Source organism: Eretmochelys imbricata, chromosome 5 (genome assembly GCF_965152235.1).
Source record: "Eretmochelys imbricata isolate rEreImb1 chromosome 5, rEreImb1.hap1, whole genome shotgun sequence".
Taxonomy (NCBI): Eukaryota; Metazoa; Chordata; order Testudines; family Cheloniidae; genus Eretmochelys; species Eretmochelys imbricata.
The window spans coordinates 28,657,345-28,925,142 of NC_135576.1; the positions used below are offsets into that span (position 1 = coordinate 28,657,345).

The window sequence follows — 267,798 nt, forward strand, 5'->3', positions numbered from 1 at the left end:
TTGAAAGGCTGGAAAGGGGATAATGAGTTTTCTCAGTAGCCCTACCCCTGCCCAACGCAAGCCTGCCTCCCAAAGTAAAGCATTTAATTGTGTGGCTGATGTATAATGTGTGGCCCACATGTAGCCCAGTGGTGTCAACAGAAGGACTTCCATTGACGACGATGAGCTTTAGATCAGTCCTTAAGGCTCCTGTTCAGCATAGCACTCTTACTAAACATATGACTAACTTTAAACCCTTGAGGAGTCCCACTGCAGTCAATAGGATGATTCACATGCTTGAAACATGCTGAACCACCTGCTGAATAGGCCATACATTAGTTGAGGACTGACACGTTAGGCATAGACAGTATTGAACTGGCAGACCACCTTGTTAAATATTGCTCTTTAGCAGCTTTCAGAATAGCGCAAGATGATTCACTTGACATGTCTTTTCAGTTGCTTTATGGCAGGTTCCCCCAAGTTTATGCTCAGGATTTTCTGTTTGTGTTATTTTTTCACACCATGACAGGCAAGTTCATTGCATCACTGTTTGCTAAAGCAAAGCATTAAGTTGTGCATTTGTTTAACCAAAATTAAGTTGTACACATCTCTAAATATCACATCACTCACAACCATTGATTCTATCATGTCTTTAACAGGGTAAACTACCTTGGATTTTCCAGCCTGCAGTTTGTCATTGGTTGTTTCACAAGAATAGACTCTGGTGTATGGATAAAATCAATGATCTATTTGTTAATGTCATATGCAGAAAAATTACATGGTACATTTTCCAGGATACTGTCAAAAGGAAATAGAATAGTGTTTCATAAGACTAGATTAACATGCTTAGATGGTTCAAACCAGTAATCTGTTTATCAATGTCCATTGCTATAAAGAGGAACTGGAAAAATATCTTTCCCAGGTGTTATTTTTGTTTGTAACTTCTCTAACTTCAGAAAGTTTATATCGCCCTTTAGGAGGTAAATCACACAAGACAACATGGTCTAAATGAGAACAACTACTAGCTCCAAATTAGAAAGTATATTGATAGTCTCATTTTGATTAAAGGAGTTTACGCACATAACTCAGTTAATCCCCAGGCATCAAGATAAAAGCATCCACTAAAATCTGTGGAAAGATTACCTAAAGTGACACAGCAGGAGAAACTTAAATCTTAATTGTGAGCTGGAAGTTTGCAGTACCACCAGAAAACAGCAAAACTGCTTTTTTTAAAAGGCTCTTTTGCTAGATAACATAGCCCCTGGTTATTTTTCTTGTAATTTTATAAATTAGAGTAAAAACTTCCCATTTACACTAGTAATACAGCCAGGCCTGGGGAAAATCATGCCCTGCCCTGCTCAAGTAAAGGACATCTGTCTAAGTAAACCAGCATGTACAGAGTGACAAATTAGCAAAAGAATATTAAATGCACAAGTAAACCAGCCAAGTAACTTTGTGTACAGTTGTGCCTAAAACCATTAACAAGGTTACGTCTTTACATAAGGCCCAAATCCAGCAAAACACTTTAGCATGTGCTTAACCAGTAATACTGATGGGAAGACTTATGTGCTTAACGATAATCATGTGCTTAGTGCCTTGCTTGATCAACCCAATGTGGACCTGACTCCATGGGGGTGAAATTCACAGATATTAAGGTCAGAAGGGACCATTATGATCATCTAGTCTGACCTCCTGCACAATGCAGGCCACAGAATCTTACCCACCCACTCCTGCGATAAACCTCTCACCTATGTCTGAACTATTGAAGTCCTCAAATCATGGTATAAAGACTTCAAGGTGCAGAGAATCCTCCAGCAAGTGACCCATGCCCCATGCTACAGAGGAAGGCAAAAAACCCCCAGGGCCTCTTCCAATCTGCCCTGGAGGAAAAGTCCTTCCCAACCCCAAATATGGCAATCAGCTGAACCCTGAGCATATGGGCAAGATTCCCCAGCCAAATACCCAAAAAAGAATTCTCTGTAGTAACTCAGATCCCACCCCATCTAACATCCCATCACAGGCCATTGGGCCTATTTACCCTGAATATTTAAAGATCAATTAATTGCCAAAATCATGTTATCCCATCATACCATCTCCTCCATAAACTTATCGAGTTTAATCTTGAAGCCAGATAGGTCTTTTGCCCCCACTGCTTCCCTTGGAAGGCTATTCAAGAACTTCACTCCTCTGATGGTTAGAAACTTTTGTCTAATTTCAAGTCTAAACTTTCCAAAGGCCAGTTTATATCCATTTGTTCTTGTGTCCACATTGGTACTGAGCTTAAATAATTCCTCTCCCTCTCCGGTATTTATCCCTCTGATATATTTATAGAGAGCAATCATATCTCCCCTCAACCTTCTTTTAGTTAGGCTAAACAAGCCAAGCTCCTTGAGTCTCCTTTCGTAAGACAGGTTTTCCATTCCTCGGATCATCCTAGTAGCCCTTCTCTGTACCTGTTCCAGTTTGAATTCATCCTTCTTAAACATGGGAGACCAGAACTGCACACAGTATTCCAGATGAGGTCTCACCAGTGCCCTGTACAACGGTACTAACACCTCCTTATCTCTACGGGAAATACCTCGCCTGATGCATCCCAAGACCGCATTAGCTTTTTTCATGGCCATATCACATTGGCGGCTCATAGTCATCCTGTGGTCAACCAATACTCCAACGTCCTTCTCCTCCTCCGTTACTTCTAATTGATGCGTCCCCAGCTAAAATTCTTGTTATTAATCCCTAAATGCATGACCTTACACTTCTCACTATTAAATTTTATCCTATTACCATTACTCCAGTTTACAAGGTCATCCAGATCCTCCTGTATGGTATCCCGGTTCTTCTCTAAATTGGCAATACCTCCCAGCTTTGTATCATCTGCAAACTTTATTAGCACACTCCCACTTTTTGTGCCGAGGTCAGTAATAAAAAGATTAAATAAGATTGGTCCCAAAACTGAGGAACTGGTAACCTCCCTCCAGCCTGACAGTTCACCTTTCAGTATGACCCCCTGTAGTCTCCCTTTTAACCAACTCCTTATCCACCTTTCAATTTTCGTATTGATCCCCATCTTTTCCAATTTAACTAATAATTCCCCATGTTGGCACCTTATCAAACGCCTTACTGAAATCTAGGTAAATTAGATCCACTGCGTTTCCTTTGTCTAAAAAATCTGTCACTTTCCCAAAGAAGGAGATCAGGTTGGTTTGGCACGATCTACCTTTTGTAAAACCATGTTGTATTTTGTCCCATTTACCATTGACCTCAATGTAACTTAACTAAACTACTTTCTCCTTCAGAATTTTTTCCAAGACTTTGCATACTACAGATGTCAAACTAACAGGTCTGTAGTTACCAGGATCACTTTTTTTTCCCCTTTCTTAAAAATAGGAACTATGTTAGCAATTCTCCAGTCATATGGTACAACCCCTGAATTTACAGATTCATTAAAAATTCTTGCTAATGGGCTTGCAATTTCATGTGCCAATTCCTTTAATATTCTTGGGTGAAGATTATCTGGGCCCCCCGATTTAGTCCCATTAAGCTGTTCGAGTTTCGCTTCTACCTCAGATGTGGTAATATCTACCTCCATATCCTCATTCCCATTGGTCATGCTACCATTATCCCTAAGATCCTAATTAGCCTTATTAAAGATTGAGGCAAAGTATTTGTTTAGATATTGGGCCATGCCTAGATTATCCTTAACCTCCACTCCATCCTCAGCGTTCAGCGGTCCCGCTTCTTCTTTCTTTGTTTTCTTCTTATTTATATGGCTATAGAACCTTTTACTACTGGTTTTAATTCCCTTTGCAAGGTCCAACTCTACTTGACTTTTAGCCTGTCTCACTTTATCCCTACATGTTGTGACCTCAATAAGGTAGCTTTCCTTGCTGATCCCTCCCATCTTCCACTCCCTGTATGCTTTCTGCTTTTTCTTAATCACCTCTCTGAGATGCTTGCTCATCCAACTCCTGCCTATGAATTTTTTCCCCTTTCTTGGATGCAGGCTTCTGATAGCTTCTGCAGCTTTCACTTAAAGTAATCCCAGGCCTCCTCTGCCTTTAGATACATAAATTCTTCAGTCCAATCCACTTCCCTAACTAATTTCCTTAATTTTTGAAAAAGTCAGCCCTTTTGAAATCAAAAACCCTAGTCGCAGATTTATTTTTGTTTATCCTTCCGTTCATCTGTGTCTAACCACTGAGGTATCTGATACCACAGAGGTCGTCATATACTTAGAACAGGATATAAATGAGATGTGGTGGATACCCCTGTGTAGTAACTGTTGATAAATGATGACTTTGTAATGGGGCCTAGCCTATATAAAGGCATTAAAGTTGATACAATCTACAGACAAACAAAATACTTCATCAACAAGTTACAGTTACTGCAGGAAACGTAACTTTGAATTTCCTACCATAACTTAGCATTAATTCTGCGTTTTTGTGTTTAACATAACAATAGTCATAACCACAAGGGCTCCTTTGCGGTACACCACAAAAATGCCCTGTCTGATGCCAAAAACTGACAAAAAATGTTTCAAAAAAGTCAGAAAAATAATTTTAAAAAAACTAGTCGTGGTTTATTTGTCTCACGCTTAAACTATGTTTTGCCATCATCCCCGTGGAAACATTTCAGTCCACCCTTATCTCCATCTGGCAAACAATTGCCCTTCCAAACATGTCATATACAATGCATAAAGAAATATTACTTATAGTCAGTTCACTAGCTCTGTAAACTCCGGTTACCAAAGTTATTATGGCCGTGATATATTTGGGAGAAAACATCTGGATTCTTGGAACTGTTATCAAATGCTCATTCCAATTGTACTTTACCTCTGGACAGTTCTCAAGTACTCCAAGCAAATATTTGGATGCATATTTATGACCATGGTTTTCCAGGGATTTTATATAAAGTACTAAATGGTTCCTAACTTTAAATTGCAGGCATTTTACAGAGGGCCAACTCAGCTCCTGTTTAAGTCAAAGGGAATCTCCCATTGACTTAAATGGGAACAAGCCCCAAAACGTTCTTTAAAAAATGTGAATAGATATTGACCAAAATTTTCAAACTTCTTTACTAATGTTAGGTACCTAAATCCATATGTAAGTACCTAAATAAATTGTTTGATTTTAAGAGTTGCTGAGCACCCACAACTTGCACTAGAGTGAACCAGAGCTGTGGAAGTTATGCAGCTCTGGAAATCAGGCCATTTATTTAGGTGCCTAAATACAGAATTCCCGCATCGATCCTGCATTGTCAGCTGAGCAGACAGACTGCTACGCCAGCATAAAGCCCCGCTGATCAAGAGCAAATAGTTTGCCTGTGTGGATCACAGTGTGGGATCAAGGGCTTTAGATGTCTAATTTAGGAATCCAAGTTTTAAAATGTGGCCCATATAATTGGAATTTACAGAAGAAATTACAGATTAGTGGTGCATGTTTACAGAAGCAGAGCAAAAAGTAAGGTGAATATCCAAACATCTGCTTGTTTGAATAATGGTCCCTTCCAATATTGTGGTATTACAACCCACAGTTATGCTTGGGGATAATCCTACTGGCTATGGGAAAACTAATTCCCATGTGTAATATTTATTTTCGGAGAAAAGGGTAGAACTAGTTTCTACATCCCGTAAATTAGAGACTTATAAATACATCACACGTTGTATACAATATGTTTTCATTATTCACCTGGCTCTAGTGGTGGCTAATGCTAGCATGAATGATTTGTATAGTAATAGCAGCTAAAGGCCCCAGTCAGAATAAGTTTCAGAGTAGCATCCATGTTAGTCTGTATTCGCAAAAAGAAAAGGAGTACTTGTGGCACCTTAGAGACGAACCAATTTATCTGAGCATAAGCTTTCGTGATCTACAGCTCACTTCATCGGATGCATTCAGTGGAAAATACAGTGAGGAGATTTATATACACACAGAACATGAAAAAATGGGTGTTTATCATGCACACTGTAAGGAGAGTGATCACTTAAGATGAGCTATTACCAGCAGGAGAGTGGGGTTGGGGGTGGGGAGGGGAGAAAACCTTTTGTAGTGAGTCAGAATAAGGAGCTTTATTGTATTAGGTGTTGTACACAGAAGACACTGTTCCTGCCTCAGTGAACATATAACATATATATAGTCTAATTTTAAATAAGATACAACCAGTGACAGTAGGAGAGAAGGGGGAAGGGAATGGAAACACTAAGAAGATCACATGGTTACATGGATTAGGTACCTGCACTGATTGGTGGTTCCAACACTTATGCAATAAATAAATAAATAAAACTCTTATCCCTAATTGTTGCTCAGCCTAGCAACCATCATTGGTTGGCTCATGTGGCATTTCATTCTCTTGTAAAAGCTTTAGATGCCCCTTCTCCTCTTGCACTAGCAGGAGTGCTGGAACAATTTGTACAGTAAGGGGTGCTGAGAGCCACGGAACCAAACCCTGCATATGATGGAAACCACTTCAAGCCAGGGGGTGCGGCAGCCCCCGTAGCACCCCTAGTTCCAGCACCTATGTGCATTAGTGTAACTCAGAACTAAGTTGATTGAAATCAGTGGTGTGACACGGATATAAACCTGGGTGGAATGAGAGGAAAATCAGGCTCTACGTCCTTGAACAAGAGCTTGCATGGACTTGGGTCCAAAACATTTCTCAAATCACAGTTTGTTTCCAGGTGGGAATAAGCATCTGTTCCGGATAGAGAGAACAAACATATCTAAGACCTGCTGCACTTTCTGTTTTAATTTGCATATATTGGTAAAGCTATGTGGTGTTTATATTCATGAGCATAACAAGACTTTATGCCTTTATATTGTGTTTCTTATCTTTTTATTGATTAATATTAAGCAAGCCCATCTAATACTTTGGCGCACATGCAAAACATTTATATGTCCTTCCTTCAATTAAATATGCACCAAGCCTGACTTACTTACACACTTGGTTTGTGTACCAATGCGGACCCATTTAAATGGCCTCTAATCTGAGGTTTTCCTTGTTTCAGTAAAGCCAGAACCAGTCAGGAAGGATTTTGGCAAGACAAAACATACCTACAGAATTCAGACCAGACCAGACCAGACTCATTACATAGGTACTTAAATATGAGCAATGTCTATTCCTGGAATGAGCTGAGAAGTTAAATTCCTCCACAGACTTGTTATTGTTTGCCATGTGAAAAAAAAAACATTGCAGAGATCAAGAAGAGCTAAATAGGTATATCAGAAATACATGTGCCTGGGAAGTTTACGACACTGACCCTTTGCATACAGCATGTAACAGCATGCTCCCAATCATCTTTCCCCCATTTGTCTTACACCAGTTTATGAAACATACATCATTACTGAATGCTCAGCTTATGCTAGCTGTGTGCCTGGTTCATATCGAGGATGTATTGCTGGAGTTTGAGACACAAATAGGGCACCAGTCTTATCTTGAGCGAAACTGTTTCACTCCATGGGGAAAATGGTGGTTGTCTCTCCCAGTACACCTTTGTGAAATTCTTCCATAGACGCCACCTTCCCGGATGGCTTAGCCCCTGGAACCTCCATAGTGTCCTGCACATTTATAGGAATGTACCAATCTAGCTTCACTCACACCCGTTCACCGCTGGTGCTGCACAGCTTGCTCTGGTGTGTAAATGGGGCACTACTGAAGGTAAGACTTTCAAAGTCTACCTTTCAGAGTCCTTCTCAAATCTGAAAATATCCAGCAATGCTGCTTCTTCCTCCATGCACAGCCATTCTGACAACTTCATCCTCTGATATCTCTGCATTCCCTTTCCTTTGCACCAACCCCTGGGTTGCCATTGTCTGTACCTTTTCATTTCTTCTGCCCAGGAAATGAACTGTTAGCTCAATCTGGTCATGTCAACCTCCTGTGCGATGACCCCATGCACCAAGGAAGATGAGAGCACAGGAGCTACCAAAGAGACCTAGACCTGGTTTTCAGAAGGGAGAAGGATCACTAAACTGTCAGTACTCTCAGAGGAGTGGTAGATACGCTGGAGAGTAGGGATAGGATAAGAGGGACCTAGACAAATTAGAGGATTGGGCCAAAAGAAATCTGATGAGGTTCAAAAAGACAAGTGCAGAGTCCTGCACTTAGTATGAAAGAATCCCATGCATGGCTACAGACTAGGGACCGAATGGCTAGGCAGCAGTTCTGCAGAAAAGGACCTAGGGGTTACAGTGGACGAGAAGCTGGATATGAGTCAACAGTGTGCCCTTGTTGCCAAGAAGGCTAACGGAATTTTGGGTTGTATAAGTAGGGGCATTGCCAGCAGATCAAGGGATGTGATCATTCCCCTCTATTCGACATTGGTGAGGCCTCATCTGGAATACTATGTCCAGTTTTGGGCCCCACAGTACAAGAAGGATGTGGAAAAATTGGAAAGCGTACAACGGAGGGCAACAAAAATGATTAGGGGACTGGAACACATGATTTATGAGGAAAGGCTGAGGGAACTGGGATTGTTTAGTCTGCAGAAGAGAAGAATGAGGGGGGATTTGATAGCTGCTTTCAACTATCTGAAAAGGGGTTCCAAAGAGGATGGCTCTAGACTGTTCTCAGTGGCATCAGATGACAGAACAAGGAGTAATGGTCTCAAGTTGCATTGGGGGAGGTTTAGGTTGGATATTAGGAAAAACAGAGTAGGGGCATTAGGGGACGAAAGCTGAGGAAGCGTTGTTCTAAGTCAGCCATAAAAATGTTGGCATACTGTGGGGCCATGCGGGTACCCATAGCAGTGCCGCTGATTTGAAGGTATACATTGTCCCCAAATGTAAAATAGTTATGGGTAAGGACAAAGTCACAAAGTTCAGCCACCAGGTTAGCCGTGACATTATCGGGGATAGTGTTCTTGACAGCTTGTAGTCCATCTTTGTGTGGAATGTCACCTACTACAGGACAGGCCTAACAAAGAAAATAACAGAACGCCACTAGCCGTCACCTTCGGCTCCCAACTAAAACCCCTCCAACGCATCATTAAGGATCTACAACCTATCCTGAAGGATGACCCAACACTCTCACAAATCTTGGGAGACAGGCCAGTCCTTGCCTACAGACAGCCCCCCAACCTGAAGCAAATACTCACCAGCAACCACACACCACACAACAGAACCACTAACCCAGGAACCTATCCTTGCAACAAAGCCCGTTGCCAACTGTGCCCACATATCTATTCAGGGGACACCATCACAGGGCCTAATAACATCAGCCACACTATCAGAGGCTCGTTCACCTGCACATCCACCAATGTGATATATGCCATCATGTGCCAGCAATGCACCTCTGCCATATACATTGGTCAAACTGGACAGTCTCTACGTAAAAGAATCAATGGACACAAATCAGATATCAAGAATTATAACATTCATAAACCAGTCGGAGAACACTTCAATCTCTCTGGTCACACAATTACAGACATGAAAGTTGCGATATTATAACAAAAAAACTTCAAATCCAGACTCCAGTGAGAAACTGTTGAATTGGAATTCATTTGCAAATTGGATACAATTAACTTCGGCTTGAATAGAGACTGGGAGTGGCTAAGTCATAAGAATCATAGAATCATAGAATATCAGGGTTGGAAGGGACCTCAGGAGGTCATCTGATCCAACTTCCTGCTCAAAGCAGGACCAATCCCCAACTAAATCATCCCAGCAAGGGCTTTATCAAGCCTGACCTTAAAAACTTCTAAGGAAGGAGATTCTACCACCTCCCTAGGTAACGCATTCCAGTGTTTCACCACCCTCCTAGTGAAAAAGTTTTTCCTAATATCCAACCCAAACTTCCCCCACTGCAACTTGAGACCATTACTCCTTGTCCTGTCATCTTCTACCACTAAGAATAGTCTAGAACCATCCTCTTTGGAACCACCTCTCAGGTAGTTGAAAGCAGCTATCAAATCCCCCCTCATTCTTCTCTTCCGTAGACTAAACATCCCCAGTTCCCTCAGCCTCTCCTCATAAATCATGTGTTCCAGTCCCTGAATCATTTTTGTTGCCCTCCGCTGGACTCTTTCCAATTTTTCCACATCCTTCTTGTAGTGTGGGGCCCAAAACTGGACACAGTACTCCAGATGAGGCCTCACCAACATCAAATAGAGGGGAATGATCACGTTCCTCGATCTGCTGGCAATGCCCCTACTTATACAGCCCCAAATACCATTGACCTTCTTGGCAACAAGGGCACACTGTTGACTCATATCCAGCTTCTTGTCCACTGTAACCCCTAGGTCCTTTTCTGCAGAACTGCTGCCAAGCCATTTGGTCCCTAGTCTGTAGCGGTGCATGGGGTTCTTCCGTCCTAAGTGCAGGACTCTGCACTTGTCCTTGTTGAACCTCATCAGATTTCTTTTGGCCCAATCCTCTAATTTGTCTAGGGCCCTCTGTATCCTATCCCTACCCTCCAGCGTATCTACCTCTCCTCCCAGTTTAGTGTCATCTGCAAACTTGCTGAGGGTGCAATCCACACCATCCTCCAGATCATTTATGAAGATACTGAACAAAACCGGCCCGAGGACCGACCCTTGGGGCACTCCACTTGATACCGGCCGCCAACTAGACATGAAGCCATTAATCACTACCCATTGAGCCCGACAATCTAGCCAACTTTCTATCCACCTTATAGTCCATTCATCCAGACCATACTTCTTTAACTTGCTGGCAAGAATACTGTGGGAGACAGTGTCAAAAGCTTTGCTAAAATCAAGGAACATGTCCACTGCTTTCCCCTCATCCACAGAGCTAGTTATCTCATCATAGAAGGCAATCAGATTAGTCAAGACCTTAGTCATTAGACCTTCCCTTGGTGAATCCATGCTGACTGTTCCTGATCACTTTCCTCTCCTCTAAGTGCTTCAGAATTGATTCCTTGAGGACATGCTCCATGATTTTTCCGGGGACTGAGGTGAGGCTGACTGGCCTGTAGTTCCCAGGATTCTCCTTCTTCCCTTTTTTAAAGATGGGCAGTACATTAGCCTTTTTCCAGTCGTCCGGGACTTCCCCCGATCACCATGAGTTTTCAAAGATAATGGCCAATGGCTCTGCAATCACAGCCACCAACTCCTTTAGCACTCTCGGATGCAACACATCTGGCCCCATGGACTTGTGCACATCCAGCTTTTCTAAATAGTCCCTAACCACTTCTTTCTCCACAGAGGGCTCGCCACCTACTCCCCATGCTGTGTTGCCCAGCGCAGCAGTCTAGGAGCTGACCTTGTTCGTGAAGACAAAGGCAAAAAAAAGCATTGAGTACATTAGCTTTTTCCACATCCTCTGTCACTAGGTTGCCTCCCTCATTCAGTAAGGGGCCCACACTTTCCTTGGCTTTCTTCTTGTTGCCAACATACCTGAGGAAACCCTTCTTGTTACTCTTAACGTCTCTTGCTAGCTGCAGCTCCAGGTGCGATTTGGCCCTCCTGATTTCATTCCTACATGCCCGAGCAACATTTTTATACTCTTCCCTGGTCATTTGTCCAATCTTCCACTTCTTGTAAGCTTCTTTTTTATGTTTAAGATCCGCAAGGATTTCACTGTTAAGCCCAGTTGGTCGCCTGCCATATTTACTATTCTTTCGACACATCGGGATGGTTTGTCCCTGTAACCTCACATTCTTTGAAATATAGCCAGCTCTCCTGGACTCCTTTCCCCTTCATGTTATTCCCCCAGGATCAGTTCCCTGAGGGAGTTGAAGTCTGCTTTCCTGAAGTCCAGGGTCCGTATTCTGCTGCTTACCTTTCTTCCCTGTGTCAGGATCCTGAACTCGACCAACTCATGGTCACTGCCTCCCAGATTCCCATCCACTTTTGTTTCCCCTACTAATTCTTCCCGGTTTGTGAGCAGCAGGTCAAAAAAGCTCTCCCCCTAGTTGGCTCCTCCAGCACTTGCACCGAGTATTATGCAAGGTAACCTATTTCCCCTTGTTTTTTCCTACCCCCTCCACCCCCCAGACGTTCTTGTTAAACCCTGGATTTGTGCTGGAAATGGCCCACCTTGATTATCATACACATTGTAAGGAGAGTGATCACTTTAGATAAGCTATTACCAGCAGGAGAGTGGGGTGGGGGGAGAGAAAACCTTTTGTAGTGGTAAACACCCACTTTTTCATGGTTTGTGTGTATAAAAAGATCTTTCCACAGTATGCATCCGATGAAGTGAGCTGTAGCTCACGAAAGCTTATGCTCAAATAAATTGGTTAGTCTCTAAGGTGCCACAAGTACTCCTTTTCTTTTTATGATTCTCTCATGTTGCCTGCAAGAAAAGGAACTTTTCTGTGTTATTGGCTCATCTACAGCGACAGTGACTGCCCCTGCGCATTCTAAACATATGTCTGCATCTGCTCAAGAGAAGAGACCAGCCCCACTCCCAAAGCTTCTGAGTACCATGCCAGTTATTTAAAATTACATCGCCAAGATGCTCCCCCTCCCTACTTCCCTCCAAGCTGCAGCACACAATCCAATACTAGCCCGTCCTTACATCTGTCTATGACTCAACCCACCTACCTCTCGTCAAAGCCCAGGGGAACAAAATGGACCTTGTCAAATATTACAAATGTAATATTTCCTACATAGTCCCTATGCTGTGTAGAAGGAAGTATAGTGAACACTCCAGTCAGAGGTGACACGGTCTAGTTAATAAAGGCAAAATGGAAAGTCATTAAGTGCAACCACTGTATATTTGAGTGTGTAAATAAGTGACCAGATCCTCAGGTGGTATAAAGCAGTAGCTGTGCCAATCTATGCTAGCTGACCCCAGATTTTTTCTCTGCATCCTCTCTCCTCCTATAAACAGAAGGAAAAAAGCCAGGAATCTTGTCCTGTAGAGAGAATAAAGACAGACACCACCCTTTTTATAACTCCATCGCTAGAAGCTAATACAGTACTTCTGTCTGTTAGAAAGAGAGGGTTGTTATCAACCTGGTAATTGTAACAGAGTCTTCTAACTGAGTCTTTCACAGAATGAGGAGTGGTACCGCAGCAATAGTTTCACAATGAAAACAGTAGCTGGATCCTTTAATAAGAATGATGCGATAACGATGCCAAATAAAAGTAAACAAATTCAGACTTGCTAAGCCTCTCCCTTCTTCCCTCCAGCCAGAGGGCACACTTTTTATTCTTAAACAGCAAAGTTCCCAGGAAGAAAAGGGTGCAGAGAAGAAATACAATTACAGAGGTGGCATATTATGAAGGATAACTAAGGACATTAACACTGGAAGCTCTTGGGGCACGAGCAACGTTAGACTCTGGCCTGGGATTTTGCATTGTATGTCACTCACAAGGTTTCCACTGTTATGACAGCTGACCCTGAACTAGCAGACATACTGTCACAGCCCTGTGAAACAGTTTAGGGCTATGGAAGCCCAACGCGGGAGGGATGGGAGTCAGCAGACCAAGACATGTTTCTACCACAAATCCAACAAGCCTCTGCATAGCTGTGTCTGAGCTACGGAGATAGGCTTTACGTGACTACTTACTGTGTCATTCCGTTTCAAACTTGAGTTTTTACATACCAGTGCAACTTGTGAGGTCGAAGGGGCTTGATAAAGAAACCAGCTTCCTCAGCAACATAGTTAGGAGCCAGCTCCTCAGTTGATGTAAATCAGCATAGCTGCATTGCAAGCAATGGAGTTGAGCCCATTTCCGCCACCTGCAGATCTAGCCCTAATATTTAATATGAATAACAATAATTTGTGCTCTTGTAGTGCCTTGCCTCCAAGGAGATCAAACTGCTTTGTAACGTTTAATCAATGAATCCTAATGTAACTCACACACCTCCTGAGTGTGGTGTTCTGGCCCATCTAGTGTCACCGAGACCACTTAGAGAGAGCGAGCAATTAATGAGTCTCCTCTTCAGCCTTAACTAAGAGCCATTTGGCTTTTAGCTCATGCAGTAGGGGCTCATGCATTTAGCTCCAAAAGTCCCCAGTTCGATCCCGCTCTCCAAGGACCGGGGTCTGTCAGTGTTACACTAACAATGACACCTAATTTGAAAAGCACGAGGTCACCAGGGCCAGATAGTAGACATTGAAGAGTTGTGAAGTTTAAGTATGAGGTGGATAAACTGATGGCAAAGATATGCACTCTCATTAAAAACAACTACTGTACCAGAGAATCAGAGGGTAGAAAAATGTTGTAGCTGTATTTTAAAAGGCCCAAGAAGTGACTCAGGGAATTACAGACCAGTCAACCTTACATTGGTACCCAGTAAATTAGATGAATCAATCATCAAAAATAGAATAATAAAACACCTGGAAGTTCATGGTCTGACAGGATCTAACCAGCACAGGTTCTGCACAGGAAAGCCATGTCTCACTAGCCTATTAGAATTCTTTGAACATGTCACTAGAGCAGTGGATAAATGGGAATTGGTTGGCACAGTTTATTTAGCCTTTCAGAGATCTCTCGCAAAAGACACTCTTTGACAAGGTCTCTCACAAAAGACAACTAAAGAAACTAAATAGTCCTGGGGTGAGATTCAAACTATTGTCATGGATCAAAAACTGGCTAAAAGACAGGAAACAAAGAGTAGGATAAATGGGCAATTTTCATCATGGCGGAAGATTTCCCATGCGCGGGGGGCCTCAAGGATCCCTATGAAGTGCAGTGTGTTTTAACATATTAATGAGCTGGGAAGGAGGATGAGTAGTCATTAATGAAAATATTGAATAGGAGTGGACTCAGAACAGAACCCTGTGGAACCCCCCTAGATATGTCCTCCCAGTTTGATAGCAAACCACTGATAACTTCTCTTTGCCTATGGTCTTTAAACCTGTTATGAAACCAGCCTCCCAATAGGACTTGTGGAGGCAAACAATTAGTTTTAAGAGGGGGGTTGGACAAATTTATGAGTGCAATTGCATAATAGGGCTGCTTGTGATAATGGGGGACAGGGTTCAACAGCCCTGGGGCTCACTTACAGTTTTTGTCTTATGTTTCTAGAGCTCATGCTTCAGAGTTTAAGCTGGCCACCAGTTCTGATTTTCAGGTCATTAAAGAGCTCTTCATGGTGCCACATAAGCCTTTGTCTATTTTTCTTGTCTTTCTTCTGCATCAGGATAGTTTGCTGTTGTGCCTTTGATATTGTGTCTTTAAGAAACTGACAGATCTCCTGAACTCCTTTTTCCCTCAGAGTTTCTTCCCCTGGGACCATACCTGCCAGTTCTCTGTTTGTTAAAGTCTTCTTTTTTGAAGCTCATTTTCCTTATTCTGCTGCTTCCACCCCGTCTTCTCCTTGGACGCATGAAATCATTTCACAATACATAAGGTTTGTTGCACCGTCCTCTGAAGCATCTGGTGCAGGCCACCATCAGACAGGATACTAGACTAGGTGGACTTTGGGCCTGATATAGTCTGCCAGTTCTTGTGTAACACATCCTCACCCTAAGGAACAAGGTAATTATTCCACCCATTTTCACAGGTGAGTAAGCTGAGACTCAGGGAAAGTTAAAGCGGAGATTGTCAAAGACACAAAGGGAAGTTAGGGGCTCAAATCCCATTGACTTGCAATAGGAACTGGGCACCCGATTCCCCTTCGTGCTTTTGAAAATCTATCTTCTAGATAACTTGCCAAAGGATCCACAGTGTTAGTGGCACAGCAAAAAAATAGAACTCAAGAATGCTAGCTTTGCTCTAACCACTAGACTACGGGCAAGGCTTATAGTCAGCAATTTTTGAACCAAGTCTTAGGGGGACACATTCCCTGGGAATGTAGTGCATGATAATTTGCAGTCCACTAGCACCGAGAGGCCCCAAACAGGTCAGCATCCCTCTGTTGTTTTAAAACATTTTTCTCTCTTGCAGAGAAGCTTCATAATTTCCTTCTGTTGCAGAAAGTAGTCTAAAGCAGAAGTGAAATATATGTTACAGTCAAGCAGCCTCAGAGCCAAAGCCCAGAAGATTAATGCAGGAGCCATATATGGGCAAGGAGGCATCCTGCCCTTTTTCACTTTACAACAGTTTATGACAACATCACATTGAGGGATTTACATGACTGCAGTTAGGCACACATTCTTCTCCATGAAAGAAAGTCAAGGCAGCCTATAAGCAGTGGCCAGAAGCAGTGGTGGATTAACACACAGGTCCATGGGGCCCTGGCCAATTTGGGGCCCCAGGAGTGCCAGAACCCGGGTAGAAGGGCGGAGGGCCACCAGCAGCAGAACTGTGCCCCCTCCACCCCTGTGGCTCCTCTTTCCCCTAGGGCCCCACCCCTGGCCAGGCTGGAAGCTGGAGCTGGGCAGCGATAAGAGCGGCCCGGGGAGCCTGGGCCACTGTGCAGTGGGAAGCCAAGAGCATCCCCTGGCCTGTGTCCCCACCTCCTGGGGCATGCCGTCCAGGGTAGGTGGGTGGTCCAGGGCTCCCCACAACGGCCCAGGCTCCCTAGGAGGCTCTTAGGGCCTCGGGGGAGAGGAAGAGCAGGGAGCAGGGCCCCATGGTGAGGGGGGCTAAGGCCCTCTGCACCCCCTGCCACTGGGAAGAGGCTGGCGTCACTAGCAGGTGCTGTGCTTTGCAACGGGGGAACTGATCACCAAGGTGTGGTGGGCAGGGCCAAATGTTTTTCGTGCCCAAGGCCCCAATAAATTTTAATACACCTCTGGCCAGTGGCAGCTCCAGACCTGTCAGTTCAGCGGCGTAAGGAGTCTGCCAAGGAACTAAGCTTGCTGTTGGAATAATATCTACTGCTTAATATCCTGAACTAGTCATTAAAAATAAGGGGAAATAACCCGATAGGGTGCGGCAAATGGCATGCATTGTCCTGCCACAACCTACCGCATATTCCAGATAATAACATGCAGTGAAAAATGCATTTACACGTTTACTGCTGAGAAGAAAAGTTAGCTCCTATTAGCCTTCTCTCTCCAGCTCACTTCCTTTTTCAAGACCAAGTCATTGCCCCCTTGAGTTCAATGGGAGTCCTGCCATAGACTTTATTAGGAACAGGATTTGATCCTCAGTCCTTTAGGCTCTAGTCTGCAATTTACATTTCTCTAACCCCATTTTGGGTGTATTATCTGTTGATTATTAATAGACGCTGAGGGCGTGCTAGGTACTTCACAGAAAGACAGATCCTGCCCAGAAGAGTATCTAGTCTATGGCCCCAGTCCCCCAATGAGTTCCATGCGGGTGGACCCTGGCACCCATACAGATCCCCACTGAAGTCAGCAGGGCTGGTCACATGCCCCCAGAGGTTTGCTTACATGGAGTAAAGCAGGATTGAGGCCTATGATTTAAATCTGACAATACAATCGAGTGTGACAAACAGTGAGAGGGAACTGAGTGTGGAAAGATAAGGGGCAGACCAATATGATAATGCAGTTACTCAGTGTCGTGCTCACAATGTGTACATCTTGGTAGCTCAGGGACTAATCACGTAGCACTGAAATCAGTGAAAACTTTGCCATTAACTTCACTAGCACAAGCTCTGGCTGTTGGTTAAGAACCTTTTTCCCTTCCCTAAAGAACATAGCGAATGATATGAATTCGTTGTGCAGCCTAAAGGATTTACGCAGGTTGGTCCAGAAAACAACCTAAACATTATACTCTCCCTTTCCAGAAATGCTGTGCGTTGCAAAGGCCTTGCAAGTTGTTTTTTCATGCACAGCTATTTATGTTGGCAACCGGGTCCTGTTAATGCTTCAGAAGCTATACGCAAACATGTCTAGAGTTCCAGTGGGATAACAGCGCTCCTTGGAGCTTACCCACATGAAAGGGAGGGGCTGAAGCAGAAACTTGTTTTGTTTTTGAGCCTGCATGAATGAGTATTGTGCTACATGTGTAAATGATATGGATGACTTTGTGAGACTACTGAATGAAGTCCAAAGGACTTGCTTGTTGATGCTATACAAATAATGGATGCCTATCACACTAGCTGGTATAAGTGAGGACCATGTACATTAGAGCTACACAGAGTCATCTTTAACATATGTATCATACTTCTCACTCTGTGCTGATTTTATTTTGCCTGGGGAGACTGTTTAAATTGCTCCTTTGGTCATATTCAGTTCAAATCCCAGTAGAGTTGATTTACTATTTCCATAGTACCTTCAATTGTACCACTCTTACTGAATAGCACCTTACTGAATTGTACCACTCTTACTGAATAGCACACACAATCCTATTGATTTAATGATCTTACTGATGTAATAGGGTACTACTCACCATTACCAACAGTGGCATGATGAGGCCTGTGCTTTTTACCATGTTTAAACGGGAAACTTTTTTAAAAAATTCAATTTAGTGAGATATAACTTCAAAAGAAAAAGAAGAAAAATGTCACTGCATTTTAGTAAATATGAAAGAAACCACAGCAAATTTTCCCTCCACAATGACTTAGGAAGTCTTTGAATCTTAAGAGATTCTCTAGTTCACCTGGGATTCTACTATTTTCAGTTAGGTATGTCTGGTATTTATAAATTCTATCAGTCCAATCAGTCTTCAAGGGAGAAATTTACCCCTGCACAGAGAAGCAGCACAAGATCTATGGGCCATTATTTTGAGAGCGTAAATGGGCTTTAAGCAGCACTTAGGTCTTGTGCAGCTGCTTTGCACAGGAATGAATTTCACTTCAAATGCATAATGATAAAGACTAACTGTGTAGCCAAAACTGATTCTTAGCATCAGGCAGCAAGCTGGATTATCAGGTAAAATATATTTTGGCTTTAAATCTGTTTTGATGTAATTTGTTTCATTGGAAGTTCTTAAAATGAGAACATCTTGTGCTAATGAATTAACTGGTTTGGTGACTCTATTAATCATACTTCGTAAATTCCATTCCCATTTCCTGATGATTGCATCCCCTTGTAGCTGCAAAGCAAATATAACTGAAATGAATCTGCAGGAACTTTGATGCGATTACCACTCTTTGTGGAGGTGTCACTGACACAGGGACTCCAACAAGGTTGCAAGGCAGTTTGTACAGTGTAGACCATCACGAATGACAGGAACAAAGAAAGCTGGATGTAGGGATATCAGAGAAATTCAAATATAGCACTGTGGCTCTGCAGAACACTTAAGCAAGTGCCTCACTTTAATAAAGTGAGTATCACCATTGATTTCATGGAACTAAACACCTGCTTTGCTTGCTGAATCAAGGCCCGTAAATGGAGAGTGTCATTGTCTTTGCATAGAAACACTTCCTATAAAATTATAATGGAACAAAAGTCATGCTTTTCTGATTTTAAGTTTGCATGTCTGGCAATGGAGCAGATTCTGTTTGACGGTCCTCATTCCACTAGGGCTCTCCACAATGAAAAGCTAATGGTATCAGGCTTTCAAAGGACATTTATTCAGATAAAGTGGACAAGTGGGAAACAACCAAAATGGGTCAATACTTATCAAATTACACTTATTGCATCTTTACTGCTGTCAACTAACTGTTTTGAAATGAACACATTCTAATGCAGAGCAGCTGCTTATTCAAGCATCTAAAAGAGACAGAACTGAGAGCCCTACTGTCCTCCTATGAAAAGTGAGCACAGGTGCAAAGAAATTGCAGTTTTCCAGTGCCATCATCCTCCCTCAAAATAGCACATGAAGAAACAATCTGTTATTCAGACCTTCCATTTTTAAACTGATAAAATGATTTGCAAAGTAATTTACAATCCCAGCGTGATTGTTGAAAACATCACTGACTGCAGAAGTCATTTGCTTGGTAACATAGATTTATGATCAATAATCTTGCTGTACTTGAGCACAGCTGCATTGTAAAGTGCGTGTTTATGTGCCAGCCATCAAAGTTAATGAATCGTATAATTTAATCTGTAGGTCATTGTCAACAGTTTTATTTCTAAAAGAAGGATAGATTAAAACCAAATTTGGATTTATATAGCATTGCCCATACTTACGTCCCTGAGTGCTTTACATGGCAGTGAAGAAGATATTGGTAGTGCAGTATCTTACAGTACTGTGGGTCACACTGGAGGAGGACACCTCAGTGCAGAGGCCAGCACAGGGCTCATCCCCCACTGCCACATTTATGTCCCACTTAAACCTTTGTCCTGGCCTCCTGTACATAGGTACATTTTGTCAGATCTGAGGCCAGGGAGGTCTGACATACCTGTTGGAGCTTGAGCAAGGTGGGGCCAAGAACCAGAGCCAAGGGGCAGAGCCAGAGCCAGGGTTAGCTGGAGCAAAACAGAGAATCAGGCTGGAGGAAGGGCTGGGAGCTCAGAGGAACAAGACTAGAGCCAGGCTGGAAACAATGCAGAAGCAAGGCTGGGAACAAGGCAGGCACAGCAGTGATTGCAGCTCAAGGCACAAGCATTGAGCAGTCAGTGACCTGCTGCTGCTGGGCGTAAGAGCACACCAGCAGACTCCCTTCAGTCAATTGAGCAGTCCTGATGCAACCCATCTGCACTCATTCGTCTGCCTGCAGCCTGGGATAGCCAGTCCCAGGCTCAGCTGCAGGCCTTCTCATTTCTGACACATTTCACCCATACAGAAGGACTTTAGAACTTATTTTGTTCTCGGAGGGAATGTTGTCCAGGACACCAAGGGTGAAATTCTGGCCCCATTGAAGTCAATGCTAGTCTTGTCATTGACTTCAGTGGAGCCAGGGTTCCACCACGCCAAATCTTTTAGGAACATGTCTTTGGTTGCTACCAGGAATGGGCAGAAGAGACCTTCATTTGACATCTCAAGTACAGGAGAATAGATTTTTGCCAGCCTATACCCTAACAAAGCACTAAAGCAGCATAATAGCTGTCATCCAGGAAGAACCCCATCTCAACTAGAATTTTATCAGACATGAGAAGAAAGTCTCTGAACGCTGGCTGATGTACTGGGACAAGTATCTTGTGTTTTAATTAGCACATACACAAAACTTGCCAAAGCAGAACAATATAGCACATTTAATGAGCCAACATTGTTAAAAGACATAAAAGAAAGCAGAGAAATTAAATCTGTGATGCCATGTCACCGTCACAAGGCAAACTGCCCCTTCGAGTGCACCCTTTTGGTGACAGACCTGGCTTCCTCCACCGCATTCTGGGTGAATCCACATGGCCCAACTACTCTTAGATTGGATCTCTGAGTTGCAGCCCCAGGGTACCATGTTAACATAAGCGGCCCAAATGAACATGGCTTTGATAAGCCTTTCTTGCAGTGACACAGCATCTTCAGAACAAAGCATTAATTATTCATTCACCCAAAGGTACAAAGCACATAGAGCAAAGGGTTAAAACAACTGAGCCTGTCATACATATAAAGGGAAGGGTAACCACCTTTCTGTATACAGTGCTATAAAATCCCTCCTGGCCAGAGGCAACATCCTGTTACCTGTAAAGGGTTAAGAAGCTCAGCTAACCTGGCTGACCCAAAGGACCAATAAGGGGACAAGATACTTTCAAATCTTGGGCTGGGGGGAAGGATTTCGTTTTGTGTTCTTTGTTTACGTGTTTGTTCTCTCCTGGGACTGCGAGAGGCCAAAAAGAAATCCATCTTCTCCAGCCCATCCTAATTCAAGTCTCCAATATTGCAACCATTATAGGGAAGCCAGGCAAGGCGGATTAGTTTATCTTTTGTTCTATGTGAATTTTCCCTGTGCTAAGAGGGAGGTTTATTCCTGTTTTCTGTAACTTTAAGGTTTTGCCCAGAGGGGGATCCTCTGTGTTTTGAATCTGAATACCCTGTAAAGTATTTTCCATCCTGATTTTACAGAAATGATTTTTACCTTCCTTTTTTTTTTTAATAAAATCCTTCTTTTAAGAACCTGACTGATTTTTCCATTGTTCCAACCTCCAGGGGTTTGGGTCTTTGATGATTTTGGAACCAATTGGTTAGGATATTATTCTCAAGCCTCCCCATGAAAGGGGATGTGTAGGGCTTGGGAGGATATCTGGAGGGGGGTGGGGGAAGACGTCTCCAAGTGGTCTCTTTCCCTGTTCTATGTTTACAATGCTTGGTGGTGCCAGCATACCGTTCAAGGACAAGGCAAAGTTTGTATCTTGGGGAAGTTTTTAACCTAAGCTGGTAAGAATAAACTTAGGGGTGGTCTTTCATGCGGGTCCCCACATCTGTACCCTAGAGTTCAGAGTGGGGAAGGAACCCTGACAGAGCCCTATACATGTATTTCCTCTTACCGCCATCTTAATCTTTCCTTCCACTTATTTGTAAGTTCCCTTTGGTGCAGCAAACCCACATCTCTGACTGGGAGAAGCAGATTGTCCTGCTCACCGCATGCTCTGTCTGTCTTTGTGTCACCTTGTCAGCCTGTCAGCTCTCATTGACACTCTCTGGGCAGCCCCCCTTTGCTCCCCCAAATGCCCCTGTTTTTCTAGGCCAGGGGTCCCATCATGGTTTAGCATTCTGCTTTGGTTCTAGCCTTAGCTTTGGGAAGAGTAAACCATCTTCGCCTGGATGAAGCCAGTTAGGGGATATTCTCCAATAAACAGTGCTCTAGTGTTTCCTCTTATCTGTGTCACGGTTTTGCCTTTGCCACTTGGCTCCTCTAACAGCCCCTTTGATTTAGCCCTATGCATTCAGCATGATAATATCATGTAATTCAGGTAACCTGCAGGGCATATGATATTTTTTAAAAATACTACATATACCTCCATCAGTCTCCATATCCCAGGAAAGAAGGACTAGGAAAATCATGATGGAGCATATTTGGCCACCTTTACATGGAGCAGCTTCTTACTAGTTCCATTCAAATCATTGGGGCTACTCATGGATTACACAACTCAACATGAGCAATGGTGGCAGAATCTGGACCAAGGAATTCATACTATTTGATATTAGTCAGTCAAATTATATAAACAAGAACAAGGCTGTAATGGATTGCTTGCTGAAGACATACAACTGGTGTGAAAAGGTTGGACAAGAAAGATTTGAATCACCATTTCTACAGGCTAGATGGGCAATAAGAATGTTGTACTTTGATATTAAGAGAATATGTCAAATGTGTTTAGCAATGGCTGACATTTGAAATAAAAACCGAGAACAGACAGGCTCCTAGTGTGTCTCAGCTGCAAAGCCCACTTTCACCACATTGAATCAGTACAATTACACTAACCTCACAGACTCACTTTCCATTATTTCACCTCATTATATAGTGCTTCAATGAAGTCACTTTGTTCTTAAGTAGGATGAAAGTTGGAAACATTACAATAACTTTCTTTGGGTCATAAGTATGCTTGTCTGGGGCTCTTTCTCTTTGGTTTGTTTCTCTGAGGGGAAGGTACTAAAGAACAAGAGCCAAAGAACAACAAATTTGATCTCAGTGGTGAAAAGTACATGGCTGGAAAACATCTGTCAGAAACATTTCACATTTTGTTTACTTTATATTAGTGTCAACATCTCTAAAAGTTAAAGTTGAAACTGATTGACCCTTAGGCTGTATGAAATACCAAGGCTCTCTGCAAGCAAGTAACCTCCAGTACATGATGCTGCTTAACTCATAGCAGTTGAGATAGTGTTATCCTGCTAAATTAGTGTGGAAATTAGCAGAAGTTCACTTTATTTTTCATAGAGAGACTTTTTTTAAAAAAAAAAAAACCTCATACCATTTAAGCCTATTTTCTGTGTACATCTTACAGGTTTGTGAAGGTAGTCAAGGAGGAATTAAATGAAAAGTAACCATCTGGGAAATTAAATGAAGACCCGGGGAAAGTGACAATAAGAAAGACAGAAAAGAAATGACAGGTTTCAGAGTAACAGCCGTGTTAGTCTGTCTTCGCAAAAAGAAAAGGAGTACTTGTGGCACCTTAGAGACTAACCAATTTATTTGAGCATGAGCTTTCGTGAGGTACAGCTCACTTCATCGGATGCATACTGTGGAAACAGAAATGAAGACTTAATAGAGGTACTTGAATACAATGCAATGTGGGAGAAAATACTGAGCTCATGTAGTGTCGATCCATTTTTATAAAACAGCCTATTGCACCAAATAACAGAACATTATGGTGAGTCAAACTCTTATATTATTACACTTCACAGACATAGATTATGGGTCCAATCGTGCAAACCCTTCTTGACATGAATAGTGTAACAATGTAACTTTTATTTTAGGGCTAGTCACGTGGGTAAGAGTTTGCTCTCATTCTCTAGGTCAGGGATTTGGCACGCAGGCCATCAGGGAAATCAGCTGGTTCAGCTGATCGCAGCTCCCACTGGCCATGGTTCGCCGTTCCAGGCCTATGAGGGGCTGCTGGAAGCGGAGTGGGCCAAGGGATGTGCTGTCCGCCGCTTCCCACAGCCCCCATGGGCCTGGAACAGCAAACCATGGCCAGTGGGAGCTGCGATCAGCCAAACCTGCGGACGCTGTACGTAAAGAAACCGTCCCAGCCCGCCAACGGATTTCCCTGATGGGCCGTGTGCCAAAGGTTGCCGATCCCTGCTCTAGGCCTTCCTTATAGTGTAACATAGCATTCTATTGGTTTAGTGCTACACGGAGTTTTAAAGGTGGATTCACATTACATGAGCTAAATTGAAGAATAAGGTATAGAGCAAATGTGACATCATCAGAAACATTTTTACAAAAAAATTTACTTTTCAAAAAAGTAGAACAAATCCACACATTTTTGCAAGTCCAACACTCAGCATCGTATTTGATTAACCTCAGATTTACTGCAGCATAGAGAGAAACATTTTTTTTTTTTTAGGTAGTTAAAGCAGGGGTCAAAATTAGGCTCAGAATAGAAGCTGACTCACATTCCTTATATAAACTTAGTACTGTTTCTTAATGACTGTACACTTTTTTTGTAATGCCATATCCAAGAATAAGGGAAATGAAGAAATTAACATGATCCTGCCCTTACACTTGCCATTGACCTCAGTAGAGTAACTCCTTAATGACTGTGGTGGAAGTGAGGGGAGAATCGGGCCCATAGTCATGTCTGTGTGCATTTCGTAATTGTACAGAAGTGACAAACTACTATAAAATTATACAGTATAAAGACTAGAGATTTTAATGAAAAGACATTCTGCAACTGCTTCTACCTCCATAGAGGCTTTAATGGGAAGCTAGTCAAACTGACACAGCGGCCAAGTTTAATTCACTCTTCTAAGGGGAGCTACCATTTTTGCCTACAGAGAGCTTGGTTATGTTTATCCAGCCTCTAAATCCCCGATTCTACAATGGGATCTGTGCAGATGGCATGTGTGGAATTCCCTGTCCATAGGGATCCCTTTTGGCCAACAGGTATCTAAGAAAGTGAGAAGGAGACAAAGAAGTCAGTGAGGCAAAGGAGGCAGTGCTGCCTAGTGGTTAAAGCACTGGGCTGGGCCTTAGGAGTTCTATACCTAGCACTGACACTGGCCTGCTAGGTGACCTTGTGCAAGTTACTTTCCCATCTCTCTTCCTCAGTTTTCTCACCTGTAAAAAATAGATAGTGACACTGACATCCTTTGAGCTATATGGATGAAAAGTGCACTATAACAGCTATTTTCTGTCACCATTTAATGGAAAAAAAAATCATACTGATAAAAGTGAAATGAGGAATTTACAAAGTGTTTGAGAACAGCAGTCATAAAATGAAAGGTTGTACAAAGTAGAATATCATTATTATAGCCCTCCTGGTTACACCGTGTAGGTGTATATCTGTTAGATGTATACATTAGGATTTTTGGGTGTGTGCATACATGAATGGGCTTATATAGGTGTATATGTGCATACAATGGTTATATAATAAACAAACTCTTGGGGACCAAATTCAAGCTGTTCCCTAAGCACATGCAAGAAATGAAGCATACATTTAAGAGACAGTTCTACTTTTACCCCCTTCTCCAGAAACCACGAGATTCACATTCCACTGGAGTTGCAGAAAAGGCATTGTGTGCTGGGTTCTGGGGAGGTGGTCGGCTGGGAGCTAGGCTGGAGGTTGAGTCACCTAGGGCCTGTGTAGTGTGTCACTACTATCAGGCAGGAGAGAGTTCCAAGCCATAAAGTGACATCAGGCAGACTGAGCTGCTGTTTCTCCTGTGATGCTTTTATGTCTGCCCTGAGAGTCACCAGACCAACTCCTGGCTTGTGGATTGGCCGGAGCCTAGCACAGGAATGACTCATCAAGGCATGTGGATTAATCAGGTTCTAGTGCAGGGATGACTCATCACATCAGGTCATTTCTATTATTTGTGAAAGCTTTATATAGTGCTCTAAATAGCACTTTAAAAGCATTGGATATGACTGGTGTCCTTTTCTGGAGCAATAGCAATGTAATAAAGATGCTGCAGAACATGGGATGACTGTTCAAATAAGGGAGGTTAATCTGTCCCTCTAGCAGAGAAGCAGGGGGTAGAAAGCACACTGCAATGTCAAACTCCATATGGTAGAGCTTAGTCACATTACTTAGCACATTACTAGCAGGTGCTCAGAAAGTAGGGTGATGAGGGTAGCATAGGAACCTATGTAGAACAGAACTCACTGGTGACATGACCAGTCTAGAGCAGCTCTGTGGAAATCATGTGTTTAAAGGAGGGATTTCAGACATAAGAGAGAGACCATGTCACAGATAGGAACTGGCAACATAGGAAGCAATGCGAAAAAAAGTGTGAAGCCCAGAATGGGGGAAGCTGACAAAGCGAGAAACGTTTGGGAGGAGCCCAGAAAGCAAATGGGTATGAGAGCAGAAAGGGAAGCATGGTGAAAGCTGTGTAGGGCATTAAAAACAAGTCTGGGGTGTTTCACTTGTAACAGTTAAGACATGCAGTGCAGTCAGTGAAGGGATTCAAAGATGGGGTGTCATTGTCAGAGCCTGATGATGATGACTTTAGCAGTGGCTGTTTGGCTCGATTGGAGAGTTGAGAAGTGAGGAGGCAAGAGAAAGGAAGGCTTCAATAATCCAGATATAGCTGAGAGTTTTAGCAGTGTGGTTAGAGAGGCAAGGATAGCTTTTGGAGACCGTCTAGGGAAAGAAGTGTCAGGATTAGTGGGTGAAGGAGAGAGGAATCAAGATGAAACCCAGCTTTGTCCATTAACTCTGCTTTGTTACATGTCCCTTTGGTATTTTTTCTTTTACCACCACTTCCATACTTTCACATTCAGCACTGGCAAAGACCTTCCTCATCTTGTCCACCACATCATCTCTGTCTCCTTCACAACCTGAGTGAAACCATGTGGACCTCCATGTGCTGCTGTCCTGAGCAAAGCCTGAGTAAGGCGTTCATGCTATAGTGGCATGGAGAAGGCTTGCAACCTACTCTCTCCTCTTAATCTGAGAGTAGAGCACCTCAGCTGTTACTAGCACCTCTTCCATGTTATATTTAATGTAGATTGTAAATGCCTGTGAACAAGGACAGTGGGCTAAATCCTCAGCTGATGTGGAGTGGTGTAGCTCCAGGACTTCAACTGATTCACGTCACCCGAGGGTCTGGCTCAGCCAACGGGTTGAATGTGCATTGCAGCTCTAGGTTGTCAGGGCTGCAGCATTCTGTGGCATACGTGTCAGTGAAATGAGACACGTGTCATACACGTTCTTTCCAGCTGTCTGTGATGTGATTTTTCATTACTAGCTTGGGCATCTGTTCAATTGGGGGTGATTGGAGTTTATTTGAATGAGCGTATTTGAGAAACGGAAGTAGGGGAGCAGCTACATGTAAAAAATTAAAGAGAGGCTGCAAAGTGGCATAAATCTCTGAGATTGCAAGAGGCCAGGACCATCCAAAGAGCGGCTCCGCTTCCCCCCCTCCTCCCCCCGCATCAGCACTTCTACAGGGATTTCCCACAACCTAGAGCTTGATGCAAAGCTTAATTCATTCTGAGGTTTATTTGCTTTTTCTGGGGAATGCCTGCTTGTTTCCAGGGTAGTCCAGTGCACATAGTGCACCTGCCCCCCAGCTTCCACCCCGTACCCTACAGAGCTCTTCCAGCTGGAAACAAAGCCCAGGGGAGTAAGTGGAGACAGTGCTGTAGAAAGAGCATTCGCCTCCTCACTCATGTGTAGCCAGGGAAGAGCACAAACCAGGTTTCTTAAGAGACAATTCAGGCCCTAATAATCAACCAGCTTTTTGACGGTCATACTCAAAACTATGGTGGATTCAGCGGCACTGCATTATATAACACAGGCCTAAACCTTTATTTGTACTGAGTGTAATCTGAGCTTTCAATATATGATACCCAAACTGTTACTGCTCCATTGAGTAGCTGGATCCTCTGAGTGCTTAGTCAAGAATAGTTGGATAACACATCATCTTGTGTTGGTCTGAAACGTGCACACATATAAGATCAGTGTTATACCTAACTCCTAAAATAAGAGAGAAAAGGGCACAGAGACGGCCAAGGTACACAAGTCAAGGGTACACTTATCTTTTGAAAAACTAGATTCCGTTTGACAGGCTGTCACAATCAAATGGTGTGGCTAGATGCTAAGTGTACCATTTATAATTAAACAAACATCCCTCACCCTTAAGTCAAATATTCTGACTGCCTTTCCTTTCTAAAGAGAAAATGAAGCCCAATTTGGTTTGAGTCTCTTATTTGACTGTATTACAACACCTAGCTGCTGCAATGATCTGCAGTATAGATCAATACCAGTCATACTTTATATTAAGATTCCATTTATAAATAGCTTATAAATGGTTCATATGTGTTTTAACAAGTGGTTAATCAATTGTTATAGAGTACAATATATCAGTAGGTCACTTATAACTGTCTAGAACACTTTTAACTGATGTGCTTATAACCATCAATAATGCATCACATCTGTAACATGCTTATAATATCAATTAACCATTTACAATGGTACCTTGTCATAAATATAAAGGGAAGAGTAAACACCTTTAAAATCCCTCCTGGCCAGAGGAAAAACCCTTTCACCTGTAAAGGGTTAAGAAGCTAGGATAACCTCGCTGGCACCTTACCAAAATGATCAATGAGGAGACAAGATACTTTCAAAAGCTGGGGGGAGGGAGAAACAAAGCCTCTCTCTCTGTCTGTGTGATGCTTTTGCCGCGGACAGAACAGGAATGGAGTCTTAGAACTTAGGAAGTAATCTAGCTAGAGATGCATTAGATTCTGATTCCTTTAAGTGGCTGAGAAAATAAGCTGTGCTGAATGGAATGTAGATTCCTATTTTTGTGTCTTTTTGTAACTTAAGATTTTGCCTAGAGGGATTCTCTGTGTTTTGAATCTGATTACCCTGTAAGGTATTTACCATCCTGATTTTACAGAGGTGATTCTTTTTACTTCGATTAAAATTCTTCTTTTAAGAATCTGAATGCTTTCATTGTTCTTAAGATCCAAGGGTTTGGTTCTGTGTTCACCTATGCAAATTGGTGAGGATTTTATCAAATCTTCCCCAGGAAAGGGGGTGTAAGGTTTGGGAGGATTTTGGGGGGAAAGACGTTTCCAAACGGGCTCTTTCCCAGTAATGTACCGCTTAGATGTTTGGTGGTGGCAGTGTTAAAGTCCAGGGACAAAAGGTAAAATAGTTTGTACCTTGGGGAAGTTTTAACCTAAGCTGGTAAAAGTAAGCTTAGGAGGTTTTCCTGCAGGTCCCCACATCTGTACCCTAGAGTTCAGAGTGTGGAAGGAACCTTTACATACCTTAATATAAAACATGACCTAAAACAGAAATACAGCTAGATCTGTCTAGCTATCTGGAAAGGCAGTCTGGTCAGTGGGTAGTGCACTGGACTGGGACTCAGGAGACTTAGACTGTATTCCTGCCTCTGCCACTGACCTGCTGCGTGACTTTGGACGAATCACCTGTTCCCCTCCCATCCTTTGTCTGTATCAAAGAACAACTCTGTGTCAGCTCAGAAGCTTGTGCCTCTCACCAAGAGAATTTGGTCCAATAAAAAGATATTATCTCACCCACCTGTCTCGTGTATATTTACACAGTAATCATTTTGGAGCCGGGACTGTCTCTCACTGTGTTTGCACAGTACCTAGCAAAATGGGGGATCCGATCTTGGTTGGGGCGTCTAGGCAATACTGTTAAGCTAATAAAAAATGATATCTAGGTATATATTTGTTATATATGAGTGCGATTTGACAACTTATATAGGACTTCTTTGCGTCCTCTTTACATTACTGTTACCATATAATATAATCAAAGTAGTAATTTTTGATAATATCAGCGTCACCCAAAAGATGACTTTTAGATACATTATCTACTCCCTGATTTATTTTGGGAATAATGACTTTTAAATTAAAAAAAAAACAATTTAAATGGGTATCTCTGGATTTAGACTCAAAGTCAGGGTAGGAAAAAAATCCTTAACATTTGTCTAGGAAGCAAAAGGATACCACCAGACTTTACTTTACAAGCATGACTGACTCAGATATAATATTTGAAAAACAGAACAAACATATAGTCACATCCACCACAGTGAAAACTTTGTCTGAGTGATATTAACAGTGAGCACAAACTGGCTGTGAAATTATTTCCATGGACACAGCGTAACCCTAGTTACAAGAGTCTTAAAGGGATATTTCAAATTTTTATTTTTCAGAGCAAATTAAATTGGAATTCAAAATTAAAACCTATAGAAGACTCAGTAGTTCATGCTTTTGAATCACTTAGACTATGTACAATAAAGCACTAAGCATTGGTTATTCAATTAAGTGACGTATCATTTTTAGTAGCGGTTATCATTCATGAACTAGGACCTCTGTTGTACACACACAGAAGAAAAGGACCCTGGCCCAATGAGTCCACACTCTAAGTACATGACAAGAGACACCAGATGGATCCAGACCGATGGGGGAATATAATGCAACAATGAGACCATATTGGTGGCAGGCAGTGGTCTCAGCACAGCAGCAGCCTAAGGATTGTCAAGTTTTTTGTTTCAGAGTAACAGCCGTGTTAGTCTGTATTCGCAAAAAGAAAAGGAGTACTTGTGGCACCTTAGAGACTAACCAATTTATTTGAGCATGAGCTTTCGTGAGCTACAGCTCACTTCATCGGATGCATACCGTGGAAACTGCAGAAGACATTATATACACACAGAGATCGTGAAACAATACCTCCTCCCACCCCACTGTCCTGCTGGTAATAGCTTATCTAAAGTGATCATCAAGTTGGGCCATTTCCAGCACAAATCCAGGTTTTCTCACCCTCCGCCCCACCCCCCCACAAACTCACTCTCCTGCTGGTAATAGCCCATCCAAAGTGACCACTCTCTTCACAATGTGTATGATAATCAAGGTGGGCCATTTCCTGCACAAATCCAGGTTCTCTCACTCCCTCACCCCCCTCCAAAAACCACACACACAAACTCACTTTCCTTTTGTGGACATCATGGCAAAGGCGAGATTGGAGGAGGGATTTGTAGGAGGCTAATGAAGTAGCTTTCTGCATGTGTACAGGGAGGGCTTCCCAAGTGTGAGAGGCAGCCTGGGAGAAAGCACACAAAAGTGCTTGTTTGAAAACTTAACAAGTGGACAATGAAGGCTGCCTTGTGGGCTGATGAAAAGAATGTCAGCAGCTCAATTGCAAATGAGAGCTGCTACCTAGGATGGGGATTGACTGTGACGCGCCTTGAAAGTTACGAGAATGGCTTATTAGTGGCTGTGCTGACAGCTTTTGTAGGCCTAGCCCAAGGTTTTGCAGAGCCCTGTGTGGAGCAATTGCATCACCCCATCCAGTTTCCTATTGTCAGGCTCAAAGAGCACCTACCCTTTCCCTCTAAAGCAGGGGTTCTCAAACTGTGGGTCCAGACCTCAAAGGGGGTCATGAGCCCATTTTAATAGGGTCACCATGACTGGCCTTATTGGGATCCAGGAAGTGGGCGGGCAAAGCCCAAGCCCAAGCCCCACCGCCCAGGGCCAAAGGTGAAGCCCACGGGTTTCAGCTCTGAGTGGCAGGGCTCAGGCATCAGCTTCAGCCCTAGGTGGAGGGACTCAGGTTACAGGCCTCCCGCCTGGGGCTAACGCCCTTGGGCTCTGGCTTTGCCCCACCACCACAACCACCTGGGGCAGTGAGGCTCGTTTGGGCTCAGGCTTCGGTCCCCCATTCTGGGGTCATGTAGTCAGAAGAGGATCATGGAGCAATGAAGTTTGAGAACTGCTGCGCTAAAGCCAGAATTCCATTGGACCCAGCTATGGTAATGAGTTAACCTTTGTCAGGTGCTGTACAGGGTCCATGCGCTGCTGTCCTGAGCAAAGCCTGAGTAAGGAGGCTTCATGCTATAGTGGCATGGAGAAGGCTTGCAACCTACTCTCTCCCCTTAAGCTGAGGGTAGAGCACGTCAGCTATTACTACCCCCTACCAGAAACTGAAGGAGCTGCCGGTGCCTCCTCTTCCCACATCTCTTTTACCAGTGGACCTGAACTTTGGAGTGAATCCTGTTCCTAGCTCAGCTATGCAGTACTGGGGGTGGAGGAGGAAGATTAGTTATCCCCCACTATCCAAGCCACACAGTGGCAGCAGATCCACTCCACAATCTCTTCTGCAATTCCTCAGGGTCTCTGTGGACATAATAACCTTGCTCTACCAGTGGATCTGCTCAGCTCTATTTCTGCTGCATTTTAGGGAAGCCATGCCCACAGATGCTGGTGCCTACATCCTTGTTGGCTGCTTAGTCTTAGAGGGGTCTACTGAATCAGGAAAGAGCTGACCAGCAGCTGGGGGATCAAGGGATATGCTTGAGATCATCTGACTGCAGGTGCATTCTGGGACCAAAGGCCCCTAAAGTAAAAGGCCACTAAAGGTAGTCACATCATCACTTCCATGCAGATAGGATTGTTTAAAACAGACTGAATAGATATGTTTAAGTTAGGGTGATCACATTTATGCATTAAATATAAAACATTTCAAGTTCTATGAATTTTACCAGCTGCCAAATGAAGATTAAGGACTATACCCAGCTCATAAGCACCAGGCTGATGATGGAACTAGTCTCAACATATGAAGCAAAATGTAGCAAATCCTCCTCTGGGTCATATGAAATGTCTGGTAGCAGGACAGAAATGGGATTTACGTTGAACTTGGCTGCCTTTTCCAAGTGCCAGCCTAGGAACATACTGTAGCCTAGCAATATATTTGTGTATATTAATTTGTTGAGTTCAGTCTGCTAGTGTTTATTTTTATTTCCCTAGTTCCCAAGTATAAGGAGGAGGGAGTAAGTAGTTACCTTTCCTGATCATTCTTTTAATACACCTAACTTCCGACCTAGATGATAAACTACCCTCTGCTGGAGCAAGAGAGAGTCTGCATGCAAGGAATGGATTCCTTAAAGCAAAGAACAACATTGTAACAGAGTTTGAACAAAGCCACTCAGCAGTTCCAGATGATACAGTTTGCCTTTTGCTACAAGCTGAATGAATCTTGTGTTTATTCCAGCTATTTTTAGACAGTATCTTCCTGGTGAAAGGTAACCGACTCATCTAATGCATGAGTCACTCCCATAGAATTTAGGTATTCTCAAATGAGTATGTATGGCTTCTCTAAAAACCAAGCCAGCCTGCTGACTTAGTAACGATACTTTGTAACACACCGATTATAGGAACATGTTCCTTTTCCCAGGCACAGAGACTTTCAGGTGCAATGCTGGAGGTAAAATACGGTGCCTCGTGCAGCATTCAATCAGTTACCATGGCCCTTGAAATCGTTGGACAAAATGTTTGTTGAATGATTGTGATACTAAGTGTTTATAAAAGGGGGGGAATCATTCTCCCAGGGCCTTATCTTGAGTACCTCACGTGGCTGCTGGGGAATTCTTCAAAGGAATGTGGAAAGAATAATGCTTCCACCGACACTTGAAGCTGCCACAGAGCTGCACTAGATCTGCTACTCAAGTCTAATAGCCTTCAGAGTCCAGTAGCCTCCACAGCCATTACACCCCCGACACATAAGAGGCAGTAACCAGAAAATCCCTGTAAATACAGCTCCTTCAGCTGGCCATCCCCCTATGTCCAAGCTGGTCTCCATGTTGTGCAAAAAGCATGCATGCTCAGTAGAGGCTAAAAGAATCCTGCCCTCTTTTCACAGAGGAACTACACTAGTTCTGCTGTAGACAAGTTCAGTGTCACCTCAGAGAGGGAGGCAGCCTTTGAAAATTAACATGGAGAGCCCTTAGTGCTTTTCATGACAACAAAGAGAGAATGCTTAGAGCAGTGGTTCCCAAATTTTAACAGCCCGCAAACCCCATTCACAAAAATATCAAATCTCGTGAACCCCCTCCTAAAAATGAATATTTCCAGGGATTTTCTCCGTTACCTGAGCATAAATTATAGAAGCGATAATCTTAGAAAGAATTTGGTTTTTTTATGACATGCTTATTACTCACTATTTATCATTACATTATTAATTTTATGACATTATGAAAATGGCGACACTCTTCCAAGATTTCACTTCTGTAGCTCATATCACTTAGATTAAGCCTCGTACATGTTTCATCAAGGACTACCAGATGTGAAACAGCATGAAGGTATTTAAGAAGCCAACTCAAATAAAGAGTTCCTCCCACAAACATTCGGGTCTTGAGCAGTCCAGGCAAACAATGCACGACTACAACAAAGCTTGAACCTGTTCTGCCAGGAAGCCAGAGTCACGGGGCTCAGGCTGCCGGCCCCTATGGGGGTTGAGGTCCTTAGGGACGGCTCTGTCCGCCATTACAGAATTTTTTTCTGAGAACACCCTGATACATTTCCTGAACCCCCAGGGGTTCATGAACCCCAGTTTGGGAACCACTGGCTTAGAGTACTGTGCACTCATCATCACAGAGCTGGAGGATGCCATGAGAGGCATACCAGAGGTCTACTCACCCTAGCCCCAGGTGGAGCTTTTAATTGCAATACAGCTTGAGTGTGATATCTGATGAGTTCGGCACCTGGGAGGAGCACAACATTTGGGGGCAGGGAGTTTGTTTATAAGCAGAGGCAGGGTGATTAAAATAGCAAAAGGCTTGTCATTAAAGTAAATTAAGTATTGTTAGATGAGCCTGAGAGCATTGGCTGGCACTCCAGTTAAAACATAGGAAACAAAGAGTAGGAATAAATGATGAGAATGGAGAGAGGTAAATAGTGGTGTCCCCGAGGGGGTCTGGTTTGGGACCTATGCTGTTTAACATATTCATAAATGATCTGGAAAAAGGGGTAAACAGTGAGGTGGCAAACTTTGCAGATGATACAAAATTACTCAAGATAGTTAAGCCCCAGGCAGACTGCGCAGAGTTACAAAGGGCTCTCACAAAACTGGGTGACCGGGCAACACAATGGCAGATGAAATTCAATGTTGACAAATACAAAGTAATGCACATGGCAAAAGATAATCCCATCAATAAAGAGATCTTGGAGTCATTGTTGACAGTCCTCTGAAAACATTTGCTTATCAAAAAAGTGAACAGAATATTGGGAATCATTAGGAAAGGGATCGATAATAAAACAGAAAATATCATATTGCCGCTATATAAATCCATGGTACGCCCACATCTTGAATACTGCATGCAGATCGGTTGCCCCATCTCAAAAAAGAGATCTCTGAATTGGAATAGCTACTGAGAAAGGCAATGTATGGAATAACCTTCGATATGAGGAGAGATTAAAAAGATTGGGATTTTTCAGCTTGGAAAACAGATGACTAAGGGGGGATATGATAGAGGTCTATAAAATCGTGACTGGGGTGGAGAAAGTAAATAAAAAAGTGTTGTTTACACCTTCACATAACACAAGAACCAGGGTCACCCAATGAAATTAATAGGCAGCAGATTTAAAACAAACAAAATAAAGTATTTCTTCACGGTCCACTTGTGGAACTTTTTGCCAGGGGATGTTGTGAAGACCAAAAGTATAACTGGGTTCCAATTAAAAACAAATAATTTCATGGAGGATAGGTCCATCAATGGCTATTAGCCAGGGATCCTACACCATGTTCTGCATGTCCCTCGCCTCTGTTTGCCAGAAGTTGGGAATAGGCAACAGGGGATGGATCATTTGACAATTGCCTGCTCTGTTCATTCCCTCTGAAATACCAGGTATTGGCCACTGTTGGAAGACAGGATACTGGGGTAGATGAACCACTGGTCTTACCCAGTATGGTGATTCTGATGTTCTTTTATAGAATCCAGATGTATCTGCCCCCGCTGTAACCCACTAGACCCCACTCCCCTCTCACAGCTGAGATAGAACCCAGGAGTCCTGATGTGGTCTCTCTCTCTCTGCAGAGTTAGTAAGAATATACATTAACATTTTAAACTTAACCAGTGTCCCTTAAGTGACTTGCCACAAGATATCAGAACATGCTATTATTAGAGCTGAGTGGGTCTAATATTTATTTAATGTTCTTTCTTTTATATAGGAATTAGACACAGGGATCCTGTCAGCTAATTGCTAAGTTATCTGCCAAAAAACTAGAGTTTTCAAGTGCCTAAGTAGCCCCAGAACTCATGGTTAAAGTTGCCCCTACCAAAATCTGAAATAGCGTCCCTGGCCAGATCCAGGGATTTCCATACTTGGGGGTGCAAAACTGATTGGAAAACTGTTCCCAGAGAGTAGTTATCAGTGGTTCACACTCAAGTTGGAAGGGCATAACAAGTGGGGTCCCACAGGGATCAGTTCTGGGTCCAATTCTGTTCAATATCTTCATCAGTGATTTAGATTATGGTATAGAGAGTACACTTATAAAGTTTGTGGATGATACCAAACTCGGGGGGGTTGCAAGTCCTTTGGAGGATAGGATTATAATTCAAAATTATCTGGACAAACTGGAGAAATGGTCTGAAGTAAATAGGATGAAATTCAATAAGGACAAATGCAAAGTACTCCACTTAGGAAGGAACAATCAGTTGCACTCATACAAAATGGGAAATGAGTGCTTAGGAAGGAGTACTGCGGAAAGCGATCTGGGCATCATAGTGGACCATAAGCTAAATACGAGTCAACAGTAGAACACTTGAAAAAAGCAAAAATCATCCTGGGATGTATTAGCAGGACTGTTGTAAGCAAGACTCGAGAAGTAATTCTTCCGTTCTACTCCGCGCTGATTAGGCTTCAACTGGAGTATTGGTGTCCAATTCTGGGCAGCACATTTCAGGAAAGATGTGGACAAATTGGAGAAAGGTCAGAGAGGAGCAACAAAAATGATTAAAGGTCTAGAAAACATGACCTATGAGGGAAAGCTGAAAAAATTGGGTTTGTTTAGTCTGGAAGAGAGAAGACAGAGGGGACATGATAACAGTTTTCAAGTACATAAAAGGTTGCTACAAGCAGGAGGGAGAAGAATTTTTCAAGCCTCTGGAGTAAATGACCATCATCATGCCCTGCCAGCATGGCTCCCTCCTGCCATCAGTTCTTCCCTCACCCCCACGTGAAGTGCTGTACCCACAAGGAGATTGTTAAATAAAATGAAACAAATACAATAGCTCAATTTAAAATATATTGGGAAAAAACACATCATGACATTTTTTCAGCTATTAATGTACACATTTCACACTAACATCCCTCATGAAAACAAGCCATTATAAAAAAACAAAAAACAAACCCTCATTCATTGACATCAATGGGTCTACGACAGATTATGCCGCAAGAGAATTTGTCCCTCCATGTGTTCATCAGCATGGACGGTGACTGATATATCTAGTGTGCATCATTAATGAGTTAATATTTTGCACAGCACTTTGAAATGGGAAGAAGTTCTGTTAAATGCTAAGTATTATTATTGTTAGTTCATTATAATAATATATCTGCTGCTGTCATCTGGAAGGAACACAACCACTGTCAAACCTAACAACTCATACAATATGTTTTCAAAGGTATCTTTGTTTACATATAGATCTGGGAGCTGCAGCTGAGCAAAGGGATAATCTAATCTACTCCACACAATTCCATGCAAATTGACAGAGGACAGTTCGCTAAAGGAATGCAACCTTAACTGCTAATGTATATAGATACTTTTTCCAATTTCATTTTATGGCTTTTTTAAAAGACATTTTGTTGTGGGGGGTTTCTTTATCTTTCTTAAGAAGTGAAAAGTAGTACAGCTGCAGTCACAAAAATCAATTTCAAATAGAGATAAATTTACTCTCATCACAGTGTAAAAAAACACCACAGACATGAGCAAAAAATAACACAAGTGACAAGGTGCTCTGTAATACCCTATTGACCCTATGTAGGCAAAAGGAAATTCAAAATGTGTGTGTTATGCAAATGTATCTGTCTTGGGTGTGTACATTTCATTCAGATGACAATCACACACTTCCTCTGTGGCGCATGTTCTGTTTAATCTAATAGGTGTTTGTCCATAGTTAAAGATAGAGGGACAGATCCCCAGCTACTCAGAGCAGCTGTGGAAGAGGAGGCAACAGTGGCTTAAAAGTGGCCTGGGACTGTTGTGAGCAGATTCGGACTTGAGGATAATTTAGAAAAGCCTTGGAATTGCATTAAATTCTGCCAGCTGGTAACAAACTTCCAGAGGATTCTCACCCCAGAAAGAATTACTGGAATGCAGCAGTACACCAGCCATGCTTGCTCCTCTGTGCAGGGTTTGGCTGGCTTTCTATACTACCTTAGGAGGAGTGAGAAGGAACCTGCAATGAGATGGCATTGTCACCTCATTGGGGGAATCCCCAACTCACCAGATCTGCTGGAGTAGGTGTCAAGGATCTATACCAGAAATTACTTTTTTAGATAGGTAGATTCTGGAACATCCTTTATACCACTAAACTAAATATCTTGTTCTGGCAAGAAAAATGATGAATGGTGAACATACTATTGGTTTTGAAGTTAAGATGTTTACCTACTTACAATGCTGTATCCATTGAGAATGTTGCACAAAGTTTCCCAGCTTCTTTTCTATGAGTTTTCTAGTTACTCTTTAAATGCACTTTTCTTGCCTTTTGATGAACTAAAGAAAGACTATTACATAAGATCTGATTCAGAGTAGCATCTCCATACTCTGTTATTTTTACATTATATAACAATTGTACTTCAGCACATAGGTTCAGCTTTAGTAATATTCTGTATCAGTGTTGTATGTGTTTTTCTAAAAATAAATAACTTTTGATATATATGCCGGAAAGGAAAAATATGTTAATATATCAGAACTAGTCCTACAAAAATTAAAATCAAAAGGGAAAATAAACTTTCCATAAGCCAAATTTACATGTCAGGGGCCTGATCTTTTCAAAATGCTGAGCAATTCATGAGAGTTACTGAGCACATAAGGTAAGTCTTCACTCCCTTACCATCCATACAAAAAAAACTCTGACCCATGACTGGAGCTGCTTTAAGCCTGAGTGGCTTATTTGGTGGGGGGTATACGTTAGAAAAGGGGCTCCAGTTTAACTTGGGCTGGAACCTTTCCACTTTCTTGTGAGGATTCAGGAAATGTCACTGAAGTGTTGATAGTCCTCCAATGCCTTCCCACAGTTCACCTAGAAGAACAGACAAGTTATCCCGCAGTTGACTGGAAAAAATCCTAGAGCATCTCAGAACAAAGAAGCATGGGATACGCCCCCAGACACACATGGGCAAGTGCAGAAATGGCGAGCACATGATCAGGTGAGTAGGGCTTCACTCTGGGGAGGGTTGCCTAGCCTCGGCTAACCTGGGTGCTGAGACCTAGGTCCCAATCTGCAGGGTTAACTGGGCAGTGAAGATAAACCTTTAGGGTACGTCAACACCGCAAAAACAAAACCCTGCAACAGTGAGTCTCAGAGCCTGGGTTAACTGATTCAGTCACGTGGCGCTTATGCTACAAGACTAAAATAGCAATGTTGATGTTCCTGCTGTGGCTCTGATGCAGCAGGGCCCGGGGCAGGATGGGTTTAGAGCCCAAGCAGGAACGTCTACACTGCTATTTTAGTCCCGTAGCATAAGCTGAAGTCAATTGACCCAGGCTCTGAAACTTGCTGCCACAGGATTTTTGTTGTATTTTTTGCAGCATAGACAAACCGTTGGAGTCTTCAGTGGGAGCTGAGAGTACGCAGCGCTTCACAGCACGGGGAGATTCTCAGACTTGGCTGGCCAAAGTTGAGCACCTACATCCATCTTTAGGTTCTTGTGGCCTAATGGATGACTAGCAACTCCTATTGAAATGCTTAGCACTGCTAGAAATCAAGCCACCTGCTTAGGTGACTAAAAATGGATTTTGGTGCCAAAGTCTCCCATCCTACAGTTACACAGGTACTCGACTTGATGCACATTGGATCCAATCAGCCTTCTCACCTTATACAATTAAGCACCTGCATAATTGTTTCCAGGGTTTGAGATTAAATTTAAACAGCCACATTTTAAAATTTTGGCCTTTATATTATACTACCAGAGTTTTAGAGGCTGCCTCTCTTCTATATAAACTAAAATTACTCATACAAAAAAAGACATGATGCTAGGAGGCACAAAAATTTTCCCCACTGGTGTCCTAAAAGCAGGTTTTGATTTTCATCTCTGCTGAAAATGCATATAGTAGGTACATCCTAGTTTCTCGTGGACATTTTGTCCATATTGCAAAACTGCCAGACTATTTTCTTTAATTGGCTCTCTTTGTTCCCAAGAAGTCAAGATCAGTATTGAAGATCATGGTTCAGAAACAATGGCAGGGCTGTAGGTAGACGCCACACAGTGGATCTGCTTACACTGCATCTGGCTCTCGTCAGTGCAAACAAGCTTCTAACTTCCATCAGCACCTAGATCAGAACGAAAGTTTGTTTTGGTTCTTTCTTTAACGAAGCATACTAGGAAGGTAACTAGAACTGAAATGCAAAGTTGTTATTCTTATTACATGCAAATTGGTTTATTTCTTGCTATCGACACTTTTTCAACACTACCGCTTAAGCTTCATCAGCAAAAACATGCACATGCACAAAGGCACATTCATAGATTTTAACACAAGGCCAGAAGGGACCATTATGGTCATCTAACCTCACTGCCTGCATAACACAGACCAAAGAATCTCAGCTAATAATTTGCATCAAGCCCAGAATTTCTGTTTGAGCTATAGCATATCTTTTAGAAAGATATCTATTCTTGATTTAAAGATTGCAAGTGATAGAGAATCTAGCACATCATTAAATAAGTTGCTCCAGTGGTTAATTGCGCTCAATGTTAGAAATCGGCACCTTATTTCTTGTAAGTGGAAGTCTGGTAATTGTGCATGCCAATAAGTATTTGAGTGTATTTGATTTATTTGTACTCAAAGAGCAGCTGGCATTTGAATTACTAGAAGGTGCATAGGTGCCACTGTTTTCTAGTTTAGCCCTTGATATTAACAAAGTTTTGTTGTTTTTTTTTAAATTATCTCTGCTGCTTTTTATTCACTGTATTTAGTCAGTCTAGTGATTTCCACACAGACAGAAGACTCTCTTGTGGTTACCTGTTTATGAAGTGTCTGACACTGTCATTGTGACCTGATGATTGTTCATGTTGCAAGTGGAATTTCTTCAACTTTTTCAGTTTCACTTTAAGCCTCTTCTTTCCTCTTCAGCTTTTAAGTGTTTTCTGTGGTTAAGATTTTCATCTTGATAGTATTACAAGGAATCAGAACATTGAGTTCAAAAGGAAATTCCAGTTTGGTTTCAAGCATACTAAAACTTCTAAATTCTTCTAATGCTTTGCAAGTCTTCACACAATGAACAAACAAGATAGAGCAAATGTGTGTGTAATCTGTCTTGTTATTTTATGACTGTTTTCTAAAATGCTGTCACATGGGATGTTCTAGTAGAAGAACAATATTCATTTTAGAAGCTGATTTTAGTATCCTTGCATTCAAAAGTATACTTCTGATGGCTTTTCAGTCATTTCTCTTATTTCCCCTGCATTTTACAAACTCTTTACATGCATTTCTTATGAAACATGGAGCAATTGTACCAGAAAACTGACATGTGTGTCCATTTTCTTGCAAAAGTGTGTGTGTGTGTGTGAGAGAGAGATATGAAGGACCTGAGCACCCTCTATTTGTATATGTCAACTGGAGTTGCGGCAACGGTCTCAACATCTCATATGATTAGATCCATAATAAGCAGGAAGTGAAACAGAGATGAAGCAATAAAGAACAAACAGTGTTCTTCTGCCCTTAGATTCTATAAATGGACTCTGTTGATCAGGGGAAACAGGATGTCTCCTCCTTCCCTATGCTAGTAGTGACTTCTACCCCTAAGTTGCATTTACATCCACTTTAAGGCCTCTTTATGCTGCCAGAGCAAACGCCTATTGAGCGAGCAAGGATAATTTTCCCAAGGGTAGTTTAGCGACTTCTGTATCCTTGAGGGGTGTTTTGTGCATTGATATTTGGTCCTATGTTAATATTAAAAATCAATTGAAAAATTGCTTTTTCAAAATTAAGAAAAACAATTGCTGTGCTATGCCTTAGTTTTAAAATATTTTGAATTGTTTATAAAAAGATGCCTACGATTTTATTAATTTGCCTTGTGAGGCATAACCTGAACACACACACACACACACCTATTTAGTTCTGCTGCCATAACACATCATTTTGCTATCACACCTTAACAGTGAAAAATAACTTATTTTTTACTTGATTTTGCACGTGCAAAGGAGGAAGATCTGTCATATTTTTAACTTGAAAGGCACATAAATAGTTTAATTTTGTGTTTTTTTCCCTCAAGAAGATCAACATCAGTTAGTCTCAGCTACTTAGTTCCATAAAGTGTACTACAGAAAAGCTTTTTGTTTTATTCTGAAATTTAATTTAGTATTCAAATATGCCAGACTGACAGCACTAGAAACTGAAGTGACTGAACCACAAAATATGCTCCTTCCTTACATCACAGACGTGTGCAGACTCACCACTGAAAACTGCTCATCTATCCCCAAAAGTGTCCCCCACTCCAACACAAACTCTCCCCCCTACCCCCCACACACACCCTGTCTACTGTGTCAATGTGCCTTAACCTAAACTGATAATAAAGCAAAATAATTTTTTACACAATTCATAATTAACCTGTGGAATTCATTGCCACGTTTCAGAAAGGCCAACTCACAGGATTCAAAAAAGGATTAGACATTTATATCGTAATGAAAACTTACATCAGATGGGATTTTTTTTTTAAATAAGGGGTATAAACCACATGCTTCAGAGCAGAGGCTTTTTCACCTTCCTCTGAAACATCTGGGACAGCAGCTCCTATGTTTTTCACCCTGACATGGAAGTACTAACTCCTGTCATTAATGCACCTCTCCTGAGAGAACGATTGTGGCGGTGATTTTTGTTTGATTTGTCTCTCTGTATCAGAACACTTTTGCACCAGGACTCTATGACCATCTGCTCCTTTCACAAAGGGCACCAAATAGCTACCAGTTAGCAACAATTTTTGTCCACTACCAACCCTGAGCCAAATTTGAACTAACTGCCCTTTAACCTTAGGCATAATAAATCTGTAGATTCACCGGCGGTGCCTCCTGCTGGTCGTCTCAGGGAATTAGCATTCCAGCCTCCGGAGCGCCCTCTTCAGGCCAGTGTCTCGCCTTGCTGTTGGCTCCCATGTCCCTCCCAGGACCCCGCTGCCCCTTTCACTGGGTGCTGTCCCCTGGCAGTACCCCACAGTTCTGGGTCTCCCCCTCTCAGGGGAACCCCCCACCTACTATCCCTACCTTGCCTCAGTCGTAGGCTCCTGCCAGTCACCAGCTAGCCCCCGCACCCTGGGGCAGACTGCAGTATGAGCCAGTCATCACAGGCAAGGTAGGGTTTGGACCTGCTGCCTCTGTCTAACTTTGGAGTGTCCCCTGCAACCCCCCAGTACCTGTTGGGCCTAATGCTAGGCCATAGCCTAGGGCTTTTCTGGCTGGAGCTCCCCAGCCCCGCTCCAGGGACCAAGGGGGCAGCGGGGAGCTGCCGCGGGGGCGGGGGGTGGGGTGAGGTGGAAGTTTCACCTAGGGCATGAAACCTCCTTGCACTGGCCCTGCCCCTCCAGGCTCGCACACCTTCTCTCTGAGGCCACCCAGGCTCGGGCCATCTCCCGGACCTGGGGGTCTCTGCCCTCCGGCGGGCCCATTCCACAGCCTCAAGTCACGGCCTTAGGTCTGGGTCCCCCAGAGCCTCTTCTCTCTCTGTCTGGGTCCCCACTATTCCCTGTCCTACCCCAACCTGGGTCCTGGCCTCCTGTCACAGACCTCCTGGCGACGGTCTGGGTCACGCACAGTCACAGGATCCCTGCCTTCCTGGTTGCGGTCTTTGCCACCTCCCCTGGGTGGCCCACTGGCTGGTCAGCCACTCTCTTGGCCGCCTCCAGCTGTGTTTGCCCTCCCCCTAGGGGTCAGTCTTTCCATAGGTGGCCCGGCTCCTGGCAACGCCAACAGACTCCCCACCTCCGTGTTGCTTAGGCCTCCTGCTTCTTCCCGTTGTCCCTCACTGGGCCAGCCCTTCCTGGGTTGCCCTGAGTTGTGTTCCTTGGGTCAGGGCACTCTCGCCAAAGGTGCCCCTGTTGCCCACAGTCCCAACACGCCCAGAGCCGCCTGGGTTCCTTTACCCAGCGGATGGCTTGAGGGACCTGCCACCGTCCTGTCCCGGTTTGAGGCATCCCACCCTCAGCCCCGTAGGGACAGTCCTGTCTTATGTGACCATGCCTGGCACAGGCGTAACAAGTCCTTGTTTCTGCGCCGAGCCTCCTGGCCCTAGCACCAGGCTCCTCCCTCTGGCCTTGGCGGTTCCTCCTGAACACGCGCCGGAGGAGCTTCCGCAAGACCCACTGTTCACCCACCAGCTGGGCCATCTGTCCTTGGAGGGCCCACTGCGCCTCCCATAATCCATCCTGGGTCTCCCGGTCCCCCTTCAGGCCGTCCGTCCCCCTTCCACTGGGCCGCTGACACTGGGCCCCACCCAGGAACAACACCCGGGGACTCCCCGTAGAAGATCCCGGTGTACCTGGGATCCATCGTCCCTGCTTCTCCACCTTCAAGTTCTCCTTTCCGATTCGGGTAATCGTTCCACAGTCCATGCCCTTGCCCTTTGTATCAGGGGCAGACAGCTCATGTCTGCATTCTCCGCCACTTTGTAACCGGGCGTAGTCTCATTGGCAGACCTCCTGCTGGTCGTCTCAGGGAATTAGCATTCCAGCCTCCGGAGCGCCCTCTTCAGGCTGGTGTCTCGCCTTTCTGCTGGCTCCCATGTCCCTCCCAGGACCCCGGTGCCCCCTTCACTGGGTGCTGCCCCCTGGCAGTACCCCACAGTTCTGGGTCTCCCCCTCCCAGGGGAACCCCCCACCTACTATCCCTACCTTGCCTAAGTCGTAGGCTCCTGCCACCACCTAGCCCCCGCGCCCTGGGGCAGACTGCAGTATGAGCCACTCATCACAGACAAGGTTGGGTTTGGACCTGCTGCCTCTGTTTAACCTTGGACTGTCCCCTGCAACCCCCCAGTACCTGTTGGGCCTAATGCGAGGCCACAGCCAAGGGCTTTCCTGACTGGAGCTCCCCAGCCTTGCTCCAATCTAGGTACTCCGCTTAGTTCCCTGCTTGGGGCATGGCCCCCAGCTGCGGCTGCTCTACCAATCAGCCCAGCTCTTCCCCTGCCCCAGCCCTCTCCCAGGGCTATCTTAAACCCTTTTGGGCCCTAACGGGTGTCCACCCTGCTACACAATCCCATTACCAATCCCCTGTGCTATCCAGTTCTCCTGATCATGATAAAGTTCTTCACAGTACTATATAAACCTTTTCCCCATGTGCACACACACACACACCCCCTTCCTGGGCTTAGTAAATATTTAAATAATAAAAAACTCATGCTAAATGCAGGTAAATTTTATTATATACACATGCCATACTGTAGAGAGATCATCTTGTGGCACAAGAGACTCCTGCTATAGGGCTTTGTCATGTTTTACTTCGGAATGTCATGTCACTTTTCTTGCACTCATCCTCTTAGAAACCAGCCCAGGTGAGATCCCCTTTTAATTGCTTGTCATTAATAAACAAGAGGTGAAATCAACTTTACATGGCAGGCATTTCCTTATATGGTCAACAGCAGTGATATCATATCACCTCATTGCAAGGCACATTGCCACCTCCCATATGCACATCTTCAGTTTATACATTGCCCTGGAGGAGGAAAAGATGAGGCCTCTCCCAAAGTTCCATTCCAGAAATTTGTGAGGCTTTTATGATAAAACACTGCTGAGCAAACTGCCAGTGCTCAGTACAGAAAAACAGTACTTTTGGGAAGGCCCTTCAGGGCCTGATCCTGCAAGGTGCTGAGGGCCCTCCACTCCCATTGCCCTCCACTTCTAATCACTGGGAATGGAAGGCACTCAACCTGAAATGCAAACTCAGGGGTCTTGCTTTCTGCCTACTGGTACAAGACCCCAGATCGGATTTAATGATGCACTTCTTAGAAGTGGGGGAAGCCAGACAAGCTTTCCCAAGCTGTGGAGCCATGACAGAACCATGCAGAAAGGACTTGGGAGAAAATACATCCCATATGGCTTGGCTGGGAAGCTAAAGCAAAGGAACAGAGAGTTGAGACTGGGGGTGGGCTGGGCTGCATATGATGCCAATCACATCCACCTTAAATGGTCTCTTAAAGAATGCCGGCTAATTGCTCCTCACCGCCCCGTCCCTTTGCCTCCCTCCAACCGCCTCATCCTCAAGTCAGGCCAGCCGCTGCCTCCCTAGTGCGCTTCACAATGCAGTGCCGGGATGCACCGTGCTGACACCTCACATAAAGGCAGCCTGGCCTCTTCGTGCAGTGTGCCAGCACGTAGATAGGTTCCCCTGTCCCATCACCAGGCCCCTTCCCTTCACTGGCAGTGGCTCCCCCACTCCCCTCCGTCCTCCTCCTCCGGCTCTCTTGCTCCACTTCCCCAGTTTTGCTTTCCTCCTTCCCTCCTGAGAGTGGCTCCTGTAGCTTAGGCTCTCCTGAGTCCCCTTTTCTTCCCACACTCTCTGCTCAGCCCGGCCCTGCAGGATGGCACTGGAGTCTCAGGAGGGAGAGCAGATGTCACTACTGGACCTGGCCTGCCCCATCCACCCACCACTCTAGTGTCTGTCCCTGCCTCCCCCCTCCCCGCTCGCTAAGACCACCCCTGCTGCTGCCCCCCAGCCAGGTGTCACTCTCCCCTGCCCCCCAATTTTCTAACATTCTGCCCAGTCCCACTGTGGTCTCCCTCCTCCACCCCCAATTATCAAATCCCCCCCCCCCACCATGTGGTCTCCCTCTCTGGCCCCCAATTCCCAGTGCCCCCTCCCAGCCCCGCTCTGGTCTCTCTCCCTGGCCCCCAATTCCCAGTGCCCCCCCTCCCAGCCCCGCTCTGGTCTCTCTCCCTGGCCCCCAATTCCCAGTGCCCCCCCTCCCAGCCCCGCTCTGGTCTCTCTCCCTGGCCCCCAATTCCCAGTGCCCCCTCCCAGCCCCGCTCTGGTCTCTCTCCCTGGCCCCCAATTCCCAGTGCCCCCCCTCCCAGCCCCGCTCTGGTCTCTCTCCCTGGCCCCCAATTCCCAGTGCCCCCCCTCCCAGCCCCGCTCTGGTCTCTCTCCCTGGCCCCCAATTCCCAGTGCCCCCCCTCCCAGCCCCGCTCTGGTCTCTCTCCCTGGCCCCCAATTCCCAGTGCCCCCCCTCCCAGCCCCGCTCTGGTCTCTCTCCCTGGCCCCCAATTCCCAGTGCCCCCCCTCCCAGCCCCGCTCTGGTCTCTCTCCCTGGCCCCCAATTCCCAGTGCCCCCCCTCCCAGCCCCGCTCTGGTCTCTCTCCCTGGCCCCCAATTCCCAGTGCCCCCCCTCCCAGCCCCGCTCTGGTCTCTCTCCCTGGCCCCCAATTCCCAGTGCCCCCCCTCCCAGCCCCGCTCTGGTCTCTCTCCCTGGCCCCCAATTCCCAGTGCCCCCCCTCCCAGCCCCGCTCTGGTCTCTCTCCCTGGCCCCCAATTCCCAGTGCCCCCCCTCCCAGCCCCGCTCTGGTCTCTCTCCCTGGCCCCCAATTCCCAGTGCCCCCCCTCCCAGCCCCGCTCTGGTCTCTCTCCCTTGCCCCCAATTCCCAGTGCCCCCCGCTCCACCCCGGCGTCTCCCCCCGCCCCCCCTGACCAGGCCCCCGGAGCCCAAGGATCCATCCAGCGTGTCCCAGGCGCCGCTCCGCGCAACCCGAAGCCCAGCCCGCCTGTGGCGATGCTCGCTGGGCGGCTGCTGCTGCGGGCGAGACGGTAGCGCCCGCGGGCGGTGCCCTCCCTCCTCCGACCAATCGGGTGAGGGGCCGGGGAGGAGCCCAGGGGAGCTGCCCTCTCTGCCTCCTCCCCCGCTGGAGAAACTTGAAGGGAGCGAAGGCGAGCCCCGCCTGAGAGCGAGCCAGCGAGGGTGACACACACGGCAGCACATGCTCCGAGGAGGGATGAGCTCCAGGGGCCAGCCACTGGCACAGCTCACACAGCCGGGCTGCATGGGAGCCTCAGCACCGAGCTGCCAGCCGCTCAGTCCAGCATCCAGCCGAGGCGACTGGGAGGAGAGACACGCACCTGCCATCGCCGCTCGCCGCCCGCTGCTTTTATAACTCCAGCGGCCTGAGCGCTCCCACCGCAAAGGGTCCTGACCAGGGTTGGGCTGGGACAGTCCCCACCCTGCCCCTCTGAATCCTTCTTTCCACGCCTCGAGGAACTGGACTCAGCAGCTGTTGGCACGCAGGGGGACACACGGCAAAAGACCAGGGTTTGGAAAGCATCTCCGATGCCTCAAGGATCTATCTGAACCTCTTTTGGGAGGAAGACCATTGGGAAGGTTTTGACTGTACAAAGTTGAGGGGCAAAGACAAGGAAAAGAGCAGCTCGCACCGGAAAGGGGGAAAGTCCCCACTCTCAGATGCTGGGATCTGTTTCTGAGCTGAACTTTTGAAAGTGCAAGAAGCTGCTCAAAACTTGATAGAACAGCAGCCACAACAAAAGCTGTAGGAAGAAAAAACATTAACTGCAGCTTTTCTGAATTACAAGGCTTTTTTTGCAGCTTCACTTTCCACTGCGTTTGTTTTATTCTTGAATTCAGTTGCTTTTTAAGCTCATGCCCCTGGCCTTGAAATGCAGAGGTTTTTTAACTGAATCTCTTGTCTTGAACTGCAGTTTGTTCATTGACGTTTTGTGGGGAACGGAGGGGGAGGGACTTGTCTTTGAACTGCATTTTTGGATCCACTTTTGTTTTCATCTCCCCTAATAACCCACAACAGAATCTTCATCATCATGTCTTTTGATCACACCACCATATACACAACGGCGAACAGTTCCACCAGTGAGCATGGGGACGGCAAGCCCCCCACCATCCCCACTGTCATGTTCATTTTTGGGGTGGTGGGCAACCTGATCGCCATCGTGGTGCTTTGCAAGTCCAGGAAGGAGCAGAAGGAGACCACTTTCTACACGCTGGTGTGTGGGCTAGCAATCACTGACCTCTTGGGGACCTGTCTGGTGAGCCCAGTCACTATTGCCACATACCTGCAGAACCGCTGGCCAGGTGGACTAGCACTGTGTGAATACAGTTCCTTCATCCTCCTTTTCTTCGGGCTCTCTGGCCTCAGCATCATCTGTGCCATGTCTGTAGAAAGGTACCTGGCCATTAACCATGCCTATTTCTACAACCATTATGTGGATAAGAAGCTGGCGGGGCTCACTCTCTTTGCCATCTATGTCTCCAATGTGCTGTTCTGCGCCCTGCCCAGCATGGGACTGGGCAAATCTACCTTCCAGTACCCCAAGACTTGGTGTTTCATAGACTGGAAGACCAAGGTGGCCACCCATGCCGCCTACTCCTACATGTATGCTGGCTTCAGCTCCTTCCTAATCATGGTCACGGTAGTCTGCAATGTCTTGGTGTGTGTGGCCCTGATTCGCATGCACCGCCAGTTCATGCGACGCACCTCCCTGGGCACAGACAACACTGCCAATCGCTTGTCTGATTTTCGCCGGAGCAGGAGCTTTCGTCGCATGGCTGGAGCAGAGATCCAGATGGTCATTTTGCTTATTGCCACCTCTCTGGTTGTGGTCATCTGCTCCATTCCTCTGGTGGTAAGTAACACTGCACTGCCCTTTCCGTCTTCCCCACCACCAAGTCCTCTGGGGCAAAAGCTTTTAGTTTGTGGCTGTAGGACAAGGCTTCTATTTTCTGGGCTCTCACAAGTCACTAAAACAATTCTAATGAGATTACACTCACATAGGCAGTGATCTAAACTTATTTTGATTTAGAATAGTAGCAAAAATAAATGCTTATCCTTGGCTCCAGGTGCCTTTGACATTGTAGTGTTAAAAATAGGACCAAAAAGAGTGGCTTCCTCAGTATCTCAGAGAAATATCATAGCAAAATCCTGGCAAGACTGGAAGGTATCTTAAAATCTGTTTTTAAATCAAACTACAAGTGAATGTGGCTTGGGATAGGCCTGCACTTGAGGACGCTTAATGCATTTTTAAAGTATTTACAGTGTTGCTGAAGGTTATGGCATTTCTTAAGACACAGAGGAGAGCGAGGTTATTATGTATTCAGCACCAACAGTGTGCTGTGCACTTCACGGAAAATACAAAAACAAGCTCCCTGTCCTGACAAGTTTACTATCATAGGGATAGAGTCTACCACCCTTACCCTCCTTGAGTCATACCTTAATCTGTGGGGACTCTTGCTGATTTCTCAGCTAGAGTAAGAGTGGCAGAATCTGGCCTTAAGTAGTCTAGAGATCACATGTTAGTACTGGGCATGATCATTGATAACTGTCTAACTTCCTAAAACAGATGAACAGATCACTTGGGGCTCAATCTTGCAGCTACCACCATTGGTGCAATGGACATCAATGGGAGTAGGATCCAACCTTTGATTAGTGAACTTACACCTTCTTCTTGCCCTCCACCCTAACTGCAGAGAAAGTTAATACCAAAAATACCAGTTTTCAGGCTCAGTCAGTGCTTACCACTCAGTACAAAATTACAAATAAAACTTGCCAAACTTCTTTCTCTTGTTGATTCAGATAGATTAAAAGAATACACAATTGGCTATGCATAGTTGCCACCCTCCCAAAACAGGATCTTGTGAGCTGAGCAGTGGGAGTGTTATTAGAAAGAGGTGGTTTTAGAACACAGTTAATTGTAATAGAGTTTACTGTAGGTAGCAGCTATCCTGGAATAGCCCCATATCAGGGTTATTATAACAGGGAACCACATAATGAGGGTGAAATATGATTGGCCAACTAGGAGTGTGAACTATTCAGGTAAATAGTATAATTGCAGGGGTCAGGCCAGTTTTGCCACATTACTAATATGTATAAAACTCAGTGAAGTGCAGCTATGCCTGGATCCTGGCATTTTGATGGCAGCCACTTGGCCTTCAGCCTAATGTTTTGCAGTGCACCCTGGCACAACTGCTCACTTCGCCATGTTATTGCTTGCAGAACATCTTAATGTCTTGCAAAAGTCTTAACAATTGGAAGGTTGGCTCAATTAAAGCATGGTTTTTGTATCAGCGTCTATATAGTGTGCGTGTCCACATGTGTGCACACATCAGATCCAAGAACAGTGCTGAGAGCTGTGTAGTCCAAGATCAGAAACTGTGCAGTTATTCTGTTTTCCTACCCAATCAACAATCAGGTCATATAATTGTTAACCTCCTGATACTGGACTGAAGATAATTAGATTAAGCTGACATTGTGACAGCTTTGAAAAATATTTTAATACTATATTATTGGAAGGGATATAGGTAAATGCAAGAGAAAGGATCTGAAAGCTAAATATAAACGAGTGGGTGAAAGGTTTCAGTTCAAGGTCCCTGACAGTTTTTTCAAAGTGATAGGAGTCTCACTGCAAGACCAGATAGAGAGGGGGAACTAAGAAGCGTCAGTGCCTAATGCAAAGAGATGTGGTTCAATTTCATTAGGAGCTGGAGAATCTTTTACAAAAAGAATAACCAAAACATGGGGGAGGGGGGTGGCTCTACCAAGAAAGGCAACTGGATTGTTGACAATCAAAATTAATGGTCTTGGGGGGTGAGCGGTTTTGGTGGGAAGCCCACTGATGGCATGCTGGTGACTGCATAAACTGTGGGCGCAGGCAGGTGCCAAGAGAAAAGAGGGCTCAGATGTGCTGCATCCATCTCAGGTCTTGTCTTCACTGCTAAAAGTGTGGTACTTTGTATCTCATGGTAACATGCATCCTGAGGTAAAAACAGAGCGTAGACAAGGCACTTTTAGTTTTACTGCAAGGTAAGCGAGGGGAGGTCAACTCTATACTCTGATCTTGGGCTGGCCTTGCCTACTTTACCTCATGGTGAAACTAAAGTGCCTGATCTTCACTGTTTTTAACTCAGGATAGCTCATGCACATTGGTTACCCTGAGGTAAAAACACACCGTTTTAGCAGTGACCGCAAGACCTAAGGGCTGATCTACACATAGATGTTGTACTGATTTAACTGTTTCAGGCCATGTCTACACTACGGGGATTATAATGGCATAGCTATGGCACATCACTGTGCCGGCATAACCTTGTACTCTGGGTGCAACCAGCTCCCAGCCGAAGGGGTTTTACCATAGCTGTAAGAACACCACCTCTCCGTGCTACGTTAGCTAGGTTGAGGGAAACATTCTTTTCACACCCTGATGTGGCCATATCAACAACTTTTAAGCATAGACCAGGCTTAAGCTATAACCATCTAAGCACCTTTACACCGTTATAACTGCATCCACACTTGTGGGGTTGGCCCGCTTCAATGACACTGGTATAGTTAAAGTGGTACAACTTTGTGTGTACATGCCCTTAGAGTTCTGAAGGAAATAAGGTGTGGAATAGTGGAGGGAAGGTATGAATATGCAATATACCTTTAAAAGCAGCCACTGGGCAGAAAGACTGGAAAATCATTAACCTGCCTATACATTTTATGAGCCAACGCAGATCCTGGTGATTAAACTTAGAGCCATCGCTACAGAGGGAACTGATAGGTCTCACTTATTACAGCATAGTCTGTTCTGATAAGGAAGAGGAGGAGCATCCAGATACCATTGGTGGCACTCTACAGTTACGTAAGGCAGACATAGAGGCTTCTTTGTGGCTATGAAATTTTCTGAGACCTGATTTCCTGTTGGTGACAGAGGCTGAATAAGCCATAACCTAACAGGGTCAGAGCAACACAGCTTCTGTAGGAGAGAATCATATCATCTTACTTTCTCAGAGTGAGCTCTTTCAGGGGATAATAAAATAGAGGTGATCTAGTGGACCTCATTTAGGTAGGTTTACAAAAGGTTTTTAAAGAACTTCGGAAAAACAAATAACCATGGTGTAATAAATAAAGTTTTGCCTTTATTTACAGAATGGTTAAACAATAGGAAACTGAATCATAGTGAACAGAAGGTAACCATGGGATGTTCTCAGAGCTCAGTGTATTTAATATTTTAATGATTTGGACAGTGAATCAGTGAAGTTTTATGATGACACTAAATGGCTTTGATTAATAAAATCTATGAAATGTTGTGAGAAACTTTAGATGGACTTGAGAGAACAAAAGAGCATGAAGGCAGATAAAATGAACTGACAACACTAAAAGGAATGCATGCTAGCAAAAATAATCAAAATTTTTCACATATACCCGTATGCTCTGCACTTGCAGGAAGTTATTGTGGATGGCATGGGTGAAGAGTCTGATCAAGGAAATTAAGAAAGGAAATAATACAAAACATATGTCCAGACCTTTATCCGAATTCATCATTGGTCACTTCACCTTAAAAGAAATATTTAAATGATTGCAAGGTTTACAAAATGGCAGTAAAGGTAGTTAAAGGTATGGAAAAGGTGATATTAGAGAGGATTTGATTGAAAACATAGTAGAAATTAGTGTTTGTGTTTTTGCTTTTACACTCTCATAAGAGTAAAGAGATACTTGATAGTCAAATTTTGGAATTCACTCTGCAGGTGGTCAAATTTTTTTAAAGGGCATGATCATTTAATGATCTCTAACAATAAATTTAGCTTGGTAAACTAAGGTAGTAAGGGTAATAAAATCTCATATTCTACTGCATACATTTGATCCCTGAAGGGCCCAGGAAGGAATTTTTAAACTTAATTTATAATTGGCCCAGTGGTTAATGTTGTTTGTTTGTTTTTCCTCTGAAGTATCAGGACTGTCCATGGCCAGAGGTGAGATGGCAGACTAGATTTTGGAGTGATGGCATGGTCAGCTATGTCAAATACTAAGTCCCTGTGGGACAAAGCATATTTGGCTTACACAACTGCAGAATTTGTTTCCTGCTTGCTATTAACTAGGTGTCTATTAATAGTATGTCAATATATGATATGGGGAAGTTTTTATGAGGACAGGTGAAAACTGGATAGAGGACTACTCCTTTGTTTACTCTGGATAATAACTATCATAAAAGGCACTTGATGGTACTACAGATGGGTAGAAATTGCCACTTATATTTACATTTGTCAGAAGGAAAAGCAAAAACCAGACTCTTGCACTGTGTGAGCAGAAGCAGTAGCAGCCAAGTGATTCTAGAATTTAATCACTTGGGCATAAACTTCAGAACAATTTCAACACAGCCACAAGAAGCAATTCATTAATACACCTTAAAAAATCCACTCTTTGGTTCCTGTAGTTGAGAAACCTAACTAGTGCAAACCTGTTTTGGTGCCAGGGTTTGATCAGTCCCAGTTTGCTTCTTGCTTTAATTAGAACTTCAAACCGGACAACTTCAAGTGTCAAACTAGTTCAGGTACACAGTAATCCATTGCCTTAAGATAATCGAATGGATTGGTTAGATGCTCATTTTAAGAGGCCAGGCTGACTTTGCTTCATCAAACAATCTTGTAAAAGAGCATTTTTCAGCAAAACATTATATGCACTTCATTGTTGCTCTGCAGAAGATGCTGTAAGTGAATATTAATTCAGTTGGTTAAGAAATTACTGAACTGGCAGATCCATTCAGCTTCTTTTTTGCCAGACATATGATTAATAATGATACATGCAGTTGGTATGGGCATGTACTAGTAAAACTAGTTTGATATGCCATTGGATTTTGTGATAAAAGATATGGTGTAGGCTTGTTGGGAATGTAGTAACAGCTGTGTACATTCTAAAGTTTTCACAAAGTAGGCCCAAATTAAGTGTCTTTTATCCATACCTAGTATGCATCTGTCAGTGGACTATTCGGAATATAGACATCATAAGGTGATTTGCTGTAACCAGACATTGTTAGTGATTGGAAATCATTATCAACTATTTAATCAGCACTACAGTAGATTCTCATGTTACAGTAAGCTCTGCCAGGTAAACATAAAGGGATGTGTCAAGTACATGAATTTCCTGTTCAGATGCTGCTAGCTGATAACTAAATTTACCTTTTAATCATTCACATTAAACTGATGGTCCAGAATTACAGCTATGTAAAAATAGAATGAAAAAGATCAACTTTTAAAGTTGGAACAATAACCCATTTCTTATGAGTGCTTTTGGCAAATTCTTTCAAGATGTCCCTGCTGTATCAGTTGAATGTATCAGTAATACTGTTTCCTCCCCTGCCGAAGTCTTCCTGATCTTGTTTACATGGAGTATAAATGTCAATTGGAATGGGCTAAAGGAAAATAAAGACTGAGCTTCTAACCACAATATACAATATATTCTCTAATGGAGCCCTAGCTGTCAGTTCAGGGATCAGTCCTTCAGCAAAGATGAAATGGTCTGTGTCAAGACAGATGTATATACATTTGCAGGGTATATTTGAACTTGCGGTGGAAGAAGTCCTTTGCATTAAAAAAAAAAATCTCCTCGGAGAAAAGATCAGGAGGAAAATTCTCTCTGGCAATTTAAACTTTATATTTCTTAGATTTATTCTTTTTTTTTTTCCTTCTTCAAAATATCAGCATTTTTCTTCTCTCCTTCCAAGAAACTTCCAAGAATGGCTTTTAAAACCAAGGAGCAGATGTCAAAGAAAGCTAACACTGCTGCTTTCTGGAGTTCTGACCACTTCTCAGACACAGGGTCTGTGTAAGAGAGATGACAGCGTTTCAGTGCTGAAGTTCATCTCAGAGGGGTGGGAGTTAAGCAGCAGACCTCTTCAGTGCCTGCATGGTTTGCATTTGGCATTGATCATACGTTCAAAGAACTTTAAATTGGCCATTGCATGTCTTTCAGGGTACCTCTCCCTGTCAAAGCAAGTACCATAGTTAAGTAACTGATCCTTCAGTGTTTCCTCAAACTACAGACAGGAAGAGTTTCAGAGTAGCAGCCATGTTAGTCTGTATCTGCAAAAAGAACAGGAGTACTTGTCGCACCTTAGAGACTAACAAATTTATTAGCGCATAAGCTTTTGTGGGCTACAGCCCATTTCATTGGATGCGTAGAATGGAACATATAGTAAGAAGATATATATATATATACACACACTCATACAGAGAAGGTGGAAGTTACCATACAAACTGTAAGAGGCTAATTAATTAAGATGAGCTATTATCAGCAGGAGAAAAAAACTTTTGTAGTGATAATCAAGATGGCCCATTTAGACAGTTGACAAGAAGGTGTGAGGATACTTAACAGGAAGAGGAGCTTTTAAAAGTGTGACAATGGTGCCACCTAGTGGTAAAATTTCCATCAGACTGTGGTCAAGCTAGATAATCGGATTACTTATGTATAGAGGAAATACATTTTAAATGTCTTATTTCAATTGTTCCTCAAGCAGTGATATAAGGGGACCACTCAGGTCAGAAAAGGTAGTATTACGCTTCCTATTATAGTAACTAAAAAAAATCCCTTTAAGAGGAACTAATTGGTAGTTAAATTGATAGGGATACTCCCTGTACTACTTTTATATCAGTTATGAGTGATACTTGTATTTCAACCTAGTAATTATCTAACTTTAAGCAGGTAATGGAATGCATTCCTGAATATACATAGAGATTACATAGAGATAGCTCAGAAAATGATTACTACAGATTAAGCAGGACAGCATAGGAACCATCACATACTCACTATCTTTCAGTGATACACGTTAGACTCAGATTCCCACTCAAGAGGTGGACTGGCTTTTTTTTTTTCTTATAAAGTTGCTGAATTTAAAGTTGCTTGGAATGAATTCAAGTCCTGAATTCCTATGTAGGAAGAATCAATCCAAACCTCACATTACTGTATTGAATTGTGAAATTTTTCATCAGACTTGGATTGTTTCACACTTTTCTGGTAAATATGACTTCAGAGGTTTGCTTATGTTTTCCTTCACTTCATTTAAACCCTTTTTCTGAAACCGTATCCAACTGGGCCAAAACCTGACAAACATTCACTTCAGAAGTCAAGACAAAGAGGAGACTTCATAAAATCTATTATTGGTACTGGATATTTAGGATTTCAAATAAGGAAAATTGATTTGCCTAAACTTACCTGACAGTGGCTGCAAAGCAGGTAGGGTCTTCCACAGGAGAGGCTTTCCAATGGCTTTCCTAGTCCTGGAACACATTTCACGTCCTGATTGTTAGTTAAAGTTATTGTTTGAAACAGTTCAGCTTGGGACTGTTCAACATCATAAGGTCTGTGTGTCCAAACCAGGACTCAGTAAGGTCACTGGAAAGATAACCCCATTGACATTAGTGTTGGACTGGACCTTATGCACAGTAGTGATTGCAAGATTCGGCTCTTATGAACGAGCTAGAACTGTGCTGTTGTTTTCCCCTCTCTTTAAAGCAAGGAGCCTGAATGGTCAAATGCTACCATGGATAAACAAGATCCCAATTGAGTGTTAATTCACCACAAAATTTCCAAGTGGTTACTTAGAAACACTATTTATACAAGCTTCTGTATCCCAACAATTTAACTGAACACCCTGAACATTTCAGGGTTATTACTTTTTCACTTTTCAAACCAAACCGAGATGCAGACCCACATGGGAAGATCTACAGTTCTGCTCAGTGCTGGAATCATCCTAATCAATGAAAAATCTGGCAGTTAGAGGCAGCTGTTAGCATTTCTTAAAACAAGCGCCCACAAGCAGAATGTTGAAGGTATTAAAATATTGCCTTGAAGCTCTAATAATGGAAGCTGTCAGCACAGATATTTCTAAACTAGGGATTAGGCAGCTCTGGGCTTGTCTCCGGAGACCAGTTTGCCTGATAGCTGGTAATGTGGGTTTCATTTAGTTTTAAACATACAATTATGAGAGCCTTGCTGGAGGAAATATGCAATGATTAGGTCTCCTCAATTGACCTAGGGCCTCCTGCACCCCTGGCTGGCAAAGATTTGGTTATACAAGGATTTGGGTCTAAATCTTGAATTCTGGGTCCTATAAAGAGAAGGAAAAACAACCACCTGGGATTTGAAAATTAAAAAACTTTAGGGATAAACTGAAAAGGTTCATGGACACAAGGATACTTCAGGGGTGTAGGCAGGAATCAGGAGGGGAAAAGAGAGCAGTTCTTTTCCTCAAGAGTAAGGAAAAAAGGTCAATTTACAGAAGAGTTCATTCCTTGATCTTTGCCCTTTCCAAAAATAAACCACCTGCTGACATGAGAAGCGTGGCTTCGCCAACCTCTCCCCTTGTTGTAACATGCAATTGCTAAGCCTGATCTCTCCTTTGAAATGTCATCTCTGGTTTGCTGGATTGAACTCTAAATATGGGTCTCTCTTTTCCCCTTGACAGGTACGTGTCTTTGTGAACCAACTGTACCGGCCAGCCGTAGTGAAGGACGTCAGTCAAAACCCCGACTTGCAGGCCATCCGCATTGCTTCAGTGAACCCCATCCTGGACCCATGGGTCTACATCCTTCTCCGCAAGACAGTGCTCAGCAAAGTCATAGAGAAAATCAAGTGCCTCTTCTGCCGCATTGGAGGGGCTCGAAGGCAACACTCTGGCAGCAATTTCAACTGTGCGGATGGCCGCCGAACCTCCTCCGCCATGTCCAGCCACTCACCCTCCTTCATCTCTCGGGAGCTGAGGGAAATCAGTAGCACCTCACAGACATTGCTCTACCCTCCAGAGCTAAGCGAAAGTAGCACTGGGGGTCGCATGCTGCTGCCGGGAGCCAGTGCTGGTCTCGCTCAGTCTGACACTACATCAGTTAGGACACTACGCAGCTCAGAGACCTCAGACTCTTTGCCGGGACAGGACTCAGAGAGTGTCTTTCTGGTGAATGAAGTCGGGTCTGGTGGCGAAGCCAGCTCTATGCCCAAAAGCAGCTCCCTCCAGGTCACCTTTCCCAGTGAAACGTTGAACTTATCAGAAAAGTGTATATAGCAATGAAAGGAATCACACACATGTGATCCTTTCCCAATACTTTGGAAAAAACTGGTGCAATAGACACGCACTCTGCCTACTAAGGGGCCGGGGGTCAGCTACACTCTGAAGGGCTATTTTTCTCTTGCCATGTGATGGGTACAGTTCTTCCAGACTACTGAGGATCATACCATGGAGCAGTTGCTACAGTCAGGCCCTGCCATCACAAAACATACAGGACAGATCTAATGGGTTTGGAAACATACACTGTTATTACCTTGTATTGCTCTGTGACATAGGATTGCTGCTGGGACTCTATGGCTGAAAAGATCTGTCATTTTTTGTCCAAATCTGCTAGAAATGTATTTTCTCTCTCTCCTCCCGCCAAAACTATCAAGGGTTTAAGTCTCTGGGTACTAGAGAGCTGAAGGCGAGGCAGTTACTGGGAACTGGGTAGAGATACTATGACAACTGCCTGGTGTACAATTTTAAAGAGTCTCACTAATGCGTGATAATGTGAATTTTTATTGCTGTAAATATCATTTAAAATATTTAAAAGTCTGTTCTTCTCTATGAGAAGGTTTATTATTAATACAAGGTATATAGAAACAATTGCCAGCCTTCATTTCCTCTGAATAGTGCCGGCTGATGATAGACAGTCTTGAGTTAGGTTTGTTTTCCATACAAGTTTACAGGCAGAGGGAGAACTAGTTCTCTAGATGGGAACGAATAAAAACTTTTTGAATTAAATGGAAACATTTTGTGCTATTAAGGGAGAAAACACACCTTTTAAGTTTAAAGTATTCTTTCCAGTGTGTGTACATTCTAAAAAGCTAGATTTTATTTATGTGCTGTGAATGTTTATCTGCAGAACACAATTTCTCCTTTCTAAGTAGTAAGGCCCCAACCTTGCACTCTTACACACATGCTTAATGTCACTCACGAGCAGTCCAACTGAAGTCAGCCGGACTCTTCACATGAATAAAATTAAGCATTTGCATAAATTGCTTTTGGGATTGGGGCCTAAATCTTTCAATCCCTGGTTAATATTTTTAATATTCACTCTAGTTTAAAAATCACCAATGTACTAAAGATATTTTTCATAACATTTGTCATTTTACTTCAAATAAGTAAAAAGAATCTTATGATTGTGTAATCTGATATTCCATCAAATAATCATATGAAACAAGCAAAGCAGAATCTTCATTACAAAGTACAGGTATATAATCCCATACCCCATACTCAGCCCCAATGAGAATTATTTACCACTAAGATGTAGTGCCAACCACATCACTAAGAATAACTGTTAACCAGTGATGAAAAGGAGTTTTGTGTTTGTTTATGTTTTAAAAGATAGATCTTGTTCCAGCAGCATTGTTGTATCAAACATTAATTCTGTATAGATCTTTGGAAAAAATTTGTCAAAGAAATATTAAGCATGTTATGTTGCTTACAGTGTTTTCATGTGAATTGCTTTATTGTAATTAAAATCCCGAGCCTGATATTGATGATATGTGTAAGAAGCAGTTGTACTGACCAAAATCATTTTGGAGATCGCAATTAAATGGAAACATTCCGCTTGAGTTCAGGAGTTTACGCAAGTCTTTAATTGTGTGTGTAATTCACTCAGTGCCAGCCCATCGGCCCTCATCTTAATAAACCACAACTTTCAAACCATGCTATTTAACAGCTGTCAAAATGTACTCCTTTCCTTCCGTTTCCAAAGCACTGCAAAGGGCGTTAGCTACACAACTATCACCGTCAACAAGGAGTCATCTTGCAGAATCTCTGTTGGGAGTACAGCTAGATGAATTCTTCAAAAACACACTTGAGTCTTCATTCAAAATTATTACATAAAAATCTTTGGCTGTGCTCTCACCCTTGCTGTGCTTGCTTTCCACTAACGGAGCAATTGAGTTCATTCATTTTACCTGAATGAATGGATGTAGAAAGTAAAAGGTACGCCAGCACACAGAAGTATTTGCATCAGAAGTGCTATGTATTACAGTCTATAAGTACCTGCATGAGGAACAAATATTTAATAATGGGCTCTTCCATATAGCAGAGAAAGGTATAACATGATCTAAAGGATGGAAGCTGAAGCTAGACAATTCAGACCAGAAATAAGGTGTACATTTTTAACATTGGAACAATTTATGAAGAGTTGTGGTGACTTCTCCTTCACTGACAATTTTTAAATCAAGCTTCAATGTTTTTCTAAAAGATACGCTTGAGGGATTATTTTGGGGAAGTTCTATGGTCTGGAAGTAACTCCTGAAGTGACGATCTGCATCTAAAATTAATGGTCAGACTTCTCATTAGGCACGGAGGAGGGGGAAAATGCTCTTAGCCACTGCAGCTATCTGGGCATCCAGAATCAGATGTGGATCTAAAATGACCTATCAAAGTTGTGAACTTGTGTGACACTACCTTAGTTATATAACCTCTTGCATTCCTTCCCACACCTACCAATATTACCTGTATTTTGACTGAATTGAGCCTCAGCTAGCTAGCTCTCTCATATCCAGGTCCCAAACTCTGCCCATTACGTTGGAGAAAATTGCTATTTTTCTAGTATTGACTGGTCTCATGCTATCTCATTACAGTTTGTGTAACAGCCATCTCTGCTGCCTGTGTCACATAAGCAGTCCTCCTTCATCCACTCTTCATCTCTTTTCAAATTTAATTGGAAAGCATCTCTTTTCTCCTGATCTGATTTAGTCTGTGTTGTGGGGGGGGCGTTTAAATTACTTATCATGGTGATGAAGTGCTGCAACCCTTGCCTACATCTTAATTTCTCTCTCTAATTTTTAACTCTGTGTGACATAACTATGTTAAGCCATGTAGTATACAGTATATTTGAATGGAAAATATATAGACAAAAAACTGTTCTTCCACAGCCTTTTATTGTTTGATCTTGCCATAATTGTGCCCCTATAAACCACAAACATTTTCTGTAGTTTTTCTACTAAACTAAGGTGTGAAATATTAAAGTATAAGTTGTTAGAAGCCTTGAAAAGTAGAAAATACCAATTTTGTTTCCATTGCTACCTGTAATTGCTTGAGGCAATAAATTCCGGCAGTTGAAGCATATATAGGTTTCAAAGGTATTTCCCTTTCAGTTCAAATGCTTTCCCTCTTTGGGACCGAAAACTCTTGCTTTGGCTAGAAGTTGGATATTTTTAAGTGTTGGTCAAGATCTTTCAATACCAATTTTTACTGTAATTATTATGTTTTAGAGTAATATACAAAAATATTAATACTTTCAGAAACAAAAGACAATAGGTTGATCATAACGTAACATACTAAACCTCCCTTAACTGCACACCTCCCTCGATGACCCAGCTTCCACAATAAACAGCCACCAATGACGAGCAGGGAAGTCCACGCTTTATTTACAATATGGAGATATCCAACAAGCAAGACCTAAGCATGCAAAGCACAACACACTGTACAACATTAGAATGAGCTTCATACCACCAGATGTCAAACTTCCCAATTTGGGAATAACACACCAACACAAGAAGCGTGCTAGGTGCTCCCTCATACAAGACGTTATTGCTCACCTCACTACTTGGAAGTAATAATCTAATTTAATCTAATCAGAGGGAAACACATGTTCTGCACACTTGGGATGTAAGTGCTGACCTCTCAAACCTGGCCTAAAATCCACCCAAGTTGACAGTATGCAAGGGCATCCTTTCATGAGCCTGACCCTGAACCATTAATTTCCAATTAATTTCAATGGGAGCAGATATGGGTTTATATAAACTTGGGACAGGAGGAAGGAGGAAAACCCTTTGCACCCATGAATGTAGCATATACTGGAAGGCATAGAATGAAAAGACATATCAGGTCATCTAGTCCAATTCTATCCAAGTGAGACATAGCAAATATATCCTACCAATACATACAAGTAGAATTACAGCCCCATGCACAAATCTTCAAGTAGGAGAACTTCCCTGTACCTGAAAGATCTGCTCTGATTCCTCTCAGTGCCAACGTTACCCTAGTGGAACACAGATTCTCTTGAGGCTGTGCAATAACAGGATGACCCTTTCATGGCTGTATAGACGGTCTTATTAACATATATAGTACAACAGTTTTACAGTGCCTGTTGATCCAACAAGTATAGGTTTATCAGTAATTCTATTATAAAGCCTGTCTTTGACGGATTAAGGAAAATTTTATCTGAGCTGAAATTTAGCCTATGAATATCAGCCCTGGACAAAATATGCTTTCCAAATTACAAAGGAAGAGCTTTAACTATTTTTTGTCACAGAAGGGAAAGATTATACACACACATCTCCCATATATGGGTGCTCTATACATTAGAACCCCACCCATGAAAGGGAGACCCATTATGAATTACTGAAATTTTAGAATTAACCAGCAAGCAAACGAAATGAAGCATCCTGTGTTCCTCGTGTGCAGCACAAGATGTATTTTGTTCATATATTTTAGCAAGTGTACACAGCCCCCACAAAGCAACAGAAATAAAAAGAGATGCTATCCAGAATAAGTGGCTTGTTAAAAACAAAAAATCATCGAACTCTTTATGAGTGCAGTGCCATACCACAAGGAACCTGACCACACAACACAGCAGTAGATTTCCTTCTTTGTAGTCGTGCTGTAAAATCACCATAGCACAAAAAAGTTGCATCTAAAGATCTATTCCTAATCCATTCCCCATTGTGCACTGCGGACTCCTAACATTTTATGTACTGTTGCGTATAAGGCGATATACTTATGTATACTGGGATGAGTCAAGGTAAGAGCAGTTCCAGTCTCAATTTTGAATGTCCTTTCTTCTGTAGGTGCAAGTTAAATATTTAATAGTGCCTGAACATGTGTGGTGTAATTGTTGCTTGGTTTTGCACCACCCTCCAAATAATGCATGAAGTGCCTGATCCAATGCCCACTGACATCAATGTGAATCTTTCCCCTGACCTCAGTAGGCTTGGAATCTGACCCCAGGTTTACAAGGACTATCTGTGATCTGTAACTTCTTCATAAAAAACCCTATCCTCTATTGAAAATAAAGACTTCTGAGAACAAGCTTTCAGAGTCACACTTCAATTGTGTTGATCTATAATGTTAATTATTAACAGGTTTGAGCTGTAATACTTAAATCACCTTTCTCTTTTCCAGTTTCTTTTTAAGTATCTGATAATTAATTACAGGAGAAACAGCAGATGTTGTTTAGACTGTGCAATTAAGAAATTGAGTTGGATGAAAGCAGTTATGATAATGTAATCCGTGTTTTCAAATTGTATGTGTGAACTCTTACAATATGGGTTTTAATATCAACACGTAATTGATAGTATGGAAGCAGCAGAAATTCAGGTCTTTGCTTATCTGTCGTTTTGTCATATTTTCTTTAAAACCCTTTTCCTCTGAAAAGGCTACTTCAGAAATAATGACCCCTTCTATTTTACCCTGTTCCACTGCTGCTAAAAAGAATTCTTCCAACACTTGATAAGTAACGTTAGATTTCCAAAGAATACTAGCAAAAGATTATGCTGCACTATCGGGCTCTGATAAAAACGGTATCATCGGGGGTTGTCGAACATTCCTCCTTCTCAGTTACGGTCTCTACTGTGCCTGAAGCAGACACAATCACTACTGTTTTAGTTGCTGAAACAGTTTTCTCCTTCTCTGCGATAGCTGCACAAACTGCCACAATCTCATCACTTTCAAAGTCATAATCTGGAATTGATTCATGGGCAACATCTGCTTCTTTTGCCTCTGCTTGCGTCGCCTTAGTCTTTGTTGCTTTCTTTTGCTGTTCATGCAGCTTTCTTGCCCAGGTAAGGTCTTCCTTCCATAGTTCAGGGCTCATTGGATAGATGTGCAAGGCCACCTGAAAGCTGCGAATTGCCTACAAATGAACAGAGTGATTAGCATTTTTTGAACTGACATGTTTAATCACAGAAATGAAAACAGCCTTCTAGATCGTTTAGTCCACCTGTGACTAAGATGACTGTTTAAGTATCTTTCTATTGCTCTGTCCAGCCCACTTTCAAAATCAAGTGACAGCACTTCTCCCCTTTTCCCTAGAATGCTTTTCCATGATTAGTTTTACATATAATTTGGGCCTGATTTTTGAAAAATCGTATGTGCATGCCTAATTTGTGTGAAAATAGAATGAATACATGAAGAAATCAGGTGCTTGCCCAGCAAACGGTACATAACTTGCAATTGTCACGTGCAGATACCCAGTTCGTGCATGCGACTGTGCTAATTACCAGTGCAAATTAGGATTGCAATTGCACACACAACTGTTTGAAAATCAAGCCCTTATGAAAATACTTGCTATTATTTCAAATGAGAGTTTGGCAGAGAATTGAAGTCTTGAATATAATAAAGTGTTCTTTCACATATTTCAAGGCAGCAACAACCTTCATACAAATTAGCCAATCCAATAATATCAAATATAAAACTCTCTTAAATGGTAGTGCCAAACAATGAATACTAATTTTCTCTCTCTGGAAACATGAACCATTCTGAACAGAAACACCATTTAAAAGCAGATCACAGAATTTCACTGTTATACAAAAGAATGACGAAATGCCCTAAAGCACAATGCAGATGAAGGGTTACATGTTGCTAACCCAAAATTATAAAAAGGGTCATTTCCCTATAATTATGCATTTTGACCACGCTTGTTGTAAGAGAGTTTAATGCTAATAAGAACATGACAAAATATACGATCAATTAAAAGAAAAAAATCAAGCCAAACTCATTTTATTTTGTTGGCTCTCCATTCTGCCTACCTCCTCCCCCCTACACACACACAAGAGGGCAGGAGCAGACAGATGCAGTTTAATTTAAAAGAGAAATCTGGATTATTGAGGTTTATAAACACCACCCACATTGCCCATTTAACTTAGCACATATCTCATAAATAGATCTAATACTATGCACTGTTTTGGCCACAAGATTAGCAGCTTTCTGGAGCATGTAAATCTGATCTCATCAGGGAACTATGGCAAAAGACAAACTCTCCCACTTTGCGGAGCTGTTCAAAGAAGTGGAGAACTTCTGTGAATGATCTAGCTTTCTTCCCAAGCAAGAATACTTACTATCTATTTGGACAGGTTTCAGAGGACAGGCCAGTCCTTGCTTACAGACAGCCCCCCAACCTGAAGCAAATACTCACCAGCAACCACACACCACACAACAAAAACACTAACCCAGGAACCTATCCTTGCCACAAAGCCCGTTGCCAACTGTGTCCACATATCTATTCAGGGGATACTATCATAAAACCTAATCACATCAGCCACACTATCAGAGGCTCGTTCACCTGTGCATCTACTAATGTGATATATGCCATCATGTGCCAGCAATGCCCCTCTGGCATGTACACTGGCCAAACAGGACAGTTTATACGAAAAAGAATCAGTGGACACAGATCAGACGTCAAGAATTATAACATTCAAAAACCAGTCGGAGAACACTTCAATCTCCCTGGTCATTCGATTACAGACCTAAAAGTCGCACTATCACAACAAGAAAACTTCAAAAACAGACTCCAGGGAGAGATTGCTGAATTGGAATTAATTTGCAAACTGGACACCATTACATTAAGCTTGAATAAAGACTGGGAGTGGATGTGTCATTACACAAAGTAAAACTATTTCACCATGTTTATTTTTCCCCCCTACTTTTCCTCACACGTTCTTGTCAACTGCTGAAAATGGCCCATCTTGATTATCACTACCAAAGGTTTTTTTTCTCTCCTGCTGGTAATAGCTCACCTTAACTTATCACTCTCGTTATAGTGTGTATGATAACACTCATTGTTTCATGTTCTCTGTGTGTGTGTATATATATATCTATATCTATATATCTATATATATCTTGCTACTGTATTTTCCACTGCATGCATCCGATGAAGTGGGTTTTAGCCCACGAAAGCTTATGCTCAAATACATTTGTTAATCTCTAAGGTGCCACAAGTACTCCTGTATCTATTTGGAGTGACCACCTTCCCGTTTGCTAATCTAAATTGTGGCTGTCTCCAGCAAATCCAAGTACTAGGCATTCCAGGATTATCCAGGACAAAATGAAGACAGCAGTAAATCTCAAAAGTGTCACTGTCAGATCAGATAAAGGCTTTTACACTTAGTTATAAAGGGGAAAGTACTGAAATACTGGAAAAATGCTGGAGCACAAATTATAACTGATTAGATTTTAAATACAAATGGATTTAAGATTTACTGCATAGCCTTTGACTTACTATATGCATTGCTTTTCTGATATTATGAATTCACAGTAAAATTAAATTCACTGTAAAGTCAGTACCTCTTCACACAAAACTGACAAAACCTTCAAGCCAATGAAAAGTATTTTGATTCCTAAAAGCAACCACAGCCAAAGCTGACTGCTAACCAAACCAAAGTATTTTGCTTATGAAAATTTCCACCTGACTGATCCAAATTCAGCTACAACTGGCTACAAAACCATTGCTACTGTGTTGCAAATCACTGGTGATCATGCTGAGATATTGTTTAGCCTTACAACCAATTTATATAGATACTTGACAAGAAAACAGACGTGATCAGCTGTTTAACTACAAAAGCAATGTTTTCCCTTTAATTTAGTGAGTACACAAAATATCTGAGTTGCTTCAAAATTCTCTGTCCTTCTTTTGGGTTTAAAGAGCTGCAAGTTATTCTTGTCAAAATACAGAGGAACCTACGTACTCCATTGCATAAATTGATCCTAACACACAAGAAATAGGAACCCATGATTTCTTTTAAGAATATGTTATTGGTATTGTTGTTCTGATAAACTGCCATTCAATTCCAGGAAAAATATATATATTTTTTATTTTGGAGGCATATTACCAACTCTAAAGGTTCTGCAATCAAGGGACTCCAGACACAGAGAACAGTACAGTTTAATTCTTGCAGAACAGTGTCATTTTACTGATTTTAAACAGCTTTTAACTTCAAGAGGATATTTGGAGCTGTGAGTTAATATTAAAATGCCCTCAACTGGAACTTCTTAAAGTACTGAAAAATGAAAACAAAAACATCCACTTAGGTTTTTAAATCCACAGGGCAGGGACCTATCATTGTCCATAAAGTACCATTCACATTTATGGCACTGTAAAAATATAATTATCATAAAATATAGATTAATAATTGTACGCAGATAGACAGATGTTCTAGAGTCAACAACGCTTCTCTCAATATTTTGATGTGTAGCCTGGATATTTAACATGAATACAACAGATCATGCTCTTTCTGTGTAAGCCTAATATTAAGCTAAGTATTTGCACATTATAATGCTTAATATAAAGCAGTGCAGAAAACTGGTGGGATTAGCTTTATATCAGATCAAAGATCCTCATAAAAGTGCAGCACTGTAATGTATGGAAAACATTTTATGTTGCTATCAGAAATGTTTTAATGTTTATCAATTTCTGCCAAAATCAAGAATTGAAAACAACAGAAAACAAAGCAATCCATGAATCCACCCAATGTTGGTTAAAATATTTGTAACCACTTGCTAGTGCCCTCCCAATCTAGTTTGAAACACCCATACAGAAGATAAGATACTGGTTTTTATTCTTATTTCTCATCCAGTTTACATCTTTAATCACACAGACTGCTGCCCTAAATCAAATTCTGCAGGATAATACTATTATGCTAAAACCATTCATATCTGTGCAAATCGGCTACTTTTAATTCACATTTCTGGAACAGCTTCGACATCCCTCTAGTTTATTCTAATTGCTTAACTGGTATTTAAAAAAAATATATGACACTAGCTATAGTCGAGACACAGCTTTATTCTTATGCACATCTGTGCTGTGACAGCATCTGCTTTTTAGGGATTCCACCACTGTACTTTAAGTGCACATGTACTTTCTCTGGGAGCCTTTCCTTTGATATCCATTTTAATCCATTCTTCTCCACTTTACACACCTGAAAACCTCACCTTTTCAAAAGATTTTATCTTTGTTATCGCTGTTGAACTGTGTCGGTTACACCTTTCTCCCATGAAGCATTTCCACAATTGGTTTGCAGTCTTTAGAAGAAAAAGGTGGTTTTAATCACACGGCTGTCTGTATAAGGAGCTATTTATTATAGGAAGAGCTAATAGTGACACCGATAGTTAAGACTGCCGCCAACACTTTCCATTGCAACCAGGGTGGATAAAAATCAATGATTCTTTAAAAAAATTTAAAAAATCGTTTTTTTAATTTAAATTGGAATTTTTTGATCTAAAGATAGTTTTAATTAAGATACATTATAGCTCAGAGATATCTCATCATGGTATAGGGATTATAAATTCTAATTCTATAGTATGAGACAATATATTCATGTAATGTTTAAGAAAAGTTTTGTAAATGAGTTCCAATAATTCAAGGATTACGGACCCAATTTTATGGTGTTCCAGGGGCTTCTGTACAGATTATTTAGGTTAATCTTTCTATCTACCCAATGGGACTCAGTGCTCAGTCTAGAAGACACCATCAGAGATACTTAGTTTTGTAGTTCTCATACTGTGGATTTGTGTCTGTAGAGATAACATGCTTGTTAACAGCAAAAATACTTTCAAATAAATAAATAGAGGTGAGAAATAACAGACCTCCACCCTACTGTCCCTCTGCACATGTGTCGCAGAGTCAACCCCTTACCTCTCTCTAAAAGTGCAAAGTTTCAAAAAGTCCAATGAATAGATTGTTGGGGGCGGAATAGATCTGGACAAGGAGAAGAAGAAATCTGGAGACAAATGACAGAAGGGAGAGACAGGCAGTAGAAACAAAAGTGAAACTGTTTCAGTAACATATTCCAGAAGTCTTGAGGTCTTTCTGAGTGTAGCCTTCATTGATTTGAGATCTACCATACCATTCTCTCACTAGAAGGGAAAACCTGTAACGGCAGCAGGCCGTAAAAGAGAGCCAGTTTGGGAATATTTTAATGAAGTTCCCCTACCAGTGAGTAAGACAGGCATGCGTGCAAAATGCAAACAGTGCAACAAAGAAATGCAACGTCTGGTTGCCTGAACAAAACAACATCATGAGAAGTGTTCCTTCTCAGGAGGAAGCTGCGTTGAAGATGATGAAAGGAACATGTCTGAACATGCAGGATCTCCAGGTTGGTAAACTTTTTTGTTTCATACTTCTTTCTTAGGGACTGCCTGTCTTCCTTCTGGACTATTCTTGAATTCTCATGTTTGAGGAAAAAATATAGTTGTTACTCTATGGTACTACCATTTTAGATGCAGTTGTGATAAAAAATAAATAGCTAAAATAGGCAGCTCTTCCTTTTACAATTTCACCTTTAAAGTAGTATTGAGTGTCAGTGAATACAATGAGTAATACTAAACGAGCAGCATGGTAATAATAATGAAATAACTGCATTGACTTATTTTGTTTAGGAGAATCCATCCTCAACATACAGGATTCTGAAGACTATCCACCTTCAAGATCACCATCATTTTCTATACATTCAGAATTATCTATCATAGTGTTTCAGTCACATCATGTATGTCACATAGCCACAGTATATCATGTAGCAAAAAGAAAAACCCTCCACCATCCAGAAACAACCACAGATAATTTTGTGATACTAGCAGATTACAAAAAGATAATTGATGGAAAAATTGCTCGCTTTGTTTATGCAACGAATTCTCCTTTCTGTATATGATTAAGAACCCACACTTCATTAACATGGTTCAGTCATTAAGAGTAGGATACAGTCCACCCAACAGACCAGATATCACAGGCAAACTGCTGCAAAAAGTGTATGAAAGTGTTAGAAAGCTTTTCCCAATATCTAACCTAAATCTCCCTTGCTGCAGCCCATTACTTCTTGTTCTAGGTTCAGTGGATGGGGAGCACAATTGATCACCACTCTCTTTATAATAGCCCTTAACATATTTGAAGACTCTGAGTCTTCTGTTCTCTAGACTAAACATGCTCGGTTTTTTAACCTTTCCTCATAGGTCAAGTTTTCTAAACCTTTTGTCATTTTTGTGGCTCTCCTCTGGACTCTCTCCAATTTGTTCATATCTTTCATAAAGTGTGGTACCCAGAACTGGACACAGTACTCCAGCTGAAGCCTCACCAGTTCTGAGCAGAGCAGAATTATCTCTCCCATGTTTTACATATGGCACTCCTGTCATCTCAAAATGATATTAGCCTTTTTCACAGTTGCAACACATTGTTAACTCATATTCAATTTGTGATCCACTATAACCCCCAGATCCTTTCCAACAATACTGCCACCTGCCAGTTATTCCCCATTTTGTAGCTGTGCGTTTGATGTTTCCTTCCTAGACGAAATACTTTGTACTTGTTGTTATTGAATTTCATCTTGTTGAATTCAGACCAGTTCATTAAGGTCCTTTTGAATTCTAATCCTGTCTTTGTAACCCCTCTCAGCATGGTGTCATATGTGAATTTTATAAGCATACTCTCCATTCCAGTATCCCAGTCGTTAATGAAAATATTGACTAGTACACATTCAAGACTGACCCCTGTGTGACACCACTAATTATGCCCTCCCAGTTTGACTATTTCTAACTATTCTTTGAATACGGTCTTTCAACCAGTTTTGCACTCACTTTATAGAAATGTAATCTAGACCACTTTTACCTAGTTTGTTTATGAGACTATCACGTGGGACTGCATCAAAAACCTTACTAAAAATCAAGATATCACACAACTACGTCTTCCTCCCATCCATTAGGCCACTAACCCTATCAAAATAGTAAATTAGGTTGGTATGGCATAATTTGGTCTTGACAAATCCATGCTGGTTATTCCTTATAACGCTATCCCCCTGGTGGTTACAAACAGATTGTCTAAAATGTTTTCCAGTATCTTTCCAGGTATCGAAGTAAGGCTGACTGGTCTATAATTCCCCAGGTTGTCTTTGTTCTCCTTTTTAAAGATAGGTACTATGTTTGCCTTTCTCCAGTATTCTGGGACCTAACCCATCCTCCATGAGATCTCGAAGATAACTGCTAACAGTTCCAAGATTGCTTCAGCTGGATTCATAAGTACCCTAGGATTAATTGCATCAGGCCCGGCTGACTTGACTACATCTAACTTATCAACATATTCTTTAACCTATTCTCTCTCTATTTTGGCTTATATTCATTCCCCTTTTTGTGTTGAGTATCTGGTCACCATTAACCTTTTTAGTGAAGACTGAAGCAAAACTGGCATAAAACATCTCAGCTTTCTTCATGTCATCAGTTAGTAGCTCTCCTTGCCTATTAAACAGAGGACTTACACTTTCTTTCATCTTTCTCTTGCTCCTAAAGTATTTAAAGAACCTCTTCTTATTGCCTGTTATGTCCCTTACTAGGTGTAACTCCCTTTGTGCATTAGCCTTTCTGATTTTGTTTCTATTCTTTTGTTCTCCTCTTATCAATTTGTCTATGTTTCCACTTAATGTAGGATTGCTTTTTGATTTTCAGGTCACTAAAGAGCTCCTGATGGAGCCGTATTGGCCTCTTAGACTATACTTCCTAGCTTTCCTCCCTATCACGATAGTTGGCAGTTATTCCTTTAATACTGTCTTTTTGAAAAACTGCCCCAGCTCTACTGAACTCCTTCTTCTCTTAGATTTTCTTTCCATGGAACTTTACCTACAAGTTCTCTGCATTTATTAAAGTCTTATTTTTTGAAGTTTTGATGTTAATAGATTCTTACAACTATTTCATTGACAAGCTCTAATGCGTCCAGGATTTGGAGCAGTGACATGAAATTTGATAAAGAGGTTGCCCTGGTGTCAGGGATGCATCCTGTGCCAACCTTGTGAAAATCCTCCCAAATTTGACCAAGTTATAAGCCCCTACAAATCTCTGTTTGCACATTCTCGATAGAGGTTTGTTGGAGGTTAACAACATTATTCTCCAAAGTTTCTGCCTTTGCTGAGCATGCTCCATCCCATCACAGCTCCTATGAGTTCACTGGACTGAGCTTTCACCAGTCCCACAGAGTAGCTAAGCATGCTCCATTCCTGAACTGCAGGATATCCAAAAGCTAAGCAGAACTTTTCTTGAAATTCTCTCCTCCTAACAGCAATGGCTACTATGACACCAGCCTGACTTGTTTGAATGCAGAGGGGAGAGGTGATGAGGACAAAAGAATGCTGAGACCAGTGCCTGTAGACACAATGGCCTCTGGCAGCTAGAAAGAGCAAATTCAGGGAAAGCTCTGGGCTGGTGCATGCTCAGTACAAACGAAATCTTCAGATAATTTAGTTGCCAAGCTAACTAGTCTCACTAGTGAACTTCCTCTACTTGTCCTTCCTTCCATTCATCCTTCCCCCCCACAACTCTCCTCCTTCTCTTCTATCACAGATGCAGAAGTTTATCTTCTCTTTCCTACAAACCCCCCCACTTGTCCCACTGACCCATCCCAACTCCTGATCTCGCTCATGCCAATCTCATTCCCGACCTTACTCTTCTCCTTATCTTCTCACTCTTCTCTAGCTCTTTTAGCTCACATTATAAACACGCTTTAGTCTCTCCTGTCTTAAAAAAAACCCTACCCTTAATCCCATTTGCCTCTCCAACTACCATCCCAAAATCCCTTTTCCCTTCCATCTCTAAGCTCATTGAAAACTTTGCATACAATCAGTGTCTGGAATTCCTCTCCTCAAGCTCCATCCTAGACCCTCTCCAAACTGGCTTCCACCCTTGCATTCCAGTGAAACTGCTCACACCAAAGTCTCTAATGACCTCTTCCTGGCCAAACTGCAGAACCAGTACTCCTTCCTAATCCGCCTTTATTTGTCAGCCATCTTTGACACAGCTGACCATGGACATTTTCCTGAAATCTTGTCTTTCTTTAGCCGGTGACTCTGTCCTCTCCCAGTTTTCTTCATACCTCTCTAATTGCTCCTTCAGAGGATCCTCCTAATCCCTCCTCAATTTTTGGTGTGGGTTCCACAGGGCTCTGTCCTTAGACCCCTCCTATTCTCCCTCTAACCAGGTCTCCCAGTAAATTCATCTGCAAACACAAATTCAGGTACCGTCTCTGCTGGCGATTCAAATACCTCTCTATTTCAGACCTGTCATCTTTCATCTCAGCTAGAATCTCAGTCTGTCTGACATCTTTTCATGGATGACTAGCTATCGACTAAAACTCAACGTGGCTAAAACAGAACTCTAATTTCCCTCCCAAGCCCTTTTCACTACCTTGTTTCTTGATCACGGTGGACATCATCATCCTGCATGCCAGTGAGGCCCATAACCTGAGCCTCATCTTCGACTCAGACCACAATCTGGGTCCTCACATTCAGCCTATGTTTTAATCTTGCCAATTCTTTCTGCATAACACCTCTAAGATATGGCCTTTCCTATCCATTCACACAGCTAAAACTCTCTCTCTCTGGTCCAGGCACTCATCATCTCGCATTACAGTGTGACAATCAGGATCCAGGGAAAAACCATCTGGACCCTGACTGTCACATACTGAAACATCCTTCTTTGTGGCCTTGACAAATGCAATTTTGCCCCACCTATATCTACTCAGAATGCTGTTTCAAATCATTTCTCCAGCCTGTCATTTGGACCACATCACCTCACTTTTGCATTCCCCCCCCCCCCACCATGGGCTTCTGCTTCTCTACTGCATCAAAAACCAGGAACTTATTTTCATTTTCAAAGCTCTTCAAGGGCTAACCATACCCTCCATGTAATGTCTCATTCACTATCAAGATGTCAACTCTGCCTTCCATCCCAACAGCCGCCTCCAAACAAGCACCTTTATGCTTTCTCCCATAGCTACCCTTCTTCCTTGATTAGAGCCCTGCCCTATAAACATCTACAAAGCTACCTAATTTTCCTCCTCCAAAACTCTCATTAAAACCCTTCTTTTCTATTACACTTACAAAAACCCAGAACCCTTGACAATGATTAGGCTGCTGCTTTGCTGAGACCACTGACTACCATACTGACCAATACTGTCTCACTGTTCCCTCGCACATTCCTGTCTGTCTGTATCCATCTGCTCTTTCTTGTTTTAGACTTAGCACTTTGGGGAAGGTTTTTCTGTTCTGTGTTTGTACAGTACCTAGCATGCTGGGAACCTGGTCCATGACTAAGGGTATGGCAATATAAATAATAATACTGAGCATCGGTGAACTGAGATTATTCAGAGGTTTATAATTTAGCCAAATTTGGGCAAATTTTCATAGGGAACAGTAAAAGGCACATCCTAGGCATCAAAGTAACCCTCCCCTTGCCAAATTTCAAGGCCCTGTTCCAAAACATGAAGGCATTAAAGCTTCACAGCAAAATGTTTGTAAGAATTTTTTTAAGATGGGTAAAACTTATTTTTCCTAATCTCTTTATCAGAAACAGCTGAATCATTTTAGCTGAAAGTTTTAAGAAAAATCAGCAGACACCCAGCATGGGAAATTTCAGGCCAAATGGTTAAAGTCTGCAGTTTTAAGTGACTGAAAAAGGGTCTTATCATGGGAAGTGTTGGGCAACTTTTGCCTGCGGGTGGCTTTACCAGGTCTACCGATAACAATTGTAAAATTATTTATAAAAGAACAGTTAGGGTTTTAGAAAACTGGAGGCATTTCTAATTTATTGATTTGGAAAATGGGAAAGCTCAGTGGGTAAGTGCTCCCTTGAGTTACAGAATGAGTAAAAGTGAGTTTGGAGGGAGCACATAAATGTAACTAAGACTTTCAAGAGAGGTCAAAGACTGGAGCAACAGAAGTGTAGCAGATTAGGATTAAGGTGTATTGGCAGAGCTTTGTGAAGAATGCTTCTTATGCTTCACTGTTATAACCTTTTATTTCTGTGAGTACCAAATTCATACAAAGAAACATGATTTTTTTAAATATATTTGCTCTAGAATTGATGGAAAATGGCTAAAGTTTAGTTCAACAAATATTAAAGTAAATTACACACTAAACAATTAAAACAAATCAATTTTAGTTCTGACTGGATCATCATCAACTTTAATATACCGAAGAAAAGATTGAAAGTATTAACTATCTGCTATCTGACTGACTATTTTGTTGCAAATGAGTCAACTAATGGATTGGCAATGAAAGAATATTTTGTGCCATCAATTTAAAGACTGAGTCACATTTCCTGTTCTTTCTTCTTATGTCAAAGTGTCTGCACTGCTTTATTACATTTTCATTGTACTTCTCTTATTTTTGATGGATAATTTAATACTTGATAATCCTTATTACCTACGATATATTTTCCCATTTTCACTGTGAACACTGCCAGAGAAAGCACAGATGTCCAAAGTCTATGTTTTTCTTGGTTGCAATTTTTGGCTACTTCAAATCAGAGATCATGTAGCTGTCTCAGACCCTATGGTTCCTCTCTACCACTTTTGCCCCCCAAGTTGGCTTGGGAACAGCTACTTGGGATAGTATTATTGCCTCCCATGGAAAACCAATGGATTGGCAAAAGCTACAAACCAAGTCCATATTGTAGATGCAGAGAAAGTGTTGTCTTCTCTTTGACAAGACTATCAGAGGCACTGAAGTGACCATCTAACCATGCAAAGTCTGAGGTATGGACTGCTTACCCTCCCGCCCCATCAATACTGGAAACATGGCTAGTTAGCCCAAGTGCGGTGCTACCATTAGCCTCCTGATAGTTTAGCTCTAGCCCCAGCTTCACCTCAGCTCCACTTCCCTCAGAATCTGGCCAAACACTCCCTTAATACTGTGTGCTAGAATGTGAATGCTAAAATGTGACGGTTACTGGCTTTGTGGCTGGGGAAATATGCCTTAACAAGAAAAATTTTCTTTCACACCAAAACCTGATGAATATACCAATATTTAAAGAACATACAAAAATAAACTACAAGCTGAATAATGTAAAGAAAAGCTCAATGCCAATTTTTTCGCTGAAACAAATATAAAATGTTTGCTGTGTTGTTGTAGTTGTGTTGGTCCCAGAATATGAGAGAGACAAGTGAGTTAATATATTTTATTGGACCAACTTCTGCTGATCTAATAAAAAATATTACCTCACTTGCCTTGTCTCACAAATATAAAACAAACAGTAACTTTTAAAAGTTTAATTGCGTCTTTATTTTGCATTTGTGTACTTAATAGAAAAGCAAGTGTCCACTTATGATTTTAATATTAATGGCAGAGTTATAGTGTTCCAACACTGTGCTCAAAACAGTATTTTACTGACTGCAAAATAATCTGCATACTGTGTTCTTCTTAGAAAAAAAGAATATTATAACAGTGTGATAAAACGTAATGCCTTAATCCTACACAGAACTATAAAAATCAGTTTTGAGTTATGATTTGTTTCCCTTAGGATGGCAGCAACATGGTCTGAAACACTACAGATTTGACTGCTTTACGCTTGAACCACTAACTCAGAAGTTAATGTCACACACTATGTTGGCATTCCCATTGATGATCATATCTTTGTATTTCTCATTAGCTAAATTTGGCAAATGACACAGGAATCCATCTAAAGTCCAGAAACAGTTTATGTCAGATTTTATAATAGAAACTTCTAATGTAATACAAGAGTTGGCAAGATCTATGAGCAATATATATGGATAATAATACTGGGTATATCTGGCATATATGCATTCTAGCAGAAATACAATACTTTGCTCTTTGTTGATCTGCAAACCCCATATTTACAAAAGAGACATGATACTTGTTAATTTGCAAACTTCTATAATAGTGTCACTTAGCAAAATTCTGCTTTATACTACTTTCTTATTTTTATTTGTTTTACAAAAAACAGAACCCGTTTTATTTTTCTCATGAAAAGCTATTGTACTGATGAAGATCCTAAAGCGTAGGGAAAATGACTGTTCAATTTGTCTTTGGCAGTACAGTGAAACCAACCTTTAATGATCCACTTATAATGACGAAAGTGCAGTGAAAGATCTGAATGTCCCCTGCTGGGCTGTTTGCCTTTGGGGTGGGGAGGGGTGAAGCGATCATCCCAGAGAATTGGAGGAGGAGGAGAGTTGGGTTGTGTTGCACATTCACCCTAAAACTTCAGCCCCTCCTTTTAAATGGCCAACCCAACGGGCTTTGCTTGGTATGGGAAAGGAGGGAGCTGCTGTTTGAAACCATTACCACATGTTATGAAGGTTGAAGAAGCCAAAACCCTTTGCCTTACCATGGCTGCCTGAAAGCCGAATTCTGTTGCCCAGCCGAGCATGTGTGATGTCTCACACCAAACCAGCAGGCACTAAATATAAGAGGCAAAATGTGACCTTGTACCAAAAGCACATGTGCTATCTAATGTGAATCACTTGATTCAGTGTGAAATAGTCTTCCCTTTGTTCTCTAAAATGTATCTTTTTAAAAAATACTCTCCCTTTTTTTCCTCCCACAGCTGCAAATGTTTCTACACTCCCCCTATCATCTCCATCCCAGAGGCCAGCGCGATTACAAGGTGAAAAAACGCACTTGTGATGACATGTTCTCAGAGCTCATGCAGTCCTCCCGCGCTGAAAGAGCTCAGCAGAATGCGTGGAGGTAAAAAATGGCAGAGTCCAGGAAAGCGTTAAATGAATGCGGTGAGAGGAAAGAGGAGCGTGACGAGAGGAGGCAGGATGCAATGCTGAGGCTAATTGGGGAGCAAACTGATATACTCAGGCATCTGGTGGAGCTGCAGGAAAGGCAGCAGGAGCACAGACCGCCACTGCAGCCCCTGTATAACCACCTGCTCTCCTCCCCAAGTTCCATATCCTCCTCATCCAGACGCCCAAGAACGCGGGTGGGGGAAGCTACGGGCACCCAGCCTCTCCACCCCAGAGGATTGCCCAAGCAACAGAAGGCTGGCATTCAATAAGTTTTGAACTGTAGAGTGGCTTTGTCCTTCCCTCTTCCCCTCATCCACCACCCTACCCGGTGCTTCCCTCCTCACCCACCCGTCCCGGGCTACATTGAGAGTTTTCCCCCTATTTGTGTGATGAATTAATAAAGAATGCATGACTTGGAAACAATAATGACTTTATTGCCTCTGAAAGCGGAGATCAAAGGGGGGAGGTCGGTTGGCTTACAGGGAAGTACAGTCAACCAAGGGGGCGGGTTTTCATCAAGGAAAAACAAACAGAACTGTCATACCGTAGCCTGGTCAGTCATGAAACTGGTTTTCAAAGCTTCTGTCATAAATATAAAGGGAAGGGTAACCACCTTTCTGTACACAGTGCTATAAAATCCCTCCAGAGGCAAAATCCTTTCACCTGTAAAGGGTTAAGAAGCTAAAGTAACCTCACTGGCACCTGACCCAAAATGACCAATGAGGGGACAAGATTCTTTCAAATCTGGAGGCGGGGGAAAAAGGCTTTTGTTTGTCTGTCTGTGTGATACCTTTGCCGGGAATAGATCAAGGATGCAAGCCTTCCAACTCCTGTAAAGTTAGTAAGTAACCTAGCTAGAAAATACATTAGATTTCCTTTTGTTTTTTGGCTTGTAAAATTCACTGTGCTGGAGAGAATGTGTATTCCTGTTTTGTGTCTTTTTGTAATTTAAGATTTTGCCTAGAGGGATTCTCTATGTTTTGAATCTGATTACCCTGTAAAGTATTTACCATCCTGATTTTACAGAAGTGATTCTTTTACCTTTTCTTTAAATAACATTCTTCTTTTAAGAACCTGACTGATTTTTTATTGTTCTTAAGATCCAAGGGTTTGGGTCTGTGTTCACCTGTACCAATTGATGAGGATATTATTATCAAGCCTTCCCCAGGAAAGGGGGTGTAGGGCTTGGGTGGATATTCTGGGGGAAGATGTCTCCAAGTGGTCTCTTTCCCTGTTCTGTGTTTAAATCGCTTGGTGGTGGCAGCATACTGTTCAAGGACAAGGCAAAGTTTGTACCTTGGGGGAGTTTTTAACCTAATCTGGTAAGAATACATTTAGGGGGTCTTTCATGAAGGTCTCCACATCTGTACTCTAAAGTTCAAAGTGGGGAAGGAATCTTGACAGCTTCTCTGATGCGCAGGGTACCCAGCTGTGCTCTTCTAATCACCTGGTGTCTGGTTGTGTGTAACTGGCCACCAAGCGATTTGCCTGAACCTCCCACCCCACCATAAACTTCTCCCCTTTACTCTCACAGAGATTGTGGAGCACACAGCAAGCAGCAATTACAATGGGAATACTGGTTTCACTGAGGTCTAACCTAATCAGTAAACTGCGCCAGCGAGCTTTTAAACATCCAAATGCACATTCTATCACCATTCTGCACTTACTCAGCCTGTAGTTGAACAGCTCCTTACTACTGTCCAGGGTGCCTGTGTATGGCTTCATGAGCCATGGCATTAAGGGGTAGGCTGGGTCTCTAAGGATAACTATAGGCATTTCAACATCCCTAATGGTAATTTTCTGGTCTGGGAAGTAAGTTCCTTCCTGCAGCTGTTCAAACAGACCAGAGTTCCTGAAGATGTGAGTGTCATGCACCTTTCCCGGCCATCCCACGTTGATGTCAGTGAAAAGTCCCTTGTGATCCACCAGTGCTTGCAGCACCATTGAAAAGTACCCCTTGCGGTTTACGTACTGGCTGCCAAGGTGGTCCGGTCCCAAGATAGGGATATGTGTTCCGTCTATCGCCCCACCACAGTTAGGGAACCCCACTGCACCAAAGCCATCCACTATGACCTGCACATTTCCTAGAGTCACTACCCTTAATAGCAGCAGCTTAGTGATTGCATTGGCTACTTGGATCACAGCAGCCCCCACAGTAGATTTGCCCACTCCAAATTGATTCCCAACTGACCAGTAGCTATCTGGTGTTGCAAGCTTCCACAGGGCTATTGCCACTCGCTTGTGAACTGTGAGGGCTGCTCTCATCTTGGTATTCTTGCACTTCAGGGCAGGGGAAAGCAAGTCACAAAATTCCATGAAAGTGCCCTTACGCATGCGAAAGTTTCACAGCCACTGGGAGTCATCCCAGACCTGCAACACTGTGCGGTCCCACCAGTATGTGCATGTTTCCCGGGCCCAGAATCGGCATTCCACGGCGGGAACCTGCCCCATTACCACCATGATGTCCAAATTCCCAGGGCCCGTGCTTTGAGAGAAGTCTGTGTCCATGTCCTCATCACTATTGTTATCGCGCTGTCGTCGCCACCTCGCCTGCTTTTACAGGTTCTGCACACACTGCAGGATAATGCGCGAGGTGTTTACAATGCTCACAACAGCAGCGGTGAGCTGAGTGGGCTCCATGCTCGCTGTGGTATGGTGTCTGCAGGAGAGAAGAGTTGCAGCGGAAGAGGTGGATGACGACGGATGCCACCGAGAATAGATATTTATACAGAACGACGAGAGGACCTGCGAGGTGGATTCATGGCACCAGGACACCACAGTTGCAGTGGATGATGACAAAATGGAGAAATTTGCTATTTAGACTGAGCTCATTTACAAGAGCAGGAGAGCAGAGTTGCAGTGGAAGCGGTGGATGATGACGGTTAGCAGTCGTACTGCACCATCTGCTGACAGCAGCACCCAGGACACAACAGCAGCGGTGACGGTCAACTGAGCTGAGCAGGCTCCATGCTTGCTGTGGTATGGTGTCTGCACAGAAAAAAGGGTGAAACGATTGTCTGCTGTTGCTTTCAAGGAGGGAGGGGCAACTGACTACATGTACCAAAACCACCCGCAACAATGTTTTTGCCCCATCAGGCATTGGGAGCTTAACCCAGAATTCCAATGGGCGGCGGAGACTGCGGGAACTGTGGGATAGCTACCCACAGTGCACTGCTCTATAAGTTGATGCTAGCCTCAGCAGTGAGGACACACTCTGCCGACTTAATGCGCTTAGTGGGGACATATGCAATCAACTGTATAAAATCAATTTCTAAAAATCGACTTCTATAAAATCGATCTCATTTCATAGTGTAGACATACTCTGAGAGTACTAGGACATGACAGGAGTGGAGGAAGTTTAGAAAGGCTTGGGAAGTGGGGATATGAATAGCATGCCCACCAGGATTGTGGAGGGGTTGTACCACCACTAGAGGAAGTCAGTACATGGGAGGGAAGGACCAGCAGCTTGGTGAGAGAGTCTACCTGTGGATCATAGACTGTTCGGAGCCCATGTTGGAGGCCGTGCATATGGAGACAGGCATGTGGTGTAACAGCAGTGCAAGACGCCATATGTCCTAGAAGGGAGAGGCATTGGCAGGCACATGTGCGTGGATAATATTGGAGTGTGGCAAGGAGGGCAACAAGGGTGGTGCAGCAGTCCCTGGGAACAAAGGCTCTGGCTGCCATGGAGTCCAAACGTGCTACTAGAAAGTTGGATCATATTAAAGAAGTTCTGTATTAAAATCACAAATGAGTTTGATTCCCCATAGTTTAAATCCAGGGTATTAATAATTAAGAGGTCTCTTGGTTTTTGGTACTGTTTCTCTCCCTCTACGTGTGAAACTTGCAAGCTGCTAATTGTGTTAGTACATTCTAAGACAGAGCCTGTTCTCAAAGCAATTCTTTGTAACAACAACTACTCACACAGAGAGAGATTCAAAGCAATACTTTGTAACAACAGAAACAGCACCCAGAGACTCCCCGCCCTTTTGTTGTAGTCATCTCGCTTTGTTAACAATTGTCATTAAAATAGAGATAGAGGATGTATGTGGATGGATGCTTGGTGTGGATAATAACTGAATGATCAGGGAGGTGCCAGCCTAAGAATCCAGTGTCCATCGGCTGAAGAAGGTGTCAAGTGGAAATAACCAGAGGACCCCCGGAGGGCAGACCAGAATCCACCCAACAGCCTCAAGAATGGGAGAACCAAAGAACAAGATAACATCTGGCAGCACGGAGACGTCAGGAATGTGCCATCTGCTGATTGATTCAGTAACAGCATGATGAAGCAATTCCCATAGACTGGCATAGGAATAAATTCCTATAAAAGTGGACTCTAGAAAGTGAGAACTTTGGGGTCTGATTCTGCAAACCAATTTCCAGGAGCATCAGATGAGCAGCTGACGTGTCCTCCTCATGTCCAGGCCACCTGGCCAGTGGCTTGGCATGAGCAAGTCTAAGGCTGGTAACTATGATAACAACCTTGCAGAACCTGTGTGTGTGTGTGTGTATGAATGAATGTGTGAATAAATATGAAATTGAATGGAATGTTATAGCTATAACTAACTGCTTACTATGACTCTTTCTGTATTCACAATAAATGTGGCATTTTGCCTTTTCCCCTTTAACAAGATCCTGCTGATTTTTATTTTATTGGTATAACAATAAAGGTAAGCATGTGCGTAGGAACGAGGACGGATTTTTCTTCATTGAAGCATACTCCTAGTCTCTGAAGGCCGGTGTGCAGGGAGTGCATGGGTAGTCAGGAGGCGGGAGTGGGAGGATGACACCAGAAGCCAGTCATCTAAGTAAGGAAATAGGGCGTCCCAGTCGGCACATATAGGCTGCTACAACTGCAAAGAGCTTGGTAAATATAAGGGGAGAGGGGGCAGTGGTGATTCCAAAGGGGAGAACACAAAATTGATAATGGGCATTCCTCACGACAAAGGAATTTGCGATAAGCAGGGTATATGTCTATATGAAAGTATGCGTCTTTCATATTGACAGCTGCGAACCAGGCTCTATGGGGGAGGGAGGGGATAGTAAGGAGGGTGACCATCTGGAAACTAAAGTTGGGAATGAATTTCTTCAAGGCACGGATGTGGCATATACCATCCCCTTTTTTCAGACTGAGGAAATAGGGGGAATAGAAGAAACGGTGGCAATGTGGCACAGGTTCTATGGAGCCCTTACAGAGGAGGGTGGTGGCTTCATTGTGGAGAACATGGAGTTGGGAGAGGTCTGGGGGGCGTCCCCCGGGCAGGTGGCACCAAGGGAAGGAAAGGAATTTCATCAGGTATCCCTAATGGATGATGTCCAGCACCCAGTGATTGGAGGTGATTGAACTCCAAGTGTGGGCAAAGAGTGCCTGACGATCCCTGAATACAACGGGGTGTGTGTCCAGAAGGGTTATGGACAGTTCGCGGGTCTTGATACAAGTGTCAAAACGATGGTTTGGGTCATCGGTGGGAAGTTGAAGTGGCAGAGGCAGCTGAGGGAGAGTGCCAGGGCTGTTGAGAGTGAGGTTGATGCTGAGGAGTTTCAAAGGTCATCGGGGGTATGGCTGATAGGCGGTGCGAGGACAGAAGGGTGGAAATGTTGTCAGCAGGTGGGAGCTGGAGTATATATACCCAGGGAGCAAAGGGTGGCACGGGACTCCTTAAGGGAGTGAAAAGATTTGTCCATTTTGTCGCTAAACAATTTATTATTGTCAAAGGGAAGGTCTTTCAGCATCATCTGAACCTCCTTTGGAAGACCATTAGACTGGAGCCACGAGTTGTGACGGAGGACAACCGTGGACACTAAGGAGTGAGAGGCAGTGTCTACAGCATCCACTGCTGCCTGGAGTGCAACTTGGGCCACCAATTTGTCTTCATCTAGCATGCGTTGGAAGTCCTGCTGTTGGTCAGGAGGAAGAGAGTCCTGGAAGTCCACCAGATGGGAATAGAACAGAAAATCATATTTGTCCAAAATGGCTTGGTAACTGGCAATACAAAATTGCAACCCCACCAATGAATAAACTTTTCTACTCAGCAAGTCTAGTTTCTTGGCACTGTGATTTGGTGGTGTTGATTTGAAGTGCTGCTGATGGCCACGTGCACTGGCAGCATTGATTACCAGGGAATTTGGCAGAGGGTGGGTGATCAGAAAATCAGTGTCCTTGGGGGGGATGAAATAGCAGTGTTCCACTTACTTTGGTGTAGGGGCACAAGAGGCTGGTGTGTGCCATAGAATTTCACTGGTGATTCAGTGCGCCACACTTTAGATATGCATGAGTTTGTATGTAAAACATCCTCATCTTGTGATATCAAGACAACAGAAAATAGACACTGTACATATGTAGTATACAGCTTTCAAATGTTATTTATATATCAATTTTTTTCAAATACAGTAAAGGCACTAGTTCTCACTGACGCTTCTATTTATAAAAAAAATTTAAAAACTCTGAGTGATCCAGCCACAAAACAAACAAAAAAAGAAAACAGTTCATATTAATTTCTCATAAATGGCCAAAGAAATGTCAGCCTAAACATTACATCTTTAATCATTCTCTTTTTAACAGGACTCTGAATTCCCTGTAATTGTAATATTCTTGGATCATCACACAGCTGCTCAACTCCATGTATTACAAAAGATCAAATAAAACAAAGCAAATATCTTTTTATTTCAGAATCCATTATTAATCATTTTACTGATGGCCTTTTGCCTTCACTACATGTGTTTTCATCAACAGTTCTGCTTGGTTGTGCTTTCAAATTAACACAGCAGGAAAACTGTGTACACAGATATGAATGTCACATACATTTAATCATCACAAACACTGGGGTCTCACCCATATTGCTCTTTATTATAAGATAGCTGGTTTGAATGATATTTAGATAGATATTATTAATTATAGCCACCCTTTTATTTGTAGTTCCAGTTCATTAGTCTATGCGTTGATGTGAGCTTTTCCTGGGAAACTATTTTTTTATCTTTATAATTCTGTGACACAATGATAAGAACTCCTGCACTTTGCTACATTAGCCTTAACCATCCACTTGTTTACTTCTGTCATAAACATCTCCATGCTTTCTTATATACTGACTGTTATGCATGGCATGACTCCCCTGAACTAGTCCAGAAGACCATCACCGATTCCTCCCTCACAAGATCTACTTCTTCTGAAACACTACCAAGGAAAGGTAAGTTGAGGAGCAGTTGGGTATAACTGTTGTGTACCTATTCATTTATCAGTTAAAAAAAATAATACACACACACACACACACATATATGTACAGTATGTACAAGAACAATGTAATTGCCCAGTAAAAGTGTATTTTTTAAAAATAGGGTATTTTAGTGTACACTTTTGCAAAAAGAGGATCTGCTAAAGGGTCCAACCTGTATTTATTCATTCATTTTGTTAAAGAATTTTAAACCATTTAAAAAAAATTTCAACAACATTAACTTGCAGCTCAATGCGATTCCAGATCTCTGTATATTTTATTTTACACAATGTATGAACCAGCAGGGCTGGAACCAGAGACTATGGGGGTTTTGGGTGCCTGATGCCCTCACATCAGTACAGGAGGCTTAGACTGGGCTCCTACAGGAGGACCCTGTAGGTCTGGGCTTGGTAGAAAGTACCACGCAGCAGGACCAGAGTGGCAGCGCCTCACAGCCCATTGATTGGCTGGTGCCAATACTTAAACCAGGAAGCATGGAAGGGAGCTGTCTGAGGTACACCACAGACTACCTGCCTGTTTCTGCTTGCAACAGACCCTAGACCAGGGGTCGGCAACTTTTCAGAAGTGGTGTGCCAAGTCTTCATTTATTCACTCTAATTGAAGGTTTCGCGTGCCGATAATACATTTTAATGTTTTTAGAAGGTCTCTTTCTATAAGTCTATAATATATAACAAAACTATTGTTGTATGTAAAGTAAATAAAGTTTTAAAAATGTTTAAAAAGCTTCATTTAAAATTAAATTAAAATGCAGAGCCCCCCAGACCGGTGGCCAGGACCTGGGCAGCGTGAGTGCCACTGATAATCAGCTCGCGTGCCGCCTTTGGCACGAGTGCCATAGGTTGCCTACCCCTGCCCTAGACTCTAGCTTCCGATCCAGGTTTGTCCTTGACTTCGCTATTTAATTGTTGTCTGTAACCTGATGCCCGATCCAGATCTCCTGGTAACCTGACCCTGCCTGCCTCCTGACACATGACTCTCAGTTTGCCCTCTGACCTTCCTTGGACTTTGGCCTACCAGTGACCTCACCTTACCTGCCTCCTAATGACAGATTTTCCATCTGCCCACTGGCTTGTCTTGAACTCTGACCTCCTTGTACCTGATTTGGCTGGACTCCCAACTCCTGCTCTAACCACTAGGTCTGACCACCAATGTCCCAGTCATGACACCTAAGCATCCATCACACTTATCTCTGGGCACATGTACCTATATCTCTTAAACACAATGTAAAATTAACTTATCAGTGCCAAACTAGGTATAATAGAGGGCTATAACATTTGATCCCCAAAATTAAGTATTCTAATGGAGTAGACAACTCAACCTTGCTTTCATACAGATTTGCTAAATTCATAAACTTCTCCTTGAGGAAAAGAGTAAGGTCTTGTTTAGATGAGTGTTTTAGACACTGATGTAGCTGCAACAGTACAAACCCCTATTATAGACAAGCTGCGCCAATGCAGACCATGACTTGAACAGGTACATGGATTTCAAACCATGGCAAACTGCACTGAATCTAGCTAGGCAATAGGCACCTGCACTTGTGTAGTTAGATATGTGTAACAACACTATTGGTTAAATCCCTCATGTGAATAAGGTGAATGGCTTTGATCTGGCCGGGTCTTTCACAAACCCAACAATAACGTTATACAGGAAATGTTTGTTAAGATTACTGGAAATAAAAGGAACAATAATCTTTTGCCTTGTTTACATTCGAGTATTATAAAGGAAATTAAATTACTTTGGCATTCTGGTACTTTTACTCTATCACACGTGGTTCCTAATTCATGATCTGCATGTTCCACTCTTTGATAAGGCTGTTTTCTTACCAGTCCTATTTCTCCTAATCCAAGCTGGGCACGTCCCAAAGTCTGCCATGCCTCCCAAGAATGTGGATTTCTCTGGATGGCCATTTCTGCTGCATGCACTGCTGGGAACATCTCATGTAGAGCCATCAAGACCTATGAAAAAGTAGTAGGTGTAGGTTAGTCAGTGATACCCCAAAATCTCAAGCAGTTCACAGAAAATCATAAATAGCTAGCTTTCAACAGCCAGAGCCCTCTGCTACTGATTGTGCATATACATATTGGCTCTGGGGGATTTCCTAGTTGCACTGAGAGGAGCACAGACTGCCTGCTCTCTTTGCCAACTTGTAGCAGGAGGGAACACATCAGTAGCAGCACCTATGCTCTTCTAAGCACAGAGGCCTCTATTCTGGTTAGCTCCTATGCATATCTATGAAATGGGCCACAAACTTGCCCAATATACAGATCAGTGGTAGATATGACAACAAGCAACAACAGAGCACTGTGTGTTTCACCTACACAATACTAACTTTCATCACAATACTCAGAATCTGACATGCTAGAAATGTCTTTTCTTACTTTTCTTAACTTTCATTCTTGTTCTATCATCTTTAAACAATTTCAGCTTCCTTACTTTCCCTACAAAAGGGATTGTTTTTTAGTTGTCTTGTAAAAACTAGACAGAATTAAATTATTGGATAGCCATTACTTCTACTACTAATACTTAGTTCTTACAGAGCACTTTTCATTCATGGATTTCAAAGAGCTTTACAACAGCAAGTTAAATATTCCCATTTCACAGATGGGGAAACGGAGGCACAGACAGGTCAAGGGACTTGCTCAATAGCACAGTAATTTTTGAAATGCTAATCAGTGGCAGCACTAGGAGCAGAATGGAAGTCTCCAGCCCTATCTACTACTAATCCATGGTGGTTCCATTAATTGTGTTTAAGCTAGTAACATAGTTACTTTAACACATTTGAAGGCGAAAACATTAAAGGTCAAACTCTGACAGGAACTCAAAGTATTTTTCAAAAAAGTATTTTTTATTAGAAGGCTAAAATATACCAAATACAAATATAAGAAACATGACTAACCTACGTCTAGAAATGAAGGGAAAAAAGATGCAAAGATATTTTGAATGTTTAGTTTTATAACTTGTAAAGTGTTCTGATAGCACTATGATGAGCACAGTACAAGCACTAGACAGATAAGAAAGCTAATAATTCTGTACAAGAGAAACAAAACAAACAGCATTCAAATGAACACTTTAAATCAAAGTTGTTGGTGTTTTTTAGTGTGACTACCCTATGGTACAATTTAGAAATCTGGGTTCAGTTCAATTCCACTTGATAATCTTAGAACAGAGTTTAATGGGTGGCTGGAATTCTTTTGAGAAATGCATGATTTAATGCCTTTTTTCCATTTCTTTTTCATATCAGTTGTCAGCAGACCTGATTTTCGAGAAAAGCCTGAAAAATATTCCACTACTTTTCCGAAGTATTCAGGTTATTTATAATTTTGTGAGCACTAGTCTTCTTCCTCCCATTTACAACAGATTTGTAAACAGACCCATCCAATAATTATTAGTTGGCCGGTGTTCAGACTTCCAGTTTAAAAAGTGATCTTGTTTTGTTAGCTGCCCAAACTGCAGCATTAACAAATTTGTCTTAATATTCATCTCTTGATATGTCTGTTGCTACAAGAGTACAGTACAAATCTGAGGAAACATTGGCCAGGGCACTTTTAGGAGCCTAATATGGCATTCAATGCCGCCTGCCAATATTTTTCCATTTAAAGTAACTCCAAAACATATATCTGAGTGTTTTCTCATGCAGCTGATATTATTGGCAGTTTGGAGATGTCCTTTCCTAAAAGTACGCTCAGCGATATAATACATATGTATTCATTATTTTTTTCAAATAATCATTCATCAGAAACATCATTTTTTCTACTTTTTTGTTTACTGAGCTATACATTTTCTAATATGGGGAAAAATCTTCCATTCTAATCTCCCCTGCAATGAGCATGTGCTTAAGTGCTTTGCTGAATCAGGGCCTGTCATAAATATAAAGGGAAGGGTAAACCCCTTTGAAATCCCTCCTGGCCAGGGGAAAGCTCCTCTCACCTGTAAAGGGTTAAGAAGCTAAAGGTAACCTCGCTGGCACCTGACCAAAATGACCAATGAGGAGACAAGATACTTTCAAAAGCTGGGAGGAGGGAGAGAAACAAAGGGTCTGTGTCTGTCTGTATGCTGCTTTTGCCAGGGACAGAACAGGAATGGAGTCTTAGAACTTTTAGTAAGTAATCTAGCTAGGTATGTGTTAGATTATGATTTCTTTAAATGGCTGAGAAAAGAATTGTGCTGAATAGAATAACTATTTCTGTCTGTGTATCTTTTTTGTAACTTAAGGTTTTGCCTAGAGGGGTTCTCTATGTTTTTGAATCTAATTACCCTGTAAGATATCTACCATCCTGATTTTACAGGGGGGATTTCTTCATTTCTATTTACTTCTATTTTCTATTAAAAGTCTTCTTGTAAAAAACTGAATGTTTTTTCATTGTTCTCAGATCCAAGGGTTTGGGTCTGTGGTCACCTATGCAAATTGGTGAGGCTTTTTATCCAACATTTCCCAGGAAAGGGGGGGGGGTGCAAGTGTTGGGAGGATTGTTCATTGTTCTTAAGATCCAAGGGTCTGGGTCTGTAGTCACCTAGGCAAATTGGTGAGGCTTTTTACCAAACCTTGTCCAGGAAGTGGGGTGCAGGGTTTTGGGAAGTATTTTGGGGGGAAAGACGCGTCCAAACAGCTCTTCCCCAGTAACCAGTATTAGTTTGGTGGTGGTAGCGGCCATTCCAAGGACCACGGGTGGAATACTTTGTACCTTGGGGAAGTTTTGACCTAAGCTGGTAAAGATAAGCTTAGGAGGTTTTTCATGCAGGTCCCCACATCTGTACCCTAGAGTTCAGAGTGGGGGAGGAACCTTGACATGGTGGCATAGTGGTGGGATTAACCTGAAATCATTTTGAGATCCAGTTGAGATTTTTTGAACTAGAAATACAGATTTTAAAAAGGAATTTTTTTTTTCCTTTGGAAAGCAGTTGAAACTGAAAGCAGATTGTTTTTCTCTGCTTTGTGGCCAAGCAGAGACAAAAGGGGATTATCTTGTGAATTGCAGGTTTTCTTTGCCTGGAGGCAGGGTACTTAACTCCTGCAGGGAAATTCACAGTCTTCCAACCCAGAGGTTTTTGTTTTTTTTTCCTTCCTAAAAGTAAATAGGGGGTGTGTGCTCTACCCATTTGCCTGGAGACAAAAGTGGCAGGGTTTTTTTTTTTTGGATTTTGATTTTTTTTGTTTTACAAGGAGCACAGGTTTGAAAGGGAATTTTTTTTTCTTTGGGCTGGGTAAGCAGGTTTCCAAGTAGCTGGAGGTTTTTTGCTTTAAGTTGGGCCCAGAGCAGAGACAAGGGAATTGTCTTTTTCTGTAGGCTGACAATCACTATCAGAGAATAGGTATTCTATTCCAGCACAGCAAAATTTTACAGCCAAGTTTTTTTTTTGTTTATTTCTAAACCTCGGGTGTAAAGTTAGTTAAAAACAGAGAGGTTAGAATGACCAAATCCTCAGCTCGACTACAGCTGGAATTAGCCAAATTTCAGGCTGAGGAAAGACAAAGGGAACATGAAAGACAGATAGAACTCATGCAGCTGAAGAAGGAACAAGAAAGGGAGGCAGCGAGAGAAGCAGAACAACACCAAGCGGCTGCTCACAGGAGAGCTATGGAAGCGAGGGACAAAGAACTGGAGGAGAAGGAAAAAGAGAGGAAGTATGTGGAGGAGATGGAGAAGATAAAGGCTCAGCAGAATATCCCAACAAACCCTAGTAATCCTTCTCCAAGTACCACTTTCCATCCCAGAAAGTTCCCCACCTACAAGGCAGGTGATCATACTGAGGCCTTCTTAGAAAACTTCGAAAGGGCCTGCCTTGGGTACAACATCTCTACTGACCAATACATGGTAGAGCTGAGGCCGCAGCTCAGTGGACCCTTAGCTGAGGTGGCAGCTGAAATGCCTAAAGAACACATGAACAAGTATGAACTGTTTAAATCCAAGGCGAGAGTCAGAATGGGGATAACACCCGAGCAGTCTCGTCGGAGGTTCAGAGCCCTAAGGTGGAAACCAGACATGTCATTTACCCGACATGCCTACCACATTGTGAAACATTGGGATGCCTGGATATCAGGAGCAAGTGTTGAATCTCCAGTAAATTTGCCCTTCCTAATGCAAATGGAACAATTCTTAGAGGGTGTTCCTGAGGAAATAGAAAGATACATCCTAGATGGGAAACCCAAAACTGTAATCGAGGCAGGAGAGATTGGAGCCAGATGGATGGAGGTGGCAGAGAAGAAGAAAACTGGTCGCAGTTGGAGCGGAGACCAGAAGGGACCACCCCAGACCACACCCTATTACCGGGGGCCACCCAAGGCCCCACCTACCTCCCAAAGAACCCTCCAGACCCCTTATCGTCCTGCCACCCCGTTCTCCAGCAACCCTCCTCGCCCCAGTGACCCGTCAGCTGGACGATGTTTTAAATGTAATGAGCTTGGGCATGTAAAGGCCAACTGCCCCAAGAACCCCAACAGATTACAGTTCATTGCACCGGAATCACACCAGAGGTCCACAGGCCCAGATACCTCCCAGATACCCTTGGAGCGGAGGGAAACTGTGAGTGTGGGCGGGAAGAAGGTCACCGCGTGGAGGGACACCGGAGCACAAGTGTCAGCTATCCATGCTTCCTTAGTGGACCCCAATTTAATCAACCCAGAGATCCAAGTGACGATTCAACCCTTCAAGTCCAACTCTTTCAATTTGCCTACAGCCAAGTTGCCTGTCCAGTACAAGGGCTGGTCAGGAATGTGGACTTTTGCAGTCTATGATGATTATCCCATCCCCATGCTGTTGGGGGAAGACTTGGCCAATCATGTGAAGCAGGCCAAGAGGGTGGGAATGGTCACCCGCAGCCAGGCTAAACAAGCCGTGAGGCCTAGCTCTGTTCCGGAAACTTCTATCAGGACCCAGTCAGAGGTGATGGACCCGGACCCCAGGCCAATGTCTGCAACAGCAGTAGTGGATCCAGTCCCAGAGACCCAGATGGAACCAGTCCCAGAACCGGAACCAGCCGAACAACCAACACCAGACCCCGTGCCAGCACTGAATCCAGTACTTGCAACCTCAACACCAGAGGGCCCCACCGAACCTGAACTGGCAGCAGCTGATAACCCTACACAAGAGGCTCAGCCGGAGCCTGAATCCCAACCTAGTGCACCAGCGGAGAGCGGTTCACAGTCAACAGAAACAGCTCCATCCCCTATATCGCTTCCAGAGGGACCAAGCCTAGGTCCACAATCCAATGAGGAACTGATGTCCCCAGCATCAAGGGAACAGTTCCAGACCGAACAGGAAGCAGATGAAAGCCTCCAGAGAGCTTGGACGGCGGCACGGAGCAACCCACCGCCTCTCAGCTCTTCTAATCGATCCAGGTTTGTTGTAGAAAGAGGACTTTTATACAAGGAAACTCTTTCTGGTGGACACCAGGAAGACTGGCATCCTCAGAGACAGTTGGTAGTTCCAACTAAATACCGGGCCAAGCTCTTGAGTTTAGCCCACGATCACCCTAGTGGCCATGCTGGGGTGAACAGGACCAAAGACCGTTTGGGGGGGTCATTCCACTGGGAGGGAATGGGCAAGGATGTTTCTACCTATGTCCAGTCTTGTGAGGTGTGCCAAAGAGTGGGAAAACCCCAAGACCAGGTCAAAGCCCCTCTACAACCACTCCCCATCATTGAAGTTCCATTTCAGCGAGTAGCTGTGGATATTCTGGGTCCTTTTCCGAAAAAGACAGCCAGAGGAAAGCAGTACATACTGACTTTCATGGATTTTGCCACCCGATGGCCGGAAGCAGTAGCTCTAAGCAACACCAGGGCTAAAAGTGTATGCCAGGCACTAGCAGACATTTTTGCCAGGGTAGGTTGGCCCTCCGACATCCTCACAGATGCAGGGACTAATTTCCTGGCAGGAACTATGAAAAACCTTTGGGAAGCTCATGGGGTAAATCACTTGGTTGCCACTCCTTACCACCATCAAACAAATGGCATGGTGGAGAAGTTTAATGGAACTTTGGGGGCCATGATACGTAAATTCGTAAATGAGCACTCCAATGATTGGGACCTAGTGTTGCAGCAGTTGCTCTTTGCCTACAGAGCTGTACCACATCCCAGTTTAGGGTTTTCCCCATTTGAACTTGTATATGGCCGTGAGGTTAAGGGGCCATTGCAGTTGGTGAAGCAGCAATGGGAGGGATTTACACCTTCTCCAGGAACTAACATTCTGGACTTTGTAACCAACCTACAAAACACCCTCCGAACCTCTTTAGCCCTTGCTAGAGAAAACTTACAGGATGCTCAAAAAGAGCAAAAAGCCTGGTATGATAAACATGCCAGAGAGCGTTCCTTCAAAGTAGGAGACCAGGTCATGGTCTTAAAGGCGCTCCAGGCCCATAAAATGGAAGCATCGTGGGAAGGGCCATTCATGGTCCAGGAGCGCCTGGGAGCTGTTAATTATCTCATAGCATTCCCCACCTCCAACCGAAAGCCTAAGGTGTACCATATTAATTCTCTAAAGCCCTTTTATTCCAGAGAATTAAAGGTTTGTCAGTTTACAGCCCAGGGAGAAGATGATGCTGAGTGGCCTGAAGGTGTCTACTACGAAGGGAAATGTGCTGGTGGTGTGGAAGAGGTGAACCTCTCCATGACCCTTGGGCGTATGCAGCGACAGCAGATCCAGGAGCTGTGCACTAGCTACGCGCCAACGTTCTCAGCCACCCCAGGACTGACTGAACGGGCATACCACTCCATTGACACAGAGCTCCAGGAAGAAATCCCAGCCAGTGTTTCACCCTAGCTGAGATTTGGGGGGCGTGTCATAAATATAAAGGGAAGGGTAAACCCCTTTGAAATCCCTCCTGGCCAGGGGAAAGCTCCTCTCACCTGTAAAGGGTTAAGAAGCTAAAGGTAACCTCGCTGGCACCTGACCAAAATGACCAATGAGGAGACAAGATACTTTCAAAAGCTGGGAGGAGGGAGAGAAACAAAGGGTCTGTGTCTGTCTGTATGCTGCTTTTGCCAGGGACAGAACAGGAATGGAGTCTTAGAACTTTTAGGTTTCAGAGTAACAGCCGTGTTAGTCTGTATTCGCAGAAAGAAAAGGAGTACTTGTGGCACCTTAGAGACTAACGAATTTATTTGAGCATGAGCTTTCGTGAGCTACAGCTGAAGTGAGCTGTAGCTCACGAAAGCTCATGCTCAAATAAATTCGTTAGTCTCTAAGGTGCCACAAGTACTCCTTTTCTTTCTTAGAACTTTTAGTAAGTAATCTAGCTAGGTATGTGTTAGATTATGATTTCTTTAAATGGCTGAGAAAAGAATTGTGCTGAATAGAATAACTATTTCTGTCTGTGTATCTTTTTTGTAACTTAAGGTTTTGCCTAGAGGGGTTCTCTATGTTTTTGAATCTAATTACCCTGTAAGATATCTACCATCCTGATTTTACAGGGGGGATTTCTTCATTTCTATTTACTTCTATTTTCTATTAAAAGTCTTCTTGTAAAAAACTGAATGTTTTTTCATTGTTCTCAGATCCAAGGGTTTGGGTCTGTGGTCACCTATGCAAATTGGTGAGGCTTTTTATCCAACATTTCCCAGGAAAGGGGGGGGGGTGCAAGTGTTGGGAGGATTGTTCATTGTTCTTAAGATCCAAGGGTCTGGGTCTGTAGTCACCTAGGCAAATTGGTGAGGCTTTTTACCAAACCTTGTCCAGGAAGTGGGGTGCAGGGTTTTGGGAAGTATTTTGGGGGGAAAGACGCGTCCAAACAGCTCTTCCCCAGTAACCAGTATTAGTTTGGTGGTGGTAGCGGCCATTCCAACGACCACGGGTGGAATACTTTGTACCTTGGGGAAGTTTTGACCTAAGCTGGTAAAGATAAGCTTAGGAGGTTTTTCATGCAGGTCCCCACATCTGTACCCTAGAGTTCAGAGTGGGGGAGGAACCTTGACAGGCCCTACCCATTAAGGCTCTTTAGTGCAGCACCTGACTTGACTGCGCTTCATGTGCTTATAGTTAGGCATCTGCTTAAGTACCTTGCTGAACTGGGGTCTGTATATTTTGTGCAGCAAACCAATGTTCTTTCAAAGTCCCTTAAGAAGTCCTTGAAGAGAGTTTTAATTAAACTTGGAATGTATAATAAATGCTATTAAAATCAACTCTTCAATTTAGAGAGAGGTTTTCAAAAAGACATACCCAATTTCCACAAGCAAAACAGGTACAAATTTATACCCACATGTGTATTTTTTGGCACAATTTATATATATATAGGGTATCTCATATATATATATATATATATATATATATATATATATTTAAATGCTCTGAGTGGGAGCAGAGAATGAATGCAAAAGAACAAAATGCTTATCGAACTGCTTAAGTCCCAGATAATTTTTAAACAAGGAGACTCACAATACAGATGACTCTCCTTCCTTCCTGTTTTGTGAGCACCAAACTGACTCACTTGAGCATTTTGGCTTGATTTGGATTAATCTACCTGTGACTTTCCTGCTTTAACAAATAATATTTTAATAGTGGCCACTGCAGGGACTAGCAAAGAGGAATGAATGTAAACAGAATGAAATGTTGACCATATTATTACTTAGAAATTGAGGTAGCAGAATCTGATTTTACTAGGTCAGTAAATATAGACTGTAACAATGAATAAAAACAAAATATGTACAATGAAACTTTTGTTCTGCTCAGATTAGCATCATACTATCAAGACAGAATCTACCATATTTCTAAATCCATTTTCAAGATTACATGCCCAGAAAATGCTGTAGCATGTATATACATTTGAATGGTACACCAAATGCTCTAAACCTAGTGACTGAGTTTTATTTGAATGTAAGAGGAGCTGTTCAAAACCTACTTTCAAGTGCAGTTCTATCCTGAAAAATTAATTTGTAAAAATACTACTGCAAGGTGCTGTATTTATTGCATTTCACTAATTTTCACATCAAATTATCCCAGTTTGCAAGTGAAAATATTTTACTTCTAATTGCCAGTCCCTCAAACATACCCTAAAATAGATTTCTTTCCATGTCATGACATCTCCTTTTGGATGACTCATGACCAATTTAAATATAACATGGCTAAAAGTAAATCCATACCCACATTCCCAAACCCTCATACTTCCTCCTTTCTCTTTTCATCTTGCCACCTCTCCTTACAATCACCTCTAAGATCGAGTCCTTTTCATCCTGCCTAAGCCTGTCTTGATTACAGCAATCCCCTCTACTTCCATGACATCCAATCACTCCAGCCAGTCAATTCAAAATGTCACTCCTCCTGAATCCTTCCATGCCCCTCCCTACTGATTTGCTCTTGCCTTCTTTGCTCCATCATATCAGCCTTGACAGTTCATTTGTCTGCTTCTCTCACACGCATGTCCCTGCTCTCTTCCAACCCTTACACATGGAATGCCTTACTGAATTGGTCCGTAAGACAATTGTTTTTCTCATTCATATCGCTCTTCAAGACCAACTTCTATTGCAATTCTTAAAGGAATTTGCCTATTGGTAATAGCTAGGCACATAGCCGGAGATGGACTGATGATATTTATTTTTAAAAAAGTCTCTCAAGCTATACATACAGGCCACTGAAGTTGATGAAAGACTTCCGCAGACTTCAATGGGCCCTGAACCAGACCCATAGGCGGTCTATCAAAATACTACTTATTATTACTATTACACTTCCCCTCTTTCCTTTTACACTCACTTTTTGTGTCTTTCCTAAGGGCTTGTCTACACTTGGAAATTTACCATGACTGCTATTCAGGAATAATTATTCTGAAATAGTCATTTCAGTATAAACTCACCTGTGGATACTCACTCCAGAATAAGACAGCCTTTTTCCAAGTTAATTTATTCACTTCCAAAGTGGATTACTTTACACTAGGGGGTCTCAAATTCAATTTACCTTAGGGCCAGGGCCAGGGCCAGGGCCAGTCTTCAAATCCTCCCAGTGGGCCAATAACGTCACTGAAGATGACGTTTATATTTATATTGAATTTTTTTATTTTGAATTTCTTAGAAATAATAAAACTGTCATAAAACTCCATACAATTCTTCACCTGCCAGAGAGTTTTTAGTGTTTGCCAAACACCTGGCAATGCTTCAGTTCTGTCAGTTTGTTGACGTTTGGCCTCAGTGACTGAGCAGTTGAAATCTTCAGGATTGCAGCAAGGTGGGAGAAGGGACAGCTCAGTGGTTTCAGCATTGGCCTGCTAAACCCAGGGTTATGAGTTCAATCCTTGAGGGGGCCGTTTAGGGATCTGGTGCAAAAATTGGGGACTGGTCCTGCTTTGAGCAGGGGGTTGGACTAGATGACCTCCTGAGGTCCCTTCCAACCCTGATATTCTGTGATTCTGTGCATCAGATAGCTGTGTTCAGTATTTTGACTTGTTTATATTCATTGTGGAAAAAAATGACGGGGCCTCCATGGCTAATTCTGCCTGGCAACTAATGATGCTGCCTCCATGGCTGACTCTTCCCAACTAATGACACTACCTCCATGGCTGACTTTGCATGGCCACTAGTGATGATATCTCTGTCCCTCTCCCTCAGCCAATGGGAGCTGCGGGGGCCGCAGCGCCTGCAGCAGACATTGTCAGCAGCGTGTCTGCATGCGTCTCTCCTCCGCAGGCCACAGTGAGGAGGTTCTCAGGCCGCAGATGGCCTGCGGGCCTGGACTTTGAGACCCCTTCTTTAGACTGTAATCTCTTTTAGGCATGGACTATGTCCTGCTGTGAGTTGTACTGTACTTAGCACAATGGGGCCCTTAACCCTGATTGGGTCCTTTGGGTACTACCACAGCACAAATACATACATGTTTAAACAATCATTACCACCAGTTAAAAAGCGTCTGCAGATTTCACTTTATGCCATCAGTGCTACCTGTGCAACCCCTTTTTGTCCGTATTATGTCCTCACAGACATTGGTATAGACTTTGGCAAATGGAAAAGAAATTAATCTTTCATACTTCTACCAGTCACTTGAAACTAGGGGAAACAATTATCAGGAACAAACCAGGGCTTTTAACAAAACAACCACAAACTGGAATAAACTGGATAAAGCAGTTTTAGTACATCTCTTTGAAATCCCAGTTTACTCTAATGAAAAACTGGTTCTGTTATACCTTCTCCTTTCAACAGGGCATTGTGGGGTGAAAAGAAGTAATTGTAAATTGTTGGACATCAAATAATTTTATTTTAAAAAATTACTAAAAGTATTTAAGAGAGACAAAGTAGGTGAGGTGATATGTTTTATGGGATCAACGTCTGTTGGTGGAAGATACAAGTTTTTGAGCTACACAAAGCACTTCTTCAGGCTGGGGGAAGAAAGAAATGTCTCTGAGCTAAACACAAATTAAGCAGGAGTACACATGCTGGATGTGGTCACTTGAAATGAAGTAGGCAATTGCGGGTTAGATTGCTATCTACAACAACACTGCAAATAAAAATATGTAGTCCAAGGAAACAAGAAATGGTAGGCCAGATTTCATTGTTTCTCTTACTAACAACACAGGGGTGTGGCTCCTACTATTTAGTTATAAGAACGACCATACTGGGTCAGACCAAAGGTCCATCTAGCCCACTATCCTATCTTCCAACAGTAACCAATGATAGGTGCCCCAGAGGGAATGAACAGAACATGTAATCATCAAGTGATTCATCCCTGGTCACCCATTCCCAGCTTCTGGCAAACAGATTCCCTGCCCATCCTGGCTAATAGCCATTGATGGACCTATCTTCCATGAATGTATCTAGTTTTTTTTTGAACTCTGTTATAGTCTTGGTTGTACGTTAGTGAAAAAATACTTCCTTTTCTTTGTTTTAATTCTGCTGCTTATTAATTTCACATGGGGACCCTTAGTTCTTGTGTTACGAGAAGGAGTAAATAACACTTCCTTATTTACTTTCTCCACATCAGTCATGATTTTATAGACTTCTATCATATCCCCTCTTGGTCATCTCTTTTCCAAGCTGAAAAGTCCCAGTCTTAATCTCTCCTTATATGGCAGCTCTTCCATACCCCTAATCATTTTTGTTGCCCTTTTCTGAACCTTTTCCAATTCCCACGTATCTTTTTCGAGATGAGGTGACCTCATCTGCATACAGTATTCAAGGTGTGACCAGTTAGATATAGATGTTGTTTCACATACCTTAAGGGACATCATGATCAAGACCAAGCAAAAATAATGAAAATTATTAACCATGGCTATTTCATTAACATTAACCAAAACAAAACATTAAACAAAACAGCACAAATAATCAAACACAAATGATAAACTGGTTACTTCCATTAATCTCTTCCATATGCCTCTCTGTGGAGACCTATTAACAGAGATTACACCCTTGAGAGTGAACCACTTCTGGGGGATGCTTTTATCTTAGTAAATTAAGACAAAAGAATATTATTTCACAAAATTATTGTGAATTCAGTTTTAGCAACTTATTAGATAATTAAAACTGTTTATGTATGGGCAAGATAATTTAAGGACCAGTGAAGCCTATCTAGTTATTAATAATAATCTAACCAGTTTATAGCTGAGCAAAATAAGAATCTTAACTAAATCCTATGAAATCAAAGAAGATATTTAAATTAGTTACTTAGAAGAAGCTGTGTTAAAACAGGCTAAATATTAACATTAAGAATCCTAAATCCAATTATATCACACTATTTCTCTATTTAACATTATTTAGCCCAGTCTCCTCTCCAGGAATACATGGCCTAACAACATGGTGATTAACGGGACAAATTGTTAGTCTTTTAAGTTACAGTATTTCAATATTCCAACAAAATCATTACAAGAGTTTTAATTCTAATCTTTTGGTGGTGTTTTAGTTAACTTCCTCTCACCAATCCATGCTGAAGTCTTGGGGAATTTTTCCTGGGTTAGTTTCTTCTTGAGTCTTCTCCATTTTTCTTATTTGTCTGTTGCAGCTTGCTTATGGAGTGCAGTACTGTGTTTGAGCAGGGTAGCCAAGGATGTGTAAAGGCTGCTCACTTCAGAGTTTTATAGCCTTCTTCCTATTTTCATAAAATAATAGGAAAACACACCCTTTTCAGGTCTGTTTAGATTTAAAGCTGGTGGCTGTCACCCTTTCAATGGCTTCATGCCTTTGGGGTTGAGTTAGGTGACACTTTCAGCTTCTGAATTTGCAGTCTGTTTAATGCATATGCAATATTTTGTTAGTTGCCTTTTCTCTTCTTGTGGCAGGAAAGGTTCAGATAAATTTTAAAGTTAGTTTTAACTCTTTTTTTTGTCTAGTTTATGAGATAGTCTCTTGATTTTATTAGAGTCTGACATGAAATGAAATTCTGTTTTCAAAAATTCTGAACACTTCTGTTCTTTATACAAAAGGTTTTAGTTATTAAAAGTTCTTTTTTAATTAAATAATTTACAAACTCTTTAGCTTAAATATAATTAAAGTTATTGACTTTGGAGATATGATTCTTGTCTTCCAGAGTTGGTTGATGGTTTGCTTGTGCACTGCCAGTAATTAGCTAATTCTCCATGAATATAAATATTCTATACTTAAATGGCTTCTTACACTAGTCAAGCAACATCACTAGATTCCATGTTAGCATAAAAAGCATTTTCCATTTATAAAGCAATGACATTAGAAGCTTTCTATTTAGCCAGCATATTTGCAAGTATGCACTTTGCAAAAGGTGTTTGTCATATTAACATTTAAAAAATAAACAAAAGTTTAAACCTTCTCCAACTACACATATGTTTTTCTCTTAAATTTTTAAGAAGACAAGCAGGTTTGCTTGCAAAAAGGTGGGGGTTGGTAGAGCCCACTTTACTTAGATGTATTGATCTGATAATATACCCTACATTCCTTTTTACAATTAGGCCTCCAGTTAAAACATTGATGTTGTACGTGGTCTGTCCTTCTGAGGTTTGTTTGTCCTTGGGAGATAGAAGCAGAAACCTGAAATTTCTTGGATTACCTTTAACATAATTAGATCAACATATGTATTGTTATACTTCCAAGCATCCTGACTATGTCATTCTTGTAGCTGTATCTTAAGGGTTAGTAAAGGCAAACAAGTTTGTAATGACTTAAAATATATTCAATTATAATACTTTTATTAATATCATTTTGCATCAATATTGAGGTCTCTTCCTGTGTAGGGGTGTGCTCCCCGCATTCACCCTGAAGGGGTTAACATAGGCCAGATAAGCCAATCAACCTATTAGGCTGAAACGGGGAATATTTAGGTGGAAAAGAGAGCCCTCATTAAGGGAAGCTCGCTTGTGCAGGAACAGGTGGGACCTGGTAGCAGAAAGAGGGCTACAGGGAAAAGGCCTACAGTCACTCACCCCAGAACGAGAGAAAGAGATTTAGACCCAAAAGGAAAGGTTTGTCTAGCAGACACAAAAGAAAGGGGTTTGGCTAGAAGGGTGGAGAATGCAACCATGGGATATAGGCAAGGTAGGAAGTAGTCCAGGGGAGTGGCAAGAAGGTTAGTAGTTGCTCAGACCTTTGCTGTTGAAGATAAGGATCTGGACTGGAACCCAGAGTACACGGTGGACTTGGGTTCCTCTGTCACTGAGTGGGTGGCAAAATCTGGGCAGTGAACTTGCAGCCCATCCCAGTCCGTTTGTTCTAGACACTGAGGAATGGCCCAACCAGGGCCATGGAGTTAAGGACTGCCTGGGACAGTGTGGAAGACTGTGATAATATGCTGGAAGGGAAGGACTCTTGTGACTTGGCTGGAGGGCTAAGCCATGAAGATGAAGTGCTGCAGCTCCTGAGGAGTAAGAGGGGGCTGCAGAGTGATAGAATGAAATAATTGGCCAAGGAACCACAAGAAGAGGGAGTCAGGCTGAAAGAGCTAATCCCTGCAGCAGCTAGGAGGAGGCTTCCCTACCGGTGAGTAGAGGCTCCCGTGACATTTCCCCACAATATTTTCATAGATCTGTATTTCTACAGACAAATGTCCATGATGCTTTACAAAGGGAGTATATGCCATTAAAAACTACCTCTAAAACCCTCAGAGGATTTTTTTATGAACTTAGTCTTTAATCTCTAATAAACAGTTAAGTCCAGTTAGTTTTTTGGCAAGTTTTTTGACACATCTAAGCTTCCAAATATCCCCCAGAACACTTTAATATTACCTTCTTAGGTCTCCAGTAAAGTCACATGAATTTCCAAATTTCTCTGTGTTCTACCTCATCCCACAATGAATGCCACTCTACATCACACTTCTCTACCGATACAACAAACCCTATCAACAATGAGAACTTCCTTACTAATCACAAACTTATTTTTAAATCCTCCATGCTACCATTCTGTGCTCAAGGCAAAATCTCTGAAAAATTCCCAAGTATGATTCAAATTGCCTATACTAATTCATATACAGTTTTCTCTAAGGATTTTCTACCATAGATAAGAGTTTCTAGCTCTTTTCTGACATGCTTTTCCTGAAAAATTCATTTTACATGCTGGTTCCTACCTCTCTCTCAAATTTTATTTGGAAGGCAGAAGAAATCTGCCTTTCCTACTCAGTCAAGCTTTCTGATTGCAGGTTTGATTCATTTCCCATTTATAATTAAAACATTTCATTATTACAAGTTCTTAAATCTATTAAAAAACTTAAATAAAATTTTAAAGATTTAAAATTAATGTTCTATAAAATGGAGTAGAAATTCCAGTGTCTGAGGACCCCCTTGTCTAAACAAACGTTTCTGTCTTGTCATTTTAAATACGTTAGAGAATTTCATGGTCTCTTTTGAAGATTTCAAGTAGGTGGCGCCTCAGAAGTACAATTCTATTGTGAAATGGACTTTGTACCATTTCATGCATTAAATTAATGAAGATTCATAGAACTAAGGTGCACTGAAGTTTAATGGTTCTAATTTAAAGGAAGTTATAATTATGGCAAATGATAGGAATTACAAAACTATGGTAAAAATTAATTAAAACATGGTAATAGTCCTCAAGGAGGTTGGCTTTACAATCAAATCTAAGAAGTATTATGACTTCTTACTCACATTACTTTGGAATTACTTAAGCCTTACATTCTTGTGAGTTTGACTGAAGAAAACCTCTGCTTTAAATGAGCTCCCTGTATTGTTATGATTGGATCACTTTAATACACAGGGGCACATGTCCAGTGAAATTGATCTGATTCCTTGTTCCATAAAGTCAGTTTCAAAATGCTGATGAATAAAATTCTTCCTAATTGTATTGTAGTTTTTAGAAGACATGCACAGTAATAGCTAATTACTGTCCCACCAGGCTTTGACCTATCTGCTACTTCTGTCATCTAGTTTTCTATAATTAACCTAAATTCTTTCGGTGCTGAACCTTTACCATTATGTTCCAGTTTTAAAAGCAATCTTTAAAAATGTCTTTGACATCTATATTTTTCTACTTTAATATGGCTTTTACAGGTCAAAATAAATACTTATAGAGAAAAATTTGTATTTATTCCGTTTACTTCACTAGGTGTAATGTTTAAGGTGTTACTAGACTATTATAACATTTCATTAATACACAGATTTATAAAAAATTGTAAACCACCTATTATGAGAACATTTAGAATGTGGAACACAGAGTCAATATCATATTTACATGAATAATACCCACTAAGACTCCAAAAGGAATATAGTAATTGACATAGTAGATCTCACAGAGTTCATGTAGACCCGTACCCTGGCTCTGACAATGGCCAGTTCCAATGGCTGTCAGAGGAAGAATTCCACAATAGGCAGAAGTGGAATAATCTGCCCCCACACCAGATCTCATCTAAATGCCTAATAGAGACTGATTTAAGCTGTGAAGCATGAGGTTTAATATCCCTTCCTAACTCTGTATATTCTTGTTATCCATTTATCCAAATAAATGTACAATCCCTTTCTGAATCTTATTAAATTCTTGGCCTTAATAACTTCCTGTGGCAATGAGTTCCAAAGACTAAATGTGTTTTGTGTGAAATAGCATATCCTTTTATCAATTTTGAATTTTCTACCTTTCAAAAGGAGCAATGAGCTCAGGGCAGGTAGAATCCTCTGTCTGCATGGAACTGCACTGATGGCAAGGGATTTTTTATCAGCTACGAGTATCTTCGCCTGCAGAGCTAACTAAAAACCAGGGTCTAAATGCACAAAATAATTGTTACATGTCTGTTCTTTCTGATTTCTAATTCAAAACAGCAATAAAACAACCCAACCAGTGCCTACGTCGTTGTACTAACATCGCTAAAATTTAAATTGCATATTTCATGAAGATTCTTGTACACCACTTTGAACATATAAAGTATTATCCAAATATTATTATTATTATTCCACTGGACCCTAGTTCAATGACAGGAAAATATATTTAAAATGAACTTAATATATAAAGGGTGCTAAAAAAAAAATTTATTGCAAAACCCAAGAAGAAGGTTGTTTCCATAGATTTCTCCACACACCACTTGGAACTTTTTCCCAGTGGGCTATGTGAGTGATTAGAAGATGGCGTAGAAACAATGGTACCATCTCTCACATCTCTACAATTAAACCTTTCCTTGTACATTTTGCACTGTAATTTCAAAGGAGGGCATCACAAAATTTTCTATGTACTGTCTATGTGATTCTGTATGGGCCAATGAGTAACTGAGAGCAATGCAAAGATTCTCAGTGACTTATGTGGGCTTTGAATCAAGCCCTAGTTAAGCAATTACACACATCCCAGATGGGTTTCTGTAAGCACATACTATATGCCCTCCAGTGACAATTAGGGCCTTTAAACCTCATTTCCTCTCTTCAAAAATTCTTAAAATATATTTGTCCAATAAAATAAAACATACGTTAATGATAATATGGACAGATGACTGTTTAGTTCCTTTCTGTAAATATTTATGGATTCCTACTGTCTTTAGATAGCATATTCATTTAAGCTGTTTATTAAACAACAAAGTAATCTGTACACTTACAATACATTACTTTGCTGCTGACTACGTAAATTGGGCAGCTGCTATATATTAACATAAAATGTCCTTAACAAACTTAACTAATTAAGAGGACTACAGATATGCAAAGATTTAAGTAAGTAGTTTCTTTCTATGTTAATCCTGAGAACATACCTAACAGCTATTATTCTTCATGCCTGAAAAGAAAAGATTTGCAAGGGATTCTTAAAAAAAAAAAAAAGGAGTACTTGTGGCACCTTAGAGACTAACAAATTTATTTGAGCATAAGCTTCATGAGCTACAGCTCACTTCTTCAGATGCATTGTCTCTAAGGTGCCACAAGTACTCCTTTTCTTTTCACTTAAGGTGAGCTATTACCAGCAGGAGAGTGGGGGGGCAGAGGGGAGGGGAACCTTTTGTAGTGATAATCAAGGTGGGCCATTTCCAGCAGTTGACAAGAACATCTGAGGAACAGTGGGGGGTGGGGTGGAAATAAACACGGGGAAATAGTTTTACTTTGTGTAATGATGCATCCACTCCCATTCTTTATTCAAGCCTAAGTTAATTGTATCCAGTTTGCAAATTAATTCCAATTCAGTAGTCTCTCATTCTGTCAGGAACAGTATCTCCGATAATGTCATGGCAAACCTGGTGGCTGAACTTTGTGACTTTGTCCTCACCCATAACTATTTCACATTTGGAGACAATGCATACCTTCAAATCAGTGGCACTGCTATGGGTACCTGCATGGCCCCACAGTATGCCAACATTTTTATGGCTGATTTAGAGCAACGCTTCCTCAGCTCTCGTCCCCTAAAGCCCCTACTCTACTTGCGCTATATTGATGACATCTTCATCATCTGGACCCATGGAAAAGAAGCCCTTGAGGAATTCCACCATGATTTCAACAATTTCCATTCCACCATCAACCTCAGCCTGGTCCAGTCCACACAAGAGATCCACTTCCTGGACACTACGGTGCTAATAAGCAATGGTCACATAAACACCACCCTATACCGGAAACCTACTGACCGCTATTCCTACCTGCATGCCTCCAGCTTTCACCCAGACCACACCACACGATCCATTGTCTACAGCCAAGCTCTACGATACAACTGCATTTGCTCCAACTCCTCAGACAGAGACAAACACCTATAAGATCGCTATCAAGCATTCTTACAACTACAATACCCACCTGTTGAAGTGAAGAAACAGATTGACAGAGCCAGAAGAGTACCCAGAAGCCACCTACTACAGGACAGGCCCAACAAAGGAAATAACAGAACGCCACTAGCCATCACCTTCAGCCCCCAACTAAAACCTCTCCAACGCATCATCAAGGAGCTACAACCTATCCTGAAGGATGACCCATCACTCTCACAGATCTTGGGAGACAGGCCAGTCCTTGCTTACAGACAGCCCCCCAACCTGAAGCAAATACTCACCAGCAACCACACACCAGAACCACTAACCCAAGAACCTATCCTTGCTACAAAGTCCATTGCCAACTGTGTCCACATATCTATTCAGGGGACACCATCATAGGGTCTAATCACATCAGCCACACTATCAGAGGCTCGTTCACCTGCACATCTACCAATGTGATATATGCCATCATGTGCCAGCAATGCCCCTCTGCCATGTACATTGGTCAAACTGGACAGTCTCTACGTAAAAGAATCAATGGACACAAATCAGACATCAAGAATTATAACATTATTAAACCAGTCGGAGAACACTTCAATCTCTTTGGTCACTTGATTACAGACCTAAAAGTGGCAATTCTTCAACAAAAAAACTTCAAAAACAGAATCCAATGAGAGACTGCTGAATTGGAATTAATTTGCAAACTGGATACAACTAACTTAGGCTTGAATAAAGACTGGGAGTGGATGGGTCATTAAACAGTAAATCTATTTCCCCCCCCTCCCGTTCCTCAGACATTCTTGTCAACTGCTGGAAATGTCCCACCTTGATTATCACTACAAAAGGTCCGTCCCCCCTGCCGGTAATAGCTCACCTTAAGTGATCACTCTCATTACAGTGTGTATGGTAACACGCATTATTTCATGTTCTCTATGTATATAAATCTCCCCACTGTATTTTCCACTGAATGCATCCAATGAAGTGAGCTGTAGCTCACAAAAGCTTATGCTCAAATAAATTTGTTAGTCTCTAAGGTGCCATAAGTACTCCTTTTCTTTTTGTGGATACAGACTAACACGGCTGCTACTCTGAAACAAGGGATTCTAAAGAATCTTTGTATCTAATCCCAAGAAATTCTAAATAGGAATCACATTCTGTAGTGTGTTAGGCAGATTTTTTTCCCAAAACTTCAACATTTTTTCTGACAAATTGATCCTTTGCTCAGTAAATGCATTATTGTTCTTCTAAATCTGCAGTTAAAAAATTGTCTGATTTAGCTGCACAACAGCTTTATTATTTTTGTTGGTATGTGGTTTGGAACAAATTACCCAAGTGTATGAAAATACTGTTTAAATATTAACAATAATATTTTTGGAATGAATTATACGTTCCAATTTTGGGATAAACAGTATTTCACTGCTCAGATTAGTGCCTTTAAAATAGAAGGGCATCAAATTACACCAAGTTATGCTTCCTGGAAGTTAGTTAACACAAGTCAGATCGTAAATGACATCTGTACTAGCCACTTGCTTGCATTATAAGAATGTTGCCAACTTAGTTAAGGCCCAAAATTTAGGTTTTGTTTTAAAAAAAGGTTTTAGAAACCACACAGATAAGAAATTATTTCTTTTACAATTTTTCAAAATATTTTTATATTTGAACATTTTCCTGGAGTGTTTTTTGAATGTGATCACAACAGTACTATGCACTACAAGAGGATCAGAAAGTAAACCGAACTTGGACCACCACAATGAAATTGACCAATTGTGTTACAACTGTCCAAGTAAATGTTAAAAGCAGGAAGGAAACAAAATAAATGATGAAAACTAAATGTTATTTAAAAAATTCTTTCAATTTTCAATCTTCTCCAGTGGTATTAAAAAGATAGGCAAGGACATTTTACAAACACATGTATTAATCTTGCCAGTATCTTTTTAAATACAAACTATGGTTCCAGCTCTGTAAGTATTCCATGCAGGTGGATGCCTTTGTCAGACAACACAGACTTAGGTCCCAGCAACATGCAGATGACACACAGCTCTAGCTACCCATCACCACATATGACACACCAGTACTACCAAGACGGTCCAGTGTTTGGATGAGATCAGCTCTTGGAAGAAGAACAGCTGGCTAAAATTGAACCTGAGTATGGCAAAGGATCAGCTCTTTCCTCTCCCTCCCAGTGCCTCCGGCACACCAGGGAACAGCTGTTCAGTGGCATGCAGGAGGCATTGGGAGGGAGGGGGAGGAGCGGGGACAGGTCACACTTGGGGGAGGGGGCGGAAAGAGGCAGGACACGGATGGAGCAGGGGTGGAAAGAGGTGGGGAGAGGGTGGGGTTTTGGGGAAGGGGTGGAGTGGGGGCAAGGCCTGGGGCTGAGCGGGGGCTTTGGGGGTCTGCAAAAAAAAATTAATCAAAACAGGAGTCCTTGGGTTCCTAAAATTTGAGAACCACTGTCCTAGAGCATACCTTTTAGGGAAAAAATCCAATCCTAATTTTAAAATTGTCAGTGATGGAAAATCCACCACAATCCTTGATAAATTGCTCCAATGACTAATTACCCTCACTGTCAAAAATGTGCACCTTACTTCTAGTCTGAATTTGACTAGCTTCAACTTCCAGCCATTGGATCATGTAATACCTTTCCCTGATGAACTGATGAGCCTATTATAAAATATTTGTTCTCTGTATAAGTACTTATAGACTGTAATCAAGTCATCCCTTAACCTTCTCTTTCTTAAGCTAAATAGATTGAGCTCCTTGAACCTAACACTACAAAGCAGATTTTCTAATCCGTCAGTCATTCTTGTGGCTCTTATCTGAGCCCTCTTCCATCTGTCAATAACCTTCTTTAATTCTGGACACCAGAACTAGATGCAGTATTCCAGCAAGAGTCATACCAGTGCCACATACACAGGTAAAATAAACTCTTTACTCTAATTCAAGATTTCCCTGTTTATGCATCCAAGGATCACTTTCACCCCTTTGCCCACAGTGTTGCACTGGGAGTTCATGTTCAGCTGATTATCCAACATTACCCCAAAATCTTTTTCCGAGTCACGGCTTCGCAGGTTAGAGTCCCCCATCCTGTAAGTATGGCCTACATTCTTTATTCCTAGATGTACAGAGGCAAGAGATAACATCAGCATTCTTCATAGCTACAGATAGATGAGGATGGGCAGGCAGTGGCCACCACAGAGAAGACGACTGGGAGGAATTCCACACAGTTAGAAGTTTCCAATCCATACCAGGTCCTCAATGTGGAAACTGTGGAAGGTACTTCTCAAGAACTGGCTGATCCAAGGGAACAGAGAGACGTATGGGACATACCTGTGGACGGCAGCTCAGCCAAACTTCTAAGAAAACCAAGCTTGCCCACAAAGAGTTCCCCAACCATCTAAAGAAAACAGACAATCTTTGTTGGGTATTCAATACTCAGAAATATTGGAAGAGCTCTCTGCATAGGCCAACTGCACAGTGTACTGTCTTTCTGAAGCCAAGATACAAGATACCACTCTAAGATTGGATAGGCTTCTGAAGTTGATGGGCAAAGATTGATGGGTGATGGTTCACACCTGCACTAATGACACTGCATTGTGTGGTATCTCGCAGATAATAGATGACCTCAGGAAATTTGGAAGTGGGCTGAAGAAGAAGATTGTCAAGCAATGTTCTTAGAGATCCTTCCTGTCTCAGGAGTAAGAAGATTTTGGAAGGGAACTGCTGGCTGGGGAAGTGGCGTACAATGGAAAGTTTAGTTTTGTAGCACACTGGTCCACCTTCTATGGCAGTGGTCCACAAAGTGCGGGACTCTCCCCCCTAAGGGGGCAAGGAGGAACGTTTTGGTGGGCCCCAGGCCCCGCTCCACCCTCAGCTCTGCTCTGGCCCCACACCCGGCCGCGGCTCTGCTCCCAGCCCCAGTCCTGCCTCCAGCCTTGGCCCCTGACTGCGGCGTGGCCACGGCTTCCACTCCTGGTCCCGGCTCCAGCTGTGGTTCTGCTCCTGGCCTCGCCCCTAGGCCGTGGCTGCACTCTGAGCCCCGGCTCCAGCTCCACTCCAGGCCCCGGCTCCGCCCCAGCCATGGCTCTGCTCCCAGGCCCCAGCTCAGCCTCAGCTTCGCTCTCAGCTCAGCCCCGGCCCCGCCTCCAGCCTTGGCTCCCAGCCCCGGCTCCGCTCTTGGCCCCCGCCTCATCCCTGCCCCCAGCTTCGGCCTCCAGCAACGGCTTCGCTTTGGGACCCAGCCTCATCTCCGCCCCCAGCCTTGGTTCTGCTCCCATGCCCTGCCTCGGCCCCTGGCTGAAGCTCTGTTCCCAGAGGTGGATGGGGTAAAGGGGGCGTGACTGAAATGTTTGGGAACTACTGTTCTATGGGGAAAGGGAGCTATATAGTTTGGATGGCCTCAGCCTCAGCCGAAGGGAACAAATCTCCTCAAGGAGAGGAATAGTCAGGAGGGGAGTTCAATAACAAAATGGGAGGGTAAAAAGAGGGAAGATATGAGCATTCTTTTTAGCTCAGAATCAAGATGTTATGAACAAAATTAATCAAGGACCCAACGGACACAAAGAGAAGAAATTCTTGAGTTACCTATATACCAATGCTAGGAGCCTGGGTAACAAACAAGAGGAATTGGAACTCATTCATGGGCATAAATTCAATTTAGTAGGTATTACTGAAACCTGGTGGGATGATTTGCACAATTGGAATGTTCAAATCAATAGTTATAACCTATTTAGGAAGGACTGAGTGGGCAAAAGGAGAGAAGTGTCACTCTATGTCAAAAATGGCATTACCTCTTTCCGATTCGCTGATAACTAGGAATAGAATGATCTTGAATACTTATGGCTCAATGTCCTAAGAGATAAAGCACGAGATGGATTATTAGTTAGTGTCTGCCACAAACCACCAAATCATACTAGGGAACAGGATGACTGCTTCTGTAGGCATGTATCTATAATATGTAGGAAAAAAAGCTGCGTGATCATGGGGGACTTCAGTTGAGTGACATCTGCTGGAGGACTCATACTGCCAGTAGTAAAACATCCTTGAATTTCTTAATATTATAGATGACTATTTCCTAACACAAAACAAATGTTTCAACATAGCAGAATTTTATATTAGATCTTGTCGTCATAGATAAAGAGGAACTGATCAGAGAACTAAAAACTAATGCTGGCTTAGGTACAATTGATCATGACTTGATCACACACTTTTAATGTGCAAACACAATAAAGTCCAAACCAGGATGTATATATAGATATAGATATCTATATCTATACACGCACACATGCACTCACACACACATAAACCTGGTGCTTTAAAAGGACTCCAGTTTCACAAAGCTGAAAACAATTATAAGAAAAATCAACTCTGAAGAAGAATTTAATCAGAAAAAAGTCAGTGACAGTGGAGAAATGTTTTAGAACATTTTACAAGATGCCCAAAAAAGCCACAATCTAGGAAGATGGCCATATTGGTTAAATAAATGACCCGGTTTAGAGGGGACGTGAAGATACCTATAAAAATAATAATATATAACAAACGAAAGGAGTCCAACAGAGTTATGGACAAAAAGGAAGTTTTTTACATATATTAGGAGGGAAAAAGAATCCTGACAATGGTATCGGTCCATTACTAGATGGACATGGTAGAATTATCAATACTTCTGTAATGCAGAACAGGCAGAAGTGTTCAATAAATATTTCTTTTCTGTGTTTGGGGAAAAACAGATTATGTAGTCTCATCATATGAGAATGATAATACTCTTTCCACTACACTAGTAGCTCAGGAGGATGTTCAACAGCAGCTACTGAAGCTGAACATTTTAAAACCAGAAGGTCCAGATAACTTGCACTCAAGAGTTTAAAAAGAGCTGGCTGAGGATCTCACTGGACCATTGACGTTGATTTTCAGAAGGTCTTGGGCTAGTTTCAGAAGACTTGAAGAAAGCTAATGTTATGCCAATATTTAAAAAGAGTAAATGGGATGGATTGACTAATTATAGTCCTGTCAGTCAGACACACTTCAAAACCAGTTGTATCCTTGCTAATTGTCAGCTTTTATAACTCCTCATATGTGACTATCTGCATTTTTAGGTGCATATATACCTTGGTAAACCTGGCTCTAAGTATATTTGAAGGTATGTTAGGTGCCCCTTCTTGCCTCCTACAGGCATTGAATAATGCAAAGAGTTAAGTGGAATTTCAGAGAAGCAATTTGTTGTACAAAATCAAGAGGAAAATAATTGACTATGAAGTGTAGCCGGATATGAAAGGAAAAATAAATGTCCACTTCTTTGATCCATTAATGTAAAACAAATTATGAGTGTGCTTCATTAGAAACATTCAGTGATTTCAAAAGAAAGCTATTAATGGATCCTAATGTCTACTTCACTGAAACAAAAGGACCATTTCTAATTAATACAGGGGCCTACTCCTTTGTTTCAACAGAGCCTTTCTAATGTAACATATAACGTGCATAGAGATGTGAGCCAAATAATTCAGTATATTTGATATGTTACCCAAGGGAATTCATGAAGAAAAATTACATAAGCTGTAAAGGGTGTGTCTTGAAACTATTAAAGAACAGAAAGCCACAATTAAAGAAGGACTAAACCTTCAGTATCTATGCACAATCGGATGCCATCTTGGTGTTATTTCACTACAAATGGCCTTTATATATTTGATTATTAATAAACTTCCACATTTTTGAGGAGTCAAACATTCTGCAGCCCAGGAAAAACAAAACATGACAACATCCAAAGAGGGTGAGAGGGATTATCATCACATCCCCATTCAAATAGTGTTCAGGTTTTTGTTTTTCTTTCGTTTTGCCTTTATTTACTTTTTTTTTTTTTTTTACTGGAAACAGTCAATTATAATATTATAGATTCTAACAATGAATAAAGCATATTTCCCATAAAATAAACAACAATTAATTTACTATAGCACCATGGGGTTTTTGGTTTTTTTTGTCCTTTTTCTTTACTGCCCACTAGCCTCTGTTTTTTTCTTCTATATTTTTCAATAGCCACATTTTCCTTCAGAGTATTTTTCCCCTTTTAACTGTTTATTCTCTTAATCTTTAATCCTCTCTCTTTTCTGATATGGACTTTCTTCCTCTTCCTCTTACGTGCAGTGTTCTCTCTCCTGTCTTTGTCTCATTCCACCCATTGGTCCTTTCCCCTCTCCAATCACCAGCCTTTTGGTTCTTTTCCCAATAGGGCACTATGACAAAACATGATATATATGCTTAATTTCTAAAATAGTATTTGAGGATTCATGGAGATGGGAGTGGGGAAGAGGTGGTTTTTGGTCATCATATACTCCCAAACAATAGGGAAAAATACCTTCTCCTGGAAATCTGAATGGGTAGTAAGAGTCAACAAATACAGCAATTCCAACATAATACCAGAACTATTCACCTTTGGTTACTGGGTCCAGATTTTACTAAGGCCTCTGCTATGAGCAAGTATGTACCCAAAGTATTAATACAACTGATCTGAGAGAAAATAGAATGTCTCCTTGGGAAATATACCCCAGGCACACACAGGCCATTGTGAATCTGTCAATTGCCTTCTTCTCTGTACACCATTAGAAAGTAGGAATATGTATATTTTTAAAAGGCCAGGGAGAAAGCCTAAGTGGAGAGAGGAGAACATACTATTGGCGCCAAACTAGGGAATCAGTCAAATACTAGGGTTTGGTTTCTGTAAACATATAACATGGTTTCTCCTGGTCCTCCACCTCATCTGCTGGGCTGCAGTCATTTCCTGAAATCAGTGAAATACTAGAACATATCTGATATATTCGGCAGCACAGCAGGTATGTTCTACTGTGGTGTGCCTACATTCAGAAGCAGTCTGGCAGTTAACATTGTTTTAAAAGGTAAGGAGCAAAAAGAAGCAAATCAACCATGTGAACGGGAAAAAAACCTAAAACATCTTAAATGAAAAACAGAAAATGGCATAACAAAAGCTTAAATGAAAAGTAAAAAAAGGTAAAAGGATATTGAACCCACATCTTATCTTCTCTCCCTCTAACTGGCTCCTCATTTCCAATTCAAAAATTCACTGAATGTATGTTACAAAAAGTTGGGAAAAAGATAGTTACCTTTTCTGTAACTGGTGTTCTTCGAGATGTGTTGCTCATGTCTATTCCACAACAGGTGTGCGTGCTCACCACGTGCACCGGTGCCGGAAGTTTTTCCCCCAAGCAGTACCCATAGGGGGGAGCACCCCCGGCAACCCCTGGGGTGGCACCTGCCTGGCGCGGTATAAGGGGAGCTGCACACTCCCCCCACCCTCAGTTCCTTCTTTCCAGACAACTCCGACAGAGGGGAAGGAGCGTGGGATGTGGAATAAACATGAGCTACACATCTCGAAGAACATCAGTTACGGAAAAACTGTCTTTTCCTCTTTGAGTGATTGCTCATGTGTATTCCACAATAGGTGATTCCAAGCTATATCTGTTGGAGGTGGGTAGGAATTCACAAGTTCCCAGGACAGAGGACAGCCCTGCCAAACCCAGTGTCATCCCTGGTTTGGGGGATGATCGCACAGTGTGAAGTGAACGTGTGAACCGAAGACCACGTGGCGGCCCTACAAATGTCCTGGATGGGGATGTGGGCCACGAAGGTAGCTGAAGAGGCCTGCACCCGAGTTGAGTGTGCCCTCACAATGGGTGGCGGGAGGACACCCACCAGCTCATAACATGAACAGATACACAAAGTGATCCAATTGGAAAGCCGCTGAAAGCCTCAGCCGAGGTGACGAACAGCTGCGAGGACTTTCTGAACGGCTTGGTCTGCTTGAGGTGGAAAGCCAGAGCCCTCCACACATCGAGCGTTTGGAGATGGCACTCCTCACTGGACGTGTGAGGCTGGGGGCAGAGGACCAGTAGAAAAATGTCCTGACCCATTTGGTAGGTGGAGACCACCTTCTGGAGGAAAACGGGGTGTGGGCGGAGCTGGACCTTGTCCTTATGAAAGACCGTGTATGGAAGCTCGGAGGTCAGGGCCCTAAGCTCCAAGACTTGCCTGGCCGACGTGATTGCAACCAGGAAGGCCACCTTCCACGAGAGGTGAAACCAGGAGCACGTGGCCAAGGGTTCAAATGGGGACCCCGTGAGATGAGCCAACAACAGGTTTAGGTCCCACTGCAGGACCGGGGGGTCTAGAATATGGAAAAAGATGGTCCAAACCCTTAAGGAACCGGTCAGTCATAGCATGAGAAAATACCATGTGCCCTTGCACCAGTGGATGGAAGGCCGATATGGCTGCCAGGTGCACCTTGACTGACAAGGGCACCAGACCCTGGGCCCTCAGGTGGAGGAGGTAATCAAGGATAAGATGGATCGGGGCAGTCACCGGGGAGACACCCTGGTCCGCCACCCACCTAGAAAACCGGGACCACTTCGCCAAATAAGCGCGGCAAGTGAAGAGCCATCTACCTTCGAGGAGGACGCGCTGAACCTGCTCTGAGCACATCTCTTCCTCTCCACCTAACCACTGAGCAGCCATGCCATAAGGTGAAGAGCAACCAGGTTGGGTGGAGGAGGCGGCCCTGGTCCTGAGAGAGCAGGTCCAGGCGGAGCGGCAACGGCCACGGCAGAGCTACCACCAGGCCCGTGAGGGTCCCGTACCAGTGCTGCCTGGGCCATGCCAGGGCAATCAGGAAGACCCTGGTCTTGACCGTCTTTATCTTCTCCAGCACCCTGCTGATTAGAGGGAACGGGGGAAAGGCTTAGAGAAGCCAGCCTGACCAGGACTGGAGAAAGGCATCAGAGAGAGCACCCCTCTCCAAGCCCCCCCGGAGCAGAACTGGGAGCATCGCCGGTTCTGCTGAGTTGCGAACAGGTCCACCTGAGGAGTTCCCCACCTTTTGAAGAGCCGGTGGGCCACTTCCGGGTGGAGGGACCACTCGTATTGCGAGGAAAAGTCCCTGCTCAAGCGATCTATCCTCTTATTCCAGGTGCCCGGTAGGTGGAAGGCCTTCAGGTGGATGTCATGGGCTATACAGAAGTCCCACAGCCTGAGGGCTTCGCAGCAGAGGATCAGGCCCCGCTTTACCTGTTGATATAGAACATCGAGGCCAAGTTGTCCGTGAGGACCCTGACTACTTTGCCCTCCAGGTGCGAGCAGAAGGCCATACACGCCAGCCGCACCACCCTGAACTCCTTGACGTTTATATGTAAGATCAGGTCTTGAGCCGACCACAGGCCTTGGGTCTGAAAGTTCCCCATATGGGGCCCCCAACCCTGTCCCTGAACGGGACCCCCTGGAGCGTGTTGTTTGGGGCAGACCACCACCATCATAGGGAGGTGATCACAGAGTCTGGCACGGTGAGGACCTTGTCCATCCTGTCAGTGGCCTGCGAGAACTTCGAGGCCAACCAGAGCTGGAGGGGGCCTCATCCTGAGTCTGGCATAACGGACCACATATGTGCACACCGACATGTGACCCAAGAGTTGTAGGCAAACCCTGGCTGTTGTCACCAGTAACCTCGTGACCTAGTCGATGAGACCTTTCAGGGTCTCAAATCTGTCTGGCGGGAGAGAGGCCCTGGCCGACACTGCGTCGAGGAGCGCCCCAATGAACTCTGTGCATTGGACTGGGACTAACGTGGACTTGGTGTTTACCAACAGGCCCAAGGCAATGCCCGTGGACAGGAGGAGCACCACGTAATCCCTCACCTGCGACCGGGAGGTGCCCTTGACAAGCCAATCGTCCAGATAGGGAAATATCTGGACCCCCTGCCATCTGAGGTAGGCCGCTACCACCGACATGCATTTTGTAAACACCCTGGGGGTACTGGACAGACCAAATGGGAGGACCGTGAATTTGTAATGATTCTGTCTCACCACGAAATGGAGGAAGCGCCTGTGCGCCTCGAATATGTGGATGTGGAAGTACGCGTCCTGTAGACTGAGGGCAGCGTACCAGTCCCCGGGTTCCAGGGAGGGGATGATGGAGGCCAGGGAGACCATGCGGAACTTGAGCTTCACCATGTGCTGGTTTAGATCTGGGAGGTCCAGGATGGGCCTGAGCCCCCCTTTGGCCTTCGGGATAAGGAAATAACGGGAGTAATATCCCTTGCCCATGAACTCCTCAGGCACCGCCTCTATCACTCCTAGACCTAGGAGCTGCCCCACCTCCTGCTCGAGCAGAGCTTCGTGCGAGGTGTCCCCCAAGGGAGACGGGGTGGTGAAGAACTAAACTGGAGGGTGTAACCCCGGGAGATGGTGTTGAGGACCCATCGGTCCGAGGTTAGCCGTAACCATTCCAGGAGGAAAGCACACAACCAGTTGGAGAAGGGAAGTTTTATTGGGAATGGATCCCTGATGAGTGCCCCCGAGCGTCCCGTCAAAAACTCCTTTTCCCCGCCTGCTTGCCCTTGGAGGACCCAGGCTGGGGGGCAAGCTGAGACTGCCTTTGAGGGCATCTCTTATAGCCCCGCTGCTTCTTATGGGTGGCCTCGTACTTCAGGAGGGCAGCCTGGGCGGGAGTCTGCTGCAGCTGGAACTTAGGTTTTGCCGGAGCTGGGACATAGAGGCCCAGAATCTGGAGGGTCGTGAGGGAGTCTTTCATGCCATGCAGCCTTGTATCTGTTTCCTCCGAAAACAGAGCTTTCCCATCAAACGGGAGATCCCGCATGGAAGACTGCGCCTCGCTGGACAGCCCAGAGAGCAGGAACCATGACATCCATCTCATGGACACCGCAGAGGCCATTGATTGTGCGGCCATGTCTGCAGCATCCGAGGCTGGCTGCAGGGACGCCCTCGTGGCCGCTGCCCCTTCCTCAACTAGCACCTTGAACTCTTTCCTATCGCTCTCCTGGAGGGAGTCCTCAAACTTGGGCAGGGAGCCCCACAGATTGAATTTGTACCGGCCCAGGAGAGCCTGATGGTTTGCCACTTGTAACTGGAAGCTCGAAGATGAATAAACTTTCCTTCTGAAGGAGTCCAGTCTCCAAGTGTCTTTGTTCTTTGGGGTCAGGGCTGGCTGACCCTGCCATTCCATGTGCTTGACCGACTCGACAACCAGGGAGTTGGGCACCGGGTGGGTATACAAGTACTCATGCCCCTTAGTGGATACAAAGTACTTGCATTCTGCCTTTTTAGAGATGGGGGCCATCGAGGCCGGTATTTGCCACAGGAAATTTGAAATCTTAGCCACCCCTTCATGGAGAGGCAAAGCCACCCTACCGATGGTGACAACACGTTAAACCGGGAGTCTGAGGGCTCCTCCATCTCCTCTGCCTGGAGATGGAGGCTTGCTGCCACCCTCTTTAAGAGTTCTTGGTGGGCCTCTTGTGGGATGGAGGCGGGCGGGGCCACAATCGCCTCCTCCTGCTGTCAGCAAGAGGCCAGCACCAGAGGATCCACCACCTGGCTGGACTCCGGGCACAGTGCCGAAGACACATGTCCCACCACCTCCTTTCTCGCGGGTCTGGAGAAGGAGGCCGATGGTGCCTCCGAAGCTCCGGCCACTGAGCAAGCTCCCACCAGGGGCTGCGCCGGAGGCCACGGTGCCCACTGCTACCATTGGGCTGGCCACAACGCTCGGTGCCACTGCACCTGCTGTGGCACCGGCAGGGCCGGCTGTTCAGGTTGGCTGGCCTGGCCCATTGAAGGACGGCTACGAATGGAGATTGGGCTGGCATAAGATCTGCTGCTGTCTCTGGACTGGGAGGAGCGGTGGTGCCGGGATCTATGATGGCCATGGGACCGCGATCTCGACGTGGAGGATCGGTACCGGCAGTAACAGTTGCTCCGCGAATGGCCTCAACAGGCGGACCTACAACGGTGAAATGCTGGCGATCGATCCCCGGGTCTGCGATGTCTTGGCGGAGACTTGGAGCGGGAGTCCGAGCAGGAACGGCGTCGATGACCGTGCCATGATTGACTGTGGTACTCTCTCCAAGACAAGGACCGATGGCGATGCCCGCCACAGTCCCGCTGATACTCGTTCCTTGAGGACAAACGGTGCTGTGAGTCCCGGCCAGACGGAACCCATCCAGACAGTCTGGTCAGCTCGAGGGCTATCCACCTGGACTCTGCCCCGAGCGACTGCTGGGCAGTGATCGGCATCAGGAACGTTCCTCGACCGAGATGGGTACCAGGCCAGAGGCGACTGCGGAGATCCCAGCGGAGGCTTCCCTCTGGAGCACGGGGCCGACACTGGCGGTGCTCCGGGCACCAGCATGGACATAACGCCCCGGGCTGCCTGGAGGGCTTCAGGCGTGGACGGCATCCAGACATCTGGAGAGGCCTGTTCTGAAGGGGCCGGGCTACTCCGCTCAACGTGAGTCAGAGGCCTGGGGCCTGGTGGGGATCGAGGACTGCCCGACTTGGGCCTAGCCTCTGTCCCAGACTTCCCTCGGTGCCGCTGAGAAGAGGGAGTCTTTCTGGCCCTCTTGGCATGCCCCGGGGACGGGCAGCGATGCCGACTGGTCGATGGCACCGGAGGGTTACTGCGTACTGACGCTGCGGTGCTGGGTACCGACTCGGAGCAGCTTGCTGGGGTCGGGGTCAGCGCTGACTCCATGAGGATGGCCCGGAGCCTAATGTCACTTTCTCTTTTGGTCCAAGGCTTAAAGGCCTTGCAAATCTTGCACCTTTTGCTGATATGGGTTTCTCCCGAGCAGTGCAAACAGTCTGCATGCGGGTCACTTCTTGGCATAGAATGCCTACAAGAACTGCACAACTTAAACCCCGGGGTGCGGGGCATGCCCCAGCCCGGGCTCACTGACTAACTAAACTAACTTAACAGCTAAATAACTACAAGTACTAACGCTGAACGAATGAACAGTTCTGGGGACGAGCTACAGCAAAGCTGGAGCAGAGCAGTTCCGACACACCTTCACTGGCGGCAAGAAGGAACTGAAGATGCGGGGAGTGCGCAGCTCCCCTTATACCGCGCCAGGCAGGCGCCGCTCCAGGGGTCGCTCCCCCCTATGGGTACTGCTAGGGGAAAAACGTCCAGCACCGGTGCACGTGGCGAGCACGCACACCTATTGTGGAATACACATGAGCAATAACTCGAAGAAGAATCTTATTTTTCTACTTAGGCAAGAGGGGGACACAAGCACATGGACATGCATAAAATAATGGTGTCCAGTAACTTTGCCACTGAAGCCATACAAAAAGTAAGTCACTGTGAGGTCAGCAGTTTTCTTAGTCCACACAGCTGATACTGCTACTAACTGGGTGAAACCTTATTATGGGCTGAGATACAATCTAGTTCAAAATGGTGAGTGAATATGTTCTTTATTTAAGGTAGTTGCATGAGACATTGAAGGACCATACCTAAAACATGGACTAATACAGTCTGCCAGAAACCAGCACCATGTGTGGTTGCGGGGGGGGGGTCACTTGGTATTACAGTTAGGTGTGTGTACAGGTGCAGGTGTGTGACTGAACACACAGGAACTGAGAAGAGACAAGAACAAAGCAAGAGGCAGAAGCAACAAAACAAGAAAGCCAAGAAGTAGCCTGTGAGCACAGTATGACCCTGGGGAAAACTGGAGAGTTTTGGGTCTGTTGGCTAAAGAGGTCTGGAGCTATAAACTAAGAAACTGCTCCTTTTGTTCGTAGTTCCTCCTGCCTTTGGAGAAGCGGAGCTTTGTACTTTCCTTGTAAATAAAGAAGATTGCATCAAAGAGAATACCAGACTCCATAAATTTCTACTTCTAACTGGAAAGTCCCCATGGCCCCAAAATTTCACTAGCCGCTTGAACAGAAAAGGGACATTACATATCAAAGTTTCAGTGCTGTGTTGGTGGTTGCTGGAGCCTTAACCCATCAAAACAGCCCTGAAACAGAGCCTGGCTGGTTGAGACAAATGAATGTATTTGACTAAACGCATTTTCCTCCAAAGTTTGTCTGTGCCAGTAAGTGGACACCAAAATATGGGGCATGTACTTCATATACCATATATTCTTTTTTTGAAGGGGGGGGTGAGAAAAAAGGAAGGAGGTGGCAATAAATTAATTCTTCAGTAAGATCATATGGATTATTAATGGCAGATTCGGAGATCTTTACTTACCTGGAGTAATGATAATAAATATAATTTTTCAATGTCTGAATTTAAAATTTACATTTAGACGTTGAATTCATACCTGGACAGAGATGTTATTATGGCACACTTGGCAAGGGTAAAAATACTCTAACCTGTAGAAGATTCCCTGTTATGCTGAAAGAGGAGAAAGGGATCTATCCCTGAGCCTATAACAAGCAATATTTCTTCAATTCAGTGGCTCATGTGCAGTTGCACTCTCCTTTTACATACACAAGTGGTGACAGGGTTTTAGGCATAATCTGTTTAAGACTACAATATAACTTTGGATTTCTAAATTAACAAAGAATTTTCATGAGTTACCTGTGATTTCATTTCATAAAGTGCAGCATCTTCTGGAGTTAACTGAAGTGCTTCATCCCATTTGTGAACAGCTTCCCAGTACCTGTAGTTATTAAAACAATATTATGTTCTCACTATGTTTATGAATTGTTTAGACTGGGTATTTCAATTGATATAATCCTCACCACCAAAGTATTGGCGCATCTTACAAATATTAATATTTGTAATATCTCAAAACACCCCACAATACAGGGAACTATTACCTCCATTTTACAGATGGGAGAACTGAGGCACCGAGAGATTAAGAAGTAGGTGTTCAAGTGCTCAGGTCTGACATCCGGAGCCAGATTTTTTACTTATGCTCCGAACCCAACAGCTTCCACTTATGTACAGAGTTTCAAAACAGATCAGGACTCAACATGCTAGGCTCATTTGGAAAAAATAACTACTTATTTTGATGCCTAAAAGATGAGCTCTCTTGAAAATCTGACCCTGATTGTGGGTGCCGAGCGCTTCTGAAAATCTCAGTGACTTGCCACAGGCCCATAGTAAGCCCTTGGCAGAACTGAGAACTGGAACCAGATCTCTTGAATCTCAGTCCAATTCCTTAATTTCAAAACCATCCTTCTTCTCTGTCCCTTGATTTGGGATTAAATAGTAGCAAATCTCTTTTAATCACAACCAAAGAAAAAAACATCCCATCTGATCACTCTTGACATAGATCTCCTTTTAAAATTCTTTCCAGTCTAAGAAGCCTACTAAAATTTGGCTATCCATTTTATTTTTTCTACTGCAACTAAAGAGATACTCAATGTATAATCACTACATTGCATCTAATCATAATCCCTATTTTTTTAAAAGATCATATTAAAAAGTAAATCAAATTATAACTAATTAAATTTCTTTAATTTCAAATATGACAGAATATTCTGTGTAAACCGGAGCACTGACTGTGGTCTTAAAATTTAAAGATTCAGTCATCAACGTGACTGGGAAAATATTTGACTGCTAGGCATTAGGTTGTCCTCCAACAGTGAGCATGGAAAGAAGCAGACTGAAAATGAAAAAGGCTAAGGCTTTATCTATTAGACAAGTACTACTTAAGCTAAATTGATATATTTAAGATTTTAAATTGGTTTAAGTGTGTTTACATTAGGGGTTTCCACAAGTGTAATGAGACAGAATTTACATTAATTTCATTACACCAGTGCAATTTTTCTAACTTAGACAAGGCCTGAGATAAATACTAGGAATGCTGTTGGATGGGGCTCCACATATTCTCTGATCCCATGGCTGCAAAATCCACCCCCCACACACACACCCCGAACCCTTCATCCCTCACCCCCACATCCCAACCCTCTGCCCCAGCCCTGAGCCCCTCCCACACCCAAACCTCTCATCCCCAGCTCCGTTGGGTTACGGGCATCAACAATTTTCTTCAAGTGGGTCCTCAGAAAAAAAAGTTTGAAAACCACTGGTATAGACAACTGATTCATACATGTCCTGATCCACTGCCTGCTTAAGTTAATGGGAGTCTTTCCATTGACTTCTATAAGTTTTGATCAGGCCTATACTGTGTAAACTTTAACTGAATGTATCTATTTTAAATATACAGCCAAATTAGCCATGTATACATGCATGAACAGTGCAGCCTACCTTTCTCATGGATCAGTGTTAAAAATATCACACATTTGTACACCAATAAACTATTGTGCCTGTTAAATGCAATTTTCAAATGCACATAAAGTGATCAAATCATGATTTTTTCCACTGCATTCAAAGGCACTTGTCCTCAAGGAGGGCTTTCTCTCTGATAAATTTCAGCTTTTAACTCAGCTGCTTAGGTGCTAGACCTATTAAAATTAGTCACAAGATATATATGCTGCAACTTTTTATGTAATATGTATAAAACTGGAAAAATTTTACACACACACATTTTTCATACTCAAAATAGCTTTCAGGTGTTTTTATCCTATCTTTCTTAAAAAAAGAACAAAAACAAAAAAACTCTCTCTGGCAGGGACCAGGTCTGGAAAATTTCAGCCCAATAGATGAAGATTTCAGAACTTTATGAGTGACAGAAAACAGGTTATAATGGAAACCCCTTGGGCAATCTTAAACTATGATTGTCACTAGTGCTTCAGCTATAATTACCCTTTTAAAAAAGTTTACAGATGAAAATGGCTGACAACTATGTTTAGAATTCAAGTTAAATATAAGCCAAAGGGATGTTTCAATGTGTTTTCACATTTTCTCAAAGTTAAACCACCAACTTAGTATTTATGACCTCACTTCATTCTTAGTAGACAAGTGTCCACATTTCAGAAAACATCATTATAATTGCTGGCAATCTCAGCCGGGGTCGCAAGATGCCTTTTAGACTGTCAACACTTTGGGGCAGGGACTGTCATTTGCTATAGGTTTGTACAATGCCTAGCACAGCACTATCACAATATATATGTTAAATAGCAAAAAGGATTAGATAAGCATGGAAATCCCTCAGTTCAATCATGAGTAAGGCTGTGAGTTTGTCATGGGGGTCACAGAACTTCCGTGACTTCTGTAGCGGCCAGCGTGCCCAGCCCCGGAAAGCTCAGGCAGCCCCTGCGCCAGTCGCACCGGCCGCTGCTGGGGCAGTCTTGGGTCACTGTGCACGCCCCTAGCCAGTAGCAGCAGAGTTTGGGTGTGGGAGGGGGCAGGAGGTGAGGCACGGGATGGGGTGAGGCGAGCTCTGAGCGGCACTTACCTGGGGGGGCTCCCCGGAAGCAGTGACAACCCCCTCACTCAGCTCCTAGGCGGAGGCATGGACGGGCAGCTCTGCACGCTGCCTCCGCCTGCAGGCACTGCCCCCGTAGCTCCCATTGGCCACGGTTCCTGGCCAATATGAGCTGCAAAGCCAGAGCTCTGGGCAGAGGCAGCATGCAGAGATGCCTGGCCATGCCTCTGTCTAGGAGCTGGGCAAGGAGGATGTCGCTGCTTCTGGGGAGGCACAGAGCCAAGGGGTGCTCTCCCAGCTATTGGGACAGAATGATGAGCATTAATTTCATTAGCACTGCTCTCAGTTCAACCTATGAACTTAAGGCAGAGTGATCAAAGAGGAAAGACCACTGTCGGAGAGCAGCACTCCAAAACTACCTACTTGAACTGTAGGGAAAGCAGAGTAGGATTGAGACCTATTTGTGGGTAGGGGCTGTACCAACTACAGAAAAAGTACTAGTTCTTCTGACCCCACCACTGACTGTTGTTGCTTATGTATAAATAAGACATTTCAGGTGTAATTCATCTGACTCACTCTCAAAGCATTAAGTTTATTGTTAAAAATGTAAATACGTCCATTAGTACAGAGGTACAAACTGTGGTCTGTGGAGCACCCGTCGTCCGTGAGCTCCAGTCAGGTGGTCCGCAGATAGTTCCCTCTAAGATGTGTGCCTGGGTGGCTGCACACAAGAGAATGAAAGCGCAGGCGTGGCTCCACTAATTAGGTGCCTTGACCCAGGAGAAGACGCATATGTAACATGAGGTGAAGGCCTTGGGGGAACAGAGGGTAGGTGGGAGGTGGCAGTGGGGTGAGAAGAGTGGGTGGGCGGAATTTGGGACGTGCAGGGCTACAGTGACCAGAGAAAGAGGTGACTTTCCCCAGCTCCAGGGCTGCAGCTGCGGAGGAGAGACGGTCCTCCTTCCCAGCCTCAGCTCTGTGGCTGCTGTGGTGGGGGAGAGACCCCCTCCTTCCCAGCCCCAGCTTGGGGGCTGCTGCGGTGGGGGAGAGAGGGAGAGACGCCCCTCCTTCCCAGCCCCAGCTTGAGAGCTGCCATAGCGGGAGACAGAAGGAACATCCATCATACGTCAAAGGTAAGACTATCAATATTAAAATATGAGTTGTGTGCTTTTATTTATAGAACAAAAACATGTTAATTATTAAATTTTTTATATAGCGCTTTTATACAAAGCGCTTTACAACAGTTAACGAATGGTACAAACAACATTTGGAAAGATCATTAAGTGGTCCACCGAGACCCTCAGCAATTTTCAAGTGGTCCGAGAAAAAAAAAGTTTGAGAACCACTGCATTAGTAGAAAATCTATTTTACAAATATGCAGAAAGTTCATACACACTTTAATTCTAAAAAAATTATGCCATTGTTGTTCTACAAACAAAAAAGCCTCAAAGGTGAAGCATGCTGTTCAGAGTAATAATATGCAGCATGGGGGGGAATCTCCCTTCTACAGAGTTTTACCTCTAATCAAAAGCTTTCTTGGCTCATTCTTTTAAAAGAAAAAGTTTGTAGTTTATTAAATGTCAGACATGCTACTGAAAAAACTGTGTGGGGCTATAAGATACAGATGTAAAAGCTGATATTCCACTAAATATTTGATGAAAACCATAAATTCTGTTTGTAATAAAAATTAAGCTAACTCAAGAGCAGCTATCAAACTACACAATAAACTACCCTCTAACCTTTTCTCTATACCAGTCAGCATCTCCTAGTGTTTTTCTTTTGCATCTAACTTTAGTGGAAAATGAATTTGTAACAGTAAAGGTACATATTCAGTATAATCAGACCCTAAATATTATAACTGCTTTAGCTTTAATTAAGTACCTCTGACTCCAAACTATTTGTAGATTAACAGTCCTCTCTCTGAGAGTCTTAGCCCTGGTCTACACTAGGACTTTAGGTCGAATTTAGCAGCGTTAAATCGATGTAAACCTGCACCCGTCCACACAATGAAGCCCTTTATTTCGACTTAAAGGGCTCTTAAAATCGATTTCCTTACTCCACCCCTGACAAGTGGATTAGCGCTTAAATCGACCTCGCCGGCTCGAATTTGGGGTACTGTGGACACAATTCGATGGTATTGGCCTCCGGGAGCTATCCCAGAGTGCTCCATTGTGACCGCTCTGGACAGCACTCTCAACTCAGATGCACTGGCCAGGTAGACAGGAAAAGAACCGCGAACTTTTGAATCTCATTTCCTGTTTGGCCAGCGTGGCAAGCTGCAGGTGACCATGCAGAGCTCATCAGCACAGGTGACCATGATGGAGTCCCAGAAAAGCAAAAGAGCTCCAGCATGGACCAAAAGGGAGGTACGGGATCTGATCGCTGTTTGGGGAGAGGAATCCGTGCTATCAGAACTCCGTTCCAGTTTTCGAAATGCCAAAACCTTTGTCAAAATCTCCCGGGGCACGAAGGACAGAGGCCACAACAGGGACCCGAAGCAGTGCCACGTGAAACTGAAGGAGCTGAGGCAAGCCTACCAGAAAACCAGAGAGGCAAACGGCCGTTCCGAGTCAGAGCCCCAAACATGCCGCTTCTATGATGAGCTGCATGCCATTTTAGGGGGTTCAGCCACCACTACCCCAGCCGTGTTGTTTGACTCCTTCAATGGAGATGGAGACAATACGAAGCAGGTTTTGGGGACGAAGAAGATGATGATGATGATGAGGTTGTAGATAGCTCACAGCAAGCAAGCGGAGAAACCGGTTTTCCCGACAGCCAGGAACTGTTTCTCACCCTGGACCTGGAGCCAGTACCCCCCGAACCCACCCAAGGCTGCCTCCTGGACCCAGCAGGCTGAGAAGGCACCTCTGGTGAGTGTACCTTTTAAAATACTATACATGGTTTAAAAGCAAGCATGTGAAAGGATTACTTTGCCCTGGGATTCGCGATTCTCCTAGATGTACTCCTAAAGCCTTTGCAAAAGGTTTCTGGGGAGGGCAGCCTCATTGTGTCCTTCATGGTAGGACACTTTACCACTCCAGGCCAGTAACACGTACTCGGGAATCATTGTAGAACAAAGCATTGCAGTGTATGTTTGCTGGCATTCAAACAACATCCGTTCTTTATCTCTCTGTGTTATCCTCAGGAGAGTGAGATATAATTCATGGTCACCTGGTTGAAATAGAGTGCTTTTCTTCAGGGGACACTCAGAGGAGCCCATTCCTGCTGGGCTGTTTGCCTGTGGCTAAACAGAAATGTTCCCCGCTGTTAGCCACAGGGAGGGGGGAAGGTTGAGGGGGTAGCCACGCGGTGGGGGGAGGCAAAATGCGACCTTGTAACGAAAGCACATGTGCTATGTATGTAATGTTAACAGCAAGGATTACCCTGAAAGAGTGTAGCCACTGTTTTATAAAATGTGTCTTTTTAAATACCGCTGTCCCTTTTTTTTCTCCACCAGCTGCATGTGTTTCAATGATCACAGGATCTTCTCCTTCCCAGAGGCTAGTGAAGCTTAGAAAGAAAAAAAAACGCACTCGCGATGAAATGTTCTCCAAGCTCATGCTGTCCTCCCACACTGATAGAGCACAGACGAACGCGTGGAGGCAAATAATGTCAGAGTGCAGGAAAGCACAAAATGACCGGGAGGAGAGGTAGCGGGTTGAAGAGAGTAAGTGGCGGGCTGAAGAGAGGGCTGAAGCTCAAATGTGGCGGCAGCGTGATGAGAGGAGGCAGGATTCAATGCTGAGGCTGCTGGAGGACCAAACCAGTATGCTCCAGTGTATGGTTGAGCTGCAGCAAAGGCAGCTGGAGCACAGACTGCCACTGCAGCCCCTCTGTAACCAACCGCCCTCCTCCCCAAGTTCCATAGCCTCCACACCCAGACGCCCAAGAACGCAGTGGGGGGGCCTCCGGCCAACCAGCCACTCCACCACAGAGGATTCCCCAAAAAAAAGAAGGCTGTCATTCAATAAATTTTAAAGTTGTAAACTTTTAAAGTGCTGTGCTTAAAGTGCTGTGTGGCATTTTCCTTCCCTCCTCCACCACCCCTCCTGGGCTACCTTGGTAGTCATCCCCCTATTTGTGTGATGAATGAATAAAGAATGCATGAATGTGAAGCAACAATGACTTTATTGCCTCTGCAAGCGGTGATTGAAGGGAGGAGGGGCGGGTGGTTAGCTTACAGGGAAGTAGAGTGAACCAAGGGGCGGGGGGTTTCATCAAGGAGAAACAAACAGAACTTTCACACTGTAGCCTGGCCAGTCATGAAACTGGTTTTCAAAGCTTCTCTGATGCGTACCGCACCCTCCTGTGCTCTTCTAACCGCCCTGGTGTCTGGCTGTGCGTAACCAGCAGCCAGGCGATTTGCCTCAACCTCCCACCCCGCCATAAATGTCTCCCCCTTACTCTCACAGATATTGTGGAGCACACAGCAAGCAGTAATAACAGTGGGAATATTGGTTTCGCTGAGGTCTAAGCAAGTCAGTAAACTGCGCCAGCGCGCCTTTAAACGTCCAAATGCACATTCTACCACCATTCTGCACTTGCTCAGCCTGTAGTTGAACAGCTCCTGACTACTGTCCAGGCTGCCTGTGTACGGCTTCATGAGCCATGGCATTAAGGGGTAGGCTGGGTCCCCAAGGATACATATAGGCATTTCAACATCCCCAACAGTTATTTTCTGGTCTGGGAATAAAGTCCCTTCCTGCAGCTTTTGAAACAGACCAGAGTTCCTGAAGATGCGAGCATCATGTACCTTTCCCGGCCATCCCACGTTGATGTTGGTGAAACGTCCCTTGTGATCCACCAGAGCTTGCAGCACTATCGAAATGTACGCCTTGCGGTTTATGTACTCGGCGGCTTGGTGCTCCGGTGCCAAGATAGGGATATGGGTTCCGTCTATGGCCCCACCACAGTTAGGGAATCCCATTGCAGCAAAGCCATCCACTATGACCTGCACATTTCCCAGGGTCACTACCCTTGATATCAGCAGATCTTTGATTGCGTGGGCTACTTGCATCACAGCAGCCCCCACAGTAGATTTGCCCACTCCAAATTGATTCCCAACTGACCGGTAGCTGTCTGGCGTTGCAAGCTTCCACAGGGCTATCGCCACTCGCTTCTCAACTGTGAGGGCTGCTCTCATCTTGGTATTCATGTGCCTCAGGGCAGGGGAAAGCAAGTCACAAAGTTCCATGAAAGTGCCCTTACGCATGCAAAAGTTTCGCAGACACTGGGAATCGTCCCAGACCTGCAACACTATGCGGTCCCACCAGTCTGTGCTTGTTTCCCGAGCCCAGAATCGGCGTTCCACAGCATGAACCTGCCCCATTAGCACCACGATGCATGCATTGGCAGGGCCCATGCTTTCAGAGAAATCTGTGTCCATGTCCTGATCACTCACGTGTCCACGCTGACGTTGCCTCCTCACCCGGTATCGCTTTGCCAGGTTCCGGTGCTGCATATACTGCTGGATAATGCGTGTGGTGTTTAATGTGCTCCTAATTGCCAAAGTGAGCTGAGCGGCTTCCATGCTTGCCTTGGTATGGCGTCCGCACAGAAAAAAGGCGCGGAACGATTGTCTGCCGTTGCTCTGACGGAGGGAGGGGCGACTGACGACACGGCTTACAGGGTTGGCTTCAGGGAGCTAAAATCAACAAAGGGGGTGTCTTTACATCAAGGAGTATTTCAGGCAGGACTTCACGGAGGGTTCCAATAAGAAATGGTGCACCTAAGTTATTTTTCTTATTGGAACAAGGAGGTTAGCCTGGCCTCTGATTGATACATGGCTAGATTTACCTTGCTGCCCCTTCTCTGTGAGTGACTGCAGTGTGACCTAGAGGAATGAGTCCCCTAGACAGGGGAGGGGGGGAAGCAAATGAGTACAAAGCAAATCTGGTCTATTTCTTGTTTTGATCCACTCCAACTATCTTTTACATCTTTGGCTGGCAGCAGACGGTGCAGAAGGACTGCATGCCATCCACATCTCATGGCTGCTCGGCAGAAGATGGTACAGTACGACTGCTAGCCATCCTCATCTCTTGCCTGCCTGGCAGAAGATGGTACAAAACGACTGCTAGCAATCCGTATCGCCTGCCTGCTCACCATAAGACGGTTCAATAGGACTGACTGCAGGACTAAAGAGAATGACCTGGTCAAGTCACTCCAAATTTAGTCCCTGCGCCCATGTCTGCCCAGGCGCTCCCAGCCGACGTGGCCAGGAGCACCTCGGACACGACGAGGACGACTACCAGTCATACTGCACCGTCTGCTGCCAGAAGGCAATGGGTTGCTGCTACTGTGTAGCAAAGCCGTAACGCATCTGCCAGCACCCAGGAGACATAGGGTGACGGTTACCTGAGCGGGCTCCATGCTTGCAGTGGTATGGCGTCTGCACAGGTAACTCAGGAAAAAAGGCGCGAAACAATTGTCTGCCCTTGCTTTCATGGAGGGAGGGAGGGAACGGGGGCCTGACGATATGTACCCAGAACCACCCGCGACAATGTTTTAGCCCCATCAGGCATTGGGATCTCAACCCAGAATTCCAATGGGCAGCGGAGACTGCGGGAACTGTGGGATAGCTATCCACAGTGCAACGCTCCGGAAGTCGACTCTAGCCTCGGTACTGTGGAAGCACTCCGCCGAGTTAATGCACTTAATGCACTTAGAGCATTTTCTGTGGGGACACACACACTTGAATATATAAAACCGATTTCTAAAAAACCGACTTCTATAAATTTGACCTTATTCCGTAGTGTAGACATACCCTTAGGATCCTTGTCTGGATATGCAGCACTGATCCTGCTCTTGGTACACAACCTAGGGAACCCGTGAACGTTAGAAGACCCCTTAATGAGGGGAATCTGAGCTATGCATGGGGTGATGATAGAGAAGTGAGGATTCAGTTTAGGAGATCTGGGGGAAGAAGCCAAAGGAATTGGAGCTTCATTCTGAAAATCCACAGGCAGTTCATCAGAGCAGAGTCCCTTTCACCTACTCTTCCTCTAATCCAGTGCATGTGGAATGCTCACACACACACACGTGCCAAAACCTGTTTTTTCCTTTTGTTCCCTGAATAGGAGAGACAGAATGAAGAAACAAAACAGGACAAGCAAAATAAATGTATATTAAAACTGGGTAATTAACATTAACTCCATATGATTGGTGCTGGTCATTCTGACGAGTGTTCATGATTCAAAGGGGAGGAAAGTGGGATGCTCAAGAATAGCTCGGGCTGCAGAAACAGAAGTTGGGGGAAAGCATTAGTGCTTCCCAACCTTCTCCATCTAATAAACCTCATAGGGCTCATCAGAAGGGGAGTTCCATTGATGACCAGAGGAGGTTCATCAGATGAAGAAGGGGAAGAAGAGCTAGTGTTCCCTGCCACACATACCATTGGGCTGTTCTTGAGCGCATGCCAAGTAGGAGTAACCTCCAACTGGAACCCACTTTCATGGCTCCCCAACCAATCACTGAGTCACTGGTGGGACAGCATGTGGGCATGGGGCAGAAGTGGATGTCCTACTCATGGGGGTTGGGGTGCTGTCAGCAATAAGGGGTGGGGGGTTCAGGAGGAAGCCCCCAAAACCACAGTTTATCCATTCTATTATTATTTTAAAAACAAAGGAAATTCTAACACAAAATCTCTATTAATATTAATGTTGCTGGCACATACCAGTGGTTTATCAGTCATTAGAGTAGATATTATCTTCTGCAGCATAATAGGCAATGAGTTTCCACTGGCCTGACCAATTCAGCGTACCCCAACTCAGTGTGGTTATAATATATGTAATATATCACTGGAAAAGGTAATACCTGTGACTTACTGATCATTAATATTCTTGTGAGATCTACATACATGGTGTGTATTAAGAGTTGTGGATATATGCTAGAATTATGATTAAAATGGGTTTAAACCAGGCATGTCAGGGGAGTTGTTAACAGGTCTGCCCTAGACAAAGAAATGTGTTTGCTTCTCTGACCAGCCTGGTCATCAGGCAGAGACAATGAAGATCTATTTACATATTAGGTACATAAAGCTATTAAGCTAGCAAATGGCAGGGAGATGCATAGCATCTACATCCAGAAGGAGACAGAATCTTGGTCTGGTTTTATTTTCAAATAATATAGTGCAAAGATTTACTGATCTAAAAAGATAAGAGTGCTGAACCTCAAGTGATAAGCATTTGAATCAACTGATTGTGTACAATATTATTGAACTATAAAAGTGTACTGGGAGAGGTCTTCTATGAAAGTCAATGACACTGTAGTGATTAATATCACTGTGAACTGTATATATTAACACTACATAAGGAATTATGAATACTATTAATATTATGCTTTACAGTCTGTGACCCAAACAAAGGGAGAAACAGGTCTCTCCCAGACAGGAGAATGTCATGTATTCAAAGAAATTAAGGAAGATGTGACCAAAAACAATGGAAGCCTCATTTACATAGAACTCAACAGGAGATGGGAAGCCCACAGGAAGGGAAGAACAGCATGAGGTCATCCTGCCTCTTGCAACAAGGTCAATTAACTTTTTCAGATATGCTTGTCAAAGGTTTACTGGACTATACAGAGAGGGGCAGAGAAGCCTTAAGTTATCCATCAGTAGACAGACATAAGGGAACAGAGATCTTGCAAGCTGAGAAAGATGGATCTCAACCAAGGAGGGTGAGGGTGTCTGAAGTCTCTGGGAACTGAATACAGATTTGACAAACATCTTTCACACAGGAAGAGAAGGGAAGCCAGCCCCTTGTACTTCTGTGGAAGGTCCTGACTGAAAGAAAGTCAGCCATTTCTAGGAAGAAGGAAGATTGATGAGAGAAACCATCTTGAACAAAGCCTCTACCTTGCTATATTAAGTTTTAGACTTTAAGGTGCATGTTTTCACTTTATTTGCTTGTAATATTTTATTCCTTTTCACTTGGCATCGCTTAATCTATCCCCTGCTGTGTTTGCAGGAAATGGTATATTTACCCCAGTTAAGTTAATAAGCTGTGATGTGCTTTTCTCTCTTTAAAATAACCTTATTATATCTCTGAACTGTCCAGGAGAGGGCTAGATGTTGAAGAGCACATGGTTTTGGGAAAATCTGGGACTGGGAGTGTGCTGGGGTCAGCTTGCTGGTTGTAACCAAGGCTGGTGGAAGCCAGCATGGGGCTGTGGGCTGCAGACCGGCTGCTGGGATCAGAGTTGGTGAACCAGGCCTGGCTGCATAGCACACAGACACTCAGGGTGTGACCTGCATACTTGTTGCTGACCGTGAACATCCCAGGCTGGGAGCTACAGTAGCAAAGCATTGTGAGGCACTCAGGGTTACAGGGTAAGAGGTGACAAACCCCCTGACTTGTTTGGATTGTACCCCAAACTCCATAACATCTTCCAAAAACATTTTGGACAGCTTTTTCGTTTTAATTCAAATGTTAGAAATCAAGGAATTGCACGTCTCAAACAAGGTACCTTAAAACTCTGTCCTGAAAATAACAAGACTTCATATTACCTTATCCATAATTAATGAAGAGTGTAATTCTCTGTGACCACAAAATCTAGAAATCCTTGTCTGAGTGTGGCTCTTTTCAATGGTTATACATAGTACTTAGAAAAATTTTACCACTTTCCAATTACACAAATAGCATGCTGAAGGGAATCATTCCCCATTCCTCCTTAAGGGACAGATCTGGCAAAGGGCTGAGGACTCTAACTCACAGAAGTGCTCAGCCCTTGCAGGATCAAGCTTTAAACTCCATGCAGGAGTCAGTCCTTCATATACAAACTTCATAGGCTGAAATTATAATGCTTACATCAAAAGAACAAAGATTATTAAGGTCACTTAGCATCAGAGACACGCAATCAATGTTCAGTGCTGCACATCCCAAATAATACTCTACATACAGAAAAGGGAAGATGATAGACTAGCATCTGCACACAGGCAAAGTTAAGGTAGTTCAGGTGCCCTGTTAGCAAACTTAAGTCTATTTTCTGGGTTTCAAACATTAGAGGGGTTTCATTTTTTTATTTGTTTACATTTTTCAAAGGTAATGTGTACTAAGACCAGTTGCAGCCTTGATATATGCTTTCAATTTTAACTCCAACTTGACATTTTTTGTGCTGGAAATCATACAGATTTATTCATGAAGCCTTCCTTTCACAGAGCAAAGTCAAACTATATTCTGGGTTGAATTAAATGAATCCAATTTTACCCATCCCATTCACTAGAGTTGTGAGTTTACGTTTCAGCTTATATGAACTCGATGAAACTTTGGCAAGATTCCCAAATAAAATGCTGAATTTCAGAATTACATTGTATGTGTTGTTCTTGATGAAGATAATAAATAATAACAACAATAATAAATAATATCACCATCACCACCTAGTTCTTATACAGTGCTTTTCTCAGTACATCTCAATGCCTTACAAAGTTCAGTACCATTATCTCCATTTTTACAGATGGGAAAACTGAGTCATAGAATGAAGTCACTTGACCAAAGGCACAAGCAGACCAAATCACAGAGCAAGGAACAGAACCCACATCTCCTGAGTCCCAGTCCAGTGCTCTAACCACTGGGTAACAATGCCTCCCTTGTAACTCAGAAAGGAGTGAGAAAAAATACGAAACCATTGTAATTAAAACGTATCTATATTTGTCATTCAGAGGCAGATATGAGTAAGCACAAGCTATAGCGAATCTATTTTTTATCTAGTCCTGCCTAGCACAAATGAAAGGAGAGATCCTAGTGCATAAAAAAAGTTTTAAACAAGAAAAACATCCTCAAAGAAAATACTATTTAGTAGGCAAATACATATAACAGAAAATGAAAGAAAACATATATATATTTTTATTTGGAACAAATTAATCATATTCTCATTCTCCTGTGAGAGTATTATATATATATATTTTTTTTTTTACAGAAAGCAACCAATTGCTTTCAAACTTATTTGAATTAACTATAGGTGTGTGGTATATGTGCCATGGCAGGACAATAAAAACTAGCAGGTATTTTTATTTCAGTTCAAGCAATCAAGTTTTCAAAATCTGTAAGTTACATAAATACGCATTATGTAGGTCTAATGACATACACACATCTTTGTGGCTTTTATTTTTCACAAAGTTTTTTTTTTATTTTAATTTCTAAAGGTACGTTTTTTCATAAAATAATTTCCCTAGAAGGAGGAAAACAACGCAGGTTAACAAAATGTGAAGACAAAACAGAGACATCATTGCTGTTCTAATATTTAGCTAGGAGCTATAAAGATATCAAGAAAAAACAATCTGTGGAGAATATCTTTTTGTGTTTAAATTTTACATACTCCTTTGGCTGATAATCCCTCTAGCTTTTCAAAAAATGCCTTCCACAGCTTTGATTTTTTTCTGGCACTACTATCCCCAATATATCATCAGTATGACAAAATGAGTTATTTTTCAAAAGCCAGGCATACATTTGTGCACTTCTTATAAACAATCACCATGTTTTTGTCTAAATTTCTTTTAATAAGCCATTTGGGGATTCGCAAGTAACTACATATATTTCTATATGCATGGCTATTTCTATATGCTTGATCTTTGAAAATTAGGCTCAGGTTACCCAAAGCTACAATGACTGGTTGCTTTCGATGAGGTTACAGTAAAATATTAGCATTCCCAAAGATTTATATAATTTTTAAAACTAGTTTGACCACCTTGATAACATAGATCTTAGATTTTATCCAGTGATTTCTGCATCGAGCCTAACAACCTGTAGCATGATTTAAGAAATATAGCCAATCTTGATTTAAAGATTCCATGTAAAGGAGAATTTACCACTTCCCTTTGTGATCCTTTGCATATATATGCTTTTAACTGTAAGAGTAATTAATATCCTATTTCCAGTTTGATCTTTGCTGACTTCTCCCCATTGGATCCAGTACAGCCTTTACCTGCTAGATTAAAGAGCCCTCTAGGTTCAGTTAACTTCTCTCTGTGCTGGTCGTTATAGACCTGATCAAGTCCCTCTCAACCTCCTCTTCAATAACCTGAAAAGTTTGAATTCCTTTAGTCTCTCATTGAAAGGCATGTTTTTCAGACCAAAAATGATTCTTGTTCTTCTATAATATATGGAAACCAGAACTGGACTCTGTATTCTAACAGCTGTCTCACCAATGTCCATATATCAAAGAACTGTGTTACCCATTTTTGCTACAGTATCACACTGGGAGCTCATGTTCAGTTGATAATCTACAGTGATCCCCCTAAATCCTTTCCAGAGGACTCAATTTGTACCTTGACATGTAAATAAACAGAAAAATTACCCTGATCTAACTTCTAGAAAGACAACTATGCACTACTTATGTGTAGCATACATGTTATGCAGAATCGTTCTACACCAAAAAAGGAAATAAATCAAACTATCGACACCATGACTTTCTAATAAGTTTGATACCATCTACTGTTTTAGATATTAACCCTCCATATTTGCTATCTTTGTGGTATAGATAAAATCTTCTCTTTTCCGCAGACCACTGTTAATGTTACCAACTTTCTTTCTGTAATATTTTAAACATGCTCTATTCACAATAAGCCCTACCAGGGAGTACCTTACTAGGCCATTGTACATTTCATAGGTAGCTGAAAAATTGAGATAACAAAAGTTGTAATGCCCAGGCTGGCATGGTTAATGGCTTGTTTTGTGATATAGCTTAGTTTCAACAAAAATTATTAGCATTTTAATAACACTTCACATTTTCAAAGTGCTGTACCAACATTAAAAAATTGAGCCTTTTTACCTCTATTTTACAGATCAAGAAACAGAGAGATTAAGTCATTTGCTCAAGGACACACAATGAGTCAACGGGCGAAAAGATTAGAATTGAGAAGTTCCTTACTTCCATCCCCATGCTCATACTATTAAACCACATCTTCTCTCAAAAGTATTGATCTGCAAAATAATGTTTCACACTTCTTTGAACTTTTGTCTTTCCTGTGGCACTTTCTGAAGTGAAAACAAAGTTATAACTGAGATCAGGACCAAACCAAATCCTGAAGATAGGAGAAAGTTTCAAAAAGAGATTTTATTAACTCTATTACATAGCAGTGGGCAAACTGCAGCCCGTGGGCACACACGGCCCATCAGGGCAAGCTGCTGGCAGGCCGCCAGGCCATTTGCTTACATTTGCATAGGCACCCGCAGCTCCCAGAGGCTGCAGTTCACTGTTCCCGGCCAATGGGAGCTGCAGGAAGCGGCGAGGGCCTGGCCACCGCTTCCCGCATCTCCTCCCACCCCACTCTCCTGCTGGTAATAGCTTATCTAAAGTGATCACGAGAGTGGGGTGGGAGGAGGTATTCTTTCATGCTTTGTGTGTACATAAAAAGATCTACACTTTCCACAGTATGTATCCGATGAAGTGAGCTGTAGCTCACGAAAGCTTATGCTCAAATAAATTGGTTAGTCTCTAAGGTGCCACAAGTACTCCTTTTCTTTTTAGTAACATTAATATTTTTCTTTATAAAAATACCTGTTCCTGTTCAATATCGGAACAAAATGCTGACTCAACCAGTGTCATCAGAACTAACATTTTCTTTGATGGCCAGATCCCAATCTCAAAAACATGAACACACTGTTGTGCATCTAAAAAAGACCTGGTTACTAAACATGTTTATGCAACAAGAGAGTTCTCCATCTTGCTATTTATTCTGCCTCAAGCATTATCCGTACCTGATGCCTCAAGAGGTATCTCCTACCCACCACCTCATGATACACATATAACAAATTGTGCAATGTTGTACACGAGGGTAAGGAAAGGGCAGAATTTTCTGCTGACTTGAAAAGTGATCAGTTTCACCTTGGGTGATCAGAAAAAACATGGATTACTTTTCATTAAAAAAATGTATTTTTGACCATAAAATTATCTCGCATTTGTCTTTATAACTTTCTGTAGAAAATTTCACAGGTTGATTGACAATATACTGCTTTAGAAATGTTACCTTTTATTGTTTCCTAAATTACAGCCTTAGTTTCACTGAGTACTTCCCTGCTCTCATATTATGTGACAAGATAAAAGGAAAGGACTGATCCATTTTCTATATGTTCTTCATAATTTTGAAAATGTCACTTAACTTGCTTAGCATTTTTTCTTTTCCAGGATAAATAATCCTAGTTTTTGAAGTTTCTTGTCAAACGTAAACTTTGACATGCCACTAACAATTTTTATTACCCTGCTCCGAACGTTCTCAAAATCTGCTGCAGAACTGCCTTGAGGTGAGGTGACCAAACTTGACAGCACCCAGAAAGCAAACTACTTAACTATCATTCTGCTTCACAGAAAGTATATTTCTGTGGGCTCATTCCTAGATGTTACTTCTTTAGCAAAATATTGACAGAACTCCCCCAACTTCTTAAGGGTTTTTTATCCTAAAGGATACACAAGGTCGAGATTCTGCCAGCCATTTTGCACCAGCCGTGCAATTCTAATATAAATATAGCTCCCCAAACATTTCAGTCAGTTCATTTGATTGTATTGGATGTGAAGCTCCTAGAGGAAAAAGCCACTTAAAATGACCAAAAGTGTAAAAAAAAAAAGAAAAAAAAAAAGCCTCAGAGGAGGAAAACCCTGAAAAATAAGGTGCAAGAGTTTGAAAAACATAACTAAAAAAAGGAATTTCCAGACTGTAATGGGAGTTAGGAAAACAAATCTGCAAAATGATGTTTTCAGAGAAGCTGAACCATAGGTAAGTAACTTCCCCTTGTCTAAAGATACATTTTTCACTCCAATTTTATTACAGTACTTTTAAATATGTAGAGGCCTGATTCTTCACTCTGTTACACAATGTATAGTCACCAAATTACCAAATTAGAATAGCAACATTTTACAAACGTGTCACTAACTACACAAAGTGCAAGACTGTGGAGAACTAAGCCCAGAGTCTTTTCCAAAAAGAGACTTCAGATATATAGTAAACACTAATTGTGGTTAAATGAAATACTGTACTGAATGGTGAGAAGTGGCAATAACTCTTATACTGTTCAGTTTGTGTCTATAAGACTCCCTGGATAACTCAAGTCAGATAGGAACTTATGATTTCTTTAAAATTCCAGTTAAAATTTTAATTGACAGATGCTGGTGTTGTTAATTTAATACTTGCCATTTAGGACAAGTGAACAAGCAACACAGATGAAACCAATGCCAAAATGTTATTCATTTTCATAATTTTTTATGGGGTAGCAAGAAAGGAGGAATAGCAACTGTAAACGACAACTGCTGTGTTGCTCTCAACTGTCAGAAACATCTAAACAATAAACATGTAAATCAATGTGCTGCCCTCCCTTCCCCTAATGAAAAGTAAATATCTATAAACTATGCTGTAGATGTATCCAGAATACCTAATTTTAATGACATGATTTGATGTGATGCCTATGGCTAACAGCCACCCCAGAGTTGTGACATAGTAGATAAAAATGAAACCTTTGTTTTGTTTTGTTTTTTTTGGGGGGGGGGAGGGGGGGGTTTGCCACATGAATATTATTTTTGAAAGAACAGTGAGCAGTTTTATCATAAGAAGCAGGAACTCCTTTCTCAGATGTATATGGATGTAAAAGAAATAAAATACCTTATGTAACCTTGGGCAAATCACATAGAGCCAGTAATAGACATACATTTGAATTTTATGGGATATTTAATTAACGTTTATTTCCAACTCCACAAATAATTTAAATCCAAATGTTTAATCTTCATCAGCAGAGAATGTTTTTAAAAAAATCTACATAGTTTTTTTTGAATATTTCATTTTCACTTGATAGCCGCCGAATAACATGGCATACTTCATTTCATCTACAAAATATAGGCTTTGTGATTTCACTAAAAATGGAAAAAAGAAAAGGAGTACTTGTAGCACCTTAGAGACTAACCAATTTATTTGAGCATGAGCTTTCACAAAAGCTCATGCTCAAATAAATTGGTTAGTCTCTAAGGTGCCACAAGTACTCCTTTTCTTTTTGCGAATACAGACTAACACGGCTGTTACTCTGAAACTAAAAATGGAATGACTCTCTCCAGAACAATATAGTTTTCTCTCTTCTTTTTTGAAATGGTAAAAAAGAAGCAAGTGACTGAAAATGGGATACTTCTGCAATGGTTTCAGAAAGCAAGACTTGAAGAATCTTGCCAATTTTTATTTAATTGGATGTGAAATCCCAAAGCTCCCCTAAATTAGCAGAATTGCTTTCTTCAGTTATGCTACTAACCATCTGGGAGCTATAGAGGCTTGGCAGGATTTCAGGACAGCTTGCTAAATCTACGAAACATAAACATATCCTGCTTACAACTCACTATTTCAACAACACTTCTGGGAAACTGAATCCCTGACACTCTTAAACAAGACAACTCAAGAAAGGAAGCAAAGAGTCAAGTGGCTCAGCTCAAAAGGCTAGCTGACAAGCTTGACAAAGACACAGCCAAATTGAAGTCCAATCACCCCAAAATGTAAACTTTTTTACTTTGTTTTAGTTAAGAGAAGTTTTAGATCTAAAGAACCTACAGCTCTGCAGCAGACAAGGGTCAAGCCTGCATGTAGCTATGAAGGCAGAACAAATTTGGCAGGCTCTTCAGCTGGACGAAGGATCTGAAGATCTATTGTAGAATCAGGGGACTTTACTACGCTAAAGAAACGTATTTTTAAAATTTCTAATTGGACACATACAGAAAACAGCATTCCCCATACTCCACCTTGTCTCTCTAATATTCTGGGACCAATACAGCTACAACACTGCATACAGCATTCTCCAGAGTTTATTACGGAAAAAAGCCCCTATCTAACTTAGCTGTTTTTTGTTTGCTTGTTTGTTCTAAAGGCGCAAGATCTGGGTATATAATCACCACCGTAATCAATATGCCACGGTTTATACAAGTATCTACACTTGCATCTACATCCTAGATTCCTAGATACTGGTGATGGACATGTTGAAAATTACTCAATTATCGAAATTACAGTGAAATCATTTTTACATAGCAAGTTTCAAACTTATTTAGTTTCATAACAGAACAATAACTTTAAAAATAAATCAGTCCAGCACATTGGAGAGAACAGAGTGGTTATATGAATGGACATTGTGAAGATCATTAATTCACTTTTTTTTACATAAAGGAACACATGAAAAATAACATTTCATTGTGTAACAGAAGCAATTACCACCTTCACCATCATGCTGTACTAAAAAATGAGATTTCTAAGAAGAGTTATAATTTCAATTTCCAGATTTTTAATTCATACACACGTGCAAATATGGTCTCCTTGGTCATTTCCACTATTATGCAAATATAACTTCACTATATACCTCATCAGAAAAAAAACTATACAAAGAAAATGGGCATGGGTGGGAGAGGGAACGGAGGGGTGGTCTGCTGGCTACAGCAGAGGCGTGGGAGCCAAGAGATTAGGGATTTGTTCCCACCTCCGCCATAGCTTTCCTGTGTGATCTTGGGAAAGACATTTAATTTATTTCCTCATCTGAAGTATGGGGATAATATTATTTACCTAAGTCAAACAGATTGTGGGATTTAATTCATTATGTTTGTTGAAGTGTTTTGAGACCCTTGAATAGAATCCACCATAGAAGGGCATATTTTTGCCACAAATAACAATTTAATGACAAATGATCAACAAGTTAAGAGAGTAAACTGGAAATATAGAATATGGAAGGAAGTGTGATCTAGTGGTCAGAGCATATGACTAGGAGCCAGGAGTCTGGTGTCCTACATCTTGCACTGCCATCAACCCAATGTGTGACCCTGGGTAGATAACCTCTCCATGCCTTGGTTTACACTCTTCTGTAAAACAGGGTTAAATACTGAACCCATGACCAAATCCATACAGAAACAACAGTTGTCTGCTGGGATAGAAACCAGAACCTTCAACACCAAAAGCAAAAGCCGCATTCAAATGGCTGGTTACCGAAATGAATTAATCCTTAGCTCTAGTGCTATGGTCCTGTACTTCGTATGGTGGTGAAGTTCCAGGGGCTCTATCCCCAACGATGATTTTAGTGTCTGCATATATACTCCATAAATGGTTTTGTAACAATGAGAGAATTACTTTGGTTAAGGTGAATATCAAGATGTATTGATTCAAAAAATAAATAGTGGCTGAGGCATAACCAAGGTCAATATTTTCCTTAAAAATAAATCTTTATGTTCAGCAAAACAAAATACTATATGCTAACAAAGAGCTATATGCTCTTTCACTGACTTCAAGATACCAATCCTGTGCAGAGCTCAGAAGCCGGGAACTCCAGAGCTCAGTTCCCAGCGGTCACTGAATTGCTGTGCAGCCTTGTACCAGTCATTTATACTTTACATTTCAGTTTCCCCAACTGTATCAAAATGATGTTGGAAGTGGAGGGTGAAGAGATACTTAACCATATCATACTATAAAATGGAATAACCTAGTAGAATTTTGATAACTTGCAGTAAGAATTGTGAGACTATGGTAAAAAGTAGACAAGTCACTACAAATTCCTGAACTCCAACTAGCTAAACAAAAAATATAAAAAATTAAATTAACTTATTTGACAACTACAGCTTAATTTTAATTACTTTTGATAGTACTTCAGAGTGCACTAGTATCAGTTCTGTAGTACAGTTGCCAAAGTAATGCATTTTAGTACTATAAATGATCACTACAGCACTCATTAAATCTACTGAGAAGAGGGGAAGGACCAATATTTTATGTGCATTATCATTGTGTGTGGATTTGTGAGCCTCAGAGCGTTATAGGAATGAATGTTCATAATGTGCTTACAATAAGTCTTAATAAGTATCTAGAAGTCTTTCCAGTAATGCCAAAAATGTTTCAAAAAATAAGGTTTTTTTTACTTTGCAACTAACATTCTAACAAGGAGACAATGCTAGAGTTTCAAAAAAATATACACCTCTTGTAAGTTGACAAATAGTTTTCGCATGACAGACATTCAAAAGTACATTCATTTGCACAGGTGATCTGATCAGCTAAGGGTATAACACCTCAGTATTATTGAGGTAAACAACAGAAAACCTTTGCCACTTTTACAGATCCAGACTAACACGGCTACCCCTCTGTAGCTTAACAGAAAATACAGAATCAAAGAGTGTATTATGTTTCCTTCATGTGTGTAGTTTTGCTGTTCTAGTTTCTTCAAGCAAACTCCAAGCCCATAGTTCTGTGATTTTAGTACCCCATAAGAACAACTGTGAGGATAAACAGAAGGAAGTAAGAGCAAATTTTTATAATTATTAACATAAAAGGAAAACTAGAGGACAACACAGTATGAGATTGATAGTAAATACAGACTATAGACAGACTATAGACTATAACTGAGTCCTACAGCATTCACATTTCACAATTATTAGGCCAAAACTTTTACCTAATATTTCTTTCTTGCTTCTGTTCGCAAACTACATGTAACTTACAGGTTTGTTTATTTTAAACAAGTGTTTTAGTGTTCCTTTTTCTATTAAAAAATGCAGCATGTGCAGCACAATACTCTTAAACAAAAGAAGAGCAGAGAGGTAAGTCAACTTACCCAATCTAAAACAAGCCAGAAAACCATGGCATAGCCAGAAACAGAAACCCAATCTCCTACCACTGCCCATTCTCCCCAGTGACCACCAAAATAATCTTTAATATCTTTAAAATAATGGAGGGAGAGGATCTGGATAGTGTAATTTTAGTTTTATAACAAAGACAAAACTGATTAAAAAACTACAAACGCTGCAAAGCCTACCTTTTTCTTCCTGCTCATAGGGAAGTAACCATTCTGTTAATATTTTTAAAAAATTAGCATGAGTGCCCAAAGCACTGGATGGGAGCTCTTTTATCACACTTTGTATAAATCTAAATAAACATATTGTTAAATTATTATACAGAACAAACATGAATTATATGTATCTCTCCGAAAGTAATTCAGTAGTTTATCAATGGCTTAAGTGTACTTCCACAATTTCAGGAGGATAATAGCTAAACAGAAACATACGTAGGGAGCTATCTATATGCCCGATGTCTGAAAAGCACATGCCTATAAACATGTGGGTGTTCTATTTAGTCTCAGCAAAGTCAACAGACATTTTATACAATTAAACTTGGGCAGTGTGCGTCATTTCAGATAACAATTATTCTGTAAGAAACTGCAATAAACAATGACAAACAGGAGAAAAATAGGAGCTTTATATCAGGAAACCCAGTTCAAGAACTGGAGTATTAATTTTATTAATCCTGAACCTGCAATAGCATAATTTAACTGATAAGATCATTATACTGTGACCTTCTAAGCTTGATAAGGGAAGCAATATTATAGCCTTCAAGTAAAATCAAATCACTCATTATTTTCAGAAGCCACACAAAGGGATTGCATATGCAGTAGATATAAAATCTCCAGTGTCTGAATGGAAAATACTCTACAGATGTCTAAAACACTAAAGAAAATTATCCCCTTTCATGTTGCTGCTCTGCTAATACAAAATCTTAAAAGCCAGAGCTTAGTTTCCAAAATAAGTTCTAACTATATTTCCTTTAAAAGCAGTAGGCAGAAAAACATAAATGGGAAATTAACTTTGGTGCTGAATTTTTTAATCATTTTTCAGAAGTACTCTTGTCTTTTACTGAGAACATATTCAGATATTCTTTTAGAAACAAAGTAGCAGATCTAGATTCAAGACTATGAGTTTTGTTTTCTTGTTAAATCGAATTTACATTTTATCTTTTTAATCTTATACAGATTTGTCAGTTCCTGCAACCATATACCACCTCAAGCTTTGATCTTAGTGGATCTCTCAAACTAACCACAGAAAATAACTAGATGGGAACACTACAAAAAGTACCATTGGTGAATCACAATAATTTATGACCGTAACATGATGCTCATGTGCTGTGCTGCTGGGACAGTGTGCTTCTGGAAACATCTTTTGGATGGCGCACAAACAGGTTAGCCTTGGTCGTCTGTTCACATTGCGTTATGAGCAATTACTATTCATCCAGATATTATACCCTTGTTACTTTAATCAGATAAGGTATTTCCCCTTATTTTCTGCTCCTAAACCATTTCTGGCTTTTGTATAATGGTTGCCAAGTTCCATATTACTGCTGAGTGAAATAGAAACACAGATTTTAGATTATATAGATAAAGAGATGGGCAAAAGAGGAGACCATATATAAAGATATACCATAGGAAGTTTGTAATTCTGTATGGCACCCTGAGACTTATAAAAGGCAATAATAATTTAGTATTCCTGAACAGACCAATAGATTAAGGGGCAGGCACTATGCAAACTTCTTTACACAGCTCAGACAATTAACCTCAATCTAGATATGTAACATCCATAAATTTCCAGTCCAGAGTCTCTGTTGAGCAGAGAATGCTATACATGGTGAACTAAGTAAAACGATTTTTTTGGCACATACACATAAGTGTATGTAGGCACAAACACATATCCTCTGTGTGTGTATATATGCACACAGGTATATCATTCATATACATAGACATATGTGCATCTGTGTATACTTATATATATATATGACAGATTATTACTTGAAAAATATATATGCTGTTTTGCCTTTTTCCATTATGTCAGTAGGAGCTGGGTGCCATTAGACCCGTGTCATAAATATAAAGTGAAGAGTAAACCCCTTTGAAATCCCTCCTGGCCAGGGGAAAGCTCCTCTCACCTGTAAAGGGTTAAGAAGCTAAAGATAACCTCGCTGGCACCTGACCAAAATGACCAATGAGGAGACAAGATACTTTCAAAAGCTGGGAGGAGGGAGAGAAACAAAGGGTCTGTGGGTCTGTCTATATTCTGTCTTGGCTGGGGATAGACCAGGAATGGAGTCTTAGAACTTTTAGTAAGTAATCTAGCTAGGTACGTGTTAGATTATGATTTCTTTAAATGGCTGAGAAAAGAACTGTGCTGAATAGAATAACTATTTCTGTCTGTGTACCTTTTTTGTAACTTAAGGTTTTGCCTAGAGGGGTTCTCTGTGTTTTGAATCTAATTACCCTGTAAGGTATCTACCATCCTGATTTTACAGGGGGGATTTCTTTATTTCTATTTACTTCTATTTTTATTAAAAGTCTTCTTGTAAGAAAACTGAATGCTTTTTCATTGTTCTCAGATCCAAGGGTCTGGGTCTGTAGTCACCTAGGCAAATTGGTGAGGCTTTTTACCAAACCTTGTCCAGGAAGTGAAGTGTCAAGGTTCCTCCCGCACTCTGAACTCTAGGGTACAGATGCATGAAAACCTCCTAAGCTTACTTTTACCAGCTTAGGTTAAAACTTCCCCAAGGTACAAACTATTTTACCCCTTGCCCTTGGTATTCCACTGCCACCACCAAACATTTTTCTGGGTTCCTGAGAAAATGTTGTTTGGAAACGTCTTTCCCCCCAAAAATCCTCCCAACCCTTGCACCCCACTTCCTGGGGAATGTTTGGTAAAAATCCTCACCAATTTGCATAGGTGACCACAGACCCAAACCCCTGGATCTTAGAACAATGAAAAAAACATTCAGTTCTTGGAAAGAAACATTTTAATAGAAGAAACCGTAAAAAGAATCACCTCTGTAAAATCAGGATGGTAAATACCTTACACGGTAATTAGATTCAAAACATAGAGAATCCCTCTAGGCAAAACCTTAAGTTACAAAAAAGACATACAGACCAGAATATTCATTCTATTCAGCACAGCTATTTTCTCAGCCATTTAAAGAAATCATAATCTAACACACACCTAGCTAGATTACTTACTAAGTTCTAAGACTCCATTCCTGTTCTGTCCCCGGCAAAAGCATCACACAGCCAGACACAGACCCTTTGTTTTTCTCCCTCCTCCCAGCTTTTGAAAGTATCTTGTCTCCTCATTGGTCATTTTGGTCAGGTGCCAGCGAGGTTATCTTTAGCTTCTTAACCCTTTACAGGTGAAAGGATTTTTCCTCTGGCCAGGAGGGATTTTAAAGGTGATTACCCTTCCCTTTATATTTCTGACAACCCGTTTGAAAAATGTAGCTCCCTTAGTTTTAAAACCTAAGTGTTGCAGTTGCTGTGTCAATCAAATACAAGGCAAATTAAGAAGCTGGAAAATATCAGAACAAACTAAATACATTGATCAATGGAGGGAGATGTACTCGAGTATGGCAAAGCAATTCAGGATCAGCATGTTTTCGATACCTCACAAATAATACACCGCCAAGCTCTGCACAAATTGGAGGAGAAAAAAAAATTAGAAAGGTTATAAGCTGATTCCTAACTGAGGATACCCAGTGACTAAAGTAATATATATTAAAAAGCTAGATGTAACCACCAAGGGCCAAAGTCAGATGTATGAAAACCATCATCAGTCTCCTAACTGCCCTAAACAGGACTTGCATACGTTTCATTGGCTAGAGGAGCAGGCTCTCCCACTAGCAAAGTCCCAGGTATGAAATGTCCTCTCTGTATGACATCAAGAAACCTAGTTCAATAAATGGGCATGAATATGGGCATTGGAGAGGCAGGCATGAATTTGTGATCCAGTCTCATTTAGACATATGGCCACTAAAAGATTGGTAAATATGCTTAAAAGCCTGCTGTAAGAAATGTTAGCTCATGAGCAAAGGTGCTGTAAAAGGGACTTGGGTTGTCACATGGAAATTTTACTTGCAATGTGATAATGGTTAGTCATAGTAAAAGTGAAAGGAGGTGAAGCAGCAGCAGATTACCGGAACTCTCCCCTTCCATTTCCTCACATCAAAGCAAAAGTGAGGAAATAAAAGCACAAAAGATTCAACACAAAATTAACATTTCATGTATTTGTGTTAGGTTATCTGTTGAAGATATTTAACCCACTCAATCCATTTTTCTATGCCTCTGGGTCCTACATTATTTTTTAAATTAATGTTTTCCCTTTCTCCCATTTTTACTGTCTCAGTGTATAACCCAAACCCTATGCCTCCATCTACTGCACAGGTGGAAGCCTACAAAGAATGCTTTGCACTCCACCTCCATAGCTATGAAGAAGAGTCTGAGGGCTGGTGGACATAACCAGTGGATTTACAACTGTGAAGCTCCACTAACCAAGACACCCATATAAAAGAAACTGCAGAGGAAACGGCACTCAAACAATGCAACAGCAGCCACAATGCAACTTTGACAGTGGTCTGTGACCTAGGAGAGACAATCCTACCTTGTCAAACACATGGAGACAGTTCATGCTCAAAACCTGACATTTAAGTTTTGCGCACGGGGGGAGGATTTGCGCCTAAATTTGTCCTGAATGTATGGCATTTAACAAATGTTCCCCACTGCTTTCTCCCTTTCAGCTCTAGATAGATCACATTGATTTGATATATAAAAATAATTAAATCTGATTTGCAAAAGCATTATTAATATGTCCTCTTCAAACTCTTTCATTTTATCTAATGAACACTGGCTCACTGAATTGTAGTAGCTCCAGCCTCATGATCTACACTTAACTTGCCTTTTTTGTCCCAGGCAGTTAATACAATTTTGCCCAATATGTATATTTACATTTCAATCCCTTTTCACATCAGGTATTAGGATTTGTTGACAGTGCCTAAACAACCTGAGAGTCTGTGAGATCAGCTAAAATTACAAAAATTCTGACCCCTAGGACCACAGGTCTTCCAAAGATTGCTCAGAGGCACCTGTTTCATATGACATCTGGCACACATATATAATTTACTACTGCAGTTGATCCTGTAATTTTTTTTATTTAATATTTAAGAATTACAGTTACAATATCTATTCCTTTCGTTCTGAATACAACCAACATCTGCACAGAAACATTTACATCTAGAACCCTTTAAACTTTCTTTCTGGTATAGCTTGGAGCTCCTGCTTTGAAACCAATAAAAGAATTGACTTTTAAGGGAGATCAGTTTCTAAACCTAGTGAATTTGACTGTTTCCACAGTAGTACTACAAATGCATTAGCTAATCAGAGCCACATTTTCAAAGGAAAGTGCAGTGCGCACCCACCTTTTGAAGGATGCTCAACAGCATGTTCAGTAGTTAGTTAGGAAGAAATAAATGTAGGTTTTTGCAAGCACTAACAAAGCAGAACTATGATATAAAAACTATAATAGAAAACTGAACAGAACAATGGAAATGGAGAAAATACATGATTTCATAAATATGCATGATTTCATAAATATATTTCTTGTGATGCTGGCATCTTTCTGTTCTTATAATATAACAATATTTACAGATACCGATGTTGGGAAGTATATAGGAATTAATACATGTGAATAAAGTTGGAGCGATATCATCAACCTAATGCTGAGAAATCCCTTCTTAAATGTTCATAGAAGTTGCCAAAAGAAACAGATAAGGATACTCTGGTCAGAAAGTGATAGATGGCAGGGGTTTCAACAAGTAACTAATGTTTGAATCCAGCAAGAGCAAACTCCTGTAGAATTTATCTATTTAAAGCAACACATGGTAGGAAAAAAAAAGATACAAATTACCCACCTGTTAATTAACTGATTGCATTCCCTATAAACAAGATTTCCTGTTAAATCAAACACACAAAACAAGTGTGCTAATGAGCAGCTTACACAGTACTGCTAATGTTTCTGTGTGAAGTCAGAAGCACATTTGTTATTTGCTGACCAGTAAAATATAGCGTATATTAGAAAACTGGTCCATAACTAAAGAAAGTTTAGAGAGACAAGGTGCGGGAAGGTAATGCCTTTTATTGGACCAATTTCTGTTGGAGAGAGACAAGCTTTCAAGCCACACAGGAAAGAAGTTGGTCCAATAAAAGATATTACCTCACCTACCTTGTCTCTTTAATATCCTGGGACCCACACGGCTACAACTACACTGCATATAACTAAAGAGAGTCTGACAGGCCTGATGCAATGATCTTTACAAAAAAAACAAAACAAAGCCGTTTGTGATATTCAGAAAATATACTTCATGTTATAGTGGACTGCAACCTTTGGCACTAGGTTTCTCCATGCAACATTCGGATTGATGGGGATTCACAAGTGGCCAGAGGAGTTAACTCTCCTTCACATAGGCTATTTTCACCATGGGTTCTCTTTTACCCCATTCCAAGGACTGTGTGAGGTGCTCACACCAGGGTTTCTGTAGGCTCCCTTTTCCCACTGCCAGGGTCTTTGTGTGTCCCCTACTCCACCTCTCCACATACCAATGATCTCCATTCTACCACTCCCATGCCAAGGACTGTATGTGTCCAAATTCTCTCCTCCTCCCCAGTTTCCTATTTCTTTCCTTTCTGTTTGGGAGATAAGTCAGTGGTTGAAACCATTGGGTATGCTAACCAGATGCAAGAACAGTGTGTGTCCATTTTCCTGTTCCAGTTTTCAGCAAACTCAATAAGGTTCTTCCCACTCATGCTTAGGACCTTTGGATGCCGTGTTCAAAAGTTATCACATTACATTCAAACAAACAGAGAAATACCATCACATTGAGTGCGGGATCTTGCTATACTTGGCCAATAATAAAAAGTCTACTTTTTAAAAAATATTATAAATTAGTATATTGTGAGATACCTCAATGGTGAATAAGGTGCCAGAACCTCTTAGCTTTCCTCCAGAATTAACCATTTGCCTGCCTCTCCTAGGCAGAGAAAATTCCTTTCTGGGGATGTATGCATGCATGCCTAGAGGAAACAATACGTCTACAGCCTGGTCTTTTCTTCATTGATTTGCGATGCTACATTTTGTGAAGATGAGCAGGGGAACCAGGCACTAAGGATTATTTGCCCTATTGCACGCTGCAGATTTATGTGGTTTGAGGGAAACAGATTTCACTATGTGATTCTTACAGTGCCTCCACGATGAATCCCCTACATAAAACTCTTCAGAACATGAAACGGATGGAAGAAGGGGGCACTCTTTCTTGTTAGTACTTTATATTCAGGTTAGTAGAAGGGACCGAACATCTGGGAAACCTCTTTCTTATGCCTCCCCTTGATCCACTTCCACCTCAGATGGAGAGAGAAAAATTTCTGAAAGAGACCTGGAGTGAGGGGATACCTTGTGGTTACTCTTTTGAGCAGCTTTCATCCCCTGAGAAAGAGGTAGTTCCAACTGTAGGTTTATGCTGGATTGGATCCAGAAGGGGGCTTCCAAAGTTCCCACACGTAATGGAATGCTGAACTGTATTATGCTGTTCAGCCACTAGGTGATGCGGTGTGTAACATGCCTTATTTAAGTTAACCTCAGCCATACCTGCCAGTATATTAAAGTGTCTTAAAGTAAACACATCTCTGGTGTATCTTTCTGGGAAGGAAGCACCATAGCCAGTTCATATCTGCCCAAATCCAAAGGTTCAAAGGACTCCTTGGCCCAGTTGCTGCTCTGGGAGACAGCACTGGGCTGGCATTCCTGGCAGGGGTAGCCCTAAGCCACTGCAGGGCTGGGCAAAGCGCATGATGCAGAAAGGATGGAGGGGTTGGTCCTAAGGTCCCTTCTTGCTCTGTCTTTGGATCCCTGTCAGTAGCCATCCTGCTCTTCTTAGCGTTCTGTACCATGCTCCACTCCGCATGGCTGAGCACGGAGTGAGGAGAAAAGAAATCCTCTCTTCTAATAAAGGCAGACACAACAGCCTGGAGATTTAAACCCTTCCCCCCTCCCCTTTTTTTCCTCCTTTCAATTTGCTCTGAAGCTGGTCTGCAAAGACAGAAGAAATCTGGCAGTTTTGAGTTTATCAGATGTGGAGCCACACTGCCCCTGCTTCTGATTGACAGATTTAGTCTGCCTCCAAAGCTACGTCATGGATCTTTGGCCATCATTACAAATAAGAAAGGGATATAACATACAAGCAGAACAATCAATGTGATGGCTCACAAACATTTTGTTAGTTCCATGATTTATTTATTATTATTATTTTTTACAAATTATTTCAGTAGGGTTATTTTAGGAGGGGATTAGCTGGAAGGAAAGACAAAGGAAGGGAGAGGCCAGAAAGTATTGGAGCAAACCCCCAATCAGCCCGGGGAATAGAATGTTCAGAGTGACAACTGCAAAAAGCAGCCTGATGACATCATCCATGTCCATGGACCCCTGCTTGAATGGCTTCCTGTAGCTGCTCTGGTATCTCTGACTGGTTCCTCCCTGCAGTTTCTTTCCTGAAACCCACCTGGCTATGGGGAATGGGGATGCTATAAGGCTTAAGCTCCTCTAAGCTGGTGTAACCAGCGGAAGATGTGGCACAGTGTCTTTAGTCTCTTCCTAAAGTGCCATGCATACCTATAATGCTATATACAAATATTTAATAATAAATCATAAGAGCTACCGTCCCAGGTATATATTTATTGATACTGACTCTTTAAAATGTTCAGGAAATACTTCTTCCACTAGATTATTGGACTAAGACAATGTTTCTCAACCTTTTCTATACTGTGGATCCCCAGGATTTCCTTCCCATGTAACAATATGGGAAGGGCAAGATCGTCTCAACCCCCTGACACCAGTGTAATCTCCCAGGCTGAAGAACTCTGGATTACACCATAAAAATGCTTCCTATTACTGAATGAACTCTAACGGGTAGAACTATGCCTCTGTTTAGGCACTCATTTATTTTATACTAGGGTTAAAATAAAATATACCAATAAAACAGGCGAGAAGAAAACCATAACCATTCTTTTGTTCTAAATAAGTAAGTACAAAGGAGAGTCTGCCTGTTGACTAACGTAACTGTTTTATTCATGAACAATGGACAGCCTGGAAGAAATAAAAAAAAACACCCAGCACCACCCTGGTCAACAGCCAAACCCACTGAAGGTGAACTCACCACTAATACAAAGGTTAAAATCCAAAAAAAAAAAGATGCATTCTTAAAGCGTCAAGATGACCACACTCCAAAATCACTGACATTTTCTAGAAGAAGAAATTAGCTAAAGAGAAATCAGGGCTGCAGAATTCCTATTAGAAACTGTATTTTGTCTGACATATTTAATACACCTCCATTTTTAACAGTACAATGTGACTCTGAAGCTAAATTAATATGAACCCTGTTCAAAGTTAACAACTCTTATCCAAAGGATCTGATTAAGTGATCAACCACCATGAAACATACTGTGTCTAAAATGTTGTTTCTTAAATTTTACAGAAGACAATGTAAACAATATTCTACTACATGCAGTTTATATTACTGGTTAACAGGTCAAAGACCAAACAAACTATGCTGTCCGAATACTGTGATTTAGTTGCCAGGGCCAGTTTGGCATATAAACATATCCAGTACCCACTAACTGAGAATGGCAGACCTGGAAAATGACCAGTTTGAAGGCTCGTTCACCTGCACATCTACCAATGTGATATATGCCATCATGTGCCAGCAATGCCCCTCTGCCATGTACATTGGCCAAACTGGACAGTCTCTACGTAAAAGAATCAATGGACACAAATCAGACGTCAAGAATTATAACATTCAAAAACCAGTCGGAGAACACTTCAATCTCTCTGGTCACTCCATTACAGACCTAAAAGTGGCAATTCTTGAACAAAAAAACTTCAAAAACAGACTCCAATGAGAGACTGCTGAATTGGAATTAATTTGCAAACTGGATACAACTAACTTAGGCTTGAATAAAGACTGGGAGTGGATGGGTCATTGCACAAAGTAAAACTATCCCTCCCCACCCCCCACTGTTCCTCAGACATTCTTGTCAACTGCTGGAAATGGTCCACCTTATCACTACAAAAGGTTTTCTCTCCTGCTCCCCCCCCTCCTGCTGGTAATAGCTCATCTTAAGTGATCACTCTCCTTACAGTGTGTATGGTAACACCCATTGTTTCATGTTCTCTGTGTATATAAATCTCCCCACTGTATTTTCCACTGAATGCATCCGATGAAGTGAGCTGTAGCTCACGAAATCTTATGCTCAAATAAATTTGTTAGTCTCTAAGGTGCCACTACTCCTTTTCTTTTCACCAAAACTTCAGTTCTCAGAAATAATAGAATGTCTAGATTGCTTGTTTTCAAATCTGAGCTCATACAAACAAAAAAGAAATCATAAGACTACTAAAGAACTGCATTTTATATACACAGAGCGTATAAAGTATGCACGTAAAATTATATCTATAATTTTTACACATGATCCCATATTATTTGCATTCTGGTAGAGCCCCGATGTTCTAGGCGTAATTTGAACATACAGAAAGGCACTGTTCCTGCCTTAAAGAGTTATTTATTTAATACACAAATAGGAATACATAATAGGGTGATCTGACAAAAAAGTTTCATCATCTTGAGCTTTAGACAGATGTCGTACTTATGAGTGACAAAGCCAGTAATTAAGTAAGTCATCCCAAATGAGCACTGATAGAACCTCTATAACACATCACACTCATGTATTCTGAATATGTCACATATAGAATACAAAACTATTTTTGAATTATTATTGATTTTTTCAAAGTTGTGACTCTTTCTGTATGCCTTCACCTGTAAAGGTAGGTGCCTTAGTTATAGGTACAGTTGTACGTCTCATTGAATGGGGAGGAAATTATAGCTAACAAAACTTGAAACATTTCTATGATGACGTATCTCTGCTATATAGTTGTACTAGTAGCAGCCTTCAAGGGCTAATGCAGCGTTTCTGTGGCCACAGCCTCCTGAGCTGTAATGGGGGGGGTTTAGCCCTGTTGGCCAGTTTACCTCTATTATATTCACTGCTTTGCATTATATTCCGCAGTAATGGCTTGTATCCTGTAAGTCACTGGCTTCAACAGTTAGCATGAGGCTTGAGGCCTACTAACTTTGGCATATATAAATTTAGGTGACTCATAAGTTTTGGGGAACTGGAAGTAGAGTGCAGGGGGGAATTTTGTCCATAATGACATCAGACAAGCACAGAACATGAACTGACACCAGCTTCTGGGAGGTTTTGGATGGAACATCTGACCGCAAGAGTGCCATGGCAACACGGTGGATAAAAATCAATGATTTTTTTTTTAAAAAATCACCAAAATTGAATTTTTTTAATTTAAATCACATTTTTTTGATAAAATGCTTTTTGAGGAAAAAAGTTATCTAAGGATAGTTTTAATTAAGATCATTATAGCTCAAAAAGTAATCATCATGGAATAAGGATTATAAATTCTAATTCTATAGTATGAGACAATATATTCATGTAATGTTTAAGAAAAGTTTTGTAAATGAGTTCCTATAGTTCATGAATTAGAGACCCAATCTTATGGGGTTCCAGGGGCTTCTGTACAGATTATTTAGGTTAATCTTTCTATCTACCCAATGGGACTCAGTGCTCAGTCTAGAAGACACCAGAGATGCATAGTTTTGCAGTTCTCAACTTTGGATTTGTGTCTCTAGAGATAACATGCTTGTTAACAGCAAAAATGCTTTCAAATAAATAAATGAATAAATAGAGGTGAGAAATAACAGACCTCAACCCTATTGTCCCTTTGCAAATTTGCGTACACAGAGGCAATCCCTTACCTCTCTCTAAAAGTGCAAAGTTTCAAACAGTCCTTGAGCAGCATATTTCAGAAGTATTGAGGTCTTTCTGAATGTAGCCTTCATTGATTTGAGATCTACCATACCATTCTCTCACTAGAAGGGAAAACCTATAATGGCAGCAGGCCGTAAAAGAGAGCCAATTTGGGAATATTTTAATGAAGTTCCTCTACCCGTGAGTAAGACAGACATGCATGTAAAATGCAAACAGTGCAACAAAGAAATGCAAGGTCTGGTTGCCCGAACAAAACAACATCATGAGAAGTGTTCCTTCTCAGGAGGAAGCTGAGTTGAAGAAGATGAAAGGAACATGTCTGAACATGCAGGATCTTCAAGCTAGTAAACTTTTTTATTTCAGACTTCTTTCTTAAGGACTGCCTGTCTTGCTTCTGGACTATTCTTAAATTCTCATATTTGAGCAAAAAATATAGTTGTTATTCTATAGCACTATCATTTTAGATGCAGTTGTGATAAAAAATAAATAGCTAAATAGGCAGCTCTTCCTTTTACAATTTCACTTTTAAAGTGGTACTGAGTGTCAGTGAATGCAATGAGTAATACTAAATGAGCAGCATGGTAATAATATTAAATAACTGCATTGACTTATTTTGTTTAGGACAATCCTGTATGTTGAGGATGGATTCTGAAGACTATCCACCTTTAAGACCACCATCATTTTCTATAGTTTCAGAGTTATCTGCCAATGATAGTGTTTCATTCATATCATATGTCACATAGCCATAGTATATCACCAGTAGCAAAAAGAAAAAAAAATCTCCATCATCCAGAAACAACCATAGATAAATTTGTGATAAGAACCAGCAGATTACAAAAAAGATAATTGATGGGGAAATTGTCCGGTTTGTTTATGCAACAAACTCTCCTTTCCGTATGACTGAGAACCCTCACTTCATTAACATGGTTCAGTCATTAAGACCAGGATACAGTCCACACAACAGACCAGATGTTGCAGGCAAATTGCCCAATAAAGTATATGAAAGAGAAATTGAACAGTGTGCAAAAGGTCTAGAGGGTGAAATTGTTAACCTAAGTCTTGATGGCTGGAGCAATGACCACAATGATCCTGTTGTATGTGCTTGTGTAACAACAGAAGAAGGAAAAAGAAAAGGAGTACTTGTGGCACCTTAGAGACTAACCAATTTATTTGAGCATGAGCTTTCGTGAGCTACAGCTCACTTCATCGGATGCATACCGTGGAAACTGCAGAAGACATTATATACACACAGAGACCATGAAACAATACCTCCTCCCACCCCACTGTCCTGCTGGTAATAGCTTATCTAAAGTGATCATCAAGTTGGGCCATTTCCAGCACAAATCCAGGTTTTCTCACCCTCCGCCCCACCCCCACACAAACTCACTCTCCTGCTGGTAATAGCCCATCCAAAGTGACCACTCTCTTCACAATGTGTATGATAATCAAGGTGGGCCATTTCCTGCACAAATCCAGGTTCTCTCACTCCCTCACCCCCCTCCAAAAACCACACACACAAACTCACTCTCCTGCTGGTAATAGCTTATCCAAAGTGACCACTCTCCCTACAATGTGCATGATAATCAAGGTGGGCCATTTCCTGCACAAATCCAGGTTTTCTCACCCCCCCACCCCCATACACACACAAACTCACTCTCCTGCTGGTAATAGCTTATCTAAAGTGATCATCAAGTTGGGCCATTTCCAGCACAAATCCAGGTTTTCTCACCCTCCACCCCCCCACACACAAATGTCTTCCTTACAGAAACAATTGATACATCAGGAAATGCACACACAGCAGAATACTTACAAGAAGTAGCAGTAAAAGTTATAACAAACTGTGAAAAAAATTCAAATGTCTAGTATGCAGCTTGGTCACAGACAATGCTACACATGTACCCAAGATGAGAAGAAAATATTTAGAAGCGAGTCCCAAGCTAATAACATACGGTTGCAGTGCTCATTTGATGCACCTCCTAGACAAAGACTTCAGTGTTCCAGAAATAAAGGCTAATGTTGTTAAAATTGCAAAATACTTCCGTAACAACCACTTTGTAGCAGCTGCTCTGAAAAAAGTGGGAGGAACCAAACGAACTCTCCCACAAGACGTGCGATGGAACTCAGTAGTGGACTGTTTTGAGCACTAGATCAAGAACTGGCCTAATCTGATGACAGTTTGTGAACAAAATCGTGGAAAAAATAGACGGCACTGCCACAGCCAAGGTTCTCAATATAGGGCTTAAGAGAAACGTTGAACACATGCTGAGTACCCTGAAGCCTATTTCTCCAGCCTTGAACAAAATGCAGGGAAATCACTGTTTTATTGCTGATGCTGTTGAATCTGGAAGGACCTGAGTGAGATCTTAAAAAGAGAAATATGCAATGACAGAATTAAATTACAAGCATTAAAAAGACAAATGGGACAAGCACTACCTCCAGCACATTTTCTTGCAAATATTCTCAATACTGGGTACCAGGGTCAAACCTTAACTGCTGAAGAAGAGGAGATGGCTATAACATGGACATCCAGCAACCATCCCTCCATAATGCCAACTATAACAAACTTCAGAGCTAACGGTGAACCACTCAAGAAATATATGTTTCCTGATGATGTTTTAAAGAAAGTCACACCAGTGAACTGGTGGAAGTCACTTAAGCACCCTTCAGAAACGGCTGAAGCGATAATCTCACTTTTAACAGCAGTAGCTTCTTCTGCCGGTGTAGAAAGAATATTTTCTTCCTTTGGACTAATTCATTCCAAATTGAGAAATTGTTTGGGACCTAAAAAAGCAGGAAAGCTTGTTTTTCTTTTCCAGATTATGAACAAATAGGAAAATGAAGGTGAAGACGACTGAGTCAGCTACAGAAGCCAATATTTTAAGTTTCTCATGTTGACCTGACTCACATAGTCAATTTAATTTTTGTTTTGTTTTTTTAAATATTTCATTGAACTATTTTAGTTAAAAACAATTTTAACAAAAACAAACCTGATTTTAAAAAACTTGAATGTTTAACTAAATTCAAAAATTCATATGCTTGCTTTGTTAAAATATTATGTTTGCTGCTGAAGAAAAACATCCAGAATACATAATGATATTGTTTTAGTTAAATAAAACAATTTAAATGTCTGTCTGGTGATATTCTCCTTATACAGCATGGCAAGAAAATCCTCCAAATATTAATGATTAACCTGTTGAATTGGAGATAGTTCACCTCCCAATTACTTCATAAATATCTGCTTCAATTACCTTTGGTAAATGAAATAACCAAACAATCATTCATTTTCTGACATAGCTGTTAAACAAATCTGAAAAGTTTTCAAAATAAATCGCTTTAAAAATGTATACTGTGTACCTTCTAAAAGTGAAACCTACATTATCACTGAGTTGTAAAGAACATATATATATTGAGGTTATAACCAGCAAGAATGCACTTTTATGTAGAAATCTATGATTAAATCTAGTCTTCATTTAAATCAAATCCACCCTGCATGGCAACGAAGTGACATATTTGATAATGGGGTAAAATCATAAATACACTAAACTATAGAAAAAGGACATTTTAACATTGGTAAGAGGAGGAAATACAAATAAGGAAGAGGGGAGAAACCCCTATTGAATATGCATTAGGCATGGTAACATCAGCATAACATATTATAAAAGTGGCATCCCAGGACAGTAGGGGAGAGAGATGTAGCCCTTGGGAGGGGCCATAACGATGGCCACTGGTGAAGATGAGGAAGGTGACGATGATGAGGAAGATGATGGTTAATATTTCAGGTTGTTCTGCAAGGGATGTTATGAGTACAGATGTTCACATGTACTTTCTGTATTATCTCTATCTACCTTTCTGAGTTAGTGTGTGTGTAACTTTGCTAAATATATTAATAAATTATTTGTCAATATAAAAGAGTTCCTATTGTGTGAATGTTGCACCTGTGCACGTCGGGGTTCCCAACAATACAATTGTAATACTGGGCCTAATCTATCAACCCTCAAAGTGATAACTGGGAATTTTTATTCATAATCTATAAACCAGGCTAGTTTCAAGCACCCCCTTCTTGTTGCTCCTGGATGCACTGCCACCAGAAGGGAGTGGGCCCGGCCCCCCTCTGGAGTCACCTAGGGCACAACGGTGTAGGAGCAGGCAGCCAGTGAGTTCCCTGCTTTCCCAGGGGCAGTGTGGCTCAGGCTTTGAGCTGCGGGCAGGGCGGCAGGCTCTGGACATGGGTCCTTGGGCTCCAGCCCCTGGCTGCACGATGGCAGGCGGCAGGCTCCGGCCACACAGCTTTAGGCCCTGTCCTCCAGCTACAAAGCTTCAGGCTCAGGCAGCAGGGCTTCAGGCTCCAGCCGCCCGCTATCTCCCCCCGGTCTCATCTCCCCTGGCCCCACTGCCTCCCCCGACCCTCCATCTACGGCTTAATTTGTCCCCAGGCTTGCCAGGGCTGAGTAAGTCTGCTGTGAAAAGTGATACTTGTATGTTTGTTAGTATCACTTTTCACAACAGACTTGCTAGCTAACAATAAATGAATTACAACTATTTGGATGAAAACTATTTGGATGTGTATATGTGCACATTTATTTGGTTTTCCTAAAGCTAATTAAGTATTTTTAAAAAAATGTGAGAGCAGCCAGGAACGCTTGCTGGTGGCCACATTCTGAGGCCACCAAAAAATGTAACCTGAGAACTCCTGATCTAGTGACAGCCTCTTATTACAAGTCTGGCACTATACTGAAAGGAGAATTGGGCAGATTCTAATGGAGTTCAACTCATAAAAATACCTGTGAAGTGTTTTTCCTAAGACCCAAGTTGCATTGTTAAGTATACTCCAAACATTTCCTGGTGGAAGTCACCTCCAGTCACCTAAAAGATACCCTCACTCCCTACTTCAAATCTCACAATTAAACATGGTACTATCAGTATATTCAGTCTACACACATAGCCAGCAACTGCACTTACATTTGTATGTCAAGTGCTGTTGTCTCTTTCCTTTTATAATTTTCCTTTATGAGAATTTTATTTGTTCAAATGACTAGTGATGCCAGCCTTAACTGCCTACTTTCCCACTTCTGCATGCTTTCTTCTTCTCTACCCCTACCTTACACACTGAACACCCTCTCTGAACTGATTATGTCAATAACATCTCCTCCTTCAAATCTCTTCTAAAGAACCAGTAATTTCATAATACCTTCCACAAAATAAACCAACTGATAATGGCGAGTCTGTGGGGTAGTCGGGTATATAAAAACTCTCTATAAAAATTTTAAACCCTGGTAGAAACAAAGTAATGATGCAGAAAGCAGTTGAGACAGTCAAGGTTCATAATAAATGCAATTTCTCATATTGATATCACCTCCACAGACGGTATATGTGCATTACATTCTTCCACCAATAGCCCCTTGCACACACAAAAAGCATTATCAGACCCTTAAAAGGGACCTCCTGATCCCTTTTCTTGTATTGGTCCATGTTACAAAAACTTTTAAGCAGTTTACATAACAATAAAGACAAATCCTTCCATTACCAAAAGTAACAGCTGTTACAGAGCTGGTTTTCCACATCTCTTTATTTGGAAGTAACTTTGCAATTGCTTGCTTAATTAAAAGAGGATTTTTTTAGCTGGATATTTTTTAATCTAAGCTTTTTAATAGCTCTCCTTCGATACAGATATGAAACCAATTATGAAACACTAAGTTATAGGCGACACTGTTTATTGAACTAATAGTAACAACAAAATATGCATCAGGTTGTTTTTTTTTTTAAATATTTTTGTCAACTAGAGTAACAAGTAGCATTTCTAGGTCTTGCATCTTTAGAAAGTTATTTTAATATAACTGCTAATTAATAGTTATGACCCTTTCAATTAAGTATGTTTTAATTTTAGAACACCTCCCAGATGCGTTATAGCTATGGCATCATGTTTTATGACTGTACCGCACCTGAATTACAACATTTAAAATTAAATTCAATGAACCATAATAATCAAGCCAGTTCAAACAAACTGTTTTTTGATGTAACCTTTATCAACACCGATCACAGGATTTTGTTTAAAAGCAACTGGACACAAGTATTAAATTAATACGTCTATTACTTATTTTCTCTTTAACAACTAACTTGAAGATTAGAAATAATATACAAAGTGGATCTAAAATAAATCTCTTTTCATGGAATTGGGGTGAGCAAGAATAATGCTTCATACGCAGCAGTTAGTTAGTTCTTGACCTATGAAAAAATGTATTAGTTATTGTCCCTATAATGAAAAAAATGGAAAAAAAAATCTGTATTGTGCTTTTATAGTACCAAGGCTGCATTCACAAATGGCATTACTGAGGTGAATACTGAATATCTTATGAAACAGAATCATAGAATATCAGGGTTGGAAGGGACCTTAGGAGTCATCTAGTCCAACCCCCTGCTCAAAGCAGGACCGATCCCCAACTAAATCATCCCAGACAGGACTTTGTCAAGCCTGACCTTAAAAACCTCAAAGGAAGGAGATTCCACCACCTCCCCAGGTAACGCATTCCAGTGCTTCACCACCCTCCTAGTGAAAAAGTTTTTCCTAATATCCAACCTAAACCTCCCCCACTGCAACTTGAGACCACTACTCCTTGTTCTGTCATCTGCTACCACTGAGAACAACCTAGATCCATCCTCTTTGGAACCCCCTTTCAGATAGTTGAAAGCAGCTATCAAATCCCCCCTCATTCTTCTCTTCTGCAGACTAAACAATCCCAGTTCCCTCAGCCTCTTCTCATAAAACATGTGTTCCACTCCCCTAATCATTTTTGTTACCCTTCGCTGGATGCTTTCCAATTTTTCCACATCCTTCTTGTAGTGTGGGGCCCAAAATTGGACACAGTTCTCCAGATGAGGCCTCACCAATGTCAAATAGAGGGGACCAATCACATCCCTCGATCTGCTGGCAATGCCCCTACTGAAACAACCCAAAATTCCGTTAGCCTTCTTGGCAACAAGGACACACTGTTGACTCATATCCAGCTTCTACCATAACCCCTAGGTCCTTACCTGCAGAACTGCTGCCTAGCCATTCGGTCCCTAGTCTGTAGCCATGCATGGGATTCTTCCATACTAAGTGCAGAACTCTGCACTTGTCTTTTTGAACCTCATCAGATTTCTTCTGGCCCAATCCTGCCAGTGTCACTGGATTTAAGGATCTGACAATGGACATATTTTGCATTTCTCAATAAAATATCACTTACATTAATATAGGAATTTTGCTCTGTAATGTTTTACCATGTACCAAAATACTCAATTTTTAAAGATTCAAGAGTCATTTTATTTAAAAAAACCCATCAAACCATACACAGACGCTTTCAGCTCAAATCCAAAACATTTTTACAAAAATAGTTCTCAAGTCCTAATTTGTTGTGTAGGGTTGTAAATTAAACTAAAACTTTAAAGAGGAACCCTGATTTACATTTACAGGTTCAGATCTGTTAGCATGATAGGTGGTCCCCAGAGGTGGTAGAATTAATTAACTGTTATTACAACTCTGGCTATTGCAGTAAGGCCTAGCTCCAGTCTTGCACCAGGACTGCACTGCACGAAGGAAACAGGGAACATAAAAATGAGTCCTCATCCCAAATAGCTGGCAAGACAAGAAACAACTTGTGAACACAACAGTGAGACAGGGAGGAACACAGATAACAAGATAACATTGGTTAGTATGATAGGCAGCAATCTCAGCACACTAGTGCCCAAACCACTGTTAAGTTTTTTTTGTAGGCATCATAATAAATGAGCATTTTAAGGAGGGATTTGAAAGAGGATAATTAAGAGTTTTGCAGATGTTTATGGCAAACTCCTCCCAAGAATGAGGGGCTTCATGGGAGAAAGAATGAAGGTGCCTGGTTGAAAACTGAATAAGTGGGAAATGAAAGCTGGCATCCTGGGCAGATCAGAAGCAGGAGTTGACAACTCAACAATGTATGAGAGATGGTAAGTATTCAAGTGGTTTTATACTTCTGCCTAATAGTCAATGCACTAATTTTAACACATCACACTAGTCCAATAAAGCAGGGATTTGGAGCAATCAAATTTTTGAATTGCTCCACTCCGGCACCAATAGTGACTGCTCCAGCTCCGCTCTGCCTCAAATTAATTTTTAACTAAATAAAAAAGTGCATACTGTAATTCTGAAAAAACATTATTTTCATTCAGACTTTTAAAACAATTTAAATGTCGTCAGCAATGACACAAACTAGAATCATTCATAATTCATTCTGTAAAAAATTATTGCAGCAATCAAGTCGTCTTTCATAGCCTGCCGCAAAACATTTAAAATTAACTTTAAAGCCGAAAACAGTCGCTCTATACTAGCTTGAATTGTTGGCATGCTCAAAGCAATTCTACAGGCAGCCTGAATGCGGTTAGAGTAGTTGTGAATGGCCTCAAAAACAGACAACTTTTAGTCTACCAATAGACTCCATCACCTCACAATTTTCCCGAAAGTTTCTCTTGAATAATGCTTCATTACAATTATGAATAGCAGAAACTAGCTGGCGTCTTTCTTGTTTATCCAATTCCTTTTCAAAGGCATCATCTTCTGAAGAATCGATGCTTAAATTATCTCCATTTCCCTGTGATGGTTGAAGACGTCTCAGGGATGGATGCTTGAACAAGTTCAGAGTGGAGATGGAAGTTTGAGAACAGCCTGCTATTTCTGAAGGATGTGAACTTTCCGAAACCACAAATTTGATTGTTGATGACTCCTTTTGTTGTGTTTCATTTTCTTCAACCTCTTTCGCAGAGTTCAAATGTAGCAATAGATTTTGTTTTTTGAGTCGTCAAGCAATATCAAGGCGCCCTTCCTTTGCCTTTGGTATTTCCCTTGAGGTAAGAAGAATCTGATACCGTGGGTCAACATAAACTCCAGCAAGGAAATAAATATTGTCAAAAAGCTTCTCTTCACGTTTCTGCATGGAGGATAGAATTCCTCCTGCAGTTTGTCCACCATTTTCTTGCAAGAATTTTGACAGTTTTCACCATTCCTTCATTAAAACTCCCAGGGTTACATCGACAACTTGAAGATTCATGGTTGTTTGGTTTGGCTTTGCCAAGAGGTTTTGCAGATTCTTCACTTCATCCCATTCAGCTTTTGTTAACTTGAGTTCTCTTGTTCCAGCAGCAGCCACTTGTTCACAGTCAGATTGAAAAACGAGAAGCTGATCAATCATCGCAAATGTTGTACCCCAGCAAGTCACAGAATCCAATGATTGAGTTACCCCATGTAGATCAAGCAGAACACTTTGAATACTTGGGGTTCGTAGTTTGACAACGACTTGTCGAATTTTTGCCTGAAATTTCTTTGCATATTGTTTGTTCAGTCCATCCCAGATTGCCAACTGAAGAGTGTGAATACCACACCTCATCAGTTGAACTTTTGAGTTGTCCTCATGAAGCCATGTTGGACGTATGAGGCAAGGGTCATTAACCCATTGTGCAGCAGCATCCATGTTGAGTTTGATTTCATCCATTCCTTTAGTTCCTTCATCAGGCAAAATAGCTTTAGTTCTGTCCACATCACTGTTCTCAGAGATAGAAATGGTTTCATTGTCCTCGCTGAAATTTTTGACAGCACACGTCATGTTTGCTGCATTGTCAACACAGATGCTCAGCACTTGCATTTCACTGATCCCAAATTTTTCTAAAATAGCTTTTACTTGACTTTTCACATACGAAGAATTGTGATGCCCTTCAGTGTCGATTATGTCCACGGTTTTTACCACAGCTTAATCTTTTCCTTCTTCGTAGTACTAAGAATTGATTGCAAGTAAATTTCTGTTTCCATGGGTTGCCGCATGCATTTTCAGATAGCACAATTATTGCTCCAAAGCTTTCTTGAGCTCTTCGCAACCAGACTCAGCTGTGCTGACAACTAAATGATGAACCGCATCGTGCCTCGTCGAAACACCAAGCTGCCGACCCCTTTCTCCTGCAATTGTTTGGAATCCTTTGTTCTTTAGCCTGAAGGTAGTGAGCGGTGTTGAACTCAGGCAAACCATTTCCATCAGACCTTCACGGAAAGTATTGGCATCCATGGTGACTGTAATCTTTAAGGACTTCAAATATGAGTCAAGTTTTGTTTGCTCAATTTTGGGTTTCTTTTCAGATGAAGCTCCGCAAAAAATCTTTTCTCCAGGAGTTTTGAAAAAGCCAGATGAACGTCGTTTAGCCGCGTCAGCTTTCTGTTTTGCCTCATCTTCCTGGTCCTTTTTTGTAACCAGAACCGCATAGTTTTCAGGATGGTTACGTTTTACATACCACCAAAGGTTGAAACTTTTCACGGCACTTGCTTCATTTGTCTTGAAGCTACATGGTTTGAGCTCACCATTCACTTCCTTTTCCACCTTGCACGTTGCTGATTTCTACTTTGCTTTTCCCAAAAGCCCAAATTTGGGCTTTTCAAATTCAAAAGTAAAGACGTTGTTGAGATCCTTTTCCATAAATCAGCTATCAATCATGGGGGGCAGATTTGATATTTTTGTTGAAGCCATGGCCAAATCTTCTTCTGCTGCTACCGTACCCAAGTGGTTTTTGTTACGATCTTCGAAAAGCAATGAACAAAAACATTACATTTTTTTATAATGTACCTGCTTGTGATATCTTAACCACTTAAGGTACTTCCAATTTATTTTGGATTTTCTGGACAAAAATGATTGCACCTTCTTTTTACACAAAATTATTATTAAAGTATATTTGAATATTTTAACATGTTTCTTGCAGTTTTGATGAAGTAAGAAGTATTTTAATACACATAATTAATAAATATTTTATTTATAAATTGCAAGTTAGCTTTTCTTATGAAATTTTGCAGTAAAAATATTCAAAATATTTTCCAAGTTTTTAATTAATATCTCAAAAATGTTTTAATATAGATATATCAATGAAATTTGGTATTTGCTGTAGCGTTAATACATGCTATCACTGTTCTACAACATTAATTGTTGGGAAGTAACGAGGCTACATGTTACAAGGTTGAAAATAAGCTTTAACGGGAACGAGGATTCAAATTGCAAGCACAGTCCTTTTAGTAAAGACAGCAAATTTTTGGAAATATGTTTTTCCTTCATCAGCCTGAACAGATTATACAAAATAACAGGTTCTATCTTGTACAATGTTTCCGGCCTGATGAAGGAAAAACATATTTCCGAAAATTTACTTTCTTTACTAAAAGGACTGTGCTTGCAATTTGAATCCACTTTCCCATTACAGTTTATTTCCAACGTTCTATCATACAACTTCATTCAAATAAAATTATTTCAACTACAGGCGTCATGAACTGGGGGGTCTGGGCCAATTTTATTTAATATTTTTAAAATGTTCCACTATTTAACAGATATGACCCTGGAATATGGAATAATACTAAAACATGCATTAAAATGGCACTTTTCATTTATTTTTTATAATTAACCGTTTCCAAGAAAACTGTTTAAAAATTTTAATCTCTTTAGATGCTTAGAATGATACAAACAATTTTACTTATTACTTATTTTTCAACTTTGGAACCATACATTTTAAATGTAATAATAAATAATAACTAAAAATTATTAACTTATTATGGAACATAATATTACCACTCATAGCCGGGGCAGTCGACGACAAGCCTTTCTTGAAATATGAAATAAAAATGACCAACTGCCAGTTCAGGACACTTATGGTTTAAATAATGTTGGATAATGTAATATGATAGCACATACTAACGCTAAGACACAGATATAATTTCATTACTTTATATTAAAGCGTTTTTGAGATATTAATCAGAAATTAACTTTTCATCACCTCCTTGAAGGGACTGTAGCTCTCTTAGGAAGAGTTTTAGGACATGTGTTCACAGAAACGTTTTTTCTTAAAATGACCTAAGGATTCACCCCCGAAGTTGTGTTGGACATTTTCCAATCACTCTGGATATATCACAAAAATCACTTCTAATTTATGGAAAAATGTTTACTGTATATTTATATGCCTGCTGCCAGCAACTTTTTCAGTAAATTTAAAATTACATACAACGCTACCAAAAGACCATTGAACAGATGACATATAAAATAAGTCTGCCAGAGTGATACGGGAGCATGTATAAATGAACAAATGTACCAGTAAGGGGAGCCATGTGAGAAATGAACTTAAGTGGTTAATATCTCTTGCGATATCTTAATATATCAATAAACAAAAACATTTTTTTTCCAATATACCTGTTTGTGATATCTTAAATGTTGCATCTTGCGTCACACTTCACTTCGCAGCACTCAGCGCATCTCATTGATCAACCCTTACAAAAGAAGTATCAACACATACTAATCTATCTAACTAATCTACACAAGTACGTACTCGCCTAACCTTGGCGCAAGGGTGAGAGCAGTCTGCAGTGTAGTCGGATGTCTGATAATTATCTGATTCTTTAATAAAATGTATCTCCAAAAAAGTTGTAATTTTCTATCTGTACATTAAATCTTGATTTCGGCCGAAGTGAGAATAACTGTGACATATTATGTAAAGTGGTAACGTAGATGTTAATATCAATTGTTATACAATCTGAAACTTTTTGGCCCCTTTAGGACTTTCTTGCTAAATATCATTCATTTTGGATTGAAAATGAAAAAAAAAACTGGAGCAGTGGAGCAGTCAAGATTTTCTGTGCTCCGGCTCCGCTCCAGCTCTGGGCAAAAACCTGCAGCTCCACTGCTCTGCGCTCCAGCTGCAGGCTCTGCTCCAAAGCCCTGCGCAATAAAGGAAGAGACTGACATTTTCTCCCGAGGAGGAGAAAATGCAATGTTTAAGATGAAAAGAAGAAATGATATGCACTGACAGAGCTAGATTCAAAGGGAAATAAGTACTAATGCACACTTGAGTAATTCTATTTTCCTTCAACTTTCACTTGCTCCCTTAGCACTGAAACACCAAAGTAAAAAGTGGTGGAAAAATCAGTACTCTCTGTTAGAGGGCTTATTCCCCTTCACCCTTCCACTTCCCTGGTCCTTCTCACATGAACAGAGAGCAACAATATCCGAAGCCCGAAGGTGCAAACAATTTGATGTTTATTGGGGTGAACTTCCAGCAAGCTTAAATCCAAGTCCCTTGTTCCTTATTTTTGAATCCCAACTTATTTCCTGTTTGCCCCTAATTTATATAGTAATATTCTCAGCTATACTTTAATCAATCATTTTACTGAAATGTATCTAACCAATCCTAATATATTGTAACATGATTAGCTAACCAGTTATATCCTACCACCTTAATTAGTTTACACCCAGCAAAATTAATTATACAGCAGAAACAATCACAGAACCAGACAGAGACCATGCAAATAAACAATAGCAAAGTGGGAACTATAATGACAAAACAATACAGAAGTGAGGATTTCACAACTGCACCTATAAAGACATAAGGGTTTCCAAACTATGTTTATTGATAAGTGAGTTCTTATCAAACAGAAAACTATCAAACTAAATTTCCTTTTACATCTTCTAGGCTCTTCCCTTTATTTGGAGTTGATAGACTGGATCACCTTTCTAACAGCTCCAGATTACCTTATTTCAATATGACTGGTTTGATATGTGTGAGGATGTGACCATATGCTTTTCAGCTTATGGCTGCTCCCAGTGCTTAGCCAAGGCCTTATCTTAAGAACAGAACCTCAGACTGTCACAGTGAGAGAAGGCCCTTACACAGGCAGACAGAGATTTTGATTCTTTCTTTTATACCTCCATAACTAGCTAAACGATAAACATAGACCTAAATTCTTAAAGTATAGGCCTTACAGACGGGCCTCAATATCTATATCATAACAATCTCTAAAAGCTGAGTGTGAAGACTTATATTGTCCTATCAGATTAATAGAGATTTAGGCCTTGTCTACATAGAGAAATTATTGCAATTTAAAGTCACATCTTTTAGTTAAACTGGTGAAGAGATGTGTTGGAAAGACATGGGCTCAAAATAAGCAGCGGGAAAACAGATTATTTGGCATGAAATTTCAATGAACTCCAAAGAATCATTCTTGAAACAAGTTGGGCAGACAACACTAAAAAGGCAACGTTTCAAGTACCCGGGTTCCAGATTCCAGGAAAAGGGGAAAATGGAGAATAAAATTAGAGCTAGGATAATGCATTCCTCAGATGGAGAGGGATAAATGGTGTAGTATGTGACATGAACATAACATAATCTCAACTATACATATAAAATGATGGGGTCTAAATTAGCAGTTACCACTCAAGAAAGAGATCTTGGAGTCATTGTGGATAGTTCTCTGAAAACATCCACTCAGCGTGCAGCAGCAGGCAAAAAAAGTTAACAGAATGCTGGGAATCATTAAGAAAGGGATAGATATAAGACAGAAAATATCATATTGCCTCTATATAAATCCGTGCATGCCCACATCTTGAGTACTATGTGCAGATGTGGTTGCCCCATCTCAAAAAAGATATATTGGAATTGGAAATGGTTCAGAAAAGGGCAACAAAAATGATTAGGGGCATGAAACTGCTTCCGTATGAGGCGAGATTAATAAGACTAGGACTTTTCAGCTTGGAAAAGAAACAACTATGGGGGCATATGATAGAGGTCTACAAAATCATGACTGGTGTGGAGAAAGTAAATGAGGAAGGTTATTTATTTCTTCTCATAACACAAGAACTAGGGGTTCACCAAACGAAATTAATAGGCAGCAGGTTTAAAATGAACAAAAGGAAATAATTTTTCATACAATGCACAGTTAGTATGTGGAACTCTTTGCCAGAGCATGTTGTGAAGGCCAAGACTATAACAGGGTTCAAAAAAGAACTAGATAAGTTCATGGAGGATAGGTCCATCAATGACTATTAGCCAGGTTGGGCAGGGGTGGTGTCCCTAGCCTCTGTTTGCCAAAGCTCAGAATGGCCACGGAGGATGGCTCATTTGATGATTACCTGTTCTGTTCATTCCCTCTGGGGCACCTGGCATTGGCCACTGTCAGAAGACAGGATAGTGGGCTAGATGGACCTTTGGTCTGACGCAGTATGGCCATTCTTATGTTTTTACGTAACTATAAGATCAAAAAGAAAAGTCTATAAAACACTGGTCTGTCCAGTTTTAATATATAGAACTGTTAGACAACAAAGAATAAATATGAACAAATGATCTGTTCCACAAAAAATGCAAATGTTGAGATGGATGAGTGATGTAAGCAAGAAAGACCACATGAGGAATGTGTATATTAGAGACACACTCAAAGTAACATCCCTACACAAAAAAGTGAAGGAGTGCAGGCTCAGATGGTGTGGTCACGTAAAGTGCATTCCTGACAACTACATATGTGAGAGAGACCAACAGATCAAGGCTGAAGGAAAAAAAAAGAGAGGCTGACTCAAGAAGAAGTGGTGGGATGTCATAAAGATACGTTAGCATGTAGTGTGATAGAGGATATGGTACTGAACAGAGCACTTTGGAGGGGGACAACCCATAAAGCAGACCCCATTTGATGGGATTAACGTAAGGAAGAAGTTAAACCGGTACAAATCCGTTCATGGACGAAGCCTTAGAAAGGATAAACTATTAAGAATGAGATCCACGAGAGATCAAAACTAGGGATTTACAGAACTCAGCTCATAAGGATGTTACTAATGTAGAAGTAACTGCTTCACTGTTACCAAATGTACCAGGCACTGTGAATCCAGTAGACACACACATCACAGTTCACTAAATATGCTTGGCCTGCCTTCACTTTCTATAAATTTCCCTGAATTTCCATTTAAAACAGCAAGAAACTATACAGAATTGGGAGGGGCCCAGCAATGCAGAAGATGTTTAAGGGAAAACTGAATAATTTCCTTTGAATCAAGTTACTTCCTTATGTGGCTGAACCACTTTGTTAAATTTTATTTGTAGAGAGGGATAGTAGAAGGACATAAACGTTCCAAGACCTTTATAAATATAAATTCAAACAACTGCAAAAATGTCCTAGGTATAACAAATCACTTTTCTATGATAAAACTTTGTGACAAAACAGCTTCTAATTTGATTTTAAATTTGGTGTAAAATCTACCCCACTCCAACTGCTTCATGTTAGGTAAAAGACTAACACGGGGTAAACAGGCACTAAAAGTCACAGTTCCAACTGAGTGACAATTTCCCTGCCACAGTGGGCTGTCTTCCAAGGACCCCCTTGCAATCAGGCTAGGAGGCATGCAGGGGGTGGGAAGAGTGTGGTAGGAGAAGGGTGCGGTAGGGGGCAGCTAAGTTACACCATGAACTTCTCCAGCCCTCAGAGCAGTGCATGATCAGGTTGGCACAAAGGTGGCTTAAAGCTACCTTAACCCACCCTGGGATGTAAGTTTCACAATGTATCTCTTACACGTTTAGCACAGAATTTCACCCAATATGTTTAAAAAATTAAGATACCTGCACAAACACACACATACCATATTTTAATTAAAGAGGGGGAAATAGGTAAGTAAAATTCCCCATTTCTAACCAGTAATTCCCATGATATTACATTTTAATTCCTTTAAACACATATTTTAAAAAAAGTTTGGTTTACACAAAAGTCTAGGCTATCTCAAAGGGTTCTAAATCTTGATGACTTTTACCTCAAAGAATTAAAATTACCTGGGACTTTTAACTGTTTTGGACCAATGCCGAAAAACACTGCTAAATCGAGGGACTTCCAGTTTTACAAAAGACCTCTATATCTAGTACTGGAAAGCTTTCCAGTGGTTGCATGTTTCTAACCCTTGCAGATCATGAAATAATTAGGGCTGTCGATTAATTGCAGTTAACTCATGTAATTAACTCAAAAACTGTAATTGCAATTTAAAAAATTTAATAGCGACTAATCACAGTTTTAACTGTACTGTTAAACAATAGAATGCCAATCGAAATGTATTAAATATTTTTGGATATTTTTCTACATTTTCAAATAAATCGATTTCAACTACAACACAGAATACAAAGTATACAGTGCTCACTTTATATTTATTATTGATTACAAATATTTGCATTATGAAAATGACATAGCATTTTTCAATTCACCTCATGCAAATATTGTAGTGCAATCTCTTTATTGTGAAAGTGCAACTTACAAATGTAGATTTTTTTTTACATAACTGCACTCAAAAAACAAAACAACGTAAAACTTTAGAGTCTACAAGTCCACTCAGTCCTACTTCTTGTTCAGCCAATCGCTAATACAAACAAGTTTGTTTGCATTTACAGGAGATAATGCTGGTCCTTCTTATTTACAAAGTCACCTAAAAGTGAGAACAGGCGTTTGCATGGCACTTTTGTAGCTGGCATTACAAGATATTTACGTTTCAGATATGCTAAACATTCATATGCCCCTTCACGCGTTAGCCTCCATTTCAGAGGACATGCTTCCATGCTGATTATGCTCATTAAAACAAAATGCATTAATTAAATTTGTGACTCAACTCCTTGGAGGAAAATCATGTGTCTCCTTGTCTATTTTACACACATTCTGCCATATATTTCATGTTATAGCCATCTCGTAGGATGACCCAGCACATCTTGTTCATTTTAAGAACGCTTTCACTGCAGATTTGACAAAACGCAAAAAAGGTATCAATGTGAGATTTTTAAAGATACCTACAGCACTCAACCCAACTTTTAAGAATCTGAATTGCCTTCCAAAATCTGAGAGGGATGAGGTGTGGAGCATGCTTTCAGAATTCTTACAAGAGCAACACTCCAATACAGAAACCACAGAACACGAACCATTCAAAAAGAAAATCAACCTTCTGAAGGTGGCATCCAACTCAGATGATGAAAATGAACATGCATTGGTCCATATGGCTTTGGACTATTATCAAGCAGAACCTGTGATCAACATGGATGCATGTCATCTGGAATGGTGGCTGAAGCATGAAGGGACATATGAATCTTTTGCGCATCTGGCACGTAAATATCTTGCAACGCTGGCTACAACAGTGCCATGCGAACCCCTATTCTCACTTTCAGGTGACATTGTAAACAAGGAACAGGCAGCATTATCTCCTGTAAATGTAAACAAACTTGTCTGGGTGACTGGCTGAACAAGAAGTAGGACTGAGTGGGCTTATAGACTCTAAAGTTTTACATTGTTGTATTTTTTAATGCAGTTTTTTTTTTTTTTTTACATAATTCCTCATTTGTATGTTCAACTTTCATGATAAAAAAGATTGCACTACAGTACTTGTATTAGGTGAATTGAAAAATACTATTTCTTTTTTTTTCTTCAGTGCAACTATTTGTAATCAAAAATAAATAAAAAGTGAGCCCTGTTCACTTTGTATTCTGTGTTGTAATTGAAATCAATATATTCTTAAGCTTATTCTTACCAGCTTAGGTTAAAAACTTCCCCAAGGTACAAACTTTGCCTTGTCCTTGAACCGTATGCTGCCACCACCAACCATTTTAAACAAAGAACAGGGAAAGAGCCCACTTGGAGGGGTCTTCCCCCAAAATATCCCCCTCCCCCCCAGCCCTACAACCTCTTTCCTAGGGAAGGCTTGATAAGAATCCTCACCAATTGGTACAGGTGAACACAGACCCAAACCCTTGGCTCTTAAGAACAATAAAAATCAATCAGGTTCTTAAAAGAAGAATTTTAATTAAAGAAAAGGTAAAAGAGTCACCTCTGTAAAATCAGGATGGTAAATACCTTACAGGGTAATCAGATTCAAAACAGAGAATCCCTCTAGGCAAAACCTTAAGTTACAAAAAGACACAGCTTATTTTACCAGCCATTAAACAAAAGGAAATCTAACGCATGTTCTAGCTAGATTACTTACTAACTTTACAGGAGTTGTAAGGCTGCTTTCCTGATCTGTTCCCAGCAAAAGCACCACAGACAGACAGACAGATGAACCCTTTGTTCCCCCCCCCTCCAGATTTGAAAGTATCTTGTCTTCTCATTGGTCATTTTGGGTCAGGTGCCAGTGAGGTTATCTTAGCTTCTTAACCCTTTACAGGTGAAAGGGTTTTGCCTCTGGCCAGGAGGGATTTTATAGCACTGTATACAGAAAAGTGGTTACCTTTCCCTTTATATTTATGACAGGAGGAGAAGGCAAAATTAACATCACATCTGGGAATAAAACTGTACAACTGCTGGTTCCCTTGAGAACTTGCTTTCTCAGTGTGTAAAAAAAAAAAGAGTTCAACAAAATCAAGTCATTTGGGGTAACAAGAAGGAAATACATACTATTGCTGAAAACTGAGATACGAGTAAATGCTAAACATTCCTGCTATTCCTAAAACCTTTGCTTGCTCTTGAAGAGGTTGCAAGGTTGCCAGCAATGAGAAGGTTTCTGTCATTCTATCTCAAAGTTTTCAATACTGCCCTTGAAAAAAACATTCTGAGGCTGGCTTCAGCCTCTTCCAGAAAGGACATTATTAAATAGGGAAAATGAGAATAAAAGGAATGATATACATTTGTGCTCAATTACTGAATTAACATACTGAGCTAAAAGAAGAATACAATATTTTTCTAAATATTTATTTCTGCTGATCTAAGCAGACATAGAGCCACACAAATAAAAAGTGAACCAGCTGCTCCCTGTCCATATACGTTAACATGGACCTTTTGGGTTCATAACCTTTAATCATAGAATAGAATATCAGGGTTGGAAGGGACCTCAGGAGGTCATCTAGTCCAACCCCCTGCTCAAAGCAGGACCAATCGCCAATTTTTGCCTCAGATCCCAAATGGCCCCCTCAAGAATTGAACTCACAACCCTGGGTTTAGCAGGCCAATGCTCAAACCACTGAGCTATCCCTCCCCCCCACATTCACAGGAGTTTGTTAGTTATTTGACATTATAGCTATTTTCATTAAAATTTTAACCTCAGGTTCCACTTGGCTATCTTCATCTATAACATTACAAAATATATTTGAAATGCAGAGTTAAAATATCATTTTTGTACATTTACTCTCACTTGATCTGTTAAAGAGACAAGAGAGAGAAAGCTTTTGAAAGATAACAGGCTAACCTTTGGGTTTAAATTTAATTTAGCACATACTGTTGGATTGTCACAAAAGGATGCACAACTTCAAAAAGCACCTGATCCAGAACAGTTTCTCAATAACCCCTCAGTAAATAACACTCACTATTCTGGACTTGGCTTAACACAGGCATTATTTCTTTCAATATGTGTACTTGTCCCAGTGCCCAAGGCCCCGGTCAGTTCATCTCACTAGCACTCTGGTATTTTGATATCATTCTGCATCTCAGTCAGGAGAGAGTCACTCCTAACTCCTACTCCTTCTATATAGAACATTACCTCAGTTCCCCTGAGCAGTCTGAGGTTCATTCCAGATTCCATTTACTTTCAGTATCCTTCTTTTTGTTCTTAAAAGACTAGCAAACAATTTTCACATATCCCTCTGCCCTGCACATTTTAAATTTGTTTCCCAGTAGCCCTTTCACACATCTACCATGATACCAGTAGCATTTTTAAACATATCTACCATGTGTTCTCTCCTCAGCCAAATTTCTGATTTATTGCCCAGCCAAAGATTGGACCCTCGGGATGAGTCCATTTCTTCAAGAACAATCACAGAAATTAGACACAGAAAAGACATGTTTGGTCACAGAATCCATCTCTCGGATAATATAGTACTGTCCTCTACAGTACATTTGCCAATGATCTATCAAGACTCAGTTTTAAATGCCCATCAGCTACCCTGGGAAACTATTCTTTGAACTTACAGATCTCACATGCACATAAAACAATAAATTCATATATGCCAGTGTCCAAATGACCCTCTCATCAGGAATAATTTATTACTTTTTGTCCCTACCACCACCTATGCTTCACACAATAATTTTACAAAATAAAAAGTGTCTTTTACACTATTTCAACAAAAATGCATGGTTAATAAACCTTGTAATTCAGTATTTATATGCAGATCAGAGACTTCATTATGAAAGCATTACGGAATTGCCTTTCATGGCTTCAAATATCAATTACAGAAAAATGTTATATGCTCCTCAAGCATGAAACTGAGATTTGGATGGAGCGATTTCATATGATTACTCAAAAACTTTGTATATGTTACAGAAATCTTCAGCATGCAACAGATATATCCAGATGCAGCATTTTTATCATCCACAGATTCAACTACTCTCCTACTAATAAGATATAGCAAAGTCACCATCAAATTGATCACTGTACATGGAAGTGTATCATTAATATAACTTCTGGGCTCAAATCCACAAATTCTACTTGGACATGAATACAAATTCTATGTCCTTTGCTAAATCTGCTAGGAATAAAATAGATAAGGCTTGTATTGGGGGAATTTGGGTATTAGTAATTATTTTTCCATTGATTACCAAAAAGCAAATACTGAATGTGGAAACCAAATGTAAAATCAAACAGAAAATATAAAAATATAGTAACTGACATTCACTAATTTTGAATACACCATGTATTAAGAGGACAGCAGAATAAAATGTATAAGACATAGTTCCTCTATATGAAATACTTAAATTTGGAGGATCAGAGTCAAATGGAAACAGACATGGAACTCTCACCTGAGAGGAACTGCTATTTTTTTAAAAAAATGTACTCCACTCAATTAATATTATCCACACACACTAATGTTTCACTTGATACATAACTTGACATATATTTCCAGGAGACGAGTAGCTTTTAAAACAAAATTACTTCAGTTATGCATCAAACTAGGGACCCAATCAGAGCAGATTGATTAAGGAGACATGAAAACTTCTCCACTAGTAAAGGTCATAATGATTATCCAAGTATTTGGATGATTCTCCCTTTACAAAAAAAATGGTCCCTTGTACCTTGACAGCATTGAGTGGCAAGGCGGAGCTCTGACTCCTCTTCAAATAGGAATTTAGAAATTAGTTATTGAATGCAGTATGTATTCACTTAGTAAAAAACTCATTGTTTGCGGCTGTTCTTTGAATACATTCTTTCCCTTCAGTATTTATGCATACACAGTAACATACATATATACAAAAACATACACAGGGTTCAAGTAAGGTATTGATGCTACAATCCTACAGTTCTCTAGTGTCAAATGACAGTAACAAGTTCTAAAGCAAAGGATATTATTTAAAAAACCAAAATCCACATAAAGAGTTTTCATAACATCTGTAATTCCTTCTACACATAAACATGGAAACATCTACAAATGAAACCAGAACATCATTAAAATCAGTTAAAAACTGAACTCCCCTTCTGACAGCAGAATGATGAGCAGTTAGAAAATATATTTGCTAGAATCATCAGAGGAAAGGAACCAAATCAAAGATAAACAAAACAAATTTATATAGAAGCAACCACTTGAAGCCAGTGTTATACAAGGAGCTTCCTTTTCAATGATATAAGCCAGCTGGAGGCATTATCAGGAAGCAACAGCTATTTTACCACATGAGAGAGAAATAATAAAACTGGCAATAATAATTAACTTGTAGACTAAAATGAAACTGTTACAGGTACCAATTGATGTGAGGATGTTAAACACTATAAAAACACTTTCTGCGCTTATTATTGAGTTTAAAAAATTCAGTAAGATTAAAATGCCTCCTGAACATACTGCAAGTTCTGACCAGTAAACAAAGTTACAAAATGACTTTTTGCCAAAAAATGAGGAAAATAATCTGAACGTAAGAAACATAACCTCAGAAATGTGGCCCAACAATATATTTCGCCATGTGTAAACACATTCAGTTGTGTAATCCTGTATTGCACAAAAATAGTCTGAATTTTTCAGTCATGTTAGACATATCTACGTTCTTAATTCTGGCTATTTCACCCCTTGTGCCTTGTAGAGGAGTGTTTCATCTCTAAACAAACTGGCCACTGGTCTACTCATCAGCTAAATAAGATCAAACAAAATCTATATCAGTCTGAAAGGTAAAGTCTTTCCCCAGCTCCCCAAAAGTTACTTTACCAATTAATCATAGTGACTGAGGCCCTAATCCTGTGAGTGAATCTATGCAGACAACTCTCATAGGGCACATCTACGCTGCCCTTGCAGTTTCCGGACTACAGAGGTGTGAGCAGCGAGCACCAAAGTGCTGTGCTGGAACTCCTTATGTGGACACTGCAGGCATGAACTAAAAGGCTCCTACTTCATTAATGCAGTCCTGTTTGAGGAGGACTATATTAATGCAAACAACTAGGAACCTTTTAGTTCACGTCTGCAGCAACCCACATGGGGGAGTTACAGTGCAGCACTTTGACGCACACTGTTCAGACTCCTGTCTGAACTGCAGGGCAGCACAGACATGCTCAGAGTCTGCATGGCGCCCTAGTGAAGTCAATAGAGTTCTAGCCTTGTGAATCCACTTGTAATGTTGGTGCTTAGAATTATAACCACCCTTCATTAAGAAAAGAAAAGCACCTAAACCTCTTTGATAGGATGCATGTCTTTGCTGATCAATAAAGAAAGAGTTAAACATAAGCTATTTTAAATTTATCCTAAAAGATCATGATCTAGAACATATAGCAAGGAAGAAAAAGTAATGCATTATTAATAAGAAAGTACTATAGTGAAAACTTTTAACATATGATACAGTTCTAGTTAAAAATTCTTTGAGACTAGGATACAAAGTCACCAATTCAAATCTTACCCAGTCAGTTAGGAACTGGAAGTTGTTACCACTGCACAGATACTTAGTGGGCAATGTGAAATGAGCTGGTACACAATTTAATGTATTGGTGGTCCCAGTGCCCATCCACAGCCACCACCATTTGGCACTGATTGGCAGGCCTGTTAACAATATCAGCAGAGACAACAAAGCTCTGAACAATCTTCTCTCTCCTAGAAGTGGTTTCTCAGGGTTGAGCACACTGCTAGAGCAGAGAACTTAAACTGTTGCTGCCTTTGCTTTCTTTTTTTATGGATACACAACAGACTTCAGTCTCTAGTCAATTTGGCATACTTCACCAGCCCTACTTTCACTTTAAAAAAAGTTAAAGCCAAACTATTTTGTCTTCAGAAAAGTATTCTTTGAAAAGGACTATTTTGTCAACAGAAATTAATTGTATAGAATCAGTGTTTGATGTAGTTTATCTAGCTTGACACAAAGAAATTTTCAACAGATCGGTTACCATTTTCTTTATTAGGAGAATCAGATTAGATTTGTTAAGTAGTCTGTTTTACCAAGATCTCATTTTAAAGGGCTTCATAGCATTTATTTCTTTAGTATTACACACACACACATGCATGCACACACATACCCCTTCCTATTCTTCCTCCAATCCCATCTTTAAATCCTCAGTTGCCTGTAGACATGTCCCTAGACCAGGTCGTCAGGTCCTTACCCCACACATATCCATGTCCCTGCTTGCCCCTTTCCAACCAGCTATGTTTAGTCAACACTGTCTTCAGCTAAGACTTCCTTCAAACCTAAAGTCCATGATGCTTAGTGATATAGCTGGATCAGATGCTGGGAGTACACATGTACAAAGAACTGATGATCTTACAGTGCATTAATAATGTGAGATACCTATGTTCCACGACCAGATCCATCCACGGAGAAGATCAACCCACAATCACTCCAGAACCCAAATCTGCTGCATGAATTACAATTCACATATTCTGCCTCTTATGGGGGGAACATATGATGGAGCATTTTCAGTGGAGCTATCAGCAGAAGACACCTTTACACCAGGGACAGTTTTATGATGTTTAAAATAAGGCAAGCATGCTAAATCTCTAAAAAAAATCTACAGACAAAACTCAAATATGTTGGCTTAAAATCATCATGCTGCCTGCATTAATATGACCAGATGTTCTTCCAAACAGCGATAAAGCTATTTAACGTTTCAATGTTTTTTATGACCACTCACATAAAGCAGACTAACCAAAGATAATTACCATTGACATTTTCATTGCAATTTATTTGGACGTCACTGCTCCTTGTGGAAGAGTCAAGTAATAAATGGGCACTCTTGAAAATATCACATATGCACCCAGGATGATATCAAGAGACAACATTACATGAATCTTTTCCACTTACAAATAATAGTAATGAGTTCTTACTGTATTATCCATACTTCGTTAGGAGAATTATGAGTATAATTTCCTCATAGCTCAACAAAGAATTTGAACAGTGGAGAGCTTTTACTCATCATGAAGATGCTGGTTTAAAAAGAATAGGCAAATAAAGGAATGGCAGTTCAAGCAAAATCTAAGGATGCAAAATCAAACTAAACTTCTTAAAACGAGAACACCAGGTTTCCCTATTTAACTTCTATTTAATATTTTAACACAAGAAAACCTATGTTTGTGGAACAGTTAAAACAAAATCAGGAAATGCAAAATTTCCCAAAGCAACAATAATTTAGCCACACTGCACATCCTACATAATCTGTGGCATTCATTTGATAACAAAAACTAATACATTATTCATTTAGCAAGGAAAATATTAATAGAAACCAGAACACGTATAATATAGCCAAGTTAATATTGTCGTAGGAACCTTCACATTTGATTTTCTTGAATTTTTTAACTGTGCAACCTTAATGAGGCCTCCCAGCAGCAAAAGAGACAGAGAGGAGGTTGAACAAGGGCTCTCTCACCCCACCAGAACCAGATCACCCCACTGAGGATATAACTGTTAACACACACATATCCATCCACCCCCTTCGGAGTGTGTATTAAAGCCTAAGTGCTGTTGTTGTTTTTGTTTGGGTTCTTTGTTTTGTTTTTTAAAACAGAAGTCTTTATTCTCCCTGAGGTAATTGTACCCAAGAATTACCTGGACAGCATTGTTTACCAAATCCATTTCTAAATGGCTACCAAAGACATTATCTGTCTGAATTTCAAAGTTCAAAGGCCATCACAATATTTACAGTTTACACAGTCATCTTTTAACATGTGGGATACTTTTGGCAGCCATGTAGTTACTTTAGTTCAAAATATTAAACAAATTGGGAAACACTTGTTGTAACATTTTGTACTTTATGTATCATATACTATAGTAATTTTATTAATTGTAAAAACTATCCACATTGTGAAGTGTGGCTAGAAAAAGCTTTTCTATAGACTGTTTCATTGTTGCTGAATACTTTTCTCACCTAACAAGACTGCTGGGGCAGGCTTGAGCCACTGCGCCCCCTCATCCCCCAGAGCAGCAGTAGTGGTCTCAGGCTGACTCCCACCCAAGCAGCAGCGGCCCCCAGACCTCCCCACCTAGCACCAGCAGCGCCCTCAGGTTGCCCCCTGCCACAAGAAGAAAAATTTGAGAATGGGCACAGTACAACCATCAATTTGGCAACCTAAATTACGTTAACATGTGAGAAACCAAACTATTTATCTTCTTTGAACGAAGATTAAAATATCGGACAACTTTTAAACTGTTCTGAATGAAAAAGTGTTCTTGAAATGCTTTATCACCATGCTTCACATGGTGAAGAGAGAGGGTTGGGTTTTTTTATGAAGTACAAAATGGAATAAGGGATACATGTCAGCAGAAATGTGAGGTTTCTACAAACTTCAAACTTTTTAAAAAAAAACAAAAACTACATAACTACAAAATAAAATGCAAATTATTAGTAAGAACTTTTAAAAAAGTAGTAATTTTTCTGCCTGTACAAAATAAAATATTTGGCTGCCCTTTCCTCCTCCCTCCCCCCCATTCTTCAAGATAATAAGAAAGGTTTCTATAAAGGTGTGTAGGTTAAAAAGGTCTCTAGCTCCATCTACTGGATAGTTGCCATCACAACTCCTGTTGCAGAGGAGCAGGAAAGAGCAAATACATATCCACAACAATACTGACAATTATCTCAAATTCAAAATTTCCTCTAGCTTTCTTTTACTATTAACTCACCATATCATAAACTTCAAGGATCAAGGATAGAAACAGGACTTTAGTACTTATTCCAATCTGGACTTTTCCATTACACCTAATCTACTCACAAAGTTGCACTGGTTTCACAAAGGTGTGATTCTAAACTGATTTGCTTTAACCAGTGCAACTTTCTAAATGAATACTCCTAAAACAGATTTAAATGGATATATCTGTTTTGCTTGTGCCATATAGGCCTATAACTGCCCACAGAGAAAGTTGCACTTGCTTAACTAACCTGATTTTTATTCCAATTTAAGTGTAATTTCTGTCAGTAAGCAAGTCTATACGGATATCTCATCTTGGATGATCTGTATTATTACAAGTGCCACTTGGTCAAAACTGATCTTATTTTTATTTTCAAATCCTCTCCACTGCATCCCTTAGTCTTGATAACGTAACCATCTTCTCTATTACCCTGAGGATGCATCATTGGCTCCCCCTTCACCCCACCCCCGCCCCCCACCCCCGCACACACACACTCCCCTTCCACCACATCTAAGCAGGGACCAAACCTGGCACTCTAACACAAGATTTCAAAGATCTGTTCTTTCTTTCTTTCTTAATCCAAACTGCCCATCTGCACCTTATTCTACCTTGAATCCTGTAACCTTCTCCTACTTCTGTCTTTCACCTATTTACCTAGCACTCCTGGAATCCATCAAAAATGCTGTTGCCAAAGATCATCTTCTTCACCTACTCCTTTAATCACAAAACACACACCCGCTGAATCCCTCCACTCCCTATCAAGTCATAGAATATCAGGGTTGGAAGGAACCTCAGGAGGTCATCTCGTCCAACCTCCTGCTCAAAGCAGGACCCATCCCCAATTAAATCATCCCAGCCAGGGCTTTGTCAAGCCTGACCTTAAAAACTTCTAAAGAAGGAGATTCCACCACTTCCCTAGGTAACGCATTCCAGTGTTTCACCACCCTCTTAGTGAAAAAGTTTTTCCTAATATCCAATCTAAATCTCCCCCACTGCAACCTGAGACCATTACTCCTTGTTCTGTCATCTGATACCACTGAGAACAGTCTAGACCCATCCTCTTTGGAACCCCCTTTCAGATAGTTGAAAGCAGCTATCAAATCCCCCCTCATTCTTCTCTTCCGTAGACTAAACATCCCCAGTTCCCTCAGTCCCTGAATCATTTTTGTTGCCCTCCGCTGGACTCTTTCCAATTTTTCCACATCCTTCTTGTAGTGTGGGGCCCAAAACTGGACACAGTACTCCAGATGAGGCCTCACCAGTGTCGAATAGAGGGGAACGATCACGTCCCTCGATCTGCTCACTATGCCCCTACTTATACATCCCAAAATGCCATTGGCCTTCTTGGCAACAAGGGCACACTGTTGACTCATATCCAGCTTCTCGTCCACTGTAACCCCTAGGTCCTTTTCTGCAAGTCAATTGGATTGTCTTTGTTTTCAAGTCTTTACATAATTTATTCCTAGCCTCTCTTGCTCCTCTTGTTTCCTTTTGCTTTCCTCCTTCACCCCACCAGTAACGCCAGCCTCAATACCCCCGTTCCCTTCTTTCATTTCCAACTTTGTCTTCTTCCAGGCTTCCCACATGCAAGAAATGCCATCCCAAAACTATGTGCTAAGTTGTCTCACTCCTAAAAACACCACTGCCACACTGACTACAAGAAATTTTAATTGAATTTAAATTTGTTAGGCCTTTTGACCCTAGGGACTGGATTGCTTGTCATGTATATATTTACAACAATATTATAACATACAATACACAGATCTAAACCATGGTTAAAATGAACCACTTTTGCATCAGAAAAAATAACCATTCCTTGAAGACAATTACCCCAGGTTTGCCTACTCACTTTCAGACCCTCCACCAATACAATGCAGTAATGAAAAGATTGAGAGGGGTCTGGACTGAGGGTTTTCACTTCTGAACTACTTGAAATATTTAGAATTTTTTTTAAAACCTGAGGTCTGCCATAAAGTTATAAGCCCTGTCCACATCTTACTATTGCAGCGTGTAACAGCCAGAAAAGGCCACCGATATTGATGGTGGAATTTATGTTAACAAAATATTTAGTTGGAAAAAATTAAGTGAATTTAAAGCTTTTTAATCTTAATGCTATCTGTGTCCTGCCCGTGTATATACCTGAGATTCTTTGCTGTTTTTTAAAAGCTTTATTGCATTTTACATAATACACAAAAATAAGGTAAAAATATACAAAAAGATACCAAGGTACATAATGAGCCAATAATTCTTCCATTATGTCCAATATCCCAAAACAAAATACAAGAAAAGGAAGACAGACAGACTCAGATCCAGCTTATACCTAATATATATACAGGGTCGGTATCAAGTGAAATACTCAGCTACAGAAGTGCAGGTGGTTAGGAATATTATGGTGATGAGTGTGGTATAAAAACCTATAGAATATAATAGAATAGGAATGTTTTCACATTGTCAAGATTGAAAATACAATTTCTTTCAAATGTATAAATCAAAAAAGTGCAACAGATAAAGTGATACTTCCAATGCTGAACGATTACAAAGTGATTAACAACGCATCTTGGTATGTGGTGTAATTTGTGTTTTCTGGTATAAGTATCTACATAAACAGTTAATGTTGCTACCTTAAAAAATATTGACAACATACTTAAAACTGGTTTTAGTTATTCTGGAGGAATGTCAATACTTTAGACCTAAAATAACAGAATGAAGAGACACAAAAGCTGTACAGAATTATATTAACTTGTTTTATTAATAAGCTAAATATATTCTCTATCTTAAAGTTGTTTTTCTAGATGCAGTATGATAGTGACAGTGGAAGTGTCTCTACCTCACCCCTCCAAAGTTATCAAAAGCTTGATTCTGAGTATCCGAGGCTAAGAAGGTAGTTCAGTTTTCATATGCAGTAAGTTTTTGTCTCTCTGCTGAGACTACCCTACCATCAAAGATACCTAATCATACCCCATATGATGTTGGTTTATGGGGTGTGAACATATAATAAAAAAAAGGAAGGACTACAAATTCACTTCATGTAGGCCACCAAAGAGTTGTCAGTGGTTATGACTAGAACTGGCTGAAATTTTTCAGTCAATTATTAAATATGCAGAAAAATGCAGTTGCAAGTCAAATTCAATGAATAGTTTTGGCCAAATAAAAAGTGGGGGGGAAGTTTTGAAAAAGTCAAATTGTGTAAATTTGACACAATATTTTTTAATCAAACTGTGACAGTTCAAAATTTTGTTTCAAAATGTCATTTTGAATCACTGTTCAAAATGCTTTATTTGACCTAAACAAAAAAATTTCAGTTTTTCATTGAGAAAAAACAACAACAAAAATAATTTTGTTTCAAAATCTTTTCTGGTTCAGCAACTAAACTGAAAAAAATCAATTATGCACTCTGCTCTGTAATGACTGATTCAGTACTGGACTGTATAAGCAATTTAGTAGGATTTATCTTTTAAACATACATGAATCCAGAAGCCTCTATTGCAGGGGTTGGCAACCTTTCAGAAGTGGTGTGCCGAGTCTTCATTTATTCACTTTAATTTAAGGTTTTGCGTGCCAGTAATACATTTTAACGTTTTTTAGGTCTCTCTCTATAAGTCTACATATTATATAACTAAACTATTGTCGTATGTAAAGTAAACAAGGTTTTCAAAACGTTTAAGAAGCTTCATTTAAAATTAAATTAAAATGCTGATCTTACGCCCCCAGCCCATGCCAGCCAGGGCCCCGCTCAGCCCACTGCCGGTCTGGGATCCCGGCCCTGCCCACATAGAGTGGGTACTTACCTTCTCCCTGGTTCTAGCTCTTCCTTTCTCTCTGCACTGAGCTGAGGGTGGGAGTGCACTGAGCACAGGGCTGGGGGTGAAGGAGCAGGCTGGGGGTTGGGGTGTAGGGTCTGGCCAGGAGCTAGATGAGGGAGGGGACTCAGGGTTGGGGCAGGAGGTTTGGGTATGGAGTGCTTACCTGGACAGCTCCCATTTGGTGCAAGGGGTGCAGGTGGGAATGTGGGGGGGCGGGTGCAGGAGCTCTTGGTTGGTGCTCAGGGTGGGGGTGGGAATGTGGGGGGTGCAAGAGTCAGGGCATGAGGTGTGGGGGGCTGGGTATGTGTGGGGGGTGCAGGAGTCAAGGCTGGGGGTGTGTGAGGAGGGTGCAGGAGTCAGGGCAGAGGGCTGGGGGCATGTGAGGGGGTGCAGGAGTCAGGGCATGGGGTGGAGGGGGCTGGATATGTGTGGGGGTGCTGGAGTCAGGGCTGGGGTCGTGAGGGGGTGCTGGGGTCAGGGCAGGAGGCTGGGAGTGTGTGGGGGGGTGCAGGGGTCAGGGCAGAGGGCTGGGGGTGTGAGCTAGAGTCATGGGGATGCTCCCAGCCCCCTGCCCAGAGTGGCTCACGGCAGGGGTTTGGAGGGGATATGCAACTGATTCCACTCCCCTTTCCCCAATGCCTGTCCCCACCTCTTCTCTGCCTCCTCCCTGGAGCAGAGAGCTCACTGCGGCTCCACTTCTCCCCCTCCCTCTCAAGTGCTAACAGCTGATCAGCAGCAGGGAAGGAGAGGAGGTGGGGCAGGAACTCAGCACACTGGAGGAAGAGGTGGGGGAGGGAGGAGCTTGCCTGCCCTGCAGCAGCAGCTGGCAGGACCAAGCTTCTTCACCCTGCCCCTGCAGGGGGGCGGAGAAGAGCAGGCCAGGAAGAGCAGGCACACTGCTGCCTGCCGAGGTCCCAGCCGCCGGCCCAGCTCAGCCCGCTGCCGGCCTGGGTTCGCCAGCGGTGTGAGCGGGGCTGGCGGTTGGGACCCGACAGGCAGCAGGGTGCCATTAAAAATCAGTACGCGTGCCATAGGTTGCTGACCCCTGCTCTATTGGATACTTCCTACTAGTCAGAAAAAAATAAAATGGTATTTAGTGTTAAGTAACCCCAATAAAGATTAAAATAACGTTGGTACCTCCTATTTTCAGCCAAACGTGCACCTTCATCTTTCAGCTGTTTACTTTTCTCCAGACAGTCTTCCAACAGAATCTCCTTTCTTCTCTTAGTGGCATGGAGCCAGTCAACATCATCATTATCAACTAGACCTTTGTCATCAGCAGCTTCAGCTTCAAACTGTTGGGAAGTGGCCTTCGAAACCTTCTCACCAATCTTCCTCTTCCACCCAAAGGAAGCCATTCTAAAAAACTAGATGAAAACATTTTTTAACAATTTGGTTTCTATGTGTATAGAGAAAAAAAAACATCACACAGTAGATTAATTTGCTCATCTTGATACAGAGAAAGTAATATATCAAACTGCCATTCAATCACATGAATATTGAATTGACTGGCAGTCTAGTGACCGCACAAGGCCAGTGTAATTTTGAAAGTATATGGGAAACATTTCTCCTTCCGGGTGATTAAAAAGAGAAGCAGTTGTCTGAAGTTGCTGAAAGCTGTAGAATGCTGAAGTCGTCCTGGCAGAGAGAGAGAAGACAGAGGCCACAAGATGCATCAAGATGGTCAAAGATACATCATAAATTACAAAAGCCTGTGATAACTAGGATGTGTATCGACTACATTTTGGAAGGTGAATGGAATTTAGGGTACTGGTCTAAATCTATAAAGCTCTAAATATCTGGGGAACTGCACTCCTCTCTGCATCGTACTGCTACTGTGCTATCAGCAAGGTGTTCTCTGTGAAGGGCCTTAATTTTTTTACCACTGGGGCAGGCTGAAGGTTTCTTCCCCATTCAGCACGGAACAGCAGCATGGTGGGTGGGGGGAGAGACGTTGGTGAAGGTGCGGAGGGAAAGAAGGTCCAGAAGAAGATGATTTAACCTTTATTTTTGGCAAAGCCACCGAGAGCCAGGGAAACGCGGATGATTTGTTTATACTGTGCTATAGAGCTAAATAAATGGCACGTATAATGACACGGCAGAGACCCGGGGGAGGGGGGAATCTGAGAGTGTGTAACTTGCTGTTCAGCAGCTTACGCGTCCCCCTCGGCGCCTGATCTAGTCCACCCGCGGAGGAGCTGTCCTGACTCACAGGCTCTGGGGCCCCCACCAGCCTCAGAGAGGGCAGGGGCGCTTTACTTGAGACTGGCCGACCCCAAACCGGCGCGTTAGCTCAGCTGTCAGCCGCAGCCCGGGAGCCCACCCCACTGGCGGAGCGGGCCCGAAAGGGGAGAAGAGCCGAGCGCGGCCAGGGCGCGGGGTGGGCTCGCTGCCGGGGCCCTACTGAGGGAGGCCGTTACCTTGCCCCCCTCGCCAGCTTTTGCTCTTCCGCCACCTGGAAACGCACGACCTTTGAACCCGCCCCGCACGGAAGCGGAAACAGCTGCCAACAGGGGGGAGACGGAAGTTGTTCCTCCCGGCCTGCCGGCTGGTTCCCCCAGCCGCGGAGAAAAGAGCAGGGGGCGGCTTGGCCCCGCCCGCAGACTACAACTCCCAGCAGGCCGTGCGCCCGCCCTCTCTCTGGGGCATGGGGGGGCCGGTCGCGCCGCTCTCTGGCGCCGCGGAGAAGTGGGAACTTCTCTGGCCAAGTGTCAGGGCGTGGCCCTGTTACAAAAACAACAAGGAGTCCGGTGGCACTCTAAAGACAAACAGATTTATTTGAGCATAAGCTTTGGTGGCTAAAAAACCCACTTCTTCAGGTGCCTGGCGTGAGAGTTACAGATGCAGACATAAATACACTGACACATGGAGTGACCTCCCAAGTGGCCAGCCAGGGCTGACAGGGCCAATTCGATCAGGGTGGCTGTGGTCCACGCCCAACAATAGATGAGGAGGTGTCAATTCCAGGAGAGGCAAAGCTGCCTCTGTAATGAGCCAGCCACTCCCAGCCCCTATTCAAGCCCAAATCAATGGTGTTAAATCTGCAAATGAATTTTAGTTCTGCTGTTTCTCTTTGAAGTCTGTTTCTGCAGTTTTTTTGTTAGAGTATATAGCTACTTTCAAATCCGTTACAGAACGTCCAGGAAGATTGAAGTGTTTTCCCACCGGCTTTTGTGCGTTACCATTCCTGATGTCCTATTTGTGTCCATTTATTCTTTTACGTAGGGACTGTCCAGTTTGGCCAACATACCTGGCAGAGGGGCACTGCTGGCATATGATGGCATAAATAACATTAGTAGACATGCAGGTGAATGAGCCTCTGATGGTGTGGCTGGTGTGGTTGGGTCCTCTGACGGTGTCACTAGAGTAGATATGGGACAGAATAGGCAACGAGGTTTGCTACCGGGATTGGTTCCTGGGTTTGTGTTTGTGTGGTGTGGTGTGTAGTTGCTGGTAAGTATTTGCTTCGGTTGGGGGGCTGTCTGTAAGCAAGGACTGGCCTGTCTCCCAAGGTCTGGGAGAGTGAGGGATCGTTTTCCAGGATAGGTTGTAGATCATTGATAATGTGCTGGAGAGGGTTTTAGCTGGGGGCTGTACGTGATGGCCAGTGGTGTTCTGTTATTTTCCTTGTTGGGCCTGTCCTGAAGTAGGTGATTTCTGGGTACCCAGACCAGGACAGGCCCAACAAGGAAAATAACAGAACACCACTGGTTTCCTATGAACCACGGCCAAACAACAGGCTTAATTTAATAATCGTGCATCTCCTCTGCATGGGGATCAGGGTGCTGATGAAAAACACAGGAACTCCCAAGCTGTCGTTTTCCAGAAAACTTGCCCCAAACAATTACAAGCTGTGAAATAGCCTGGCAAGGAACTACACGTTCTTCTTACCAAAGTACAGTCATTAGAATATTTCCTCTTCTTACAGTGTTTATTGATTTTCTCACAGTGTTCATTTTATTCAAGAACCAAGGGTGCCTCACCTGTCTCTCAATGATATGAGCAGTGAGTTAAAGTACTGACAGTTGTTATCCAGGAGATTGAGTAGAATATTTTTGCCAAGCATGCAAACAGCAGTCAGTATTCACACTCAGCTGGTCCCTCCACATTATAGTGGATGAGAAGCTGGATATGAGTCAGCAGTGTGCCTGTGTTACCAAGAAGGCTAACGGCATATTGGGCTGCATAAATAGGAGCATTGCCAGCAGATCGAGGGAAGGGATTATTCCTCTCTATTCGGCACTGGTGAGGCCACACCTGGAGTATTGCACTACAGAAAGTATGTGGACAAATTGCAGAGAGTCCAGCGGAGGGCAACGAAAATGTTCAGGGGGCTGGGGCACACGACTTACATGGAGAGGTTGAGGGAACTGGGCTTGTTTAGTCTTCAGAAGAAAAGAGCAAGGGGGGAATTTGATAGCAGCCTTTAACTACCTGAAGGTGGGTTCCAAAGAGGATGGAGCTCGGCTGTTCTTAGTGGTGGCAGATGACAGAACAATGAGCAATGGTCTCAAGTTGCAGTGGGGGAGGTCTAGGTTGGATATTAGGAAACACTTTCACTAGTGGTGAAGCACTGGAATGGGTTACCTAGGGAGGTGGTGGAATCTCCATCCTTAGAGGTTTTTAAGGCCCAGCTTGACAAAGCCCTGGCTGAGATGATTTAGTTGGTGTTGGTCCTGCTTTGAGCAGGGGGTTGGACTATCTGACCTCCTGAGATCTCTTCCAACCCTAATCTTCTATGATTCTATAGTACAACAAAGCAACTACTCTGCTGGAATTAAGGACTCTCTCCTCCCTTCCCAAACAGGGACCAGCACATGGCTAGTACCATGAGAAGCAGCAGAGTAGAGGCCTTTGGTCACTCCCCCCCCGCACCCCAAAAGGAAACAAACATGAGAAATGGTCTAGAAAGTGAGGTGATTATACCTCCCCCCCAGCTTTCCCTCAGCACTGAAATGAGGCTACCAAAGAGCTCTGGTGTCTTACAATAATGAAGCCATGAGCTACGATCCTTTGGTTCCAGCCTCACCTTCATGGGCTGGACAGGCAGCCACATTACTGCTCTAATGCATACAAGACTAAACAATAAGTGCTATATACCTTCCTCTCTCCCAAAGCAGGTCAGAGCAACTGAGACAGCTTATTTCCATGAAATTGATGTCTGATGCCATTGACACTTCCTCCTCCTGCTCGGCTGGACCCTACTTATTGTCACTATTAGACAAGAAATTGGTTAGACAATAAGTGCCCTGAACTCCATATACTCCTTAAGCTAGTCTTGAAATTTGCTTTGCATCATTGTGGTATTGGGTAGGACTAATGGTCCAAATTTAGGATTAAGAAAGTTGACCAAGAGGTTCCTTAATACAGCTCCCTTAAAAAAAAAAATCATACATTTCCAAAAAATCACCTAGTGATTGTGTGTCTTTATTTATTTTTGCAGTGCACAGAACTGCAACTCAACCTAACCAACTTTACCTACTTTGAATTTATCTCAACTTTGGCCCAGCATCCATAGCTGCTTTGGGAAAACGGCACTGCAGCTGTTATTGAGGGTCAAATTTGTAACTCCAGGCCAACCTGAGCTAAACTGATGCATCACAGAGACTGAAGCATGCTGCAAGACTCTGCCTGCAAATGCTCTAACTTTAACAGTATGGTGTCACAGGTTGTGTGTAGTCCAAGGTAACCCTAGTCGTATTTAAGATGAGCATTGCACCCATGAACTGAGAGTTTGAACCCTCCCTTGGCAGCTTTCAGATAATCTGTTATGCAGATTTGTTCTCTGTCTGTGTTGTGCAGGAGTTCCCTTTGCAAGTTTTGTTCTGAGCTTCAAGTTTCTAGTTTAAGGCCTGAAGTTTTAAAGTGCTCTAAAATCCACATGGCCTCTCTGATTTTATTTGAGTAGTATCAAGGAAAATAGCATTAATTAAAGAGGGAAGAATGAAAGATTCTCTTTTGAGATTAGCATAATGTAATCACAAGTCATGCACCTGATAAATTTCCAAAACAAATGAACTGAGTGTGATCAAAGGAAAGCAAGTTGCGGGTCATTTTGTCAAGAGGTTCCTGATATACTCCTTAACATGAGCTACTCAACATTTTTGGTGCAGAATTAGGGAGTGGCATAGTGGTAGTGGGAATTGGGAGGGTGCAATTTAGGGACTGTGCCCCACTGCCAACCCTCACCTTCTTGGGCTGTGCTTTAGAACAGCTACGTCCCAACCCTTAGTTCAACACTAATCTTTCATCTGAAGTCAAGTTTTGTGGTGTTGATTTATGGGGTGTAAAGCAGATCAAACTGCTGAGCTAGTGTAGTTAGTGGAGCTATAAAGCATGGTTATTGATAAATATCTTGTAGAAGATAGTAGCATCAATAGTGAGCGTGCTACGGAAATGAGAGATGGAATTCATTCAGTGGTCACAGTTATTGCTATTCCATTAGTTTAATCTATACTTTTGATAGTTTTCTGGATTTGAAATAAATGTAGCATCCACTTTAAATTAGTATACAAAATTTTATGGATACCAAAAAGACAAAGTAGCATGCACACAATTTTCAAACAAGAGATGAGTATTTTATATTGACTAACATACAATTTCACATCCTTGAAAGGTAAAAAGTCATACAGCTATAACAAGCATTTTTCATTCAGTATTGCCAAAAATTGCAATAGGAAGTAGGCACATCTTGTTTGTAAGAAAAAAAATGTTCATTTCTTACAACATACAATGGTAATCAACTGACAGTAAATATTTATTTCAATGTCAAGACATATGGAAAATGGTCTCTGAAATATTGCACCACAAAGATGGACTTTTACCACCTTACCAGTGTAAGTTACATTACATGTGGACAAACAGATTTATCCACATTTTATGAACAATTACAATAAAAAAGCAAGAATATTTGAGGGGCCTCTCCATGTATAGCAAGCTTAGGGGAAGGGGGGGAAAAAGAAAAAAAAATCTAAAAAGCAGTTTTCAGTATTCCCTTTGCAATTAAAGATGTAGTTGATTAAGATCTCCCCAACACAGCCCCACTATGCCTTGCAGTGAAAATTTGTTTTGATAGCCTATTGCCAGATACTAATGCAACATTAAGAAAGTCAGCTTTATGTCTGATGAAGAAAGTAGTTTAAACTGTCAGAGTAAAAGTTTGAAACAGATAAATGAAACTGGAATCAAATAGGTTAAATAGTCCCAATTCTTCCTTCACTGCCCCGTATTTAAAAATCAATTCCAATGAGAAAGGCTTGGGCCATCAAAACTGACTTCTTATACCAATAAAATTTACTTTATTTAAAACTATGCATTCTGTCAGAAATATACGTTAAACTTCATACTCCAAGACAAAGTAAAAACATGGTCGCCTTAAAGCACAAAAGCTGGAAAAGTATAAAAAGTAAAGCTTATGTGTGTTGAGCATTACAAAGTATTTGCAAACCAGGAACAGCTACAGGTTCAAAAGATTTCATTTAACATATGCAAAAGAGACAGTTTAAGTGTTTCTGAATAAGGAAATACTGCAATAAAAAAATGTGCGTTTGTTATGCTATTTGTACAAGTGCAATATTTAACAATTTCAAAATAAAACAGCGTAGCTAAAAGGGATCACAATAACTTATTGAATAGATGTATCAGAATTAATTCTGACAAGACTAACTTTTAAATAGTAGAATTTGTAATTGGTCCCCCATCCTAACATCTAAATTCCGTCAGCAGTATAAACCCAAAGCATCATCTTTAAAGAAAAATACAGCTTTCTGTTTTGAAATACAGTAGTGTAATCCTGCTTTATAGGGACCACGTGTGACACTTCTCTGAAGACAGGCGGACAAGAGTTGAAATTGAAACTTGTACCCAGTTACTGATAGACCATGCAACTCCCAAATTCATAATGCTAAGACACGGCAAATCCTGGGGCTTAAGCAGGTGCAGGTTTCTTTGAATTCAGTGCATATTAGAAACACTTATGAACTTCTAGAGTTAGATAACCCAGATTATTGTACTACTCTTGCAAGGATAAACTATTCTTACTGCATCTGTATTTAGCAGTTCACTGCGGGTGAATCCTGGACAAATTGAACTCACTGGCAAAACTCCCATTAACTTCAGTGTGGTCAAGATTTCACTCTATATGTTTGGGTTCTCTTAATTATAAAGTGGCACTGTAAAGAAAAACTAGGGGGAGGAAGAGATCTAGCAGACTCCATTTTGAAGTTAACATACAACTCAACTGTAAGATTAAACATTTTCTGGCATAAACAAATTGCTTCAAATTTGTATTTATCATAGTTAAAGGAGCAAAAGTACATCCAACTACAAATAGAGAAACATTTAAAATGTTTTCATTATGTGCATGTGCTATGATTTGTCCAATATTACATTAAAAAAAATCAAATTTCTTTCTGAAAAACTGAAACAGACCTGGTAAATTTAGAAGCCTTAAACTATTCATGCCAATTATGTCAGCATTTGTGATGAAGTGTTAAAAGTTCAGTGGAATATTAACACACAAATTTACGTGCTTTTATTAGCATTGACCAGTTGTATATTTCAGTTTAAATGACTGATCAATTGCACTGTTAACTTTAGAATCATTTAATTAAAAACAACAAGATGTGCTATAAAATGATTTGGGCATCCTAATCTAGATAAATAGTTCCAACTGCAAAATGAGTTCTATACAGTCCTATAGCTGACCCAGCGTGTGATATAAAGAACACTGATAATTTAAGAATAAACTCAGTGTAAGATTCTGGAAAAGCACTCACACATAGAACTAAGGAATCCTCAGCCTGTAGCAGCATGCCAGGAGCTGATCCACTGCTACTACTCTAAAATGGGCTAGTGAAACCGAACAGTTCATGAACCCACTGAAAGCCTTCCCTCTTGTGGAACACTGTTTCATGGTGCATAGGAGACAGAAGAATCTCCTTTGCATGAGCCTTCTCAAACCTTGTGGTATGGGACCACAATTGTTTCACTGACCTAATATAGCCCACTGGATTTCATCTTTAGTGCTTACTTAGTATTCAAACTCATAAGAAATGCTGACTGTTTGAACTCTCCAACATATACACAATCAAAATCTATCAAAGTTATTAAAAAAGTAGTAAGTTATGATTTGCTTAAAAATATTCACCCAAACTAGCTTGACTATTTACTGCCAATTATAAGTGGGATGAACACCACAGCAGCTCGAATGTGTTCCTGCTGTAAGACAACAATGGTATACTGAAACTACAATTGCAGATTGTGCCCAACAAGTCACTGTCATAGGTCACTAGGCTAGCAGGTGAACATTTACCTACACTGCAACAAAATTACCGCCAGTGTAAATACAAATAAAATGGTCCTTATGGTTAACTGTAATGTTCTATGAAGCCTAATGTGCACTCAGTGTAAAATGTTGAGAACCACCCAAAGGCCCTGTAATTTATTGTACCTGTATTATACTGTTGAATAGTAGACAACGTAATCATAACTCACTTCAGCTTCAGTGTATTAGAGGTCTAACTGCTCTTAATCATGTTTCAATCCCTGTGCAAACTGCATTATGTGGCTAGTCTTCAGCGCCTTCGTTAATTGTAACTTGATTATAATTGGAAGCATTTGACTATGATTTAGGCATGCTTATTGCTACAAAAGAAATAAGCCAATCTTTAAAATTATTGTGCAAGTATTTTAATAAGATTTGCACACATCTCAAAAAATTCTATGGTGTGACTCCCTGATCTTGGGGTTAAGTCAGCTGAAGAAGAGTCAAATGAAGATGTCACTGATGAGGTAAGGGACAGATCTGCAGATTTTCCTTGTGCATCACCATCAGACTCCTTCTGACAAGATCTATAGCTGCTCACAGAACCTGATCTCTGCGGTGTGGTAGTCCCAGATTTTGCTTCAATAATTTCATCTAGAAAAAAGCGAGAAAAAACGATGAAACACTTTATAGCAGCAAATATAACAAATAGCCACTAAACTGAGAATTTGAGGTCCCCTCACCATTAATACCAAGTCTTTGAAAGGTAATCTTGTTTTCTACTTTTATTTACACAGCATTTGCATATGTATGTTACAAATCAAAATATATACAGCAGATGCAGCAAACCCTTGTATTTTTTCACAGGGTTAACACAGGTGTTTGACATTCAAGTTACTCAAAGACACTTGTGCACTGGTTATCAAATTAGCTGAAGAAACCGAGGGCAGTAACCCTCTAGTCCAGTCTTCAACTATCTGCTCAAATTAGTTTACAAAAGTATGTTTGCATTGAGTTATGCTCTATCTAAACCATGAACTTCTACAATTTTTTAAAATAAGTTTAAATATTTAAATTCACACTGCTGAACTTGTCCCTCACTTTGCCGTTTTGGCAGACCAGTTTATGAAGCCGAGACTGGAATTCCATAGTAAAGATTGTAAATAACCATCTCCTCTTGTATCTGCCACACCCATCCCAAAACCCAATTTTGTATTAACAATTCTGTTTGAGATTTTGATCTGCAGACTTCGGTCACTGGATTTTTTTGGCAGAGAATATGGGACAACTTAGCCTGATAAAACTAAGAATGCAATCTTCACTTGGAAATAACGTGTGAACCTGAAGTAAAATCCTAGCGGAGACAAGGCAGTTTGTAGTTAACAGATCCAGGTAAAGACTAGTACGCCCCACTGTCTTGATCTTGACCTGCCAACTCATGTGAAAACTACAACTGCCTTGTCTTTGCTAGGATTTTACCTCAAAATTAGCTAACAAATTAAACCCACCCACACCTTTTTTCCTGAGTGAAGACAAGGCCCAGGTCCTTAAGGGCTTCCAAATCACATTTCTAACTGATATTTAAGTGTGAAAGTCCGAATTACACCACTACAATTTCTTCAATTGTTTATAATTATATTATTCCAATAGTTATGTATTTATTCTCCTTCACATACCATCAATGCTACGGAAATCCAGTAAGTACGTCCTACTGTCCACCTGGTATAACTGTAAACTCATTTTAGAATATGTACTAGTCACTGGATTCTTCCTTCGAACACGCAAGTAGTATGGATTTACAACCTGGTAAAGAATACAGATGAAATAGTTAATTTTCATTATAATTTTTAAAGACCGTGATAAATAATGTATACAAAACACAAACCTCCTAAAGCAGGGGTGGGCAAACTACGGCCCGTGGGCCGGATACGTCCCATCAAGGCTTTGGATCCAGCCCACGGCCTGTACCACTCCTGAAAGTGGCCAGCACCACGTCCCTGCAGCCCCTGGGGGACGGCGTGGGGGAAGATGGCTCCAACTGGCCAGGAAGTACCCGCAGGAAGGGCAGCACACAGAGGCCTCTCCCCACTCCCGGGGCTGCAGGGACATGGTGCTGGCTGCTTCCGGGAGCAGCGCAGTGTGGGGCCAGGGCAGGCAGGAAGCCTGTCTTAGCCCCGCTGCGTGCCGCTGCCATCCCGGAGCTGCTCCAGGTCTGCACCCTGCACCCCAACCCCCTGCCCTGAGCCCCCTGACATACCCCTCCTGCACCTTAATCCCCTGCCTTAGCCCCCTTGTACACCCCCCCTGCACCCCAACTGCTTGCCCTGAGCCCCTTCCTCCACACCATACTCCCGCCCACACCGCAACCCCTGTCCCAGCCCTACATGTAATTTCCCCACCCAGATGTGGCCTTCAGGCCAAAAAGTAAGGTATCAATTTTGTGTTTTAAGCTAAACATAACCATCTGTCAGAAAGCTTTTTGTTCCCTCACCTTCCATTCGTAATCCAATTGTTTAATTGCTCGACAAACTTCTGCCATGATGTCATTTGGTCGACTTTGACTCCGAATTCCTAAATGCCACTTAGCTCTTCTTACACCTTGGTGTTTTGACTTTTGTGGGTTGAGCTCATCAAGTGTGTGGCGTGGCCGTGGTGCTTCAGCTACTAAAAATGGCACTCTTTCAGGATGAGGGCGAGACAAATGGTGATCATCAAGAAAAGAATCTGGTGGGCTTGTTGCCAAATAGAAGTCTTTGGCCTCATTCATTATTCTTCTGTTATCTATAATGAGGTGATAGGCAACTGCTAAGGGGTCTTGATGATTTCGGCTATATAAACAGCTTAGCACCTCCTCTTCTGTGCATTCAAACTTCTCACACACTTCTTTTAAGGCTTCGTCATCAATCATGTTTGAGCTATAGGAGGGGTCTTCAGGAAAGAGATACTTGGGAAGGTCCTGCTTGAACCACTCATGCTCCCTGGATATAAAAATAAGTAGTTTTGAGTTCAGCCACACAGATTTTATGTAAACTTTTAAGGAAAACCGAATAGTTAAAGACAAACTTTTATTAATTATGAGATTTAATAAAGCATTTCATTGTTCTTAAAAAGGAAAATTGTTGATGTCAGGATAACCCAGGAAAGCTGAAACTGAAAGCTCTATTTTGTTTTAGGTCAGGTCAACACCAGGAAAAGGAGGTGTGTTTTTAAAAAAGTGTTAGTACACACCAGGCAAGTTGTAGTTTTACTTGACGTAGGGGATAGAGGTTCATACACTAAGAACACCAAACTACAATTTGCTTTGTCTACACTAGTATTTTACATTGTATTGGCCACCTTTTTCACCTAGCATAGACATGGCCTTAATATTTCAACTCTAGATTATACCCTACTTGAATCACACTCTAGTAGGTTGTCTGTCAACTCCTTGATGGCAGTAACAAAAAACACAAACTCCTTATTTTTAGAATTTTCAACTTAATTCTAACAATGTTTACTCATTGCTGATCATCATGCATTAGGTGTCCCCTTCTCCTCCCAGCCAGACCGGAACCAATAATTGATTTTTCGGTCCATAGGCTTAACCCCCAAAAAAGTTTTATTTGACCTGAAATAAATTTTGGTTTTTTTGGTTGTGTTTTTCAGTTTAAAAAAAGTCCAGCTAAATTTTGAAATCGTCAAAATGTTTTGTTTTGAAATGGTTAAAAAAAATTTTAAAAAAATTTCCAATTTTTTCTGCCAAAAGTATTTCTTGAATTTGACCCAATATCCACATAATACTTGTGCATAAGAAAGGTCCCTAGTCCTGTTATCTAGAATAACCTACCTCCTTGATAGGCATTAGGACAGGGATTGGTAGATGTAAAGAAACTGGAATTTTAACATTTTGTTAGCCATCGTTCATTCTAATCTGTATTCAAGAGTCACCTTCCCTCACTGCCCCAAAAGTTAGTAGACTTAAACGGCCAAGGAAAGGGTAAGAAAAGTCGGTCAGACGACAACCTTTTGGTACTGTCTGGTATTAACCAGCATACAAGAACAAAGATTTACAGTTTACATTTCAAAACACAATAAAAGTTAAAATACAGCAGAAACCTTATTTTTCAAAGTTGTCTGACCCACTGGAAAATACAGTAAAGAGCAGATTGGTCATTTCAGTGCACTGAGCTAGCTACATAAGAAATGTCCAGTGATGTGTCATGAAACAAGAATTTTGCAATGACAATTGGTAGTAAAGACTATGAAAATATTACAATATTCATCTGAAGATACGAAAATGTAACAGGGCAGTTAATCAAGGAAACCAATAAATTAATTTTGCAATTTGTCCTGTACAAGGAGTGAAAGCAGGGTCTTATGGTTAAAGCACTTGCTTCAGTATCAGATCTAACCCTACCCTGCCACAGTCTTCCCCAGACACCTTCATCACATCACTTAGTTTCTCTGTACCTTATTCGTTAAAAGCATCTGTCAGATTAGTATGCCCCCCACCCACCAATTAGCACAATTATTATAAGGCCTAGTGTTCATAAAGCACTGATATCTTCTGATGGAAGGTACACGAAAAGTATATTACACACTAACATTAACACCTATCTTTCTTTAGGATTTGTACATCTTTATGTCTCTTTCTGCCCTAATCCCAATTTTTAGAAGGATCTCTTTTTCCCCCTCAAGGATCAATACAGACACTTCAATATCTTGAACTCCAACACCTTTTAAGTGTATTAGTAATAGAATTCTAGGCATAAGCAGATTTTGCCTTTGGAACCAGAGCTGTCAGATTTCCAAAAGCCAAAACACAAATATGTATATCAATGGAGAGTAACAATAGGTTGTATGGCAGAACCATTTTTATGAACGATTTCTTAGTTCTGTTGATTTCTACTGTGGCATCTGTGATTAGACATCAATTATTGTTTTACCTAATGTCTCTGATTGTAGCTCTCTTCATGGGATCCACCTGCAGCATGTGTTTCAGAAGGCTAATCACAGATGGATTTAGATATTGAGGGGTATAAAAGATACCATCACATATCTTCTTAAAAAGCGTTGGCACGTGATCATCATCAAATGGAAGGGTTCCACAAAGCAGAGCATAGAGAATAACCCCACTGCTCCAAATATCTACTTCTGGACCTGCATATAATCTGGAAAAGGTTATCTGTTAATAAGTTATAGTAGCACAGTACATTTAATTATATATCTTTTTGCAACTTGTTTATATGTTGTAGTAGTTAAAAGAACACAGACAAACTGAGGCCTACCAGCACTGATCAGGGGAGGCACAGTATGCACATGATTGTGAAGCTGAACTCCACCAGACAGGTAGGGCATGGACATATAGATGAATTCTGCTCTATCTATGTAATGTACCATAGTGCTAAATTGAGGGGAAGGCCATACCACAGTGACAAGGCAGGTCAATGTAAACATGTATTTGGCAAATTATATCCAAACCACAAATATCATCCTAGGGGGAAGGGAGATTAAGTTCCTATGTTTCCTTGTCCCATTTACTAATAAATCAGATGCCTGGATTATGCTCAGCAATAGTAACTACTGCAGTGGGGTGGAAGTCAGTGGGTTGCCCAGAACAGACAACATTAAGGGTATGTTTATCCTGCAATCGGAGGTACAATTTGCAGATCGTGTAGGTACTGTATACTTGTGCTAGCTTTAATCTAGCTATCTTGTAAAAACAGCAATGAAGATGCACCAGTGGCATGGGCTTCAGCCTGGAATGTTCAAACTTGTACAGTTCCCACAGTACATATTTGCATTGCTAGCAAGCACAGCTGTTTCTTCATTGCTGATTTTTAGCAAGCTAGCTAGATTAAAGCTAGCATGTGTATACCTACACAAGCTGCAAGTCACACATCTGACTGCACTCTACAGTTGACTAACTGTGTTGGAGGATTTAATAGTTGCAGGATTGAGCTAATAGGCCCAAATGTCACTTGCCCTAATATGCCACAGTAAAAGTTCACACTAATACCAAACTTTCCTGCCTGGAACTTTTCTATCTGTTAGTCAGAAAATAAAGTGCTACTTCCAAAGTGTGAACTATGATTCATTAGGTCAGTGGTTCCCAAACTTTTTAATAAGGCAACCCACCGACTGCATTTGGGGTTGTTTTTTTTTTGGTGACTCACCAGACACTTATCTCCTAATTTGCCCCAGCACCACAACCCTAATTCTGGCCCAGTGCAGACAGGAGGCCTGGTGGAGTTGGGGAGCGAGCCCACCCCACCTTTACCCTGCAGTGGCAGCTCCTATCACATGAGACTGCACCTACCTCCAGGCATTGCAACATGGTGCACGGAGTTGTAGAACCACTCATATTTGGCCAGTTTCCCCCCATGACAAAGGGGAAGCCAGGCCAAACCTGAATGGTGCTGTGACCCTGCACTAGAGCAAAAAGCTGGGCCCAGCCTTCCAGCACAGGAGCTGCCACTGCAGGGTGAGTGTGAAGCGAGCTCGCTTTCCATCTCCCCCAGTCCTCCCCTCTGCACCAAAACGTTTGCCTAGGTCAGGGCCCAGTGATGGGTTAATCCACCATGGGACATGGCAACCCATCTGGGACCTTCCTGCGATCCCCTGGTGGGTTGGGACCCACTGTTTGGCAAAATACTGTACTAAGCAGACCTTTTGGTAATTCTGGAAAGTGATAGATACAGTTTATGATATTCACTGTACATGAATTTTCTAATTGATAAAACTGCATTTTTACCAAACTGACTTGGGTACAGCATACACACACTGCAGTTTGGACTACTTGACACAGTACAGTGACACTGAAGGGGCCAATAAAGCTGACTAGGCCACTAATCAACGTATAGGTAAGCTTCAAAAATTAGCAAGGGAGGGAAAGTCAACGTTGAGCTTGTGTACTATAATATTGTCTTGTTATCTTTAATATTAACTAGCAAGGTATTTTTCAACTACATGAATACATTCATCGAATATAAGAGATACTACCTTCCTGAAATTACTTCTGGTGCAGCATAGTTAGGGGAACCACAGCTTGTTCTTAAAAACTCTCCATCTGACATCATATTTGAAAGACCTGAAAGTGTACAAAAGCAGCTACTAAAAAAATTCAGCTAGAGGAAACTGATTACACACTGTATGGGCATCTTAATCCAACCACTAATGCTAATACGAGTAATAAGTTATAGTTTACTTTTTCTAAATTATAAAGTACAGCAGTTTAGAATTACTGAAATGTGTACAGAAACAGAACAGTGCAGTGTAAGATGTTGCATACAGTATACCAGAAATTAGTTTTGCTCTTCAGCATCAGTTCAGTAAAACTAAAGACATGTATGCACATGATCTAGGCATGCCTAAGAGAATACATCCATTCCAAGACGCAGCAAGAAAAGTCTGTTTTGGAAATGTCCAGAGACATAATGGAGGACTGAGTTGTTCTAAGGGAGACACAGGACTGCAGTAAGGTGGGACTTCAACAAGAGAAAGCATTCTTAACAGTGATTGCTTCCAAATGCCTGAAGTGGAAGACCACCACAGAACAGTCCAAGGAATAGCCTCTACAGAACACAAGATTCAATAGCAGCTCTTTACAGAACAGTATAGTGATTGTACCTACAGCAGCAGACGGGCACTCTCTCAACATCCACTGGGGAGTTGCAGACTACAGCTTGGATAGGATTGAGTGTTCTGGCTATGGCTTACTGCATTAATGCAATACTCCCTTTTTTGAATCTGAAGTGATAGAGAAGAGTGCCTCAACCAGTTTTCATACTTATTAAACTGAACAGGTTTCTTTATAAATACTCGTTTAGTTAAATAAGTTCAACAGCTTTGCTAAAATTTATCCACGGTAATAAAGCCATTTTAACAGTTAAAACTGCATTTTGTTTTGCTGTAAAAGAATAAGTAATCGTTCATCTAAAAGCATTCTGCATATCAACGTAGTAAAACCCTTTGACAGAAATAATTAACAGGACTCCCAACCCCCAATGTATTTGAACACCATACCTTTGAAATAATTGAATACTTAGCATTTATATAGCACCTTTCATCAGAGATCTCAAAGCGCTTTACAAGGGCGGGTATAATCCACTATGTCTACAAGAGAAATATCAGGATTATGTAGCAATATGGATACCTGTCTATGTTTATATGGCAAGAAGGTTTCCTAATGCTGGCAGTCCTGAAAACTAGCTGCCCGTCTTTCTGCAGTTGTATTTTGTGCTCTTTTATAGCAAGTCTGTACAAGTAAAGAACTATAACCTTCCTTCCCTTGGCTAAGCAGACAATACATAGCAAGTGCAAGAATTAGTAAGAAGTTAGTTCCTCTTTTACCTTTCATTATCTTCAGTTTCAGTTTTATACTGTCATTGTCATCAGGGTAGATCTTTTTACTTTTTTAATTTTAAGTTGAATTTATAGTTAGATATGGAAAGTAGTACTGAATAATAGTACTAAGTGCTATACCATCATTAATGCCTTTCACTAGAATGATGTGGTTCTTATCAAGTTTGGTGAACCGTCCTTGTGGATCAGAAGACATTGAGTTATTAAAACAAAAGGTGGATAGTTGTCCCGATTTTACCAGTGGAGAAAGATATAGAAGATAAGGAACTTGCCAAAAATCAATTTTGAAATAAATGGAGTAACATGCATTAAATGCTAAATACAAATTTAATACTTAGTGACATTTTTGTTCTACCAGACCAGGCCAGACTATTAATTTTATCCAGTCACAAAACATCTGGCTCAAAGATGACCTATAAGGAGAAGAAAACTCTGCACTAAGCAATGTTCTCATATTTCTTTTTGGGACACTCCTTAGGTTCTTGTACTGTGCCCATCACCATAGTATCCAAGTATCACAACTCCAATAATTGAATATTTTCTGCATTAATAAATAGCATCTGATGAAACTTGAACATGATCAAGTTTAGAATAAAATAAATGCTCACCAAAATCAGCTATCTTGGCATTCATGTGTGCATCAAGCAGTACATTTTCAGGTTTCAAGTCTCTATGTACAACCATATGCCTGTGACAATAATCCACACCAGAAAGGATTTGCTGGAATAAACGTCTACTCTCCTTCTCATCAAGCTAAGAAAGGAAAAGAAGCCATTTAAAATACTCTTATCTGTCCAACATTTTTCTTGAATCAGCAAGAAGTAAATATTATTTGTATTACATTTCCATGCAAGTCAGTATTTGGATGCAATAAAGAATGCAACAGGTTATACTTAAGTATTTTACAGTCTGGACACTTTACAGATAAAATAACAGATGGGAAGATGAACTGACTACCACACAATGATTCAGTGGCAGAGCCAGCAGTAGAACCCAGAATGAATTTTTCTAGCCCACAATGCCTTAAACAGAACACTTTTAAGGAACGTTATCCACTGAGTTAATTACACAGTCAAAACTTGCTTTTCCAATCAATTTCAGAAGCATGACTGTCAAAGAGGTCATGTGTTTAGGAACATAAATCCTTAGAGCTCACGCATTCTCTATTTTTGCTTTATGTAGAAAAAGCATTTGATATATCGGATTGAAACAAACATCAAAAGATGCAAATTCAACTTGATCAAAACCTTTAGAAAGTTAAAAATGAAAGGTTACATAAAGTTAGTCTGCTTTGCACAGATGCAGTAATTTTGACTGATTAGAATTAGTATCACCATTCAATTAAAGAGGCAAGTGCAGTTTCAAATAAGATAAAACTACATTTATGAATGAAATTCCATAAGTTTAAACTAGCAGACGCCACTTATTAATGTTAGTTTCAGAGCAAAGTTTACTGAGTTAGAAAAAGGATAGGATACTTTGAGACATGCTACTGCTAACTGAAAGACTAGATAAGAACAGCTCTTCACCTAGCGAGAAACATTTTTGCAAAAGTGATTATAAAATGCAATCTACTGTTTTGTAGAGCTGAAGGTCATCTTACCCTTCCATTTTTACAGATATAATCGAACAGTTCCCCTCCAGAAACATATTCCATCACCATGAAAATGTCAGATGGTGTACTGATGACTTGGTACCTGATAAAGGTAACATATCTATTAATTCCACTGCACACCCACAAGATACAACTAGTTAATTATAATTAAAACAGCATTGGGCTTTGTTAAATTTGGATATAAGCTATACTTTAGAACTAAATATTTCCTATATGAAATTAAGTTGTTCAGAAATCCCTGTTTCAGTATCTCTCATCAGGGAATGGGACCACTGCAGCAACAGGTGGAAGCATATTAAAGAGAATTTACACTTCTGAGTAGGAGGCCCAGTTTTAGCCAGCAGATTAGGAATAGAAGTTTCTCAGGCCTATTAAAAATATTATAGCCCCCTTTCCATAACTAAAAAAAAAGCTAAGGAAGAGACAAGTACTTGTTAGAGACAAAGGGCATCACTATAACACAATATTATTCTTGTTATTGTACAAGGAGTCAAACATTTAAATATTTATAAAATACAAGCAGGAAGGGGTTTAAGGAGATCGAACAGTTGCAGAGAAAGTTAGGAAGCTTACCAAAGTAATGTAGAAGTGGTTAATTGAACAGTTTGTTTAATCAACCCCAACATGCTTGGACTTGTTTTCTCGGTTTCCTATATGACATTTTATGTACAAGTTCTACAGCACCCAAAAGCCAGCTACTACTTCCAGAACAAACAGAAAGACTAGGTCTCTCCCTTGATTTTACAGTCTACATTTAGATGTGATGTGACAAGTAGGGGTAACAGTAAGACGGTGGATGAAGACAGACAAGCGGCAAAGTCGTGTGGTGATTCAGTTTAAGCATGCCATGTATACTGATGGTACAAATTAACTAACTTCTTGTAGACACAACAGAAGGACCGCAGTGTTTTCTTATAGAAAGATTTCTCAGGATAAGGGAAAACAAGTTTCAGCATACCTGGTCAAGTTATTCTTGAGCTACACTGACAAGAATAAGCTCTCAGACCACCTGGGTGATTAATACTTGCTAACTTGTAAACAATCAAAATACCAAACAGAATATATTTTAATACTCAGATTTCTAATGTATCCTGAATTCTGAGGCTCTTATTCTATCTTACAAGACTAAGAAGGCAGTTCATTCTTGTTTGATTTAGTTTTATATAGTTTAATTTGAGATATTTCAGTTTAGTGACTCATTCTTTATCATCTAAATTACTTGTTAGTATCTTACATTACAATGAAATTCTTTTTCATATACTGCATTATGACTACTTCTGAAGTTATTTCTAACCAACAACATTGTTTAAGGCAGTGTTTCCTAAACTTTTGAAAGCTGAGCCTCCCTTGAAGAAAATTAAACAAATGACATATGGTATCAGACATATCCAACAGGAGTGGTCATTCATTCAAAATATATTGTTTAGATCTTCGTAATATGACACTATGTAAATGTCAACCTTGTTAACTATTTCACTGCTCAAAGAAGATGGGAAGTATCACCGGTCATCCCAGGTACTACACCCCCTCTAAAATAAATAGGACAGTTTACACCTCAGAGCTAGCAGTTCAGGTGCTCTGAAAACCCAGGCCAAGTCCACACTACAGGGACTATAGCAGCAAACTGTGCTGATGTAACTATGCTGGCATAATCTCAGTGTAGATACAGCTATTACACACCCCTTACAAGTAGCCATGTCAACCTAAGTTTTAAGTGTTGACCTGGCTTTAGCCAGACATTACTGCAACAGTTGCACTAGGGTTAGGTTTTCAGGGTTAACTTCAGGGTTACAGCTAGAGATTAGGGCCTGGTCTACATTCTGAAATTACAGCTATCCTAGTTCATCAGTTACATGTGAATTCCTCTGCCCCACACATAGCTCTGCTGGTATAAGACGCACTTATACCGACATAAAAGTGCTTTTGCGGGGATAGCTTACATTTCCTGGGTAACTGGTGTGAACTGTGCTGGTATTTATCCCAATACAAGCTGCATCTATACTATGAAGGTTTGCCAATACGGCTGTGCCAGAAAAACTTCCCAAATGTAGACAAGGTCTCACTGTTTTCAAAATAGAAAACTCAATTCTGGAAAACATCTGAGACACCTCATCCCCTCTGCCCACTAGTCCTTTACACCCTCTCAGTCTTTGGGGGATGTGCCTCATGACTTTGGGAAACACTGTCTTAAACTAATATTCCAGAGACAGTGAGACGAGTTTGTACAGAAAAATTTTATACTGCGGCACTTTAGCCATGAAACTGTCAACCTTTAACATGTTGTGATTTTAAGATTTTATCAGCTGAACAAATGTTTAGAAGTGGAAAGAAGTTGTGGCCTACTGTTAAGAAGGGTCAAGATCACAACAGGGTATATTTCAAATTAAGGCAAGCAATTACTCTTTTTTTTAAAAAACAGAATTTTAATCATTCTTAGTTGATACAATGAGCTTGAAACCATACTTGACATTGCAACTAAACACTTGGATAAGGAGAAACATTTAAGACTCAGCAAAAAATGGCTAGGAAAAAAGTTTTATATCATATTATATAAATCATGATAGAGCTGAACAATTTCTTAGAAATAGGTGTCACTGCAATCTCCGCTTGCAGTGTTTTAACTGAGGAAAAATTTGGATTTGGGGATGGAGGATTTCCCTGTTTGTCTTCATTACAGATGGAACTCTCTAGTTTTTAGGTGTTACCCTAACCCAGCTCTAATATAAAAAGCCTCCCACCCAAGCATAGTTGTGCTTAACACCTGAGCTAACTGGCCCATCCTGGGGTACAGGCTAAAACCTAAATGCTGCTTACACTTTGACTGGAGCTCTCACACATTGCAGTATGGATGCAGGCTAAGCCATTTAAGTGCTGATAGTCCTCCAGTGCATTCCTCCAACTCCCACTCCTACCTGTGACCAGAACAAGAGGGTCGGGAAGGAATTTTCCTCCAGAGCAGATAGGAAGAGGCCCTGGAGGTTTTTCACCTTCCTCTGTAGCATGGGGCACGGGACACTTGCTGGAGGATTCTCTGCCCCTTGAAGTCTTTAAACCATGATTTGAGGACTTCAGTAGCTCAGACATAGGTGAGAGGTTTATCGCAGGAGTGGGTGGGTGAGATTCTGTGGCCTGCATTGTGCAGGAGGTCAGACTAGATGATCATAGTGGTTCCTTCTGACCTTGATATCTATGAGAGACAAGTTCGCCCACAATTCACTAGGAGAGAACCAGAGCAACTCCACTTACTGCAGTGCTAAGTACCAGGGGATTTAACCCTACAAGTTTTAATGCTTCATATGAGCAAAAGTAACAGTGTGGATGCCAGATGACTGCAGAATTGCTCCTCACAGATTAGGTAGGCCAACCCAGGTGCTCACATCTGAAGGCTGATCACTTGAGTTAACTCTGCAGTGAGGACACACCCTTTCAGAGTTCTTCCCCTTCTATATACTAAAGTCACGTATGCCAGAGATTACTTATTCCCTGGCTCAAAGAAACTTCTAAAGAGCAAACCTACATCTGGATACACCATACTGCAGTGAAGCTAGAAAAACACTTTAGGGTAGAATAAGTCTGGACCTCCCTACAAAAACTATTTTCCTCAGCTCCACCCCATATTACTCAGCCATACTACAAACAGAAAAATAGGGTCCAATATAACCACTTAATACTAACTAGCAGTTGAGGACAGAAGGGTTGTGTGTTTATTTCTGTTAGCAATTCCATTTATGAACACTAGCTTATTGATGAGTTTGCAACTAACAAAGATCTAAGAAAAGATATCATCTCTTCACAGAAAATCAATTTCCTTAAGATGTGTTGCAGCAAAAGCACTGGAAAAAATCCCATATACCTGAAATTGGACAGCTGCTGGAGGGGAAAAAAGTTACTGCTCCAATAAAATGTAACATTGCTCTCTACCTTTAAGTTTACACTGTTATATTTGATATTTTAGGTTATTAGTGTTCCAGGTCGACAATGCTAATTATAGAGGTAATAAAAATTAAAAACTTACAGTTTAATTATATGTGGATGTCTAAAAAGCTTGAGGTTCTGAATCTCTCTGCGGATTTTTCCTACTACATCAAGGCTGCGAATCTTCTGTCGATTCAATATCTTCACTGCCACTTTGTGCCCAGTCAGCTCATGTTTGCCAACTGCCAGGAAAGAAGGAACAGTCAGTCAGAATTGCCAAGCACTCTTCAGAAAAATAAATCTCATTTGGAACCTTTTGTGGTCTGGAAACACCCTAGCAAGATTAGAGTATTCCTCCTATCCCCATGATGCTGGAGAAGATTATAGGTTAAGGTTTGTTTTGAAGCTCTCCCTCCTCTGTACTTGCAGAGTAAGATCAGGAGTCAAGTTAAAAGTACAAGAACAAACATACACCCCTAATGCACTAGCTTTGTGTAGTAAGGGATTTTGTATGTCTTTCAGGGCCTTGATACTTTTTCATGTGTTCCTGCATTTTTGCTGCACCTCAAAGAAGAGAATCCTCAACTGAAAGGCTATTTTGTATTCCCACCGTTACCCTTCTTGTTAAGCAGGGATCCCATTGGCCTACTGTGCCTAAATCACCTAAGCTTTTTGGCTGATTTGCTAGCAGGCCCATACTTCTCTGGAGCTATCATCTTGGAATTCTGCTCCCCTCCCCCTCATGCTCCAAGGAACATTCTTCTTCTTCTGACAATCAGTCTTAGGGTTTTCTCCCATTACTTTCTACATAGAGTTATTGCCTACTTTATGCTTCATCAGTTACTTTGAATAACTGCTAAGAAACCTTCAATCACACTTTACAGTTGGCAATTAAAGTCTATTTAACTACACTTCAGTTCATCTGACCCCATATACAATTTAGAATGGTTATCTTACCACTAGTTATTTACAGCACACACAAATTAGTGGTAGCATATATAAAAGAAACATGGGTAAGGTTTTGGGTAATAATTGCCCAACCACTGAGGAATGGTTCAAAAAATATGGAAAGCTGTGGTCATGAAAAAGTTAACAAACCAATTACAAACCCAGCAAAAAACACCGATGACATAACTCAACATCGAAGTAGTTTTTAAAATACTGAGCTTAAAAAATGCTGAACCTTTATTTTAACTGTAACCCAATCTTTTCCCCCCCAGTCCAGGTTTAGTAGATGGCCAAAATTATGGTTCAGGTTCAAGTAAAAATACAAGTTCAAACTGGTTCTCTGGTTCGAATCCTTAATCCTTTGTCAGATTATACTCGGTAAACAATGAGTAGAAGCTATGGGAAAGATTGCAGTATCTCCATCTCCTTTTAATTTATTGAACAAAAATGGCCTGTAAGAATTTGGAAGTTAAACAGTGAAGCTTAATATTCCTAAATAACTTAATATTCTAATGTAGTGATTAGCCCTTGCCCTAATTCTGCTCCTCAAGTCTTTCTTCCTCCTAGGACTTTTCACCAGCTCTTGCTCCCAATTTCCCTAGATGTTTCCAACAGGGAAGGCTCCAGTGGCTCCCTGCTGAAGTTTTCCACAGCAGCAAGAAAAGGCTCTGGCAGGGGGAAGATCACTCTCAGTTGTATTAATAATCCTGACCTGCTGTGAGATGCATCATCCTGTCCCTAATCTGCCTGTATAAAAATGAATGGATTAATTGTCAAAAACCTTGAAGGCAGGAACTACAATGTTTCTAAATTTTAAACCATACTATTACTACGTTAGTTACATGGAAGGGTTATTTATAAGAGATTGTGACAGACTATTAAGAAAACCTCAAAGTAGTATTACACAGAATATTTGCTGCATTAGTCAGCACAGCAGAACCAGCATGAAGTATGGGAGCATAACCAGAGCATGAGGACCACAAATGTCAGATGGGAAAGCTTTCCAGTGTAAGCTTTCCAAAGGTGTGTAAGCTTTCACCCTGTACGTGTAGGATAGTTCCCTGTTAGGATAGTAACATCTCATCATGGTCTTGCAAATACCATTTATGCAGCTAGTAGCAATGAAAAAAGTTAATTGACTCAGAGGGAACAGTCCACTTTTACCCAAGTCTACAATAAAAATGATAATACAGCAATAAAGAATCAGAGGAAAATTACAGTTCTTAGAGCATTTGTCCAAGAAGATCCTACTACAGGTTGTCCATCAACCTTTTAGCCAGCAGTGTCCACTGAGGCTGTGCACATATCTCACAACAAGGTGTTGTTGGGGTTCAATTATTCTACTGATAAGTCCTCCGATAAACAAGGCTCAATCAAAAATAGCTCACCACAACGCAGAAAGGTCATTACTTTATAGGGAGAACAGTTTCACAGCACTTACAGCTTTCAGTCTGTCCCAAAGTGCAAGCTCAACTCTATTCATATATATTCCCCAGTTTACAACAGACAAGATTTACACACCAGTTCTTACCAGTTTTATCTTGTTTTGAAAGTAGCTCTCCAAAAGGCAAAGCTTATCTGCACTAGCCGTAACTTGGTACAGCATGCATGTTGGTTAAGCAACAAGATCTTTTATCTTATCCTATCTTTTTGGTATGTTTCTGCATCTAGCACAGAAATTACATTTTACATTTCCCCTCAGTTAAACAACTTAAGAGTAAAAAACATTCTTGGAAAAAAAAAACTTAACATAACTCATAGCTAAACAATTTAGCATAGCTATCACATTTTCAGAAGGTTTTGTCCCTTATTTGATTACTACTAGATACTTTCTTTTCTTAGTTGCACAACACACCTTAGACATTCAAACAAGTAGTTACAAACAATTTACATATTTTTGGTGAATACATCTCCTTCCAGCTCTTCGTACAATTCCATTCCTTATCTGGTAAAGCTACCAGTGCGGCATTACCTATAGCTTGTAAAGCTACAGTTATAAGATACACGTTTTCCACTTCACTTATGGCCTAGCCATAAAACATAATGGGACTTGGTTCAGCATTGTCAACCATATAAAGACAGGGACATCCTCAACTGCCACTCAGTTATTTCTTACCACCTGTGTTAGCAAGTCTGAGTCCTCAGTGTTCTGTTTCCCCATAGCAAATAGATAGTTTAGGATTATAATTAGCTTAGTGTTGATTGATAAATTAAAACCAATTGGGCTAAAAAACCCAAAATCAAATGTTATTCCTCAGTGGATCTACTCCTCAGTACCAAGGCATGACTAATGGTGCAGAGAAAGTCACCAGACTTCAAAATGTACCCTGCATCAGAGGCTGCTGTAACTGTTAATATACACACTGATGCTTGGTTGGTTTGTCTAGTGATGTGACTCTTCCAGTGTGCCGTTTGTAGCTTCTCTCCCTCCCCCAAAGTGCACACAGATGGGTTGTGATGAATGTGAAAAATTATTTTAGATGGAGAAATCTATGCAGTGTGTCTGATTCAAAGGAGCAACTGTTGCCTGCTCGGAAATCAGCTTCAAGTGCCCCAACTACACGGATGTCACTCCAGAAAATAAAATCTGCTAGTCAAGAAACCTCAGGCTGCTAGGAAACACACAGTTCATTCACCTTCTCTCCTTGGGTCAGGCAGTAGCTTCTGCTGCCCACGACAGGAAAGATCACAGATCTCCTGGTGGAGCTTAGAACCAAGCCAAGAAGAGAACAAATGTTCATCGTGCTCATGTACCAAAATCAGCCCCTTCGAAATCACATTGGTGCAGAGAGCCTAAGACTGAGAACATGCATCTCTTACCTTTTGTACTGCTTCATCAGTGATCAGCGTCACCTCCATGACAACATTGTCATCTGCACAATCGGCCTCAGTTATCAGCACTGCAGTCTGACAAGACTTCGTCCGAGAGCGTACTTCCAGTACTGATGGTCCCGGTTCTGCCTTTATCTACTAAAGCTGCATTTACATCTCAAGTGGACATTATGATCACTGATGAACCAGAGCCTTCATTGTCAGACATATCTCTTATCACGTGTCCAGGGTTCTGTTGGTATGGGAACCTAGAGGTACCAAAGATAAAAATCCCTCCCTGTCCAGTCTCACCTGATCATAGGTCAGGTCAACAAGGACGTTTGCACAGTTCCTCAACTGCTTTCCATGATAGGCCTCAGGATCAACCAAGTCAAGTCTACCTCACTCCTGCTCAATCCACAGAACTCATAACAGCGATCCTAGATTCCAGGTCAGCAAGAGTGTTCCTTCTTCCAATTTTTTCAACATAAATCACATCACTGATCACATTCAGTCTCCCCCAACTAAGGATTTGTCTCAGCCTGCTGCATTGTATGGCACCCTGTAATTATATGGCTATATGCACAGCTACATCTCTGGTCCCTTCACTTTTGGCTGAGGACATTTCATCAACCAAACAGACACAAGTTCCTCACAAGATGCCGTCATCTCTCCTTATTGGATGGCTCCTCCAAGTGTCTGCCAAGGTGTTCAGCTTCATGTACCACCCCCTTCAAAGACTCTGGTGACAGACATTCCCGAGATGAGTTTGGAGAGCTCCCCAAACACAAGGTATATGGTCCCAGGCAGAGTCTCAACTGCACAAAAATGTACTGTATTTCGGGGCAGTTAAGTCTAGCTTGCAAGACATTTCTGCCCCTCATTCAGAGCACCACCATTCAAATTCTGTCAGACAATACAATTGCTATGCAGCAGATAATCACTGTTGTGTCATACAGCGATATATCTGAGACTAACATCCTATACTGGATCAACCCAATAGCTCTTCACCTTCTGGGGACACAAAACAATTTGGCAGATCACCAAAGCAGAAAAAGTTACCACAAATGGGAGTTGCAAAGTTCAGTTCTGATTATGAATCAGGTACTCCAAAAGTGGGGGTCTTCCTTTGTTAGACCTGTTTGCTACCAACATGAATGTAACTCATCAAATGTTCTCCTGGGGAGGAGGAAGTCCGAGTTTTATAGCAGATACATTTCTGATCCAAAAGAACAATAATCTGCTTTATGCCTTTCCTCCCATTCCATTAATCCCCAGAGTTCTAAGAAAACTTCACCAAGACAAGGCTTGGATGATACTGATAGCCTCAGCCTGAATATGCCAGTTCTGGTATTCCAACCTGAGACATCTACCAATCAATCCACCTCTTCCACTTCCAGATCTATCAGGCATCATTTCCCAGAGCTAAGGCCCTGTACTTCATCCAACCAAGAATCTACAGCACGGAATCTCGCAGCCCGAGTTCTGTGGAGAGATCATGGTTGGCAGCTGTACAAAAGATTTGGATTCAAAGTAGAAAGCCCTTTATTAGAAAGCCAGATCAAGCAAAGAGGAAATGTTTTTCTCTACTGTGGTCTATTCAGAATAATGTACAAACCCCAGACTCTCCTATATCAACCATCTTCAATTACTCATCTTTAAGACATGTTGAGCTTTCAATTAGTTCTGCTAGGGTCCACCTGGCTGCTATTTTAGCTTATCCTCCACCAGTGGATGGTCACTCAATTTTCTTCTCACTGTGCAGTATCTAGATTTATAAGAGGCCCGACTGATGTGTTGCCACCAAACGAGGAGCCATTTCCCACTTGGAACTTCAATACAGTACTCCCATATTTGATGGACCAGCCATTTTCACCAACGGTAACATGTTTTATTTTCCCTTTCTGTTAAGGACATGTTCCTAGTTGCTAACTTCTTGACTTGCAGGTGGAAGGAATTCATGCATTAATGGTAGGGTAGCAATATATCATTTCATAAAGACAGTTACACTCAAACTGCACCAAAATGCTTACCCCAAACAGTTTAAAACTTTCATACCAACCAGTTTATACACTTTCATGCTACCAACATGAATGTTTTCTCCTAAACCACATAATTCTCTTGCAGAGAAGAAATTCCACACACAAGATGTACATAGGTCTATGTCCTTTTACCTTTGTAGAAAAACATTTTCATAAGTCACCTAGCTTTATTAACAAAAGCCACAGAAAGTCTAAGTGTCAGTCTGTTTTCTCTGAGACTTTCAAAATGGGTTACAGACTGCATTAAGATGGCTTATTCTGAACAAACTTGCTATTCCATCTTGAATTAAGGTTTACTCCACTAGGGCCCAGTCAATATCTGTGGCTTGTTAAAGAGGAATCTCTATTCCCAAATATTTGTAGAACAGCTACCTGGAATCCAGTTCATACAAGTAGTCCCTATCCACTATCACAACTTCTAGATCAGATGTCCAGTTTGGCAAGGCTCTTCTACAGTCAAATAAAACAAGGATGCCAATCACTCACAATAGGATTCATGTGGACAAATACTCAAAGACAGACTACTTAACATATTGTAACAGTTCTTTGAGATGCCTTTGTTCATGTGGATGCCATGACCTGCCCTCTTTCCCTGCTGATATGAAGGCATTACTTGGATTTCTGAGTTAGTGAAGGAATCCAGTTCCTATTGGAGCTATTCCCAGAGGTATGAGGGTGTATAGGGTGCATGGGCAGCTCCAATGGACAATGCTGGTTAAGAGGCTCAAGGAGTGTGCACACACCTATAGTGAGATGTTTATGGACAGAAGCATCTTGAATAACTTTATACTGTAAGGTACTTAACTTCTTTTTATGAATTAGAACATTGCTTCAAGTTTCTTACACTCAATGTAGATATCCAAAGAACCAAAATCTCACTGAAAAGAGGATCCTAAGGAGGAAATTAGGCAATAGTGAGCTTTTCAAATGTCATGAAACTTTACTATCACCAAAACAGTTACACACCCAATGTTTTCCATTATGAACACTAATATTTTGTTTGGCTATAAAGTTAGCTACCCTGCGAAAGGAAAATTCAGAAATGCTGCTGTAAGGGACTGGCTATAACAGATTGTTCAGGGCTCAAAATGTATCCCATACTGCTGAATCTGAACTGTGAGCAGAAATATTCGTTAACTTTGCCAACCAAAAAAATCCATTCCTTCACCTGGTTGTGCAGTTTTCAATCTGTAAGGGAGATACGTTTTTCTATCCATGTATCTCAGTAAAGACTCAATTTTTGTAATTGATCTTCCTTTCTTTTTGGTGGAAAACACAAGATTGGGTACTATCGATAAACTAAACGACAAACAGTAACAGAGGTGCTGGAACAATTTGTATAGTGGGGGTGCTGAGAGCCACTGAACCAAACTGTAAACCCTGTATATGATGAAACCACTTCTAGCCAGGGGTTCATCAGAATCCCCATCACCCCTCGTTCCAGCACCTATGAACAGTAAAATGAAATAGTTGTTTACTATTTCCAAGAGAAAGATTGCCATGGTTTTAAATTAAGCTAATTTACTAAGGTACTTCCTGTCCTCAACCCAAAATGTTGCAAGGAGTTCTGGCATGAGTAGTTCAAGGCAACTGATACAGACAAAATAGACCAGACTCATTGGTGACAGATTGTTGGTTATTTTACAGATCTCGTTTTTGAGATGAATTCAAAGACAGACCTCAGAGCTCAAAATATCATCTAGATTTCTGTAGGAAAGTGAAAAGAAGCAGGTGGAGTATTTTCTTTTTTAAAGATATTCAAGACATACTGAGTAAGGACAAGCATGTAATGGAACAGAATTCTCTTTTAAATGGAAACACTTTCCACTGATAACAAGATCAAAGTTTCACTTACTTTCAGTATTCTTTTTAAAAAAGCATACTAGTTTCAATATACCCATTAGTCCTCCCAGACAAGGGCTGCTACAGAAAGCCTTTTCTTCTCAGGTTAATGTGCCATTCAACCTATGGAGGCTAGAAGCTTTAACAATTGTATGTATGCACCAAGACATGCTGAGGGGACTGTTCTGCACAGTATCTGTGTGCTTTGATCACAGAAATAGAAGGCAAGAGATGGCATCCTGTGCATGGGACCTGAGTACCAAAAGAGCTGGCAGTTCTAAAGTAAAGGCTGGCACACACTGACCCTTTAAAAGATCTGTGGTCCTCAACCTAAAATGCAAAAAAGTGCTGTTTTCATCTGAAAATGAGTTTTCACAGATTCATAGATTCCAAAGCCAGAAGGAACCATTGTGATCATTTAATCTGACCTATCTAACATAGGACATAGAACTTCCACAAAATAATTCCTAGATCATATCTTTCAGAAAAGCATCCAATCTTCATTTAAAAATTATCAGTGATGGAGAATTCAGCACAACCCTCGGTAAATTGTTCCAATGGTTAATTACTCTCACCATTAAGAATTTGAACCTTATTACCGTTTGAATTTGTCTAGCTTCAACTTCCAGCCATTGGATCATATTAAGTATACCTTCTCTGTTATACTGAAGAGACCGCTATTAAATATTTGTTGCCCATGTAGACACTTACAGACTAATCAAGTCACCCCTTATCCTTCTCTTTGGTAAGCTAAATGAATAGTTTTAAGGAGCTCAATCACTACATTTTCTAATCCTTTAATCATTCTTGTTGCTTTCCTCTGAACCCTTTCCAATTTATCAACATCCTTCCTGAACTGTAGGCACCAGAACTGGACACATTATTCATGTGACTGGATTTAAAAAGATGAATCATACTAAATATATAGTTTCCTTGACGGGAAATGAAGAGAACAATTAGGTTCACAATATAATTTTATAAAAAGAAAAGGAGTACTTGTGGCACCTTAGAGACTAACAAATTTATTTTACTTTCCTAGACTCAAAATTCTGATTCCATCTACATGCTTAACATTTTCCATTTAACTTAGTAACTCCAGCTACTGTGGGCACCTTCAACTGCACAGATGTTTATGTCCATCACTGAGACTTTGCAGGACCAGCCATTTATTTGCAGAGAGATCCAGGGAAGCCACAATTTCACTTAACCCCCAACCTCTAAAAATTAGCTGAGGATGGGCCACTTATTTAAATGGCATCTACTAAATTGATTCTATGGGTAGTCACTTAGGCACACAACCCAACAAAGTCCCATTTCGTGTGTCTCTACACCGCATGCTTCTTTTGGGAGCATGTAGTATACCTTTCCATGTAGCCCCCGTTAACACCTACATAAATAGCAGTGTAGACGGTGAGGCACATCTTAGCCAAGTAAAGACATGTCTGATGGTGTTGGTATGTACATGTACAGACCCAACATGGCTCTCTACTTGCCCATAGCCTAAGCCACGCTTCCCTGTCTACACGGCTATTTTTAGCAAGGTAGTAGTGTCCTGCTGATGGAGTCTTTCCCTGAGAAAGATTCCAGCAGTAGGAAAAGGGAAGAGACAGTGTGGAAAGGCCCTAGCAGCTCCCTGCCAGCCGGAGCCATTCACCACCATTTAGCAAAAAACTCCAGCAGAAGTGTGTGAGGGGAAATGTTAGCAGTGCCTTTCCTTGCCATTGGAGTCCTTTCCCACCATGGGGAGAGCCTCCAGCAGCAGGGAGGGAAGGCACAGTGAAACGCTTGGCAGAAGAGAGCTGCTGACCTCTTTCCCCACTGAAACATGTAACCTACACACAGTGTGGATGCACTATGCTCTTCACTGCGGCATGTAGCTACACATACACTACATGACCCCAGAAGTGGTCTATAGCTTAGATGTAGCCCTAGTTGAACTTTATACTCTTCAAAGCTAGAATTATTTTATCATTCCTAAAAAACATTTTAAATCATAGGCAAAAGAGAATCAAACATGTACTAAGCTGTCAAGGGCATCAGTAATAGCTTGGTTTGTTTTTTTAAGCGGCAAGATCTGCAACTACACTGATGGATCATCTCTACTTATGGCTAAAGGCAGTAGCAAACATTTGCTAGTGTTCATCTGCAAAAATTTGCATCCAGTAGTTTATCCACAGTACTCACAATTTATCAAGCCTCATAAGCCATGCTAACAAAAACTCAAATGCCAATGTGGAAATTTTTAGGAAACAGGTTTAGCCTAGACTGCAGTTTGCATAATGAAGCTGTTCTGTCAACATAAACTAAACCTGTTTTCAAGTTTAGAAGAGAACACAGTCAAGATTGAAGGTTGTTTTATCACACCGTAGCTTGAGTTTGCTTATTTTAACAAGTAAAGAATCTAAGTTTAGAGTACCTTTGACTCCTCTTAAAAATAGGAGTTAAACAAGTTCATACATATTAAAATAAGTCATAAGTGAAAGTTATGCATCTTTGCTGAGCCAACCACATTATTTGACCACTTTATCATCACTTCCACATTACCTTATTTTCTGGTTTGGCCATATGCAATAATTTTATTGTTAAGTGCTTCACTGAGGACATATTTGGGCATTTTACAGACTAAGATTTCCAGCACTATTTTGGGCGTTGGAACAAACAAAAAAAAAAGTGCACTATTTTATCTTTAGGATTTACTTTTGTCTCCAACCTGTATCTAGAAAAGTTTCCCCTATACTACTTGCTATAAGTTTATTACTTTTTTTTAAATGGAGGGAAAAAGTCTTATGAAGAATCTTGCTTCCCCTAACTGCATTTGGAAACGTGAACTTTTTACCTTTTCCAAGTTTCCAGTCGGAATCAGAACCAATTTAGGATGTAAGATTTTAAATTAGCAGGAAAAAAAGCCCCACAAACCTAGATTAAGACAAGCTCCTTTACTAGATAATTTGTTTATTTAAAAAAAAAAAGGTATGCTGACTCCTATTAAATATATTTATGCCAAAATGTTTGCTTAACAAAAGGGAAACTAGTTTTTAAATTCTAGCTTTGCTAATCTCTTGGTTCCTAACCTTTATAGTATTTCAACCTTGACTGCAGATTCCTGAAAAATGCAACAGTAAAAGCATTCCTCCCAGAAAGTGCTGGACTTGGAAGCCAAGGGTCCACCACAGTTACTGCCTAGCATAGTGGCTCTCAAGCTGCCACTTGGGACTGCCTTTATCAATATAACGAAGTATCCATTTTCAAGAAATAAATTATTCCTGTTTGTTGAAGCCAAGTCCAGATTTGGAGGTTCCATAAGACCTTCTGATCATCTTAAAACCTCTCCACACAGTGCACAATTTAGGTCCTTATCAGGGACTTTAATGTATATTCAACTATGATCAGATTTGTTGAGGACACCAAAAACAGAGACACAGCATAAGACAGAATGACAGAACCAAACAGCAAAGTGAACCAGCAGTGGGGGGAGTAAGGCAGAGGAAAACACTGAAGGCTGCAGTCCAACCAGGGGAGATTTGCTACTATAAGTGACAAATTTTATATGCAAAAGTAGGGCTTTGGAGCGGTGCTCCGGCTCCGCTCCAGGCAAAAACCTGCAGCTCCACTGCTCCAGAGCTGCTCCGTGCTCTGCTCCAAAGCCCTGTGCAAAAGGAAACAGTTCAGTACAGATACTGGGTGCAGGTTGGAGTGATGTAACCAAACTCAGTTCATGAAAGTCATCTTCTCCCTACCCTTTTCCCCCCAGATAATCAAGCTCTATAATTTGTATAGGAAAGGTATGAAAGAGGTAGTTAACAAAGGGATACATGTTTGCTTCCAATAATGAACAAGCAATGAAAAATAAGCAAAATTAAGAAATGTCATAATGACAGTTAAGTTTTCCAACCCCTCTCAGAGAGAACACCTTCTTACAGCGATTCCATATTTCTTTGCAATGATCTGATAGCTCATTTAAAGTGGTACGCTGAAACTCCAAACAGCAGCAATCCAACAGTCAACACGAAGAGGAACATTCCTATTTTAAATTAAAGCAGTGTCTGAATGTTTCATACATCTGACTTCAAGGTTTCATAGTGTCTAAAAAGACTTTTGAAAGGGGCAGTGATTAGTTCATAAAAATAGAATTTGAATTTAATAAGAGTAACTCTGCATAGTAGGCACTTCAGTTTTTGAATTTCTTTTTACTAACTGCAGGTATATATTTTTATGTTATGGATCATAATGGCTTAACTACTGCAGAACGTTATTTTCTTGTCTTCCAATCAATTTTTTAGTTTAACCCTGTTTTTCACACCCCATCACTATTTTCTGGATGAGGCACGTTCTGGCTAGGATTTGGCTCTGTTGTGGTGCACAGCAGCTTTACAGGATATCACTACCATAACCGCAATATTCATAGGTGAAGAAAATTCCATCCCTTTCACAAGTCCAGATATTCTCAGGCCTAGGGCTGCGGAGATTACATGGACCAAAATCCTCATGCTGCTTTTGGGCAGATGGATTCAAGGAGACGGAACAGATAGTGGTAAGGAATGAATCTACTGATGGAACAAGGTCTGATGGACTGCTAGGTGCTGGATTTTCCTTTGGATGTGGCAACAGCATGCTCCCTTTACAGATTTCTCAGTGGCAAGAACAGCAGCAAGCTCTCTGCATTCACTCTTGCCATCTATGCCACATCTATACTGGGAACTGTGTCATGTTAGAAAACTGATTAACATGATGTTAGATATGACAACATCCGGTGCTGACAAGATCAAACTGTGCTTAAAGTTTTGTTAGATAGTCATGGGTTACCCCTAAGGTGATGAAGCCAGCTGACATTTAAAAAAAAAAAACACAGCTTGTCCTCATCCATCCTAACCTCAAAATAGGGTTTATCATGCTGGCTAATATTTTCCAACACAGTATTTTTTCCAAGTGCAAACAAAGCCATGTGCACATGAACATAGAATCTCATTCAAGAATCTCCCCTCCTTAAAAGATTCCCCTCCCCCACAACTTAAAAGCCAAACACAAACTAAATTAGTCAAGCCTGGTTTAAAACAAAAAAAATTCCGTTCCTTTGGGTCCAGAATCTTAGACATATTTGCTGACTTAGCCCCATCCTTCCATTAAACTGAGGGAAGCTACCATCTCGTCAAACTCAGCTGTAAGGGGTAATTTTTAATTTACACATCCACAATATATGAACAGGACTCTCACATATTTTAAGATATTGAGGATGTTGGGGTCTAGTGGATTCCGCACAGAAAGTCCTAATCTCAGAGTTCTAGTATTGACTATGTCATGAAGGGTATGTCTCCATAGCAAATGAAGGTGTGATTGTAGCACAGACCGGCATATCCACACATTTTAATCTAGTAACCCACGTAGCAATGACAGTGAGGAAGTGGCAGCACAAACTTCAGTGCAGGTTAGCAGCCCAAGTACAAACCCACAGGGATCTGAGGTACTAGTTTGGTTGCTAGCCCATGTTGCCACATCTTCACTACTATTGTGATTTACTTGCTGTGTAGAAATACCCAAGACCATACAATGAATTAGGGTACATCAAAACTTTTCTATGCAGCTGTTCCCCCATTTATAAACTGGGGAAACTTCCTGCCTTACAAAGCTGCTGAACATGACTGTTTACGCAGCAGTTTACACTGTCAAAGTTTCATTCTAAGTCCTTTGGTGGCAATATCACAAAATTATGTACAAAGACTAAATTAATGTTAACTTTGATATTTTTATTGCATAAATCAGAATATTCTAAATGCAAGTGTGGTTACAGTCACTCTTAACTGAAGATGTGATACTGAATTTCAGCAAGTAAGTAGTTGGGGTTTTTTAATTGGAAAAAAGCTATTCCTCTTCTAAACAATGGTTACTTCTTGTTCTAAGACAGTAGGTCCCACCCACTGTCAAAATCAACAAATTCAATTGTAGTTTCCTGCAAATGCTTACAACACAGCAGAGGCCATTTCCACACCACTGTCTACTGAAGAGGATTTCAGAAAGCATTGCACTGATTTCATTATTTTTCCATGCTGTAACTACATTACTGAAGCTGGAACCTAGACGTTTACCTGAGGCCTAACTGAAACGCCAGTCTCACAGGTGTGTCCACCTTCCACAGATGTCCCAATGAAATATCACCCCTGCACTCAAGAGCTGTCCCTGACACAGCTATCGGTCCTTCCACTGGGACCAGAAGTTCCAGGAACTTCAGGTTAACAGTCTTTGCTCTGTTTTGCTTTACCAACCTACCTCACTGGTTTCTGGATTAAACTTCCGGGCCACGTTAAAAAGCAGGAATGGCCATACCAAACCTGATGATTCACCTAACCCATTATCCTGTCTGAAACCGGGAAAATAACGGCTAATCCGTGGGGAGCTCACTGCGATTAGCGCACATGATCAAACGCAGCCCCGACCACCTTTCTCATCCTCGCTGGTGCCAGCGGAGGCGAGAGTCCCGTCTACCAGGAGGAGCAGCGCTTGGCTGCAAGGCGCAATTGCTGCCCGGCAGATAACCGGGCTCCAGGGCTGCGCGCTGCTGCAGCGCCGTTAGGATAAAGGCAGGCACGCGTCAGGAGCAAACCGCGGACTCCGGAAGAGCCCAGCCACAGCGAAGCCGAGCAAGGCGCCCGAGTTGCTCAGTACGTGCCCAGGCCGCATGGCAGCCAGGCCCGCCGGGCGTTCGCCTCAGGCACGGCGCGGGCCCCACCCGCTCAGGCGCGGTCTCTCCAGCACAGGGGACCCAGCGCGGCGGCGCGCACCGCGGAGGCTGAGGCCGGAGGGGAGCGGGACTGGGGAGGGAGAGGCGCTTGCCCGCAAGGGTGCTGCGGCGGGTACACAGGGCAGGAGACGAGAAGGACCCAGCTCCCTCAAGCCGGCGGGTGGGGTGAACGGCCCCAGCTCCCGCAGGCCAGACCTTGCAGCCCTCCCCACCACGAGGGGAAAGGGCAGCAGCTCCCCCGGCCCCTCGGGGGCGGGGGGGGAATGTCTCCGGCTCTTACCCTTGACTTTGCCGAAGGTGCCCACGCCCAGCGTGTCCCCCAGGATGTAGTGCCCGATCTTCACCCGCCCGTGTTCATGTTTCTGTTTATCCGCCGCCGCCATCTTGAGCCAGGAGCCGAGTCTGCGCATAGCGATAGCCCAGAAGAGATACAGCGGCTCGGGAGGAGGAGCAAACACGCAGCGCCCGCCCGCACCAAAACCCGGAAGCGGAACCACAACCGGACGCCAGTAACTTATCGCCTTCCCAGGGTGCACCTGGCAGGGGCGTGGCGTAGGTGGGCAGCTGCAGGGCACGCGCGCCGGTGGGGTTCTGAGACGCGTTTCCCAGGCTGCTGCTCCGTCCTGGTCCTGTAGCTGTCCAGGGCTAGGGTTGTGTGTTGCAGCCCTGGGAGCTGGGATGCTAGAGATGGGACATTCAAGGGGAGAGATTGAGGGGAGGTGGGACTGCAAGGGGGACAGATGCTGGACTGGGAGAAGCGAGCCACTGCTTGGGGAAATGCTGGGAAAAGGCAAGGCAAGCCGCGGAGGACAGAATGCGAGGGTGGGGTAAGGGGGCTAAGCAGATTTCCAAAATGCAGTCAGTCCACCACCTGCTATGAGGGCTGAAGGCAGCCGTCCAGGAGGGCGTTTGGGTGGATGTTAGAGAAACGGGTGCCCATCTCAGACAACCACCCTTCCCTGCCACCTTGCAAAGGTGAGTCTACAGCTGGGGGAAAAGCTGAATCGGGGACTATCACTGGACGGTCTGGAGTGAGGAAGGCAGGGTGTTAAGTTATGACAGGCTTCATGAAGACGCTCTTTTAAGTGCACATGTGCCCAACCCAATTAGTGTTACCAGCTCAGCCAGCTGGCAGTTCCTTCAGGAAACCAGCATCTCCAGAAAATTTAAAAGCTTGCACTAAATATTCCAAGTTTTCAGGGCCACCTGGTCTCCTTAGTAATGCCAGAGTGGGGAGATCTTGAACATACTGTGTACTTATAATAAAAATACTGTGAGAATGCACCCATTATTCATATTTGAATAAAATGTGGGTTCAGTGCAAAGTATTGTTAGACTGCCATCAGAGTGGGATTTCCTATGGACTGCGATCTGGTCAGTTGTATGGTTTTGCAGAGAGGGAATCTGTCTCTGTAAATAGTGAAGTGACTTTTTAAATGTAAAGTTTTAGTAGTGGGGGCCAGGCTTCTTCTGGAGAACACCTGCAAGTTTCTACTGATGCTAAATGAAGCTGTCTGTATCCTAATCACATTTGAGATGCCAGTAACATAAAAACTGCTGTATTTTTCACTTCCAGGAACCATTCAAGATATTGGTTATTTACTTTGCAGTTAACAAATATGTACACATCCCCAGTTCTTGCCATATACGCCATGTTTAAGCATCTAAATTCAGAAATAAAATTGACACTCAATTCAAAGAGACCCCCATTCCTGAATAAATAAAACTCACTCTGTTCTAGCTTTGCTAAAGAAATGACCTGAGAAAAATGCTAATTTTACAAAGATATACACATGTGCTTAACTTCAATTTGAGTAGTCCCATTGAAGGGACTAAGGGTTATCAGGCCAGCTGAGGGAGAGGATTCTAGAAGCAGGGAACCTCTGCTGAGCATCCTTGCCTCCAGAGTTCAACTGTGGAACCATGGAAGGAGAGAAGCACTCTAAGGTAGTGAGCACCAAAACCTTATTTGGGCTTTAGAGATTATAACCTACACATTGAACTGTACCTAGAAAAAACCTTAGCTAATACAAAGAGGAATGCCTTATGAGCTCAAAGTACAGAATAAAATGACCCACAAATAGACCTGTGAAGTCACTGCATTTTGAATTACATCTATAAATTCAGTCTTTCACTTGGTCACCTTCCTCCTCAACCTTTTCATCATTATTTTCAATCATTTGGGAAGTTGAGTGAAATTTTTAGTTGTTTTGGATGTGCCCATGTGCAGTTCAGATCCAGTTGCAGGAATAAAAACAAAAAGATAGGGTTGGCTGACTGCCCTATCAGGTAACCTAGAAAAGCCCTAACTCCTCCTACCACAATGATAAGCACCCTTGGTTCCCCAACTGGTCCTACTGAAAAATTGCATCAGCACTGCTTGCAGAAGAGAAGGAAACGTATTGAACCCGGATATTACAGCACTTCTTCTTTTCTTGAATATAATGCTGTACACAAGTGAGATTGGTGTACTCTCCTCTCCCAGCCCCTACATCCAGTCTCCACTGAAGACTAGATTCTACTACTCTTACTGATTTCAATGGGCCCGCTTCTGGAATAATTTACTACTCAGAGTAAGAATGGCCACACCTGGCCCTGAAGGAGTAAGAGAAATTGGCAAAGAGAAGCAAAGGAAAAAGCTTTGCTTGCTGCTTCTTTGTTAAGGTGGTAGGACGACATAAGTTATGATCTATAAAGCCGTGAAAAGTCTATGTGCCAGCTACCTGTGGGAATGCCTCTCTCCCTGTGGCACATTGTAGTGACTAAGGTATAATTTACACTAGAAGAAGTTTGCTAGTATAGCTTATATAACTCCCCCAAATTTACCAAGCTACACTGGCTAAAGCATTTTTTTCCATTATAGGCAAATAGACAAGGGTTTTTGCCGATATAAAAGTGTTGTTTAAAAAAAAAATTACACCCCTAAACTAAAGTTACAAATATCTTCAAAGGTTACTAGTGTAGCCCTGGCATAAGTTGACCTTTAGGTTTCTGGTTGTCAGATCCTAGAACTGTTCACAACTAGCAGCAGTGAAGGGTGCTTTAGCAGATGGATTTATTTGACTGACGAAACATCTGCAGTCAATGGCTCCAGAAACTATAGTACTGTATGTATGCATTTGTATAAATTTAACTGTAGTTAGGTTCATAGGTACTACATATTGATAGACACTGAACATTTTTAAATAAAATATAAAAACAGTCAAGATTATTAATTTAAATACTCAAAATTTATATTAATCTTCAATTTGACTTACTGCACAACCTGTATAATTATATATTTAGACCACAAACAGAGCTCATTAGAAAATGGATATTTGTTGCACATGAAATTCTGACATTTTGAAATTTCCTTCCTGTCCAAATCAGGACAAAAGTAAAAATTTAGAAATTTACCACAGAACAAAAATTCTGAAGTATTTTATGTAGGAAGCATCAAAATGACATCTAAATATTTTGTTTCAATAATGTTGAAATAATATAAATAAAGGATATAACTATTGAATAGAATATTAAAATAAGTTTTGAAAAGTGAAACAAAGTTGGAATGAAATAAGTCAAAACCAGATGAGAGACTAAATGAAATTTCCATTTGAATTTGAATCCTATTGAATTTTTTTTGTCAACGCTTTCCTGCAAAATGTTTAGATTTTGATGAAATAGCATTTCCTAAGGAAAATCTGGTCAACATTTTTTTAAAGAAACAGTATATTCACATATGCATTTAATAATTCATACAGGAATAGGATGTACAATATTTGTTCAATGTGTCCTAAGTAAATACTATGAAAACGTTAACTTTTTTCCTTTCCTGAAATTTGTTACCATAACAATATGTGGGTGCCTGGAAGATGTTATCCAGTGAGAAGTCATCATCCACCTCTCTGGCTTAATTTGTAGTATATAAGATCTGTATTACAGTTATTGAACTTGTAGACTTTCATACTCTATTAGTGAAGCCAAAAAACCTTTTAAACCTTTTAAAGAGTTTGTTCTTGAAATGGTTATCAACTCCCTGGTGAAAGGCACTCTTCTGTAGAGATCATTAATCTTGCAAGAGAATCTGTTTCTGCATCTGTTAAAGAATATTTCTGATATTACACACCTCCTACCTAAATATTAAATACAATAATTTAAAACCAATTTCAAAGCCTATTGAGATTAATTGAAAAAAAAGACTCCCATTTACTTCAGTAGGTTTTGGATCAGCCCTTATTGCAGAAATTAGAAAGAAAGATTTTATTGTATGTTTTATTTCTTGTAAATATCATAAGGATTTAGTCTTCAAATTGCAAACATTATAATTAGCATTTTAATATTTATCTGACACTTGACTGTATCCTTAACCCTGTCTTTGTAAAATTGTGATGGGGTCACAGCTAGAAACTTGTCTAATCTTGGGCTTTTTTTTTTTTTTTTTTTTTAAAAGCCCCCTTTAGATGAACAAGCCCAATTACTAGAAACTCTAGCCACAGGCGAGAGAGAGAAACAGTGGCTGCAGAAAATAAGAATTACACTTGTGTGTAACTGACAGCAGAATTTGACTCAAGATGCATAGTATGTTAACCAATCACCTGTATATTTTTAAATTAAACAGGAATTTGGAGTCAATTTAATAAAGCAGTTGCTAACATCTACAGCAAGTGACCTCTTGAAGTCAAAATGAAACCTTAGAAGGCAGAATCTCCTGTTTACAGGAAATACAGACCGTGTGTAATAAAAGCTAATGTGAAGAAACTATTGGATAGAGTAACTGAAGACAGATCCTAATTTTATTTTTGAATATGTCTACGTTTGTGTCCAGTTACATTATTATTCACAATTCCAGTTAAACTGATGTCCTTTAATACCACACAACACAAATAATGAATGTAGAGAGAACAAGATAGCACTAATCAAGATAGTATGGCAGCAATTTTTCATTTTTATCACTAAATTTTGACGTGCACTTGTGCCTTAGCTAGAATAATAATAAATTGCAACACTATTGTCTCAGACTATAAACTGGTTGCTCGCTGAGGTCAGGAAAATATTTTTCTCCTCTGATACTGTACAGTAGACAAAGTGCACTAGGGTTTTGCTTTTTTTGTATACCTTCCTGTGAATCATCTGGTATGCTACTCAGAGGATCGTTGGTCTCATAGCATGGAGGCTGTTATGGACTATCCATATCTGAACTGCTCTTCAGTACCTTCAGCATGTTTACACTATGTTTATATTTCTTATACAGTTAGGATTATTTCTGTGGTAGAATAACTAATCTCCTTTAGTTGCCTTTGTTTCACATGGAAAAACTCTGCTGAGCAATGAACATTACACAGTGGCCTTTTCACTACCTTCCCCTTCTTGGGCCCAGTGGACAACTTGCTTTTTGTCACAACAGGTCCACTCCATTCTGATCCAGTTTGTTTCATGAAGACTTGCCACTTCCCCCCCTCACCTCCCCTTTGTTTTTAAATGAAGTTTGTACACATTTTAAATGTAAGTTTTGAATAATTTTCCCAGTGGAATCATTTTCCTCTTTCAAGCTTCCGTCCCATTAGGATTTGTTTTAAAGTAGTACCTCTTCACACAAGAGGGTAAGATGGCTTTGTGGGTCAAGGCACTGGCCTAGGACTCTGAAGACGTTGGTTCAAATCCCAGTTCTATCACAGTCTTCTTGTGTGACCTTTTGTAAGTCACTTAGCCTCTGTTCCCGCTCTGTAAATTGGAGATGATACTTCTCTACCTCATACTGTGAAGATAAACACATTAACGATTCTGAGGCACTCAGTAACTATGGTGATGGGGACCATATAAGTAGATACAGTCCCCTGGGCCATGGATGAAACAACTCATCAACCCATTCATAAAGGATATAGTCTGATACTATGACAGTAACTGCACCAGGTTTAACAGCCAAGATAGGGAATGCACAGGTGTTTGCAAAGTGCAGGCATGTGATTTTGCACATGCAAAAGCTGAGGCCAAGTAGATGTCTACCTGAAATTTTATTCCAAAATGTTATCAGAAATAACTGATCTTTCCCCCCTCTCTAAATATACAATACAATTAAAATAATAATGAATCCATTTATCAAGGAATAGCTGAAGATTATTTACATTGTAATTAATTTTGCATTATAACTATAAATTTATAAATAATGTCAGGTACCCAATTTCTTTACAAATCCTAATTAAACCTCTAATTAATTGACATCAATAGCCTTTAACAGTTGAAACTTAGAACAAATAAATAGAACAGAGAAGAGCATGTTCTGTGGCATTTAAGACTTGATCCTGAAACACTCTTAGGGCTCTGAATTAAATGATTAAAGGGTTGGAAAAACATGGCTAGCAATAGACCAAAGAGCCCAGATCTTCACAGGTATTTAGGCTCTTGTCTTCCATTGCAATCAATGGAAGTTAGGACCCTAAATACCTTTGAGGATGTAAGCCAAGAAGCTCAGTCTATTTAGCTTAACAAAGAGAAGAATAAGGGCTGATGGGATCAGTCTATAAATACCTATATGGAGAACAAAAAATTCATAATGGTATCTTCAATCTAGTAGACAAAGGTGTAACAAGACCTAGAGGCTGGAAATTGAAGCTAGACAAATGTCAGATGGAAATAAGGCACACATTTTTAACATCAAGGATAATTAACAATTGGAACAACTTACCAAGGGTTGATCTCCATCATTGACCATCTTTAAATCAGGACTGGATGTGTAAAAGGTATGCTCTAGTTCAAACAAATTAATTCACAGAAGTCCTATGGCCTGTGTTATATAAGTCAGACGAGATGATTACAGTGGTCCCTTTTCTTTATAATCTATGAATTCCTATTAGTTTCAGTGGAATCTGGAGGGTCTTCAGCACATCATTGAATTGGACTCTACTAAAGTAGAGCAGCCAAAAAAAGTAAATATGGTGTAAGGGACTGCGTCTGTGACGGCCTAGGTAGGGAAGAACGCTTTCTCGTGCAGACGGTTACTATCGGTCAGTGTCAGACATGAGGAACCGGTCAAAACCGATTCTCATCCGGCCTTGACTGCCTTGTGTGGCCTCTTGCCAGTAAAGGAGCACAACTCCTTAGTAATTATACATGAGCTGATAATGTTAAGTGTATATTAATGCCTGCTATCCGCCCCTTCGTTGGGACTCCATCCCAGGCATTGCTCCGGTGCGCTGGGCTCTCCGCATCCGTGACAGCAACGCTTGGAGTCCCCGTTGCGGGTGTGTCACTTACCTTCAATAAAGCCAATAATTCCCCGCTTTGCCGCGTTTTTCGGAGCACCCCTGCCAGGCCTCCCAGGCATAGAACAGAACATATGGGAATTCCTAATTTGCTTTGAAGAAAAATCTAAGTGGACCAGATCATGCACCTATAAAATCCACACCTGAAGTGTTGTGGGAGGGATAGGCTATTTTAATGGCAGTCATTTGCGAAGATTGTGGGAAGTGAGCAGCCCAGTGTTTGATGGGATGCACATTGTCCACTGACATTTTCCAAAAAGATAATACATTTTAGGGATGAATTGCCTTTCTTAAGACACTTGCTGTGGTAGGAGTCAGTCCTATGAATAGCAATTGCAAGGGAGTGGGTACAGTGCTTAATTTGTAATGAAAAAGGTGCCAGGGCTCAAGCAATTTTTTTACTTTGATAACAGACGTGGTGAGCCCAGAGGTGCCAGGGCTATGAATGCCAAACCTAGAGGTGCTGGGGCTCAGCTGTGGCAAAAATTAAGCACTGAGTAGCCAGGAGAACAAAGCCATGGAATGTGAATCCCATAGTATCTCATGGACCCATTCCAGGGGCTTTGTAAACAGGCCCTGCCATTCACTTTGCAGAGAGCAATGATTAAGAAGAAAATCTTCCTGGACATTTCCTCCCTTCATACTCTGCTATGGGAGGGGGTGATCTGATATAGCGTATCCCTAAGTTCAGGTCAAGCAAGGGTACATAAATTGAAAAGCAGGCTAAGGCTATCATAACTCTCAGCTTTCTGAGACATAAATTTATAGTATGTGCTTCAAGACATTTATGCTTTCTTGCTGTTATTGCAGAAAAAGTTGTTCGTCTGTTTGTATGACATCTTATTATGGTGTAGGAAAGGCAAGCTTCTCCCATGCAATCAAACATCTCACTATGAAGAAAAGGTGCTGCGATAGGGATTTGGAAGAGGGGGGGAAAGCAAAAGGAGGAAGATACCCTCTTCCCCCCTAAAAGGTGTGTTCCAGTGTCATTGGTTTGCTATCTTAAGCCACACATCCTGTTACACGGTTACTGGAGAGTCGTACAAAACCTCATGCAGCACACTAACATTTATCTCGCCCATTCTCCTTTGTCTTAGATGCCTAAAGAATGGTCTTTTGGGAGAAACTTTGCACAAGCTGCAATGATAACTAGAAGCCTACAAAACCACTGAAATTAACTTGAGTTGAGGGATGAGTAAGGCTACAATTTAGTCATGAGGTTTTTTTGTAAGTCATGGACAGGTCATGGGCAATCAACAAAAATGTACAGCCTGCAACCTGTCCATGACTTTTACAAAAAATACCCATGACTAAACCTTGGCAGGAAGGGAGCTGCTGCTGGGAGCGGTCTCAGGGGGCTGCTGCTTAGCGCGGGCCAGCAGCACCAGCTGCCAGGGGCCACCAACAGCAGTTGCTCCAGCTGCCCCCAGGACTGCTGCTCAGGCGATTCCCAGGGGCCAGCCGCACCAGCTGCTGCTCGGAGCTGCCCGAGCAGCAGCTGGTGTGGCTGGCTGTGGTGCCACCCGAGTGACTGGCTGCAGAGCCACTCCAGCAGTGGGCGGTGTGGCTGTCCCTGGCGTCACCTGAGCACCTGGTCCCAGAGCCAGCTGCTTGGGCAGCCCTGGGATCAGCCACACTGGCTGCTGCAGAAGTCACGGAGCCCTAGGGATGAGTTAGGGTAATTTCCTATCTTTCCGTCATATCAGGATAGTTGGTACTTGTTCCATTAATACATTCCTTGAGAAACTGCCAGTTCTCCTGAACTTCATCTCTTAGATTGTTTTTGCAAGAGGCCTTACCTAGCAGTTTTCTGAGCTGGTTAAAGTCTTTTTTTGTTTTAGCTCCATTATCCTTATTCTGATGCACTCCCTCATTCCTTTCATGATCACTTTCACCCAAATTGCATTCCACCTTCAGATACATAACTAATTCCACCCTGTTGGTCAGAATCAAGTCTAAAATGGCCATCCTGCTGGTTACTTCCTCCATTTTCTGAAACAAAAAGGTTTTCGAAATACATTCCAAGAACTTATTGTAAATGTTGTTGTAACAGACTGTGATGGGTTGAAATCCCTTCTGGGATGCCACCTGATGTACTGGGATTTCACTGAACCTCCCCTGCTCAATCAGCCTGGGCTCCCTCTCCCTGCTTTGGCATATTAGGCTCTCTGGCCTCTTGCAGCACGTACACACACACACACACACACACAGAGGTAGGGCCACACCCCGTTTTGGGAGATAAAACCCAAAATAATACTGTTTTGCGCTGTACAGAAAAATCTGCACAGCGCAGGCTCATAAAAATCCACCCTCTTCCTCAATGTGAAGAGTTATGCACAACTTCTTGCCCGTCCTTGCCCCCAGCTAGAAATTACATAAACGGGGGTTATATTCTAAATAAATATGTTTATTAACTACAAAAGGTGAATTTAAGTGAATATAAGAGATAACAGAACAAAGCAGATTACTAACTAAATAAAACAAAAATATGCAAGCTAAGCTCACTATACTTAAGAAACAGCTTACAAAATGTAAATTCTCACCCTAAATGTTATTTTAGACAGGTTGCAAAGTTTCCGTAGTTCAGAGTTCCAGTTATATTCTTTTTCTGACTCCCCCCTTGCCTTCCCTTCAGGTGGCGTTAGCATGTCTTTCTTCTTGGACAGACAGGCCATGGAGAGGAAGAGTCTCGTTTGCCTTCCTCCCCAGCCTTAAATAGGATTTACGTAAGGTGGGAATCCTTTGTTTCCCAAACTTGACACCCCCCCCTTCCCTTTTAGTGGAAAGTTACAAGCAGTCCAATTCTCAACAATTGATTGCATTGGCCTTGTTAGCACTACAAAAGTAATCAAGGTGGATAGGTTGTACGATCCCTCACTCTCACAGATTTTGGGAGACAGGCCAGTCCTTGCTTACAGACAGCTCCCCAACCTGAAGCAAATACTCACCAGCAACTACACACCACACAATAAAAACAGTAACATAGGAACCAATCCCTGCAACAAACCCCATTGCCAACTCTGTCCGCATATCTATTCAAGGGACACCATCATAGAACCTAATCACATCAGCCACACTATCAGGGGCTTGTTCACCTGCACATCTACCAATGTGATGTATACCATCATGTGCCAGCAATGCCCCTCTGCCATGTACATTGGCCAAATCAGAGAGTCTCTACGCAAAAGAATAAATGGACACAAATCAGACATCAGGAACTGTAACATTTAAAAATCAGTAGGAGAGCACTTCAGTCTCCCTGGATACTCAATAACAGACTTAAAAGTGGCAATTCTTCAACAAAAAACCTTCAAAAACAGACTTCAACGAGAAACTGCAGAACTGGAATTAATTTGCAACCTGGACACCATCACATTAGGCCTGAAAAAAGACTGGGAGTGGATGGGTCACTACAAAAAGTAATTTTCCCTCTGCTGATACTCACACCTTCTTGTCAACTGTTGGAAATGGGTGACCTCCACCTTGACTGCATTGTCCTCGTTAGCATTACAAAAGTAATCAACTTGAGAATAGGCCACTTCCACCTGAATTGGCCCCATTAGCACTGACACCCCCCCCCCCCCACTTGGAAAGGTAATTCCCATCTATATACTGCTTACCGTATTTTCCACTCCATGCATATGCCCAAATAAATTTGTTAGTCTCCAAGGTGACACAAGGACTCCTCATTGTTTTTGCTGATACAGACTAACACGGCTACCACTCTGAAAGCAGTCCCAGGTAATGTTTAGTATCAGGTGACAAGACCACCTGACTCTGTAGTATTACAGTATCCATGAGTTAGTAGCAGTATGGAGGGTCCACAGGAAGGCCAAGCCTTTTCACACTCCATTGTCCTCGCTGATGAGCCATCTGCCCTGTCTGGCTTTTCCAGTGTTGTACCTGAAGTGTTAGCAGTGGGCGTCACCCAAAGTAGCATAGTTTAAATACAGATATATAGTCAATAACTTCAGATACAGAAATGATACAGGCATACAAATTGGATAATCATATTCAAGAAATTATAACCTTTCCAATATCTTATGAGACCCATCTTGCATAAAGTACATCTCAGCTATGTCATATTTACATCATAAGCATATTTTCATAAAGAATATGGAGTGAAACATCACAGTTGTTTTTTGCCATATTACTTTTCCAGCAGATGTCGGAGTAGCTGAAGTCCCCCATTATTACCAGGGGTTGTGTTTTGGATATTGTTTTATAAATGCTTCATCCACTTCCTCTCCCTGATGTTGAGGTCTGTGAGTAGACCCCTACCATGACATCACCCCTATTTTTTCCCCTTTTATCTTTACCAAGAGACTTTCAGCTGGTCTGCTTTTCACTTTCTTCTGGACCTCAGAACTACACCACCTTTTTTTCTTGCCTGCCCTTCTTGAACAAACTATATCTCTATACCGGTAGTTCTTAACCTATTTACCATTGTGGGCCACATATGCAGCCCACGTCTTACGTGGGCCGCATCCAATACTACTTGAATGGCCCTGAGGATGTCACATGAGCCGCAGCTGTGTGCGGATTGTGCCACAGGTTGAGAACCACTGCCCTATACCAATGTTCCAGTCAAGATTTACCTCACCAAGTCTCCATGATACCAATTAAGTCATAATTTGGCTATGTACTAATATTTCCAGTTCTTCCTGTTTTTCCTCATATTGTGTATGGACATCTGAAATGACTTCCCTCTTGTTGCTCCTATGACCCTATTGTAACTTTTCTTATTTCCCCCGCCCAGTAAGGCCACTTCTATGCTTGCTTGTGGGATTTTGTCACCTGCCCCCTTTGAACCTATTTTACAGCCCTCCTCCCTAGGTTGGTGAGTCAGTGTGCAAAGATGCTCTTCCCCATCTTGTCCCAACAGACCTTCTTTCTGAAACAGTATCCCATGGTGGAGGAATCAGAAATCCTCCCATCAAAAACATCCGTGCAGCCATGCATTCATCCTCAGGATGTGCGTGTCCCTGCCAGAGCCCTTACCCTGAGACTGGGAGCATAGACAAGAACACAACCTGCGCCCCTGACACCTTTACCCTCACACTCCCAGAGCCACTGTAGTCACTGCTGATGGTCAGACCTGGCAGTATCATTAGTGCCTCCATGGATAAGCAGCATGGAGTAACTGTCAGAGGGACAGATGATCCTCAGCACCCTTTCCATAGCTTCTAAGATGTGGGCTCCTGGCAGGCAGCACATCTCCTGAGACATCATGTTAGGTCACCACCATCCCCCATCTTACTTTAAATGCAGTGAAATTCTCTCAGAGACTTTGGACAAAAAGTTTACCTGCACCGAACTAGAAAACAAAACAGCTTCTACCTACTTTGGTCTATTAGGTTTCAACAAAACTTGAGAGAAATGTGACATAACTAACCAACCTGGAAGATGTCAGAGGAGAAAGCTACCAGTTGCCTTTGCCGAATCCTCCAAGCTATAGCCCTCTACAGAACCAGAGAGGATTCTTATAAACAAGGGCCTGATCCAAGCTCTGAAAAAGAGATGGCGAAAAGACTAAAACTGATTACAATCGGGTCTGAATGGTCCTGTTGTTATTGATAGGATAGTTATCAATAAAGGGGTATTTATTTAAAAGATTTTGTTTTGTTTTTAGGATATGGACATGCTTAAGTGTATTGGAAAGCTTCAGAACGTTTAAAAAACTGTAAACTTTAGTTCTTATAAGTGCTTCACTCCTACCCTTCAAGAAAAATGGTTCTCAAATACAAAGTGTGATTTTAACATTAAATAATTCACCAGTAATTATCACATTAAATATTTTATGGTGTTTCTTACAATAATAAACAGTAGTAGTTTAGCAGATTACAGCAAAGCAAGAACCTGGAAAAACCGATGATATTCAGTCTTCAGTCCAGAAATTCAACAATGTTCAATTGATATTGACCAACAGTTCCAACAACTGTACCTATATAAGACTTCTTTCCATCATTTATGAAATTCCCATGAATACAATATAAAAGTGTAATTGAACATTTGCACATTTTTCACTTGGTGTTCACGTAATCAACAGCTTATTATACTGCAGTACTGAATAAAAATCCCCTTTCATTCCTCTTTCAGTGTTTACACACATCATTGATTTTCTGCTCCAGCACTTCTATTTGATCATGACATTAGTTGACCTTTTTCTGACAGCCCAATATATTTCACATCAGGGAAACTGACAGGCAGTAGTAGCAAAGAGCTAGGCATTTTTCTTTACAACAGCATATTGGATTTTTTAGTCAGTAGATCTGATTGCTCACAGAATAAAAATTCTTAGGTCAGTTGTGTCCTTGAAAAAAATCAGAGAACTTTTTTTTTGCCATGTAGAAAAAGAATTTACATACTGTTGAAGGAAAGACCTAGCAGGTCACATCTACTATTGTTAGGTGTGTCAGGACAGAAGCTTTCCCTATGCTTCAAGGGCTGGGGATGCTCTCATTCAAGGAAGCTGGAGAAGTGGGATATATCAAAGCATTCAATACTAGGAAGCTCGCCTAACCATCCTACCTTCTTTTAATTTCATCCCCATTGCTTAGTTACACTTTTGCCAGGATGGTGCACGTGTGCTATAGATGCATCTCATTACACATACGATGCATAGGCATTTTTTAGCCAAACTATACATACTTAACAAGACTAACATGAGAAACCATCACCACAGCAAATTACATAGTTGTAGAATTAAAAATGCTTTTGAAATTAAAATGAGTCTTAAAAGGTCTCCTTTAACAAAAGTGGTAATATCAAAACAATTGATGGATAGAGTGGGTTTCTGCTATCATAACAGGATCAGCTGAGGGAAGGAGAGTGGGGCAGTAGTAATTTTTCCTAGTTTAGAAATGGCCCAAGTAGATCTACAATTACATAATTTGGATAGATCTGCTGCACTCCCTCCCCAATCTTTATTTGCTCGTGCTCTACCATATACCCGTCTACCAGGCTGGAAATAGGTATATGGTAGACCTTTACCACGAAAGTAATCATTCTACAATACCAGGCCAGGCATGGAAGCAAAGACATGACTAACATCCTTTCAAGATATCAGAGTATAACCTTTAGTAGAGTATAAACTCGTGACTGACCCTTCTTTCAATAGTGCAATAAGGTGAAGTAACAGTTGCTTGTTGACACCCTGCACTCCTGACCTGTTACAAGGTGAAACAAAAGGAACCATAAACATCTCAGCCTGGTTTTAGACCTACTGTTGCAGGAAATGCTCACCCTTGCTGTCTTGCCTGTTCTGCCCTCCCTCACTTAAGGGGCCTCAAGTCACTGCACCCAGCCTACACTCACCATACAGCAGTTTTTCCAATGGCATCATCCTGAGAGAGATAAAGAACCAGTTGTGGGTGACCAACCAAGTCTTCCAGGACAGGCTATGGAGTATCAGAACCATCAACACCCATTCCGAGAGATTCCTAACCAGCCCTCTCCCACAACATACAGACTAATGCACAAAACATCTGCTCATTTAACCTACACAAGTAACTCACACATACAGCACATCCCTAACCCCCAGAGCACTAATCCCCGGGGGTGGGGAGGAAAAGAGAGCGGGGAACCCCCTCACACATGGTATCTTGATCCTAGCAATAGAATGTTACTGCTGTCCTGCTTTTTTTGTTGTTTTCTTTTTGGAGGAGCAGGGGAGGTGTCTATCCAGATGCCCGACCCTCAACTGCAGATTAGGTCTTGTTAGTAATAAGGACTAGGCTAAGGCCACATGTTCATTAGTGACTTAAACACTATTCTTTCCATAGTTGGAAACTTCACTCAACCCAAATGATGACCCTCTGAACAAATGGGTTAGACACTTTTTGCAGACCTGTCTTTTTTAAATTGTGAAAAACAGTGAACAGAACATTAGTACACTAAAATAGAAGATAAATAAGACCAGACAACCCCTTTTTTAAAAAAGTTTTCCCTTAGAACTGCCTACTTTCAGAATATAAGTCAATAAAAACTTTACATACTAACATTAAATGACAGCGATCAGCTAAATAAAGCCATAAGTTATTCTTAAAGTACACTCCAGTGCATACAGCAACTCTATTAGGATGAGAATATTTATAGTTCCTTAGTAAGTGAAATGCTTTATTTTAGGCAGAATAAGGAAAAAATGTGCATTTATAGTAATATCTATAATTGTGCACAAATTAGTAATTATATCAACCATAAGCGATGTATATGTAGAAGTCTTGTTATGCAGAAGGGAGTTTTGAAATTATTCAGCATAAAAGTTGTGTTGGTATAAAGAATACTTATATACTTTGCCCATAAAAAACTTCAGCAATTACAGTATTTAGATGAACGCTCTTAAAGATAGAAATATGATCAGATGAGAAATCACTTAAAGGAATGTGTTTAATGAACTTCAACACAACACTCTGTCAGAATCTATTACACACACTCGCGTGCACATATATAGATACCTTACCATTTCACTAAAGTAAAATATGTGTAAAAAAAACCTGACAATTTTTTTTCTGGATTAGACCATTTATTTTAACAAACAGATGAGTCCTTAAGATGAGCTGGATGCTGCAACGGCAGCTCTCTTGGGCTTAGGTGTTGTTCCTTCACGGAATCCATTCCTGTACGTACAAAAACAATAACAGAGGTAGTATTTTTTGAAAGCATTTTATATTCCAGGCTCCATAAAGTGGTATTTATTAGAAAGTTTCAGAGAATGTTTTTGGTTCAGCTTATCTCAGTTAGAAGTCAAAATCACTATGGAACTCATATGTTCAGACATTTTTAAAGAGAAACATCATTGACAAGCTGCTCATGAACATTTCAGTGTGTCTATTTAAAATTTCACTCCTAGTAAAAGTTATATTACCCAGAAGTACAGGTCTCAACATAATGGACGCAATCCTGCAGTGCTTACTCAGGTAAAACTCCAGTAGAAATAATTCTATTTTTCTTTTCCCAGCAAATGATTTTTGAAGCCAAGGGGAGTTTCACTTTAGTAAGTACTGTATGATTAGATGTAAGGCTACTCCAAACACAAATCCCTCAGTCTCCAATTACTAACGAAGTAAAACTGAAGCAAAGCGAGAGCAGCTAGGGAACAAACAAACAAGGGAACAATCACTGCAAAGTTCACCAAGATAAGGCAATTAAATGCAGCTAACCAATGCCTTGGGGCCATGTCTACATAAGTGATCTTACAGCCGCACATCACTGTGTAGCTGCTCTATGCCGACAGGAGAGAGTTCTCCTATCAACATAATAAAACCACCTCCACAAGCAATGTTAGCTGTGTCAGCAGGAGAAGCTCTCCTGCTGACATAAACACTGGTATAGACAGCGCTCTGTCGGTGTAACTTATGTCTCTCAGCGGGTGTTTTTTCACACCCTGAGCAACTTAAGTGGTAGCATAGACATGGCCTTAGATGTATCCAGTAGCAGGTTGTAGGAAGCAGGACATTATGTGATTTATTACAACTTTTTTGTGACAGCTGCTGTTAGGAAAGGACTATGCTGGCCAAAAGAATAAGAGCTAACACTGACTCTAGCTATAAATCTTTTTTGGACTTTCAAGAGCAACACTACAGACATCACTATCAAAATCAATGTTCATTTTAAAGGAAGTTTCAGTTTTATTTTATACCTTCATGGAGCAGTGATGCTTTAGACTACATATGAACTCTATGTTGAAACATGAAAGGCACAACTTTAAAATGATTAATTCTCATTTTGAATGCAATTTCAACTTATCAAACATAACTCTCTCAGTTGTATAAGTTTCATGTTCCTGGATTAGTATTACTGTAGTGTCTACACCAAATTGCTAACTCATCAACACTGGCAATCATGGCATTTCTTGCAAAAGGAACAGGCTAACAAAAATATGTTAGCTATTCATGGGCTGCTGTTATGGAAATCAAAATCAAACATTTCTGTTTCTCTTTTATATGATGTGATTTCCTCCACAATTTAAAACAAAATACTACGATCATAATCATACCCTAGGATTCTGCTGGTAATGCCACATGTGGGTAAAAAACTCTGAAATCTTTCAAGGACCTGTTACAAGAAGTTCTGCTTCAGAAATTTGTTGAGTTGCAGGTAGTTACTATGCAACTACCACCACCCAGAAGATAAAAAAATAAGTATTCTTTCAAGTGGACAACTGGCCCAATTCTGTGGCATGCAGAATGCCTTCAACTCACTTTATCAGTGCCTGGCAGAATCAGCAGATCTAGTAATATCATGAAGTAATCTGCTCAAAAACAAGTGCTGGACAAGACATACCTTCTAAAAAGAGATCATTTTAGTAATGAAGTGAAACTCCTTTAAAGTCTGCTAGAACAAATGTAGTCCAAACATGCAGTAGTTCAAAAAGTGCAAACAAAAGTGCAAAAACAAACAAACAAACCAAAAAAAAAAACCGAATTATCCCAAAGAGACTGTATTATCCTTGTGTAAAACCCCTCTAACTCCTTTCCTCTTGGGTTCTTCACTCCACAACAACAAAACACTGGTATAGTTACTTTATGCCCTATGTAGCCCCCATTAACTGAGCTTTCCACTTTAGGTAAGTTCACTTGGCATGTTAGTTGCAGATCCTACATTAGGACTCAGAACTACAAGTCTAAACAAATGGAGAATGCTACCAAGGTATGTTGGGTTAAATATATGAATTATCAAATACCTTTTCCATCACAAGATGTTTATAATAAACTGAAAAATTTAAGACTACATACGTACTGCATAAATTACAAAAGAAAATGGCAATAAGTATTCATTTAGATAATGGGTTTTTAAAAGGTATTTGAAGTATGTGTAAGATCTCATGTTATAGTGTAACTTGCATGATTGAAATTCAGTGCTGTACCTGAATCGACGGTAGACATTTTTCAGGTGCCTCATACGACCAGTACCAGTGGTGTTGCGCCTTTTAGCCTTGGCACTCCAGTTATCTAGAATGCAATTTACACAGATTTATTTTGTTTCACCTACACAATTAAGTGTATAAAACGAGATAGGCAAGCACCATCCCTATTTTACAGTGGGAATAAACCAGAGCAACAATAATACCAATAAAATATTATTTTAAAATATGTGTACATTGAACAATGGTTGTTTCTACAGTATACACTGTATATTGGACAAGTGTAGCTATATGCAGAGCATCCCATTGTACGCGTATTTTCTCACAGAAGTGTCTCTATGTAAATAAAGAAAACAGAAGGTGCATTGCAAAATACCACAGAACTCCTTATATTTTTTCTATTAAATCACAAAAAACCCACACTGGTTTGGTTGTATTCACTTAGACAGAACCATCACTTTCACAAGTGACTATCCTGGTATTGTATAAACAGTTTCTTCATGAAAAACTAATTCAAAGAACAAGTTTACACAGATAATTTTTGAAGGTTCCATACTTACACTTTCTCTTGCGCTTAGCAGGATACCCACATTTCCCACAGGTGGATTTCTGGAGATGGTATGCCTTGGATCCGCAGCGACGGCACAAAGTGTGGGTCTTATTGCGGCGCTTACCGAATGATGATGTTCCCTTAGTCTGAAATACAATTCAGAAATTTGCATGTCAGAAAGCTGTATTAAATAAAAATATACAGTTTTGGCTAGCACTTAACTACATACCTCAAAACAAAGTAAAGTCTTCTGAAACTCTCACACTCAGACATTTTAATGAAACAACCAAAGGTACACACAAATGCAGAAGTGGAAACACATCTAACATACACATCTAAGTTTTACATATCACATCTCACTTTCTTAAACAGGAATTACTTACATTTCTGTATATCCCACCTTTATGACAGAAAAATGAGATAACACAACCGCTTACAAATTTTTACAGATTCCTAATTCTGTTCTCAACCCCTCAAGTGATCTCTCATTGCGAGTAAACTGGGGGAACAGCATCAATTCACCAACAAGGCAGGCTCGTTCTGCACAAGCCAATGATACATTTTTATAGTTTTCATCAAAAAGACAACTCGGCAGGATCGTTTTGACAAGTCACAGACCTCGGCTGCCCTCCCTACCTCATGTCCCCCAATGTTTGCCTGGCTCCCCTTATTAAAGCGCTACCACAACCCCTTCTTGCACCACTGAGCCCCAACGCGCAGGAGGCTTTTACCGGATCTTTACAGGGCAGGTAGGGGGTTTACCCTTCAATACCGAGCTCTAGTAACGCCGCCTCGCCAGCACAAGGCCTCGCTCCACGCAGAGCCCCGTGAGTTCTAGCCCGGCGGGGGACAGCGAGGGTAGATGCTCGCGGAGAGGACCCGGAGGCGGAAGACCCCGCGGCCCCAGCTCTCTCAGGGGGAGCGTGTCCAGCTCCTCCAGCCTCCGAGCGCGGCAAGAGGGAGCAGGGGCCGGCGGCGGCAGCTCCCGGGGCGGTAGCGGCGCCTCCGCGCGGGCCCACCGTGGCCTTACCGCAGAGGCAGCCTAGAGCCCCGGCGCGCAGCTCCACCGTGGCGTACGGACACGCCGGCCCCCGGGCAGCCTCTCCGCGCCCCGCAGGGCCCCGAATCCCGCTGGATGGCAGCGGATTTTCCCCATCCCCGTCCCGCCACTCACCATCTTCCTCCGGCCGCCAGCACCAAAGAGACCGGGGCCTGCCCACCGCTTCCGCTATATCCCGCCCGCCACTTCCGGGTGCTGCAGCCAAACCGCTCCGCCCGGCCCGGGGAGACATGGCGGGGAGCCTGGACCGGAGGGCCGAGTGGCTCGGGGGGAGCCTGAGGAGAGGGAGACGGGGTGTCACGGGGCGGGCGCCTGGGGGGAGGGCCAAGGGGTGACACGTGGGGAGAGCCTGGGCCCGAAGGGAAAGGGACGGGAGACGGGGTGAGCGGGAGACACAGGGCGGGAACTTGGGCCGAGGGGGGCTGGGATGGAAGACGGAGTGACACGGGGGGAGCCCCGGCTCGAGGGGAGTGGGGACGGGAGTTGGGGTGACATGACTCGGGGCCTGAAGGGATGACACGACAGGAGAGCCTCGGGGAGGGTAGAGGGTGTGACACCGGGGGAGCCAGGGCCCGGGAGATGGGGTGACACAGATGGGGAGCCTGGGCCCGAGCAGAGGGGAAACACGGGGCAGGGCAGGGGGAGGAGGTCCGGTTGCCCACAGCAGCTGCGTTGCGGGGGCGGGAGGGGGGCGTGTTGTTTGCCAACCCTCCAGTGTTGTCTTGAAGCATCAGGAATTACAGATTAATTCCCCAGGTACTGGTGTGAGCAACTAGGGGGAAAACCCTGGGGAGTTCTCACGGTGACTAGGGGACTGGCTTGAACTTCTTTGCTTGCCTAGGAAGAATCTGCTGCATCCACAGGTCCTTATTTTCCACTGGGGCAAACTGCTGGGTAGTAATTGTAAATGATTTTCCCAGTAGTTCAGGCCTTAAAACTGTTATGTCATGTGATGAAACCTCCCAGAATAGATCCAACCAGAACTGGCAACTTTAGCACAGGGGCACCAGCCTGGTGGGGGGCGGGGACAGGGGAAAGGGAGGATAATATGCAGTGTCACCATATGCAGGAGAATAATATGTAGTGTCACCAATCCCAAACGCTCAAAAATCATTAGGTTATTTTTAAGTAATCTACCATTTATAGACAGATTCAGATGTCACTACTTTGCAAACCTTGTAAGCACCACTTACCTGTCTTCTTACTGACCTATACTGTTGCTCAACTCTGATCTACAAAGCTTCCTGAATTGCTGGACATCAGAATAACATGTGTGATAATCTCATTCATCTCAAGATTTGGGACTGATGCTCAACAAGGCCACCTCTCATTCTCTTTCAGAAAGTAATGCAGTGTGCTACAGATCCTGAAAATATGGGATAATAGTTGCTTATAATTGATAAAGAAAAGTCTCCCAACTCCACAAAACAGTCTTAAACCTTCTAGTACATAAAATGGACTTGGATTTACACATTTAACAAAGTTAATTATTATATGCAGTGTTATTCACAAGTATAATTTCTTCCACACTCATTTTAATCCATGGAACAAGTCAGGGATGTCCCTACTCTTAATCCTATTTATAAGTCTAGCAAAGGCATCTGTGCTTTGATTATGGTCAGGAAGAGTCTGACAATGTAAGGCATCATAATAGGCATAATAGACTTCATAATTACAAGTGAAGTAATCTTTTTCATTGTTCCAGTACTGCAAAGGGACTAAAGCTGCTTGAATGGTCAATTGGAGTATCCCCTCTGGTGAGGTAAACAGAGTGCTGGTATAGAATCTGTAAACCACCAGCCGCCTGAACACTTCCTTGGATTATGGAAGTAGGAGGTGTTGGATGGACACCAGTGGGATGTATTGTATTTATTTAGATGCACTATATGACACAAAGGTGATCATTTGACCCTGAAACTGTCCAACATTACACAGTTTTAAACAGGGTTTGGGGTTTCGTATACAGAGATCTCAGGCTGCTTAATACTATGGCAAACACCTGGTTAAAAGAATTTTTAACCATGTATTAAAAATACAAAAAAGAAGGAAAAACAAAGTGTTTGAAATGTAAAGAATTACGTAACGCTTTTATTTTAACATCCTTTTTTTCCTTTAGCCTTAAGAGAGTCTTTAAACGGGGAGGGAGGATCCTTATATGAGAGTCTCTTAGATGGTAATTGTCTTTTTGGGGAAAAGAGAAGAAGTTAGGTGAGATGGGCTGGAGCTGTTGTTGATAAAGTCTGATCCCCTTTCCTAAAGGACAAAACAAGCATAAACACATAAAAAAGGGTAAAGAAAGGGACAGCAAAGATAGAAAAAATGTCTCTGGTGTTGAGTCTTACTTGCAGTCTCGCTGCTGGAAAAATACAGGCACAGCACATCGTCATATTAGACACTTTGGGTATCTACTGTGCAAATAGACACCTGCAGCTGTCCTATGCCAACTGACTCGGGCTCATGCGTAAGGGGATGTTTAATTGTATGTAGACATTCCAGCTCAGGCTGCAGCCTGAGCTTGGGATCCTCCCACTACTCAGGGTCTTAAGAATCTGGGCTCCAGCCTGAGCCTGAATATCTACACTGCAATTAAACAGCCCCTTAGCGCAAACCCGAGTCAGCTGGCCTGGACTAGGCATGGGTTTTTAATTGCACTAGTGTAGACATACCTTCTGAGTGCTGGTAAACTTGTACGCTACTAGCATCAGGCTGTTTAGGGCAATGCTTTTGCTGCATTTTTCTGATCACAAGCTTACAGCAGTGTTGTAAAATATTCAGTGTTGACCAGCTAGGCTGGACTCTTATTAGACAAAAGGCAAAAGAAGAGGGATAGGAAAGAGAAGAAATAAGGTAGGGAAGGAAAAGGACATGTGGGGTGGGGGGAGGGGAAGAGAGAGGTTGATATCCAGGTAGTGTTTGGGATTTAGCCAGTGCCAATGGAGATAACAAAGTCATGTGGCTTTCTCTCTGTGGCCTGGTCTGGTAAGGACATCTTTCAGGATCGGGATGAAGACAGTCCAGGAACCCAGGAGACCATGGGAAATCCAAACAACTCAGACAGCATGAATATATGTTACAGCATACAAACTGGATCTGGGCAATCTTCCTTATATAAACCTTGCTATGTATATTTTAACTAATGTCCCTTTCCTGTTTTCTATTTTGTTCTCAGGAGCTTAGGAGATGCTGCAGTAGCAGTGGACAGACTAGCCACTAAAGTAAGCACATTGGAATGTGTGCCTATGTACATGTTTAAAACATATTTTAGTCCCTTGTAGAACAAAAAATACCCAGTTTGGAAACATGCTTAGAAATGTTAATAAAGGTGTATTTTGCAGTATCTCTTTGAGCCTTTAATTAGTGCTATGGGAGGTTGGAATATTGGAGGTGGGGAATGGGTAAATCTAAGACTGACCAAGTACTATCTCAGCTGTTCTCAGTCCTGCATGCAGACAGCGAGTGAGAGTTTTGACAAGCAGCTCAGTGTTCAGAGTTGTCACAGCAGCATGGGAAGGAGCCTTGTAGGCGTGCCCAGAGACTCAAGAAGTAATTATACCATTGCAGCTACAGCACTTCCAGTCCACACTACCACTGCATTGGTGCTAGAAAAATTGGTGCACTATTGCAAGAACTTTTGTGGTGAGGATCTGAAGGACCTGATATTCCGCTGTCTTTCACCCTGTGTAGTCATTTATACCTGTGCACAGTGAGTTACAAAGTGGATGTAAAATACTTTGCACAGGAGAAGATGATTACACAAGTAAAGCTTCCGGCCTGAGATGTCCTACAAGCATAGCAGGTGCTTGTAGTACCAAGTTTCTTTACAAGGCCAAGGAACCTAAAAGCTTTTTTCCAAACTGAGATGCCTCAAGCCATAAGTGCTTGCAGCTCCCATTGAAGTTTGAACATTGTGACCTAGGTGGCTGCCTACAATCACACAAGAAGTCTGTGGCAGTGCTGGGAATAGAACCCAAGGCAAAATTTTCAACAATGTTTACTAATTTGGGGTGCCTTAATTTCTGGGTGCCAGCTTGATTTTCAGAGTTGTGGGCATCTGCCTCTCTCTGAAGTCATTGGGAGATGCAGGTTCACGGCACCTCTGAAAATCTGGTCCAAAATGTATCAAGATGGCACTCAAATTATAAGGCACCTAAGGTTAGTGGACACAGTACTGAAAAATTTGATCCCATATATTTGCTCTCCTTTAACCACAAGACAGTTTATTATTTCTAGTAAGAATGTAGAGCACAGTAACATTGATTGCCACTAGAGGACAGTGTAATTTAGCTGAGTCCTTCCTATCCTACAATTTACTAAGAAACCCTTTGATGACTCTCTACTAAATAACTGTGAATTGTGTCAATTGATTGAAATTCATATTACGAAGTTTTAGTTGTGCTTAATTCTTAAATCTCTATTACTATAATAAAACATAAACAAAGATGATACATATGTAAGAAGCTGGGGCATTCATTCATAAACCAAAAAGAAAAGGAGTACTTGTGGCACCTTAGAGACTAACCAATTTATTTGAGCATGAGCTTTCGTGAGCTACAGCTCACTTCATCATTCATAAACCAGTGAATGTATAAAAAGCTTCTATTTGATTAAAATGATAAAAAAGAAAATTGGTAGAAGAAAAAGTATTTAGTTTAAGAGATTGCTTGATAAAATGCATGATAAACAAGCAAAAAATCTTTCAGCAAAACTGACTATTGGAAACATTTCTGCCTCCAGCCATTCCTACATCTTACTGGGAGAGACCCAGTTCAGTTCTGGATGTTCAGTTCTCTTCTATATGTAACAAAAGATACCCATAATCCCTTCACTCCCAAACATTAAAATATTCCTCTTCCACAAAAACAGCACAAAAAATTAACTCACATATAATGAAACCAAATCTACCACAATTTAGTGAAAATAAGGTTTCATAGAACTCATATTTTTAATGCAGGGGTTCTTTAAAGGTTTTTATAGTGTGGATGACATCTGAGTAGAGAGAATGTCTTATGGACATCTCTCCTTCCATTCCTGATTGCTTGGACCCCACTTCACCTCCCATTCTTGTTAGAACTCTAGCAATTGCTCACATGGATAAATAATATTATGAGAGTAGTTAATATACTTTTAGCTTCTTTTAATGCATCTTAGCAGCTGGAAATGAGGAAGGTCATGACCCATAACCAGCTAGTTCTCTTCAGACCACAAGCAAAAACTATGTGGACCACCAGTGGTCCATATATCGCAGTTAAGAACCACTGTTTAATGTCCCAGTCACAAATAAATATGCCTGCAACAAAATTACTACTCAGCTACTGAACTACATTTCTCAAAGCACTACAGATGTGGTGTCATGGTTTGCATCATATTCGGGTATAAAACACTCCATTTTCTACACATTGGAAGAGGCTCCTAAGTACAAAGAAGACACCTAGGAACATCACAGTATTTCCTTTTTCATTGGCCATGCCTTTGCATTAAAAAAATCAATTAACCTACAACAAATCAAGTACTTTTCAACAATCAATAAATAATTCATCACTTCTTTGTGGCCTCATCTTCACTGCAACAGTTACCTTGAGTTAGGCCGTGTCTACACTAGCGAGCTTACAGCTGTACCAATGCAGCTGCACCATTGTAAGATCAGTCATGTAGCCATGCTATACTGATGGGAGAGAGCTCTCCCATCGACATAATAAAACCACTTCAATGAGCGGCGGTTTTTTCACACCCCTGAGCGACATGAGTTTTGCTGATATAAGTGGTAATGTAGACACGACTTCAGTGAGTACACTCAAGTTACTATACTCATGCTAACCTAGCTCAAGATAGGGCAGGTGTACACTAAAAATTCAGGTTGACCCAGCTATGTTGCTCAGGGGTGTGAAAAATCCACACCCCTAAGCAACAGTGAAGCCGACCTAACCCCTGGTGCAGACAGTGCTATATCGACAGAAGAATTCTTTCATTGACCTGACTGCCACCTCTTGGGGAAGTGGATTAACTATGCAGATGGGAGAGCCCCTCCCATAGCCCTAGCAAGAGTCTACTTTGTAGGTACAGCCTTAAAGCAACCACAATTCAGAACAACACTGGAGTTATACATAGTGATTTGATTAGCAGCAGAGTGTGATTAGATTAGCAGAGTGATTGAATTAGCTGCTAATGAGTTGTTGCATCCCCACAGAGGATCAACATGATTTGAATTTAATTCCTCTTCCCATCTAATAGCTAGCTCAAGTTTAAATCTCAAACTAGAGATTTTTGTGTATGGGTGGGAGTTAAGTTGTAACTCAACCTAACTGTGCTGTGAAGACACACCCACTTGGATATATAATTTAATGTGTAACTGATTTCATAGAAGTATTTACTTTTTCCCAGAAATAAACTCTCCTTTAAGGAACATGCCTTGTAAATGTTCCTTTTTCCACAATGTACTTTCTGTCTCAGATTTGCATAGCTCAGGATTATCGCAGGAAACACCAAACTGAAAAGATTTGCGATTCTGCAAAAGAAAAAAGAAACAGCGCCATGCACACCTGTTCATACAGATACACCTCCGCCCCCCAACCATCCTGGCTGTGGCCTATGGGTTGTTGTTTTTTAATTCTACCATCCTGCACAGACAGTCTTTGGTCATTATGGTTAAAATTTTCCTACTTGGATGCCCAGAGTTAGACTCCTAAATCCATATTTAGATATCTAAATGTAACAGGCCTGATTTTCACAGCTTTTGAGCACCCGCAACTCCATTTCCCTGGATTCCTTTCTCAGCCAGGCCCAGTTCCCCCCTTGCCTCCCTGTCCAAGTCTTCCCCTTCTTACTGGCTTACATTCCCTCTCCCATTCAGCCCTCCCCTTCACAGGTTTCCAGTATCCTTGCTAGCCAGTCTCAGTCTCTAGCCCAGCTCCTCATCTGATCTCAGTCTTCCCCCCATCGCACTGGCTCCCAGTCATAGAATCATAGAACCATTGGGTTAGAAGGGACTGCAAGGGTCATCTAGTCTAATCCTCTGCCAAGATACAGGATTTGTTGTGTCTAAACCATCCAGCCTCCTTTTGAAAACCTCCAGTGAAGGAGCTTCCATGACCTTCCTAGGCAGTCTGTTCTCTTGTCCTACTGTTCTTACAGTTAGGAAGCTTTTCCTGAGATTTAATCTAAATCTGCTATGATGTAGTTTGAACCCATTGCCATTTGTCCTGCCCTCTGTGTCAAGAGAGAACAATTTTTTCCTATCTTTTTTTATGGCAGCCTGTCAAGTATTTGAAGACTGCTATCATATCCCCCCTTAATCTCCTCTTTTCCAGACTAAACATACCCAGCTCCTTCAATCTTTATTTATCTGGCTTGCATTCCATCCCTTTGATCATCTTTGTCACTCACTTCTGGATCCTTTCCAGTTTCTCTACATCCTTTCTATACATTGGTGACCAAAATTGGACACAGTATTCTAGCAGAGGCCTAACCAGTGCTGAGTAGAGCGGTACTATCATCTCCTGTGATTTGCATGCTTGGCCTCTGTTAATGCAACCTAAAATTGCATTTGCTTTTTTTGCAATAGCATCGCATTGTTGACTCAAGTTGAGGTTGTGATCCACCACCACTCCCAGATCCTTCTCAGCAATGTTGCTGGCAAACCAGTTATCCCCCATTCTGTATTTGTGCATTTGTTTTTTCTTCCCTAAGTGCAGCACCTTACATTTGTCTTTGTTGAATTTCATTTTGTCATCTATAACCCAGGTCTCCAATTTATCAAGAAACCTTTGAATTTTAGCTCTATCCTCCAGAGTGTTGGCAACCCCTCCCTCCCCCACCCCCCACAGCTTTGTGTCATCTGCAAATTTGATCAGTGTGCTCTCTATTCCTACATCAAGGTCATTAATAAAGATGTTAAATAACACCAACCCAGTACACATCCCTGTGGAACCCCACTTGAGACTTTCCTCCAATCTGACATCATTTCACTAAAAGTTACTCATTGTTTGCAGTTGTTTAACCAGTTATGTATTCTGCCAAGCCCACATTTCTCCAGCTTACCTATCAGAATGTTATATGGGACTGTGTCAAAAGCAGGGCTGGCCTTACCATGAGGCGAACTGAGGCGGCCAGCTCAGGTGCCAAACTGTGGGGGGAGTGGGGTGCCACTAGGACCCAGAGTGTAGAAAATTGTGTCTGCTGCTGGTGCATATGTATTCTCTCTGCTTTAGATGCACAGAGATGGTGGAGTGCTGTGCTGGAGGAAGGAGAGCACAAGAGTCATAACAGGCAGGCAGGAGAAAAGGTGAGAGGGAATAACAGAAAGCAGCAGGAGCTGCAGGGAGAGAGAGGAGGAGGAGCCTCTTACGTACCTCTCTAGCACCCCCAGAAGCCTGGACTGATTAACACCAGCTTCTCAGGGAGCTTCCTGTTTCCTGCTGCTTCCCTGAACCCACTTGAGGAGAACAGGCAGCCAACTGAAGTAGTAGGAGCCAGTTAGGCCATTAAGATGCTGATATCTTCCCTCACTCAGGCCCTGCTACCAGCCTGCTTATTTGCCCCCTTCAAATGAGTGTTGAGAGCCACTATAGCTGGCACAGAACAGCAGTCATGAGTGAAAGAAGAAAACTCCCCTCTAGGGCAGCATTGAGAAAAAGAAAGAAAGCAAAGGAAGCTTTTCTATCTAAACAGGAAGGAGCTCTCCTGAGATACACAGACACAAATGTTCATGGTGAGCCTTCCGGCCCCAGTGTGTATGTGAGTGGTGAGGAAATGCCTGATTTTCCAGTTAGTCAGAGTGCAGGTGACCTGGCAGCTACTGCAGCATCCATATCTCCATCTCAAATGGATGTAGACATGCACATTCCTGAAGAAAAAGTGTAGCTCAGAGAAGAGTGTGGTGGAGGCGCAAGAAACAGCTGCTGCTGAGTTTAGTTCCTTAAGTCTAGATGATCCAGGACTGTGGACCCACTTGAGCAGTAGCCTGAGGGACTTCCTTGTACTGCATGGGCCACAGCAAGTGAAAAACTTCATGTTCCCCAAAGACAATAAAAATAGAAGTTTCCATCCAACACATTACTGCCGTGAAATCCCCAAAGGTGACAAAGTGGAGAGGCCATGGCTTATGTACTCAAAAACACAGAATGCTGCGTACTGTTTTTGTTGCAAACTCTTCCAATCTAATGTTCCAGCCACATTGGGTTCTACAGGAACAAAGGCTCATTGCCATTGTGAGAATGCTTGCTATCCAAAACCTAGCACTGCGTGGCACTTCAGATCAGCTGTTCGTGCCAAACAATGGAAACTTCCTTAAAATTGTGGAGCTGATGGCTGAGTTTGATGCTGTACTCCAGGAGCATCTAAGAAGAGTCACCACCCAAGAAATGTACACACACTACTACCTTGGAAAAACAATTCAAAATGAGATCATACAGTTACTGGCAACAAAAGTCAAACAGAAGATTGTGGCAGAGCTGAAGTCAGCAAGATATTGCTCTGTTATTCTGGACTGCACACCTGACATCAGCCATACGGAACAAATGACTTGAATGGTGCGTTTTGTAACAACAACAGAACCTAGTGAAAATGTCCCTGCAATGGTGACTGTCGGAGAGCATTTTCTAGAATTTATTGACATTGATGATACAACAGGAGCTGGTATAACAAATGTGCTTCTTAAAAAGCTGGAAGATACGGGAATTACAATAGGCTGAAATGAGAAATGAGGGGCTACGATAATGGTGCCAACATGACAGGAAAGAACAGAGGAGTGCAGACATGGATCTGAGAGTTAAACCCTCGAGCTTTTTGTGCCCTATGCAGTTCTCATTCATTGAACTTGGTGGTGAGTGATGCAGCATTAGCTTCTAGTGAGGCTGCTGAATTTTTTAAATGTAATTCAAAGCATCTATATATTTTTCTCTGCATCAACTCATCGATGGCAAATTTTGAAGCAACATCTGGGAACATCCTCTCTGACACTGAAACCACTGAATGCCACATGATGGGAAAGTCAAGTGGAGGCGACAAAGCCTATCAAACACCAAATTGGGAAGACAGATGATGCCATAGTTGCCATTATGGAGGATAATGCTATGACAGGAACTGTTTGTGGGAGAACAGTGGCAGAGGGAAATGGAATCACCAGAAACATACATAACTTCAAATTTTTTTTGTGGCTTAGTGTTGTGGCATGACATACTGTTTGAAATAAATGTTGTAAGCAAGAGACTCCAAGGTGTTGACCTTGATATATCTGGAGCAATGGAACAACTGGACAAAGCAAAGTCATACCTACAGTCTTACCAGTCTGATGAAGGATTTCAAAACATTCTGAAGAGTGCACAGAAGTTGGCACAGGAACTTCACACTGAAGCTATTTTCCCATCCATACAAGAATACAAGAGTCACCGAAGAAGACATTTTGATTATGAGGCACAGGATAATCCCATAAGGGACCCAAACAACAATTCAAAGTTGAATTCTTTAACTAGATTGTGCAATACAGTCAGTTGAAGAATGTTTCATGCAGCTCAAGGAACACAGCAGTATATCTGCGATGTTGTATGATATTCCAAAACTCCTCACTATAGCTGAAGAAGACCTACACCAGCAATGCAGGGCACTAGAGGCAGTGTTGACACATGATGACATGTGCAATATTGATGCGAGTGATTTAGGTGATGAACTGAAAGCCCTTTCAAGATACATTTCAGCAGGATCAACTCCAAAGGAATATATGTGCACAGGTAAGATGACCACCCTCTTTCCAAATGCTTTTGTTGCTCTGCGCGTACTTCTAACACTTCCTGTAACAGTTGCCAGTGGAGAACACAGCTTCTCCAAGCTTAAGTTAATAAAAACACATCTATGCTCCACAATGACACAGGAGAGGCTAGTCGGCCTTGCAACCATCTCAACCGAGCATGAGCTGGCCCAGACTGTGGACCTTCAGGAAGCAGTTCAAATCTTTGCAACCAAGAAGGCATGGAAAGCACCACTTTAATTATTCAAACAGATACAAATGCCAGTGTTTACTATGCAGACAAGAAAAGTTACATTTGCTGTTCAGGCGTTTGAAAGTTAAGTGTTACTTAAAATTTTTGAAGAAGGCATTTTAAGTTGTTAGTTTTCCTTTATTGGGGTAGGTAACAGAGCAGTAGCATGAGAGGAATAGAACAGGAAGAAGGCAGAATTGAGACCTTTCAAAGTTTTGGCCCAAGCGAGGGGGTATGGGGGCGTCATTTGAGCTCCCCGCCTCAGGTTCCAAAATGTTGTGGGCCGGCCTGGTCAAAAGCTTTGCTGAAGTCCACCATCCCTATTTCCTTCCCCCCTTAGCTCTTAGTCACAGTGTCTGCTTGGTCAGTCCGAGGGCTGGTCTACGCTACAAAGTAAGGTCAGCTTAACTTCACTGCTCAGGGCTGTGAAAAATATCACGCCCTGTGCGATGCAATTAAGGAAACCTAAGCCCCAGTGTAGACTCTGCTAGGTCTACAGAATTCTTCCGTTCACCTAGCTACCGTCTCTCGGAGAGATGGCTTTAGTACAGTGATGGAAGAACTCCTTCTGTCTCTGGCAAAGCTATGCCACAGGAGCATTTACCCCACCCCTGGTTCCTTGTCCTAATTTACTCCCTCTGTCACCCCACTCCCACTCCAGATCTGGTTCTTGTGCTCTCTGCATTCAAGCGGTAGTTTTTCACAGGAACAGCAAAAGGCATATTCATGATACAAACACCACCTCTCTCCCAAATGTTAGGTTCCTGCTCCACAGCATGGAGATGCTAGGGCTTCTCAATGAAATGACTGTAAGAATTTTTTTAACATGGATAAAGCAATGTATTTTTTCCTAATTGCATTCTCAGAAATGACTAACCATTTTTACCAAACTTTAAAAAAATATTCAGCCTGAAGCAGACACCTGGCATGAAAAACTTCAGCCTGAATGGTTAAAGTTTGGCAAAGTTATGGTCAACTGAAAACAGGGTCTTATAATGAAAAGTGTCAGGCAGCCCTAAGTACAGAGATGTGGATTGTGGCCATGGACATTTTGTCATAACATTTCTTCCTTTATTTAATCATATTTCTTTAAGAAGTGTCAATACAAGTCTCTAGGTGCTTGCACAGATATTTAAATGTACAAAATTAAGGATAATTACAACCCACCCATTCAAAACAACCCCATGTCACAAAATATACTTTAATAACAATCCCCCACATCAGACTATCCACTGTCATTCAATCTGTTCCTTAGCAAAAGCCGGGGGAGATAGATGAGTCTTGCAGCAACCAATTCAGGTGAAGTTGAACCAACAAGACTCTTTCCTTTGACTGTACTGTGAGTTGGATGAGGCCCTAACCTTGATGTTCACATTGAACAGGAAGAGTGACAGAGAGAAATGTGTGGTTCCCCATGAGAGAGCCTTTCGGGCAGATGAGGAATCACCCAGGAGCTCTCTCTCAGACCTCTCAGAAACCTAGGAGAGACTCCATCTACCCCATTAGAAACCACAGACTTGTCATTAAAACATCATGCTCCATAACTGTCTGCCACATTGAACAGTTCCACATTTCTGTATGTTGAGGATGTTATAGTGGAGATAATGAAATGCTTTCTTACTTCCTGCAGAGCCAGAGAATATGATTTCAAAAGGTCTTTAAGTGACAGTGTATGATTTCTGCTATTTCTGCTAGCTGCCCTCTCTCACACTACATCCGTCTCATCTGGACACCAGAGTGACCTGTGGAGATGGAGTCAGGGCATTCAAGGTCACTATACTGATAGACAAGGACAAAAGATCATTATAAAGTCCTACCAAGCCATCAATAGAATAGAACAGTCAGCAGAACAGTATTTTCACCTAGAACTCCTTAGAAGTGCCTTGGCTCCATTTACCTAATAGGGCAAACAACTGAAACAACCATCTCCCTGACAGGAAAGACATGTTCCTTCCTAAAGCTAAGGAGAGTCACCGAGAAGGGTGTAACCTTCAGTTCATCCCAATCTAAACCCAAGCTGCATTGAATTGATCCAGAAACCACTATCAGCCCTATGGTTGTCATTCCATCCACAAAACCAGAGCTGTACCAGAAGACTTGCCATCTTCAAGAACCATCAGCTTTAGCGACTCCAGTACAACTGCAGAGGGGAACTTGGCTAGCTCAAAAGGGGCTCTATGGCTCTATGGCATCCTAGGACAATTAGGAATAAACTAATCTCGGTCCCATCTTAACCCCATTCCCAGGACACTCATTTATATGCAGTTTGGGAGACCTAAATTTAAGGCCAGATTTAAACAAGATGGTTACATCACACTATTAATTCTTTCTTGCTTCATGCAGAATTGCATACCCTGCCAGATGCAACTATGCCAGCACAGCACCTTCATTTTGTCATCCAACCAGTTATACATTTATTGTCAAGTGTCTCACCTTTATTTAAATTATGGAGGCTGATAATTTTACTAGACACCAACCTTGCCTTAAACAGCCTGACCTAAGAGCATGATGTCTTGATCCCCTTTTCCCAGGAAGCTGCTATACATCTTGTGCAATAGGCATGAATGCTTGACAGAAGCATTCATTCCCAAAGGTAAGAGGGTAATTCAGTTTCCATGACCCAGTCAGTCTTTGGCCTCTTTGCTGAGGCTGCTAACATTGGTGCCAGTTAGTGCCAAATATGGCGGTTAAGGACCACATTTTCAAAACTCTGCACCTAAGAATATGAGTCAATGCAAACTGTATAAAACATACATGAGCTAAGTGTTGGGAATCTGTTTTGAGTTCACAAATGCATGTTTGCCACACACAAATCCTTAAGGCCCACTTCCTCACATATTCCAAGGACTAATTTAGGTCCTGAGTTCTGAAAAATATAACACATGCTTACAATATTGTGCAAAAGCAAAGAAAAAGATCTTTGTCACAGTGAATATTATTAATTAGAAAGTCAAAGAAGTTGAAATACAGCAAACTGTGTCACTTAGGCTTGATCTGGAAAATAATAAAAATAATCCTAAAATAATTTTTGTTTACTTATATGTACTTATAATAATTTACCTTTCCTCCCAAAGCACTTTACAAACATTGAGCTTGATGTACAACTGATCCAAATGATCATTTTTTAAATAGATCATCACGTTGTAGCCTGTCTGGAAAGAGTAAAGTTGTTTTAGAAATTTGCTGCCCTACTTTAAATATGTTAACTCATTTTAAAGTAGGAAAACCTGCCATTTGCACAAGCTCTTCTGCTCATTGTTACAGAATTGTTTGGCTTTCTTTTGTGTATTTATTTGAATGCTCTGATATATGCACAAATTATCAAAAAATCTGTTGAGACAAAAATGAAGTAGCTGATTGTCAATTCTAACTTTGTAAACAGTGAAAGCCAATTCCTCAGCTGGCGTAAATTGGCAGAGTTCCATTGAAGTCAATAAGTTTACTGCAATTTACATCAGCTGAGGATCTGGGCCTAAGTGTTTAAGGACCAATAAAGTAGATCAGTGCTAGTCTATAATTACAAATCTTTTCCTCTGTTTATTCTGGAACGTATTTGTCTGGCTCCAGGCAATTTTCCATTTACTGGAAACAAAGCACACATGTTGCATCTGGGAATTCCACTACAACATAACATCTGCAGTGCCTGCAGTTTCTCATTTTCTTTCTCTTAATAAGAACTGTTAGGACTAGATTGTGCCGAGCCCTGCAAGCATGTGCAAAGGGAACACAGAAAGTACATGGAGCTTCCTGAACTATCCCATACCTGCATAAGGGCCAAGGTGGACCACGTGCTTTACTAAGTGCAAGTCTAGTATGTGTAGCAGTGCTAACCTCTCCAGAGTGGCTGTGGAGCAAGCTGGGCACAAAGGTTTGCTTTTGCTGCACCCTCTTCAAGGGTGGCACAGCCGCTGAGCTCTTTGGAACTGTGGTATTGAACATGAATCCTGCTTTCAGTGAAGTCACTGGGGACCAGATTTTCAAAGCTATTTGGGCATCTAAAGATGCAGATAAGCACCTAGTGGGATTTTCAAAAGCGACGAGGCACCTAACTCCCATTTCGCTAGGCACCTGTCTACATCTTTAGGTGCCTAAATACCTTTGAAAATCTGGCCCTCGGAGTCCTGAGAAAAAGGGCTATTTTAACTTCAGCTCAGCTTCCCCTTCCCCTTGCGCAGATGAGAGGAGAAGGTCTATAAGCCTATGTCTACACTGGAATTTTTACTCATATTTTAACATATTAACCAATTATTGCAAATTTTAGCCTAAACAGGGCACAAATGTTTGTCATTAGTTGTGTTTAACCCAAGTAGCAACAAAAGTTTGTGTCCTAGAACAAACTTTTCTCTGACAGTCTGCCCTGAGATAGGCACTCACCGTTATGAGCCACTCCAGACAGCATGACAGTGTCTACATAAGAATTTACAATGGTGTTAATTTTTTAGCTATGGTTTAACACGTTAAGTGTTGGCATACCCTAAGAGTGTATGCTTGGGAGAGGGAAAAAATACTTTTGGGAAGGTTGGGCTACACAATAAAAAGATCACAGGACTGGGATGAATCCTAAACGGGAATTTTCTATTCACTCTGTTAACTTATTTTACTATCATATTATAAATGCTAACCCTTGAGGAAGGGCTGCTGACTGACTTTTTTCTGCTGAGTCATTCCATCAGTTTACAGGGAGTTTTGTCATTGACTTCTATTGTAGCAGGGTAACAACCAGTATGTCTTTTTCAGGCCCAGGGCTTCTTGGCACTCTTGCTTTAGTGATTCCTCCAGTGCCAACTGTGCCTTAAAGGCACAATACAGTCCTTAGTAAATATGCTGAGGAGTATATCTGTCTCTTACTATGTGCCTTTACAGTGTCAGGCACAATGGGACCCCAGTCTCATTTGGGGCCTCTAGATTTATTATTACATTAGTGCCTAGATTTGAGCTTTCTATTCTTGGAATTGTTGTGTATTTTCTTCTTTCATTATCATCCAAAACTTCTCCAAGCCATTTGCTAGCTTGAAGTCTCAACATAGCTGTACAATGAACAAGTCACTTTCAGTTTTATTTATAGACAGTTTCTAGTCAAGTTCCCTGTCAGGTTCTATACATTTTTTAGCTGCATTGTTTGGGGTGTAAATACTGCATGAATGTTTATTATTTGCAAATAAAAAAGTACAAATAAATCACCATTAATGCAGGCATACAAACAGAAATATTTGTATTATTTCATTATTTTAAAATATCATAGGAGCATAGTGGCCCAGAGTCTTTGCTACAGTACAGCTGCCTTGAGTTAAAACTTCTGGTGCAAATGGGCTCTAAAGGCAGTGCAACCAGCAATGGGAAAATTACACCAGTACTGGGGGGTCTTCCATTGACATGGATCCAGCATAGCTTTGGTGTGGCCATTGCCGAGAGGCAAGGCCAAGGTTCCTTTAAACACAGCTGAACCCACCTGCCAAATTGGCCTTTTGAGGTTGTTGGTATCTGGTTTGACGTAGCTCAGTCTCCAGGCTGCTCTATTTAATGTTGGGGGGTCTGAACCAACATATAGCCAGCCCAGAATCAGGGAGTGCAAAAGTGAGCTATATGTCAGCTTTGCGTACATTAAACACTACTATACACACCCCCACATTGGACTGTGTTATTGACCACAGCAAAGAATCTAGCTCACTATCTTAAATTTTGCAAAAGCTTATTTTCACAACACTTAAATTTTGGATCCAGTTAGAGCTGACAGTGTCTCCATGAGAAGAAAGCACATTATGAGAAGCATTGAAGCTGCACACAGAACTAATTACAAACCTCTTGTGCAACCTGACAAAATCTTGATGAATTTCAGATGGCCCTAAGAATGTCATTGTACTTTGAAAAACATAACTCTGAAAGCCTTTCTGTTTATGTCAAGTTTTGCCTGTTAGCCTTTTTTCTAGCTCTCCTTCAAAATAAAGGACTTTTTGTTTTCTTTATAGAGAGGCATTTATTACATTTTTGTTCCAAATTGTTTTGAAACTTCCTGAAGGAAAATCAAAAGATTTTGTCTGAAACATTATAAGCAAAGATTTTTCATTCAAAAATTCTCACATGAAGAGTTTTGTTTTCTGATCAATTAATAACAATATTTCCAATAATAATAATGCAGGTATACCGGAAGAACTGGAAGTATCAAAGCCTCATAGTTGGCATTCAACTCTGTACAAAGCCCGAGTAATTAGACTGTGGATACTATATTGAAAAGCACCTAAGTGACTTAGAAACCTAAGTCCCACTAAAAAAATAATCAATGGCATGTTGGCTCCTAAATCACTTAGACATGTTGAAAAACTTTACCCTCTTTGTCTTTAGGGCTTATGAGGGACAGATACCCTACCCCAAAACAACTTTAATGTTAGTGTATGTTAGCCCATCTGTGTACTATGTGTGATTTTATGTCACTGGATCCATATAAAGCACAGAGGCAATGGCCCCTCCTCCACCTACTCCTATTAGTCCCTTCTTTGCTACCTATTTGGGACCAATGGAGTCCTATTCCCTGCCATATGAAGTATATATATCTTCCCCTACATAAAGCCCTACCATAGACCATTTAACTGCTTGTGGCAGCTACATGCCACTCCTTACACAGGACTAGGTGTCATGATTTAGCCCTAAATAATTAATCAATAACATAAAAAGCTGCTGGCACATGCAGGAATATTGTATGAATTTCCGCCCTGAGCACCAGACCAACACAAGGCTGCACCACTCAAGTCACACTTAATCCCTCAAAATTCAGTGTAGGCATTGAATGATGAAAATGTGCCCTCGAGTTTAATCTAACATGAATTCATGCAAGCTAGGAAATTCTCTCAGCATTTCACTTTTCTTTGTTTTACCTAGATACTCCAGCACACATATTAGAGTATATAAGGAAACATTCTGAAAGGTCCCTTGGGAGAAAATCATTTGAGTTGTAGTTAGTACAACATTAATGTCATTTGACACATTTTACGGAGATGCATCCGAAGGTACTTTACATTAATCCCTGAAATGTAATAAATAGCTTGAAAGCAAAGCAGATAATTGCAGCTAATTAGAAAAAGCCAGGTGACATTAACACACCCATTCAAATCCAGAAACATTCAGAGAAAGAGTGAATGTCACAATTAAAAACCATAATGCCAACATGTTCTTTCTCCACCCAACTGTGATTTGCTCCTTGGCATCCGCAGCAATCACAGAGCACAGATTATACTTGGGAACATAACGGATAATGAACTCAGACAAAAATGAAGATGCAAGGCCATTTAAAGCCTTGTAAACTATGGAGAAACCTTCATATCAGTTCTGTAAAAGTATCAAAAGACTACAGGGAAATATCACGGATGTAATTATGTACTGGCTGACCTTAGTTTGAATTAAAATACAGACAGTAGCATTTCATGCCATTTCCAGACTTGGTGGAATATCAGTAGTCCAGTGAATGAAGCATTACACTGATAATTCTTGTGGTGGAATTCCCATTTTGGACAAGACAATTTCTGCCTTATGGTTGGCCTTTTGCTTCTTTTTCCAGATGTTTTCACACAACACTACAGTAACAGAAAAGGGTGCAACATAGGGTGCACTTCTCAATGTATAATAAAAATAATCAGCAATGACCCTTAGTTGCTGTAATGAAAAACTACTGCAAAATAGTTGCTAGAACAAAAACTAGTTCCCCAGATTTTGTTTGGGAATATAATGGATAATGAACCTGGACAAAAATGAATCAGGTAAAAATCAGCCATCTCCATCACTTAAGTGCCACTTCGCTTCAACACAGGGATGAATCTCACCTCTTGCGAATAGTCAGATAAATTAAATACTATTTGGCCTGTGTAGGTGTTTGCAAAATAATTCTCATTGATTTTACTGGGATCAAGGCCAACCCCATCATGTTATTGTTTTTCAGCAGAAAGTAGCCTTAGGCCTCGTCTAAACTACATAGTTTTGTCGACAAAAGTCAGGTTTCGTCAACAAAACAATGGAGGCGTACACACAACAATGCTCCTCCTCCTGATTTAAACTCTCTTGCTACACCGACATAATAAAAACACCTCAATGAGCAACACAGAGCTTTTTGCAACAAATGTAGAGTGACGCAGTGTCGGTGCAGATACTGCGCCTGCTTATGTCACCCTAAGTGGCCTCCAATAGCTGTCCCACAATGCCCATCATGACTGCTCTGGTAAGCAGTTTCTACTCTACTGCCCTGTAGCCAGGTACACAGGCACGCACTCCTCCCCCTTTAAAGCCTTGGGAATTTTTGAAATTCCACTTCCTGTTTGCTGCGCATGGACAGCTCACATCACATCTTCCCAGCTGACCATGATGGCTTTCCACAGCAAATGTGCTCTGGCCTGGAGTACACTGGAATTGCTGGACCTGTTGGGACAGGGGGGAAAGGAGGCTGTGCAGTTGCAGCTCCGATCCAGCCACAGGAACTCTGATACCTAAGAGCAGATTGCTCGTGGCATGGATGAGAAGGGGCACAAAAGGGACACACAGCAGTGTCGTGCTAAGATCAAGGAGCTGAGGCAGGCGTACCAGAAGGCAAATGAGGCCAAATGTTCCTCTGGTGCAGTTCAGAAAACATGCGGCGTCTACAAGGAGCTGTATCTCATCTTCAGTGGCAACCCCACCTGCACTGCCAAGACCCCTGTGGATACTTTGTGGGGACTGGAGGCAGTGGCAAACAGAGTCAGCTGCAAGGATGAAGTGGTGGATGAGGAGGTTGAGTTGGAGGAGGACAGGCGACAGGCTCGTCTGGTGTCAGGACCTCTTTTTGACTCCAGAGGGGTCTACCCAGTCCCAGCAGTCCGGCTGTGGTGTTCCTGAAGCAGCAGAGAAGAGCTCATTTTGCTTTGATAGTGCCCGGTGACATGAGGTAGAGGTGTTCTTTATTTTGTTACATGATGCACGTGAGAGAAGGAATTGAAATGAACAACACTAGGTATTGTCTGCATCTGCTTCACATTCCCCTATGCAGCGGGGGCCCATGCAGAAAAGTTTGTTAATGCTCACTGAGATCTCCCAAAAATCTTCCATAGAGATCTCTAGGAAACTTTCCTGCAGATACTCTGCAATCCTCTGCCAAAGGTTCCTTGGCAGAGCCGCTTTGTTTCTTCCTCCATTGTAGGAAACTTTTCCATGCCAACGGCAATTACTTCTGCAGGAACCAAAGCAGCACACAGGCGAGCAGCATACGGACCTGGTTTGAAGATGCACCCTTGCATCTTTGGTTACCCTCAATAGTGTGATTTCAGCTTCAGTCGCCCCACTTCTGGAAAATGGTTCCAGTATTCAGAATAGTGTCCCTAGGTGCTTGAACTGATCCCCTTCTGAACCCACCTAGACCCTTTGTTCTGTCTTGCACCACCATCCCCCCACAGCCAAATTCACCATGTTTGGTGCTCTGGCCATGCTGCATGCTTGCAAAGGAAAGTGAGAAAGAGGTGTGTGTAACTTTTCTGATCCAAGACTGTGAGTGATCCAAGACACACAATACTGACTCTGTTTATTGTTTCTTGAGGGCCAGCTCCTACACACTGGTGTAGCACCTCTGTCAGATAAGAAAGCAAATGAGGAGGAGTTTTGCAAAGTGCTGCAATCATCAGATCAGGCCTAGAGTGAGCACAAAGCATAGTGAGAGACAATAAATGAAAAATTAGAAATGGATAGCTAGGAGAGGAGACAGAGCCAGAAGTGGATAATACAGGGTCAGGAATAGATAATAAAGCTCATGGAAGACCAAACAGAGATGCTAAGGTCCCTGATTGCACTGAAGGTGGAACACATGCATGCTCAACTCCCCCTGCATCCCATACAGAACTGCCTTCTTTGCTCTCCCCAAACTCCCACACACATTCCTCTTATGTTCCTGGCCCATTGCAGTACCTCTTGCACTCCACCCTTAGGGATATTTCCCATAATGACAGCTGGACTTACACTCAACTGTGAGATCCTCACATCAGAGGGTGCTGCTCACTGTCATGTCCCTTGTAAGAAATGTTAATCTGTGTATTGCTGTTTAATAAAAATTTAGTCTTACAAAGACAGTGATTCTTTGTTTGTGACCTACACAGGGTGGTTGCAACAGAAATTCATACACGGTGTCAACTGGCACATTTGCAGACTCCAATTAACACTCAGGCAGGAATCATTACAGGGGTCGTTCAATGTGGCAAGTAAACAATGCTTGGCTCAATTCATTACAGAAAGATACATTACCAGAGCTCATTGTCAAAATGCTCCTTCAAAACCTCCTTGATTTGTATACCTCCTCCCCACCCCCACTGAGCACCTCTAATAGCCCTAGTGTCTGGCTGCTCAAAATCAGCTGCCAGGCAATCCACTTCAGTGCTCCACCTCTGGGGAAACTTTTCCCCCTTGGCTTCACAAATATTATGCAGCGCACAGCAGGCTGCTATGACCATGGGAATATTTTCCTCATTGAGGTCTAAACGCCAAATAGGCAGCACCAGTGACCCTTTAATCTGCCAAACGCACATTCTACAGTCATTCTGCACCAGCTGAGCCTCTGTGCTGCTGTCAAGGTTTCTGGTGTAAGGCTTCATGAACCATGGGAGTAAGGGGTAGGCTGGGTCTCCCAGGATCACTATGGGCATTTCCACATCCCCTATTGGAATCTTCCGGTCTGGAAAGAAAGTCCCTGCATGCAGCATTCTATACTGTCCAGTGTTCCTGAAGATGGCGTGTGTCATCCACCTTCTCCGACCACCCTGCGTTGATGTCAGTGAAACGACCCTGATGAGCCATGGGGGCCTGCAATACCATACAGAAGTGGCCCTTTCTGTTGATGTACTCTGTCACAAGATGGTCTGGAGCCAAAATTAGGATATACATGCCAGCTATCGCCCCCCCGCAGTTAGGGAATCTCATTGCCGCAAAGCCATCCAATATTTCCTGCACATTACCCAGAGCCACAGTCCTTTGTAGTGGGAGGAGGTTAATGGCCCTGCACAATTGCATCACCGCAACCTCCACAGTGGACTTCCCAACTCCAAACTGATTCATGACTGACTGGTAGCAGTCTGGAATTGTCAGCTTCCACACAGCGATCGCCACACACTTTTCTGCGATTAGGGCAGCTCTCATTTTGGTATCCTTGCATGGCAGGGCAGGAGCGAGCTCCGCAGAGTTCCGCAGCTATTGCTCATTGTCCCATACCTGCATCACAATCCGATCCCACCACTTGGTGCTTATTTCCTGAGCCCAGTAGTGACAGTCCACCGTGTGCAGCTGCTCCGTGAATGCCAACATCAATCCTGAATTGTTTCTTTCCATGGCATGCAGCAGGGCAGGCAGCACAGATTCCTGTTCAGATTCGTAGCTCATGAAATACTGCAGGATCAGTCACGTGGTGTTCATAACGCTCATCACAAGACTGGTGAGCAGTGCAGGATCTGTGCTTTCAGGCAGAGATGGTGGGCACAAAGTTTACAGGGGCAGATGAAAAACAGCACGCAATGCAGTCAGAAGCCCTTAGAATCATGGGATGGAGAAAACTCCTTCATGCGGCAGTGATCCCGCTCCCATAAGAACATAAGAACGGCCATACAGGGTCAGACCAAAGGTCCATCTAGCCCAGTATCCTGTCTTCTGACAGTGGCCAATGCCAGGTGCTTCTGAGGGAATGAACAGAACAAGTGACCCATCCCCTGTCACCCATTCCCAGCTTCTGGCAAACAGAGGCTAAGGACACCATCTCTGCCCATCCTGGCTAATAGTCATCGATGGACCTATCCTCCATGAATTTATCTATTTCTTTTTCTGATGCACTGCATGATGCACTGCAATCCATTTCCAGAACTCCTAGCAGGGGAAGATGGTGATTTTAACAGTGAGATAGCTTCCCACAGTGCACTGCTCTCTCTGTTTGTGCTAGAGCACCAACTGCGGATGTGCTCGGCCAACATAAGGAGCATTGCATGAACATGCACAAGCAATGTAATTACAGTGGTTTATGATTGTTGATGTAACTTAAGTCAACTTAACTCTGTATTGTAGACATGGCCTTAGTGACAGAAAAAAAGGATATGTTTGTGATGGATTTGACCACAGAAACCCCCTTGTTACTGTCACCTGATGTGCTGAGACTACCTCTGAGCCTGTTTTCTCGGACAGTTTGGGCCTTCAGAACCCTGCCTTGTTGCACCAGATACGCTAATCTGCTGCAACACAGACCCAGGGTCTGACTCACACCCCCAAAGCTGCAGACTTAACTGAAAATGGCTTAGCAAGTGCTCCTGTCTCTAGCACCTGGACACCCAGCTCCCAAAGGGATCCAAACCCCAAATAAATCCGTTTCACTCTGTATAAAGCTTATACAGGGTAAACTCATAAATTGTCCGCCCTCTGTAACACTGAGAGAGAGAGAGATGCACAGCTGTTTGCTCTCCCAGGTATTAATTACTTACTCTGGGTTAATTAATAAGCAAAAGTGATTTTATTAAGGATAAAAAGTAGGATTTAGTTGGCTCCAAGTAATAACAGACAGAACAAAGTAAGTTACCAAGCAAAATAAAACAAAACACGCAAGTTTAAGCCTAATACATTAAGAAACTGATTACAGATAAAATCTCACCCTCAGAGATGTTCCAATAAGTTTCTTTCACAGACTGGACTCCTTCCTAGTCTGGGTCCAATCCTTTCCCCTGGTACAGTTTTTGTTAGCTCGAGCTCAGGTGGTAACTAGGGGATTTCTCATGACTGAAACCTCCTTTGTTCTGTTCCACCCCCTTATATAGCTT

At 41.6% G+C, this 267,798-nt stretch overlaps 4 protein-coding genes and 1 non-coding gene across 8 annotated transcripts; 1 reads left to right on the forward strand and 4 right to left on the reverse strand.

Moving 5' to 3' along the window:
• The first annotated feature begins 48,391 nt into the window (after window positions 1–48,391).
• Window positions 48,392–60,780, forward strand: PTGER4 (prostaglandin E receptor 4). The gene is made up of 2 exons (XM_077816790.1): window positions 48,392–49,769; window positions 58,356–60,780. The coding sequence occupies exons 1-2, from the start codon at window positions 48,948–48,950 to the stop codon at window positions 58,947–58,949; spliced, it is 1,416 nt and encodes a 471-aa protein (XP_077672916.1). The 5' UTR covers window positions 48,392–48,947; the 3' UTR covers window positions 58,950–60,780.
• A 1,516-nt stretch (window positions 60,781–62,296) lies between these two features.
• TTC33 (tetratricopeptide repeat domain 33) lies at window positions 62,297–189,391 on the reverse strand. 2 transcript variants are annotated; one of them, XM_077816791.1, is made up of 5 exons: window positions 189,235–189,391; window positions 187,952–188,181; window positions 122,078–122,159; window positions 87,509–87,640; window positions 62,297–64,809 (listed from the first exon to the last, which is right to left on the reverse strand). In XM_077816791.1, the coding sequence occupies exons 2-5, from the start codon at window positions 188,170–188,172 to the stop codon at window positions 64,456–64,458; spliced, it is 789 nt and encodes a 262-aa protein (XP_077672917.1). In that variant the 5' UTR covers window positions 188,173–188,181; window positions 189,235–189,391; the 3' UTR covers window positions 62,297–64,455. The 2 variants fall into 2 exon arrangements, with proteins under 2 accessions (XP_077672917.1, XP_077672918.1); XM_077816792.1 differs by lacking the exon at window positions 189,235–189,391 and adding an exon at window positions 188,698–188,748.
• Window positions 189,392–194,233: 4,842 nt separating this feature from the next.
• PRKAA1 (protein kinase AMP-activated catalytic subunit alpha 1) lies at window positions 194,234–224,738 on the reverse strand. 3 transcript variants are annotated; one of them, XM_077816794.1, is made up of 9 exons: window positions 224,609–224,738; window positions 210,053–210,194; window positions 206,026–206,119; window positions 205,031–205,175; window positions 203,061–203,148; window positions 201,005–201,229; window positions 198,571–199,057; window positions 197,756–197,882; window positions 194,234–196,733 (listed from the first exon to the last, which is right to left on the reverse strand). In XM_077816794.1, exons 1-9 carry the CDS (start codon window positions 224,736–224,738, stop codon window positions 196,489–196,491), a joined length of 1,683 nt encoding a protein of 560 aa, XP_077672920.1. In that variant the 3' UTR covers window positions 194,234–196,488. The 3 variants fall into 3 exon arrangements, with proteins under 3 accessions (XP_077672920.1, XP_077672921.1, XP_077672922.1); XM_077816795.1 differs by lacking the exons at window positions 206,026–206,119; window positions 224,609–224,738 and having other exon boundaries at window positions 210,053–210,192; XM_077816796.1 differs by lacking the exons at window positions 205,031–205,175; window positions 206,026–206,119; window positions 210,053–210,194; window positions 224,609–224,738 and adding an exon at window positions 203,692–204,101.
• Window positions 224,739–240,068: 15,330 nt separating this feature from the next.
• RPL37 (ribosomal protein L37) lies at window positions 240,069–244,310 on the reverse strand. Its single transcript, XM_077816797.1, has 4 exons — window positions 244,155–244,310; window positions 242,991–243,126; window positions 242,434–242,518; window positions 240,069–240,184 (listed from the first exon to the last, which is right to left on the reverse strand). The coding sequence occupies exons 1-4, from the start codon at window positions 244,155–244,157 to the stop codon at window positions 240,115–240,117; spliced, it is 294 nt and encodes a 97-aa protein (XP_077672923.1). The 5' UTR covers window positions 244,158–244,310; the 3' UTR covers window positions 240,069–240,114.
• On the reverse strand, window positions 240,293–240,373 carry LOC144265480 (small nucleolar RNA SNORD72). The gene has a single exon (XR_013346296.1). It is a non-coding gene; the product is annotated as a small nucleolar RNA SNORD72 (small nucleolar RNA).
• Window positions 244,311–267,798: the final 23,488 nt, after the last annotated feature.

What these genes read in the sequence shown, in the direction of transcription:
- PTGER4 (XM_077816790.1), top strand. Translation starts at nt 48,948, where the DNA reads ATGTCTTTTGATCACACCACCATATACACAACGGCGAACAGTTCCACC. An exon ending in TCTGCTCCATTCCTCTGGTG is followed by an intron (nt 49,770 to 58,355) that starts GTAAGTAACACT and finishes TCCCCTTGACAG; the next exon opens with GTACGTGTCTTTGTGAACCA.
- TTC33 (XM_077816792.1), bottom strand. Translation starts at nt 188,748, where the DNA reads ATGCTGCTGTTCCGTGCTGAATGGGGAAGAAACCTTCAGCCTGCCCCA. An exon ending in ACCTTCAGCCTGCCCCAGTG is followed by an intron (nt 188,182 to 188,697) that starts GTAAAAAAATTA and finishes GTTTTCATCTAG; the next exon opens with TTTTTTAGAATGGCTTCCTT. An exon ending in CGTTTGGCTGAAAATAGGAG is followed by an intron (nt 122,160 to 187,951) that starts GTACCAACGTTA and finishes TAATAACTACAG; the next exon opens with GTACTGGGAAGCTGTTCACA.
- PRKAA1 (XM_077816794.1), bottom strand. Translation starts at nt 224,738, where the DNA reads ATGCGCAGACTCGGCTCCTGGCTCAAGATGGCGGCGGCGGATAAACAG. An exon ending in CATCCACATATAATTAAACT is followed by an intron (nt 206,120 to 210,052) that starts GTAAGTTTTTAA and finishes TACCTTTATCAG; the next exon opens with GTACCAAGTCATCAGTACAC. An exon ending in CCAGAAGTAATTTCAGGAAG is followed by an intron (nt 201,230 to 203,060) that starts GTAGTATCTCTT and finishes AACCTTTTCCAG; the next exon opens with ATTATATGCAGGTCCAGAAG.
- RPL37 (XM_077816797.1), bottom strand. An exon ending in TGCTAAGCGCAAGAGAAAGT is followed by an intron (nt 242,519 to 242,990) that starts GTAAGTATGGAA and finishes ATTGCATTCTAG; the next exon opens with ATAACTGGAGTGCCAAGGCT. An exon ending in AATGTCTACCGTCGATTCAG is followed by an intron (nt 240,185 to 242,433) that starts GTACAGCACTGA and finishes TTGTACGTACAG; the next exon opens with GAATGGATTCCGTGAAGGAA.